At 45.5% G+C, this 272,714-nt stretch overlaps 6 protein-coding genes, 2 non-coding genes, 1 pseudogene and 1 gene segment (V, D, J or C); 5 read left to right on the top strand and 5 right to left on the bottom strand.

Moving 5' to 3' along the window:
- The first annotated feature begins 4,275 nt into the window (after positions 1–4,275).
- Positions 4,276–5,445, top strand: LOC144697790 (interferon-inducible GTPase 5-like). Its single transcript, XM_078569786.1, has one exon. It carries the CDS (start codon positions 4,276–4,278, stop codon positions 5,443–5,445), a length of 1,170 nt encoding a protein of 389 aa, XP_078425912.1.
- A 26,722-nt stretch (positions 5,446–32,167) lies between these two features.
- Positions 32,168–35,669, bottom strand: LOC144698175 (uncharacterized). Its single transcript, XM_078570122.1, has 4 exons — positions 35,450–35,669; positions 35,051–35,198; positions 34,311–34,397; positions 32,168–33,450 (listed from the first exon to the last, which is right to left on the bottom strand). The coding sequence occupies exon 4, from the start codon at positions 33,355–33,357 to the stop codon at positions 32,320–32,322; it is 1,038 nt and encodes a 345-aa protein (XP_078426248.1). The 5' UTR covers positions 33,358–33,450; positions 34,311–34,397; positions 35,051–35,198; positions 35,450–35,669; the 3' UTR covers positions 32,168–32,319.
- Positions 35,670–41,359: 5,690 nt separating this feature from the next.
- LOC144698580 (U1 spliceosomal RNA) lies at positions 41,360–41,524 on the top strand. Its single transcript, XR_013580529.1, has one exon. It is a non-coding gene; the product is annotated as a U1 spliceosomal RNA (small nuclear RNA).
- Positions 41,525–48,938: 7,414 nt separating this feature from the next.
- Positions 48,939–132,296, top strand: LOC144698157 (uncharacterized; annotated as a pseudogene).
- LOC144698161 (uncharacterized) lies at positions 123,203–125,852 on the bottom strand. Its single transcript, XM_078570104.1, has 2 exons — positions 125,828–125,852; positions 123,203–124,816 (listed from the first exon to the last, which is right to left on the bottom strand). The coding sequence occupies exon 2, from the start codon at positions 124,625–124,627 to the stop codon at positions 123,203–123,205; it is 1,425 nt and encodes a 474-aa protein (XP_078426230.1). The 5' UTR covers positions 124,628–124,816; positions 125,828–125,852.
- Positions 132,297–142,247: 9,951 nt separating the features above from the next.
- Positions 142,248–152,107, top strand: LOC144698223 (uncharacterized). Of its 3 annotated transcripts, none has more exons than XM_078570205.1 (3): positions 142,248–142,311; positions 142,845–142,960; positions 151,036–152,107. In XM_078570205.1, exon 3 carries the CDS (start codon positions 151,346–151,348, stop codon positions 151,850–151,852), a length of 507 nt encoding a protein of 168 aa, XP_078426331.1. In that variant the 5' UTR covers positions 142,248–142,311; positions 142,845–142,960; positions 151,036–151,345; the 3' UTR covers positions 151,853–152,107. The 3 variants fall into 3 exon arrangements, with proteins under 3 accessions (XP_078426331.1, XP_078426332.1, XP_078426333.1); XM_078570206.1 differs by having other exon boundaries at positions 150,996–152,107; XM_078570207.1 differs by lacking the exons at positions 142,248–142,311; positions 142,845–142,960 and adding an exon at positions 150,731–150,845.
- Positions 152,108–161,141: 9,034 nt separating this feature from the next.
- Positions 161,142–215,148, bottom strand: LOC144697789 (uncharacterized). The gene is given in 10 exon segments (XM_078569785.1): positions 161,142–161,779; positions 173,184–173,410; positions 173,744–173,831; positions 186,785–187,231; positions 198,466–198,474; positions 200,602–201,479; positions 205,395–205,625; positions 208,242–208,383; positions 208,480–208,655; positions 214,837–215,148. Coding segments are annotated over 10 exon segments (3,132 nt in total). The 3' UTR covers positions 161,142–161,157.
- Positions 194,927–196,607, top strand: LOC144698170 (uncharacterized). Of its 2 annotated transcripts, XM_078570115.1 has the most exons (2): positions 194,927–195,537; positions 195,619–196,607. In XM_078570115.1, exons 1-2 carry the CDS (start codon positions 194,927–194,929, stop codon positions 196,028–196,030), a joined length of 1,023 nt encoding a protein of 340 aa, XP_078426241.1. In that variant the 3' UTR covers positions 196,031–196,607. The 2 variants fall into 2 exon arrangements, with proteins under 2 accessions (XP_078426241.1, XP_078426240.1); XM_078570114.1 differs by having other exon boundaries at positions 194,927–196,607.
- A 7,943-nt stretch (positions 215,149–223,091) lies between the features above and the next one.
- trnan-auu (transfer RNA asparagine (anticodon AUU)) lies at positions 223,092–223,165 on the bottom strand. The gene has a single exon. It is a non-coding gene; the product is annotated as a tRNA-Asn (tRNA).
- A 5,432-nt stretch (positions 223,166–228,597) lies between these two features.
- On the bottom strand, positions 228,598–234,959 carry LOC144696875 (Ig heavy chain C region, membrane-bound form-like). The segment is given in 5 exon segments: positions 228,598–229,078; positions 229,217–229,344; positions 232,668–232,997; positions 233,714–234,024; positions 234,644–234,959. Coding segments are annotated over 3 exon segments (258 nt in total).
- Between the last annotated feature and the right edge of the window lie 37,755 nt (positions 234,960–272,714).

Here is a 272,714-nt window from a genome sequence, read left to right as displayed (position 1 = left end):
ACTGGAATAGTGGAGCAGGCTGAGGACAGAGGTTGGAGTGAGAGTAAGGTAGAGAATTAAAATGGCTGGTAACAGTTTTTGTGAACTATTGAGGAAAAAACCCATTGTTCCCCTCATCTTTGTCATAGCACTACTATCCGTTTTTAGCATGCTTGTTACTTCTGTGGTGAGTGAGGAACCTAAAAGCTCTTGAAGCAACGTTCTCTTTGCGTTTTTGGAAATTTGAATTGCTGAGCAGCTCCTTGTCTGTCCTTCCACTAAACAAAATAGGGTGGCTCTGAATGTTTCCAGTGAGCTCAGAGACTTTTCCAAAACCATTAAAGATTCTTAGTAAATGATTCATGGAATAACATGTCCAAGAGGAAGAAGGCTATTTGTGTTGGTTTATTTGAAAGAGCTACCTTTTTTGTCCTGTAATTGTGACTGGTAGTGCAGAGTCGATCCTCCTTTAATATGACTAATGTTCGTTGGAGCTGTTGGCCTCCAGCCTAAACCAGAAAACTGATTCGAAATTGAGATAGAAATGGTTTGTGGGAGAGGGAAAGTGAATGTTTGGTGTCTGTAATTAATTTCCAGTCCCTTTTTAGCACGATGTAATCTCTCAGTTGAATAATGCTGTCTTGGTGGAGATATATGTTAAATCTAAATGTGCTAAGCACTGCAGTGATAGATTGATCAGGCCACTGAGCAGCTTTGCACAATTAATTTGATTTGAAATGCTATTGATTTTCCTGACAAATAACGATGCTCATTAATTTGAGTTGCTAGTCTAGAGTTCTGACTGAGTTGTAATGTTACATTATTTTACAGTGAAAAATCTGACTTTGTTCTAAATTGGATATTCTGGCTTGTTTTTTTGAGAATCACCCAATCATGTTCCCTAGTACTTAGCTTTTAGATGCTGACTGGGGTCTTTAAACATATGAATGTGATTATAATAGGTTTCCATTTATGGGGGAGACCAGATCTAGGGATCATCAATATAAGATTGTGACTAATAAATCCAGTGGGGAATTCAAGAGGAACTTCTTTACCCAGAGAGTGGAGGAGAATGTGGAACTCGCTTCCACAAGGAGTAGTTGAGGTATTTAGTGTAGATGTATTTATCCATCTTTCCCCTTTAAATACATGAGGGAAATGGGAATAGAGGTATACTGAGTTAAGTGGGAGGAGGCTTCACTGGAGCATTACCACTGGTGTGGGCAGGAGGGGTTGTATTAGGTTTCCCTATGTTCCAAAGAAAATATTGATTGATATATTCTCTAGATTCTCAATGATAACTGGGATAAAGAACTGCAGCTATAAGGATAGGCTGGGACTCTCTTGGAGAAAATAAGGCTGAGAACAGACTAGATAAGAGAGATTCAAGATCCTGAGGGGTATGGACAGGGTAAATAGTGAGAAACTGTTCCCACTCAAGAGAACATCAAGAACTAGAGGGCACAAATTCAAAATAATTGTGGGAAAAGGAGTAAATGTGGTGAGGAAAATGTGTTCACCCAGAGGGTGGTTGGAGTCTGGAACGAACTTCCTGAAAGGGTGGTGGAGGCAGGTTCAACTGAGCTATTCAAAGGGAAATTGGATTGCTCCCTGATAAGCGTGCGAGGTTACAGGGATAAGGCAGAGGAGTGGGACTATGCAGAATGCTCTTTCAGAGAGCCAGTGCAGACACAACGGGCCAAGTGTTGTCCTCTTGCACTGTAAAGATACTTTTGGCATTGTATCATAGTATTTCTTGGATTGATGTGCAAATCAAAAGGTTGAATTTGAGTGGATTGTTTAGTTCTATGCTGTCAGAATTGACTTCCCCTGGTCAGTGACCCTGATAGCTTGCTTGAGATCTTTTGAAGCAATGATTTACCCGCGCACTAACATAGACAACTGGTCATAGAGGGCCCTGTGCCTTGCGGTTGTCCTCTCTACATCCGAGTAGAAATGGGTTTGGTTGACTTCTTGCATATGGGACTTGCCTCCATTAGATGTAATTAATCCTGCATTTATTTACACTGCCGTCCAGCTGAATGCTCGACCATCACCGTTGACCATCTGCAGGCTGAACAGTTTCTGCATTTGTACAGCACGGGGAGGCCGTTCAGCCCACCCTGCATGTACTGACTCTTATCTGATTAGTTCCGCTCTTGTGGTGTCCCCTGTAGCCTTAAAGTTACAGAAATAGGAATATTCGTTTTAGAATCTGTTGCTGCCATCATTTCACAAGCGTTTTTTTAAAAAAAAAGTTTCTCGTGTTGCCACGGTTTTTTCAGCAATCCCCCGTTTAAAATCTAACTCTGCTGCCATTGAACGGTTTGTGATTTTTTTTTTAAGAACTTCAATGTCCTCTTAAGCTTCTCCATTCTCAAGAGAGCAATCCCAGCTTCTCCACGTTGTACCTGTAAGAGGAAAAGCTGATGATACTGATTATACCAAGGACTATGAACACAGATTTTAGTTAAGAGACGGGGTGTGGAGGAAGAGGAAGAGGAAGAGGAAGAGGAAGAGGAAGAGGAAGAGGAAGAGGAAGAGGAAGAGGAAGAGGAAGAGGAAGAGGAAGAGGAAGAGGAAGAGGAAGAGGAAGAGGAAGAGGAAGAGGAAGAGGAAGAGGAAGAGGAAGAGGAAGAGGAAGAGGAAGAGGAAGAGGAAGAGGAAGAGGAAGAGGAAGAGGAAGAGGAAGAGGAAGAGGAAGAGGAAGAGCATTTTTATTTTTTAACACCGCGAGGGGCGGTGGAAGTGGGGGGTATGAATGATTTCAAAAGTGGTGGCATTTTTTTCCCCAAGCCTCCGTTTTGATGTGATCCAATTTTTATTAACCACTCCACAGCAAACTCGAGGGTAGAATCGGAGGAGTTTATTTTACACGTACAAAGCAGGGTTTGCCACACCACACACCCCCACCCACTTTTACATTCATACAAAAGAGGGATAAAGGAAGAAGTACAGGGCAAAGACCACAGAAAATAGGAATTATTTCATTGGAGTCCAGAATCAAAGGTCCAATGATGTATTCCTTTCAGAGTCGGCAGGTTGAAGACTAATCCTGGATAATTCAATTTTCCAGTGCGCAGAACTTCTATGATGAGATTAATTAGCTTTGTAGGCACTGGTGCAGTAATTTCCAGTAGAAACAGTGTAGATGGGGACTAGGGCCATTTAAACTTGGACAGAGTCCTGGCTCTGCTGCCACTTCTTCTATGGAAGATAGCAATCTGCTTCGCAGCTCCACAAGGCAGGGTAACTGGTTCTCCCAGCTAGGGTGGTGGGGGAATCATGTGATATGACTCCCACTTCTCCACTTTGGTTCGGACAAAGGATTTATTTATATTCCTTAGTCTGGATTCTTGATGGTTAATGTTTCAACCATTAATCATTTCCAAGAGGTTTTGGGGTCCTTTGAACCATCAGACTGGTCTTCTCTGTTGGCCAGGCCTTGGCCTTAGAAATGTAATTGGTTTTTGTACAATTCCCTTGGATTTGATCTTTGCAGTCACAACAATCATTGGCATCTCTTCAGAGATAACGAAGTGGCAGCTGTTCTAAGTGCCAGGAAGTTACTTTTTGAGTCGGCCAGCAATAGCTCCAGTCATTTGTAAGCCTTCATCCAGGTTTTTTCAAACATGTAATTTAGCCATTTAAGTTTCTTAAAAATAGTGAGATCTTGGCTACAGGACAGCAGAATATGCAGGACTACAGGGGAATGGCACTAGCTGAATTGCTCAGTTGACAGATCGAATGGCCTCCTTGTGTGACAAATCTTGTCGTTGTATCTAGCAGACTAGCACGCAAGAGATTAAAATCAGGCCTCCATCTATACAAAGTGACCTATCTGTTTCCTCAAGGCCTGAGAAAAAGGTGACTTCCCTCAGTTGGCATTGAGTTAAATTTTCTTATTCATTCATGGGGCGTGGGTGTCATAATTAACCGCATGTAGGCCAGACCAGATAAGGACAGCAGCAGATTTCCTTCCCGAAAGGGCATTAGTGAACCAGATGGGTTCGTGGCCATCACTAAATTTTTAGTACCAGATTTTTATGGCGTTCTAATTCCACCATCTGCCATGACAGGATTTGAACCCGGGCCCATACAGCATTGCCCTGTATCTCTGGATTACTAGTGCCATCCATTATGTGGCACCTCAACTCCCTCTCTCCTCCCACGTGTGTTGTTTGTGGGTCTAAGAAACGGAAGGAGGACTCTTGGAGCTCATCGGTGTGTTCATTATTTGTTCTATGCTGTAGATTAGATTCTAACTCTGGTTTATTTTTCTCTCAGTTTACGAGCATGGATTTGGAAATTGCGGGGATTATAGGAAGATTTTCAGATGCCATGAGCCGTGGCGGGATATCCAAAGTGGCATCTTTGGTGAAAGCTGAGAGGAGCAGATTGGAAAGCGTGACGGTTCATGTGGCGGTCACCGGGACCCCGAGAGTGGGGAAGTCTGCTTTCATTAATTCAGTCATGGGTTTCAAGGATGGCGAAGATGGCGCGGCACCCACCGGCCCCGCCCAACAGGTGACAAAGCCGGCGCCTTACAGCCGGCCGGGGAACCCCAGCTCCGTGTTTTGGGAGCTGCCCAGCGTTCGGGGACCCGGCTTCTCGTCGGGCCACTACCTGAAGACGGTGGAGGTCGACAAGTACGTAGGCTTCTTCATCCTGTCATCGACGTGGTTCACGTGGGAGGTCGCAGCCCTTGCCAGCGAGCTCAGGCGGATTGGCAAGCAGTTCTACTTCATCCGCACCAAGATTGACTTGGGCCCTCCTGGCTACAGGGAGAAGAAGTTCGTTGAGGACGTCCTGAATGTTTTCACCGTCGACTACTTTGCAAACCTGGACATTGAATACGCGATTGCTCACTTCTTCTGTGTCTCCTCCCACCAGGTTGACAGGTTCGACTTTCTGGAGTGCGTCCAGGCTCTGCAGAGAAATTCCTCTCCTCCACTCCAGAAACACGCCCTGCTGCTCTCCCTGCACTACTTGGCCAACAAGATGAAGCTCAAGGACTCCCTGAGGGAGTTCATTCCGGTGTCGGCGATCTACAGCTGCCTCATCAACCCCATCCCGGTCGAGCAGCTGCCTTACCAGGCCAATGTCCACTTTCTGTACAACGAGATCCGGCTTTACCGCGTCCTGTTAGAGCTGGACTACCCAGCCTTGAGCAAAAGGGCCAAGCTGATTCGCCGGCCGACCTTTGTCCTCTCGGATGAGATCCAGACCACGATGGCGAGAATGCTGACGGAAAAGGGCGTCTCGGTGGAGCTGCTGAAGTGGACGAAGATAAACGTGTCAGTCCCGCACAGCTACGTGAAGTGGATTCCCTTCCTCGAGACCCTGCCTGGAGGGAAGCTGTCTGGGGCTTCCACCATCCGCTTGTTGGATACCATGCTGCAGAAGTTTACGGACGATGCCTACCGTGTTCAGAGGAAAATGGAGGATGTACTGAAGGGTGAATAACACTGTTTGAGGCCCAACAATCTAATGGTGTTTGGTACACATGAAGGGAGAGGAAACCTCAACTTCAGTATCAAAGGCCAACGTTGGTATCCTCTGGTGGGTGACGCGGCTTAATTCCCTATTCTTCTCCTCCATAGTCTGCAATGTAACCTTTGTTGCAGAGGCATTCCATGCTCTGCCAGTCCAAGATTGTTAATGCACAATGCCTTCTATTCAGATACAAAACATAGCCGTTTCATCGCAAGACCTTCACCTGTCACAACTAACTAAATGAGATTGGCTTGCAGATGAAATTCTACTTGGCAGTCCACATGGGCATGGGCCAAAATTGAAGGCTAGGCACTACAAGACTCGTATTTCACTGGTAGCTGGTAGCTGCCATGTTAGGTGGGTGTGAGGTTTTGCCTAAGCACATTACTGCAACCCTCCAGCTGTTGTCAATGCAACATATTGACTGACCCTCTTTGTCTGAATGAGCAACATACAAAAGAAAACACATCTGGGTTAAGTTTAAGCTGTATTGTACATCCAAGTGTTGATGCAATATTGGGGATCATTTCTTCTATCCTTCCCATGTTAAAAGTAGCAATAGCTCTTGTAGATGTTGTAATAGTAAACACCATCATTTAACAGCCAATGACCGTCTCTGGAAGCCCTAGTGTAGATTTAATTGCTGACTCTCCACTTTTAAAGATGATGGGCGTGATATTTTTGACTTAAACCTGAGTCCAGTGTGGTTGTCGAGCAACACTTCAATTTTTAAAAAAAATTGAACCTTTGTTTCAAGCACATAAACACTAATTGAGGCCAATATTTTGGCAGAATGGCTGACTATTGACGGCACTGCTTTGTTTTCCTCTCCTCCCAACAGGAGGAGGTAGTAGAAACTTGTCACTGCAGGGGGAGTTGGTGGGTGAAAGGCCAGGATTCAATAAGGAAATGCCAAATGTGTGCAAAAGAAATGAAAGATGTGATTTCTGAGCAATGCAAGTAAACTCACTTTTTTTGCTGAAAATGTAAACAAAGCTGTTTCTTGTACGGATTACAGCTGAGTGAGTCTCATTTTATTTCACGAAAGGAATGCTATTGGGAGTGTCAAAATTCGCACAACTTAACGTTTCAGTCTATTTCCAATTGATAACTGAACTCACTACGGTTATTTGAGGAACTTCAGAATTTAAATAAAATTATTAATGTGTACAGTGACTGGTATCTGACTTTGCAAAGTAGCTTTAGTGAAGGGATTAACTGCAGTTGAATTTTTTAAAAAAAATGAATTTATAAAAAAAAAAGCTTCAACATTTTGTTAACTGCTGCATGAAACCTGTTTGTCATCCACTTTTTCATTTTCCTGTTGAAGAATTTCCTGTAAATACTGATTTCATAAATGCAGGTTTGTATGTGGGTCATCAAAGACTTTTGTGTTAGAGCTGTCTGTCACTCGTGAGGAATTGATTTATTAAAATGAATAACTTATGCAATTTATCCTGGAGTCAGCTACCTTGGAATTTTTTTCTCTATGATAACTGTGTAGTTATGTTTCTGTAAAACTGGATTAGGTATACACACGTTCCCAAACCCTGGATAACTTTAAAAGCAATTTTTGTTTAGATTTGCAGCATAGTGAAGCTATTTGGCCCATGTCTGTGCCAACTGGGATTGGTCCCTAGCCTTGTGGGTTACAGCATGACACGCAGATTTCCAAGTGCACTTTTTGGGGAAGTGGTGGTGTAGTGGTATTGTCACCAGGCTGGTATTCCAGAGACCCAGGGTAATGCTCCGGGACCTAGGTCCAAATCCCAATGGTGAAATTTGAATTCAATTTGCAAAAAAAAAAAGTAGACCCCATGTCTGACCATTTTTCTTGTTGTAAAGTCCCATCTGGTTCACTGACCTTCAGATGTCCTTGTCCTTATCTGGCCTACATGTGACTCCAGATCCACAGCAATGTGGTTGACTCTTAATGTCTGAACAAGGTCAATTAGGGATGGGCAATAAATGCTGACCAAGCCAGCGATGTCCACTTCCAATAAATGTGTATAAAGTTGCTGTCTGTACCCATCACATATGAATTTCTAAAAATTCATTCATGGGATGTGGGCTATGCTGGCTGGGCCAGCATTTATTACCCATCCTTAGTCGCCCTTGAGGGTGGTAGTGAGCTGCCTTGAACAGCTGCAGTACCTGTGGTACAGATACACCCACAGTGCTGTTAGGGAGGGAGTTCCAGGAGTTTGACCAATGACAGTGAAGGAATGGCTGATATATTTCCAACTCGGGATGGTGAGTGACAATGATGGCAACTTCCAGGTGGTGGTGTTCCCATGTGTCTGCTGCCCATGTCCTTCTAGATGGTGGTGGTTGTGGGTTTGGAAGGTGCTTTGAAGGGGATTTGGTGAATTCCTGCAGTGCGTCTTGTAGATAGTAGCAGCAGTGTGTACCATCAGTGGTGGAGGGAGTGAATGTTTGTGGATGGGGTGCCAATCAAGCGGGGCTGCTTTGTCCTGGATGGTGTCGAGCTTCTTGAGTGTTGTGGGAGCTGCACTCATCCAGACAAGTGGAGTATTCCATCACACTCCTGACTTGTGCTTTGCAGATGGTGGACAGGCTTTGGAGTCAGGAGATGAGTTACTTGTCACATGGTTCCTGGCCTCTGACCTCTCGTAGCCACAGTATTTATATGGCTAGTTCAGTATCTATGCCCATCTAATCCTTCTGCCAATGACATTAAATCTGTCTCCTGGTTGTTGAAGGACACCAACGTTCCCCTTGGTGAGGTCAATCTGTGGGCAATGGTGGGCAGGTAGCAAATGATCCATTCAGAGGGGTGTCTTCACTTGGTGTACCTTTCTCTTTGAAGGCCAAGTGACAGGTTCTGTCTCGGGCATTGCACCATGAAGCTGCCAAATGACATTGGGGATTGTTGCCACTGGCCATTTGTGGCATAGCATGCCAACCTAAAAGAATTGACTCCCAGGTGCAATTGTCGATGGTTAGGGCCTTCGTGTCATGGCTACAATTATCCCTGAACCATTGCTTTGGTTGTCCACTAGTAATTTGGGTCCATGTACCTTGCTACACGGAAGGTCCTTGGGAGTGTGGCCATCTTCCATTGTTATAACCACAGCCGGTGTTAATTGCTGAGCAAACCAAATCTCAGGGAAACTTGTCTTATGGACTATACCCTTTGTTTTGTATTCTGAAAACAAAGCGATGTACTGATCTTAGTAAGAAGTCCAGTAATGCTTTTACTTTTATTTCTTAAAATCCCAAAAGTTTTATTAGCAACAATAAAAGGAAACCTAAACACACAAGATTAGTTACACCATTAATGTTAGTTTTTTAAAAAACATTCCCCAAAGAAAGGAAAATTCTACTTGGTCAATCCTACAAGTAAACACCTCCCAGGCAACACCTCCCAGGCAACAGTCCCTTTATAGATGGTTAACTATAAAATCCAGTAATATTACACAAGGTGAAGTGTTGTAGCTTTAATAAAGGCATAGCACATGACCTCTAACCTCTTCCACTCTACGTTGGAATCCACTTCAGAATAAAACTGCTTGTTGCAGCCCAGGACTTTTCTGTTGACTGAATGGTCGGTTCAAATGGCAAACTATCCGGGCCCAGAGCTCCAGCTATCTCTAATCCTAAACTCTTTCCCCTTCCATCCCAGTTCCATTGTTCTCACACCTCTTTGAAACTCAAATCCATCCACATATAAAATATTTTTATGTTTCTGCCTTGTCTTTGCTTTTGGGGTCAATAAAATCTACCTATGGAACTCCCTGCGAAATGTAAAGATGTTTTTTGGCATCTCTGATTCCCCTTTGATATTCAAACAAACTCTCAACTTCTCGAAAAACGCAAATTTTAGATCTAACCTAGTTACTTGTCCCTCAAGCTAAACACCGCTATCCTTTACATCTTTCAAAACCTCAAGACAACCTGACTCCTATTAATCTCCTACATGCACCTGTGCGAGTGTGCACCCACTGACTCTGTTTGAGTACCAACACACTTAGGCAGTCCTCTCAAATACAGAGCTCCTGAGGGAAATGGGTACTTCATATCCACTCTGCATCATGGCCCTCTTCATTACAGATAAAATGCCTAATTTTGTACACTACTTACGTTCTACTCCTTGGTCTCCTCTGTTCCAAAGAAAGCGAAATAGGTAACATTTCCTTTAGTGGAAGGGCCAGATTTAAGGTGAGATCGCAGCCAATAAATTGCGTTCCATTTTAGATAAGAAGCCTGCGAGTTTGAAGTGGGTGTGGAGGATTCTGACGACTAAACCTCAAATATTTGCATATTGGCGAATAAATAATATTATTACCAAGTTGGTGAGTCCCTCTGGGTATCGTCTATGCTAGCAGAATGATTTAATATGCTACACAATCAGCACATTTGGCATCTTGACTTCCCAACGTATGGTGTGGTTGGGGGGGAAAAAATCTTAAAATGAGTCTCAAATATCCAACCATCTCTATGCAGAATCCCTCAAAAGCATAATTATGCGTAATTATTCCTGCAGTTTATTTTTTAAACTAAAAAGGCCATCCAACCCCAGCTTCCTCTTCCCAAGCCAGTATGCCCAGTGGTGAGGCGCAAATCACTCCAAACCCACTCTGTTACGCAGGACAGGTCTTTCATATGCCTGATACCAGACTCCGGAAGCAACTGCTGTACTCAGAACTCAATGGAGGCAGGAGACGCTTCAGTGACACTTATTTCCCCCCCTTTCCCACCCCCCAAGTAACACCGACTCATGGGAGTCCCTGGCTTGTGACCGACCAAAATGGATGGAGGAGGTTCTTTTGTGGAGGTGAAGCCCAGGTGTCCGAGAGAGCGCGCAAACCCGTGCACGAGCCATCCGCCCCACCCTTCAATCTCCAGCTGCCTCTGCATGTGGCACAGTCTGCAGATCGGACGCTGGGCTTCTCAGCCACCATAGAACCCATCGGACTGGAGTGGAAGCAAGTCATCCTCGAACCTGAAGGGCTGCCCAAGTAGGAGATGTTAAATCACTACACAAATAATCACCTCCTTTCAAAATAAAGTTTCCCCCTCTAGCATTTCATTTAAATAGTTTTGAAAAGTAATGCACGCACTGACGAGGGTTGAACCAGAACATTCAGTGACTCGTCTGTCTCAGTGCCATTATATTCCAGCTGCCAAGGAGCCTTTGATATATATTTAGACAGTGAAAATACAGCTGTAAGTAAATGGATATTGAGTCTTAAACCCAAAGTGCTGAAAGAGGTTGAGACCTTTTGAATGGAAACTCCGATGGGGAATTCGGGAGAAACTTCATTTCCCAGCGAGTGGTGAGAATGTGGAAATCGCTACCACCGGGAGGAGTTGAGGTGGACGACATAGATATGTTTAAAGGGAAGTGGAGAGACATTAGAGAGAAAGGAACAGAAGGATGTGGTAAGGGGGTGGGAGGAGGCTCATGTGGAGCAGAAATACTGGCATGCAGCAGATGGGCCGAATGGTCTGTTTCTGTGCTGCTGTCGTGTAGAAAAGTCGGCCCTTTCAAATAAAAACCCTATGGATAAATTTAATCATGTGAAATGCGTAATTTTTTTAAAGCCTCAATTTGTATGCTAGAAGTTTTAATGAGTTGAAAAAGCAAATGGAAATTTGTGTAGAAAGTTTTTGGATATATGTAGGAAAAGAGACTTTAACATTTTGTTCAATAGTAGGGTATAAGGCCACAGATGATAGTCAATGAGCCATTAGCACTTAGAAGGGAGGCCATTTGGCCCATCGAGTCCATGCTGGTCCACTGTAGAGCAATCCAGTCAGTCCCATTCCCTCTACTCTATCCCCGTACCCCTGCAAGTTTCTTTCCATCAGGTTTCCACCCAATTTCCTTCTGAAATCATTCATCGTCTTTGATTCCACCACCCTCGTGGGCAGCGAGTTCATTACCACTCGCTGTGTAAAAAAGTTCTTCCTCACATCTCCCCCACATCCCCTGTGCAAAACCTCAAGTCTATGTCTCCTGTACCTCGCTCATGGGAACAGCTTTACTTTGTCTACTTTATCTAAACCTGCCCTAATCTTATTCACCTCTAACAGTGGAGATGTTAACATTTTTTCCCCATAGGAAATATTGACATGATTGGAACATTAGAACATAACAAATAGGAACAGGAGTAGACCATTCAGCCCCTCGAGCCTGCTCCGCCATTCAATAAGATCATGACTGATCCTCTTGTGTTTCGATTTCCACATCCCCATCTAACCCTGGCAACCTTTGATTCTCTTGCCTCACAATAATCTGTCCACCTCTGCCTTAAAAATATTCAATTACTCCGGCTCCACCATATTCTGAGGCAGAGAATTCGAAAGTCGCACAACCCTCTGAGAGAAAAAAAATTCTCCTCATCTCTGTCCTAAAAGGGCGACCTCTAATTTTAAAACAGTGCCCCCTAGTTCTGGACTCACCCATAAGAGGGAACATCCTTTCGACATCCACCTTGTCAAGGCCGTTCCGGATCTTGTATACACTTCAATCAAATCACCCTGATTTTTGAAAACAAAACCTGACTGTATATCCAGCATGGCTTGTTGGCTAGCAGCCTGGCCGCAGGGTCAGAGGTTGTGGATTCAAGGCCCAGTCCAGTGACTCGAGCCCACAAGCTGGGCTGACACTCCTGATGCAGTGCTGAGAGAATGCTGCACTGCCGTATGAGGCTTTCAACCGAGGGCCCCCCATCTGCCCTCTCGGCTGGATGTAAAGGATTGCAAGGGTACTATTCCGAAGAAGAGCAGAGGAATTATTCCTACTGTGCCATGAGCATTTATCTCTTGGCCAATGACACTGAAAAAAGCAGTAATCACATTGGTAATCCGACAATGCGACAGTGCTTACACTTCAAAAGTACTTCATTGACTTGTAAAGTGCTGTGGGATGCCATGAAAGGTGCTTTATAAAGGCATCATATCTACCAAATTGTTTAGAATAGATAAGAGTTGTGTATTGCTGAGGAGACATGCTGCGAAGATTTTCGTCTTGCACTTAGCAGATTGGTCAAGGTGTTACTTTGGACAATGCACCAAGGGAACTGTTTCCCCCAGGCTTTTGTTTAATTCAAAAAAAGGCGTAATGCCTGGACATGTTCCTTTTGCCTGCAGAGGACAGGTTCCTGTTTCTGAATATATGTCGCTTCTGCTAAATCTTCTTGATTGGAACTCGTGTCCCCTGAGCGTTAGCCTGGACCGCTGGATTACTAGCCCAGTGACAGTACCACTACACCGTCATCTCCCCGAAACTCTTTGGGCTACATTTAAGTTTTTAGTGGGTGGTTGCACCTCAGGAAATTTTAGTGACTCTTGATGGCCTGTGTTGACAACTCTTGTTTGGACATGGAGGCAATTATTTGGCCTTGATCAACCATCCTGGCGTTGACCGTTGATTAACTTGCCTTCGATATTTCCCCCAATTTTTCAGCAATAAGATGAGGTTATGTTCTTTTTTAGCAAGCTTAATGCCTTTTAAGGAAATATGTCCTCTTTTTCAATCCTCTTAATGCTTCTTAGGAAGATATTTTCCTTTTTTCCATATCTTAATGCCTTTTAAAGAAGATATTTTCCTTTGTTCAATTATCTTAATGCCTTTTGAGAAATGCTCTCTTCTTCAGTTATCTTAATGCCTTATAATATGCCGCCTCCATGCATTTGAGGAGATATTTGATCATCTTAATGCCTTTTAAGAAGCTTTTCAAAATTCTCCAGATTTTGGGAAGGTTCCATTAGATAGGCATAGAGCAAATGTGATTCCTTTATTCAAGAAGGGAGGGAGACAGGAAGCAGGAAAGTACAGGCTCGTTAGCTTAACATCTGTCATAGGGAAAATGTTAGAAGCTATTATTAAGGATGTTATAGCAAGGCATTTAGAAAAACTCAAAACAATCAGGCCGAGTCAACATGGTGTTTTGAAAGGGGAATCATGTTTAACCAATTTATTGGCGTTCTTTGAAGGAGCCACATGTGCTATGGATAAAGGGGAACCGGTAGATGTACTGTACTTAGATTTTCAGATGGCATTTGATAAAGTGCCACACAAACGCTATTGTGGAAAATAAAAGCTCGTGGGTGTAGGGATGTATTGACATGGATAGAAGATTGGCTGGCTAACAGGAAACAGAGGGTAGCCATAAATGGATTTTCTCTGGTTGGCAGGATGTGACGAGTGGTGTGCCGCAGGGATCAATGCTGGGACCTCAACTTTTTACAAATTATGTAAATGACTTGGATGAAGGGGCAGATGGTTTGGTGGCTACATTTGCTGCCGACACAAAGATAGGTAGGAAAGTAAGCTGTGAAGAGGACATAAAGAGGGAGACATAGATAGGTTAAGTGAGTGGACAAAGACCAGGCAAATGGAGTACAATGTGGGCAAATGTGAAATTGTCCACTTTGGCAGGAAGAATAAAAAAGAAGCATATTATGTAAATAATGAGAGATTGCAGAGATCTAAGATTCTGGATGATCTGGGTGTCCTAGTGCATGAATCACAAAAGGTTAGTATGCAGATACAACAAGTAATTAGGAAAGCTAATAGAATGTAATAGTTTATGCGAGGTGAATTGAATACAGAAGTAGGGAGGTTATGCTTCAGTTGTACAAGGCACTGGTGAGACCACACCTGGAGAACTGTGTACAGTATTGGTCACCTTATTTAAGGAAAAGTTGTAAGTGCGTTGGAAGCAGTTCAGCGAAGGTTTACGAGACTAATACCAGGAATGGGTGGGTGTCTTATGAGGAAACATTGGACAGGTTAGGTTTGTATCCGCTGGAGTTTAGAAGAGTAAGAGGTGACTTGATCGAAACATTTATGATCCTGAGGCGTCAGTGGATGTGGAGAGGATGTTTTCTCTTGTGGGAGAATCTAGAACTAGGGGTCACTATTTAAACATAAGGGGTCACTCATTTAAGACAGAGATGAGGAGAAATTTTTTCTCTCGGAGGGTGGTGGGTCATGAAACTCTCTTATTTGAAAGGCGGTGGAAGCAAGGTCTTTTAATATTTGTAAGGCAGAGCTACATAGATTCTTGACTGACAAGGGGGGTGACAGGTTATCAGGGGTAGGAGGAAGTTACAATCAGATCAGCCATGATTTTATTGAATGGCGGAGCAGACTTGAAGGGTCTTGTGACCTACTCCTTCTCCTAGTTCATATGTTTGTATATGTCCTCATTTTGGTTATCTTAATGCATTTAAGAAGATATGTTCTTTTTTCAGTCATCTTAATGCCTTCTGGGAAGATATGTTCTGTATCTTAATGCATTTTAGAACATTTGTCCTCCTTTCCAGTCATTTGGGAAGATGTGTTCTATTTATCAATAATCTTAATGCCTTTTGAGAAAATATGTCCTTTTTAGTCATCTCATGGCATTTTAAGAAGATGTGCTCTCCTTTTGCGAATGCCTTTTAAGATGTTCTGTTTTTCAGTCATCTTAATGTCTTCATCTTCATGTATTTTGAGAAGATAGGTCCCCATATCCTTTAGCATGTTAATGCCTTTTTGCAACGCATTTTTGGGGAAAGGGGCTTGTAATGGAGGGAGGGGCCGAATAACCACCCCAACCACGTGGTCCTCATTTTGAATTCCGACCGTTGGCGGGAAAGCTCGAGCCGCCCGCCGCCCGCGCGGGGTCTGGAGGTGGTGGGGAGCTGATTGGACGGCGGGCCGCCGCCGCCGCGCGATGGGCGAAGCAGAAACGCCCGCCGTGATTGGTCGCGGGGGCTTGGCGATGGCTGTCCCCGCCCCCTCCCTGCGGCCGCCCCGGTATTTAAGCAGTTAGATGGCGTGGGAAGCGACGCCTTTTGAGGATGTGAGGTAGAGGGGCTGGTCATGGAATAAAGTAGAAATAAAACATTATAAGAGGGAGCACTGTTTTTGAAATAAGGTCACTCTAATCAGGAGAGGCTCCCCTTTGTTTTAAAAAGTGAAATAAAAGGCAACCCGGACCTCATTGGGATGCCAGTTTAGGCAGGGTCAAAGGTCACCCAAATATTGGCCAACTAATGTGGCTCTGACTGCATGTCAGAACTGTTGGACTTAAATGAAAACTTTCCCTCTTAAGAGGAAAGATAGGCTTTAAGAGTTAGGAGAGGTTGTGACGTAGTAATAGAGCAAGTTAATGAAGCGTAACAGGTTGGAGGTAAGCAAGTGACCAGTGGCAGGCTGAAGAGTTGAAATAAGGCAGTAAAGGGTCTCAGAGCACCAAAGGTCCAGATAAGACGAAATGGCAGGAGTTACGTGCACACACACACACACACCATCATCATCATCACACCATCATCATTGCATGTGGGGCAAAAGGGAGAACGGCGCCAATTTCACTTGGGATTCGCCGAGTGCCCCTCGCTCAAAGGGAGCCAGGGCGACGCCCCGGAGCGAATTGCTTTGGCGTTGCACCCTTCAGCCACCTTGCAGAGCCCTGGCCAACGTTGACCCGTGGGAGGATTTGGGTGCCCCACACCCAAAACGCGGTAAGCTGCCCCGCTGGCGGCAGCAAGCAATAAAGGGCGGCGAATGGCATGTCGGCTCTCTCCTTGCGAGGGAGGTGCTGTTTTAAGAGTAAGGAAGTTTTGCCCCCATTATACAAGGCCTTGGCGAGACCACGCCTGGAGCACACGTGCACAAGTTTCAGTCTCCTTAGCTAAGGAGACTTGCCTTTGGTGGGGATGCAGTGAGGGTTCACGAGACTGATGCCTGGGATGCTGGCATGGGGGTGAAACGTAGAATGGCCTCCTTACTCATTCCGTGAATCCCTATGAGAGAGCCGTCCTACGAGGTGAGATTGAAGTAGGGGAGCCTGTTACCGCTGGAGTTTGGAAGAACGAGAGGTGATCTGATTGAAACTTTGAACATTCTTCGAGGGTTTGACGGGGTCGGTGCTGACAGACTGTTTCCCTCCTGCGGCAGTAAAGTCTATAATGGGGGGCGGCGGGGGCGTCACAGTCTCAGGGTGAGGGGTCGTCGATTTTGGACTGAGATGAGGGGAAATTCCTTCACTCGGAGGGTTGTGAATCTTTGGAATTCTAACCCCCCCCCCCCCCCCCCCCCCCCCGCCCACCATCCCCACCGAGAGCTGTGGATGCTCCGTCGCTAAGTCTATTCAAGTCTGTGACTGATAGGATTTTGGGCGCGAAGGGATAGGGCGGGAAGGTGGAGTCGAGGCAGAAGATCAGCCGCCATCCTATTGAATGGGGGAGGGGGGGCCGGCCCGAGGAGCTGAATGGCCTCTCCCTGTGCTCCTTGAGAAAGTGGTGGCGAGTTGCTGCCTTGAGTATAACTGAGAGGCTTGCTAGGCCATTTCAGAGGGCAGTTCGGAGTCAATCATATTGTTGGGGCCTGGAGTCACACGCGGGCCAGACCAGGTAAGGTTGGCAGATTTCCTTCCCTAAAGGACATTAGTGACCAAGATGGGATGAGTCTGAAGGAGTTCTTCCAAATGACCCTTGTGACACCAGTTGTTGAACATTCAACATTTTGACCGATTTACTGATGACTGAGACAGTAATCTAGAGGTTATTACTTTTGTTTTTGCTTTTTAATTTAGGTCCTAGCTGCTCATGCTCCCTGAGCAGAACCTCTTACACGATAATACCTATGTAGCTGGTACCTACATGAACCACGATAACTGGGCCCTCTCCCTCCCTCTCCACATTACTCTCTAGCCCGAGGAGATGTCCTTAAATCCATTACTGAGCAGGCTGCACAGCATTCGGGACTCACACCCTTGGCTACTGTCCCCGACTGTTCCTACACTCTGTTCTCTCCGCCACCCACCACCCCCAGCTTGAATGGTCCCCTGTAACTCGGTAACATGGTCACTTTGCTCACACATCAAGCTGCTGTCCTCATGGCTCCAAGAACTTTGAATTTACTGGACAAGTGCAAAGTGCTACCTTCTTGATACCCATACCTGTATCACCAGTAGTCACACCCTCCCATCCCTGACCACAGACTAAATCTGATATTATGTAACTTAAGGAGAGTGGCTGCTTGCTGAATCAAATTGTCCAGGCAACTTTCTCCCTATTGTCCAAAGTTCAGGCTCCAGCTCAACAACTCTGAGCTGAAGTTCCTCGAGCTGCACTTACTGCAAATGTTGTTGTTGTGGATCACATTCGTGCCTACCAACGTCCAAATGCTACGGCTGCAACACATCATATCAAGTCAATTCTGATCTGGAAGTTGCTCAATATCAGAGTATTTCCATCATTTTCTATTTTTATTGCATATTTTCAGCATCCACAGTATTTTTGCTTTTCTTTGACCAGGGGAATGTGAGAATATGGAATTCGTTATATTAAGAGTTTGCGAAGCATGTCAGAGCTGGGAACTCATGGGTACAACCACACCACAAATACACCGTCCACCAGCTGTATGTAGACAGGGATTCACTTGGTCATCCCATTTACTGACACAAGAACACAGTCACGTCAGAGGGAGATCATTCAGATACTTTATATGCGCAGAGGGATCTATTCAGTATTTCCACTAGTTAACACTCCAGCTTTAAAAGTTCAAAGCAATTGATATACAATCAATTGGTGATGAGGAGTTGTTTAAATGTTCTGTTTACGAGAAAAGACACACTCGTTCACACCGCCTGCTAAGAATCCAGTGAGTTCACATTTGACATTGAGGGTTTTTTCCTGCTGTTAATCAAGTCCAGGATAGAACTATGGATACTGTGTCAACTGACTTAACCATTTTATATCCAGGGTTCAAATCGTAATCAGACCACAAAAGATGATGTTGTATTCGATGAAACAGGTTGTCAATGGCGGTGGGACTTACCCAGCATTCACCGAGAGGCAGAATGTGCCCTATCTGTACAACAGGCGATTGCTGCGCAGGCGCAGTGTCGCTCTGACTGGAGCATGCGCAATGCAGGTGTTCGGACGGGCCGGTGTCGGAACCGCAGGGAGACAGAAACTGACTGGAGGCGGCGGGTGAGTGAGGCCGAATCGAGCCGGCGGGTCGGGGGAGAGGCTTCAGAAACACCCGGTGTAGGCCGCAATCCCGGATCATAGCCTCCATGTCCCGCGTTTGCAGCTCCGGGGCTTCTTCCCGGTGACAGAGCCGGGTTCGGGGGAAGAGGCTCCGGAGCGGGAGATTCAAAAATTACGGGGAGACCGCGGGCCGCCCGAGGGCTCAGAAACTGGGAGGACGGACACAGGGTCCGGCTAAGACCCACCCGGGAGGGTCCCCCCTCCTGTGTCCCGCCCGGCGGCAGCTGGGTTCCCGCCTGAGACCCTGAATCAGAGACACAGGAGCTGGAGAACTGAACCAAGGCAGAGAAGAGGGAGGGAGAAAACTGGGAGAAACTGTTTTCAGATGCAGGAGTTTGTAACCAGAGGACACAGATTTATGATTTTGACAACAGAACCAGAGGGGGTGATGAGGAGAATATTTTTACGCAGTGATTTGATGTGATCTGGAATGCACACACTGACGGGGTTGGAAGCAGATAAAATAGCAACTTTCAAAGGGAATTGGATCAATAAATGAAGAGGGGAAAATTGGCAGAGTTATGGTGAATGGAACTAATTGGACGGCTCACTGATCTTTGTGACATTCTGAATTTTCCTCTCCTGAGGTTTTAACATTTGATCTTTTCAATCATAATGTGTCTCAAACAGAAGATTTAAAACGTTGGTTTCTACGAGCTGTCAGATCTGTTTCCTGTGTGTCTGTGCAACTTGGGAACTGCAGGCAAGGGTGAGAAGGAACCGATTCTTTTCAGTTCCTCAGATGCACCATTATCACCTCAGATAACAGAAATCTCTGGAGTTCCCCATGTCGTCATTGCCCTCCCCTTGGGTACAACAGCTCTCAGTCAAGTGGAGTCAGTCACACGTGTCTCTGTCATGACATTTCCACTCCTATTTTATCACACACCTCCCTGTGACACTCACCATAACACAGAAACCCAAATATCATTGCTTCCTTACACCTTGTCCTCCTATTACAATCGGATCTTTATTCTGCCTCTTTCCTCACTTAATGTAAGGTTCCCTGCAGTTAAAGTGACCTCTGTTATTAAGAACTGGAGTCGGCCTGTGTGATTATTTTTACACCAGACTCCAGTCAGCCCCACGTGCTGCAGTCGTAACTCCCTTCACAAACCCAAAGAGGAAGAGATTTTTTTTAAGGAGTAGATGGGCACGTCAAACCTGCAATCATGTCCCAGGAATGCTTTGCTGGATGGAGCAACTGCCCAGAATTGTCCCGTCTGTCATTCCCTTCACTCCTTCTGAGTCTAAGAAAATATTCGGCAAAAGAACAGAGACTCCCATTTATAATGACACCAGGAGCATCGGCTCGGATGATGTGGTCGAGTTTCTGGAGGGGGCTTGAACCCACATCCTTCTGACTCGGGGTGAGAGTGCCACCAATTAGTCAATATTGATATCAGTTCCCATTCCACTAGACCATGTCTGTGTTATTACATTAAACCCATCCCATTCCCATTGCAGTGATCCTTGGCTCTGTTATTAGACATTAGGCACACATTGACATCATATTATACTAATAGACCATGACTCACTTACATTGCTAGATGAGACCCAAACTTTGGTTTTGCTGCACTAGATACTGACTGCATTATCATCACATTGGATCCAATGATGTGTTAACTAACACACTGCAGCCTAACTCTTATTATTGGAACAAATACTGTATTTGTTACACTCAAGGTGAGCCAAACCTTTGTTATTCTTCCTTTGGGCCCATCTGCACTCTTACTGTATCAGACCCTGTGTTTGTAATTGTTACACTTATACTATGCCACTGTTATTATTAGAAAATAGCCTGTCTTTTATTCCAGTTCTGGTGTCTGTGTTTATTATTATCACTGGAAACATTTTTCCTGCTAGTTTTCAACTGGAACCTGTTTCTGCTATTTGATTGTCATATTTCCATGTTTTTAACTTTATTATTTAGTCTCTATGTGAATTTCCTGATGTAAGTCACACTGCAATTCAGCCTTTGGTCTGAAAACTTGCTTCTTGAATAAAATACCGTTATTATAGCTCACAGTGTAGGATCATAAGCTCAGAATTACCACTTGGCAGGGTACAGGTGGGTAAACAGTAACTGGGATTGAACCTCACCATCACACAGCACCTTCATGAAAGAAAGGAAGAAAAATCAGTGTTGCATCCCTTTTGATGTTGATGGGCCATATTCTACCACCTGAAGCATTCCGGGTATCATCATCTGCCATTGTCTTCAGATGGTACAGGAGCTAATGGATGGTGTTCAGCTCATCGTGTTTGTACCAGCGCTTTAGTGTAGCTATCGAATTAGTCCCACTCCCCTGCTCTTTACTCCTAGACTTGGATATTTCTTCCTTCAACTATTTATTCAATTCTCCCAAAAATGTTGCTCTTGAATCTGCTTCCAGCACCCTTTCAGGCAGTGATTTCCAGATCACAGCAACACACTGCTTAAAAAAAAGTTCTGAAATCTGTGTCCTCAGATTAGCAATTTTTCTGCTACTGGACACCCTTATTCTTTCAGTTTGTCAAAACTGTTCATGATTTTGAAAACCGCTTTGCATCTTTTTTGAGAAGGTGGTGGTGAGCCATCTTTTTGGCCTGCTGCAGTCCATGGTGTAAGTTCTGGGTATTTTAAGAGTCAACCATATTGCTGTGGGTCTGGAGTCATATGCAGGCCAGACCAGGTGAAGATGGCATATTTCTTTCTCTTAAGGGTATTAGTGAATCAGATGGGTTTTTATGACAAGCAACAATGGCTTCAGGGTCATCATGAGACCTGGTGGGAATCGAAACCCAGCCTCCAGAGCATTAACCCTGGTCTCTGGGTTACTAATCCAGTGACAATACCATCATGCCACCACCACCACCATCCTGCTTAACCCTTTGCTCCAAGGAAAACAATCCCAGTTTCTCCATATAGCTGAAGCCTCTTACCTTTGGTACCATTCTAGCAAATCTCTTCTGCACCCTCTCTAAGGCTTTCACATCCTGTTTAAAGTGTGATGCCCATAACTGAATACAGCACTCCAACTGAGGCATAACCGTTGGTTTATAAAATCAGTATTAACTCATTGAATGTAAGCACACTCAAAATAATTTTTTTTAAATCTGCACTAAGAGATCGCATGGAGGTGTTCACAGGAGGCTTTTAACTGCTGCTACAATTGTATAACTGACATTCAATCCCCAGATAAAGAAGGGTACGATAACATCGTGGTTATCCATCAGTAATCCCTTCTGTCAAGGGTGATTCTTCCTTGTGGATGACTGGGTGCAAGTGATACGTCAGTGTTAGTTGTGTATTCACAGGTGACTAATGTGTCCTATCTTAGCCTTGCAGGCTCTCCTTACAGTGAGGACATGGGGTTTGTTGGCCAGTAGAGTTGGTGATGGATTGTTGACTCGAGCAGCTGCTCTCTCTGTCCCTCTCTCTCAGTGGCTGTTCTTGTTGATTGAAAAGTTCATGGATGATGATTCACCGTTTTGGAGGCAATTGGGAATCTGCTTCCCAAGTGTTTCTGTTAATAGAGCAGAATGTCAGGTAGGCCTTGAGATTGTCTTTGAAAAGTTTCCTTTGGCCCCATGTGAAGAGCCTCCCTGGTGTAGCTCCGAGTACAGCACCTGTTTGTCAATCTGAATTCAGGCATTCTGACAACATGCCCAGGCATAGTGGTTACATTACTGGATTAGCAATCTAGAGGGAATAATAATCTGGAGATGTGAGTTCAAAACTCATCACAACAGTTAGAGATTTTAAATTCAGTTAATTCAATAAATCTGGAATAAAAATCTACTATAAAAGCTGTTATCAGTGATCATGAAATGAATGGATTGTTATAAAAGTCCAACTGGTTCCCTGACATTCTTTAGGATGCCATCCCAACCTCATCTGGTCTACTGGTGACTGCAGACCAACTACAATGTGATGTGTTTGACCCTTTGAAATGGTGCATAAGCCACTTGGTCATATCAAAGCCGCTCGAAGAAAGTAAAATTCAATTGGATTGCAGCGGTTTGGGAAGGCAGGTCACCATCACATTCTCAAAGGCAATTACGGATGGCAATAAATGCCCGCATTGCCAGTGACACCCACATCCTGTGACGAATGAAAAAAAGGAGCTGCAGCCTGTTTCCAGATTACTGTGTTATTGGTATGTGACAGCATAACTAAAAATGCACAACCAGGAATATCCACGAGACAACAATCCTGACAGTTACTCACTGAAAGGATTCACTCAGTCACCCCATCTGCTAAGTTCACATTTGACTGGAGGGATTGGATTCCCCGTCATTGCTGCTGTTCTGGTAAAACTTTGGGGGATTTGCAATTCACCATCAATTCCCTTCTTTTTGGTGGATAATGGAGTTTCTGTGCACTTGGGCTTCTGTATAATTTGGTTCCTAATTTAAAAGCAAAATACTGCGGATACTGGAAATCTGAAACAAAAGCAAAAATTGCTGGAAAAACTCAGCAGGTCTGACAGCATCTGTGGAGAGGAAGACAGAGTTAATGTTACTACGGACTCGAAACATTAACCCTGTCTTCCTCTCCACAGGTGCTGTCAGACCTGCTGAGTTTTTCCAGCAATTTTTGTTTTTGTGTTGGTTCCTAATTTTATTGACTGCCCGACACTCGCCCCAATCCCCACATCTTTGCAAAAAAAACACTCACCACTACCAATTAGGCCATTCTATGGCAAGGAATTTACCCAGCATCCCCCGCGGTGGTGAATGTCCCCTTTCCCCGCCAGAGGAGAGCAATGCGCAGGTGCATTATCGCCCAGTGTTTGGAGCATGCGCCATAATGGCGATGTGGCGTCTTCTGTCTGTCTTATCTTCAAACTGGAAAGGAAATGAAAACACGGAGGAACGATGGAGGCTCCGGGAGGACGGGGAGGGTTTCTAAACACTTTGTAAAGGCTCCAAACCTTGAATAAGACCCTGAGATACCCCTGTTTGCAGCCCGGTTCTTTTTTCCGAAGAAGCGCGTTAACGGCCGCCATTTTGGATCAGCGGGGTGCAGTGCGCATGCGCGGACGTCTTGTTTTTTTTTGGTTAAAAATTTACTTTATTCATAAAATGTCGTCAACCACATTCCAAACCATTTCAAACACACCATTACAAAGGTACAATCAGGTTCAACTTTTACAACATGTATCACCAGGTGCATCAGTACAAACAATATTACAATCATTTGCAGACATTCATTTTGAGCTGGACAGCCCGAGGGGATTTAAGCAGTTCCCAGTCCCTCGGTGCACTGTAGCAGAAAGGTCTTAGACAGCGACCCTTCCCCATTGCGCCTTTGCAGCAGCTGCCCCAAGCTTTAGTGCGTCCCTCAGCACGTAGTCCTGGACTTTGGAATGTGCCAGTCTGCAACACTCGGTCGGGGACAACTCTTTGCGCTGGAAGACCAACAAGTTTCGGGCAGACCAAAGAGCGTCTTTCACCGAGTTGATGATCCTCCAGCTGCAGTTGATGTTTGTCTCGGTGTGTGTCCCTGGGAACAGCCCGTAGAGTACAGAGTCCTGTGTCACAGAACTGCTCGGGATGAACCTCAACAGAAACCACTGCATCTCTCTCCAGACCTTCTTTGCAAAGGCACAATCTACAAGGAGGTGAACAACGGTCTCTTCCCCACCACAGCCACCTCGAGGGCAACGTGCCGAGGAGGTGAGACTCCTGGCGTGTAAGAAGGATCTGACGGGGAGGGCCTTTCTCACCACCAGCCAAGCTACGTCTTGGTGCTTGTTGGAAAGTTCTGGCGATGAGGCATTCTGCCAAATGACTTTGACAGTCTGCTCGGGGTACCATCCCAAAGGATCCACCCTCTCCTTTTCCCTCAGGGCCTCTAAGACGTTACGTGCCGACCACTGCCTGATGGACTTGTGGTCGAAGGTGTTTCACTGCATAAATTTTTCCACGAGGGACAGGTGGTACGGCACGGTCCAACTACTTGGAGCGTTCTGCGGTAGCGTGGCCAGACCCATCCTTCGCAACACCGGGGACAGGTAGAACTTCAGCACATAGTGACACTTGGTATTTGCGTACTGAGGGTCGACGCACCGCTTGATGCAGCCACACACAAAGGTGGCCATCGGTATGAGGGCGATGTTGGGCACGTTTTTTCCAACGTGTTCACATCCTTCCTGTGGTGCCCAGAACTGTACACAGTACTTCAGCTGAGATCTAAATAATGTCATATATAAGCTCAGCATAACCTACTTGCTCATGTAGTCTATGCCCCTATTGATAAAGCCCAGGATACTGTATGCTTTATTAACTGCTCTCTCCACCTGTCCTGCCACCTTTAATGATTTATGCACATATACACCCAAGTCCCTCTGCTCCAGCACCCCCTGAACAATTGTATCTTTATTTCATATTGTCTCTCCATGTTCTTCCTACCAAAATGCCACATCCAGTCGTGAATGATGGTGGACAATTAAACAACTCACTGGAGGAGGAGGTTCCACAAATATCTCCATCCTCAATGATGGAGGAGCCAAGAATATCAGTACAATAAATGCTGAAGCATTTGCTACAATCTTCAGCCAGAAGTGCCGAGTGGATGATCTATCTCGGCTTCCTCCGGAGGTCCCAAGTATTACAAATGCCAGCCTTCAGCCAATTCAATTCATTCCATATGATGTCAAGGCACGAGATACTACAACGGCTATAGGCCCTCTCAACATTCCGGCAATAGTACTGAAGACTTGTGCTCCAGAACTTGCCGCGCCTCTTACCAAGCTGCTCCAGTACAGCTGCTACACTGGCATCTACCCAGCTATGTGGAAAATTGCTCCAGTATGTCCTGTGCACAAAAAGCAGGACAAGTCCAACCTGGACAATTACTGCCCCATCAGCCTACTCTCGATCTTCAGTAAAGTAATGGGGAGGGGTCATCGACATTGCTATCAAGCGGTACTTGCTTGGCAATAGCCTACTCATTGACGTCCAGTTTGGGTTCCACCAGGGTCACTCAGCTCCTGACCTCATTACAGCCTTAGTTCAAACATGGACAAGAGAGCTGAACTCCCATGTGAGGTGAGAGTGATTGCCCTTGACATCAAGGCCGCATTTGACCGAGTGTAGCATCAAGGAGCCCTAGCAAAACTGAAGTCAATGGGAATCATAAGGAAAACTCTCCGCTGGTTGGAGTCATAGCTAGCACAAAGGAAGATGGTTGTGGTTGTTGGAGATCAGTCGTCTCAGCTCCAGGACATCACTGCAGGAGTTCCTTAAGGTAGTGTCCTCAGCCCAACAATCTTCAGCTGCTTCATCAATGGACCTTCCTTCCATCATAAGGTCAGAAGTAGGGATGTTCGCTGATGTTTGCACATTGTTCCGCGATTCTTCGGATACTCAAGCAGTCCATGTCCAAATACAACAAGGCCTGGATAATATCCAGGCTTATGCTGACAAGTGGCAAGTAACATTCACGTCACACAAGTGCCAGGTAGTGACCATCTCCAACAAGAGACAATCCAACCATTTCCCCTTGATGTTCAACGGCATTACCATCATTGCATCCCCCACTATCAACATTCTGTCAGTTACCATTGACCAGAAACTTAACTGGACTAGCCATATAAATGCTGTGGCTATAATAGCAGGACAGAGGCTAGGAATCATGCGAGGAGTAACTCACCTCCTGACTCCCCAAAGCCTGTCCACCATCTAAAAGGTACAAGTCAGGAGTGTGATGGAATACTCCCCACTTGCGTAGATGAGTGCAGCTCCCACAACACTCAAGAAGCTTGACACTGTCCAGGACAAAGCAGCCTGCTTGATTGGCATCACATCCACAAACATTCACTCCCTCCACCACCAACACACAGTTGCAGCAGTGTGTACCATCTACAAGATGCACTGCAGGAATTCACCAAGGGTCCTTCGGCAGCACCTTACAAACCCACGACCACTACCATCTAGAAGGACAAGTGCAGCAGATAGATGGGAACGCCACCAGTTGAAAGTTCCCCTCCAAGTCACTCACCATCCTGACTTGGAAATATATCACCGTTCCTTCACTTTCGCACAGTGGATGTACCTACTTCACATGAAGTGCAGCGGTTCAAGAAGGCAGCTCACTACCACCTTCTGAAGAGCAACTAGGGATGGGCAATAAATGATGGCCCAGCCAGCGAAGCCCACATCCCATGAATGAATAAAAACAAAAATCACCTCACACTTCTCCACAACGAACATCATCTGCCAGATAGATGTGCCTTGACAGATAGTGTCCACTCCACAAACTTGCCTCCGTCCTTTTGAAGTTCAACATTGTGCTTCTCAAAGTTTACAATTCTTCCAAGTTTCCTATCATCCCCCAACTTCGAGATTATCCGAACTCTTTGGCTGCAATTCCAATCGAATGAAAACGATATTTCGAGTCTGCGCGGGTGAAACAAGTACCTAATTTTAATCCCATTTTCCAGCAGGAGGCCCATGGCCTTGTATGCCATGGCATCGCAAGTGCACATCCAAATTAAATGTTATGAGGGTATCTGCCTCTACCACCCTTTCAGGCAGTGAATTCCAGACTCCCACTACCCTTTGGGTGAAAAAATACTTCCTCAAATCCCCTCTAATCCTCCTTCCCCTTACTTTAAATCTATGCCCCCTGGTTATTGATCCCTCCATCAAGGGGAAAAGTCCCTTCCTGTCTACCCTATCTATGCCCCACATAATTTTATACACCTCAATCATATCCCCCCTCAATCTCCTCTGCTCCAGGGAAAATAACCCCAGTCTATCCAATCTCTCCTCATAACTAAAACTCTCCAGCCCAGGCAACATCCTGGTAAATCTCCTCTGCACTCTGTCTAGTGCAATCACATCCTTCCTATAATTCAGATTCCAGAACTAAAGGCAATACTCTAACTGTGGCCTAACCAGCGTTTTATACCGTTCCAACATAACCTCCCTATTCTTATATTCTATGCCTCGGCTAATAAAGGCAAGTATCCCATATGCCTTATCTACCTGTTCAGCTACATTAAGGGACCAGTGGACGTGCACACCAAGGTCCCCCTGATCCTCGGTACTTCCCAGGGTGCTCCCATTCATCGTGTATTCCCGTGCCTTGTTTGTCCTGCCCAAGTGCATCACCTCAAACTTATCTGGATTAATTTCCATTTGCCACTGACCAGCCCGACTATATCCTCCTACAATCTAAGGCTATCCTCCTCACTATTTACCACCCCATCAATTTTCGTGTCATCCATGAACTTACTGATCAATCCTCCTACATTCAAGTCTAAATCGTTTATATATACAGCAAACAGCAAGAGACCCAACACTGATCCCTGTGGAACCCCGCTGGACACAGGCATTCAGTTACAAAAACACCCCTCGACCATCACCGTCTGCTTCCTGCCACTCAACCAATTCTGGATCCAATTTGCCAAATTGCCTTGGATCCCATGGGCTCTTACCTTCATTATCAGTCTCCCATGTGGGACTTTATCAAAAGCCTTGCTGAAGTCCAAATAGACTACGTCAAATGCATTGCCCTCATCTGCACACCTGGCCACCTCTTCAAAAGATTCAATCAAATTGGTCAGACATGACCTCCCCTTAACAAAACCATGCTGACTGTTCTTGTTTAATCCCTGCCTCTCCAAGTGTAGATTAATTCCATCCCCCAGAATTGCTTCCAATAGTTTCCCCACCACTGAGGTTAGACTGACTGGCCTGTAGTTCCCTGGTTTATCCCTTCCTGCATTCTTGAATGACGGGACCACATTGGCTGTCCTCCAGTCCTCTGGCACCTCTCCTGTGGCCAGACTTGCCTCACTGATTGACAGGAATGGATTTTGGAAACTCCTTTTACAGGGGGTTAGAAGGGGAGGATTTACAGAAGGGAAACTAAAATGTTTTCCTGATGGGATCTTCTACAGGAATTGTGTTGGTGAGTGGTCAGAAAAGGGCAAATGAAATTAAATCCAGAAAAGTGCGAGGTAATGCATTTGAGGAAAGCAAACAAAGCAAGGGAATACTCAATAAACGGGAGGATATTGAGAGGGCTGAAGGAAGTGAGAGACCTTGGACTGCATGTCCACTGGTCCCTGAAGGTGGCAGGACAGATTTACAAAAATGTTGCCAGGACCGGATAATTGCAGCTATGAAGAAAGATTGGATCGGCTAGGGTCGTTTTCCTTAGAACAGAGGAGGCTGAGGGGTGACGTAATTGAGGTACACAAAATTATGAGGGGTCCAGATAGCGTAGACAGTAAAGGCTTGTTTTCCCTAGCTGAGAGGTCAATTACCAGGGTCCATAGATTTAACGTGATTTGGTAGGAAGATTAGAGGGGACTTAAGGAAAAATATCTTCACCCAGAGTGTGGTGGGTGTTTGGAATTCACTGCCTGGTTTGGCGGTGGAGGCAGAAACCCTCAACTCAATTAAAAGGTACCTGGGTCTGCGTCCAAAGTGCTGTAACCTGCAAGGCTACGGACCATGTGCAGGAAGGTGGGATTAGAATGGGTGGCTAGTTTTTTATTTTTCGGCCTGCATAGATACGATGGGCTGAATGGCCTCTTTCTGTGCCATAACTTTTCTGTAGTTCAATGAATTGTTTCTGAACTGCCTCACTATCCCATTAATATAAATAGACTGTCGGTTGCTGTGAGTGTCAGACTATATTGTGTCTCCTCATTCTTCCCCCTTCTCCCACTCCGAGTTCCAGGCTGGAGGCTCCTGCGGCTCGATGTGTAGCTTTGGTGGGAATGTGGGACAGTTCTTGGGCCCAGAGATCCTGGAGGGTTGTAGGGCTGGAGGAGATAATAGAGATTGGGAGAGGGGAGGCCATGGAGAGATTTGAAAACAAGGATCAGCATTTTAAAATTCAGGTGCTGCTGAACCGGGAGCCAATGTGGGTCAGCAAGCACGGGATGGTAGGCCAATGGGACTTGGTGTGAGTGAGGACATAGACAGCAGAGTTTTGGATGATCTCACGTTTACTGCAGGTAGAATATGGGAGGCCGGTCACGATTGTGTTAGAATAATCAAGTTTAAAGTTAACAGTTTGATGGATGTAAGTTTCAGAAGCAGATGAGCTGAGGCAGGGGCAAAGTCAGGCAATGTTACTGAGGTGGAAATGGGCAGTCTTAGTGATAGTGCAGATTTGTGGTCAGAAGCTCACCTTCTGGTCAAATATGAAATTGAGGTTGCAAACAACGTGCTTTAACTTCACACAGTTTGTGTACCATCGACAAGGTGCACTGCAGCAACTCACCAAGGCTCCTTCGACAGCACCTTCCAAAGCTGAGACCTCTGCCATCTAGAAGGACAAGGGCTGCAGATAGATAGTAACACCACCACCTGGAAGATCCCCCCCAAGCCACACACCATCCTGACTTGGAAATATATCATCATTCCTTCACTGTCGCTGGGTCAAAATCCTAGAACTCCCTCCCTAACAGCACTGTGTGCGTACCGACACCACATAGACTGCAGCGGTTCAAGAAGGCTAAAAGATTAGTTAAGGAAAAAGTGGGACCTATCAGAGATGAAGATGGAAACTTGTGTGTAAATGCAGAGGCTGTGAGAAGGGTTTTGAATGAATATTTTGTCTCCATGTTTACAAAGGAGAGGATGGAAATATAGTAGTCCAGGAGGAACACTGCAAGATATTGGACTGGATAGTCATAAAGAGAGAGGAAGTACTCGAAGGGTTGAAACCCTTGAAAGTTGATAAGTCACCAGGGCCAGATGGATTGTTTCCAAGGCTGCTGAAGGAAGTCAGGGAGGAGATAGCAGATGCTCTGAGGATGATTTTCCAATCTTCACTAGATACAGGGGAGGTACTGGAGGACTGGAGAAATACAAACGTAGTTCCATTGTTTAAAAAGGGATCAAAGGAAATGCCAATTATAGGCCAGTTAGTCTTACATCGGTGGTGAGCAAATTAGCAGAATCAATCCTGAGAGATTGGATTAACTGTCATGTGGAAAGGCATGGGCTTGTCAGGGATGGTCAGCATGGATTTGTTAAAGAAAGGTCCTGCCTCATAAATTTGATTGAATTCTTTGAGGAAGTGACAAGAAGGGTTGATGAAGGTAGTGCAGTGGATGTTGTGTACATGGATTTTAGCAAGGCGTTTGACAAGGTCCCACATGGCAGATTGGTCAGGAAAGTAAAAGCCCATGGGATTCAGGGTAATGTTGCAAACTGGATAAAAGGTTGGCTTTGTAACAGGAAACAAAGGGTAATGTTCGATGGATGCCCTTGCGAATGGAAAGTTGTCTCATTTGGTGTTCCCCAGGGCTCAGTGTTGGGACCCTTGCTGTTTGTGTTATACATTAACGATTTGGACGTGAACGTGGGGGGGACGATTGGGAAATTTGCAGATGACACAAAGATTGGCAGAGTAGTGGATAGTGTAGAGGATAGCCATAATCTCTAAAACAATATAGATGGGTTGGTGGAGTGGGCGTTAAAGTGGCAGATGGATTTTAACATAGATAAGTGTGAGGTCATACATTTAGGGAGGTCAAACAGTTACAAGGATTACACAATAAATGGGAATATACTGATAGGGGTAGATGAAGTGAGAGATCTTGGCGTACAAGTACACAGGTCCCTGAAGGCAGCAGTTCAAGTAGACAAGGTTGTAAAGAAGGCATATGAATGCTCTCCTTCATTGGCAGAGGTATAGAATATAAAAGTAAGGATATCATGTTGGAATTGTATAAAACACTGGAGAGGCCACAACTGGAGTGTTGTGTGCAGTTCTGGTCACCACATTATGGGAAGGACATAATAGCTCTGGAGAGAGTGCAGAGGAGGTTTACAAGAATGTTGCCAGGGTTAGAAAAGTGTAACTATGAGGAGAGATTGGATAGGTTGGGGTTATTTTCCTTAGAACAAAGAAGGCTGAGAGGTGACTTGATTGAGGTGTACAAAATTATGAGGGGAATAGATAGAGAGGACAGGATAAAATTGTTTTCCTTGGTAGAGAATTCTAGATCCAGGGGACGTAGATTCAAGATAAGTGGCAGAAGGTGTAGGGGGGAACATGAGGAAGAACTTTTTTACGCAGAGGGTAGTGGGTGTCTGGAATTCGCTGCCCAAGTTGGTGGTAGAGGCAGAAACTTTAAACTCCTTTAAAAAGTACCTGGATCTGCACCTAAAGTGCTGTAAGCTGCAGGGCTATGGACCGGGAGCAGGAAGGTGGGATTAGAAAGGGTACCTGGGTGTCCTCGGGCTGGCATGGACAAGATGGGCCAAATGGCCTCCTTCTGTGCTGTAACTTTTCTATAGTTCTATGGGTATAATGATGGCAGATTTGAAGGAAAGATGGACAGTACTTGAGAGAGAAAACTGTTGACATATTCAGTGAAAATGGGGAAGTTGAGTGATCAGTAGTTTAGTGGGTGTAGGGTCAATAGAGCAAGAGATGAATTTCATGGACAAGATGAGCTCTGAGAGGGCATGAGGGGAGATGGAAGGGAAACTACAGAAAGATGTGAGTTCAGGGCTCAGGTATTGGGGAACTTTAGGGAGGGCGAGTGGAAAGGAGGGAAGCAGCAAAGGCAGCTCATCCGATTGTCTCAATCTTGGTGACAAAGAAGCTCCATGAGACCCTCACACCAGTTGTTGGGGGTGAGGATGGAGGGAGAGCATTTCAAAAGGAATGAACTTGTGTTAGAGATATTAAAAAGGTTCAACACATTGTGCCTTTTAACACAAAACTAATTTATTTGATATTTATCCAGAATATTTGCCCCCCCCTAAGTGGTCTGTAGTTTATTAACATCAGCAGAAACAGATCCCAATGAACATGGTTCAGTCCTGGATGTGATTAACAGCAAAATCCCACCACTTTAGTTACTTGTGAACTCGCTGGTGTGTCAGCAGGTTGGATGAGGTAGTGAATCCCTTCCCACAATGGGGGCAGGTGAATGGTCTCTCCCCAGTGTGAATTCGTTGGTGTGTCAGAAGGTGGGATGGATGAATAAATGCCTTCCCACACTGGGGGCAAGTGAACGGCCTCTCCCCAGTGTGAATTCGTTGGTGTGTCAGCAGATTGGATGAGGTAGTGAATCTCTTCCCACACTGAGGGCAGATGAACGGCCTCTCCCCAGTGTGAATTTGCTGGTGTGTCAGCAGATTGGATGAGGTAGTGAATCTCTTCCCACACTGAGGGCAGATGAACGGCCTCTCCCCAGTGTGAATTTGCTGGTGTGCCAGCAGGCTAGATAACTGAGTGAATCCCTTCCCACACTGGGGGCAGGTGAATGGCTTCTCCCCAGTGTGAACTCGCTGGTGTCTCAGCAGGTAGGATGAGGCAGTGAATCCCTTCCCACACTCAGAGCAGATGAAAGGTCTCTCCCCTGTGTGAACTTGCTGGTGTGTCAGCAGGTGGGATGACTGAGTGAATCCCTTCCCACACTGAGGGCAGGTGAATGGTCTCTCCCCAGTGTGAATTCGCTGGTGTACAGTGAGTTGAGATGATCGCCTGAACCCAGTACCGCAGTGAGAGCATTTAAATGGTCTCTCGTCAGTGTGAACACGTTGATGGGACATCAGCTCGCAGGAACTTTTAAAGCACTTCCCACAGTCTGGGCATTTAAAAGGTCTCTCTTCACTGTGAACTCGCTGGTGGCTCAGCAGGTAGCTTGAAAGAGTAAATCCCTTCCCACACGTTGAGCAGGTGAACGGCCTCTCCCCAGTGTGACTGCGCCGATGCTCTTCCAGCTCTGACGGGAATCTGAATCCCTTCCCACAGTCCCCACATTTCCATGGTTTCTCCCCGATGTGGCTGCACTTGTGTCTTGACAGGCCAGATGATCGGTTGAAGCCTCGTCCACACACAGGACACATGTACGATTTCTCTCCACTGTGAACGGTACTTTCTCCTTCCATGTTCAAAATCAAATGATATTCAGGGCGAATGTCAGATTCTGCTGTGATGTTTTGTTTCTGTTTCCCGACTGCAAATCCTCCCCTTCTAATACCCTGTGAAATTGATTTAAAACAGAAAAAAAGGTGTGAGAGAGAATCCACAAAAACACAAATGCAGGTTGTGAAATTGAGCTGCATGAATCTGGTAATTTGTGGGGCCGGCACCAGGGAAAAGTGACCATGAAAACTGCCGGATTGTCATAAAAACCCAACTGGTTCACTAATGTCCTTCAGGGAATGGAACCTGCCACCTGGTCTGGGTCTACACAAGACTCTGGCCTCCATGGGATGAAAGAGAGAGGTGGGAGGTGCAGGGGGTGAAGATGTGTTTAATACATCTTCAGCTCAACCAGAACTTTGGCAGAATATCCCAAACCCTCAACATCCACTACCTAGAAGTATGAAAGTAACACGTGTCAATGAACACCATCACCTCCAACTCACACACTGTCCTAACTTGTCTGACATCCAGTACTGGATGAGCAGAAAGTTCCTCCATTTAAATGTTGGGAAGATGAAAGCCATTGTCTCCACTCCCTAACCACCGACTCCATCCCTCTTGCAGCTCTCTGAGGCTGAACCAACCTATTCACAATCTTGTTGTCAAATTTCAGCCCAAGCTGAGCTACTGACTACAAATCACTAAAACCACCCATTTCCACCTCAGTAACATCGCCCAGCTGTGCCACTGCCTCAGAGCACAGCCCGGTCCCCACAGTGGCGCTCTGGGTTCCTGTTCTCATTGATAGGGGACTTTCTGACCCACAGGGAATTCTGGATAAACCAGCCGCCATCGAGACCAATCAGTGAACAGCCATTTTTTTCCCCCAGTTGGTAAATTGGAAGATCCATGGCAAGGGGAATATTGGACAGGAAGCACAATGAGAGGTTCGGACACTTTATTAAATACTTACAGCAGAAGCACATTAATCTGATCGGAGATCACTTCCTCACGAGCAGCCAGCGGTGTGAAGCCTCCTGAGATTCCGGTCCCTCAGTATCTGTGGATGGAAACCATCCTGGTACCTTGTCTATCTTTCAATACAGACAGCTTATCCAATATCTCATCAATTTTAAACCCTTCAAGGGTCTCAACTATCTCCTTTTTCATCAGGACCTGTGCAATGTATTTTTCTTTGGTAAAGGCAGGTGCAAATTGTTAGTTTAATACCTCAGCTATGCCCCTTGCCTCTATGTGTAAATCCCCTTTGTGGTCCCTAATCAGCCCCACCCATACCTTTATCACCCTTTACCTAGTTGTATGCCTACAGAAGACATTTTAATTTTTAAGTTACCTGCCAATCTCTTTTCATACTCTCTCTTTGCTTCTCTTAATTGCTTTTCCAATTCTGCTTTGAACTTTTTTTATTCAGCTTGGTTCTATTTTACACCTGACATCTGCAAGAAGCACATTTTTTCTTCTTCATCTTAATCTCTGTCGTTTTTGTCATCGTGAGAGCTCTGGACTTCTTGCCCCTATCTTTTGCCTTGTGGGAATAAACCTTGACTGTGTCTAAACTACCTCTTTTTCAAAGGCTGCCAATTTTTCAATTCCAGTTTCACCTGCCAACCTTTGATTCTAACTTAACTGGGTCAGATCCATTCTTACCCCACTGAAATTGGCTTTCCCCCAGTTCATTATTCTCATACTTACCTGAAACCTTTGCCTACAGACAAACTGTTTCACTTCCACATTCAAACTTTGATGATATTCAGGTCCTGATTAATCGAGTGACTCTGTCAGATGTTGATGTGATGTTTGGATTGAGTTTCCCGTCTGTCAATCCTCCACTTCCAGTGCTCTGTAAGTTTACAATAACCGTCACTATAAATCCAGGATAGAAACTGAGAAGGGACAAACATTTCTTTTGATTTGAGTTTGCTGTGTGTAAATCTTCCCCTTCTAATCCCCTGTAAAAGGAGTTTCCAAAATCCGTCCCTGTCAGTCCAGGATAGAAATACACAATATCATCTCCTCCTGCTGACAGGGACAGGGATGATCGCGCATGCGCCCTGCTGCACAAGATGGCGGCCGTTAACCCGGGTCTCTCACCTAGGGACACGGATCGGGGGAACTGCCGCCCACAGATACCAGCGAGGAACCGGTAGCTTGTTATTCTGGCTTCAGAACGGCTCAAGGTGTTTACGAAACCTGCCCGTCCACCGGCCGGCTGCATCTCTCCCTCAATTCAGCCCTTTATCTTACCGGCTGCGCACCTGACAAACAGGCAGCTTTCTTTCGCCCTCACTCACACTGCGCATGCTCCAAACTCGAGGCGGGACTGCACCTGCGCTCTGATGTCCAGCTCCAGCAGCCACACTGCACATGCAAACGTCACAATGTCCAGGTGATTGACGGCAGCTCCGGACCAATGGTGGATGGGGGCGGGACTGCAGGATCAAGGGGGTACGGTTGGCCCTCCAACCAATCGGAGTGAATGAGGGGCGGGGTTGAGCGCGGATCTCCCTCATTGGCTGAAACTCTGCATCATTTTGAAAACAGATTTGTCTCAAACTCCAGGAGAAAGCTGGACTTTTCTGTTTGTGGCTTTAAACAGATGAAACCCTGTGGGTGTGGAGCAAACATTTCAACATTTGTTTCTGAAATTTGGGAACATGGTGAAACGAGGCACAAACTTAAAGGAATAACTGGGCAGACAGGGAATGTCACCACAACAAGGGAGTCCTTGGTTTCAATAAATGAGCAGGCAGGAGGGTTTAGGACACCATGGTCATCGCTTCTCGGCCTTTTGGCTAAGATCAAGTGTAGTGTTGCAGGGGCGACACCATGGTCCTGCCAAGGCAAGGTCGGGATGGAAGGGCGATAACCAATCGCAATCCAAATCCATACCGTGGGTTACCTATCACCGTCCGAGTCACGGTGAACCACAGCGATGAAGGAGGATCACCTATGGATCGGGGCTTCTTCACCAGGAGGATCCTGTTGAAGGCGTGCGGCTTCCAAGCTACGGAGATCTTCACCCTGCACGACTCCCGCAAAGGTGGTTATTTCGACGTGACGTTCAAGCGAGTGGCAGACTGCGTCCGGCTCCTGAGGGTGTTCGAGGAGAAGAGAGACCTGCCGGAGATGAAGATCCTGACGGCGGAGCCGCACTTTTCTCTGCCGTTGCAACGGGAACGTGAGGTGATGGTGCATGTGTACAACCCCTTCGTCCCTGTCGCCGACGTGGTCACCTTCCTCACCAGGTACTTCGATAAGGTGGGGAGCGGCACCGAGATTCGAGACGACTTGGGGATCTGGACAGGCAAACGCCTGTTTAAGGTCACGCTAAAGACCGATGGTAAGGGAGCCATTTTCCACCCTCCCTCCAGTTTCGCTATCGGGGGAAACCGGGGCTACTTGGTCTACGCTGGGCAACCCAAGCATTGTCGCTCATGCGGCAAGGCTGGTCATGTGGCGGCCAACTGCAGCGCCTCCCTCTGCAAGATCTGCAAACAGGAAGGGCACCAGACAAAAGACTGCAAACAGGCCAAGTGCTGCAACCTGTGTGGCGAGGCAAGTCACCTCTACAGGACCTGCCCCAAACGCTGCCGTACTTACGCACAGGCAGCCAAAGCCGACCAGGGGGAAGCAGAAGAAATGTTTCGTGTCACTCCAACCACCAAGGCCCCCAGGGAGCTCAACGGGACAAAGGAGGACACAGAGAGAGACAAGGTGGAGAAAGAGATCGAGGCAACAGAGAGCCAATCAACAGCACTACCCCCTGAACCTCCCAGTCCTCAGGACAGCGAATCAATGGAGGAGGAGGCAGCAGTGGAAAAGCAGCAGGGGGAGTGGCGGACGGTAAAGAACAAGAAAAGTAAGAGGGAGCGAAGAAGAAGCAAAGGCGTTTCCCAGAGAAGCGGCAAGAGGCGTCTCCCATCCGACACGGATGACAAGGGCAGCAGCTCTTCGGATGATGAAGTGCCAGAGCGGCACCGACAGAAGAGGCGGCAAAGCTCCAGGGCGTTGGAGGACGAGACACCCGAGCTCCAGAAAATTGGAGACAACAAGGAGACCAGCGCACCCCAACTTTGCCTGCAACCTGAGGAGGCCAGTGCACCACAGCCCCTGGAATCTGGGAGCAGTGAGGCAATCATCGCACCCCAGCTCCAGGAAGCCGGGAACAGCAACACCCCAGAGGGGGTGAGTTTTGGAGAAGCTTCTCCAGCAAAGGTCATCTCAAAACCCGCTCTCGACGTGAACCTCCAGATGCCACTGGAGCAGAACACGGCCAAGGAGATCTACCTCAGCCCATCCAAAGTGAAGGAATTTGAGCTCACTACGGGTATGAAGGAGCAGACTAAAGGTCTGGGACTCTCAGAGACAGTGGGTTTGGTAGGAGAATAAATGCTTTAAAATGGGTTTAAAGATTGTATCCATAAATGTGCGTAGCATTAAATCTACTACGCGATGTGTTGCGACCTTGGACTACCTAGCCAAGGTCAAAGCTGACCTGTTGTTTCTGCAGGAGTGTGCGATACCGCACCTCAGCTCCTACAGGCAATGGTCACGATGGTGGTCCCACGGGCCATCGATCTGGTCGGGCGGAAACGACTCTCGTTCCTCCGGCCTGGGTATTCTGCTGCGGGGAGGCAACTTCACCGTCTCCGAGGTCAAGGAGGTGGTGGGCGGGCGACTCCTCGTAGCAGACGTAGTGTACAAGAACGCTCCACTCCGGTTAATTAACGTGTATGGCCCGGCACAAGGGGCTGAGCGGCTGGAGGTTTTTCAGCAGCTCCCACTGCTGCTGGCGACCTCCAGGCCGGTCATTCTGGGCGGGGACTTCAACTGCATCATCGATGCGGCTGGACGATCCGGCAGGGCCGGAAGCAGATTGGACGCTACGTCCAGATCCCTGATGGAAACAGTTAAGGATGCCAAGCTGCACGACGTCTTCAGCAACCCTGCAGACGGAGCGCAGCGTAGATACACCTGGTCGCGGCCAGACGGGTCCATTCGTTCCAGGATAGACTTCCTGTTTGTGTCCCGTGCATTCACAGTCAGATCCACCGAGGTCAAGCCGGTGTTCTTCTCTGACCACTGCCTCCTACTGGCGGACTGCCACTTGGAGAAGGACCTGAGGGTGGGCAGGGGGGCATGGAAGCTAAATGTGCAACTGCTGACCCCAGAGAACATTGAGGAGCTCAAGAGGGATTACAAAGGTTGGAGAACCGTGAAACCCCTCTTTGAGTCCCTGACACACTGGTGGGAAGCGATCAAGGGAAGCATCAAGAGGTTTTTCATCCTCAAAGGCACCCAGAAAGCTAGAAAGGAACAGAGGGAAATGTCCCGACTCCAGAAAAAGATGCAGAATCTGCTCCGGCTGCAGTCGATGGGGGTCGATGTCAAGGAGGAGCTCCAAGAGGTGAAGGGCCAGCAAGCCTCGCACTTTGCCTCGGAGGCCTCCAAGATCATTTTCCGTTCCAGGGTCCGCTCCGTGGAGCAGGATGAGACGTGCTCACGTTTCTTCTTCCAAAAGGTACACAGAGAGCGCTCTGTGATCAGCAGCCTGAAGGAAGAAGACGGCTCAGTAAAGTCATCACGGTCCGACATTCTGAGGATCAGCAAATCCTTTTATGCCGGACTGTATGACGTGAAGCCCACGGACAGCACGGCCTCCCAGTCCTTCCTGTCCTCTATCACGGAGGTCTTAGACCACAGTACGCGGGAGAGCCTAGACAAACCGCTAACTCCTGATGAACTGACTAAGGCCCTCGAGTCCTTCGAGAAGAGTAAAACCCCCGGAAGCGACGGCTTGCCGGCGGAGTTGTATTCGGCTCTGTGGGACTTGATCGGCCCAGACCTGCTAGGGGTGTACGAGAGTATGCTCCTGGCCGGTAGTATGTCAGAATCCATGAGGAAAGGCATCATCACCCTCATCTACAAGCACAAGGGGGAAAGGGAGGAAATTAGAAATTGGCGACCCATTTCACTGTTGAATATGGACTATAAGATTCTGTCCAAGGTCATCGCCAATCGGGTCAAATCCGCTCTGGAATTGGTGATTCACCCTGACCAGACCTGCTCTGTGCCAGGCAGGAAGATCTCTGACAGCCTGGCGCTGCTCAGGGATACGATTGCCTATGTACAGGACAGGGGTGTGGATACCTGCCTCATCAGCTTGGATCAGGAGAAGGCCTTTGACAGAATATCGCACACCTACATGGGGGATGTGCTCTCCAAAATGTGGTTTGGGGAGGGAATTCGAAATTGGATCCAACTGCTCTACACTAACATCAGCAGCGCAGTCTCAATCAATGGGTGGGAAACAGATAGCTTTCCGATTAAATCTGGAGTCAGGCAGGGCTGTCCTCTCTCGCCTGTCCTTTTCGTGTGTTGCATAGAACCCTTTGCCGAGTCCATCAGGAAGGATCCGGGCATAAGAGGAGTGACGATCCCAGGCAGTGGAGGCACTCAGGTAAAAGCCTCCCTGTACATGGACGACGTCGCCGTCTTCTGCTCGGACCCGCTGTCGGTGCGCAGACTGATGCACATCTGCGACCAGTTCGAACTGGCCTCGGGAGCCAAGGTAAATCGGGGGAAGAGCGAGGCCATGTTCTTTGGGAACTGGGCTGACCGATCCTTTTTCCCCTTCACTGTCAGGGCTGACGGCCTGAAGGTGCTGGGGATATGGTTCGGAGGGACCGGGGCATGCGTTAGAAACTGGAAGGAGCGAGTGGCTATGGTGAAAAGGAAACTGGGCATGTGGGAGCGACGCTCCCTCTCCATTGCGGGTAAGAACCTGGTCATCAGGTGTGAGGTACTCTCGCTGTTGCTGTACGTGGCGCAGGTCTGGCCCATTCCAGACTCCTGCGCGACGGCGATCACTCGAGCCATCTTCCGCTTTATCTGGAGGTCGAAAATGGATCGTGTCCGCAGGGACGCGATGTACAAGCCTCTAGATAAAGGGGGAAAAAACGTGCCCAACATCGCCCTCATACTGATGGCCACCTTTGTGTGTGGCTGCATCAAGCGGTGCGTAGACCCTCAGTACGCAAAAACCAAATGTCACTACGTGCTGAGGTTCTACCTGTCCCCGGTGTTGCGAAGGATGGGTCTGGCCACGCTGCCGCGGAACGCTCCAAGTAGTTGGACCGTGCCGTACCACCTGTCCCTGGTGGAAAAATTTATGCAGAAAAACACCTTTGACCACAAGTCCATCAGGCAGTGGTCAGCACGTAACGTCCTAGAGGCCCTGAGGGAAAAGGAGAGGGTGGACCCTGTGGGATGGTTCCCCGAGCAGACTGTCAAAGTCATTTGGCAGAACGCCTCATCGCCAGAACTTTCCAACAAGCACCAAGACGTAGCTTGGCTGGTGGTGAGAAAGGCCCTCCCCGTCAGATCCTTCCTACACGCCAGGAGGCTCACCCCCTCTGCACGTTGCCCTCGAGGTGGCTGTGGTGGGGAAGAGACCGTTGTTCACCTCCTTGTGGATTGTGCCTTTGCAAAGAAAGTCTGGAGAGAGATGCAGTGGTTGCTGTCGAGGTTCATCCCGAGCAGCTCTGTGACACAGGACTCTGTGCTCTACGGGCTGTTCCCAGGGACACACACCGAGACAAACATCAACTGCAGCTGGAGGATCATCAACTCGGTGAAAGACGCGCTTTGGTCTGCCCGAAACTTGTTGGTCTTCCAGCACAAAGAGTTGTCCCCGACCGATTGTTGCGGACTGGCACAATCCAAAGTCCAGGACTACGTGCTGAGGGACGCACTAAAGCTTGGGGCAGCTGCCGCAAAGGCGCAATGGGGAAGGGTCGCTGTCTAAGACCTTTCTACCACAGCGCACCGAGAGACTGGGAACTGTTTAGAGCCCCTCGGGCTGTACAGATCAAAATGAAAGGCTGTAAATGATTGTAATATTGTTTGTACTGATGCACCTGGTGATACATTTTGTAAAAGTTTAACCTGGATTGTACCCTTGTAATGTTGTTTTTGAAATGGTTTTGAATGTGATTGAAGATATTTTATGAATAAAGTATATTTTTACAAAAAAAAAGGTTGTTCTCCCAGGACGAGGCTATCCCCTTGCACTTCGGATGTGCTGATGCCTGCGATGTCCCCAAATGCGGGATACTCGACTGCAAAATTTGTGGTAGTGGGGGAATGCGTTCGCGCTCTCCCCTGGTTTACAATTCAAAAAATAGACTTCAACTTGTTTGTTTAATGAGGTTCTTTGTTGTATCTTATCCAATGTAAACAATTTGGGCCACAAAATACTCTTTCGAAATCTAGACTCTTTTGTTTTCCCTCCCGCAACTATCCAACCCCCATTATTTTCCTCCCTGCGAATTTCAACAGGCGATTATTCCATCTCCGCATCATTTTATCGCTGCCATTTCTTTTGCGGCCGCCAAATTCCACGCGCCATTTTTAACCCCGTATTTGCCCACTCCAATATTCTCTCTCAAACCCCCATATAATACCCAACCCACCATCAAAACAGTCCCTGCACTCCTTCCAGCACCACCCTCCACCTCCCAACCCACCCCGTATCTCTCTGGACTTCGTTATAATATCATCATTCATATACATTCACCATTTAAAACATGCAACTGCGAACCCTCACTATTTCAAACATGTGCAAGTACCCTGTCCCCATGTACATTCTAATTACCCCCCTCCGAAATCAACAGCAGCCTCCCACCCCCTCTGTATAATCTCCCACTTCAACAGCTCCCTCTGTGATTTCTACCTTCTCAAACTCCTGCCCCCCTCTCCCCATGTGTAAAGTCTTTCCCTGCCCCTTCTGCAGCTCACTTCCCCTGCTGTGTGTTTATCTCATAAACAGGCTTTCCATTCACTTGCCATTATTTCTTCAAGACTTCAGTAGCGCAAAGCGAAGAAATAAACGGAGAAAGAAAGCTGGAGAGAGACAGAAAGAAATCTAAACCCAAAACCTCCGTAAAATGAATAGAAAATGACCAACAGGAATCCCGTTTCTGGGCGGCTCCTTTGTTGTGAGTCGGACTCGGTGGAAATGGAGAAGAAACTGGGAAGCCGCGGCGAGGATGGGGGAGGCGCTGCAGCATCGCTTTAATGGGCAGCCCCGACCCCCAGCCCGGGGAGATCACCGCACGGCCGCCGGGCCCGGCCGCTCTCATTCGACCTCTGAGAGCCGCACTCGCTGTTCCTGAGGCTGCGCTTGCCCCCCGCTCAGTTTCTCCATTGAATCCTGTTTCTCTCCTTGTTTCTCCCAACTCATATTCACCGCCTCATTTTCTTTTCTTCCTCTGAGCCCCTGAACTCCACCTGACAGGGTCATGTTGGAGACTGGACATTGACTGTCCTGGGAAACAACAGCAAGAGGAGCTCAGAGGCCGGAGGAGCAAAGGAGCAGCGAGTTCAGTCACCAATCGGGGGCATTGAGGACTGGACCCTGAGTCAGTCAGTCAGGGGAGTCAGAGTGAACCCCTGGGGAATCAGTCATCTCTGAAAAATTAAATGAGTATCTCTTTTATCAACAACACAAGTTAACATTTCTCAGTATTTTTTTTATTCTTTGTTATCTCAATCCCAGGACATCTCTGTTGGAGTTCCTCAGGTCAGTGTCCGAGGCCCAACCATCTTCAGCTGCTTTACCAATCACCTTTCATCCATCATAAGTCAGACTTGGGAATGTATCGCTGTTCCTTCACTGTCGCCGAGTTGAAATCATGGGCCTCCCTTCCTAACAGCACCGACACCACATGGACTGCAGCAGTTCAAGGAAGTGGCTCACCACCATCTTCTCAAGGCAATTCCAGCTGGGCATCAAATACTGGTCTTGCCAGTGACACCCACATCTCATGAACAAATTAGAAAAAGGAAAGAAACTGGAATTGTCTGTTCTGAATTTCTATCCTTTACTGACTTTTGTAAACTCCTTTTACAGGATACTTGAACAGGAAGATTTGCTGACAGGAAACTCAAAGAAAACATCACGTCAAAATCTGACAGATTCACTCAATACATCAGGAGCTGGATATCATTGAATCTTTAATATAGAAGGAGAAATGTTTTACCAATTGCACAGCCTGAAAAACCATTGCACCATTCACAGCGAGGACAAATTGTGTGGATGAGGTTTGAACTGACCATCCAACATGGACAGCCACAAGGACACCAGCACCATGGTGAAACCGTGGAAATGTGGGAACTGTGGGAAGGGATTTGGTTCCCCATCAAAGCTGGAAATTCATCAACGCAGCCACACTGGGGAGAGGCCATTCACCTGCTCCGTGTGTGGGAAGGGATTCACTCATTCATCCAGCTTTCTGAGACACTAGCACATTCACACTGAGCAGAGTTCAGTCATCTGCTCCGTGTGTGGGAAGGCAATCGGTCATTCATCAAACTTTCTGAGGCACCAGCAAACTCACAGTTTAGAGAGGCAGTTCACATTCTCTGTGCGCGGGAAGGGATTCACTCAGTCATCCTACCTGCTGACACACCAGCGCATTCACACAAGGGAGAGTCCATTCATCTGTTCCTTGTGTGGAGAGGGATTTAACCGATTATCCAGGCTTCTGACTCACCAGAGCATTCACACTGGGGAAAGTCCATACACCTGCTTTATCTGTGGGAAGGAATTTAATCGGCCATCCAAACTACTGACACACCAACGAATTCACACTGGGGAGAGGCCATTCACCTGCTCCATGTGTGGAAAGGGATACACCAATTCATCTGACCTGTTGACACATCAGCGAGTTCACACTGGCGAGAGGCCATTCACATGTTCCATGTGTGGAAAAGGATTCATTCGGTCATCCCACCTTCTGACACATCAACTTGTTCATACTGATCAGAGACCTTTTAAATGTTCTGACTGTGAGAAGACCTTTAAAAGTGAAAAGGATCTGATTACACACCAGCGAGTTCACGAGTGACTATGGGGATTGAAATCTGGTTACTGTTGCTGTTAATCCTGTTCAGGATTGAATTCTTTCATTCTGACAGCTGGAGTTTGTTTCTGCTGAAATATAATTGTGCAAATATGGGTGGCAGCTCAGAAGACTGGACAGAATTTAAAAAAAGAAAAGAATGACTGAAAGATTAATAAAGAGGGAAAAGGTCGAGAACGAGAGAAAGCTAGTTAGAAATATAAAGACAGATAGTAAGAGTAAATTTCGATATTTTAAAATGAAAAGAGTTAACAAAGTGAGGGTTGCTCCTATAGAAAGTGAGTCTGGGGAGTTAATAATGGCAGATGAATTGAAGAGGGATTTTGCATTGTCTTCACTATAGAGGATACAAGTAATATGCCAAGAATGGCTGTAAATCAGGATTTGGAAAGGGGGAGGAGCTCAAGAAAATTACAATCACCAGGGAAGTGGTACCGAGCAAATTGTTGGAGCTGCGGGCTGACAAGTCCCCCTGTCCTGATGGATTTCATCCTCGGGTCTTAAAAGAAGTGGCTAGTGAGATAGTTGATGCGTTGGTTTTAATTTTCCAAAATTCGCTAGATTCGGGGAAGGTCTCATCAGATAGGAAAATAGAAAAGGGAGGGAGACAGAGAGCAGGAAAGTATAGGCCAGTTAGCTTAATATCTATCATAGGAAAAATGTTACAAGTGTTATAACAGGGCACTTAGATAAATTCAAGGTAATCAGGCAAAGTCAATAAAGTTTTGTGAGAGGGAAATCATGCTTAACCAATTTATTGGGGTTCTTTGAAGAAGTAATAGGTGCTGTGGATAAAGGGGAACTGGTGGATGTACTGTACCTATATTTCCAGAGGGCTTTTGATAAGATGTCACATTAAAGGTTATTGTGGAAAATAAAATCTCATGGTGTAGGGGGTAACATATTGACATGAATGGAAGATTAGCTAGCTAACAGGAAACAGAGAGTGGGCATAAATGGGTATATTTCTGATTAGCAGAATGTGATGGTTAGTGTGCCACAAGGATCAGTGCTGGGACCTCAACTCTTTATAATTTATATAAATGATTTGGATGAAGGAACCAATGGTATGGTTGCTAAATTTGCTTATGACACACAGGTAGGAAAATAAATTATGAAGAGGACATAAGGAGGCTACAAAAGGATACAAATAGGTTAGGTGAGTGGGCAAAGATCTGGCAAGTGGAGTATAATGTGGGAAGATGTGACATTGTCCATGTTGGCAGGACGAATAAAAAATCATATTTAAATGGTGAGAGACTGCAGAGCTCTCAGATTCAGAGGGATCTGGGTGTCCCAGTGCATGAATCGCAAAAGGTTAGTGTGCAGGTACCACAAGAAATTAGCAAAGCTGAAAGAATATTATCGTTCATTGCAAGGGAAATTGAATACAAAAGTAGGGAGGTTATGCTTCAGTTATACAGGGCATTTGGTGAGCCCACATCTGGAGTACTATGTGTAATATTGGTCTCATTATTTAAGGAAAGATGTAAATGCATTGGAAGCAGTTCAGCGAAGGTTTAGTTGATCATTACCAGGAATGGGGGGGTTGTCTTATGAGGAAAGGTTGGACAGACTAGGCTTGTTGGACATAGCATGTCAAACTTTGTTTTTCACACATTGTTGTACAATTTTGTCTTTCGTACCTGAGTGTTTAACATCACCTGGCTGGAGCTCAGGAAGGACAATCTGGGGGAGGATCATACACCAGGAACAGAACTTCAGCCTGGACGCAGTCCTTTAGGGTCACACTGAGAGGGACAAATGGCATTTTGGTCTTTCTCATATTTCTTCACTGACAGCAAAACCCACATGTGGATTAATCCTGAGGTGTGTGAGAAATGTGTCACAGCCACTTCTGTGCAGTATATACAGCCTAAAGATGACCAAGGTCAGGCTGTGGAATCCAAGGCCACATAGAAAAATGGATGGAAAAATACAAACTCCCTGTAAATCTATCCCTCTGATTTCTGTTTGGAATCATTGGGTTTCAAAGTTCCCGAGTAGAAGGCTCCTTTACAACTGTGGTTGTACAACCTGAGTCAGGCAGTCTGGAAATGTGCTGTTAAATCAGAGATTGGTGTAAAAGTGTGCTCTGTTCCTGACTGAAACTGAAATGGCAGGAATAAGTCTCCAGTTTAAAAATGACTGTGGTGATTATTCTGTGAAGTTTTTAAGGTTTATTGGTGACAGTCCTGAGTCTACTACTTTAAGCCAATGTCAGCAACAACTTGTATTGACATAGCACCTTTAACATAGTAAAATGTAGCTAAAAGTAAATAGTGTAAAGTCTGTATTAAAATAACACAAGGAGGAATTCACAGGATCCTTTTAACTCCCGGGATAATTATACAACAGACATTTGATCTCCAGATAAAGAAGGACCTGCACCATGTTTCCAAGAATTCCCTGCTATATTGGTGTGTGTGTGTTAGATTCCAGGATTTTGTTGCAGTCTTCCTCAGTATTAACTGTACTTCCCAATTTGGTAATCAATTAATTCATAAATAAATCAGTTAATCACTTCCTCATGTCATTGTACACTGTGCTACTGAATTAAAGATTTAATGAACTGTACAACAAAGTTTTGTTAACTGGGAATTCTTATCTGTGATTTACTGTAATTCTGCTCCCAAATTTTAAAATTGGTTTTCTGATTTCTGAGTCCAAATCGTTTATATAAATTTGAATAACAGTGGTTCCAGCATTGCTCCCTGTGGAACATCAATTCCCACCTTTTACCAGTCTGAGTTGCTACTCTTAACCTCTTCTCTCTGCTTTCTGTTTTGTAACCCGCTTGTTATCCATAACAGTGTGCACAAGGTGACCAAGATCAGGCTCTGTGGAGTGAAGGGCCAGGCAGCAGATGGATGGAAATGGCTACAAAACCGAAATCAGAGGGTTAGATTTAGAGGGAGTTTGGAGCCATCTTTTCATCCATTCTGCCTTGTGGCCTGACCTTCACCGAGACCATCAATATAAGGGGAATTATCCGGAATACCAATAGGAAAGTAGAGGCTGCAATTATGCAAAGATGTTCTGTATTGTCTAAAATCTCCCACCAGGGCTGATCACCAGAGGAGACATAAACCGCCTAATATCTATTGGTGGCTTAGCTTTTTGTCATTATGTCTGTTCAAGATGTTGTCCATTATAGATTAAGGTTCAGAGAAAGTGCTGGAATTAGATAGTCAAAACTGCTTTGAGTCCCTGGAGGGTGATGTTTACTTGAATTTCTATAACTTTTTGGTCCTTGCAGACACTGATACTTTATCGCCAGTCTTAGTCAGTAACTTAGTTAGTTGGCGGTGTGAGGCAAAACCTGGTCCACCTGATCGATAGGAAGTGAATCCATGTGGGTTTGTGTGTGTGTTGTGTCAAACCAAGTGGAAGGTCCCATGTCCTTTGTAACAACATGAAGAGTCTGTTTTTTTTTCAAGATCCCTTCCTTTCCCCTCACTATTATCCTCAGTTCAGAAAACCCTTGTGTACATCATCCTCCAGCATGCTACTGTCTCCACTAAATACTTCCATCGGTCTTACTAACAGATAGGAATGGGATCACTGATATCACAGGAATAATTTCTGAAATGCTGCCATTCTGATTTTAAAGCTTCCTGGAGTAAGACATTGATCCAGACCTTCTCACCTAACACCAATCCTTATCCGCATCTGAGTTCCAGATTTTAATGTGATTGTCCCATATGTTTAGCATCTGTCCATCTGTGAGAGATGATGGGAATGCAGCCTCAGAACTTTGGTGAGATCAGATGAGACGATCTGCTGCACTTCATCTGATGGCTGAACAAGCCGATTCTGTAAAGGCAAAAGTGCCTCGTATGAAGGTTTTCCTTACTCGTGTTGCGAGATGATTTCTGCTGACACCTTGTTTGTCTGTGTTGAAGTTTCTGAAACGACATGTTGCTGTGGTGGTGAACTCCTGCCCACAGCTGGTGTTTCCAGTTGCATCAATCATCAATTAGCTTCCCACTTGTCATGATTAATGTTGAGGGCTTTCATGTCTCATCTTTGAAGCATTGTGATTGTGCAATATGGAAAACATGTTTAACCTCTTTAAACCTGGTTCAGCACATCCCCTCCACACACATTACAACAAATTGTCTTTGAGATCAGTTTTTCCTTTACATTCTGTATTGTTCTGAATATTAACTTTATCCCTGACCTGTCCTAACCCTCCTGCCGGTTCATTTATTGAAACCAAGGACTCCCCTTGTTCAAATGGTGAATTCCCTGTCTGCCCAGTTATTTCTTTAAGTTTGTGCCTTGTTTCACCATGTTCCCACATTTCAGTAACAAATATTGAAATATTTGTTCCACACCCACAGGGTTTCATCTGTTTAAAGCCACAAGCAAGAAAGGTCCAGTTTTCTCCTGAAGTTTGAGGCAAATCATCTTCCAAAATGATGCAGAGTTTCAGCCAATGAGGGAGATCCTGGTTAGGCCCCGCCCCTCATTCACTCCAATTGGCTGGAGGGCCAGCCGCACCCCTTTGGTCCTGCAACCTCTTGCTATTGGTTCAGAGCTGCCGTCAATCACCCAGGCATTGTGATGGGAGCATGCGCAGTGTGGTTGCTGGACATCAGTGCGCAGGTGCAATCCCGCCTCGAGTTTGGAGCATGGGCAGTGTATGAGGGCGAAGGAAAGCTGCTTGTTTGTCAGGTCCGCAGCCGGTAAGATAAAGGGCGGAATTGCAGGAGAGATGCAGCCGGCGGGTGGACGGGCAGGTTTCGTAAACACTTTGAGCCGTTCTGAAGCCAGAATAACAAGCTACCGGTTCCTCGCTGGTATCTGTGGGCGGCAGTTGCCCCGATCCGCGTTCCTCGGTGAGAGGCCCGGATTAACGACCGCCATCTTGTGCAGCAGGGCGCATGCGCGGTCATCCCTGCCCCTGTCAGCAGGAGGAGAGAATATTGTGCATTTCTATCCTGGACTGACAGGGATGGAGTTTGGAAAATGATTAATTCATTGATTTTATTGTCAGTCTGCAGACAGGAGCCGGAGAACTGAACCCAGGCAGAGGAGAGGGAGGGAGAAAACTGGGAGTGGAGGAAAGAAATGGTGGAGATGGGTTTGGATTTCAGCCCAGGGAGGAGGGAGAGTGTGTGGGACGGGAATTTACAGCTTTGGGGGAACAAGAGAGAAAACAATATTCCATTAAAACTAGAATTGTCTGTTCTGAATTTCCATCCCGGACTGACAGTGATGATTTTTATAAACTCGTTTCCCAGAGTATTAGAAGGGAAGGATTTGCAGATGTGAAACTCAAACCAAACATCTTCTGACAGAGTCACTTGATTCACCAGGACCTGAATATTCTCAGACTTTGAATGTGGAAGGAGAAATGTTTGTCTGTTCTGTCAGTGGGGAAAGATACTGAACTTCAGTGTCACTGGATAAACACCGAGGCACACACACACACACCCAAGTGAGAGTGTTCAGTGAACTGACTGTGGAAAGAGCTTTAACCAGTTAAACAGCCTGAAAAAGCATCACATCGTTCACAGTTTGGAAAACCATACACATGTTCTGTGTCTGGACAAGGTTTCAACTAATCATTCAACCTGGAGAGACACAAGGACACCCACACTATGGAGAACTGTGGAAATGTGAGGACTGTGGGAAAGGATTCAGTTACCCATCCCTGCTGGAAAACCATCGACGCAGTCACACAGGGGAAAGGCCATTCACCTGCTCTGTGTGTGGGGAGGGATTTACTCAGTCATCTGGCCTTTGGTCACACCAGCGAATTCACACTGAGGAGAAGCTATTCAGCTGCACTTCCTGTGGAAAGAGGTTCAGGCACTCTTCAGCACTCACTGTACAACAATGCACCCAAATTGGGGAGAGGCCGTTCACCTGCTCCGAGTGTGGGAAGGGATTCACTCAGTCATTCCATCTTCTGACACACCAGCGAGTTCACACTGGAGAGAGGCTGTTCACTTGCACTTCCTGTGGAAAGAGTTTCAGACAGGCATCCTCCCTCATTTTACACCAGCGAGTTCACACTGCGGAGAGACCGTTCACATGCTCCGTTTGTGGGAAAGGATTCAGTCGGTCATCCAACCTCACTGCACACCAGCGAGTTCACACTAGGGAGAGGCTGTTCACTTGCTCGCTGTGTGGGAAGGGATTTGCAAAGTCTTTCAACCTGCTGACCACCAACGCACTCACATTGAGAAGAGGTTATTCAACTCTCGGTGTGTGGGAAGGGATTCACTCAGTCACGATGCCTCCTGAGACATCAGCAAGTTCATAAGTGACTGCAGGGGTTGGATCCTGCTGTTCTTGCTGCTTGTAAGCTTGTTTAATATTGATAGTCTGGCAATATTTTGTTTCTGCTGATGTTAACAACCCTATAACTGGCCGGAGTCTAATATTCTGAAGGTGTCACTGATTTTCAGGGCTGCAATGTCCCTTTTTAAAAGCACCATCTGTGATCCTTCCCCTTAATTTGAAAAACTTTCAGCAGGACCCCCTTGACAAAATTATGAACTTTTACTACAATCGTAAATTGATATTTGGTGAAAAATCTACAATTCAGTGTCTGAAAGATTCAACTGCAGGGATCTAAATATTTTTTTTCAATGCCAATGGGAAGAGGATAACCAGGGAAAGAGTAGGGCCCATTAGGGACCAATGGGCCTTGACATCTTGACCAACATTCAAGGCTATGGGCCAAGTGCTGGTAAATGGGATTAGGTAGGTAGGTCAGGTGTTTCTCACATGTTGATGCAGAATCGATGGGCCAAAGGGCCTCTTCTGCACTCTGTGATTCTGAGACGATTTCAGGTGTGACGGGAAAAATGCAGAGACACACAAACCCAGGTTAGAGCATTCCTGAAGAACTGTGTTCAGTTCTGGGCAACAAACATCAGGAAAGATAGAATGGCCTAGGAGGGAGTGTAGCACATATTTACCTGAGTGATCTGAGCTCCAAGGGTTAAGTTACAGAATGAGATTACACATAAGAGTCACAGAGTCATTATGGCACAGAGGAGGCCATTAGACTCATTGAGTCCATGCCAGCTATGTAGAGCAATCCAATCAGTCCCGTTCCCCTGCTCTATCCCCGTATCCTTGCAAGTTTATTTCCCTCATGCTTCTGTCCAATTTCCTTTTGAAATCACTACCATGTCCATTTCCACCCCCCTCATAGGCAGTAACCTCCAGGTCATCACCACTCACTGTGTAAAGATATTCTTCCTCACATCTCCCGCAGCTTTTACCCAAAATTTTAAACCTCTGTCCTTGAGTCCTTGTATGATCAGCTGATGGGAATAGCTTTTCTTTGTCCACCATATCTAAACCTGTCATAATCTCGTACACCTCTCCCAATCTCCCCTCAACCTCCTTTGCAGGAACCATTCTGGTAAATCTCCTCTGCACCTTCTCAATGACCTTCACATCCTCCCTAAAGTGAGGTGACCAGAACTGGATGCAATTCTCAAATTGTGGCCTAACCAGAGCTTTATAAAGAATTCAACATAACTTTCCTGTTTTTGTTCTCAATATCACTATTTATGAAGCTCAAGATCTAATCGGCTTTGCTAACCACTCTCGTAATACATTCTGTCACCTTCAGAGATCAAAGCCATGAAGCCCCAGGTCCCTCTGTCCCTGCTCACTCTTTAGAGCTGTGCCATGAATAATATTTTCCCTCTCCCTATTCCTCCTGATAAAATACATCACCTCACTGTGAGGGTTGTAATCCCTGGAATTTATAAGATTAAAAGCTGATTTGATCAAAGTTTTTGGGATATTGGAACTGACAGGATAGATAGAGAGGAACTATTTCCACTGGTTGGGGAATCTAGGACCAGTGGGCAGAGGCTAAACATAGAATCAGGTTCTAGCACCTTTTCAGGGAAAGGGTTCCAGATCAGAACAATTCTCTGTTGGTGCACTTCCCTGTTTTTGTACTCAGTACCTCTATTTATGAAGCCCAAGACCCCCATATGCTTCACTGATACCCCCTCAATCTGTCCTGCCACACGAAATTGGTTCCACAAATGGTTTAATCATCACTCGTACTCACAGAACCTACATAATGATACAAGATTTAAAATAGTTCCTGTAATATGTGCCCTGAACACCACACACCCGTCCCTAAGGTTATGTCATCCCATCTACAAGGACCTTGATGTTCGGATGATAAGGGAATTATCCAGGAATTTCATAAGTCAGAATGCAGGGAGAGAGATGGGTGGACTATGACCACCCAGTAGCCAAGACCCCGGTGTTAAGGCAGTTTTGGGAAAACACCGCGATCGTCCCTGTGATAGTGACACCAGTAAAAAGGGTGGAGGGAAGAGAGGGATCAGTGACTGGGCTGGAATAGGGGCCACGGCTGGCACGGCCGCTGGGAAGCACTTAGACATGGAGAATATTTGGGAACAGGACGAGGCTGTGAGGCAGCAATGGACAGGAATCTTCAGTAAAAGAAATAAAAGGCAGAGAGATGAAATCCTGGAACAACAAGAAGGAGTGAAATCCAGAAAAGAGATGGTGGACGGACGGATCGAGAGAAAAGGAACGGTCAGTGAGATCATTCAGCAGAATAAGATTGAGGTGAAAAGTCAGAACATGTCTAAAGCTGTTCCCTGTGTGATGTAAGGAGGGTTTTTATTGGATCAGATACAACAAGGCCAGGAGGACATTGAAAAGCAATAGAGAGTCCAACAATAGAGAGCCCAAAGGGTCTGGAGGGGGGAGAGTTAATAAACTCAGGGAATCACAGGCTGCACGAACCTCAAGTGTGACCCCAGACCCATTGTAAAGCAGTGAACAAATAAATCCCTGATTTTACTGAGACTCTTTTCCGTGTCGCAGCTCCTGTAAATACTGACGGGAAAGGGACTGGAATCTCAGGAGGCTCCAAACCGCTGACTGCTCGTGTGGAAGTGATCTCCAATCAGATTAACGTGCTTCTGCTGTGAGTATTCAATAAAGTGTCTGAACCTTTCATTGTGCTTCCTGTCCAATATCCCCCTCATCCATGGACTTTCTGTTTTACCAACTGGGGGAAACAAAATGCCCGTTCACTGATTGGTCTCGATGGCGGCTGGTTTATCCAGAATGCCCTGTGGGTCAGAAGGTCCCCTATCAATGAGAACCCAGAGCGCCAGCGTGGGGACCGGGCTGTGCTCTGAGGCAGGGGCACAGCTGGGCGATGTTACTGAGGTGGAAATGGGTGGTTTTAGTGATTTGTAGTCAGAAGCTCAGCTTGGGCTGAAACATGACAACAAGATTGTGAACAGTCTGGTTCAGCCTCAGAGACTGCAAGAGGGATGGAGTCGGTGGTTAGGGAGTGGAGACAATGGCTTTCATCTTCCCAACATTTAAATGGAGGAAATTTCTGCTCATCCAGTACTGGATGTCAGACAAGTTAGGACAGTGTGTGAGTTGGAGGTGATGGTGTTCATTGACACCTGTTACCTTCATACTTCTAGGTAGTGGATGTTGAGGGTTTGGGATATTCTGCCAAAGTTCTGGTTGAGCTGAAGATGTATTAAACACATCTTCACCCCCTGCACCTCTCACCTCTCTCTTTCATCCCATGGAGGCCAGAGTCTTGTGTAGACCCAGACCAGGTGACAGGTTCCATTCCCTGAAGGACATTAGTGAACCAGTTGGGTTTTTATGACAATCCAGCAGTTTTCGTGGTCACTTTTCCCTCGTGCCGGCCCCACAAATTACCAGATTCATTCAGCTCAATTTCACAACCTGCATTTGTGTTTTTGTGGATTCTCTCTCACACCTTTTTTTCTGTTTTAAATCAATTTCACAGGGTATTAGAAGGGGATGATTTGCAGTCGGGAAACAGAAACAAAACATCACAGCAGAATCTGACATTCGCTCGATTTATCATAACCTGAATATCATTTGATTTTGAACATGGAAGGAAAAAGTACCATTCACAGTGGAGAGAAATCGTACATGTGTTCTGTGTGTAGACGAGGCTTCAACCGATCATCTGGCCTGTCAAGACACCAGCGCAGCCACATCGGGGAGAAACCATGGAAATGTGGGGACTGGGGGAAGGGATTCAGATTCCCGTCAGAGCTGGAAGAGCATCGGCGGAGTCACACTGGGGAGAGGCCGTTCACCTGCTCAACGTGTGGGAAGGGGTTTACTCTTTCAAGCTACCTGCTGAGCCACCAGCGAGTTCACAGTGAAGAGAGACCTTTTAAATGCCCAGACTGTGGGAAGTGCTTTAAAAGTTCCTGCGAGCTGATGTCCCATCAACGTGTTCACACTGACGAGAGACCGTTCAGGTGCTCTCAATGCAGGACTGGGTTCTGGCGATCATTTCAACTCACTGTACACCAGCGAATTCACACTGGGGAGAGGCCATTCACCTGCCCTCAGTGTGGGAAGGGATTCACTCAGTCATCCCACCTGCTGACACACCAGCGAGTTCACACTGGGGAGAGGCCATTCACCTGCCCCCAGTGTGAGAAGGGATTCACTCAGTTATCTAGCCTGCTGACACACCAACGATTTCACACTGGGGAGAGGCCATTCACCTGCCGTCAGTGTGGGAAGAGATTCACTACCTCATCCAAGCTGCTGACACACCAGCAAATTCACACTGGGGAGAGGCCATTCATCTGCCCTCAGTGTGGGAAGAGATTCACTACCTCATCCAACCTGCTGGCACACCAACGAATTCACACTGGGGAGAAGCCATTCATCTGCCCTCAGTGTGGGAAGGGATTCACTCAGTTATCTAGCCTGCTGACACACCAACGAATTCACACTGGGGAGAAGCCATTCACCTGCCCTCAGTGTGGGAAGGGGTTCACTCAGTCATCTCACCTGCTGACACACCAGCGAGTTCACACTGGGGAGAGGCCATTCACCTGCCCTCAGTGTGGGAAGGGATTCACTCAGTCATCTCACCTGCTGACACACCAGCGAGTTCACACTGGGGAGAGGCCATTCACCTGCCCTCAGTGTGGGAAGAGATTCACTACCTCATCCAACCTGCTGACACACCAACGAATTCACACTGGGGAGAGGCCATTCACTTGCCTCCAGTGTGGGAAGGCATTTATTAATTCATCCCACCTGCTGACACACCAACGAGTTCACACTGGGGAGAAGCCATTCACCTGCCCCCGTTGTGGGAAGGGATTCACTACCTCATCCAAGCTGCTGACACACCAACGAATTCACACTGGGGAGAGGCCATTCATCTGCCCCCATTGTGGGAAAGGATTCACTACCTCATCCAACCTGCTGACACACCAGCGAGTTCACAAGTAACTAAAGTGGTGGGATTTTGCTGGTAATCACATCCAGGACCGAACCATGTTCATTGGGATCTGTTTCTGCTGATGTTAATAAACTACAGACCACTTAGGGGGGCTAATATTCTGGATAAATATCAAATAAATTAGTTTTGTGTTAAAAGACACAATGTGTTGAACCTTTTTAATATCTCTAACACAAGTTCATTCCTTTTGAAATGCTCTCCCTCCATCCTCACCCCCAACAACTGGTGTGAGGGTCTCATGGAGCTTCTTTGTCACTAAGATTGAGACAATCGGATGAGCTGCCTTTGCTGCTTCCCTCCTTTCCACTCGCCCTCCCTAAAGTTCCCCAATACCTGAGCCCTGAACTCACATCTTTCTGTAGTTTCCCTTCCATCTCCCCTCATGCCCTCTCAGAGCTCATCTTGTCCATGAAATTCATCTCTTGCTCTATTGACCCTACACCCACTAAACTACTGATCACTCAACTTCCCCATTTTCACTGAATATGTCAACAGTTTTCTCTCTCAAGTACTGTCCATCTTTCCTTCAAATCTGCCATCATTATACCCATAGAACTGTAGAAAAGTTACAGCACAGAAGGAGGCCATTTGGCCCATCTTGTCCATGCCAGCCCGAGGACACCCAGGTACCCTTTCTAATCCCACCTTCCTGCTCCCGGCCCATAGCCCTGCAGCTTACAGCACTTTAGGTGCAGATCCAGGTACTTTTTAAAGGAGTTTAAAGTTTCTGCCTCTACCACCAACTTGGGCAGCGAATTCCAGACACCCACTACCCTCTGCGTAAAAAAGTTCTTCCTCATGTTCCCCCCTACACCTTCTGCCACTTATCTTGAATCTACGTCCCCTGGATCTAGAATTCTCTACCAAGGAAAACAATTTTATCCTGTCCTCTCTATCTATTCCCCTCATAATTTTGTACACCTCAATCAAGTCACCTCTCAGCCTTCTTTGTTCTAAGGAAAATAACCCCAACCTATCCAATCTCTCCTCATAGTTACACTTTTCTAACCCTGGCAACATTCTTGTAAACCTCCTCTGCACTCTCTCCAGAGCTATTATGTCCTTCCCATAATGTGGTGACCAGAACTGCACACAACACTCCAGTTGTGGCCTCTCCAGTGTTTTATACAATTCCAACATGATATCCTTACTTTTATATTCTATACCTCTGCCAATGAAGGAGAGCATTCATATGCCTTCTTTACAACCTTGTCTACTTGAATTGCTGCCTTCAGGGACCTGTGTACTTGTACGCCAAGATCTCTCACTTCATCTACCCCTATCAGTATATTCCCATTTATTGTGTAATCCTTGTAACTGTTTGACCTCCCTAAATGTATGACCTCACACTTATCTATGTTAAAATCCATCTGCCACTTTAACGCCCACTCCACCAACCCATCTATATTGTTTTAGAGATTATGGCTATCCTCTACACTATCCACTACTCTGCCAATCTTTGTGTCATCTGCAAATTTCCCAATCGTCCCCCCCACGTTCACGTCCAAATCGTTAATGTATAACACAAACAGCAAGGGTCCCAACACTGAGCCCTGGGGAACACCAAATGAGACAACTTTCCATTCGCAAGGGCATCCATCGAACATTACCCTTTGTTTCCTGTTACAAAGCCAACCTTTTATCCAGTTTGCAACATTACCCTGAATCCCATGGGCTTTTACTTTCCTGACCAATCTGCCATGTGGGACCTTGTCAAACGCCTTGCTAAAATCCATGTACACAACATCCACTGCACTACCTTCATCAACCCTTCTTGTCACTTCCTCAAAGAATTCAATCAAATTTATGAGGCAGGACCTTTCTTTAACAAATCCATGCTGACCATCCCTGACAAGCCCATGCCTTTCCACATGACAGTTAATCCAATCTCTCAGGATTGATTCTGCTAATTTGCTCACCACCGATGTAAGACTAACTGGCCTATAATTGGCATTTCCTTTGATCCCTTTTTAAACAATGGAACTACGTTTGTATTTCTCCAGTCCTCCAGTACCTCCCCTGTATCTAGTGAAGATTGGAAAATCATCCTCAGAGCATCTGCTATCTCCTCCCTGACTTCCTTCAGCAGCCTTGGAAACAATCCATCTGGCCCTGGTGACTTATCAACTTTCAAGGTTTCAACCCTTCGAGTACTTCCTCTCTCTTTATGACTATCCAGTCCAATATCTTGCAGTGTTCCTCCTGGACTACTATATTTCCATCCTCCTTTCCTTTGTAAACATGGAGACAAAATATTCATTCAAAACCCTTCTCACAGCCTCTGCATTTACACACAAGTTTCCATCTTCATCTCTGATAGGTCCCACTTTTTCCTTAACTAATCTTTTAGCCTTCTTGAACCGCTGCAGTCTATGTGGTGTCGGTACGCACACAGTGCTGTTAGGGAGGGAGTTCTAGGATTTTGACCCAGCGACAGTGAAGGAATGATGATATATTTCCAAGTCAGGATGGTGTGTGGCTTGGGGGGGATCTTCCAGGTGGTGGTGTTACTATCTATCTGCAGCCCTTGTCCTTCTAGATGGCAGAGGTCTCAGCTTTGGAAGGTGCTGTCGAAGGAGCCTTGGTGAGTTGCTGCAGTGCACCTTGTCGATGGTACACAAACTGTGTGAAGTTAAAGCACGTTGTTTGCAACCTCAATTTCATATTTGACCAGAAGGTGAGCTTCTGACCACAAATCTGCACTATCACTAAGACTGCCCATTTCCACCTCAGTAACATTGCCTGACTTTGCCCCTGCCTCAGCTCATCTGCTTCTGAAACTTACATCCATCAAACTGTTAACTTTAAACTTGATTATTCTAACACAATCGTGACCGGCCTCCCATATTCTACCTGCAGTAAACGTGAGATCATCCAAAACTCTGCTGTCTATGTCCTCACTCACACCAAGTCCCATTGGCCTACCATCCCGTGCTTGCTGACCCACATTGGCTCCCGGTTCAGCAGCACCTGAATTTTAAAATGCTGATCCTTGTTTTCAAATCTCTCCATGGCCTCCCCTCTCCCAATCTCTATTATCTCCTCCAGCCCTACAACCCTCCAGGATCTCTGGGCCCAAGAACTGTCCCACATTCCCACCAAAGCTACACATCGAGCCGCAGGAGCCTCCAGCCTGGAACTCGGAGTGGGAGAAGGGGGAAGAATGAGGAGACACAATATAGTCTGACACTCACAGCAACCGACAGTCTATTTATATTAATGGGATAGTGAGGCAGTTCAGAAACAATTCATTGAACTACAGAAAAGTTATGGCACAGAAAGAGGCCATTCAGCCCATCGTATCTATGCAGGCCGAAAAATAAAAAACTAGCCACCCATTCTAATCCCACCTTCCTGCACATGGTCCGTAGCCTTGCAGGTTACAGCACTTTGGATGCAGACCCAGGTACCTTTTAAATGAGTTGAGGGTTTCTGCCTCCACCGCCAAACCAGGCAGTGAATTCCAAACACCCACCACACTCTGGGTGAAGAGATTTTTCCTTAAGTCCCCTCTAATCTTCCTACCAAATCACGTTAAATCTATGGACCCTGGTAATTGACCTCTCAGCTAGGGAAAACAAGCCTTTACTGTCTATGCTATCTGGACCCCTCATAATTTTGTGTACCTCAGTTACGTCACCCCTCAGCCTCCTCTGTTCTAAGGAAAACGACCCTAGCCGATCCAATCTTTCTTCATAGCTGCAATTATCCGGTCCTGGCAACATTCTTGTAAATCTGTCCTGCCACCTTCAGGGACCAGTGGACATGCAGTCCAAGGTCTCTCACTTCCTTCAGCCCTCTCAATATCCTCCCGTTTATTGAGTATTTCCTTGCTTTGTTTGCTTTCCTCAAATGCATTACCTCGCACTTTTCTGGATTTAATTTCATTTGCCCTTTTCTGACCACTCACCAACACAATTCCTGTAGAAGATCCCATCAAACATTTTAGTTTCCCTTCTGTAAATCCTCCTTTTCTAACCCCCTGTAAAAGGAGTTTCCAAAATCCATTCCTGTCAGTCAGTGAGGCAAGTCTGGCCACAGGAGAGATGCCAGAGAACTGGAGGACAGCCAATGTGGTCCCGTCATTCAAGAATGCAGGAAGGGATAAACCAGGGAACTACAGGCCAGTCAGTCTAACCTCAGTGGTGGGGAAACTATTGGAAGCAATTCTGGGGGATGGAATTAATCTACACTTGGAGAGGCAGGGATTAAACAAGAACAGTCAGCATGGTTTTGTTAAGGGGAGGTCATGTCTGACCAATTTGATTGAATCTTTTGAAGAGGTGGCCAGGTGTGCAGATGAGGGCAATGCATTTGACGTAGTCTATTTGGACTTCAGCAAGGCTTTTGATAAAGTCCCACATGGGAGACTGATAATGAAGGTAAGAGCCCATGGGACCCAAGGCAATTTGGCAAATTGGATCCAGAATTGGTTGAGTGGCAGGAAGCAGAGGGTGATGGTCGAGGGGTGTTTTTGTGACTGAATGCCTGTGTCCAGCGGGGTTCCACAGGGATCAGTATTAGGTCTCTTGCTCTTTGCTGTATATATAAACGATTTAGACTTGAATGTAGGAGGATTGATCAGTAAGTTCATGGATGACACGAAAATTGATGGGATGGTAAATAGTGAGGAGGATAGCCTTAGATTGTAGGAGGATATAGTCGGGCTGGTCAGTGGCAAATGGAAATTAATCCAGATAAGTTTGAGGTGATGCACTTGGGCAGGACAAACAAGGCACGGGAATACACGTTGAATGGGAGCACCCTGGGAAGTACCAAGGATCAGGGGGACCTTGGTGTACACGTCCACTGGTCCCTTAAGGTAGCTGAACAGGTAGATAAGGCATATGGGATACTTGCCTTTATTAGCCGAGGCATAGAATATAAGAATAGGGAGGTTATGTTGGAACGGTATAAAACGCTGGTTAGGCCACAGTTAGAGTATTGCCTTTAGTTCTGGAATCTGAATTATAGGAGGGATGTGATTGCACTAGACAGAGTGCAGAGGAGATTTACCAGGATGTTGCCTGGGCTGGAGAGTTTTAGTTATGAGGAGAGATTGGATAGACTGGGGTTATTTTCCCTGGAGCAGAGGAGATTGAGGGGGGATATGATTGAGATGTATAAAATTATGTGGGGCATAGATAGGGTAGACAGGAAGGGACTTTTCCTCTTGATGGAGGGATCAATAACCAGGGGGCATAGATTTAAGGTAAGGGGAAGGAGGATGAGAGGGGATTTGAGGAAGGATTTTTTCACCCAGAGGGTCGTGGGAGTCTGGAATTCACTGCCTGAAAGGGTGGTAGAGGCAGATACCCTCATAACATTTAATTTGGATGTGCACTTGCGATGCCATGGCATACAAGGCCATGGGACTCCTACTGGAAAATGGGATTTAAATTAGGTACTTGTTTCACCCGCGCAGACTCAAAATATCGTTTTCATTCCATTGGAATTGCAGCCAAAGAGTTCGGGTAATCTCGAAGTTGGGGGATGATAGGAAACTTGGAAGAATTGTAAACTTTGAGAAGCACAATGTTGAACTTCAAAAGGACAGAGGCAAGTTTGTGGAGTGGACACTATCTGTCAAGGCACATCTATCTGGCAGATGATGTTCGTTGTGGAGAAGTGTGAGGTGATTTTTGTTTTTATTCATTCATGGGATGTGGGCTTCACTGGCTGGGCCATCATTTATTGCCCATCCCTAGTTGCTCTTCAGAAGGTGGTGGTGAGCTGCCTTCTTGAACCGCTGCACTTCATATGAAGTAGGTACACCCACTGTGCTGTTAGGAAAGGAGTTCCAGGATCTTGAACCAGCGAAAGTGAAGGAACGGTGATATATTTCCAAGTCAGGATGGTGAGTGACTTGGAGGGGAACTTTCAACTGGTGGCGTTCCCATCGATCTGCTGCCCTTGTCCTTCTAGATGGTAGTGGTCGTGGGTTTGTAAGGTGCTGCCGAAGGACCTTTGGTGAATTCCTGCAGTGCATCTTGTAGATAGTACACACTGCTGCAACTGTGTGTTGGTGGTGGAGGGAGTGAATGTTTGTGGATGTGATGCCAATCAAGCAGGCTGCTTTGTCCTGGACAGTGTCAAGCTTCTTGAGTGTTGTGGGAGCTGCACTCATCTACGCAAGTGGGGAGTATTCCATCACACTCCTGACTTGTACCTTTTAGATGGTGGACAGGCTTTGGGGAGTTGGGAGGTGAGTTACTCCTCGCATGATTCCTAGCCTCTGTCCTGCTATTGTAGCCACAGCATTTATATGGCTAGTCCAGTTAAGTTTCTGGTCAATGGTAACTCACAGAATGTTGATAGTGGGGGATGCAATGATGGTAATGCCATTGAACATCAAGGGGAAATGGTAGGATTGTCTCTTGTTGGAGATGGTCACTACCTGGCACTTGTGTGACGTGAATGTTACTTGCCACTTGTCAGCCTAAGCCTGAATATTATCCAGGCCTTGTTGCATTTGGACATGGACTGCTTGAGTATCCGAAGAATCGCGGAACAATGTGCAAACATCAGCGAACATCCCTACTTCTGACCTTATGATGGAAGGAAGGTCCATTGATGAAGCAGCTGAAGATTGTTGGGTTGAGGACACTACCTTATGGAACTCCTGCAGTGATGTCCTGGAGCTGAGACGACTGACCTCCAACAACCACAACCATCTTCCTTTGTGCTAGCTATGACTCCAACCAGCGGAGAGTTTTCCTTATGATTCCCATTGACTTCAGTTTTGCTAGGGCTCCTTGATGCTACACTCGGTCAAATGCGGCCTTGATGTCAAGGGCAATCACTCTCACCTCACCACGGGAGTTCAGCTCTCTTGTCCATGTTTGAACTAAGGCTGTAATGAGGTCAGGAGCTGAGTGACCCTGGTGGAACCCAAACTGGACGTCAATGAATAGGTTATTGCCAAGCAAGTACCGCTTGATAGCAATGTCGATGACCCCTCCCCACTACTTTACTGAAGATCGAGAGTAGGCTGATGGGGCAGTAATTGTCCAGGTTGGACTTGTCCTGCTTTTTGTGCACAGGACATACTGGAGCAATTTTCCACATAGCTGGGTAGATGCCAGTGTTGCAGCTGTACTGGAGCAGCTTGGTAAGAAGCGCGGCAAGTTCTGGAGCACAAGTCTTCAGTACTATTGCCGGAATGTTGAGAGGGCCTATAGCCTTTGTAGTATCTCGTGCCTTGACATCATATGGAATGAATTGAATTGGCTGAAGGCTGGCATTTGTAATACTTGGGACCTCCGGAGGAAGCCGAGATAGATCATCCACTCGGCACTTCTGGCTGAAGATTGTAGCAAATGCTTCAGCCTAATCTATTGTACTGATGTTCTTGGCTCCTCCATCATTGAGGATAGAGATATTTGTGGAACCTCCTCCTCCAGTGAGTTGTTTAATTGTCCACCATCATTCACGACTGGATGTGGCATTTTGGCAGGAAGAACATGGAGAGACAATATGAAATAAAGATACAATTGTTCAGGGGGTGCTGGAGCAGAGGGACTTGGGTGTATATGTGCATAAATCATTAAAGGTGGCAGGACAGGTGGAGAGAGCAGTTAATAAAGCATACAGTATCCTGGGCTTTATCAATAGGGGCATAGACTACAAGAGCAAGTAGGTTATGCTGAGCTTATATATGACATTATTTAGATATCAGCTGAAGTACTGTGTACAGTTCTGGGCACCACAGGAAGGATGTGAACGCGTTGGAAAAAACGTGCCCAACATCGCCCTCATACCGATGGCCACCTTTGTATGTGGCTGCATCAAGCGGTGCGTAGACCCTCAGTACGCAAATACCAAGTGTCACTACGTGCTGAGGTTCTACCTGTCCCCGGTGTTGTGAAGGATAGGTCTGGCCACGCTGCCGCAGAACGCTCCAAGTAGTTGGACCATGCCGTACCACCCGTCCCTCGTGGAAAAATTTATGCAGTGAAACACCTTCGACCACAAGTCCATCAGGCAGTGGTCGGCACGTAACGTCTTAGAGGCCCTGAGGGAAAAGGAGAGGGTGGATCCTGTGGGATGGTACCCCGAGCAGACTGTCAAAGTCATTTTGCAGAATGCCTCATCGCCAGAACTTTCCAACAAGCACCAAGACGTAGCTTGGCTGGTGGTGAGAAAGGCCCTCCCCGTCAGATCCTTCCTACACGCCAGGAGTCTCACCCCCTCGGCACGTTGCCCTCGAGGTGGCTGTGGTGGGGAAGAGACCATTGTTCACCTCCTTGTAGATTGTGCCTTTGCAAAGAAGGTCTGGAGAGAGATGCAGTGGTTTCTGTCGAGGTTCATCCCGAGCAGTTCTGTGACACAGGACTCTGTGCTCTATGGGCTGTTCCCAGGGACACATACCGAGACAAACATCAACTGCAGCTGGAGGATCATCAACTCGGTGAAAGATGCTCTTTGGTCTGCCCGAAACTTGTTGGTCTTCCAGCGCAAAGAGTTGTCCCCGACCGAGTGTTGCAGACTGGCACATTCCAAAGTCCAGGACTACGTGCTGAGGGACGCACTAAAGCTTGGGGCAGTCGCCGCAAAGGCGCAATGGGGAAGGGTCGCTGTCTAAGACCTTTCTGCCACAGTGCACCGAGGGACTGGGAACTGCTTAAATCCCCTCGGGCTGTGCAGCTCAAAATGAATGTCTGCAAATGATTGTAATATTGTTTGTACTGATGCACCTGGTGATACATGTTGTAAAAGTTGAACCTGATTGTACCTTTGTAATGGTGTGTTTGAAATGGTTTGGAATGTGGTTGACGATATTTTATGAATAAAGTATATTTTTACAAAAAATAAGACGTCCGCGCATGCGCTCTGCACCCCGCTGAGCCAAAATGGCGGCCGTTAACGCGCTTCTTCGGAAAAAAGAACCGGGCTGCAAACAGGGGTATCTCAGGGTCTTATTCAAGGTTTTGAGCCTTTACAAAGTGTTTAGAAACCCTCCCCGTCCTCCCGGCGCCTCCAACCCTTCCTCCGTGTTTTCATTTCCTTACCAGTTTGAAGATAAGACAGACAGAAGACGCCACATCGCCATTATGGCGCATGCTCCAAACACTGGACGATAATGCACCTGCGCACTGCTCTCCTCTGGCGGGGAAAGGGGACATTCACCACCGCGGGGGATGCTGGGTAAAGTCCTTGCCATAGAATGGCCTAATTGGTAGTGGTGAGTTTTCTTTTGCAAAGATGTGGGGATTGGGCGAGTGTCGGGCAGTCAATAAAATTAGGAACCAACACAAAAACAAAAATTGCTGGAAAAACTCAGCAGGTCTGACAGCACCTGTGGAGAGGAAGACAGAGTTAATGTTTCGAGTCCATAGTAACGTTAACTCTGTCTTCCTCTCCACAAGATGCTATCAGACCTGCTGAGTTTTTCCAGCAATTTTTGCTTTTTCAGATTTCCAGCATCCGCAGTATTTTGCTTTTAAATTAGGAACCAGATTATACAGAAGCCCAAGTGCACAGAACCTCCATTATCCACCAAAAAGAAGGGAATTGATGGTGAATTGCAAATCCCCCAAAGTTTTACCAAAACAGCAGCAATGACGCAGAATCCAATCCCTCCAGTCAAATGTGAACTCAGCAGATGGGGTGACTGAGTGAATCCTTTCAGTGAGTAACTGTCAGGATTGTTGTCTCGTGGATATTCCTGGTTGTGTATTTTTAGTTATGCTGTCACATACCAATAACACAGTAATCTGGAAACAGGCTGCAGCTCCTTTTTTTCATTCATCACAGGATGTGGGTGTCACTGGCAATGCAGACATTTATTGCCATCCGTAATTGCCCTTGAGAATGTGATGGTGACCTGCGTTCCCAAACCGCTGCAATCCACTTGAATTTTACTTTCTTCAAGCGGCTTTGACATGACCAAGTGGCTTATGCACCATTTCAAAGGGTCAAACACATTGCTGTTGGTCTGCAGTCACCAGTGGACCAGATGAGGTTGGGATGGCATCCTAAAGAATGTCAGGGAACCAGTTGAACTTTTATAACAATCCATTCATTTCATGATCACTGATAACAGCTTTTATAGTAGATTTTTATTCCAGATTTATTGAATTGACTGAATTTAAAATCTCTAACTGTTGTGATGAGTTTTGAACTCACATCTCCAGATTATTATTCCCTCTAGATTGCTAATCCAGTAATGTAACCACTATGCCTGGGCATGTCGTCAGAATGCCTGAATTCAGTTTGACAAACAGGTGCTGTAATCGGAGCTACACCAGGGAGGCTCTTCAAATGGGGCCAAAGGAAACTTTTCAAAGACAATCTCAAGGCCTACCTGACATTCTGCTCTATTAACAGAAACACTTGGGAAGCAGATTCCCAATCGCCTCCAAAACGGTGAATCATCATCCATGAACTTTTCAATCAACAAGAGCAGCCAATGAGAGAGAGGAACAGAGAGAGCAGCTGCTCGAGTCAACAATCCATCACCAACTCTACTGGCCAACAAACCCCATGTCCTCACTGTAAGGAGAGCCTGCAAGGCTAAGATAGGACACATTAGTCACCTGTGAATACACAACTAACACTGACGTATCACTTGCACTCAGTCATCCACAAGGGAGAATCACCCTTGACAGAAGGGATTACTGATGGATAACCACGATGTTATCGTACCCTTCTTTATCTGGGGATTGAATGTCAGTTATACAATTGTAGCAGCAGTTAAAAGCCTCCTGTGAACACCTCCATGCGATCTCTTAGTGCAGATTTTAAACAATTTATTTTGAGTGTGCTTACGTTCAATGAGTTAATACTGATTTTGTAAACCAACGGTTATGCCTCAGTTGGAGTGCTGTATTCAGTTATGGGCATCACACTTTAAAAAGGATGTGAAAGCCTTAGAGAGGGTGCAGAAGAGATTTGCTAGAAACATACCAAGGGTAAGAGGCTTCAGCTATATGGAGAAACTGGGATTGTTTTCCTTGGAGCAAAGGGTTAAGCAGGATGGTGGAAGCGGCATGATGGTATTGTCACTGGACTAGTAACCCAGAGACCAGGGTTAATGCTCTGGAGGCTGGGTTTCGATTCCCACCAAGTCTCATGATGACCCTGAAGCCATTGTTGCTTGTCATAAAAACCCATCTGATTCACTAATACCCTTAAGAGAAAGAAATATGCCATCTTCACCTGGTCTGGCCTGCATATGACTCCAGACCCACAGCAATATGGTTGACTCTTAAAATACCCAGAACTTACACCATGGACTGCAGCAGGTCAAGAAGATGGCTCACCACCACCTTCTCAAAAAAGAAGATGCAACAGTGGTTTTCAAAATCATGAATGGTTTTGACAAACTGAAAGAATAAGGGTGTCCAGTAGCAGCAAAATTGCTAATCTGAGGACACAGATTTCAGAACATTTTTTTAAGCAGTGTGTTGCTGTGATCTGGAAATCACTGCCTGAAAGGGTGCTGGAAGCAGATTCAAGAGCAACATTTTTGGGAGAATTGAATAAATAGTTGAAGGAAGAAATATCCAAGTCTAGGAGTAAAGAGCAGGGGAGTGGGACTAATTCGATAGCTACACTAAAGCGCTGGTACAAACACGATGAGCTGAGCATCATCCATTAGCTCCTGTACCATCTGAAGACAATGGCAGATGATGCTACCCAGAATGCTTCAGGTGGTAGAATATGGCCCATCAACATCAACAGGGATGCAACACTGATTTTTCTCCCTTTCTTTCATGAAGGTGCTGTGTGATGGTAAGGTTCAATCCCAGTTACTGTTTACCCACCTGTACCCTGCCAAGTGGTAATTCTGAGCTTATGATCCTACACTGTGAGCTATAATAACGGTATTTTATTCAAGAAGCAAGTTTTCAGACCAAAGGCTGAATTGCAGTGTGACTTACATGAGGAAATTCACATAGAGACTAAATAATAAAGTTAAAAACATGGAAATATGACAATCAAATAGCAGAAACAGGTTCCAGTTGAAAACTAGCAGGAAAAATGTTTCCAGTGATAATAATAAACACAGACACCAGAACTGGAATAAAAGACAGGCTATTTTCTAATAATAACAGTGGCATAGTATAAATGTAACAATTACAAACACAGGGTCTGATACAATAAGAGTGCAGATGGGCCCAAAGGAAGAATAGCAAAGGTTTGGCTCACCTTGAGTGTAACAAATACAGTATTTGTTCCAATAATAAGAGTTAGGCTGCAGTGTGTTAGTTAACACATCATTGGATCCAATGTGATGATAATGCAGTCAGTATCTAGTGCAGCAAAACCAAAGTTTGGGTCTCATCTAGCAATGTAAGTGAGTCATGGTCTATTGGTATAATATGATGTCAATGTGTTGCCTAATGTCTAATAACAGAGCCAAGGATCACTGCAATGGGAATGGGATGGGTTTAATGTAATAACACAGACATGGTCTAGTGGAATGGGAACTGATATCAATATTGACTAATTGGTGGCACTCTCACCCCGAGTCAGAAGGATGTGGGTTCAAGCCCCCTCCAGAAACTCGACCACATCATCTGAGCCGATGCTCCTGGTCTCATTATAAACGGGAGTCTCTGTTCTTTTGCCGAATATTTTCTTAGACTCAGAAGGAGTGAAGGGAATGACAGATGGGACAATTCTGGGCAGTTGCTCCATCCAGCAAAGCATTCCTGGGACATGATTGCAGGTTTGACGTGCCCATCCACTCCTTAAAAAAAATCTCTTCCTCTTTGGGTTTGTGAAGGGAGTTACGACTGCAGCACGTGGGGCTGACTGGGTCTGGTGTAAAAATAATCACACAGGCCGACTCCAGTTCTTAATAACAGAGGTCACTTTAACTGCAGGGAACCTTACATTAAGGGGGGAAAGAGGCAGAATAAAAATCCGATTGTAATAGGAGGACAAGGTGTAAGGAAGCAATGATATTTGGGTTTCTGTGTTATGGTGAGTGTCACAGGGAGGTGTGTGATAAAATAGGAGTGGAAATGTCATGACAGAGACACGTGTGACTGACTCCACTTGACTGAGTGCTGTTGTACCCAAGGGGAGGGCAATGACGACATGGGGAACTCCAGAGATTTCTGTTATCTGAGGTGATAATGGTGCATCTGAGGAACTGAAAAGAATCGGTTCCTTCTCACCCTTGCCTGCAGTTCCCAAGTTGCACAAACACACAGGAAACAGATCTGACAGCTCGTAGAAACCAACGTTTTAAATCTTCTGTTTGAGACACATTATGATTGAAAAGATCAAATGTTAAAACCTCAGGAGAGGAAAATTCAGAATGTCACAAAGATCAGTGAACCGTCCAATTAGTCCCATTCACCATAACTCTGCCAAATTTCCCCTCTTCATTTATTGATCCAATTCCCTTTGAAAGTTGCTATTTTATCTGCTTCCAACCCCGTCAGTGTGTGCATTCCAGATCACATCAAATCACTGCGTAAAAATATTCTCCTCATCACCCCCTCTGGTTCTGTTGTCAAAATCATAAATCTGTGTCCTCTGGTTACAAACTCCTGCATCTGAAAACAGTTTCTCCCAGTTTTCTCCTTCCCTCTTCTCTGCCTTGGTTTAGTTCTCCAGCTCCTGTGTCTCTGATTCGGGGTCTCAGGCGGGAACCCAGCTGCCGCCGGGCGGGACACAGGAGGGGGAACCCTCCCGGGTGGGTCTTACCCGGACCCTGAGTCCGTCCCCCCAGTTTCTGAGCCCCCGGGAGGCCCGCGGTCTCCCCGTAGTTTCTGAATCTCCCGCTTGGGAGCCTCATCCCCTGAACCCGGCTCTGTCACCGGGAAGAAGCCCCAGAGCTGCAAACACGGGACATGGAGTCTGTGATCCGGGATTGCGGCCAATGCCGGGTGTTTCTGAAGTCTCTCCCCCGACCCGCCGGCTCCATTCGGCCTCACTCACTCACCGCCTCCAGTCAGTTTCTGTCTCCCTGCGGCTCCGACACCAGCCCATCCGAACACCTGCACTGCGCATGCTCCAGTCAGAGCGACACTGCGCCTGCGCAACAATCGCCTGTTGTACAGATAGGGCACATTCTGCCTCTCGGTGAATGCTGGGTAAGTCCCACCGCCATTGACAACCTGTTTCATCGAATACAACATCATCTTTTGTGGTCTGATTACGATTTGAACCCTGGATATAAAATGGTTAAGTCAGTTGACACAGTATCCGTAGTTCTATCCTGGACTTGATTAACAGCAGGAAAAAACCCTCAATGTCAAATGTGAACTCACTGGATTCTTAGCAGGCGGCGTGAACGAATGTGTCTTTTCTTGCAAACAGAACATTTAAACAGCTCCTCATCACCAATTGATTGTATATCAATTGCTTTGAACTTTTAAAGCTGAAGTGTTAACTAGTGGAAATACTGATTGGATCCCTCCGCGCATATAAAGTATCTGAATGGTCTCCCTCTGACGTGACTGTGTTCTTGTGTCAGTAAATGGGATGACCAAGTGAATCCCTGTCTACATACAGCTGGTGGACGGTGTATTTGTGGTGTGGTTGTACCCATGAGTTCCCAGCTCTGACATGCTTCGCAAACTCTTAATATAACGATTTCCATATTCTCACATTCCCCTGGTCAAAGAAAAGCAAAAATACTGTGGATGCTGAAAATATGCAATAAAAATGGAAAATGATGGAAATTCTCTGATATTGAGCAACTTCCAGGTCAGAATTGACTTGATATGATGTGTTGCAGCCGTAGCATTTGGAAGTTGATAGGCACGAATGTGATCCACAACAACAACATTTGCAGTAAGTGCAGCTCGAGGAACTTCAGCTCAGAGTTGTTGAGCTGGAGCCTGAACTTTGGACAATAGGGAGAAAGTTGCCTGGACAATTTGATTCAGCAAGCAACCACTCTCCTTAAGTTACATAATATCAGATTTAGTCTGTGGTCAGGGATGGCAGGGTGTGACTACTGGTGATAAAGGTTTGGGTATCAAGAAGGTAGCACTTTGCACTTGTCCAATAAATTCAAAGTTCTTGGAGCCATGAGGACAGCTGCTTGGTGTATGAGCAAAGTGACCATGGTACCGAGTTACAGGGGACCATTCAAGCTGGGGATGGTGGGTGGCGGAGAGAACAGAGTGTAGGAACAGTCGGGGACAGTAGCCAAGGGTGTGAGTCCCGAATGCTGTGCAGCCTGCTCAGTAATGGATTTAAGGACATCTCCTCGGGCTGGAGAGTAATGTGGAGAGGGAGGGAGAGGGCCCAGTTATCGTGGTTCATGTAGGTACCAGCTACACAGGTATTATCGTGTAAGAGGTTCTGCTCAGGGAGCATGAGCAGCTAGGGCCTAAATTAAAAAGCAAAAACAAAAGTAATAACCTCTAGATTACTGTCTCATCCATCAGTAAATCGGTCAAAATGTTGAATGTTCAACAACTGGTGTCACAAGGGTCATTTGGAAGAACTCCTTCAGACTTTTATAAAACGGGATTGCCTGGGTGGTTATGCTATTAGGCTAGCAAGCAATCCAGAGGCCTGGATGTGTGTTTGGATCCTAACATGGCAGGATGGAATTTAAATTCAGTTCATTAAATAAATATGGAATTGAAAGCTAGTCTCAGTGACGGTGACCATGAAACTATCTGATTGTTGTAAAAACCCATCTGGGTCACTAATGTCCTTTAGGGAAGGAAATCTGCCAACCTTACCTGGTCTGGCCCACGTGTGACTCCAGGCCCCAACAATATGGTTGACTCCTAACTGCCCTCTGAAATGGCCTAGCAAGCCTCTCAGTTATACTCAAGGCAGCAACTCGCCACCACTTTCTCAAGGAGCAATTTAGGGGAGGGCATTAAATCCTGACTTTGCCAGCGGTGCCCATGTCCCGTGAATGAGAATAAAAGCTTGGAGGCGATCACTCTCTCATCAGATATTCAACTAGGGAAGACTGCATTATACTACTGAAACTGGGGCAGGTCTTGGGGAATAGCAGAAATATATATATTCTGCTATATCCGGCACTATATCAGTCTCGGGAGTATCGGAATAGTTTCACAATGCATTCTCTAAATTTGCCTCTGACGCCAAATTGGCAGGGGGGTGCTGGGGGAAAGAGTCAGTACTGAGGAGGGCTGCAACAAATTACAGGAGGACAGCAACAAACTTGCAGAATGGGAAAATAATTGGCAAATAAAGTTCAGCACAGGTAAATGTGAGGTAGTTCATTTCGGTAGGAAGAACAGAGAGGTCACGAATTACTTGGAAGATGGCAGTCTAGGTGTAGTAGAGGAACAAAGGGGTCTCGGTTACGAATATGTCAATCATTGAAAACCGTGCCACAGGTTAGCGAGACCATAAAAATAAGCAAACAAACACCAGGCTTTATCTCTAGAGGGCTAGATTTGAAAAGTAGGGAAGTTCTGCTGAACCAGCATCAAAGTGAGATTAGACCAGACTTACGGTACTGTGTGTAGAACTGTTCACCATATTATAAAAAGGATACAGGGGCACTGGAGAGGGCGCAGGGAAGATTTACAAGGATGATTCCAGAAATGCGTGGGTATATATATCAGGCAAGGGTTGGCAGGCTGGGTCTCTTATGGAAAAAATGGAAGGCTGAGGGGTGACCTGGTAGAAGTCTTTAAAATGATGAAAGGTTTCGATAAGAGTGGATACAGAGAGAACGTTTCTGCTTTTGGGGAAGAGCATAATCAGAGGCTGTCAATATAAGACAGTCACCAAGAAATCTAATGGGGAATTCAGGACAATCTCCTTTACCTGGAGAGTGGGAGAGAGTGTGGAACTCGCTCCCACAGGGAATGGTTGAGGTGAATAGTGTAGATGTATTTAAGGAGGAAGCTGGATGAACACATGATGGAGAAACGTATAGAGGGGTTTGGATGAGAAATATAGGAGGAGGTTCGAGTAGAGCATAAACAGCAGCATGGGCTGGTTGGGCTGACTGGTCTGTTTCTGTGCCGTATGATCCTGTGTAGTTTCCTACCAGTGTCTCAGTTCCTTCTGCTAACACATGCCAAAAACCAACACATTTGTAATAGTAGGCAGACCTTTAAACAGTAGTGAATAAAAATGGGGCTCATGAAATAATGCAGGAGCCACCTGCGCGCTTTCCTCATCATCGTCACATACATGGGTGAGCAGTTTAAACCCACAACACTACACCAGCACTCTACTCGCGGTCTCAAATTTCTAGAACACAGTCAGGACAGTTTTTCTAGAACAGGATATTTTCAAACTGGCTCGGGAACAGGCCAGGCGAGATTTAGAGAGGAGGGACAACCGGGGGGATTTGTTAATCATCCAACAGTCAATGACTGCCTTGCAAAGGATGACCACAATACCACTGAATTTGAGCTCCGGTTTGGGAGGGAGTCAGCGGCTGTATTTTGGTTGAGAGAATGATGAAAGTCAATATAAGTTACGATGGTGTGATTTTTAAACGGGGGTTTCCCTTCCTATTTACTTCCTAAATAATGAATTATTTCATGAGCCCCGTTTTTATTCACTATTGTTTAAAGGTCTGCCTGCTATTACAAATCTGTCGGTTTTTCGCATGAGGGGTGTTAGCAGAAGGAACCGGGGCACTTGTCGGAAACCACTCAGGATATAGGGCACAGAAACAGGCCATTCGGCAGCACAGGGAGAGGCCATTCAGCTCCTCGGGCCTGCCCCCCTCCCCCATTCCCCATTCATTAGGATGGCGGCTGATCTTCTGCCTCGACTCCACCTTCCCGCCCTATCCCTTCGCGCCCAAAATCCAATTAGTCTCAGACTTGAATCGACTTAGCGACGGAGCATCCACAGCTCTCGGTGAGGGGGTTAGAATTCCAAAGATTCACAACCCTCCGAGTGAAGGAATTTCCCTCATCTCAGTCCAAAATCGACTACCCCTCACCCTGAGACTGTGACGCCCCCGCCGCCCCCATTCTAAACTTTACAGCCGCAGGAGGGAAACGGTCTGTCGGCACTGACCCTGTCAAACCCTCGAAGAATGTTCAAAGTTTCAATCAGATCACCTCCCGTTCTTCCAAACTCCAGCGGTAACAGGCTCTCCTACTTCAATCTCACCTCGTAGGACGGCCCTCTCGTAGGGATTCACGGAATGAGTAAGGAGGCCATTCTGCGCTTCACCCCCATGCCAGCATCCCAGGGATCAGTCTTGTGAACCCTCACCGCATCCCCACCAAAGGCAAGTCTCCTTAGCTAAGGAGACTGAAACTTGTGCACATGTGCTCCAGGCGTGGTCTCGCCAAGGCCTTCTATAATGGGGGCAAAACCTCCCTACTCTTAAAACAGCACCTCCCTCGCAAGGGGAGAACCGACATGCCATTCGCCGCCCTTTATTGCTTGCTGCCGCCAGCGGGGCAGCTTGCAGCGTTTCGGGTGTGGGGCACCCAAATCTCCCACGCGTCAACGTTGGCCAGGGCTCTGCAAGGTGGCTGAAGGGTGCAACGCCAAAGCAATTCACTCCAGGGCGTCGCCCTGGCTCCCTTTGAGCGAGGGGCACTCGGCGAATCCCAAGTGAAATTGGCGCCGTTCTCCCTTTTGCCCCACATGCAATGATGATGGTGTGGTGATGATGATCCTGCCATTTCGTCTTACCTGGACCTTTGGTGCTCTGAGACCCTTTACTGCCTTATTTCAACTCTTCAGCCTGCCACTGGTCACTTGCCTACCTCCAACCTGATACGCTTCACTGACTTGCTCTATTACTACGTCGCAACCTCTCCTATCTCTTAAAGCCTATCTTTCCTCTTAAGAGGGAAACTTTTCATTTAAGTCCAACAGTTCTGACATGAAGTCAGAGCCACATTAGTTGGCCAATTTTTGGGTGACCTTTGACCCTGCCTAAACTGGCATCCCAATGAGGTCCTGGCTGCCTTTTATTTCACTTTTTAAAACAAAGGGGAGCCTCTCCTGATTAGAGTAACCTTATTTCAAAAACTGTGTTCCCTCTTATAATGTTTTATTTCTACTTTATTCCATGACCAGCCCCTCCACCTCACATCCTCAAATGGCGTCGCTTCCCCCTCCATCTAACGGCTTAAATACTGGGGCGGCCGCAGGGAGGGGGCGGGGACAGCCATCGCCACGCCCCCGCCACCAATCACGGCGGGCGTTTCTGCTTCGCCCATCGCGCGGCGGCGGCCCGCCGTCCAATCAGCTCCCCACGACCTCCAGACCCCGCGGCGGGCGGCTCGAGCTTTCCCGCCAACGGTCGGAATTCAAAATGAGGACCACGTGGTTGGGGTGATTATTCGGCCCCTCCCGCCATTACAAGCCCCTTTCCCCAAAAATGCGTCGCAAAAAGGCATTAACATGTTAAAGGATATGGGGACCTATCTTCTCAAAAGACAAGAAGATGAAGACAGTAAGATGACTGAAAAAGAGAACATCTTAAAAGGCATTCGCAAAAGGAGAGCACATCTTCTTAAAAGGCCATGAGATGACTAAAAAGGACATGTTTTCTCTAAAGGCATTAAGATGATTGATAAATAGAACACATCTTCCCAAATGACTGGAAAAGAGGACAAATGTTCTAAAATGCATTAAGATACAGAACATGTCTTCTCAGAAGGCATTAAGATGACTGAAAAAGAGAACATATCTTCTTAAATGCATTAAGATAACCAAAATGAGGACATATACAAACATATGAACTAGGAGAAGGAGTAGGCCACAAGACCCTTCAAGTCTGCTCCGCCAATCAATAAAATCATGGCTGATCTGATTGTAACCTCCTCCTACCCTTGATAACCTGTCACACCCTTGTCAATCAAGAATCTATGTAGCTCTGCCTTAAAAATATTAAAAGACCTTGCTTCCACTGCCATTCAAATAAGAGAGTTTCATGACCCACCACCCTCCGAGAGAAAAAAATTTCTCCTCATCTCTGTCTTAAATGAGCGACCCCTTATTTTTAAATAGTGACCCCCAGTTCTAGATTCTCCCACAAGAGAAAACATCCTCTCCACATCCACTGACCCCTCAGGATCATAAATGTTTCGATCAAGTCACCTCTTACTCTTCTAAACTCCAGCGGATACAAACCTAACCTGTCCAATGTTTCCTCATAAGACACCCACCCATTCCTGGTATTAGTCTAGTAAACCTTCACTGAACTGCTTCCAACGCACTTACAACCTTCCTTAAATAAGGTGACCAATACTGTACACAGTTCTCCAGGTGTGGTCTCACCAGTGCCCTGTACAACTGAAGCATAACCTCCCTACTTTTGTATTCAATTCACCTCGCATAAACTATTACATTCTATTAGCTTTCCTAATTACTGCATATTAACCTTTTGTGATTCATGCACTAGGACACCCAGATCATCCAGAATCTTAGATCTCTGCAATCTCTCACCATTTAGATAATATGCTTCTTTTTTATTCTTCCTGCCAAAATGGACAATTTCACATTTGCCCACATTGTACTCCATTTGCCTGGTCTTTGTCCACTCACTTAACCTATCTATGTCTACCTCTTTATGTCCTCTTCACAGCTTATTTTCCTACCTATCTTTGTGTCGGCAGCAAATGTAGCCACCAAACCATCTGCCCCTTCATCCAAGTCATTTATATAAATTGTAAAAAGTTGAGGTCCCAGCATTGATCCCTGCGGTACACCACTCGTCACATCCTGCCAACCAGAGAAAGATCTATTTATGGCTACCCTCCGTTTTCTGTTAGCCAGCCAATCTTCTATCCATGCCAATACACCCCTACACCCATGAGCTTTTATTTTCCACAATAGCGTTTGTGTGGAACTTTATCTAATGTCCTATGAAAATCTAAGTACAGCACATCTACCGGTTCCCCTTTATCCATAGCACATGTGGCTCCTTCAAAGAACGCCAATAAATTGGTTAAACATGATTCCCTTTTCAAAACACCATGTTGACTCTGCCTGATTGCTTTCCGTTTTTCTAAATGCCTTGCTGTAACATCTTTAATAATAGCTTCTAACATTTTCCCTATGACAGATGTTAAGCTAACGAACCTGTAGTTTCCTGCTTCCTGTCTCCCTCCCTTCTTGAATAAAGGAATCACATTTGCTGTATGCCTACCTAATGGAACCTTCCCAAAATCTGGAGAATTTTGAAAAGCTTCTTAAAAGGCATTAAGATGATCAAATATCTCCTCAAATGCATGGAGGCGGCATATTATAAGGCATTAAGATGACTGAAAAAGAGAGCATTTCTCAAAAGGCATTAAGATAATTGAACAAAGGAAAATATCTTCTTTAAAAAGCATTAAGATATGGAAAAAGGGAAAATATCTTCTTAAGAAGAATTAAGAGGATTGAAAAAGAGGACATATTTCCTTAAAAAGCATTAAGATGGCTAAAAAAGAACATAACCTCATCTAATTGCTGAAAAATTGGGAGGAAATATCGAAGGCAAGTTAATCAACGGTCAACGCCAGGATGGTTGATCAAGGCCAAATAATTGCCTCCATGTCCAAACAAGAGTTGTTAACACAAGCCATCAAGAGTCACTAAACTTTCTTGAAGTGCAACCACCCACTAAAAACTTAAATGTAGCCCAAAGAGTTTCGGGGGAGATGGCGGTGTAGTGGTACTGTCATTGGGCTAGTAATCCAGTGGTCCAGGCTAACGCTCAGGGGACACGGGTTCCGATCAAGAAGATTTAGCAGAAGCGATATATATTCAGAAAGAGGAACCTGTCCTCTGCAGGCAAAAGGAACATGTCCAGGCATTACGCCTTTTTTTGAATTAAACAAAAGCCTGAGGGGAAACAGTTCCCTTGGTGCATTGTCCAAAGTAACACCTTGACCAATCTGCTAAGTGCAAGACGAAAATCTTTGCAGCATGTCTCCTCAGCAATACACAACTCTTATCTATTCTAAACAATTTGGTAGATATGTTGCCTTTATAAAGCACCTTTCATGACATCCCAAAGCACTTTACAAGTCAATGAAGTACTTTTGAAGTGTAAGCACTGTCGCATTGTCGGATTACCAATGTGATTACTGCTTTTTTCAGTGTCATTGGCCAAGAGATAAATGCTCATGGCACAGTAGGGATAATTCCCCTGCTCTTCTTTGGAATAGTACCCTTGCAATCCTTTACATCCACCCGAGAGGGCAGACGGGGGGTCCTCGGTTAAAAGCCTCATATGGCAGTGCAGCATTCCCTCAGCACTGCATCAGGAGTGTCAGTCCAGCTTGTGGGCTCGAGTCACTGGACTGGGCCTTGAATCTACAGCCTCTGACCCTGCGGCCAGGCTGCTAGCCAACAAGCTATGCTGGGTATACAGTCAGGCTTTGTATTCAAAAATCAGGGTAATTTGATTGAAGTGTATACAAGATCCCGAACGGCCTTGACAAGGTGGATGTCGAAAGGATGTTCCCTCTTATGGGTGAGTCCAGAACTAGGGGGCACTGTTTTAAAATTAGAAGTCGCCCTTTTAGGACAGAGATGAGGAACTTTTTTTTTCTCTCAGAGGGCTGTGCGACTTTCAAATTCTCTGCCTCAGAAGATGGTGGAGCCGGAGTAATGAATATATTTAAGGCGGAGGTGGACAGATTCTTATGAGGCAAGGGAATCAAAGGTTACCGGGGTTAGATGGGAATGTAGAAATCGAAACACAAGAGGATCATTCATGATCTTATCGAATGGCGGAGCAGGCTCGAGGGGCTGAATGGTCCACTCTTGTTCCTATTTCTTATGTTCTAATGTTCCAATCATGTCAATATTTCCTATGGGGAAAAATGTTAACATCTCCACTGTTAGAGGTGAATAAGATTAGGGCAGGTTTAGATAAAGTAGACAAAGTAAACATATTCCCATTAGCGAGGTACAGGAGACACAGATTTGAGGTTTTGCACAGGGGATGCGGGGGTGATGTGAGGAAGAACTTTTTTACACAGCGAGTGGTAATGAACTCGCTGCCCACGAGGGTGGTGAAAGCAGAGACGATGAATGATTTCAAAAGGAAATTGGGTGGAAACCTGATGGAAATAAACTTGCAGGGGTACGGGGATAGAGTGGAGGGAATGGGACTGACTGGATTGCTCTACAGAGGACCAGTATGGACTCGATGGGCCAAATGGCCTCCCTTCTAAGCGGTAATGGCTCATGGACTATCATCTGTGGCCTTATACCCTACTATTGAACAAAATGTTAAAGTCTCTTTTCCTACATATAGCCAAAACCTTTCTACACAAATTTCCATTTGCTTTTTCAGATCATTAAAACTTCTAGCATACAAATTGAGGCTTTAAAAAAATTACACATTTCACATGATTAAATTTATCCATAGGGTTTTTATTTGAAAGGGCCGACTTTTCTACACGACAGCAGCACAGAAACAGACCATTCGGCCCATCTGCTGCATGCCAGTATTTCTGCTCCACATGAGTCTCCTCCCACCCCCTTACCACATCCTTCTGTTCCTTTCTCTCTAATGTCTCTCCAACTTCCCTTTAAACATATCTATGCTATCCACCTCAACCCCTCCCCGTGGTAGCGATTTCCACATTCTCACCACTCGCTGGGAAATGAAGTTTCTCCCGAATTCCCCATCGGAGTTTCCATTCAAAAGGTCTCAACCTCTTCCAGCACTTTGGGTTTAAGACTCAATATCCATTTACTTACAGCTGTATTTTCACTGTCTAAATATATATCAAAGGCGCCTTGGCAGCTGGAATATAATGGCACTGAGACAGACGAGTCACTGAATGTTCTGGTTCAACCCTCATCAGTGCGTGCATTACTTTTCAAAACTATTTAAATGAAATGCTAGAGGGGAAAACTTTAAAATGTTTATTTGGATAAAATTCCTGTTTAATATTTTGAAAGGAGGTGATTATTTGTGTAGTGATTTAACATCTCCTACTTGGGCAGCCCTTCAGGTTCGAGGATGACTTGCTTCCACTCCAGTCCGATGGGTTCTATGGTGGCTGAGAAGCCCAGCGTACGATCTGCAGACTGTGCCACATGCAGCGGCAGCTGGAGATTGAAGGGTGGGGCGGATGGCTCGTCCACGGGTTTGTGCGCTCTCTCGGACACCTGGGCTTCACCTTCACAAAAGAACCTCCTCCATCCATTTTGGTCGGTCACAGGACAGGGACTCCCATGAGTCGGTGTTACTTGGGGGGTGGGAAAGGGGGGGAAATAAGTGTCACTGAAGCGTCTCCTGCCTCCATTGAGTTCTGAGTACAGCAGTTGCTTCCGGAGTCTGGTATCAGGCATATGAAAGACCTGTCCTGCGTAACAGAGTGGGTTTGGAGTGATTTGCGCCTCACCACTGGGCATACTGGCTTGGGAAGAGGAAGCTGGGGTTGGATGGCCTTTTTAGTTTAAAAAATAAACTGCAGGAATAATTACGCATAATTATGCTTTTGAGGGATTCTGCATAGAGATGGTTGGATATTTGAGACTCATTTTAAGATTTTTTCCCCCCCAAACACACCATACGCTGGGAAGTCAAGATGCCAAATGTGCTGATTGTGTAGCATATTAAATCATTCTGCTAGCATAGACGATACCCAGAGGGACTCACCAACTTGGTAATAATATTATTTATTCGCCAATATGCAAATATTTGAGGTTTAGTCGTCAGAATCCTCCACACCCACTTCAAACTCGCAGGCTTCTTATCTAAAATGGAACGCAATTTATTGGCTGCGATCTCACCTTAAATCTGGCCCTTCCACTAAAGGAAATGTTACCTATTTCGCTTTCTTTGGAACAGAGGAGACCAAGGAGTAGAACGTAAGTAGTGTACAAAATTAGGCATTTTATCTGTAATGAAGAGGGCCATGATGCAGAGTGGATATGAAGTACCCATTTCCCTCAGGAGCTCTGTATTTGAGAGGACTGCCTAAGTGTGTTGGTACTCAAACAGTGTCAGTGGGTGCACACTCGCACAGGTGCATGTAGGAGATTAATAGGAGTCAGGTTGTCTTGAGGTTTTGAAAGATGTAAAGGATAGCGGTGTTTAGCTTGAGGGACAAGTAACTAGGTTAGATCTAAAATTTGCGTTTTTCGAGAAGTTGAGAGTTTGTTTGAATATCAAAGGGGAATCAGAGATGCCAAAAAACATCTTTACATTTCGCAGGGAGTTCCATAGGTAGATTTTATTGACCGCAAAAGCAAAGACAAGACAGAAACATAAAAAGATTTTATATGTGGATGGATTTGAGTTTCAAAGAGGTGTGAGAACAATGGAACTGGGATGGAAGGGGAAAGAGTTTAGGATTAGAGATAGCTGGAGCTCTGGGCCCGGAGAGTTTGCCATTTGAACCGGCCATTCAGTCAACAGAAAAGTCCTGGGCTGCAACAAGCAGTTTTATTCTGAAGTGGATTCCAACGTAGAGTGGAAGAGGTTAGAGGTCATGTGCTATGCCTTTATTAAAGCTACAACACTTCACCTTGTGTAATATTACTGGATTTTATAGTTAACCATCTATAAAGGGACTGTTGCCTGGGAGGTGTTGCCTGGGAGGTGTTTACTTGTAGGATTGACCAAGTAGAATTTTCCTTTCTTTGGGGAATGTTTTTTAAAAAACTAACATTAATGGTGTAACTAATCTTGTGTGTTTAGGTTTCCTTTTATTGTTGCTAATAAAACTTTTGGGATTTTAAGAAATAAAAGTAAAAGCATTACTGGACTTCTTACTAAGATCAGTACATCGCTTTGTTTTCAGAATACAAAACAAAGGGTATAGTCCATAAGACAAGTTTCCCTGAGATTTGGTTTGCTCAGCAATCAACACCGGCTGTGGTTATAACAATGGAAGATGGCCACACTCCCAAGGACCTTCCGTGTAGCAAGGTACATGGACCTAAATTACTAGTGGACAACCAAAGCAATGGTTCAGGGATAATTGTAGCCATGACACGAAGGCCCTAACCATCGACAATTGCACCTGGGAGTCAATTCTTTTAGGTTGGCATGCTATGCCACAAATGGCCAGTGGCAACAATCCCCAATGTCATTTGGCAGCTTCATGGTGCAATGCCCGAGACAGAACCTGTCACTTGGCCTTCAAAGAGAAAGGTACACCAAGTGAAGACACCCCTCTGAATGGATCATTTGCTACCTGCCCACCATTGCCCACAGATTGACCTCACCAAGGGGAATGTTGGTGTCCTTCAACAACCAGGAGACAAATTTAATGTCATTGGCAGAAGGATTAGATGGGCATAGATACTGAACTAGCCATATAAATACTGTGGCTACGAGAGGTCAGAGGCCAGGAACCATGTGACAAGTAACTCATCTCCTGACTCCAAAGCCTGTCCACCATCTGCAAAGCACAAGTCAGGAGTGTGATGGAATACTCCACTTGTCTGGATGAGTGCAGCTCCCACAACACTCAAGAAGCTCGACACCATCCAGGACAAAGCAGCCCCGCTTGATTGGCACCCCATCCACAAACATTCACTCCCTCCACCACTGATGGTACACACTGCTGCTACTATCTACAAGACGCACTGCAGGAATTCACCAAATCCCCTTCAAAGCACCTTCCAAACCCACAACCACCACCATCTAGAAGGACATGGGCAGCAGACACATGGGAACACCACCACCTGGAAGTTGCCATCATTGTCACTCACCATCCCGAGTTGGAAATATATCAGCCATTCCTTCACTGTCATTGGGTCAAACTCCTGGAACTCCCTCCCTAACAGCACTGTGGGTGTATCTGTACCACAGGTACTGCAGCTGTTCAAGGCAGCTCACTACCACCCTCAAGGGCGACTAAGGATGGGTAATAAATGCTGGCCCAGCCAGCATAGCCCACATCCCATGAATGAATTTTTAGAAATTCATATGTGATGGGTACAGACAGCAACTTTATACACATTTATTGGAAGTGGACATCGCTGGCTTGGTCAGCATTTATTGCCCATCCCTAATTGACCTTGTTCAGACATTAAGAGTCAACCACATTGCTGTGGATCTGGAGTCACATGTAGGCCAGATAAGGACAAGGACATCTGAAGGTCAGTGAACCAGATGGGACTTTACAACAAGAAAAATGGTCAGACATGGGGTCTACTTTTTTTTTTTGCAAATTGAATTCAAATTTCACCATTGGGATTTGGACCTAGGTCCCGGAGCATTACCCTGGGTCTCTGGAATACCAGCCTGGTGACAATACCACTACACCACCACTTCCCCAAAAAGTGCACTTGGAAATCTGCGTGTCATGCTGTAACCCACAAGGCTAGGGACCAATCCCAGTTGGCACAGACATGGGCCAAATAGCTTCACTATGCTGCAAATCTAAACAAAAATTGCTTTTAAAGTTATCCAGGGTTTGGGAACGTGTGTATACCTAATCCAGTTTTACAGAAACAGAACTACACAGTTAGCATAGAGAAACAAATTCCAAGGTAGCTGACTCCAGGATAAATTGCATAAGTTATTCATTTTAATAAATCAATTCCTCACGAGTGACAGACAGCTCTAACACAAAAGTCTTTGATGACCCACATACAAACCTGCATTTATGAAATCAGTATTTACAGGAAATTCTTCAACAGGAAAATGAAAAAGTGGATGACAAACAGGTTTCATGCAGCAGTTAACAAAATGTTGAAGCTTTTTTTTTATAAATTCATTTTTTTAAAAAAATTCAACTGCAGTTAATCCCTTCACTAAAGCTACTTTGCAAAGTCAGATAACAGTCACTGTACACATTAATAATTTTATTTAAATTCTGAAGTTCCTCAAATAACCGTAGTGGGTTCAGTTATCAACTGGAAATAGACTGAAACGTTAAGTTGTGCGAATTTTGACACTCCCAATAGCATTCCTTTCGTGAAATAAAATGAGACTCACTCAGCTGTAATCCGTACAAGAAACAGCTTTGTTTACATTTTCAGCAAAAAAAGTGAGTTTACTTGCATTGCTCAGAAATCACATCTTTCATTTCTTTTGCACACATTTGGCATTTCCTTATTGAATCCTGGCCTTTCACCCACCAACTCCCCCTGCAGTGACAAGTTTCTACTACCTCCTCCTGTTGGGAGGAGAGGAAAACAAAGCAGTGCCGTCAATAGTCAGCCATTCTGCCAAAATATTGGCCTCAATTAGTGTTTATGTGCTTGAAACAAAGGTTCAATTTTTTTTAAAAATTGAAGTGTTGCTCGACAACCACACTGGACTCAGGTTTAAGTCAAAAATATCACGCCCATCATCTTTAAAAGTGGAGAGTCAGCAATTCAATCTACACTAGGGCTTCCAGAGACGGTCATTGGCTGTTAAATGATGGTGTTTACTATTACAACATCTACAAGAGCTATTGCTACTTTTAACATGGGAAGGATAGAAGAAATGATCCCCAATATTGCATCAACACTTGGATGTACAATACAGCTTAAACTTAACCCAGATGTGTTTTCTTTTGTATGTTGCTCATTCAGACAAAGAGGGTCAGTCAATATGTTGCATTGACAACAGCTGGAGGGTTGCAGTAATGTGCTTAGGCAAAACCTCACACCCACCTAGCATGGCAGCTACCAGCTGCAGTGAAATACGAGTCTTGTAGTGCCTAGCCTTCAATTTTGGCCCATGCCCATGTGGACTGCCAAGTAGAATTTCATCTGCAAGCCAATCTCATTTAGTTAGTTGTGACAGGTGAAGGTCTTGCGATGAAACGGCTATGTTTTGTATCTGAATAGAAGGCATTGTGCATTAACAATCTTTTGGACTGGCAGAGCATGGAATGCCTCTGCAACAAGGTTACATTGCAGACTATGGAGGAGAAGAATAGGGAATTAAGCCGCGTCACCCACCAGAGGATACCAACGTTGGCCTTTGATACTGAAGTTGAGGTTTCCTCTCCCTTCATGTGTACCAAACACCATTAGATTTTTGGGCCTCAAACAATGTTATTCACCCTTCAGTACATCCTCCATTTTCCTCTGAACACGGTAGGCATCGTCCGTAAACTTCTGCAGCATGGTATCCAACAAGCTTCCCTCCAGGCAGGGTCTCGAGGAAGGGAATCCACTTCACGTAGCTGTGCGGGACTGACACGTTTATCTTCGTCCACTTCAGCAGCTCCACCGAGACGCCCTTTTCCGTCAGCATTCTCGCCATCGTGGTCTGGATCTCATCCGAGAGGACAAAGGTCGGCCGGCGAATCAGCTTGGCCCTTTTGCTCAAGGCTGGGTAGTCCAGCTCTAACAGGACGCGGTAAAGCCGGATCTCGTTGTACAGAAAGTGGACATTGGCCTGGTAAGGAAGCTGCTCGACCGGGATGGGGTTGATGAGGCAGCTGTAGATCGCCGACACCGGAATGAACTCCCTCAGGGAGTCCTTCAGCTTCATCTTGTTGGCCAAGTAGTGCAGGGAGAGCAGCAGGGCGTGTTTCTGGAGTGGAGGAGAGGAATTTCTCTGCAGAGCCTGGACGCATTCCAGAAAGTCGAACCTGTCAACCTGGTGGGAGGAGACACAGAAGAAGTGAGCAATCGCGTATTCAATGTCCAGGTTTGCAAAGTAGTCGACGGTGAAAACATTCAGGACGTCCTCAACGAACTTCTTCTCCCTGTAGCCAGGAGGGCCCAAGTCAATCTTGGTGCGGATGAGGTAGAACTGCTTGCCAATCCGCCTGAGCTCGCTGGCAAGGGCTGCGACCTCCCACGTGAACCACGTCGACGACAGGATGAAGAAGCCGACGTACTTGTCGACCTCCACCGTCTTCAGGTAGTGGCCCGACGAGAAGCCGGGTCCCCGAACGCTGGGCAGCTCCCAAAACACGGAGCTGGGGTTCCCCGGCCGGCTGTAAGGCGCCGGCTTTGTCACCTGTTGGGCGGGGCCGGTGGGTGCCGCGCCATCTTCGCCATCCTTGTAACCCATGACTGAATTAATGAAAGCAGACTTCCCCACTCTCGGGGTCCCGGTGACCGCCACATGAACCGTCACACTTTCCAATCTGCTCCTCTCAGCTTTCACCAAAGATGCCACTTTGGATATCCCGCCACGGCTCATGGCATCTGAAAATCTTCCTATAATCCCCGCAATTTCCAAATCCATGCTCGTAAACTGAGAGAAAAATAAACCAGAGTTAGAATCTAATCTACAGCATAGAACAAATAATGAACACACCGATGAGCTCCAAGAGTCCTCCTTCCGTTTCTTAGACCCACAAACAACACACGTGGGAGGAGAGAGGGAGTGGAGGTGCCACGTAATGGATGGCACTAGTAATCCAGAGAGACAGGGCAATGCTGTATGGACCCGGGTTCAAATCCTGTCATGGCAGATGGTGGAATGAGAACGCCATAAAAATCTGGTACTAAAAATTTAGTGATGGCCACGAACCCATCTGGTTCACTAATGCCCTTTCGGGAAGGAAATCTGCTGCTGTCCTTATCTGGTCTGGCCTACATGCGGTTAATTCTGACACCCACGCCCCATGAATGAAACAAAAAATTAACTCAATGCCAACTGAGGAAAGTCACCTTTTTCTCAGGCCTTGAGGAAACAGACAGGTCACTTTGTATAGATGGAGGCCTGATTTTAATCTCTTGCGTGCTAGTCTGCTAGATACAACAACAAGATTTGTCACACAAGGAGGCCATTCGATCTGTCAACTGAGCAATTCAGCTAGTGCCATTCCCCTGTAGTCCTGCAAATTCTGCTGTCCTGTAGCCAAGATCTCACTATTTTTATGAAACTTAAATGGCTAAATTACATGTTTGAAAAAACCTGGATGAAGGCTTACAAATGACTGGAGCTATTGCTGGCCGACTCAAAAAGTAACTTCCTGGCACTCAGAACAGCTGCCACTTCGTTATCTCTGAAGAGATGCCAATGATTGTTGTGACTGCAAAGATCAAATCCAAGGGAATTGTACAAAGACCAATTACATTTCTAAGGCCAAGGCCTGTCCAACAGAGAAGACCAGTCTAATAGTTCAAAGGACCCCAAAACCTCTTGGAAATGATTAATGGTTGAAACATTAACCATCAAGAATCCAGACTAAGGAATATAAATAAATCCTTTGTCCGAACCAAAGTGGAGAAGTGGGAGTCATATCACATGATTCCCCCACCACCCTAGCTGGGAGAACCAGTTACCCTGCCTTGTGGAGCTGCGAAGCAGATTGCTATCTTCCATAGAAGAAGTGGCAGCAGAACCAGGACTCTGTCCAAGTTTAAATGGCCCTAGTCCCCATCTACACTGTTTCTACTGGAACTTACTGCACCAGTGCCTACAAAGCTAATTAATCTCATCATAGAAGTTCTGCGCACTGGAAAATTGAATTATCCAGGATTAGTCTTCAACCTGCCGACTCTGAAAGGAATACATCATTGGACCTTTGATTCTGGACTCCAGTGAAATAATTCCTATTTTCTGTGGTCTTTGCCCTGTACTTCTTCCTTTATCCCTCTTTTGTATGAATGTAAAAGTGGGTGGGGGTGTGTGGTGTGGCAAACCCTGCTTTGTACGTGTAAAATAAACTCCTCCGATTCTACCCTCGAGTTTGCTGTGGAGTGGTTAATAAAAATTGGATCACATCAAAACGGAGGCTTGGGGAAAAAAATGCCACTACTTTTGAAATCATTCATCCACCCACTTCCACCGCCCCTCGCGGTGTTAAAAAATAAAAATCCTCTTCCTCTTCCTCTTCCTCTTCCTCTTCCTCTTCCTCTTCCTCTTCCTCTTCCTCTTCCTCTTCCTCTTCCTCTTCCTCTTCCTCTTCCTCTTCCTCTTCCTCTTCCTCTTCCTCTTCCTACACACCCCGTCTCTTAACTAAAATCTGTGTTCATAGTCCTTGGTATAATCAGTATCAGCTTTTCCTCTTACAGGTACAACGTGGAGAAGCTGGGATTGCTCTCTTGAGAATGGAGAAGCTTAAGAGGACATTGAAGTTCTTAAAAAAAAAACACAAACCGTTCAATGGAAGCAGAGTTAGATTTTAAACGGGGGATTGCTGAAAAAACCGTAGCAACACGAGAAACTTTTTTTTTAAAAAAACGCTTGTGAAATGATGGCAGCAACAGATTCTAAAACGAATATTCCTATTTCTGTAACTTTAAGGCTACAGGGAACACCACAAGAGCGGAACTAATCAGATAAGAGTCAGTACATACAGGGTGGGCTGAACGGCCTCCCCGTGCTGTACAAATGCAGAAACTATTCAGCCTGCAGATGGTCAACGGTGATGGTCGAGCATTCAGCTGGACGGCAGTGTAAATAAATGCAGGATTAATTACATCTAATGGAGGCAAGTCCCATATGCAAGAAGTCAACCAAACCCATTTCTACTCGGATGTAGAGAGGACAACCGCAAGGCACAGGGCCCTCTATGACCAGTTGTCTATGTTAGTGCGCGGGTAAATCATTGCTTCAAAAGATCTCAAGCAAGCTATCAGGGTCACTGACCAGGGGAAGTCAATTCTGACAGCATAGAACTAAACAATCCACTCAAATTCAACCTTTTGATTTGCACATCAATCCAAGAAATACTATGATACAATGCCAAAAGTATCTTTACAGTGCAAGAGGACAACACTTGGCCCGTTGTGTCTGCACTGGCTCTCTGAAAGAGCATTCTGCATCGTCCCACTCCTCTGCCTTATCCCTGTAACCTCGCACGCTTATCAGGGAGCAATCCAATTTCCCTTTGAATAGCTCAGTTGAACCTGCCTCCACCACCCTTTCAGGAAGTTCGTTCCAGACTCCAACCACCCTCTGGGTGAACACATTTTCCTCACCACATTTACTCCTTGTCCCTCAATTATTTTGAATTTGTGCCCTCTAGTTCTTGGTGTTCTCTTGAGTGGGAACAGTTTCTCACTATTTACCCTGTCCATACCCCTCAGGATCTTGAATCTCTCTTATCTAGTCTGTTCTCAGCCTTATTTTCTCCAAGAGAGTCCCAGCCTATCCTTATAGCTACAGTCCTTTATCCCAGTTATCATTGAGAATCTAGAATATATATCATAGAGAATATATCAATCAATATTTTCTTTGGAACATAGGGAAACCTAATACAACCCCTCCTGCCCACACCAGTGGTAATGCTCCAGTGAAGCCTCCTCCCACTTAACTCAGTATACCTCTATTCCCATTTCCCTCATGTATTTAAAGGGGAAAGATGGATAAATACATCTACACTAAATACCTCAACTACTCCTTGTGGAAGCGAGTACCACATTCTCCTCCACTCTCTGGGTAAAGAAGTTCCTCTTGAATTCCCCACTGGATTTATTAGTCACAATATTATATTGATGATCCCTAGATCTGGTCTCCCCCATAAGTGGAAACCTATTATAATCACATTCATATGTTTAAAGACCCCAGTCAGCATCTAAAAGCTAAGTACTAGGGAACATGATTGGGTGATTCTCAAAAAAACAAGCCAGAATATCCAATTTAGAACAAAGTCAGATTTTTCACTGTAAAATAATGTAACATTACAACTCAGTCAGAACTCTAGACTAGCAACTCAAATTAATGAGCATCGTTATTTGTCAGGAAAATCAATAGCATTTCAAATCAAATTAATTGTGCAAAGCTGCTCAATGGCCTGATCAATCTATCACTGCAGTGCTTAGCACATTTAGATTTAACATATATCTCCACCAAGACAGCATTATTCAACTGAGAGATTACATCGTGTTAAAAAGGGACTGGAAATTAATTACAGACACCCAACATCACCTTCCCTCTCCCACAAACTATTTCTAACTCAATTTCAAATCAGTTTTCTGGTTTAGGCTGGAGGCCAACAGCTCCAACGAACATTAGTCATATTAAAGGAGGATCGACTCTGCACTACCAGTCACAATTACAGGACAAAAAGGTAGCTCTTTCAAATAAACCAACACAAATAGCCTTCTTCCTCTTGGACATGTTATTCCATGAATCATTTACGAAGAATCTTTAATGGTTTTGGAAAAGTCTCTGAGCTCACTGGAAACATTCAGAGCCACCCTATTTTGTTTAGTGGAAGGACAGACAAGGAGCTGCTCAGCAATTCAAATTTCCAAAAACGCAAAGGGAACGTTGCTTCAAGAGCTTTTAGGTTCCTCACTCACCACGGAAGTAACAAGCATGCTAAAAACGGATAGTAGTGCTATGACAAAGATGAGGGGAACAATGGGTTTTTTCCTCAATAGTTCACAAAAACTGTTACCAGCCATTTTAATTCTCTACCTTACTCTCACTCCAACCTCTGTCCTCAGCCTGCTCCACTATTCCAGTGAAGCCTAAGGAACAGCACTTCGTCACTCCAACCTCTGTCCTCAGCCTGCTCCACTATTCCAGTGAAGCCCAAGGAACAGTACTTCATCTCTCGAATCAGACACTACCTATAGCCTTCAAAGTTTAACAATTTCAGACTAATCTCTGCCCCCATTTTGTTTCCTTTGCCAGTTTCATTTTTACTTTTTTTTAAGCATTCAGACAACAGCTGCTCTTAAAATTTCTGCCATTCACACCTATAGACACATTTTGCTTCTTTACTTATCCCAAAACTAATTTCCTTAACACCACAAAACCTCCCATCCTTCAATCAATTTCAATCTTGAAAGCAATCATCTCCACTTGCTGAAAATCTATTCCATTTCTATCTTTACTCAGTTCTGATAAGAGGTCCTCAGCCTGAAACATTAACTCTACTTGCTTTTCTCCTTTCTCCCCACAGATAGTGCCCAGCCTGCTGATTGCTCCCAACATTTCCTGTTTGTCTTCAACTGAAGGCCCATCATCCACTTACCTGGCTGAATATCCTCCACTAACCATCCAATCACACAGCTCTGCCAAATGCTCCCACAGCTTTTATATAATGCTAATTGATCTCTTCTGACTATTTAACTGAAGCACCTATGTCAATTTGTAAAACGTGCAGCCCAGTTTCCATTGACTCATTGTCGCCTCTCAGAATATTTATTATGTAACATCTCCACCATCTGATTGAGCCAATTATTGGTTAATGGAAGCAAAGGGGCATCCAAAGTGACTAACTTGACTCAGAAACCAGCTGTGAAATGTTGCATCCACTTAGACATGATAATGGTGAAGTAAAATGGCCACCCCCATGGGACACGACAGTTAAATAGTAGTCAGGGTGCAAGGGGTAGTAATCTCGCCCCCGAATCAAAAGGTTGTAGATTTGTAGTCCCATTCCAAAGACATGAGCACAACATCAAGTCTCACACTCCTCAGTGCCAGTACTGAGAGTGTGCTGCCCTGTCAGAGGGCCAGTACTGAGAGAGTGCTGCTCTGTCAGAGGGTCAGTACTGAGGATGATCTGCACTGTCAGAGAGTCAGCACTGAGGATGATCTGCACTGTCAGAGGGTCAGTACTGAGGAGCGCTGTACTGTCAGAGGGTCAGAATTGAGGATCGCTGCATTGTCGGAGGGTCAGTACTGAGAGAGTGCTGCAGTGTTGGAGCGGGGATCAGTACAGAGGGAGTACTGCCTCTTAGAGGGTTAGCACTGAAGGCAAGATGTACTGACGGTGTGCTGCACTGTTAGGGGTGGGGAGGTTGAGTACTGAGGCAGCGCCGCCCTGTCGGAGGGTCAGTACTGAGGGAGTGCTGCACTGTCAGAGGGTGAGTACTGAAGGAATGCTGCACTGTTGGAGGGTCAGTATTGAGGGAGCGCAGTACTGTCGGAGGGTCAGTACTGAGCGAGTGCAGCACTGTCAGAGGGTAAGTACAGAGGGAGTGCTGCACTGTTGGAGGGTCAGTACTGAGGGAGTGCTGCCCTGTCGGAGGGTCAGTACTGAGTGAGCGATGACTGGTCAAAGGGTCAGTACTGAGGGAGCGCTGCACTGACGGAGGGTCAGTACTGAGGGAGTGCTGCACAGTGAGAGGATGAGTACTGAGGGAATGCTGCACTGTTGGAGGGTCAGTATTGAGCGAGCGCAGTACTGTCGGAGGGTCAGTACTGAGCGAGTGCAGCACTGTCAGAGGGTAAGTACAGAGGGAGTGCTGCACCGTTGGAGGGTCAGTACTGAGGGAGCGCTGCCCTGTCGGAGGGTCAGTACTGAGGGAGTGCTGCCCTGTCGGAGGGTCAGTACTGAGGGAGTGCTGCCCTGTCGGAGGGTCAGTACTGAGGGAGTGCTGCCCTGTCGGAGGGTCAGTACTGAGGGAGCGATGCCCGGTCAGAGGGTCAGTACTGAGGGAGCGCAGCACTGACGGAGGGTCAGTATTGAGGGAGTGCTGCACTGTCAGAGGATGAGTCCTGAGGGAATTCTGCACTGTCGGAGGGATGACATTCGGATGACACATTAAACTGAGGCCCTGTCTTCTCCAGTTGGCATTTAGCAGCTAATTCTCTTCAACTGAATTGCTTGTTACCTTTGATGTGCTCCATGCAACACATCTTCCTGTGGAACTAAGAAATTATTGGGATGATCAATGATTACTGGCCATCTTCTAGTTGTCTCTATCAATGTATGACATTTCATACCCCCATCCTCTAGACATGCTTACACAGGGCTAGGAATTGGTATGGTTAAAATTTAAAACTTTTTTTTAAAACTTAAAGATGGTTTGTCCTGTTGTAAAATTGTTTTTTCATTCTTTCATTTATTGCCCATTCCTAATTGCCCCTTGAGAAGGTGGTGGTGAGCTGCCTTCTTGAACAGCTGCAGTCCCTGTGTTGTAGGTACACCCACAGTGCTGTTAGGGAGGGAGTTCCAGCGATAGTGAAGGAATGGCGATATACTTCCAAGTCAGGATAGTATGTGACGTGGAGGAGAACTTCCAGGTGGTGGTGTTCCCATTTATCTGCTGCCCTTGTCCTTCATGGCGATGCAGGTTGCAGGTTTTGGACGTGCTGTCAAAGGATCCTTGGTGAGTTGCTGCAGTGTATCTTGTAGATGGGGCACACTGCTGCCATTGTGCGTCGGTGGTGGAGGGAGTGAATGTTTGTGGATGTGGTGCCAATTAAGCGGGCTGCTTTGTACTGGATTGTGTCGAGCTTCTTGTGTGTGTGGGAGCTACACTCATATAGGCAAGTGAAGAGTATTCCATCACACTCCTGACTTGTGCCTTGTAGATGGTGGACAGGCTTTGGGAAGTCAGGAGGTGAGTTACTCACCTCAGAATTCCCAGTCTGTAGCTCTTGTAGCGATAGTATTTTATATGGCTCGTCCAGTTCAGTTTCTGGCCAATGGTATCCTCCCAGGGTGTTGACAGTGGGGGTTTCAGTGATGGTAATGTCATTGAACATCAAGGGGAGATGTTTAGATTCTCTCTTGTTGGCAATTGTCATTGCCGGGCACTTAATGATTCACGAATGTTACTTAAGGAAATGGTTCAAATTGTTCATCCCCCAAGATGCTCCTGAGTTTAGTGTGTCACTGTACAATTTAGCTGAGTGCACTGCTAAGGTTATACTGAATGGCGAAGTTTAATCAGTCAGACAATAGATTATTAGGCAAGAAGGGGTCATCATGGAGCAGAAGGGCCTGCTCCGCCATTCAATAAGATCGTAGCTGATCTTCTACCTCACTCCACTTCCTCGCCTGACATATCCCCATATCCCTTAATATCCAAAAACATATCAATCTCAGTCTTGAATATACTCAACATCTGAGCATCCACAATTTTTTAAGGCAGGGAATTCCAAAGGTTCACAATGCTCTGAGCGAAGAAGTTTCTCCTCATCTCAGTCCAAAATTGCCAACCCTTTATCCTGAGGCTGCGCCGGCCCGCCCACCCACCACCCTACCACCCACCACCCCCCCCACCCCCCCTCCCCCCCCCCCCCGCCCCCGCCCCCGTTCTGCCTCTCCAGCCAAGGTGGAAATCCGGACTTGGAAATATATCGCCGTTCCTTCACTGTCGCTGGGTCAAAATCCTGGAACTCCCTCCCTAACAGCACCGTGGGTGTACCTACACCACATGGACTGCAGCGGTTCAAGAAGGCAGCTCAACACCACCTTCTCAAGGGGCGATTAGGGATGGACAATAAATGCTGGCCCAGCCAACGAAGCCCACATCCTGTGAACGGTTTATTTTAAAACAGTGATCGCTTATTGCCTCAAATTCTAACTTGATGGTGGACAGATTGGCATATGGCATTTTTTTCAGGCACCATCTCGTTTCTGGGACAGCTTTGCTGAATCATCTAGCACAGTGTGCCTGACTAGAGATCTATAAAGATTTGAGCTTTCCATCACAATCTGTAAAGTGAGACAAGGACAGAGGTCACATCTCTAACCAAACGGGAATCAGGATAATTGCGTATATTTCTCAGTATATTCACTGCTTCGAGGCATTATGTCTGTCAAAGAGTGGATTAAGGAGAAGAAAAGGCTTGTGTTGCCATTAAATTAGAGCACAGAAGATGGCCATTTGGCCCATTGTGACTGTGCTGGCTCTCTGAAAGAACAGTCATGCAAGTTCTGGTACAATCACATTGCTTTTATATTCTGTGCCTCCATTTCTAAACTCAAGGAACCCATATGCTTTTATTAGCACCTTATCAACTCTGTTGCGTTGAACAGTAGCCTTGTGGTCATGTTACTGGACTAATAATCAGGAGACGTGAGCTCAAATCCCACCGTGGCCGGAAGGAATTTAAATTAGGTTCATTAAATAAATTTGGAATTAAAAGTGAGTAACAGTGATCATGATTCTTGTTGTAAAAACCCATCTGGTTCACTAATGCCCTTTAGGGAAGGAAATCTGCCATCCTTACCCGGTCTGGCCTGCATGTGATTCCAGAACCACAGCAATGTGGTTGACTCCTAGCTGCCCTCGGCAATGGCCCAGCAAGCCACTCAGTGGTATTCAAGAAGGCAAATCTGCATCGTCTTCTCAAGGGGAAATGAGGGAAGGGCAATAAATGCCAGCCATGAATGAACGGAAAATAAGGGACCTGCCACCTTTAGGTTTGGCCTAATGCCTCTCTGCTCATCTCCACATGACCCATACGTTACATTTCGTGATGGCACAATGATCAAGGGTTGCATTAAATTCAGAGGATATTAGCTTGGGTGCCAGGAAGTGGGAACTTCAGTAAGGAACGCAACAACTAAACTCAGAGCAGGTGGCGATGGAAGGTGTTTAGGTGTAGAGAGACTGTATGTAAACTACATAAAATTGTGGTGTGAGCACTCATCCTTTTATTGTCGTGTTCAGAAGGTGCCAATGTGTGGTACACTCATGTTCCTCCATCTTTGGCAGGAAGGGATCATTCTGGCTTCCTGTTATGGTGTGGTGAAGACAGCAGAGACAAGGTGTTTATAGTCTGGGATCCTTAAAAGCCTGTGTCTCTCGTGTGGAGACATCAGTTGCAAGTTTCATGGTCTGGTCCGCTTGGCTCTCAGTTGCCAGCGACTTTGCTTCAGTCCCTGTTCCAGGGTCAGTCCCTGTTCCAGAGTCAGCAATGCAAGGTCTTCATGAAGGCTTTGCGGAACACCATGTTGAAGGTCGTGTAGATGATGGGGTTGATGACGTAACCCAGCCAGGCGCAGGCGCTGTAGAGCGCCGGTGGGATGTAGCACCTCTGGCAGTGGACGTTCAGGATGTGAGTGATGAAAAATAGCAGCCAGAAGATGATGAAGACGCCTGCTAATCCGACAGAGAGCGAGAGAGAGGAAAAGAGTCGTCAATGCATGTGTGGGCCATTTGTCATCGCAACGCAGTGACTCGCGAAAGGGTTCCTACCCCACTCAGCTCCTCAACCATATGGCAACAGGGCTCCATTAATTACTTGCAGTTACTACTTCTTTGATAAAATTCACATTACATTCCTGGCACACATCATCAGTATAGAATACAATCCGAGAACATAACAATTCCATACAACTTAGCCTATTGGTCCGGATCATTGTAACACTATAGGACTCAGACTAATCTACTGGGAGTATGATAACACCATACACAGCCAATTAGTCTAGATAATTACATTTCCGTGCAGCTTGGCCTATTGCTCTAGAACGTTGTGGTCTGGTGGAATGCAGCCTATTGTTCTAGATTACAGCAAAACCAATAGAACTTGGACTGATGATCTAAATCATTGTGCTACAATGCAACTTAACCTATGGTTCTAGATCATTGTGCCACAAGGCAACTTTGCCTATTTTCTAGATCATTTCAAGACTATTGAAGTTAGTCCACAGTTATAGAGCTTGTAATTTAGCCTACAGTCCAAGATCCATGGAATCTATCCTGTTCTTCTAAATCAATGAGACACAATGGAACCTCGTCTATTGTTCTAGATAGTTGTAATTACATAGAAATCGGTCTGTTGTTCTAGATCATTGTAAGAACCGGTAGACGTTTGCCTATTCTCGATCATTGTGGCACAACAGCACCTAACCAATTGTTCTAGACCACTGAGACTGTGGATCTTGGGCTATTGTTCTAGATCATTGTGACTCAGTGAAACATAACCTATTGTTCTAGTTTGTTCTCGACTCACCTCAGACAACCGCCAACATTTGTTGCTTTCTTCTCCTTCTGGTGGGACAGTTTTCTTTCCCTGCTGATTTGGCCACTGGCACCCTCCGCACCTCAAAAGCGGTCTGCTTGAAGAACCTTGCTTGGCCATCGCACTCGGGGTCCGCGGATACCTCGATGGAGGAAGGGGCCTTCCATTTACCAGCCATCAGGCAGGATCCGGAAGTGGCCCCGAGTTGGAAAGCCTGCGGAGTTCCTGTTGGCCTTGACCTCTCGGGAGGCCCCACAAAGCGGGATCCCTCAGATTCTTCAGAGTAAGGGATTGCTTCTCGTACCAGTGTCTAGGATGCCAAAAAGAAGAGAAAATGGGTGTTACCAACAGCCAACAGCACAGACCAGAGCACACTCAAATCACAGGAGAAGACAAGGAAGGGAATGACAAAGGGCCCTTGTCTCCAAGTCACCATTTTGTACATGGGGTGTGGGCAGTTAACTTGTTCACAGATCATACTGCACAGGAGAAGGCCATTAAGCCCATCGAGCCTCTGCTGGCTCTTTGAAAGAGCTTTTTAATTAGTCCCACACTTCTGCCCGCTCTTTGCCCAACAGCCCAGCAAATCTTTCCCCTTCAACTAATTACCCAATTCCCCTTTTGAAAGTTCCTGCTGAATCTGCTTCCACCGCCCTTTCAGGCAGCACCTTCCAGATCACAGCAACTCACTGTGTAAAAAGGAAAAAAAAACTCCTCATCTATCCCCGTCTTTCTTTTACTGATTCTCTTCAATCTGTGTCCCTCTGGTTACTGACCCTCCTGATACAGGAAACAGTTTCTCCTTATTTACTCTATCCGAACCCCTCATGATTTCACCCACCTCGATTAAATCTCTCACTGAACCTTCTCTGCTCTCAGGAGAACAATCCCAATCTCTCCATGGAAGCGAAAGGAATTAGGGTTCTGTGAGATGGGAATGGATTGATCTATTGACATTCTGTGCAATAGGAGTGAAGGAGAAGGGGCTTGTTCCATTGGGATTGTGTACAATGGGAGTGAGTGGGAAGAGGTTTGGGTCCATTGAGATTCTGTGCAATGGCAGCGAATGGGAAGAGAGTTGATCAATGACCTTTGGAATGATTGGTGACCTTAGTGACAAGTGGAAATTTCGGCCACTCAAATTGAACTGGGAATTTGTCGATCAGCTCCGAGGATTCTGATGTCTCCAGATGAGGCCTCACCAATTTCTTTTTACTCACACTGGTGCTCCTGTTTGATTGGACCATTAAAGTGCAAAGTTTGACATCTTCCGGGTGTGTGCACTTATTCTGAAACTAAATAAAACAAAAAATGGAATTATCGACCCTAGCAACAGTGTAGGCACGAACATGGATACAAATACTTCATATTGGCCATAAAGAAAATCCACTGTTTACAATTGGAATTGAGAGATTGTCCATTAAATAGGGCAAAAATCCTTTCAAAATTACTGACTTAAGTATTACATTTTTAAAAAAATTATTCGTTCATGGGATGTGGGCTTCGCCGGCTGGGCCAGCATTTGTTGCCCATCCCTAATTGCCCCTTGAGAAAGTGGGGGTGAGCTGCCTTCTTGAACTATTGCAGTCCACGTGGTGTAGGTACACCCACATTGCTGTTAGGGAGGGAGCTCCAGGATTTTGACCCAGCGACAGTGAAGGAACAGCCAATGTATTTCCAAGTCAGGATAGGAATGACTTGGTGAGGAACTTCCAGGTGGTGGTGTTCCCACCTATCTGCTACCCTTGTCCTTCTAGATGGTCATGGTCATGGGTTTGGGAGGTGCTATCTAAGGAGGCTTGGTGAGTTGCTGCAGTGCGTCTTGTAGATGGTACACTCTGCTGCCACTGTGCATCGGTGGTGGAGGGAGTGAATGTTTCAGGTGGAATATGATTATGTGATACGCACAGTAAGATTGCACAAGGAAATTTAACCCTGAAAAGCATTTTTTTATATAATAAACCAAGATACTGTCCCTTCCAAACACTCCCAGGACAGGTACAGCACGGGGTTAGATACAGAGTAAAGCTCCCTCTACACTGTCCCCACCAAACACTCCCAGGACAGGTACAACATGGGGTTAGATACAGAGTAAAGCTCCCTCTACACTGTCCCCATCAAACACTCCCAGGACAGGTACAGCACGGGGTTAGATGTACATTTCCCTCTATACCAATCTGCCAATCTGCAGCCTCCTACAAATGACCAACATCCTATACTTGTGGTGACACCACTTCCTCAGTCATCCTGTATCCTCCCTTAAATGGCAGGTTGAAAGCAACTCTGCATCATGGCAGCGTGTCTGATACAAAATGGATCGAAGCCACTCTAACCCATGTCGAATTGAACCCGTGCAGCCTCTACACAAAGCGAACTTGGGCAGGATTTAATTGCGGCGTCTAGAGTTTAAAGCTCAGTCATTTACATCACGTTCACTACGCACATCCCTTCATTTTAATATTTGAGCTTGTTATTTACTCTTTCAACCTTTATGGGCAGTTGGGTTTCATGCTCCATGGCAACGCTGATCCTCTTAGCTGCCACGTGCTTCCTTCTCCGTCTCAGCATGGCATATATCTGGACGTAAACTAACAGCGTCACGATGAAGGGAACGTAGAAGGAGACAATAGAAGAATATAAGATGAAAGAAGGGTTCATGATGGCACAGATGGCCTCGTCCCTTTTATCTGGAAGAGGACAGAGCACATTCCTGGTCTCCATAATTGCAAAAACTGTCATTGAGTCACTGGGGAAGATGTAACTAAAGATGGCACTCGAATTACGAGCTTATTACTACCAGTCAAGACTGAACAGGCTGGGGCTCTTTCCTCTAGAAAAGAGAAGGCTGAGGGGTGACCTGATAGAAGCCTTTAAAACTATGAAAGAGTTTTGACAGGATGAACCTAGAGAAGTTGTTTCCACTTTTGGGGTGGGGGAGGGTAAGGCTGATAGGAGACCATAACTAAACGGCCATCAATATAAGATAGTCACTAGTGTTGTATGTGCCTGCATGCCACTGTAATGTAAAGGTGGTTAGCAGAGTAAGGGTTAGAGAGGGACTGGAGAATAGCACCACCCACGGTATGATGTATAAAGTCACATGGTAACAGACTGAGAGAACAGTCCAGAGAGAACACTTTGGAACCAGCCTGCATGGAGGTAGCAGCGCCGTGCATGACAGTAACCTGAGATCTGTAAATAGATAAAGAGTTCATGTTTAAATCTACAAGTCTCAAGGTCACATCGTTGAGACACCACCGCGCACCATAATACAACATGGTTGGCAGTGGTGGGATACCAGCACTATCAGCATAGTGCAACAACTAATAAATCCAATGGGGAATTCAGGAGAAACTTCTTCACCCAGAGAATGGGGAGAATGTGGAACTCACTCCCACAGGAAGTGGTTTAGGTGAATATTATCGATGTATTTAATGGGGAAGCTGGATAAACACATGAGGGAGAAAGGAGTAGAAGGAAATGGTGATGGGGGAGATAAAGAGGGGGTGGGAGTGGGCTCGTGTGGAGTATAAATTCTCCTCCTCCCCACCTCTGGTTCTTTTCCCGATTCTCTTCAATCTGTGGTCCTCTGGTTACCGGCCCTCCTGCCACTGGACACACTTTCTCCTTATTTACTCTGTCAAAACCTCTCATGATTTTGCATGCCTCAATTAAATCTCCCCCTGAACCTTCTCTGCTCTAAGGAGAACAATCCCAGCTGATCCGGTCTCTCCATATTACTGAAGTCCCCAATCCTTGGGATTGCTGTGAGAATTCTCATGCCCCTCCCTTACCATAAAAGGAGACAATAGAGGAATAAAAGATGAAAGAAGGGTTCTTGATGGGCACAGCTTACCAGGGTTTTTTTTAGCCCGAAGAGCAGCGGGCATGAGATGGCGAAGGACAGCATCCAGACCATGGTTATCATCAACGACTCTCTGCTTGGGGTTCCAGCGGGTATTGTATAGCATTGGCATGGCAACCGCTGTGTATCTGCAAGGGGTGGACAAGAAACAGGTTAGAGCTGTTGATGAACTGGACGGTCTTTAAAAAGCTCCAAAATAGGTGGTGAGTGAAGCAGGGAAGTAAGTTCAAAAGGCCAAATGGCCGACTCCTGTAGCCATGGCATCCAAGGGAGGTTGAGGATGAGGATCCATTGATCAAATCGGAAAAAGGTACACAGTATTCCCAAGATCTAGCAAACAACCAGACAAATAGGAGCAGGAGGAGGCCATTCGGCCTCTCGAGCCTGCCCCACCCATTCATTAAGATCATGGCTGATGTTCTACTTCAACTCCACTTTCCCATCCTCAGTGCCCAAAAATCTATCAATCTGAGTCTTTAGCATACCCAATGATGGAACATCCATTGCTCTCTGGGGTAGACAATTCCAAAGATTCACAACCCTCTGAGTGAAGAAATTTCTCCTCATCTCAGTCCAAAATGGCTGATCTCTTATCCTAAAACTGTGACCCCCACCATTGTTCCAGACTCCCCAGCCAGGGGAGGGGGTGGGGTTAACAGCCTCCCAGAATCGACCCTGTTAAACGCCCGAAGAATTTTGTATATTTCAATTAGATCGCCTCTCATTCTTCTAAACTCCAGAGAATATGGGGCCATTCTACTCAATCTCCCCTCATAGGACATCCCTCTCATCCCAGGAATCAGTTTAGTTAGAGTTATGGATGGGATTAGGGAGTTAAGGATAGGGTTATGGAGTTAGGGTTATGAGTAGGGAGTTAAGGATGGGGTTAGGGTTAGGGGTAGTGAGTTAGGGGTGGGGTTTGAGGAGTTAGGGATGAGGTAGGGAGTTGGGGATGGGGTTATGGCTGGAGTTGGGAGTTAGGGATGGGGTTGGAGAGTTAGGGATGGGGTTTGGGAGTTAGGATTAGGGATAGGGAGTTAGGGATGGGGTTATGGAGTTAGGGTTGGGTTTGAGGTTAGGGGTAGGGTTAGGGATCCAGAACTGTGCACAATATTCAGGCGTAGGCACACCAAAGATCTATATAATTATTTTAAGATTTCTTTACTTTTATATGCCAATCCGTTTGCAATAAAAGCGAACATGCCATTTACCTTTCGAGTTCCTTGCTGTACCTACATGCTGACTTTCTGTGATTCGTGTACAAGGACACCCAGGTCCCTCTGCACACCAGTATTTCCCAGTTTTCCACCATTTCCAACCAGGATCACAAGCGGGACAGCTGCTCCCATGGGAGGGTCCCATTCTCTATCGAGCTGCAGGGAGGAGGGGGCGAACCTTGTCAATGCACATCTGGAGAACCTGGAGTTATGAAAGGGCCTCTCGCTGGCCGTTGGGTCTCGCTGGCCCCACTCCTCCCAAAACTAGGGAGCCCAGGGGAAGTAATGGAGGAAGGAGGGAGGGTGGTGGGTAAAGACCTGAGGAGGGAGGTGGGGGCGGGGGGCGGTGAAGAGAGGGAGGAAGAGTCTAACTACCATTGTACAGCCCAGAGGGCACTCCACTGACAATGGCACACGTGTGTCATGTATCCCACTGGAGACCTGATGTGTATGAATTCAGATGGACACATCACAAATTATGAATAAGGAGCACGAGTAGGCCACTCGGCCCCTTGAGCCTGTTCTGCCATTCAATAAGATCTTGGCTGACCTGATTGTAACCTCAACCCCACATTCCTGCCTACCCCCGATAACCTTTCAACCCCTTGTTAACGAAGAACCTATCGAGCTCTGCCTTAGAAATATTCAAAGACTCTGCATCTACCGCCTTTTGAGGAAGAGAGTTCCAAAGACTCGCGACCCTCTGAGAGAAAATAGTTCCCCTCATCTCTGTCTTAAATGAGCGACCCCTTATTTTTAAACAGTGACCCCTCGTTCTAGATTCTCCCACAAAAGGAAACATCCTCTCCACATCCACCCTGTCAAGACCCCTCGGGATCTTAAATGTTTCAATCAAGTCACCTCTTACTCTTCTAAATTCCAGTGGATACGAGCCTAACCTGTCCAACCTTTCCTCATAAGACAATCCACGCATTCTTTGTATTAGCCTGGTAAACATCTTCTGAACTGCTTCTAACGCATTGACACCTTTCCTTAAATAAGGTGACCAATACTGGACACAGTACTCCAGATACGGTCTCACCAGTGCCCCACAGAACTGAAGCATAACCTCCCTACAATCAACCCCCCTTGCAATAAACGATAACATTCTATTAGCCTTCCTAATTACTTGATGTAAAGGCTATTAGCCTTTTGTTATTCATGCACTAGGACACCCAGATCCCTCTGCATCTCAGAGCTCTGCAATCTCTCACCATTTAGATAATATGCCTATTTTTTATTCTTCCTGTCACAGCCCCGCCACCCGGTGCCAAAAGGGCTGGAGAAGCAAGTTGTCCACTACCATTTTAAGTCTGTTGCTGTGCAGTTTCCGCCAGGTGGAGTGAAATTAAACCCCTTTTCCCGATCATCTCAGGACTTCACAGCACTGAAGAAGGCTATTCTTCATCTATTCTGCATTTCCTACCCTGCCAAAATCCGCGGGGTTATAACTCTCGGGAAAGACTGAACAGGCTGGGGCTCTTTTCTCTTGAAATGAGAAAGCTGAGGGGTGACCTGATTATGATGATGAAAGGGGTTTTTCGATAGAGTAGAGAAAGTCTTTCTATCTGTGTGGGGTGAGACCGGAACTAAGGGCTATCAATATTTGATTGTCACTAAAAGGTGAGATGGTGGCATAGCATTAATGTTTGGACTACTAAGCCAGAGGCCTAGGCTAATGCTCTGGGAGACATGGGTTCAATTCCCACCACAGTGGAAGGTGGAATTTAAATTCAATTAATAAATCTGGAATTGAAAGCTAGTCTCAGTAATGGTGACCATCAATTGTCATAAATACCCTGTTTGTTTCACTGATGTACTTTCGGGAAGGAAAGTGTGATAGAGTTGATTTTCTAGGCAGCTTTGCTTGGTGGAAACGTTGAACTTTATTTACAAGACGGCAGCAGCAGTTACATGTGTGCATCTAACTCTATAACTAAAGAAGAATTCTCTCCTCGTGAGTCCCCGTGCTGCTAACTCATTGGTCCATACAGATCATGTGATCTTACAACACAGGAGTATTCTTAAAGCTACAGTCCTACATTTATCAGAACTATAATTACTGCAGCCACCCCCCCCCCACCCCCGCCCCCAACCTTAAACTTTTCTCTACCTTTTGTATTTATCTCATGCCATCACAATATTTACACAGGTCATGAAATTACAAATTCAGTCTTTAAGATGGTTTCCTGATCTGTGTGGAATGTCGAAGCTCCACGACTTCCGATTCTTTTGCAGGAACCATATTCTCTGGGACCGCATTAACATCAGGTACCTCATTAGGCACAGGCAGTTCAGTGTCTTCCACTCCGACAGAGACATCGGAGACATGTCTGTCCTTGGTTGAGCAACTTTAACAGGAACCATAGCTGCACACATCCAGACAAGCGGGGATTATTCCATCACACTCCTGACTTGTGCCTTGTAGATGGTGGACATGCTTTGGGGAGCCAGGAGGTGAGTTACTCGTCGCAGGATTCCTGGCCTTTGACCTGCTCTTGTAGCCACAGTATTTAAATGGCTCCTCCGGGTGTTGGTAAGGAGGACTTAGGGTCGACGGGGCTGAGATTGCTGTTGTCGTTTCCGGTGCCTATGTCAATGCCATATGGCCCATCCTGTTTCGTTCCTTTTTCGAGACTTTGTAGCGGTTTTGATACAACTGAGTGCCAGCTTGGCCATTTCAGAGGGCATTTAGGAGTCAACCACATTGCTGTGGGTCTGGGGTCACATGTAGGCCAGACCAGGTAAGGATGACCTCCTTAAAGGGGCATTAGTGAACCAGATGGGTTTTCACAACAATCAACAATGGTTTCTTGGTTATCGTAAGACTTTTAATTCCAGATTTTTACTGAATTCAAATTCCACCATCTGAACCCACCACCATTCGAACCCAGGCCCCCAGAGCATTACCCTGGGTCTCTGGACTACTAGTCCAGCGACAATACCACTATGCCATCGCGTCCCCTAACTGGGAAGTGGGAGAGCGGAAGAGAAGGAGAGAGAGACTGGAGAGTACGGGAGAGCAGGAGAGAAGGAGAGAGAGAGACCGGGGAGAATGGGAGAGTGGGAGAGAAGGAGAGAGAAACTGGAGAGAATGGCAGAGCAGGAGAGAAGGAGAGAGAGACCTGGGAGAATGGAAGGGTGGGAGAGAGACTGGGGGGAGTGGGAGAGCGGGAGAGAAGGAGAGAGAGACCCGAGAGAATGGGAGAGTGGTAGAGAGAGACCGGAGAGAACGGGAGAGCAGGAGAGAGAGACTGGAGAGAATGGGAGAGCGGGAGAGGAGAGAGAGACCATGGGGAGTGGGAGAGTGGGATAGAAGGAGAGACCGGGGTGTGGGAGAGTGGGAGGGAAGGAGAGACTGGGGAGAACGGGAGAGCGGGAGAGAGAGACCAGGGAAAATGGGAGAGCGGGAGAGAAGGAGAGGGAGACTGGTGGAGTGGGACAGTAGGAGGGAAGGAGAGGGAGACTAGGAGGGAAGGAGACAGAGACTGGGAGGAGCGGGAGAGCAGGCGAGGAGAGGAAGACCAGGGGGAGTGGGAGAGCAGGAAAGAAAGGGAGGGAGACCAGGGGGAGTGGGAGAGCAGGAAGGAAAGGGAGGGAGACCAGGGAGTGGGAGAGTGGGAGAGAAAGAGAGAGAGAGAGACTGGGGAGTGGGAGAGCGGGAGAGAAGGAGAGAAAGAGAGACCGGTGAGAATGGGAGAGCGGGTGGGAAGGAGAGGGAGACCAGGAGGAGTGGGAGAGAAGGAGAGGAAGACCAAGGGAAGTGGGAGAGCGGGAGAGAACGAGAGGGAGAGTGGGGAGAATAGGAGAGTCGGAGGGAAGGAGAGAGAGACCGGGGAGAGTGGGAGAGCGGGAGTAGAAGGAGAGGGAAAACGGAAGAGGGAGAGGAAGGTGGACATGACAGAAAACCAGAATAAAACAGTGACAAAAACAAGCAAACATGCGAGTTAGTGACTGTGGAGGGTGCACAATCCAGTGTGTGGGCAGAAAGAAATGAATCATAAAATCTTACAACACAGGAAGAGGCCATTCAGCCCATTGTGCCTGTGCTGGCTCTCTGAAAGATCTATCCAATTAGTCCCACTTCCCCCACGTCGCTCTTTCCCCCATAGCCCTGAAAACATTTCCCCCTCAAGTATTTGTTCAATTCCCCTTTTAAAATTTCCTGTTGAATCTACTTCCACCACCCTTTCAGGCAGCACCTCCCAGATCACAACAACTCACTGTGTAAAAAAAAATCCCCCTCATCTCCCCCTCTGGTTCTTTTCCCGATTCTCTTCAATCTGTGTCCCTCTGTTCACCGACCCTCCTGCCACTGGAAACAGTTTCTCCTTGTTTACTCCAGCGAAAACCCTGATGGTCGTAGCGAAGGTGTCACGATATCAATGCCCAATCATTTACAGCTCAAATAGCTGACTGTGAAGGTGCCAGGCTTTACCAGGTGTGGCAGGAGGGCACCAGCTGCCTTTTCCTGGCTCCGTACTGATTTCCCCGGAGCTGTGCCGAACCCATAAGACCATAAAACCATAAAACATAGGAGCAGAAATTAGACCATTCGGTCCATCGAGTCTGTTCTGCCATTCAATCATAGCTGATAAGTTTCTCAACCCCAATCTCCCGCCTTCGCCCCGTAACCTTTGATCCCCTTACCAATCAAGAACCTATCTATCTCGGTCTTAAATACACTCAATGACCTGGCCTCCACAGCCTTCTGTGGCAATGAATTCCATAGATTCACCACTCTCTGGCTAAAGAAGTTTCTCCTCATCTCTGTTCTAAAAGGTCTTCCCTTTACTCTGAGGCTGTGCCCTCGGGTCCTAGTCTCTCTTACTAATGGAAACATCTTCCCCACGTCCACTCTATCCAGGCCTTTCAGTATTCTGTAAGTTTCAATTAAATCCCCCCTCATCCTTCTAATCTCCATCGAGTATAGACCCAGAGTCCTCAAAGGTTCCACATATGTTAAGCCTTTCATTCCTTGGATCGTTCTCGTGAACCTCCTCTGGACCCTCTTCAGGGCCAGAACATCCTTCCTGAGTTACGGGGCCCGAAATTGCTCACAATATTCTAAATGTGGTCTGACCAGAGCCTTATAAAGCCTCAGCAGCACATCCCTGCTTTTATATTCTAGTCCTCTCGAAATAAATGCCAACATTGCATTTGCCTTCCTAACTACCGATTCAACCTGCAAGTTAACCTTAAGAGAATCCTGGACAAGGACTCCCAAGTCCCTTTGCACTCCAGGTTTCTGAATTCTCTCCCCATTTAGAAAATAGCCTATGCCTCTATTCTTCCTACCAAAGTGCATGACCTCACATTTCCCCACGTTGTATTCCATCTGCCACTTATTTGCCCATTCTCCTAACCTGTCCAAAACCTTCTGCAGCCTCCCCGCCTCCTCAATACTACTTGTCCCTCCACCTATCTTTGTATCATCTGCAAACTTAGCCAGAATGCCCTCAGTTCCTTCATCTCGATCATTAGTGTATAAAGTGAAAAGTTGTGGTCCTAATACTGACCCCTTCAGAACTCCACTAATCACCGGCAGCCATTCTGAGAAGGACCCCCTTATCCCCACTCTCTGCCTCCTGCCAGACAGCCAATCTTCTATCCATGCTAATATCTTGCCTCTAATACCATGGGCTCTTATCTTACTGAGCAGCCTCCTGTGCGGCACCTTGTCAAAGGCCTTCTGGAAGTCCAAGTAGATAACATCAATTGGCTCTCCTTTGTCTAACCTACTCGTTACCTCCTTAAAGAATTCTAACAGATTTGTCAGGCATGACCTCCCCTTGATGGAACCATGCTGACTTTGCCCTATTTTACCATGCACTTCCAAGTATTCTGAAATCTCATCCTTAATAATGGACTCTAAAATCTTACCAACGACCGAGGCTGTTGAAGCCACTGCCTGAGAAACAAACTTCCGGTGCTCTGGAGCTGTCCCCCATTCCCCGCGAGGGAGGCAGTGTGGCACCTTCGAGAGGGAGTGGGTTACCACAGGGCGGTACAAATATGTGTTGACAGGACAGAACCCAACCAGTTTGGATATAGAAAGAAAACTTGGCAGAAATTTTGCTCCCATTCACCAAATCTGTGCAGCACTGAAGGAGACCATTGAGCCCACTGAGTCCGTGCCAGCACTTCTGACGAGCGATCGGGTTAGTCTCACTACCACCACCCCCACCCTAACTCTTTCCCTTAAATGCTATTCACCTCGACCACTCCCTATGGGAGCGAGTTCCACATTCTCCACACTCTCTGGGTAAATTCTCCTGAATTCCCCATTGGATTTATTAATGACTATCTGATATTGATAACCACTAACCACCCCTACCCCCACCTCCCAGTTCTGGTCTCCTCCACATCTTCTCTACGTCTACCCGCTCGAAACCCTTTCATCATTTTAAGGACCTCGATCAGGTCACCCCCTCAGCCTTCTCTTTTCTGGAGAAAAGAGCCCCAGCCTGTTCAGTCTTTCCTGATGGTTATAACCTCTCAGATCTGGAATCGCCCTTGTAAATCTTTTTTTGTTTTGCATCTTCTCCGGTGCCTCTATATCCTTTTTTATAATACGGAGGCCAGAACCGTGCACAGTGCTCCCATCGCTCGATATAGGGTAGAACAAAACTTCTGTTTTTCAACGCTCACCCTCTAGAAATGAAACCAATTGCTTATTGTTCTTTTAAATGTCTCTATCAACCTGCATCACCAACTTTTCGCCATTGGCGTTTCATTCCTGTTTGCTCCCCTTGATAATTTGGTGTTGAACATTTGGTAGCACACTCACTTCTGCTCCGTCCCGAGACTCCTTGCGAGTCTCCTTCCGCTCTTCCTTCCCTGCAGCATCCACATAGCGGAGAGTCTCACTCCGGCAGAGAGAGATGTTCTCGATCATTCAGGGCTGCACTGGTGCTGCCTGTACCGAACTCTCGGCACAGCCTGTCTCTCCCTTACATACACATACACACACACAAACGCACCATCAGAAACCTGCTCTCCTCAACATCATCCCTCCCCCTGACAGCTTGATGTTATCTCACAGTAAGCCAGACACCCAATCGGATTACAACTCAACATGCCAGAAATTAATTCCCCCAACTATGTTCATTCTGACAGTTGGAGTTTGTTTCTGCTGATGTTAATAATTGAACTGAAGTTTAGTATTCTGGTTATATAGCAAATAAATCAGCTTTGTTTTAAACATATTGCTGTAGATTTTTGTCTTTCCCACCTGAGTGTTTAACATCACCTGGCTGGAGCTCAGAAAGGACAATCTGGGGGAGGATCATACGGCAGGAACAGAACTTCAGCCTGGACACAGTCCAGGAGCATGATGACCATCCACATCTTGTCCCTGTTGGATAAAATCAAACACAGCGTTTATTCTCAATCTGGTTATCTGACATTTTCATTATATACAGTTCACACTGATCTTCATGATAACACAAATATTGCATTTCCATCCTTCATTTCCATTTCGCTAATATAAGATTTGTTTCCCACATGTCTATCTAGAACATCATATGGACCTTCCCAATTAGCATCCCGACCCGACCCCTTTTCACAAGGTTTTTAACATGACTTCATCTCCCACTGAACAGTTAATGTAACGGGTAGGGTTGTTCTCCCTGGAGGTGTTGAGATGGGCAGCACCATCTTCTCCACTGCCTCTAGTCCCACTGAGGGAGGATGCTGAGGTTCGTTGGAGGTTCTGGAGAAACAGGTCCTGAGTCTGTCGAGTAGCAATGGGGAGTGGGATCCCAGGGCAATGCACAATCTGCATTTTCTGCCCTGTCATGAGCTGAAATGGGCTGCAATTGGAGGAGTGAACAGGAGGGGAGTGAATGGTCATTAACATACTAGGCAAGGCAGTTGACCTTGACCAGATCATCAGCTCCCTTTATGAGAGCTTTTCTCAGTGCTGTTTTTATAGAAAAGTAAAGCCCTCGACTATCCCGCTAATTGCTCGGTGGTAGGTGATGTGGAAATGTTGTTCCACACCCACAAGATGACGGAACTGCTGCATTAATTCAGCTGTGAAATGAGAACCAATATCACTCTCTATCCTTTTCAGAAAGTCCCATCTGGTAAAGATCTGTTCCCACAAGATTTTAGATGTAGTGACTGCATCATTTTTTACAGGCAGGGAAAGATTCAATCCACCAGGTAAGCATAACTATAACTACCAGGATATACCGGTCCCTCCCTGTTACTATGGGTAGTGGGCCTGTATAATCAATCTGCAATGTTTCCCACGGAACGTCATTCAGATGTGACATGTCCATTCACAAGTCCGGGTTAATTTGGTCACAGGTTCAGGTAGTGATGGACATCCTGGTGCATCCTATGTTCTCAATAGTAATTATGCAACATATCGAGGACTGGAAAAAGAGGAACATGTCCCAAATTTGATCCATGAACAAAAATAATTCTTTTCTGAAGCATCAAAGTGTGACCCAAGTCAAATTAGAGCCACCCTTGTTGGATGAGTGAGTCCTTGCTGAAAAAGGATGAGGGAAAGTCTTTGCTATGTTGTACGGCCTCTTTGACCACAGTCACATCAGGGTCATGGTCCTGACAAGTTTTTAAATCACGTTTAACTGGAGTCTGTCGTACGAGTACCAGTGTTCTGGGTGGATCCCATGGAATTCCCTCTGGAGTAACTTTCCTGGTGAGTCAGTCTACCTGGTTATTACCATCACCCTCTTCACTAACTCTTGCTGCTGATGTAAATTCACATTACAAATAGCAAATTGTTCCCGTCACTTACCAGCAATATACCAAATCATTCGGCATTTGGAGTGGTGGGTGAATGGTTTCCTTTCTGTTGTGGAGAAGTTGTGTTTTCTTTTGCCAGAGATGTAGGTTTTCCCTGAGGGAGTTACAACCAATGGATAGTTTCTGAATAGTTGGAGTTTCCATCAGTGACAATTTGAAGGGCTGTGTTCACAATAAGCTCAGATTTCTGGGTTAAATATTATGTTGAGTATTTAATAAGGATATTACAGCTGTCATGAGGGACATAAGATGCAGCACCAGTCTGATACAGTCCTTGTTCATAAAGTTGAGATCCATCCACATGAACACCAGTAAAATTGGACAGTGGTGTGGCCCTAATATGTCCAATGGACACGGCCTCTTTCACTGGACAAGTATGTGGGGTTCTTTCAAACTGCAACATCCCAGCTAATTGGCATTTGTGAGGTTACAGCATATTAATATCCTTGATTCGTAACTCCATAATTCATCTACTCTATCACATCAGGGATGTTCCCTTCACTTGGCCCTTTATTAATAATGTCACTGTGGTATGTGGGGTGTGCAGAATTATCGAATTAAACTCGACCAAGTACTCCGTACTTAACTAACCAGTGAACCCTTAAATAAAAGCAATATACTGAGGATGCTGGAGATCTGAAATAAAAATCGGAAGGTGTTGGAAAAATTCAGCAGGTCTAACAGCATCTGTGGAGAGAGAAGCAGATTTAATGTTTCGACTGCAATGTGACTCTTCTTCAGAACTGAAGAGATGGAGAAATAGCATGGGTTTTCTGGCATTGAAAAGTGGGGAGGGTCAGGTACAACAAAAGAGAAGGTCAGGAGGACGGGAGAGATTAAACAAAGATGTGATTGAACAAAAGACAAAGGGAATGGTCATGTTTGTAGTATAAAAAAAAAGCACGGTAAGTTTTAATGTCAGAATACAGGAAAAATGGCTGTCCATTTCAGTTTCGAAGAAGGGGAGTAGACGGCAGAGTGGTATTGTTGCTAAACTAGTAATCCAGAGACCCAGGGCAATGCGCTGGATAATCCCACCATGGTGCGAATAAAAATCTGGAATTAAAAGTCGAATGATGACTACCCATCTGGTTCACAAATGTCCTTTAGTGAAATGGTAACTACATGTGACAGCAATGTGGTTAACTCTAAATGCCCTCTGAGCTAGGGCAACTAGGGATCGGACACCTAAATCCCATGATTGAATAAAATAAAGAATCATATTTGATTCAAAACACTAACACTGTTCCTCTCTCCAGAGGAGTTGCCAGACCTGCTGAGTTTTTGTGGTACTTGCTGTTTTATTTCAGCTCATAACACTGGTCAATCAATCTTCCCAAAGTCTGGGAGATCCTTTCCCATTCACCTCCTGCATTACTACAGCAGATATGCATCGTTTTGACAGTACCAGCCGGGCTGTACAATTACTTGGATAGATCGTCCAAAAAGTCAGCACAGGGATGATGGGCTGAATAGTTTCCATCTGTGCTGTAACATTATATCAAAGGGTGAATATTCAGTAACATAAGATAGAGAGAGAAAGAGAGGAACCAGTGACTGCGGGATTGAACCCAGCCAGGGTCAGAACCTACATGGGAGGAGAACCATTGGAAAAAGCTTTAAAAACTCAGTGTATTCCGAATGGAGCAGAGATTTAAATCACGTTAGCAGCACACAAATTCACAAACATTTACGTGTCTTTTTTTAATTAATTTATCCCAATTGGTTAACAGAACGATTTTCTATTTTGTATTTCGAGTGTCAATGGCGCTGCTGTTACCCAACATTCCGTGCGGATGTGAATGTGCTCTAATCACTGTACAGGAGCCCAGTGCGCAGGCGCCGTGCTGAACCGTTGGGAGCATGTGCAGTGTCACTTGGATCGGAGCCCTGTGAGAGCGGGAGAGGCTTTTGGAAATGGGTGAGAGCGGGCGGGGCGGAGGGAGGAATGGAGCCAGGAGGGGAGGGAAAGGAGGCTTCATAAACACCGGATGTAGGCCGCAAGCCCAGAATCAGGCTGTGCAGGAATGGGAATGGCGTTTGCAGCTCCGGGGAACAGACCCTGGTTAAAAACAAAAAAACTGCGGATGCTGGAAATGCAAAACCGAAACAGAAACAGAAACACCTGCAAAAACTCAGCAGGTCCGGCAGCATCGGCGGAGAAGAGTAGGTTCTGTTGAAGGGTCATGAGGACTCGAAACGTCAACTTTGTTCTTCTCCGCTGATGCTGCCAGACCTGCTGAGTTTTTCCAGCTATTTCTGTCCTGTTTTTGTGAACAGACCGTGGTCAACGGCCGCCATCTTCCGAGGGGCAATTTGCTGCAGGGCGCGTGCGCGGCCTTCCCAAGCACCAGAATAAGAACATCAGGAGACCATTCAGCCCATCGAGCCTGTTCTGCCATTCAATAAGGTCATAGCTGGTCTGCTTGTGGCCTTAACTCTACTCTCCTGTCTGCGCCCCCTCCCTCCCACCCCGCCCCCCCCGCCCCCACCACCCCCACCCCTACCGTAACACTTGTGTCCCTTGTAGATCAAAAATCTGCTTAACTCAACCTTGAATATATTCAATGACCCAGACTCCACTGCTCTCTGGAGACATGAATTCCACAGACTCATGACCCTCTGAGATAAGAAATTTTCCCTCCTCTGTGTAAAATGAGAGACCCCCTTATTTGTAAACTGTGCCCCCCCCCCCCACCTTGTTCTAGATTCCCCCATGAGAGGAAACACCCTCTCAGCATCTGTCAAGAGCCCTCAGAATCTAACATGTTTCAATAAGATCACATCTCATTCTTATAAATTCCAATGAGTATAGTCCCAACCTGCTCAACCTTTCCTCATAAGACAACCCCCCTCATTCCAGGAATTGGCCTAGTGAACCTTCTCTGACCTGCTTCCAATGGAAGTTGTCACTGCTTAAGTAATCCTAGGCCAGGAGGAGGGAATGTTGTGAATTTCTATCCTGGACAAACAGTGATGAATTTTGGAAACTCCTTTTACAGAGGGTTAGAAGGGGAGGATCAACACACAGGAAACTCAAACCAAGATAAATGTTTGTCTCTTCTGAATTTCAAACCTGGACTGACACATATGACTTTTGTAATATCCTTTTACAGGTGCTTTCACTGCTTGTAATATCTTTCCAGCTGCAGGCTCTAGCAGGAGATTTTAAATTTGAAAACAGTGAAATTGTTTCAGAGGTGAGTATTATTGAACATTCATCTACAATTTAGAGCTTTTAGTGCTGTGCTCTGGTTTCCATAGCTTTGGGGCTGGTATGGCTTCTTTACTGTGGATCTGAATCTATGTCCATCCATTGCTCTGTTTCACCTCTGCCTCCCTGATCACCTCTCTTCCATTGTCTAACTTCCACTCCCTCAAACAATGGGTGTATTTTAGCCATGTTTGGTATTTCCCTGTTATTTACGCCAGCTGTGTCTAAATGAGGTGTCCCCTGCTGCCCGTCTCCCGTCTATACACTGCTGATTTACCAGCTTTATCTTCCCGTGGTCAGGAATTGTTTTTCCTGCACTAGAGATCATTCTCTTCTGCTTCTGAGCTTATATTGACCATAAAATTCTGCTGAATTTTTATTCCCTGGAACTGATTCTGCACATCCTGAAATGTTAACTCTCTTTCTTTTTCTACAGTTACTGACCTGGAGCATTTCCAGGATTTGCTCTTTTTCTTTCAGATTTACAGCAAACGCAGTATTTTGCATTTGTTTTATTGCAGCTGTTGCTCACAGAACTGAGTCTAGAAACAGAGATGGACCATTTAACAACTGATTTGTAATGGGCTGCGTGTTGGTTGCAGAAGTTGGTATCTTGGGGAGAAAAGTGAGGTAGAGAGGCAGAGAGCGTCAGGGATGAAATTCCACAGTTTATGGCCTTGGGCAACTGAAGGTGCAGCCAATTAATAGTGGAACAGTTAAAATCAGGAATGCTGAGGAATTAGATGAGCACAAAGATCTCAGAGGGTTATGAGGCTGGAGGAGATTACAGAGGTAGGGAGGGGCCATGGATATAATTGAAAATAAGGATGGGAAGTTTAAAATTTAGATGCTTCTTGAACAGAAACCTTTGTATGTCAGTGAGCACAGGGGTGATGGGTGAACAAGACTTGGTGTGAGTAAGCACACGGGCAGCAGAGTTTTGGATGACCTCCGGATGGAGGGAGGTGGTTTAATATGGGAGGCCGGCTGGGAGTGTGTTAGGATTGTTAAGTCTAGAGGTAACAAAGGAATGATGAGGTTTTCAGCAGCAGATGAGCAGAGTCAAGTGACGTTACTGAGGTGGAAATAGGCGATCTTGGTGATGATGGGGATATCTGGTCATAAGCTCTTCTTGGGGTCAAATATTATTCTGACATTGTGAAGAGTCTGCTCCAACCTCACCCAGTTGCCAGGGAGAGGGATGGAGTCGGTGGCCAGGGAGTGGAGTTTGTTGTGGGACTGAAGACAATGGCTTCAGTCTTCTCAATATTTAAATGAAGGAAATTTGTGCTCATCCAGTTCTGGATGTCAGACAAGTCAGGACAGTGTGTGACTTGGAGGTGATACTGTTCCCATAGACCTGCTATCCTGATCCTTCTCGGTGGTAGAGTGTCAGGATTTGGGAGAATATGTCAAAGTTCTGGTTGAGTTGAAAATATATAAAATCCCTCTTCCTTGCCTCATCCCCCCACTTCTCCCACATCCCCACCTCTCTCTGTCCCCTCCCATAGAGAACAGATTGTTGTGTAGGCCCAGAAAGGTTCCCTTCCCTGAAGGACATGAGTGAACCAGTTGGGTTTTTATGACAGTCCAGCAGCTTTCACATTCACTTTTTCCTAGTCCTGGCCTCACAAATTAACAGATTCATTCAGCTCAATTTCACAACTTGCCTTTGTGTTTTTGTGGGTTCTCTCTCACTCCCTTTTTTCTGTTTTAAATCAATTTCACAGGGTATTAGAAGGGGAGGATTCACTGTCGGGAAACTCAATCATCACATCAGGATCTGATGAAGTTGCCTAATTTATTCATAACCTGAATACCATCGGATTTTGATCATGGAAGGAAAAAGCACCGTTCACAGTGGAGAGAAACCACACACGTGTTCTGCCTGTGGACGAGGCTTCAGTCGATCATTTGACCTGTTGAAACACAAGTGCAGCCACACTGGGGAGAAACCGTGCAAACGTGGGGAGTGTGAGGAGGAATTCAGATTCCCATCTGAGCTGGAAACTCATCAACACAGTCACACTGGGAAGAGGCCGTTCACCTGCTCCGTGTGTGCCAAAGGATTCCGTTGGTCATCCCACCTCCTGAGACACCAGCGAGTTCACACTGGGGAGAAACCTTTTAATTGTCCAGAGTGTGGGAAGTGCTTTAAAAGTTCCAGTGAACTGATGCTCCATCAACGTGTTCACACTGACGAGAGACCGTTCAGGTGCTCTCATTGCGAGACGGGGTTCAGACAATCATCTCAGCTCACTGTACACCAGCGGATTCACACTGGGGAGAGGCCATTTACTTGCACTGAATTTTGGAAGGTATTCACTCGGTTAACCAACCTCCTGATACACGAGCGAGTTCACACTGGAGAGAGACCATTCACCTGCCCCGAGTGTGGGAAGGGTTTCACTACCTCATCCAACCTGCTGATACATCAGCGCATTCACACTGGAGAGAGGCCATTCACCTGCACCAAGTGTGGGAAAGGATTCATTCAGTCATCCAAACTGCTGATACATCAGCGCACTCACACTGGGGAGAGGCCGTTCACCTGTTCTGTGTGTAGGAAGGGATTCACTACCTTAACCAACCTGCTGACACACCAGTGAGTTCACACTGGAGCGAGGCCATTCACCTGCTCTGAGTGTGGGAAGGGATTCACTCAGTCATCCAACCTGCGGATACATCAACGAGTTCACACTGGGTAGAGGCCATTCACCTGAGTGCGGGCAGGGATTCACTATCTCATCCCACCTGCTGATACACCAGAGAGTTCACACTGAGAAGAAGCCATTTCACCTGCTTTGTGTGTAATAAGAGATTTGCTCGCTCATCTCACCTGGTGAGACACAAGCGAGTTCATGAATAACTACAGTGATGGATTTTGCTGTTAATCACATCCAGGACTGAACCATGTTCAATGGGGTCTTTTTCTGCTGATGTTAATAAACTCCAGTCCAGTTATCGTGGTTAATATTGTGGATAAAAGTCAAATAAATCAGCTTTGTGTTAAACCTACAGTATGTTAAGCCTTTTTAATATCTCTAACACAAGTTAGTTCCTTTTGAAGTGCTCTCCCTCTCCCCTGTCTCCTCCATCCTCACCCCCAACAACAAGTGTGAGGATCTCATGGAGCTTCTTTGTCACTAAGATTGAGACAATCCGATAAGCTGCCTCTGCTGCTTCCCTCCCTTCCACTACCGCACTGGGATTTCCTCCTTGTCCGCCTCTTTCTCCATCCAGCCTCCGTACACACCAGCAAGTTCATACACCAGAGAGAGGCTTTAAATGCTTCGACCAAGGTTTAAAAACCTACATTCACTGATGATGCTCCAGAGCATTCACTCTGGTTGCACTCCATTCATCTGCTCTCACTGTGGGAAGAGGTTCAGGCGATTGTCCATCCTGCAGCAACACCAGCGAGTTCACACCAGGAAGAGGTCATTCACCTGCTCCATGTGGGGAAAGATTCCCTCATTCATTCAACCTGTTGACAAACCAGTGAGTTCACAGTGGGACGATCTTTTCAATCTCTGGATTGTAGGAAGTGCTATGAAAATCCTGTGGAGCTCACGTACCAACAACGTGTTCACACTGACAAGACTATTCAGGTGCTCTCACTAGGACTGGGTACTGTTGATCATGTGAACTCAAGTGTCCAGCAGCGCACTCGCACTGGGGCGACACCGTTCCCCTATTCCATGTGTGGGAAGAGATTCACTCAGTCATCCCACCTTAAAACACATAAACTTGTTCACACTGATAAGAAACCTTTTCTAAGTTGTGTGAACAGAGATTTAAAAGCAAAGTGGACCTGCTGTCACACAAACACATTCACACTGGTGACAGGCGGTTCACCTGCTCCATGCGTGGGAAGAGATTCACTCAGTCATCTCACCTACTGACACCAGTGAGTTTACAAGTGACTGCAGGGGTTGGATTCTGCTGTTCTTGCAGCTGTTAATCACATCCAGGACTAGACCATGTTCATTCTGAGAGCAGGAGTTTGCTTCTGATGATGTTCATTATCCCTCTAACTGGGCTGGAGTTTAACATTTGGATAAATGTCAAATAAATCAGCTTTGTTTTGAACATATTGTTGTAGATTTTTGTCTTTCCCACCTGAGTGTTTAACATCACCTGGCTGGAGCTCAGAAAGGACAATCTGGGGGAGGATCATACGGCAGGAACAGAACTTCAGCCTGGACACAGTCCTTCAGGGTCACACTGAGGGACAAATGGCACTTTTGTCTTTTTCATCCCTTCACACACTGAAGAGATTTTGTGTGGGTTAATCCTGAAGTGTGGAAGAAATGTGTGTCAGCTGCTTTTTTCCATGGTTCAGATGGGACAAAAGGCTCCTTTACAATTGTGTTTAGAATCAGGAAGAACAACAGTGAAATAAAACAAAATAATGTGGGTGTCTAAACTAAAAACAGAAAATGTTGGAAAATCTCAGCAGGTCTGGCAGCATCTGTGGAGACAGAAACAGAGTTAATGTTTTGGAACCGAAGAAGAGCCATATTAGGCTTAAAATGTTAACTCTGTTTTTCTCTCTGCAGATGCTGCCAGACCTGCTGAGATTTTGCAGCAATTTCTGTTTTTCAACGGTGAATGCTGGAAACGTGCTGTCAAATCAGAGATTGGTGTAAAACTGTGATGTGTTCTTGTCTTGAAAGTGAAATAGCAGGTTTAAGTTTCCAGCCTGAAAATGACTGTGGTAATTATACGACAGCTACCATTTCAGGACAATGTTAACTTATTTGAAAGACATTTGTTAAAATCTGCATTGAAAGAGCAGATAGTGGAGTTCACAGGAGCCTGTTAACTGCTGGGACAATTATACCACAGACATTTGATCTCCAGATAAAGAAGGATCTGCACGGTGTTTCCAGGAATTCCCTGTTTTAATGATGTGCGTGTGTTAGACACCAGGATAACTATAAATAGACAACTCAGGATATCCATGGTGGTGCAATCCCAACAGTTACCCTGAGATCACTCCCGCTGTGGAACTCCACCACTGACCCTGCTGAAGGTTGTAGGCTCAAGGAGTGGGGCCTCCAGGAGTGGACTGTCAGAAAGGTGGGTTTCAGTATCCTGACTCATACATGGTGAAAAACCAAGGGATCCTTACTGAGGGAGCTGTCTGGGGTTTTACCTGTCAGTGTAGGTCTAGGGGTGAATGATTTCCGACTCCCTGAACTGTCTGACATTGAACCCAGTTTAGAACAAGATGGATTCAGTGTCCAGGAGAATAGGGACAAATATCACCCACAATTGAGGGAGACAAAAGCAGCCGTTAGAGAAGTGAAGCAATCTTTGGAAAAGAAGGTGGTGAACAATTATAGGAATAATAGTGACAACTTTTCCAACTCCATCAGGAGTGAGAAGATGGTTAAAAATGGTTTTGAGTCACTGACTGTCAGTTCAGGACAGATTGAAACAGATTGCCAGGATATAACATAACTGTTAAATGACTATTTCACATCAGTCTGCACTCCTGTGGATGATGTTCAGATTCCAGCTGTGGGATGTGGTGTTGACAGTAACATCATCACTATTAAAGTAGAAAGTGATTGTCATCCTGGATAAAATAGGAAATCTCAAACTAGATGGTGCTCCAGGTCCAGATGATACCCACCCAAGGCAGCTTAAAGAGATGGGATGGCTGGTCTTTGAGCCCCTTGTCCGAATCTTCAACAGCTCAAGAGAGTCGGGGATTGTTCCCTGAGATTGGAAGGCAGCTCACTTCGTTCCCACTTTCCGAATTGGAGACAAATCAGAGCCAGGGAACGACAGGCCCATCAGTGTGATGTCGATCACAGGGAAGATGCTTGAAGGGATCCTAAGAGATGCTGTTTCTGATCACTGGGGAAGAAAAGGAGCCATTAGAGATCCTCAACATGGCTTCTGGAAAATGAGGTCACAATTTACAAACCTGTTTGTGTTTTGTGGAGAAGTTGTTGTGTTTGTGGATGAGGGGAATCAGATTGACATTGTCTATCTCAGGGTGAATCCAACAACAACACCTTGTATTTACACAGAGGGTTGTGGAGCTGGAGGAAGTTACAGGGACTCAGGAGTGTCAAACTCATTTTCCATGGTGGCTCTGATCTGATATCCTGGCACTGGGTGAGGGTCACATTCAGCAGAAGTTATTAAAATGGAACTAGATACAGATAAACTATATCAGTATTTACTAACATTTCCATTTATTTACTGCTCCCGACACCTGACACCTCTTAGCTTCAACCATCACATCAACATTTGGAGCAAATGACTGGGCTGAGGCCTGTCTTGGATATAAACACGAGGACCACTTGTCATCACAGAAATTTACAGCACAGAGGAGGCCATTGAGCCCATCATGCGTGTGCTGGCCGAAAATTAGTTATCCAGTCTAATCCCACTTTCCAGCTCTAGGTCTGTAGCCCTGGAGGTTACAGCACCTCCAGTTGTATATTGGGGTGTTTCTTAAATGTGATGAGAGTTTCTGCCTCTACCACCCTTTCAGGCAGTGAGTTCCAGATCCCCAACCACCCTCTGGGTGAAAACATTACTCAACTCCCCTCTAATCCTCCATCAATTAGTTTAAATCTTTGCCCCCTGGTTACTGATCTCTCTGTTAATGAAATAGGTGCTGTCTGCTCCATCTGGGCCCCTCATAATTTTATATATCTCAATTAAATCTCCCCTCAGCCTCCTCTGTTCCACAGAAAACAATCCCAGTCTATCCGATCTTTCCTCACAGTTAAAATTCCCCAACCTGGGCAACATCCAGATAAATCTCTTCTCTACCCTCTCCAGTACAATCACATCCTTCCTGTAATGTGGTGACCTGAACTGTACTCACTATTCTAGCTGTGGTCTAACTCGTGTTCTTTATAATTCTAGAATAACCGCTCTCTCACCTCCCATTGACTTCAATATAATGGAAACTGACAGTTGGAACCTGTCAACATTTGAAAGATATTTACAAATGATTCGAGGGTTTCTTACAGTTGGGATCTTTCTCTGTTCTGTCCACTCGAGGTGTTAGATAACAGACATTCTCCTGGGAATATCAAGCTGGAATATTGGGCCATGACGTGTTTCCTTGTTCATCTTGTTGACTCTAAGTACTGAATCTTGTGATTTCAGACACCAGATAATCAAACTCACAACAATAGATTGTCTTTTCCTGACTTTATTAACAGCACTGCAATCATACAGACAGAGTATAGTTCCCTGATCCGGGGAACACGGGTAATGTTGGGGTAGACTCCTTGTTGTTCGAGTATGTCCAAGCTGTTAATGATTGCATCGTTTTCTGTGGCTCCTCTCATGACTGAAGAGACCGATGTGGGATCGACATGGACGCCCACAGAACTGGCAGTTCATGTTGTCGTTGTTGGTACCGGGGGAACATCTGCAGCTGCTCCACCACTGGTCTTCCTCTGGGCACATCGGATGTTGCGAGTCTGGAGTAGATGGTCCTTGAAACAAGCTGAACCAAATTTCAGTATTTGCCTCCACGTGGGCCGGTCGGCTGCAGTGTTTTCCCCAGAGAGGTGGTCTGCAATGCACAAGTTTGTAAGGCTCTTTTTTAAGGGTGTCCTTGTACTCTTTGTACTGACCACCTTGATGTTGTTTACCCTGAGACAGTTCCCCATTGACGATCTGCTTGGGGATTCTGTCATCATCCATGTGGGGGTCATGGCCTGGCCATCCAAGTGGAATTTTCTGGAGGGTGGTCTCTGTGCTGTTGAGCCCAGCACGATGGAGACCTCGTTGTTTTGTGATTTTGTCCTGCCATCGAATCCTCGTGATGGACCTCAGGTGTCTTTGGTGGAAGCGTTCCAGAGCTTTGACGTGGCTCCGATAGCAGACCCAGGATGCTGCTCCATACAGCAGGGTGGTAAGGACAATGGCCTGGGAGAGTCTGAGTTTAGTCTTCAGGTTAATGCCATGCTGCTTCCAGACACAAACAGAAATAATACAGTGGATTCAGAGCTCGATTACATAGGATTACAGAGGATATAAGGCACAGAAACAGGCCATTCAGCCTAACCAGTCCATGCTGGTGTTTATGATCCACTCGAGCCTCCTCCCATCTTTCCTCATCTAAATCTATCACTGTAACCCTCTACTCCCTTCTCCCTCTTGTGCTTATCTCGTTTCCCCTTAAATACATCCATACTATACACTTCACCCACTCCCTGTGGAAGCGAGTTCCACATTCTCACCACTCTCTGGGTGAAGAAGTTTCTTCTGAATTCCCTATTGGATTCTTGGTGACTATCTTATATTGATGGTCTCTATTCCCCACAAGAGGAAGCATTCTCTCTGTATCCTCTCTATCAAAACCTTTCATCATTTTAAAGGCCTCAATTAGGACACCTCTCAGTCTCCTTTATCCAAGAGAGAAGAGAGCCAGCCTGTCAATCCTTTCCTCATATGTAAACACACACATTTCTGGTATCATTCTTGTCAAACAGCGCGTCCCTTTGGCTGTTCACAACAGGCAAAGTGCTGACCATAATAAACCGGCCCAGGCTTGCAAATCTCAGAACAAAGTGTCCAACATGATAAGTGACTCTGCAATTGGACAGCACTTGCTAAACAAATCTGATTGTGCTAAGAATGACACTGACAAACAATTTAAAATTATCAGTCATGCTCACGGTATAGCTCACTTACACATGCTAGAACCTCATGTATTCACACACAGGGTCCTGTCCTTTGCAAACAGAAAGAGCATGTCCACACACTGCACTTTCTCAACAAAACAAAAGCTTAGGGACATTCATTCCCTGGTTCATTCCCATGACCAATCAGAGTCAACCTGCCTGGTTTGAATTTAAACAAAAGCTTGGCAGTTAACTACTGCCTGGTGCATTTTCCACGGTAACACCTCTCCCAATCAGAGTCCTCTTGCCAACCAATCAGACCCTCTTCTCATGTGGTATAAATCATTGTTCCATTTACAATTGGTATTCTTACAAATCTGTCCTGATGAGTGCAGGATGAAAAACTTCAACAGGATGTCTCTTTTTTCACAAATGTTCAGCAAAATTTCACCAATAATGATCCTGGGTGTGTTATCCTTCCCTGGATGCTAAGGCTAGGAGAGACATAATAACATAACAAATAGGAACAGGAGTAGACCATTCGGCCCCTTGAGCCTGCTCCACCATTCAATAAGATCATGGCTGATCTTCTTGTGTTTCAATCCTGATAACCTTTGATTCCCTTACCTAACAAGAATCTATCTACCTCTGCTTTAAAAATATTCAGTGACCCCGCCTCCACCACCTTCTGAGGCAGAGTTCCAAAGTTGCACAACGCTCTGAGAGAGAAAAAGTTCTCATTTCTGTCCTAAAAGGGTGACCCTGATTTTAAAACAGTGCCCCTTGGTTCTGGACTCACCCACAAGAGGAAACACCCTTTCGACGTCCACCTTGTCAAGGCCGTTCAGGATCTTGTTTACTTCAATCAAATCACCCCTCACTCTTCTAAACTCCAGTGGAAACAAGCCCAGTCTGTCCAACCTTTCCTCATAAGACAACCCACTCATTCCAGGTATCAATCTAGTAAACCTCCTTTGAACCGTCTCCAATGTATTTCTATCCTTCCTTAAATAAGGAGACTAAAACTGTATACAGTATTCGAGGTGCAATCTCACCAATGTCCTGTATAACTGAAGCATGAAGCCCTTACATTTAGGTTCAATCCCTCTCGTAATAAAGGATCGCATTCCATTAACCTTCTTAATTACTTGCTGTACCTGCATACTAACTTTGTGTGACTCATGTACTAGAATACTTAGTATACTCTGCACCTCAGAATTATGCAGCCGTTCTCTATTTAAGTAATACTCTGCTTTTTCGTTCTCCCTGCCAAAGTGAACTTCACATTTTCCCACATTAAACTCCATTTGCCAGATCTTTGTCCACTCACTCAACCTACCTATATCCATCTGCAACCTGCTCATGTCCTCTTCACAACATACTTTCCTAACTATGTTTGTGTCCTCTGCAAATTTAGCTACCATGTCTTCACTCCCCTCATCTAAGTCATTGATGTAAATCGTAAAAAGTTGAGACACTCTGGGAGGTACGGAGAGCTGGGACTTGTCCATGAGAGTAACTGCAAGTATGAAAACTGAAATAATCTAGAGTTAGAAAGGAGAAAAGGTTCAGTTCTGGATGTGATTCTCAGCATCAACAGCTGAATCCAAGTTTTCTGGTAACATGTGAACTCGCTTATGTCTCAGCAGGTCGGATGACCGAGTAAATCTCTTCTCACACGCGGAGCAGGTGAACGGCCTCTCCCCAGTGTGAATTCGTTGGTGTCTCAGCAGGTTGGATGAATTAGTGAATCCCTTCTCACACACAGAACAGGTGAACGGCCTCAACCCCATATGAATGCGGTGGTGTCTCAGCAGGTGGATTGAATCAGTAAATCCCTTCCCACACAAGGAGCAGGTGAACAGCTTCTCCCTAGTGTGAATGCGCTGGTGTCTCACCAGATAAGATGAACAAGTGAATCCCTTCCCACACACAGAGCAGGTGAATGGCCTCTCTCCAGTGTGACTGCGCTGGTGTCTCACCAGATGGGACGAATGAGCGAATCTCTTCCCACACGTGGAGCAGGTGAATGGCCTCACACCGGTGTGAACTTGCTCATGTACCTCAAGGTAGGACAAATGAGAGAAACTCTTGCCACACACGGAGCAGATGAACGGCCTCTCCCCAGTGTGAACCCACTGATGTGTCCGCAGGTTAGCTGACTGAGAGAATCTCTTCCCACACACGGAGCAGGTGAACGGTCTCTCTCCAGTATGAACTCGCTTGTGTATCAGAAGTTGGTTTGAACGAGTGAATCCCTTGCCACATATGGAGCAGGTGAATGGTCTCTCCCCGGTGTGAACCCGTTGGTGCATCAGAAGGCTGGATGACCGAATGAAACCCTTCCCACACACGGAGCAGATGAATGGTCTCTCCCCAGTGTGACCACGCTTATGTGTCAGAAGGTGGAAAGAATGAATGAATCTCTTTCCACACACAGAGCAGGGGAACGGCCTCTCCCCAGTGTGAATGCACTGGTGCCTCAGCAGATCAATGCTTCTCTTAAAAGTTTTCTCACATTCGGAGCATTTAAAAGGTCTCTCATCTGTGTGCACCAGTTGGTGCTTAGTGTAGCTTGAAAACTGAGTGAATGCCTTCCCACACTGGGAGCAGCTGAATGGCCTGTCCTTGGTGTGAACTCGCTGGTGCTCAGTGAGACGCCCTGACTCGCTGAACGACTCCCCACAGTGAGAGCAGCTGAACGGCTTCTCGTGAGTGTGAAGGAGCTGGTGCTCCGTGAGGCAGGAGGACAGCCTGAACTTCTTCCCACAGTGGGAGCAGCTGAACGGTCTCTCATCAGTGTGAACTCGCTGCTGTTGGACCAGTTCCTCAGAGATTTTAATGCTTTTCCTAGAGTCAGAGCATTGAAGAGGCTTCTCATCAAAGTGATCGAGCTGATGTGCCAGCAGGTTAGATGAACACATGAATTTCTTCCCACACGCAGAGCAAGTGAACAGCCTCTCACTGTTGTGAGTTCGCTGTCGTGTCAGCATGTTTACCAGCTGTATTAATCCCTTCACACTGGAGGAGCAGGTGAACAGCCTCTCACCGGTTTCCAGCTGAGATGGTCGATTAAATCCCTTCAGATGCACAAATCTTCAGGTCCCAATGAACCAGTTGACTCTGTCAGACGTGAGGTTTGGTTTGATATTCCTGTCTGCAAATCCTCCTCTTCTATTACCCTGTAAAATAAGTTTACAAAGAATTACACAGAGTATACATTACACACAGGCCATTCGGTTTATCTAGTCTGTACTGGAGTTTCTACTCCACATGAATTTCCTTCCATTCTGCCAACCTAATCTCAGCCGTTCAGTTGATCTTTCTAATCCCTTTTCTCTCATGTTCTCATTCAGTTTCTTTTTGAAAGAGTCTCAGGTATTTTTCTCAGCCACTTACTGTAGTAGTGAGTTCCACATTTTAATTACTGCCTCAGGAAATAAGCATCTCCAGTTTTCCTGTTGGATTTATTTGTAACTATTGTGTACAGAAGACCTCCAGCATTGGACAGACCAACAAGTGGAAACATTCTGTCCGCATCGACCTGCCCATCCTAATGAGGATTTTAAAGACCTAGATAAAAGCAAAATGCTGCGGATGCTGGAAATCTGAAACAAAAACAAAAATTGCAGGAAAAACTCAGCAGGTCTGACAAAAACTTTGGAGAGAAAGACAGAGTTAACGTTTCGAGTCCGTATGACTCGAGTTCTGAAGAAGTCATATGGACTCGAAACATTAACTCTGTCTTTCTGTCCGTTGATGCTGTCAGACCTGCTGAGTTTTTCCAGCAATTTTTGTTTTTATTTAGAAGACCTATGTCAGACGAGACAAATATTTCTCTTGGTTTGAGTTTGCTGTGTGTAAATCCTCCCCTTCTAACCCCCTGTAAAAGGAGTTTCCAAAATCCATTCCTGTCAGTCCAGGAAATTCACAATATTCTTTCCTCCTGCTGACAGGGACAGGGATGACCGCGCATGCGCCCCGCTGCACATTGATTCCCAGTAAAGATGGCGGCCGTTAACTCCGCCATTTCACTGAGAACCGCGGCCCGCAGCTGCCCCCACGACCGTTCGCTGCGACCGCGGGACCACTGCAATTTATTCGGGTGTCGAACTGCCAGTGGATCTGTATAAAATCTCACTGCCCACTCCACCGCCTCCAATTCTTCCCACCTACCGGCTTCAGTTACTCGCCTACACTCGGAAATTGTCATCTCCTTCGACCAGCTCTTGCTGCAGAAAGCAATTGCGCATGCTTCCCTAAAAGCACCCACAATGCTCGACTCACACCCAGTATTGCGCCTGCAGCGAGGATAGGGTACATTCTGCACCGCCGCGAATGCTGGGTAAAGCCCCGGCCATTGAGCAGCGATATTGTTGAATAGAAAATCGTGTTTTGTGATCGATTGGAGTCATAGGGTCAAGATATGACATTATCACATCAATTGAAACAGCAGCCAAAGTGCACGGGTCCTCCACCATAGTTCTGTCCTGGGTGTAATTAATAGAAATTAACACTTCAACAATTAAATTCAAACTCACTGAAGTCTCAGAACGTGGGGGAAAGAAATTGTTTTTTCCCCAAGGCTCAGAACGCTTAAGATGTCTCTTTCTAGAAAGAAAGCGCTGATTTATGAATCAAATCCTTTGAACTTTCTAAATTGGTAAGAAAACTAAGCAAATCCTTTCTCACTCGTGAAATATCTGAAAGGTCTCTCTGCAGTCTGACTGCTATTGTGTCAGTAAATGGGATGACCAACTGAATCCCCTTCCGCTTCCAGATGGTGATGATCTTTTCATGCTGTGATTTTACTCATAATTTCCAGCTCAGTCGGGGATCTCAAACCCTTCTTGCAATGAGCTCCACCTTCTCAGCACTCTCCAGTTCAGGAATAGAAAAATACTGTGGATGCTGGAAATCTGAATGAAAAACAGAAAGTGCTGGAATTTTTAGCAGATCTGATTGCGTCTGTGGAGAAAGAAACATAATTTACATGTATTTTAGTCTGTGACCTTTCATCAGAACCACATTGTTTCTGTGCATCACTCTGATTTTCAGTCCACTGAAGCAGCCACTGAAAACTGCCCTCGACTTCACTGGAAGTACAAGGGACAAGTTTGTAGGTGTGGTCTAATGTACAATGCATGATGGTATTTCAAAAGAGAGCCTATGTACCAATAGATATTTACATTAATTAACCAAACTTCTTAACCTTGAAGTCTGCTTTAAAAATTTACCTTTTTAACAAAGTCAGGACAATACAGCTCATACACACTCTGTCTCCAGATTTCTAGCCAAATGAGTGCACCTGACATTTTATAGCTTTCTCTCTCTCTCCCTCTTCTGCAGACCATGTTAAACAAACATGTGTTACTCTTTGAACTACCATTTCTTGAGGTGTTGTGGCAATTTCAAAAGCCTAGAATGTTAATAACCTCATCCTCACAACCTTAATCTTCCCCAAACTAAAGATTATCTGTAAAATATTAAGATGAACCATGAACAAAATGGTTATGAAAATATGTGTTTCATTGTTTCAACACTTCAAAATTATGATTGTTTTCCTATGTAACTGCCTATGTTTGTTCAATGAAATGTTTGTAAAAGATAATGGTGGAGAAAGAATGAGAGTTTTTAGTGACGTGAAATGGGTCAACAGAGAAGCAACACATTTCCAATCAGAGCAGAAATAGATGACAGATACATAACGTTCTTCCACCTGTAGTTTCATCGCGAGTTTCATTACCATCGCTTTTGCCATGCATCCTCATCCCCTTTGTAATTTAATCTATCCCAATCACAAACTTCCCTTTTATTATTTCCCCATCCCCCACTTTCCGTGTCTGTGAACTTGTCCTGCTGGAAGTTCAATGTCTTGGACCATTAACTGTTTCTCTCTCCACAGACTCGATCTGACCTGCTCAGTATTCCCAGCATTTCCTTTTTGTGAATTAGACTGAGAGATGTATGGACAGTTCCCCTCGGTCAGGGATGTTTGACACTGATTTCCATAGTGCAGTGATCATAATATTTGATTTACAAGTGAAATTCCTGGTTTCATCCGACGTGGAAATGTTGTGTTTCAATTGCAAAGGGCAGGTGATCAGGCCACTGGACTAATAACCCAGACGCGCGGGCACAGGTTAAATCCCATTATGGCAGTGGGAGAAATTTAATCAATAAGTCTGAATTTCAAAACTAGCCTCTGTAATGGTGACCATGAAACTATCATCGATTGTCATGAAAACCCACCTGGTTCTCTAAGTTCCTACAGGGGATGAAATCTCCTGTCCATACCTGGTCTGACCTACATGTGACTCCCGGCCCATGGTGATGTGGTTGACTTTTTACTACTTTTTAAAATGGCCGATCAAGCCATAAAGTTCAATGGAATTTAGGTTTTGGTCATAAATGCTGGTCTTGACAGCGACCCTACATCCCATGAAACAATAGTTTAAAAAGTGCATTTTGTTCCATTTGTTTTGGAACAGGGTGACAGTAACTGTTGCCTCATTCCTTAATAGCTCCTTCTTTAACTTCTTTAAACAGGTCACATTAAGCGAGAGAAAACTGTTCCACAGTGACCCAAAAACAAAACACTGCGATGCTGCAAATCTGAATTTCAAAGAGATATAGTTGGAAACACTCAGCAGGCCAAATAGCCTCCATGGAGAGGGCAGCAGAATTAATGTTTAAGGTGAGTGAACCTTTATCGAACTTGAAGAATTTAGAGATGTAATTGTTCACAAACAAGTACAGAGTCAGGAAAAAGAGAGGGGAAGAGAAGGAAAAAGCATTGTTAATGGACGGCAGGAGTGATTAAATGACAAAGGGGAGGATAATATCAGACACAATTGTGTGATAATGAGACAATACACTAATATGACGAACAAATAAAATTCAGATCCAGAGGGTGTATGAATAGCATCAGCAGAATCATTACTGGCACCTGCAGTCTGAAATAATGGGAGTGGTGATTATGACCAGTGCAGGAGGCTGAGGACAGAGAGGTCAGACCAGGAATGGGGTGGAGAATTAAAATAGCAAATGACTGGATGCTCAGGAATACATTTGAAGATTGAATGGTGATATTCCACAAAGCAGTTACCCAATCTTGATTTAGTCACCTCAGTATGGAGGGGATCACATCATGAGCAGTGAATACGTGATCCTAAATTGGAAGAAGTACAAGTAAATTGCTGTATCACTCAGAAAGTGTATTTGTGGCCCTGAAACGCGGGAACAGAGGTGAAAAGCTGGTTGTTATATCTGCTGTGCTTGTATCAAATGTACTGGAATAATGCCAGAACTGGCAGGTTATACCTATCAAGAAAGATTGAACAAGCTGGAGATGTTTTCTCTGGGAAAGAGAGTGACAGATGACCTGATCGAGTTTTTAAGATTATAAATGGGTTGACAGGGTAGGCAAGTTGAAAATGGTTCCAGTTTGAGATGGATGAAAATAAATATAAGTTTATTACCAACAAATCTAATGTGCAATTCGGGAGAAACTCCTTTAACAGGAGATACAATCAGAAAATGCTTCAAATCCTCACCTAAAGTACTGTAAGCTGCAGGGCTATGGGCCGGGTGCAGGAAGGTGGGATTAGGCACCTGGGTGTCCTCGGGCTGGCATGGACAAGATGGGCCAAATGGCCTCCTTCTGTGCTATAACTTTTCTATGGTTCTATGTCTGGCAACGTCTGTGGATTCGGAAACATAGTTAACATTTCAGCTTTGTGCACTGACACAGTACATTTCTGATGAAAGGTTGCAGATCTGAAACGTAAATTATATTTCCTCTCTGTGGATGCTCCCAGTTCTGCAGAAAATTGCAGAATTTTCTGTTTTATTTCAGATTTACAGCACTTGAAGTTTTTTTTTACCAGGAGAATGTTGAGAATCTGGAATTCAACACCGGAAAGGTTTGAGATCCCCGTCTGATCTGGAGACTCACAGGTAAATTCACATGAATAGATCGTTCACCAGCTGAATGTGGAAATGGATTCACTCAGTTATCCCATTTTCTGACACAGCAGGACAGTCACACCAGAGAGTGACCATGCAGATACTACGCACGTGTTTCTTTTTATTCGTTTGTGGGATGTGGGTGTCGCTGGCTAGGCCAGCATTTATTGCCCATCCCTAATTGCCGTTGTTCAGAGGGCATTTTTAAAGAGTCAACCACATTGCTGTGGGTCTGGAATCACATGTAGGTCAGACCAGGTGAGACAGTAGATTTCCTTCCCTAAACGACATTCGTGAACCAGATGGGTTTTTACAAAAATTAACAATGGTTTCATGGTCATCATTCGAGTTTTAATTCCAGGGACTTATTCAGTTTGCTCACCTATTCACACCTCAGCTTCATAAATTCAAACGATTTTATCCACAATAGGTATACTCTTATAGGGAAGGCATGGTTTAAATGTTCCGTGTATGGGGAAAAAAATCACTTGTTCACCCCAGCTGCTGAGACTCCAGTGAGTTCACACTTAACTGTAGTGGTTTGTTATGCTGTGAATTACACCCAGACAGAATTATGGTGGAGGGACACTTTGTTTGCTGTGTCAATTAATTTAATAATTTTATATATTGGCCCTATGGCTGCATCGTCATCAGATCACAAATCATAATGTTCTATTGAACAATGTCATCGTTCAATGGCGTGGCTGTTACCCAGCATCCTCGACGATACAGAATGTGCCGTATACTCACTACAGGAAACCCTTGCGCAGACGTAGTGGTGGACTGTGAATGGAGCATGCGCACTGCGGGTTGGAGCTGGCGCATGTGCAGTTTGGAGGTTGGAACTGCAATGAGGTGGTCATCTGGACTCCGAAATCAGTGAATTACGGCTGATTATACGGGCGTAACGGAGGCGGCGGAATGGGCGCAGAGGCTTCATAAACATCCAGTGGAGGCCTCGGACCAAGATTAAAAATCTACCAATCCTGCATTGAGTCCAGGTAGGGCAACAGCCGCGGAACTGAACCTGACAGGCCCGAGTTAACAGCCGCCATCTTTATAGGGGGCAATGTTCACCAGGGCGCATGCGCGGTCATCCTCGTCCCTGTCAGGAGGAGGAGAGAATATTGTGCATTTCTATCCTGGACTGACAGGGTTGGATTTTGGAAACTCCTTTTACAGGGGGTTAGAAGGGGAGGATTTACATTTAGGTGGTGGAGGTTGAGGATTTCGGAGGTTTTGTCAAAGTTCTGGTCGGGTTTAAGGCACATAAAATCTCCCTCCTTCTCGCCCTGTTTCCCTCACCCTCCTCCCACAGAGGTCAGAGTCTTCAGTAAGTCCAGACTGTCTGGCAGGTTCCCTTCCCTGAAGGACATTAGTGAAACAGATGCGTTTTTACAAGAATCAAACAGTTTTTCCCTCATGCTGTCCCCACAAATTACCAGATACATTCAGCTCAATTTCACAACCTGCCTTTTGTTTTTGTGAGCAGCCTCTCACTCCCTTTTTTCTGTTTTAAATCAATTTCACAGGGTATTAGAAGGTGAGGATTTGCATCCGGAAAACCCCAACCAAATATCACATCAGGATCTGATGGAGTCGCCCAATTTATCATAACCTTAATATCATCGGATTTTGAACATGGAAGGAGAAAGCACCGTCCACAGTGAAGAGAAACCGTACACGTGTTCTGTGTGTGGATAAGGCTTCAACCAATCATCTGACCTGTCAGAACATAAATGCAGTCACAATGGGGAGAAACGATGGAAATGTGGGGACTGTGGGAAGGGATTCAATTATCCAATTGAGCTGGAAACTCATCGTTGCAGTCACACTGGGGAGAGACCATATACCTGCTCTGAATGTGGGAAGGGATCACTCTGTCATGCAACCTGTTGGCTCACCAGCGAGTTCACACTGACGAGAGACCTTTTAGGTGTCCAGACTGCGGGATGTGCTCTAAAAGTTCTGGGGAACTGATGCGCCATCAACGTGTTCATACTGATGAGAGTTCAGGTGCTCTCACTGTGGGACTGGGTTCAGGCAATTATCTGACCTCACTGTGCACGAACGAGTTCACACTGGAGAGAGTCCATTCACCTGTCCCGAATGTGGGAAGGGATTCACTCGGTCATCACGCCTGCTGACGCACCAGCGAGTTCACACTGGGGAGAGACCATTCACCTGCCCTGAATGTGGGAAGGGATTCACTAATTCATCCACCCTGTTGAAAAACCAGCGAGTTCACACTGGGGAGAGGCCATTCACCTGCTCCGAGTGTGGGAAGGGATTCACTCGGTCAACTGACTTGCTGGAACACCAGCGAGTTCACTGGGGAGAGACCATTCAGCAGCTCCAAATGTGGGAAGAGATTCACTCAGTCGTCAACCTTGCTGACACACCAGCGAGTTCACACGGGGGAGAAGCCATTCACCTGCTCCGTGTGTAAGAAGGGATTTTCTCACTCATCCACCCTGCTGAGACACCAGCGAGTTCACAAGTAACTACTCTGACTGGATTTTGCTGTTAATCCATTTGTTCATTGGAGTCTGTTTCTGATGTTAAAGAAGTCATGCTCAGTTACAGTGATTAATATTCTGGACAAAAGTCAAATCAGCCTTGTGTTAAACACACAGTGTGTTGGATCTCTTTAATATCTCTAATTCATGTTAGTTTCTTTTGAAGGGCTCTGCCTCTCCCATCGTCACCTCCAAAATGATGGAGGAGCCTTGAATTCTTTGAGGATGTAATAAGCGGTGTTGATAAAGGGGAACCAGGAGATGTACTGTGTTTGAATTTACAAAAGGCCTTCAATGAACTGTCACATTAAAGGTTACTGCACAAGATAAGAGCCCATGGTGTTGGGGGTGATATATTAGCATGGATAGAGGATAAGCTAGCTAACAGGAAAGAGTGAGTTGGGATAATTGGGTAATTTTCTGGTTGGCAAACTGTAACTAGTGGAGTGCCAGAGGGATCAGTATTGGGGCCTCAAATATTTACGATCTATACAAATGACTTTATTGAAGGGACCAATTGTATTGTAGCTATATTTGCTAATGATAGAAAGATAGGTATGAAAGCAAGTTGTGAGGAGGATACAAAGAGTGAAAACAGATATAGATAGGTTAAGTGAGTGGCAAGAAATTGGCAGATAGAGTATAATGTGATAAAATGTGAGGATGTCCAGTTTGGCAGGAAGAATGAAAAAACAGAATATTATTGAAATAGAGAGAGACTGCAGAATGCTGCAGCACAGAGGGATCTGGGTGTCCTTGGACATGAATTACAAAAAGTCAGCATTCAGGTACTGCAAGTGATTAGGAAGGCAAAGAGGATGGAGTATAAAGGTAGGGATGTCTTGCTACAACTGTACAGGAAATTGGTGAGACCACACGTGGAATACTGTGTACAGTTTTGGTCTCCTTACTTAAGGAGGGATATGCTTGCACTGGAAGCAGTTCAGAGAAGGTTCACTATGCTGATTCCTGGGATGAAGGTGTTGTCTTATGATGAAAGGCTGGGCCTGTATCCATTGGAGTTTAGAAGAATTAGAAGCCAAAATTAGAAGAGAGAGTAACTGAGTCTAGAAGGCATATAAGTTATAGGCCAGTTAAGGCACAAGGGAGTTTGGTACGGTTGGATGGTATTTATTTTAATGCAAGGAGTCTGACAAATAAGACAGATGACTTGACGGCACAAATTAACACAAGGAAGTATGATGTAACTGCTGTTACAGAGGTATGGTTGAGAGAGGGGCAGGATTAGCAGCTCAATATTCCAGGATATAGGGTCTTCAGGCGAGACAGGGAAGGAGGTAAAAGAGGAGGGGGTATCGCAATATTGATCAAGGAATCAATTACAGCAGTAAGGAGGGATGACATCTTAGAAGGCTCCTCAAATAAAGCCATATGGGTAGAACTGAAAAACAAAAAAGGAGCAATCATATTGCTGGAAGTGTACTATGGGCCCCCAAACAGTCAGAGAGAAATAGAAGAGCAGATATGTAGGCAAATTTCAGAGAAGTGTAAAAATAATAGGGTAGTAATAGTGGGGGTTTCAACCTCCCCAACATTAACTGGGTTAGTCATAGTGTGATAGGTTTAGAGGGAACAGAATTCTTAAAATGCATCCAGGAGAGTTTTTTAAGCCAGTACGTAGAAGGTCCTACAAGAGAGGGGGCAGTCCTGGACTTAATTTTAGGAAATGAAGCTGGGCAAGTGGTAGAGGTATCATGGGGGAGCATTTTGCAGACAGTGATCATAACTCCATTAGATTCAAGGTTGTTATGGAAAAGGACAAGGATGGGCCAGAAATCAGAGTTCTAAATTGGGGGAAGGCCGATTTTAATAAGATCAGATATGATTTGGCCAGAGTGGACTGGGAACAGCTACTTTTGGGTAAATCTGTGCCAAAGCAGTGGGACTCATTCAAGAAGGAAATAGGGAGAGTACAGGGCCAACTCATTCAAGTAATGACAAAGGGTGGGACCAACAAATCCAGGGAACCCTGGATGTTGAGGGATATACAGGATTAGATAAAGAGAAAAAGGGAGGCTTATGGCAGATACTGAGGGCTTAAAACAGCGGAAGCCCTAGAGGAGTATAGAAAGTGCAGGGGGGAACTTAAAAAGGAAATTAGGAGAGCAAAAAGGAGGCATGAAGAAACATTGGCAGGTAAAATAAAGGAAAATTCAAAGTTATTTTACAAAGTACATCAAGAGTGAAAGGATAACTAGGGAAAGAGTAGGGCCCATTAAGGACTATGGTGGTAATTTGTGTGTGGAGCTGGAAGACATAGGTAGGTTTTCTAAATGAATACTTTGTGTCAGTGTTCACAAGTGAGAGGGACGACGTGGGTATGGAAATCAGGCAGAAGGACTGTGATATAATTAAAGAAATTAGCATAGAAAGTAGTCTGCAGGCTTAAAAGTAGATACATCTCCAGGCCGGGATGAAATGTATCCCAGGCAACAGAGTGGGGCAAGGGAAGAGATAGCAGGAGTGCTGGCAATAACTTTTCAATACCTCTCTGGCCACAGGAAGAGATGCCAGAGGTCTGGAGGACAGCCAATCTGGTACCGTTACTCAAGAAGAGAGGAAGTGATAAACCAGGGAACTACAGGCCAGTCAGTCTAACCTCAGTGGTGGGGAAAATATTGAAAGTAATTCTGAGGGATAGAATTAATCTACACTTGGAGAGGCAGGAATTAATCAAGGACAGTCAGCATGGTTTTGTTAAGGGGAGGTCATGTCTGACCAATTTGATTGAATTTTTCGAAGAGGTGACCAGGTGTGTAGATGAGGGCAATGCATTTGACATAGTCTACTTGATCTTCAGCAAGGCTTTTGATAAGGCCCCGCATGGGAGATTGTTAATGAAGGTAAGAGTCCATGGGATCCAAGGCAATTTGGCAAATTGGATCCAGAATTGGCTGAGTGGTAGGAAGCAGAGGTTGATGGTCGAGGGGGTTTTTATGACTGGACGCCTGTTTCCAGTGGGTTCTACAGGTATCGGTGTTGGGTCCCTTGCTGTTTCAGTAATAAATAAACTATTTAGACTTGAATGTAGGAGGGTTAATCAGTAAGTTTGTGGATGACATGAAAATTGGTGGTGTGACATAAAGTGTGGAGGATAGTCTTAGATTACAAGAGGATATAGATGGGCTGGTCAGATGGGCTGATCAGAAACAAAAATGGAATTTAATCCGGCTAAGTGTGAGGTGATGCACTTAGGCACAGGAATACACGATGAATGGTAGGATCCTGGAAAGTACTGATGATCAGAGGGACCTTGTGGTACATGTCCACCGGTCCCTTAAGGTAGCATGGCAGGTAGATAAGGTAGTTAAGAAGGCATATGGGATATTGCCTTCATTAGCCGAGGCATAGAATATAAAAGCAGGGACATTATGCTGCAACTGTATAAAATGGTGGTTAGGCCACAGCGAGAGTATTGCATGCAGTTCTGGAATCCGCATTATAGGAAGGATGTGATTGCACCAGAGGTGCAGAGGAGATTTAGCAGGATGTTGCCTGGGCTGGAGAGTTTTAGTTATGAGGAGAGATTGGATAGACTGAAGTTATTTTCCCTGGAGCAGAGGAGATTGAGGGGGGACATGATTGAGGAGTATAAAATTATGAGGGGCATAGACAGGGCTGACAGGTGGGAACTTTTCCCCTTGGTGGAGGGATCAATAACCAGGGGGCATAGATTTAAGGTAAGGGGCAGGAGGTTTAGAGTAGATGTGAGGAAGAATTTTTTCACCCAGAGGGTGGTGGGAATCTGGAACTCACTGCCTGAAAGAGTGGTAGAGGCAGATACCCTCATAACATTTAAAAAGTATCTGGATGTGCACTTGCGATGCCATGGCATACAAGGCTATGGACCCAGTGCTGGAAAATGGGATTAGAATTAGGTACTTGTTTGACCGGCGCAGACTCGATGGGCCGAATGGCCTTTTTCTGTTCTGTAGACCTCTCTGACTCTATGAGAATGAGAGGTAATCTTTTTGAAACATACAAGATTCTGAAGGGTCCTGACAGGGTAGGTGCTGAGAAGGGGAGGCAATGGCGTAGTGGTATTGTCTCTGGACCAGTAATCCCGATACCCAGGGTATTGCTCAGGAGACCCAGGTTCGAATTCCGCCACAGTGGAATTTAAATTCAATAAAAATTGGAATTAAAAGTATAATGATCATCATGAAACCTTTGTTGATTGTTGTAAAAGCCCATCTGGTTCACTAATGTCCTTTAGGGAAGGAAATCTGCTGTGATCCAGACCCACAGCAATGTGGGTGACTTTGAAATGCCCTCTGAACCAATTAATGCTGGCCTAGCCAGCGGCGCCCACATCCCATGAATGAATAAACAATATATATACCTTTCCTCCTGTGGAGGAATTGAGAATTAAGTGACACTGTTCAAAAGTAAGGAGGCTCCCAATTAAGATGAAGAGGAGGAGGAATATTTTTCGCAGAGAGTGTGGAGGCTGAGTCATTGAATATTTCAGGGCTGAGTTTGACAGATTTTTGAGCTTCAAGGGAATCAAAGGTTAATGGGATTGGGGACAGACGGGAAAGTGGAGTAGAAACCACAATCAAATCAGCCATGGTCTTATTAACTGGTGGTGCAGCCTCAAAGGGCTGAATGGGCTACTCCTTCTCCTATTTCCTCTGACCTTGCCTACCTGAACAGTACATTGTTATCTTCCTGCAGTCTCCAGCTTTCTATTTCACTACCAAGCACACAGCCATTTTTTGTATCATCTGCAAACTTGTTATTCACATCCCTATATGTAAGTTTGAACGAATGAAATAAACCAGGAATGAAGGACCCAGTACTGAGCTCTGTGAAACCCCATTGAAAACAGCCTTCCAATCACAATAAAACACCTATCAATCATCATTCATCACTTCCAGCCATTGAGCCTAATTTGGATCTAACTTGTATCTTGCTCTGGGGTCCTATGAGTTTTTTATTTTTCTGCCATGTGAGACCTTGTAGATGTGGAGAGAATGTTTCCATTTGTGGGTGAATCCAAAACCAGGGGACAGAAATACAAGATAGTTACTGATAAATCCAATAGGGAAATAAGGAGAAATGTGTTTACTCAGAGCGGTTAGAAAGTGAACTCACTACCACAGGACGTGGTTGTGGCAAAAAGCTGAGATAATTTCAAAAGGAAACTAGATGAGAGAAAAAGGAATAGAAAAATAAAGTGAAAGACTGAGCTGAGGTGGATGGAATGGAATGAGAAGCATGTGGAGTATAAAGACCAGCAAAGACTAGTTGGGCCAAATGGCCTATATCTATCCTGTAGATTCTGTGTAATTCTCTGTAAACTTTTTTTCCAGGGTATTAAGAGAGGAAGATCTACAGATGGGAAACTAAAACCAATTATCAAGATCTGACAGAGTCACTCGATTCATCAGCGCCTGAATATCATTGGTCTCTGAACGTGGAAGGAGATATGTTTGTCCATGACAAAAGATTTCAAACATCAGTGTGACCGGAAAAGCACCAAGACACACACACCTGAGTGTGAGTGTTCCAGTGTTCCGGTACACAGCCTGAAAAGAATCACACCACTCACAGCGAGGAGAAAATGTACATGTGTTCTGTGTGTGGACGAAGCTTCAACTGATCTGCCAAGTTGGAGAGACAGAAGGGCACCAGCACCATGGAGATACCATGGAAATGTGGGGACTGTCGGAAGGGATTCAAATGCCAGCGGCTGGAAACTCATCGACACATTCACACTGGGGAGAGACCATTCCCCTGATCCTTGTGTGGGAAGGGATTCACTCAATCATCCGACCTTTTGAGACACCAACTCACTCACGCTGAGGAGTGGCTGTTCACCTGCTCCATGTGTGGGAAGAGATTCATTAATTCATCAGGCCTTCGGACACACCAGAGAGTTCACACTGGAGAGAGGCCATTCACCTGCTCCGCCTGTGGGAAGGGATTCACTCAGCCCACCAGAGAGTTCACACTGGGGAGAGGCCGTTCACCAGCTCCGCCTGTGGGAAGGGATTCACTCAGTCAGCCCACCTGCTGGCCCACCAGAGAGTTCACACTGGGGAGAGGCCATTCACTTTCTCTGAGTGTGGGAACGGATTCTCTTGGTCATCCAACCTCACTGCACACCAATTGGTTCACACGGATAAGAAACCTTTCAAATGTTCTGACTGTGAAAAAGACTTTAAACGCAGGTACCTGTTACTGACACACCAACACATTCAAACTGGGGCGAGGCTGTTCACCTGCTCCGAGTGCGAGAATAAATTCTCCCGATTATCCCGCCTCACTGCACACCAACTTGTTCACACTGATCAGAGACCTTTTAAATGTTCTAACTGTGAGAATAGCTTTAAAAGCAGGCGTGAAGTGCTGGCAGACCAACGTACATACACTGGGAAGAGGCCATTCACCTGCTCTGAGTGTGGGAAGGGATTCGTCCATTCCTTCAACCTGCTGAGACACTAGCGAGTTCACACTGGAGAGGGGTTGTTTACCTGCTCCGAGTGTGGGAAAGGATTCACTCAGTCATCTCATCTGGTGAGGCACCAGCGAGTTCACTAGTGACTGCAGGGGTTGGATTCTACTGTTATTGCTGCTGTTAATCACATCCAGGACTGGACCATGTTCATTCTGACAGTTGGAGTTTGTTTCTGCTGATGTTAATAATTGAACTGAAGTTTAGTATTCTGGTTATATATCAAATAAATCAGCTTTGTTTTAAACATATTGTTGTAGATTTTTGTCTTTCCCACCTGAGTGTTTAACATCACCTGGCTGGAGCTCAGAAAGGACAACCTGGGGGAGGATCATACGGCAGGAACAGAACTTCAGCCTGGACACAGTCCAGGAGCACGATGGCCACCACATCTTGTCCCTGTTGGATAAAATCAGCATTTATTCCCCATGTAGTTATCTGACCTTTACATTTTGTACAGTTTACACTGATCTCCATGGTAACACAGATATTGTGTTTTCTTCTCTCATTTCTGAATAGTCAATATAAGATTTGTTTCTCCTGATCTATCTAGAAGATCATATGGACTTTTCCAATTGGTCTCCTCAGACCCACCCTGTTTAAAAATGTTTTTAACGTGACTTCATCTCCCATTGAACAGTTAATGTAATGGGTGGGGTGGTTCTCCCTGGAGGTATTGAGATGGGCAGCACCATCTTCTCCACCGCCTGTAGCAGGAAGGATGCTGAGGTTTATTGGAGCTTCTGGAGAAACTGGTCATGAGTTTATTGAGTAGCATTGGGGAGTGGGACAACGGGGGATTCACAAGTGGACAGGAGTGGAGTGAATGGTCAGTCAGATACCAGGCAAGACAGTGATCCAGTCATTTGCCTTAACCAGATTATTATGCCCCTCCATTACAGCTTTTTTCAGTGTTGTTTCTCCAGAGTAATGATCTCGAGCATCCGACTAGATTCTGGATGGTTGTGAACGTGGAAATATTGTTCCACACCCACAAGATGACAGAGCTGCTGCATTACTTCAGCTGTGAAATGAGAACCATTATCACTCTCTATCCTTTTCAGAAAGCCCCATCTGGTAAATATCTGTTCCCACAAGATTTTAGCTGTCGTGACTGCATCATTTTTACAGACAGGGAAACCTTCAATCCACCAGGTGAACATCTCAATGGTTACCAGGATATACCAGCTTTGGGTAGTGGGCCTGTATAATCAATCTGCAATGTTTCCCAGGGAACATCATTCAGATGGGATGTGTCCATTGGGACCTTTCATTTCACAGGGCTGGATTAATTTGGACACAGATGAGACACAAGTTCAGGAGTTGATGGACATCTTGGTGCATCATTGGATGCCAATAATAATTGTGTAACATATCACGGACTTGAAAAAGAGAAACGTCTCAAATTTCATGCATGAACAAAATTGATTCTTTCCTAAGGCATCGAGGTGTGATCTAATTCAAATCAGAGGCATCCTTGTGATAGAAATCCTCATCATGTAGGATGAGTGAGTCCTTACTGGCTGCGATGGATGAGGGAAAGTCTTTCCGATGGTGTATGGCCTCTTTGAACACAGTCACATCAGGGTCAGGGTCCTGACACGTTTTTAAATCAGTTAACTGGAGTCTGTTGTATCGGTGCCAATGATTGTGTTTTTGGGTGAATCCCATGGAATCCCCTCTGGAGCAGCTTTCCTGGTGAGTCAGTCTGCCTGGTTATTACCATCACCTTCATCACTAACTCCTGCTGCTGATGTACCTTCACCTTACAAATAACAATTTGTCCTGCACACTTGCCAGCAATATCCCAAATCGTTTGGAATGGTGGGTGAGTGGTTTCCTTTCTGCTGTGGAGAAGCTGTGTTTTTTTTTTGCCAGGTTTTCCGTGAGGGAATTACAACCAAAGGAGCTTTGAGAATAAATGGTGATTCTCAGTAACAGTTTGAAGGGCTGTGATGAAGCTGCCCTCAGCTTTCTGGGCTAAATATTGTGGTGGGTATTTAAAAAGGATGTCACAGGGAAGAAAAGGCACAGCACACAGTCTGATATGGACCTTGTTCAGAAAACTGAGACCCATCCACATAAGCCCCAGTTGAGACTGCCAGTGGTCTGATTTTAACAGATCCTTTGGACACGGCCTCTTTCACCTGACAAGTAAGTGAGCTTCTTTCACACTGCAACATCCCAGCCAATTGGCGATTGTGAAATGCAGGATATTAATACCCTTGCTTTGTAACTTCATAATTCATGTACTCTACCACACCAGCGATACTCCCTTAACTTGGCCTTTTTATTAATAATGCCACTGTGGTATGTGGGATGTGTAGAATTTTTGAATAAACTCTGCCAGTTACTCTGTGTGCTTAATTAACCAATGAACCCTTGATAGAAGCAAAATATTGAGGATGATTCAAATCTGAAAGAAAATCAGAAAATGCTGGAGAACCTCAGCAGGTCTGGCAGCAGTTGTGGAGAGAGAAACAGAGTTAACATTTCAAATCCATATGACTCTTCTTCAGAGCTGAATGAACACATGATATCTGCTTAATATACTCAGAAATCAATATTTTCACATGGACGAATGTGTCTGAGAAGTATCCAACTGGAAAGCCTTTTCCATTCATCTCATGGGTTACCACAGCTGATATGCATTATCCTGACTCTGCCAGCAGGGCCGTGGAATTAACTGAATAGATATTCCAAAGAGGCAGCACAGGCATAATGGGCCGAATGACTTCTATCTGTGCTGTATCATTCCATGGAACTGTAAATATTTAGTATCAGGGAATGGAGAGAGAGAGAGAGAGAGGAACCAGTGGCTGTGGGGTTGAACCCAGTCAGTCTCAACATCTTCAGGGGAGGAGGGGAGGAGGGGAGGAGGGAGGGGGGAGGAGGGGAGGAGGGAGGGGGAGGAGGGGAGGAGGGGGAGGAGGGGGGAGGAGGGGGAGGAGGGGGGAGGAAGGGGAGGAGGGGGGAGGGGGGAGGAGGGGGAGGAGGGGGGAGGAGGGGGAGGAGGGGGGAGGGGGGAGGAGGAGAGGGGGAGGGGGAGGAGGGAGGAGGAGGGGGAGGAGGAGGGGAGGGGGAGGAGAGGAGGAGGGGAGGGGGAGGGTGGAGGAGGTGGGGAGGGGGAGGGGAAGGTGTAGGGGGGAGGAGGGGGAGGAGGGGGGAGGGAGAGGGGGCAGAGGGGGAGGAGGGGGGAGGGAGAGGGGGAGGAGGGGGAGGAGGAGGAGGGGAGGAGGGGGAGGAGGAGGGGAGGGGACAATGGGGAGGCGGAGGGACGGGGAGGGGAGGAGGAGGGGGAGGGGACGGGGAGGGGGAGGCGGAGGGACGGGGAGGGGGAGGAGGAGGGGGAGGGGGAGGGGAGGGGAGGCGGAGGGGGAGGAGGGACAGCGAGAAAAACTTTAAAAGTTCAGTGTTTTCCCAGAGGAGAGCAGTGATTTAAATCAATTCGAGAAGCGGAGCATGGCTGAGCAACCATCCAGTAGGATTTATCAGTGATTTTTAAAATTAACTTATCTTAATTGGGAAACAATTATTTTCGATTCCCTGTTTGGTGTTTCAATGGCGCTGCGTTTACCCAACATTCCCTGCGGGTGTGAATGTGCCCTATGTGCTCTACAGGAACCCATTGCGCAGGCGCAGTACTGGAGCGTGCGCAGTGTCACTTCGATCAGAGCAGAACGAGTTTTGGTGACGCATCTTTCAGCGGGTGAGAGTCGCGGGGCGGAGGGAGGAATGGAGCCGGGAGTCGGGGTCAGGGAGCTTCATAAACACCTGGTGTAGGCCGCAAGACCGGAATAAAATCCTGCAGGACCCGCGTTTGCATCTCCGGGGATTTTTCCCGGGAAACAGGCCCAGGTTAACGGTTCAGCCGGGAGTCGAGCAAAGAGAGTGGGCGGGGCTTCAGGGTTCCGGTGACCAGGAGAGAAAATAATTGACTCATTGATTTAATTTTCGCTCTGCACAGAGGAGCTGGCCTGGCCTCATGGTCACCATCTTTACAGGGGCAATGTGCTGCGGGTGCACGCGTGGCCATCCTGGGTCAGGATACAGAGATTTTAGTGCTATGCTGTGGTTCTTTACTGTGGATCTGAATCCATGTCTATGTTGTGAATTTCTATCCTGGCCTGATCGGGATGGATTTTGGAAACTCCTTTTACAGTGGTTTGGAGGAGGGTTTGAAGACAGAAAACTCAAATCAAGAGAAATATTTGTCTCTTCTGAACTTCTAATCTTTTACAGAGGGTTAGAAGATATGAAGATTGCCAGATTTTTCTCTGACTCCAATGCTCCCAATATCGTTCCAGCTGCAGGCTCCAGCAGATTTTAAATGTCAAAACAGTGAAATTGTTTCAGAGGTGAGTATTTTTGAACATTGATTTACAATACAGAAATTTTAATGCTGTGCTGTGGTTCCATGGCTCCGGGGCTGGTGTGATTCTTTACTGTGGATCTGAATCCATGTCTGTCCATTGCTCTATTTGAGTACTGCCCTCCCTAATCATCTCTGTATCATTGTCAAACTTCCTCCGCCTCTAATAATGGGTGTATTTGAACCATATTTGGTATTTAACGTGATTTCCACCAACTGTTTCTAAATGAGGTTTCCGCTGCTGCCCATCCCCCGGCCATTCACTCCTGATTTACCAGCTTTATCTTTCTATGGTCAGGAATTGTTTTTCTTTCATTCGAGATAATTTCCCTTCCACTTCTGCCTTTATATTGACCATCAAATTCTGTCCCGTTTTCATCCTGGGAGTTGCGGAGCTTGAAGTCTGGACAACTGAAAGAGCAGCCATCAATGGCAGAATGATTAAAATTGAGAATCCTTTTAAATTCCCTCTGAATGATGGCAGTTAGGGGTGGGCAATAAATGCTGGCCTAGCCAATGACACCCACATCCCATGAACAAAAAGAACACTGGAATTGGATGAGTGCAGAGCTCTCAGAGGGTTGTGTCGCTGGAGGAGATTACAGAGATCGGGATGATCCCAGCCATGGAAGGATTTTAAATCAAGGATGACAGCTTTCAAATTTTTGTGCTTCTTGAACAGGAGCCTTTGTAGGTCAGTGAGCACAGGGGTGATGGGTGAACATGATTTGGTGTGAATGAGGACATGGGCAGCAGAGTGTTGATGACCTCAAAATTACAGGGAGGTTGAATGTGGGAAGTTGCCCGGGCGTGTGTTAGGGTAGTTAAGTCAAGAGGGAACAAAGGAATGGTTGAGAGTTTCAGCAGCAGAGGAGCTGAGACTGGGGTGGAGTTGGGCAATGTTACTGAGATAGAAATAGGCAGCTTTGGTGATGATGCAGATATGTGGTTAGAAGCACATCTCAGGGTCAAATATTAGACCAAAGCTGTAAAAAGTCTGGTTCAACTCCAATTGTTAAGGAGAGGGATGGACTGGGTTGTTAGGGAGTGGAGGTTGTGTGGGGACTGAAGAATATGGCCTCCCTCTTCCCAATATTTAGTTAGAAGAAATTTCCATTCATCCAGTACTGGATGTCAGCCAAGTCAGAGTGATGTGTGACTTAGAGGTGATGGTGTACACCTGCTACTCTGGTCCTTCTAGCTAGAGGAGTTTGGTGGTTTGGGATGTTCTGTCAAAGTTCTGGTTAAGTTGTAGGTAAATATAACCCCTCAACTTCATCTCCTGCCTCTCCCATCTCTATCTCTCTCTCTCTCCTTCCAAAGGGTCTTGTGTAGAGCCAGTCTGGGTGGCAGATCCCCTTCACTGAAGGATATTTGTGAACCAGTTGGGATTTTATGGCAGCCCACCAGTTTTCATGGTCACTTTCTCCTGGTGCTGGCACTGCAAATTACCAGATTCATTCAGCTGCATTTCACAACCTGCTTTTGTACTTTTTCTGATTCTCTCTCACTCCTTTTTTTCTGTTTTTAATCAATTTCACAAGGTATTGGAAGGGGAGGCTTTGCATTCATAAACTCACACCCAACATCATATCAGGACCTGATGAAGTCACCTAATTTATTCTAACCTGCGCATAATTGGAGTTTGAACATGGCAGGAAATAGCACCATTCATAGTGGGGAGAAACCGTACACGGGTTCTGTGTGTGGACAAGGCTTCAGCCAATCACCTGGGCTGTCAAAACAAAAACACTGCCACACCGGGGAGAAACTGTGGAAATGCGGGGACTGTGGGAAGGGATTCAGTTACCCATCCAGGCTGGAAACTCATCAGTGCAGTCACACCAGGGAGAGGCTGTTCTCCTGCTCCATGTGTGAGAAGGGATTCACTAAGTCTTCACACCTGTCGACTCACAAGCGAGTTCACACTGGGGAGAGGCTGTTCCCCTGCTCTGACTGTGGGAAGGAATTCACTCAGTTATCCACTTTGCTGACACATCAGCGAGTTCACACTGGAGAGAGGCCGTTCACCTGCTCCAACTGTGGGAAGAGATTCACTCAGTCATCAAATTTGTTGAAACACCAGCGAGTCCACACTGACACGAGACCTTTTCAATGCCCAGAGTGTGGGAAGTGTTATAAAAATTCCAGTGGACTGTTGTACCATCAACGTGTTCACAATGACGAGAGACCATTCAGGTGCTCTCACTGTGGGACTGGGTTCAGACGATCATCTATCCTCACTGTACACCAGCGAATTCACACTGGGGAGAAACCGTTCACCTGCTCAGAGTGTGAGAAGGGAATTCACTCAGTCATCCCACTTGCTGAAGCACCAGCAGGTTCACAAGTAACTACAGTGATTGGATTTTGCTGCTAATTACATCCAGGACTGAACCCTGTTTATTGGGGTCTGTTTCTGCGGATGTTAATAAACTCCAGACCAGTTATAGGTGGTGATATTCTGGATAAAGTCAAATAAATCAGCCTTCTGTTAAACACAGTGCATCGGGTCATTTTAATATCTCTGACACAAGTTAGTTCCTTTTGAAGTGCTCTCCCTTTTCCTCTCCATCCTCATCTCATGGAGCTTCTTTGTCACTAAGATTGAGACAATCCGATCAGCTGCCTCTGCTGCTTCCATCTCTTCCATTAGTCCACTGGCACAAATGGTAACTAGAGTTTCCCCCTTGTCTGAGCCTTGAACCTGCTTCATGGATCCAATGACATGATGGATCCAGTGGCCTCATTCTGGAACATAAATATTTCTTATTGCTTCATTGTTGCAATGTTTAAAAACAAAACTTCCTTTGTTGATCTGTGGATTTGTTCAATGAGATGTTTGTGAAAGGTAATAGTGGAGAAATATTGAGAGTTTTCAGTGTGGGACAGAAGTGAAATGGATCAACGGAGAAGCAACACATTTCCAATCAGAGTAGAAATAGATGACAGATACAGAATGGCTCTTCCACCTTGTGTTTCTTCACTATCTCCATTACTATCACTTTTTACCTTGCATCACCATCCTTTTGTTATTTAATCTCTCCTGCCTTCCACGAAATCATAAACCTTCTCTTCAGTTCTTTCCCCTCCCCCTTTCCCTGTCCGTGAACTTTCTCAAAATCAGTAACACCTCTAACTTTTTTCCGGTTCTATGAAAGTTCAGCGACCTGAACCGTTAAATGTTTCACTGTCCACAGACTCGGTTTGACCACAGAGTATGCCCAGCATTTCCTGTTTGTGAAATAGAACGAGAGATTTATGGCCTCTGTCTGAACTTTATGACACTGATATCTGTAGTGTCGTGGTTATCACATTATCTTTCCACACAAAAGCCGCTGATAACCTTTTATCCAAACCAGAAGAATTTAGAGATTTAATAGTTTACAAGGCAAGTACAGAGTCAGGAAAAATAGAGGTGGAGAGGAGAAAGGAACAAACAGAACAAAAACAGAATTACCTGGAAAAACTCAGCAGGTCTGGCAGCATCGGCGGAGAAGAAATCAGTTAATGTTTCGAGCCTTCATGGCCCTTCGGCAGAACTGAAGCATAGTTAGGAGAAGGGAGAAATATAAACTGGTTTAAGGTGGGGGGGGCGGGGGGGGGGTGGGGGAAGAGGGAATTTGAGGGTGTGGTGATTGTGGAGATAAGCAGTGATAGGAGCAGATAATCAAAAGATGTCACTGCTTATCTCCACAATCACCACACCCTCAACTTCCCTCTTCCACCCCCCCCCCCCCCCCCCGCCCCCCCACCCCCCGCCACCTTAAACCAGTTTATATTTCTCCCTTCTCCTAACTATGCTTCAGTTCTGCCGAAGGGCCATGAAGGCTCGAAACGTTAACTGATTTCTTCTCCGCCGATGCTGCCAGACCTGCTGAGTTTTTCCAGGTAATTCTGTTTTTGTTTTGGATTTCCAGCATCTGCAGTAGCTTTTAGCTTTTTGTTTTTATAAAGGAACAAACAGTCTCATGATAGCATTGAAGGATGGAGTGATTAAATGACAAAGGGAATGATGATTCAAAGCAAAATTGGGTGATAAGGAGACAAGTAAATAAACTAATGGGACAAGTGAAGAAACAATAGACTGGTCCAGAGGAGGTATAAATGGAAACAGCAGAACCAATACCAGCACCTACTCTCGGAAAAGATAGGAGTGGTGGTGATGATCTGAAATTGGTGAAATGAATGTGGAGTCGGGAAGGTTGTAAAGTGCCTGATCAAAGATGAGCCGCTGTTCCTTGAGTTTCCATTGAGCTTCATTGGAACAGCACAAGAAGCTGAGGAGAGAGAGGTCAGAGTGAGGTGGAGAATTAAAAGGGTAAAAGACCAAAAGCTCAGGATCACACTTGCAGATGGAATGATGATGTTTTGCAAGGCAGTCGCCCAATCTGGATTTAGTCTCTTCAATTTAGAGAAGACCAAATTGTGAGGGGTGAATACAAAACAGCGAATTGCAAGGAGTACAAGTAAATCACTGAGTCACTTGGAAAGTGTGTTTGTGGCCCAGGAACACGGGAAGGGAGGAGGTGAAAGGGCAGGTGCTGCATCTGCGGTGCTCACATGGAAATGATTCACAGTGATGTTCATAAGAACACAAGAAATAGGAGCAGGGATATACTATCCGGCTTTTGAGCCTGCTCCATCATTAAATGATCTTACACCTCAACTCTAGTTTCCTGCCCTATTCCCAAATCCATTGATTCCCCCAGTATCCAAATATTCTTGGATTTCCATCTTGGAATATATTCAAGACAAAAAGTAATCGATTCAAGTCAAATTTTAATCTAGAAAATGCAGAGAGGAGGCAGACACAGTTTGAAATTCTGTCCTCTTGCTCTTGTCAATCTTATGAATGGAACTGTATCCTGGCCTGGTGTCACTGCACTGAAATCCAGTCATTCTCCAACATGTTATGTTTAATGTCGCATTGATGGATTAAGAGTGAAAATTGCCCGGCCTTCACCGTAAGGGCAAGAGACAACTTTGCAGATGCTCCATAGTGTTACAGACCAGCTGCTTGGAGGCGATGGCATAGTGGTATTGTAACTGGACTAGAAATCTGGAGACCCGGGGTAAGGCTCTGGGGACCCAGGTCTGAACCCCACCATGGCAGATGGTGGAATTTGAATTCAATTGGAATTGGAATTAAAAGCCTAATGATAACCATGAAACCCTTCTTGATTGTTGTAAAAACCCATCTGGTTTACTCATGCCCTTTAAGAAGGTAATCTGCTGCCCTGACCTGGTGTGGCCTACATGTGACTCCAGACCCACAGCAATGTGGTTTACTCTTAAATGCTCTCTTAACAAGGGCAATTAAGTATGGTTAATAAATGCTGGCCCACATCCTATTAACGAATAAAAAAAATTCAGCTAATGGGATAATGTCTGAAATGGAGGATGGTGAATAATAGCTGGAAACACAGACCTCCCTCCCACTGCAGTACTGCTCCTTCCAATATGAAAGCATTTGGTTGGCAAAAGATTGTTTGCCAGCTGAATGTGGAAATAACACAGCAGCACAGTCACACTGGAGATTTACTGAAGGGATTTACTCGGTTTCCCCACGTGCCAATATTCCAGCTTTAAAGGTTCAAAGGATTTGATCCACCATCAGTGCATTCTTAATGCGGTTTAAGTGTTCCATGGATGGGAAAAAAATCACTTCTTCATCCCATCTGCTGAGGCTCCTAACTGTAGGGAGTTAAGTTCGCACCTAACTGTAGAGGTTTGCTCAGTTGTTTAATACAGCCAGGACTGAACTCTTGCTGGAGGGCAGTGCACGTTGGTTGTTGTAGCAATGGATTTTATAGCTTGGTCGTTTGGCTCCAATTGTAATCGGGTCACAAAATAAAATTTTCGACTCAACAAAATCACCCTGCAATATGGCAGGGACCTTACCCAGAATTCGCAGCGGATCAGAATGTGCCCTATTTTCACTACAGGAACTCCCCACGCAGGCGCAGTGCCGGGCAGTGAGTGGAGCACGGGCAGTGAGTGGAGCCGGCGCAGTGCCGGGCATTGAGTGGAGCAGGCGCAGTGAGTGGAGCACGGGCAGTGCTGGGCAGTGAGCGGAGCAGACGCAGTGAGCGAAGCAGGCGCAGTGAGCGAAGCAGGCGCAGTGCCGGGCAGTGAGTGGAGCACGGGCAGTGAGTGGAGCCGGCGCAGTGCCGGGCATTGAGTGGAGCAGGCGCAGTGAGTGGAGCACGGGCAGTGCTGGGCAGTGAGTGGAGCAGACGCAGTGAGCGAAGCAGGCGCAGTGAGCGAAGCAGGCGCAGTGCCGGGCAGTGAGTGGAGCACGGGCAGTGAGTGGAGCCGGCGCAGTGCTGGGCAGTGAGTGGAGCACGGGCAGTGAGCGAAGCAGGCGCAGTGCCGGGCAGTGAGTGGAGCACGGGCAGTGAGTGGAGCAGGCGCAGTGCTGGGCAGTGAGTGGAGCACGGGCAGTGAGTGGAGCAGGCGCAGTGCCGGGCAGTGAGTGGAGCACGGGCAGTGAGTGGAGCACCGGCAGTGAGTGGAGCAGGCGCAGTGAGTGGAGCCGGCGCAGTGCTGGGCAGTGAGTGGAGCACGGGCAGTGAGCGAAGCAGGCGCAGTGCCGGGCAGTGAGTGGAGCACGGGCAGTGAGTGGAGCAGGCGCAGTGCCGGGCAGTGAGCGAAGCAGGCGCAGTGCCGGGCAGTGAGTGGAGCACGGGCAGTGAGTGGAGCAGGCGCAGTGCCGGGCAGTGAGCGAAGCAGGCGCAGTGCCGGGCAGTGAGTGGAGCAGGCGCAGTGCCGGGCAGTGAGTGGAGCACGGGCAGTGAGTGGAGCAGGCGCAGTGCCGGGCAGTGAGCGAAGCAGGCGCAGTGCCGGGCAGTGAGTGGAGCACGGGCAGTGAGTGGAGCACCGGCAGTGAGTGGAGCAGGCGCAGTGAGTGGAGCCGGCGCAGTGCCGGGCAGTGAGTGGAGCGCGGGCAGTGAGTGGAGCCGGCGCAGTGCCGGGCAGTGAGTGGAGCAGGCGCAATGAGTGGAGCCGGCGCAGTGCTGGGCAGTGAGTGGAGCAGGCGCAGTGAGTGGAGCAGGCGCAGTGAGTGGAGCCGGCGCAGTGCCGAGCAGTGAGTGGAGCAGGCGCAGTGCCGGGCAGTGAGTGGAGCAGGCGCAGTGAGCGGAGCACGGGCAGTGAGTGGAGCAGGCGCAGTGAGTGGAGCACGGGCAGTGAGTGGAGCACGGGCAGTGCGTGGAGCAGGCGCAGTGAGTGGAGCACGGGCAATGAGTGGAGCAGGCGCAGTGCCGGGCAGTGAGTGGAGCACGGGCAGAGTGGAGCCGGCGCAGTGCTGGGCAGTGACTGGCGCATGCGCAGTTGGGGCTGTTCCCGGGGACAGACGGAAGGGCTGGAGGCGGCGCGTGCTGCAGAGTAATAGAGCCGCTGGCTGTGGGAGGAATAGAGCCAGCGGACTGGGCAGGGAGCTTCCAGAAACACCCGCTGGAGCCCTGCAGCCCCGAATAAGGAGCTCCCGGTCCGAGCTGCGGGACATCCGCACGATGACAGAAGCATTAAATTTGTCCCCACATTCAATGCAGGATTGAAGTGAACCCAGGCAGAGGAGAGGGAGGGAGAAAACTGGGAGTGGAGGAAAGAAATGGTGGAGATGGTGAAATGGGTTTGGATTTCAGCCCAGGGAGGAGGGAGAGTGTGTGGGACGGGGATTTACAGCTTTGGGGCAACAAGAGAGGAAGAAATGTTGCATAGAAACGAGAATTGTCTGTTCTGAATTTCTGTCCTGTATTTACAGTGATGACCCAAGTGTTAAATTACAAGGTGAGATGACATAAAACAGCCACAGAATCATAATGGCACAGAGGAGGCTATTCGGCCCATTGTGTCCATACATTGAGGTGGGAGAGTGTGCGGGAAAGGGATTTGCATCTTTGAGGGATCAAGAAAAAATATTCCATAGATATTAGTTTATTTGATAAATTTATATCCTGACTGACATAACTTTTGTAATCTCTTTTTACATGCTTTTTGAAGGGGACAATTTACAGACACGAAACTCAAAACAAACATGACGTCACAATCTGACAGAGTCACTCGATTCATCAGGACCTGAATATCATCAGCCTTTGAATGTGGAAGGAGTGATGTTTGTCTGTTCTGTCTAAGGGAAAATATTTCAAACATCAGCGTGACTGGAAGAACACCGAGACACATACACTCCCGAGTGAGCCTGTCCCAGTGCACTGACTGTGGAAAGAGCTTTCACCAGTTACACAGCCTGAAAAAGCATCTCAGTATTCACAGTGGGGAGAAATTTTACATGTGTTGTGCGTGTGGATGAGTGTCCAGTGTGTTCAGCTGATCATCCAACCTGGAGAATCACAAGGACGTCCACAGCATGGAGAAACCATGCAAATGCGGGCAATGTGGGAAGGGATTCACTTGTCCAACTAAGCTGAAAAGTCATCAACGCACTCACACTGAGGAGAGGCCGTTCACCTGCTCCAAGTGTGGGAAGGGATTCACTCAGTTCTCTGCCCTCCAGTCACACCAGCAAGCTCACACAGACGAGAGACCATTCAGCTGCACTGACTGTGGAAAGAGGTTCAGGTGTTCATCTAACCTTACTGTACACCAGAGAATTCATACTGGGGAGCGGCCATTCACCTGCTCCAAGTGTGGAAAGGGATTCATTAATTCATCCCACCTACTGACACACCAGCGAGTTCACACTGGGGAGAGGCCATTCACCTGCTTCGAGTGTGGGAAAGGATTCGCTCAGTCAAACAACCTGCTGTCACACCAGCGCGTTCACACTGGGGAGAGGCCATTCTCCTGCTCCGTGTGTGGGAAGGGATTCACCCAGTCATCTAACCTGATGAAACACCAGCGCGTCCATAAGTGATTACAAGGGTTGGATTCTGCTGTTATTGCTGCTGTTAATCACGTCCAGGACTGATTGTCTGACAATATTAAGTTTTTTTCTGCTGATGTTAATATTCCCTCTCACTAACTGGCTGGAGTTTAATATCCTGGAGATGCCACTGATTTTCGCGGCTGCAGTGTCTCTTTTCAAAAGCACCATCTGTGACCTTTCACCTTAATTCATTGTCTTTCACCAGGAACTCATTTAAAATAAAATTATGAACTTTTACTTCAATCCTAAATTGATCTTTGATGGAAAATCTACAATTCAGTGTCTGAAAGGTTCCACTGATGAACATCCCCAATTAGAAAGTGCTGATTAACCCTTGATGACAATTCTTACTGACTTACACATTCTTCACAGTGACACCTCCATTATGAAATTAAATTATCAAGGACCATGAAATAAAACAGTAAAATATTTTTCAGGCACATCAATAAAAGAGGAAGCCAATGACGTGAATTGGACCATTAAGGGACAGACAGGATAATACCACTGGTGATGATAGAGAGATGGCAGAAATATTCAATAATTGTTTTGCCTTGTTTCCCAGGAAGAGAGAACAAAGAAACATAATTTTAATGATGAGATGAGTAATGAGATAAGTTCATTTAAAGCCAAGAAAGGATGTGTTTATTAAACTAATAAAATGCAAAGGAGATACAGTGGTCCAGATGGATTGACTTCAGAAACTTTAAAAGAATCTAGGGAAGAGATAGTTCAGGCAGTACTGCTCATAATTCATTCACAAAGGTGTAGCACCAGAGGAACATATGAACATACATCCAGAGGACTGGTGGATAGCTAATGTTATTCCTGTATTTAAGACGGGGGACAGAACATGCCCATGGAATGTCAGGTCAATCAGCTTAACACAGGAAAGATAATGTAAACCTTATGAAAGGAAGGAATCGAAGAACATCTAGAAATGAGAATGAATATTCAGAATGGATTTCAAAAGGGAAAGTCTTGTCCAACCAACCCTATTGAATGTTTTGAGGAGGTAATGAAGAGAATAGACAATGACAGTGCTGTCAATGTAATTCATCTGGATTTCGATAAGATGCCCCATATTAGACTAATGAATAGGGTCAGAGAATGTGGAATCAGGGGACAAGGGACAGAATGGATTGCCAGCAGGCTTCAAGACAGAAAGCAGAGAGTGAGAGTAAAGGGGAGTTATTCTGAGTGACAGAAGGTGGGAAGTGATGTTCCACAAGGATCAGTGCTGGGACCACGGCTGTTCACAATTTACATTAACTATTTGGACTTGGGAATCAATTACACAATCTCAAAATCTGCAGATGGCACCAAATGGGAGTGGTGGGGGGTGGGGTGGGTGGTCAGTATTGAGGAGGACTGCAATAAATTACAGGGTATTTAGGAAATGCATAATGGGCAAATAATTGGCAAATTACGTTCAACTCAGAGAACTGTGAGGCAGTACATTTTTGGAGGAAGAATAGGGAGGACACATCACTTGAAAGTTGCAATTATAGATGGGGGGAGAAACAGAAAAATCTCAGAGCCATAAATAAAATAAACCAAGAACTCGGCTTTATTTCTCGAGGGACAGAATTGAAACACAGGGAAGTTATGCATTTTTTATTGGACCTTGGTTAGACCACACTGCATGCAATTCTGTTCAGCTTACCTCTGTCATCCTCATCCTTCTGTCTTGTGTAACGATGGTTTGCATCTTAAGCATCCAACACTATGTTAAACAGTGCTGGGACCACGGCTGTACACAATTTACATTAACCATTTGGACTTTGGAATCTAATACACAATCTCTAAATTTGTGGATTGCACCAAATTGGGGGGGGGTTAGTCAGTACTGAGGAGCACTGCAATAAATTATAGGAGGATAGTAATAAACTTACAGAATGGACACATAATTGACAAATGAAATTCAACACAGTGAAATGCGAGGTAGTACGTTTGGTAGGAAGAGTAAGAGTCAGTTATTCGGAAGGTGTGATCCTGGGTGGGGTAGAGAAACAAATGGAACTCGAAGTACAAAATACATTAATCACTAAAAGTTATCCCCCAGGTTAGCAAGGCTGTAAAAAAAAGAAATCAAGGAATAGGCTTTAAAGTAGATTGTGCTAAATCTTTATCGGACCGTGGTTAGACCACACTACTGTGTGCAGTTCCGTTTGGCATAGGATCCCTCAGTCTCATTTGGTTTGAATCCCAAGTGTTCAATTCTGTTTTAAACATCACCTGGTGTAGTTCAGGAGCCTCACTCTACAAGGACAGTATCTGCTGTAATTGCTGAGAAGGTGCAGGATTCACTGGTCTCTGTTTTCTCTGAACCCTCTTCTCAGCAAACTGAGCTTTCCATTTCTCTGGTTCTCATATTATAAAAAGGATTTAGAGACACTGGAGAGGGAGAGGAGAAGATTTGCAAAGATGATACCAGAAATGTGTAGGTTTACATATCAAGAAAGGATTGACAGGCTGAGTCTCATCTCTCTTGGGAAATGAAGGCTCAGGGGTGACCTAATTGAGGTCTTTAAAATGATGAAAGGTTTTGATAGAGAGGATGTTTCCTCTTGTGGGGAAGAACATAACTAGAGACCATCAATATAAGATAGTCACCAAGAAATCCAACAGGGAATTCAGAAGAAACTTCATCCAGAGAGTGGTGAGAATGTGTATTTCACTACCACCGGGAGTGGGTGAAGTGAATAGCTTGGATGTATTTAAGGGGAAGCTGGACAAGCATTTAACAGAGAAGAGAATACCGGGTTACAACGGTAGGTTTAGATCTACAAATATGGGAGGAGGCTCGAGTGGAACATAAACACCAATATGGACTGGTTGGGCCAAATGGCCTATTTCTATGCTGCATATCCTGTTAATCCTATGTAAGGCTTCAACTGATTGTCCAACCTGTAGAGACACAAGGACACCCGCTGTATGGAGAAACCTTGGAAATGTGGGGACTTTGGGAAAAGATTCAGTTGTCTGTTCCTGCTAGAGCCACATCGATACTGCCACACGGGGGAGAGGCCATTTATCAGCTCCATGTGTGGCAAATGATTCATCAAATCATCCAGACTCCAGCGAGTTGACATTGGGGTGAAGCAGTAAAACGTGCTGTGCATGTGGGAAGACATTCACTCAGTTATCCAGTCTCTGGATACACAGCGAGTTTACACCTCAGACTTGCTGTTCATCTGCATCACTTGTGTATCCAGCTTCATCTACAGAAAGTGCAGGAAAAACTCAGCAGGTCTGGGAGTATCAGTGGAGAGAGAAACAGAGTTAATGTTTCGAGTCCAATATGACTTTTCTTCCTCAGCTCTGAAGGACTATATCTGGATAATAAAGCTAGTCTCAGTAATGGTGACCATGACAACTATCAAAAATTGTTCTAAAAACCCCCTCTGGTTCACTAATGTCCTTCAGGGAAGGAAATCTGCCATCCTTATCTGGTCTGGCCTACATGTGACTCCAGACCCACTGCAATGTGGTTGACTCTTAACTGCCTTCTGAGTTGTCTGAACAAGCCACTCAGTTGCATTCAAGAAAGTGGTTCACCAGTCCCTTCTTAAGAACAATTAGGGATGGGCAACAAATGCTGACCTCGTCAGCAACGCCCACATATTGAATTCAAATTTCACCAGCTACCGTGGCAGGATTCAATCCCAGGCCCCGAGAACCTTACCCTGGGTCTCTGAAATACTAGTCAAGTGACAATACCACTACGCCACTGCCTCCCCTAGCTGGAGGATCAGGGGCTGCTACTCAGTCCTTCTGTCCCGCACCCTCTTCCTCTTGGTCCAGAGCTGCAGTCAATTCCCTGTGTATTGTGAGCTGTCAGGTGAGAGGTCATTGGATGGAGCCTCCTTCTCTGCTGTTGTATTAGGAGATTCAATGATCTTTAACAATATGATTCATAGTAAACATCATATGATGGAATCATAGATCACGGATGGTGACCATTCAGCCCATTGTGCCTGCATTGTCTCTGAAAATGTGATCAATCCGCCCCACTCTCATGTTTTTTCCCGAGAGCCCTCCAAATCTTTCCTTATTAAATCAAGGTCCAAATCAGTTTTGAAAGTTACAACAGAAACTGCTTCCACCAGTCATTCAGACAATGGGTTCCAGAACATCGTAACCCACCGAGTAAAATAATCTCTACTCATCTTCACCCTGGATTTTTGCCAATTGTTTTAAATCTGTATCCTGCGGTTACCAACCATCCTGCCAATGAAAACAATTTATCCCCATGTAGATGAAAAGTCTTCAAAAATGTCCACACCTCTATTCAATCGTTCCTTAACCTTCTCTACTCCAAAGAGAACAATCCCAGCTTCTCCAGCCCCTCCACATAGCTGAAACCTCTCATCCTGATACTATTCTGGTAAATTTTCCCTGCACCCTCTCCAAAGCCTTGACATCTTTCCTAAAGTGTGGTACACAGAATTGAACAAAATATTTCAGTTTAGAATTAGCCACAGATCTATAAAGTTTGAGGATAACTGACTTGCTTTTGTACTCCATACCTCTATTGATAAATCCAAGGTCCCCATTAGCTTTTTTCAAACAGTTTGATCAACTTGTCCTGTCGTATTCTAGGATTTGTTCACTTACACGCCTAGGTCACTCTGTTCCTGCGCTCTGTTTAAAATGGTACCATTTAGTTTATGCTGCCTCTTCTCATTCTTCCTTCCAAAATGCATCATTGACTGTGAATCGCTTTGGGATGTTTTGAGGGCATGATAGGTGCTATATGAACTCTAAACCTTTCTCTTTTACAGCTAATTTAAAGCTGTAGATTTTGCTCCAAAGATGAAATGGGGATGGATATTCAAACTTAACTAGTTTACTGCATAAAGAACTTCAGTTGGGAGTCAGTGAATTAAGCGGAAAGATCCCAGACAGTGGCTCTTCAAGGTACACTGCAGGCCTGACAGCTCAATCAGCTCCATTCTCAGCTCAGGAGACCTCCACATACTGTCCGCAGGGGAGTTCTCCTGGTGCAGTGGGACCAACATTCGTGTTTTAACTGACACCACCAAAAAAAACTGGACTTATTGGTTATTCATCTAATTGCTTTTTTCAGAATCTTACTTTGTGCAAACTGATTGTCATGAAAGAGTAAAAACTTGTATTTATCGAACACGTTTATTGCAATGAAACTTCACAAGGTGCTTCAGAGGAGTTTCAGAAAGCAAAATTAGAGACTGAGTCACTAAGGGCGATATTAAGGTAAGATGGCCAAAAGCTGGATACGAGAGGCAGATTGTAGCAAGCACCTTTAATTAGGAGAGTGGCCGAGAGGTTTAGGGAAGGTATTTCAGAGCTTCATGCTGTACGTGGCGCAGGTCTGGCCCATTCCACACTCCTGCACGATGGCGATCACCCGAGCCATCTTTCGCTTTATCTGGAGGTCGAAAGTGGATTATGTCCACAGGGACACGATGTACAAGCTTCTAGATAAGGGGGGGAAAAACATGCCCAACATCGCCCTCATCCTGATGGGCCACCTTTGTGTGCGGCTGCATCAAGCTGTGCGTAGACCCTCGGTGCGCAAACACCAAGTGTCTCTACGTGCTGAGGTTCTACCTGTCCCCAGTGTTGTGAAGGATTGGTCTGGCCACGCTGCTGCAGAACGCTCCAAGCAGTTAGACCGTGCCATACCACCTGTCCCTCGTGGAAAAATTTATGAAGACAAACACCTTTGACCACAAGTCCATCAGGCAGTGGTTGGCACGTAATGTCTTAGAGGCCCTTTGGGAAAAGGAGATGGTGGAACCTTGTCGGATGGTTCCCTGAGCAGATTGTCAAAGTCACTTGGGAGAATGCCTCATCGCCAGAACTTTCCAACAAGCACCAAGATGTAGCTTGGCTGGTGGTGAGAAAGGCCCTCCCCATCAGATCCTTCCAACACGGCAGGAGTCTCACTCTCTCTGCACGTTGCCCTCGAGGTGGCTTAGTGTGGACGAGACCGTTGTTCACCTCCTTGTAGATTGTGCCTTTGCAAAGAAGGTCTAGAGAGAGATGCAGTGGTTTCTTTCAAGGTTCATCCCGAGCTGTGACACAGGACTCTGTGCTCTATGGGCTTTTCTTAGGGACACACACCGAGACAAACATCAACTGCAGCTGGAGGATCAGCAACTCGGTGAAAGACACTCTTGGGTCTGCCCGAAATTTGTTGGTCTTCCAATACAAAGAGTTGTCCCCGACCGAGTGTTGCAGACTGGCACATTCCAAGGTCCAGGACTATGTGCTGAGGGATGCACTAAAGCTTGGGGCAGCTGCCGCAAAGGCACAATAGGGAAAGGTTGCTGTCTAAGACCTTTCTGCCATAGTACACCGAGGAGCTGAGAATTTTTTAGAGCCCCTCGGGCTTTACAGCTCACAATGAATGTATACATTGAATACTAATTGTATTATAATTGTATTGAAGCACCTCAGAGTGAAACATGATTTATGTTGATAACTCCAAAACCATTGTCTGATTGTCTGAAATGACCATGTTGAAATGATTGTAATATTCATTGACTGTATTGATGCACCTCGTGATCCATGTGTAAAAGTTGAATCTGATTGTACTTTTTGTGATCGCGATTTTCAAATGTTTTGGAATGTTCTTCCAGATATTTTATGAAGAAAGTATATTTTCCACAAAAGAAATTACCCTGCAGAAACTGCGAGCAGTTTTGACCATCCAATTCCACCCTTTCTCTGACCTTTAAGCCGACATTGAACAACATCTGAGACAGAGACAACAGCAAACCTTGAAAAATGAGCTGTCCATTGCCACCTTGGGTGATCAGCCCTGGTGGGAGATATACAATTCAGCCACGCCCCTCGTTCACTCTGATTGGTCAGAGGGCCAGCCGCTTCCACTCGGTCCTCCAGCCCCACCCCTTTGCCCTATTGGTCCAGAGGTACCCGGGGATTCGGAGTGCTTATGAATGAAGGTGAAATAAATCAGTATCTTTGGGAGGTAGGTTTGTGTGAACAAATGTCTCCCTGATTTTACCGAGACTCTTTTCTGTGTCCCAGCTCCTTTGGATACTGACTGGAAAGGGGCTGGACTCTCAGGAGGCTCCACACCACTGATTACTCGGGTGTTAGTGATCTCCTATCAGATTAAACTCTTTCGAGTTATTAACAGTCACAGATTGCAACTCTTTCGAGTACAATCACAGTTCTTGGTTTCCGGGAGTGGGACATGAACCCACAACCCTCTGATTCAAAGGCGAGGGTGCTATGAACTGAGCCACAGCTGACACCTCTCCTATCAGATTAATGTGCCAGCAGGAGCCAGCTCCATAAATGAAATGGAGAGAAACACAAGAGTCCGCGGCCCAACACCGCATAGAGCGGGTCCACATACCCAGGCTCACTGGGTCATGGCAACACACAACTAATGATCAAAATAAGAAGAGCGCCCAGAAAACTATTAACAGAGACATCACTCATTCTTAAAGGGACAGTACAGAGGATCTGACACTAGTTATTTTTCAGTTAGAGTAGCAGACACAGCTTCACCTTTCCCTACATTATATTTTTGGCAGTTAAAGGCTTATAAAAGTGAGGTGGATATTTGAACACATCAGTTAATTAGGGGATTCTTAGAAACACGCTGCAGGTCCTTAATCTGGCGGTCTAAATGTTGTGTAACTGTAACAGCAATGGACAGGTTCCTGTAATTTCCTCCAACTGATATTTTATTACAAACTTTAACCAATTTATTTGAAGTGGGTTTCTATTAAGTGAATTTACATCTGTCTAAAAATGTTAGTCTCTGGACTGTCATACAAACATGTTAAATCTTTACAGAATTAAGAGCCATTTTTTAGACTGGGAACTTAAAGCTGCCGTTTCACTTTCAGTGAGGAACAGATCACAATTTTACACTGAAAGGGTTAAACGGTTTTATAAGTGTCTTTTAGTAAAAATAAAATATAATCAGAAAAGCAGAGCGGGAGAGTAGCAGGTTTTGGCAGGTTAAGAAAGAGATAAACAAGCTAGTAGAACAAAGGACAAGGCCAGGAAGTGGGTATTGAAATCAAGGAGGCCCAGACTCCAACACAATCAGCAAGATATGGTGGTCTTGCATGGATTAGAACAATGTTTAATGTATGTACACACCAGAAACATGTAACTGAGACCGGAGAAGCGTGTGATTGTAAATTGACAAGATTAGAACATGTGTACATGACTCAAGGTGTAAATAAGGAGAGAACACTGGTAACTTTTTAGAGTATGGTCTTGGACTGCTTAAGGATGTCTCTCCCTGTGTACACTTGAATAATAAATGATCAAAACATGTATGTGAGTCTCCTGGTTTGTCGAAGCAAACCACAACAATACCAATCTATGATTTGACAGCACGTTTCCAGCACTGTTTTTCTTCCTGACTCTAAACCCAGTTGTAAAGGAGCCTTCTGTTCCGTGTCTAGGAGCTCTGAACCATAGAAGAGAGAGGCTGGGACACATTTTTTACACACCTCAGGATTCACTCACCTGGGGAGGTTATTGTCAGTGAAGAGAGATGAAAAAGACAAAAATGCCGTTTGTCCCTCTCAGTGTGACCCTGAGGGACTGTGTCCAGGCTGAAGTTCTGTTTCTGCCATATGATCCTCCCCCAGATTGTCCTTTCTGAGCTCCAGCCAGGTGATGTTAAACACTCAGGTGGGAAAGACAAAAATCAACAACAATGTGTTTTAAACAAAGCTGATTTATTTGACATGTATCCAGAAAATTAATAACATTACAACGGGGCTGGAGTATGACATCAACAGAAACAAACCACAACTGCCAGAGTGAACATGGTTCATCCCTGGATGGGATTAACACCATCAATAACAGCAGAATGCAATTCCTGCAGTCTCTTGTGACCTCGCTGGTGTGTCAGCAGGTCGGATGACTGAGTGAATCCCTTCCCACACTCAGAGCAGATGAATGGCCTCTCCCCAGTGTAAGTGGCTTTGTGCCTCAGCAGATCCGTTTTGCTTTTAAAGCTCTTCTCACAGCCAGAACATTGAAAAGGTCTCTGATCAGTGTGAATAAGCTGATGTTTACTGAGCTGTGATGACTGAGTGAATCCCTTCCCACACATGGAGCAGGTGCATGGCCTCTCCCCAGTGTGAACTCGCTGATGTACAGAGAGATCAGATGATCGTCTGAACCCACTCCCAAAGTGAGAACATCTGAAAGGTCTCTCATCAGTGTGGACACGTTGATGAGACATCAGTTCCCCAGAATTTTTATAGCACTTCTCGCAGTCTGGGAATTTAAAAGGTGTGAATTCGCTAGTGTTTCTGCAGGTTGGCTGAATCAGTGAATCCCTTCCCACTCTTGGGGCAGGTGAACGGCCTCTCACCAGTGTGAACTTGTTGGTGTTTCAGCAGGGCAGATAAATTAATGAATCCCTTCCCACACTCAGAGCAAGTGAATGGCCTCTCCCCGGTGTGAACTCGCTGGTGTTTCAGCAGGTTGGAAGGTCCCCAGAACCTCGTCTCACAGTGAGAGCAGCTGAACGGTGTGGAACCAATGTGAATGTGCTGGTGCTCCCTCAGTGTCGAAGGGTGTTTGAAGCTTTTTTCACAGTCATAACATTTAAACTTTCTCTCATCGGTATGAACCAGCTGGTGTCTCAGCACGAAAGAGAAATCAGTTAATCCCTTCCCACACACCGAGCAGGTGAACGGCCTCTCCACAGTGTGAATTCTCTGGTGTTCCAGTAGGGTGGATGACCGAGTGAATCCTTTCCCACACATGGAGCAAGTGAATGGTCTCTCCCCAGTGTGGCTGCGTTGATGAATCTCCAGCTCATACGGGTAATTGAAGCTCTTTCTACAGTCTGTACATTGACATGGTTTCTCATCAGTGTGACTCCGCTTGTGTCTCGACAGACTGGATGATCCACTGAAGCTTCATCCACACACAGAGCATGTGTACGGTTTCTCTCCACTGTGAACGGTGCTTTTTGCTTCCATATCCAAAATCCGACTCAGGTGCCAATGAATCAAGTAATTCTGTGGTGATTGTGATGTGGTGTATGATTTGATCTTCCTGTTTGTAAATCCTCCCCTTGTAATAACCTGCAAAATGAATTTAAAACAGGAAATAGAGAGTGTGAGAGAACCCACAAAAACACAAAGGCAGGTTGTGAAATTGAGCTGAATGAACCTGGGACTTTGTGAGGTCAGCACCAGGAAAAAGTGACCATGAAAGCTGCCGGATTGTCATAGAAACCTGACTGGTTCACTAATGTCCTTCAGGAAAGGGAACCCACCACCCAGTCTGAACCTACACGAGTCTTTGGCCTGTATAACAGGAGAGACAGAGGCGGAAAGGGGAAGCAGGAGATTCGGAGGGATTTTATATACCTACATCTCAACCAGAACTTTGACAGAATCTCCCAATCCACAACTTCCAGCACCTAGAAAGACAAGTGAAGCACGTACCTGGGAAACCATTGCCTCCAGTTGCCCTCCCAGTCACACACTATCCTGACTTGGGTATATATCACTGTTCCTTCCTGATGCTGGATGAATATCCTGTAACTCATTGCCTAACACCATTGTAGGAGCACCATCATTACACAGGCTGCAGCAGTTCAAGAAGCTGTCCAAACCATAATGTTGGGGACTAACAATCAATGTTAGCCTTGTTAACGATGCTCACATCCCCAGAATGAATTTAAGACTCTATAATTGTCAAGCGGATTAAAAATCTTCACTAAAATCCTTGTTCCGAAAACAATACTCTTTGACACTGTCCGGACAATGTCTGTTGGACAACCAAACCTCCCCTAGTCTCTCCCTCCCTGACAGTCTCACACCAGAAATTGTTGTGCTGAGGGAGATTCATATTGGACTCGAATCGTTAACTCTGTTTCTCTTTCCACAGATGCTGCCAGACTTGCTGAGCTTTTCCAGCACTTTCTGTTTTCATTTCCAATCTCCAGGAGTATTCTGTTTTTATTTGAGATTCCCCTCCATCTCCAGTTCAAACTGATGCAACAAAAAGGCCTGGACAGGAGACCAGGGACTGAATTCCTCATCAACACCCGCCCTGAAATAAACCGGCTCTTTCACTGCTCCGAATGTGTTTCCAGACTCGGTTCTACGAGCAACGCCTGCAATAAAACAAATTAAAATGCTGCGGATGGGGGAGACGCTGCACCATCGCTTTAATGGTCCCTCCCGTTCACCCAGCTCCCGGCCGCTCTCATTCAGCCTCTGAGAGCTGGGGCCTCAGCTATTCACAATATACATCAATGATTTGGATGAGGGAACCAAATGTAATATTTCCAAGTTTTCTGATGATGCAGAATTTGGTGGGAATGAGAGCAATGAGGAGGATGTTAAGAGGTTTTAAGGCGATTTCGACAAGTTGAGCGAGTGGACAAATGCGTGGCAGATGCAGTATAATGTAGATAAGTGTGAAGTTATCCACTTCAGTAGGAAAAACAAAATGGCAGAGTATTATTTACATGGTGATAGATTGGGAAATGTTGATGTACAAAGGGACCTGGGTGTCCTTGTACACCAGTGACTGAAAGCAAGCATGCAGTGGAGCAAGCAGTTAGGAAGGCAGATGGTATGTTCATTGCGAGAGGACTTGAGTACAGGATCAAGGATGTCTTACTGCAGCTGTACAGGGCCTTGGTGAGATCACACCTGGTATATTATGTGCAGTTTTGGTCTCCTTACCTACGAAAGGATATACTTGCCATAGAGGGAGTGCAGCAAAGTTTGACCAGACTAATTCCTGGGATGGTACGATTGTCGTATGAGGATAGATTGGGCCGACTAGGCCTGTATTCACTGGAGTTTAGAGCAGTGAGGGGGAATCTCACTGAAATGTATAAAATTCTGACAGGGATGGACAGTCTGGATGCAGGGATGATGTTTCCGCTGGCTGGGTGTCTAGAACAAGGAGTCACAATCTCAGGATACGGGGTAGGCCATTTAGGACTGAGATGAAGAGAAACTTCTTCACCCAGAGGGTGGTGAACCTGTGGAATTCTCGACCACAGAGGGCTGTGGATGCCAAGTCACTTAATATATTTAAGAAGGAAATAGATAGTTTTCTGGACTCTAAAGGCATCAAGGGGTATGGGGAGAGTGGGTGTATGTCATTGAGATAGAGGATCATCCATGATCATATTGAATGGTGGAGCCTGTCGAAGGGCTGAATGACCTACTCCTGCTATTTTCTATGGTCCAACAGCAGTGTCCACTCCCAGGCCAACCTGACCAGCATCGAGGCATGAATCACTCAAAACAAGCTCCATTGGGTGGGTCATGTTTCTATTACTGACATCAGACTCCCGAAGCAACTGTTCTGCTTGGAACTCAGTCACAGCAGGAGATGATCAGGAGGACGGCAGACACTTTAATGATCTCCTCAATGCACACCCTGAAGAGATCAGATATCCCCACCCATTCATGGGAGACCCTGGTTTGTGAAACGTCAAAATGGAGAAGGTTCATTCGGGAAGGCACCAAATACATCGAGAGACTTGGTTGGGAACATGCAGAGGGGAACACACAGGCATTTGAGAGAGCACATAAACCTCCAAACAACCCACCTACCCAACCTTTCAGGCACAATCTGCCCCGCATGTGGCACAGTCGGCAGATCAGGCATTGAACTTATCAGCCATCCCAGAACCCCTCAAACCAGAGTGGAAACAAGTCATCCTCGATCCCGAGGGATTGCCTAATATATAGGCAGTTTGGTCAGATCAGGGAGGTGGGGAACCCTTCCCAGTGACAGGCCCAGGTTATCCAGGCTACCGGTGGAGGGCAGGGCTTGTCCAGCCAGCAGGGCGCATGCCTGGCCATCTTGGCGAGGGGCCATCGGGTAATTAAGGCTTCAGGATCCCAGTGACCAGGAGAGAAAATGATTGACGTATCAATTTTATTCTCAGTCTGCACACAGGAGCTGGAGAACTGGGAATTGAGGACAGAAACGTAATTGGAATCTGCACAGGGAAGAGGGGGAGTGTGTGGGATTGGGACTTACAGCTTTGAGGGAAAACATGTTCCACAGAAACTCAAGTCATCTGTTCTGAATTTCTATCCTGGACTGACATGATGACTTTTGTGAACCTTTTTTATAGGGCATTGGTAGGTGAGGATTGGCAGACAGGAAACTCAAACTAAACATCATGTCAAGATCTAACAGTCATTCGATTCATCAGCACCCGGATATCATCGGCCTTTAACGTGAAAAGTGAAATGTTTGTCTGTTCTGTTTGTGGGAAAAGATCTCAAGCATCAGTGTGACTGGAAAATCACAGAGACACACACACCAGAGTGAGTGTTCCAGCGCACTGACTGTGGAAAAAGCTTTAACCAGTTACACAGCCTGATAAAAACATCACACTATTCGCAGTGAGGAGAAACCGTACACGTGTTCTGTTTGAACGAGGCTTCAACCAATCACCAACCTGGACAGACACAAGGACACCGACACCATGGAGAAACCCTGTAAATGTCAGGACTGTGGGAATAGATTCAATTACCCGTCTGGCCTGGAAATCCATTGACGCATTCACACTGGGGAAAACCATTCATGTGTTCAGAGTGTTGAAAGGGATTCACTCAGTTATCCAGCTTACATACCCACCAGGGAAATCACACTGCGGAGAGACCGTTCACTTGCTCTGAATGTGGGAATTCAGTCATCACAACCGCTCTCATATCAGCTGATTCACACTGGGGAGAGGCTGTTCACCTGCCACAAATGTGGGAAGGGATTTGCGGATTCATCCACCCCACTGCTGACACCAGCGAGTTCACACTGGGGAGAGACCTTTTAAATGTCCAGATTGCGGGAAGTGCTATAAAAGTTCCAGGGAACGGATGTCCAATCAATGTGTTCACACTGGGGAGAGACCGTTCATCTGCACAGTGTGCGGGAAGGAGTTCACTCATTCATCCTGAGACACCAGCGAGTTCACTCTGATACGAGAACTTTTAAATGTTCTGACTGTGAGGAGGGCTTTAAAAGCAGCAGTGATCTGCTGAGACACCAGTGCGTTTACCAGCTCCGTGTGTGGGAATGATTATCTTGGGCATTCACTCTGCTGTAACACCAGCGAGTTCACACAGGGAAGAGACCGTTCACCTGCTCCACGTGTGGGGAAGGATTCACTCATTTAACCCATCTGCTGAGACACCAACAAGTTCACGAGTGACTGTGGGGGTTGGATTCTGCTGTTATTGCTGCTATTAATCACATCCAGGACTGAACGAGTGGGTTAACCCTGAGGTGTGTAAGAAACGTGGCTGAGTCTCGCTCTTCCATGGTTCAGAGCTCCTAGACATGGAACAGGAGGCTCCTTTACAACTGTGTTTAGAGTCAGGAAGAACATCGGTGAATGCTGGAAACGTGCTGTCAGATCAGAGATTGGTGTAAAACTGTGATCTGTTCCTGAGTGAAAGTGAAATGGCAGGTTTAAGTTTCCAGTCTGCAAATGACTGTGGTAATTATGGTAGGAGGATTTAAAATGTTTGTGTGACAATCCTGAGTTTACAATTGTAAGGCAATAGCAACAATAAGTTGTATTTCAATATGGAAATTTTAACCTCTCTCACCTTCCATTGACTTCAATGTAATGGAAACTGACAGTTGGAACCTGTCGACATTTGAAAGATATTTACAAACGATTCGAGGGTTTCTTCCAAGTTGGGATCTTCCTCTGTTCTGTCCACTCGAGGTGTTAGATAACAGACTTTCTCCTGTGAATATCGAGCTGAAGTATTGGGCTGTGCCGTATTTCCTTGTTCATCTTGTTGACTTTAAATATTGAATCTTGTGGTTTCAGACACAAGATAATCAAGCTCACAACAGCAGATTGTCTTTTCCTGACTTTATTAACAGCACTGCAATCATACAGACAGAGTAATTCCTTACATGGTTCCGGTCCTCAATGAAGTAATTATAAATGTCATCATTTATATACTTCAGAGCCTGTAATATAGGAATGGTCGATTGGTCTGTAATTTTAATATAATTTTAATTCAATATTCCTTCCTCTTATATCTCATCCATCGCTTCCCTGTTACCTGCTGAATTTGTTTGCCGATTTTTGTTATTACAGATTGTCGCATACTCCCATACTTTTAAGTAGATTATATAGTCTCTGCATTAAATTTTATGAATGTTCTTGTTGTAAGTTACAATTCAGTCTTTGAACTGTGAATGTGATCCTTGAATAAAACACCATTATATTGAAAAAATGTAGTTATCCGATCCAGAGAACTGAGGTAATATAGTGGATTCAGAGCTCCCTTCTCCCCAGCTCTGATCTAAACAGCTGCAGCTACACTGGGGATATTTACATTGAATTTGTTCACTACATTCGTGATCTGACCCTGTTCAAACCATAACCGCAAGGATATCTGTGCATTACTCTGAGTGTGAGCACAAGGCTATGTCACTATCACACACAGATACTGTTTCCTTGGTTCACATCTCCATCCAAATACCAGCTCTTTACACATCCCCTTTCTACACAATTGCAGTAGGATGTGAGGCTCATTAATATTCACCCACATTTCATAACAGCAAAGGTTCTACTGGGTCACAGGTTCAGTCATTTTCCATCACAGGCAAAATACAGAGCAGTACAGGAGCACAGTGACAGTTTAACAGAGTCTCATAAGCCTGCCGGCTCCTGTTAAACACAGGGCAGGACAGGAGCACAGTGACAGTTTAACAGAGTCTCATCAGCCTGCAGGCTCCTGTTAAATACAGAGCAGGACAGGAGCACAGTGACAGTTTAACACAGTCTCATCAGCCTGCAGGCTCCTGTTAAATACAGAACAGTACAGGAGCACAGTGACAGTTTAACACAGTCTCATCAGCCTGCAGGCTCCTGCTAAATACAGAGTAATACAGGCGCACAGTGGCAGTTTAACAGAGGCTTCTCAGCCTACAGGCTCCTGTTAAGTACAGAGCAGCACCGGAGCACAGTGACGGTTTAACATAGTCTCATCAGCCTGCAGGCTCCTGCTAAATACATAGACAAGGGAATGGTGGTAGAGTGTTAATTCTACTGGACTAGTAATCCAGAGACCTGGATGATTGCCTGGAGACATGAGTTTGAATCCCATCGAGGGTATCTGGGGAAATTTAAATTTAATTAATTCATAAACCTGGAATAAATCTAAAAAGGCTGGTCATGATGATCATAAAACCATCAGTTTTTATAAACATAGAAACTAGGAGCAGGAGTAGGCCATTCGGCCCTTCGAGCCTGCTCCGCCATTCATTATGATCATGGCTGATCATCCAACTCAATAGCCTGCTCCCGCTTTCTCCCCATAACCTTTGATCCCTTTCGCCCCAAGAGCTATATCTAACTCCTTTTCGAAAACATACAATATTTTGGTCTCATCTACTTTCTGTGGTAACGAATTCCACAGGCTCACCACTCTCTGGGTGAAGAAATTTCTCCTCATCTCAGTCCTAAATGGTCTACCCCATATCCTCAGACTGTGACCCCTGGTTCCGGACTCCCCCACCATCGGGAACATCCTTCCTGTATCTACTCTGTCTAGTCCTGTTAGAATTTTATAGGTTTCTATGAGATCCCCCCTCATTCTTCTGAACTCCAGCGAATATAATCCTAATCGACTCAATCTCTCCTCATATGTCAGTCCCGCCATCCCAGGAAATCAGTCGAGTAAACCTTCACTGCACTCTCTCTAGAGCAAGTACATCCTTCCTCAGATAAGGAGACCAAAACTGCACACAATATTCCAGGTGTGGTCTCACCAAGGCCCTGTACAATTGCAGCAAGACATCCCTGTTCCTGTACTCAAATCCTCTGGCTATGAAGGCCAACATACCATTTGACTTCTTTACCGCCTGCTGCACCTGCATGCTTACCTTCATGTGGTTCCCTAATGCCCTTTAGGGAAGGAAATTGGCCATCCTTACCTGGCCTGGCCGACATGTGACTCCAGAACCACAGCAATGAAGCGGACTCTCAAATGGCCGAGCATGCCATTCAGTTGTGTCAAAGTTCTACAGAAATTAAGAATAAAACCGGACAAACCACCCTGCATTGACCCAGGTCTTAGAAACAACAACAGCGCACCATGCCCCGTTGACCCTGCAAAGTCCTCCCTATAACAGCTGGACTTTGTGTCAATGTTGGCAGAGCTTTTCTGTCAGATATAGAGTTTGCTTTAACTTAATTGTAAAACTTCAGTCAATTACAATTATGAGACTTGAGTTGGGGGAGCTGATATAAAAGGGACTTTCAGTTCCGACTCGCTACAGGATCATGCTGCTCACAAGGACCTTCACAGAATTTACTAAGTTAATCACAATAAGTACAAAATGCTAAACTTACCAAAGGCGGTGGAAACAGTCAGTTCACTTTGGAACACTTGCTCACGACTTCTGGCCAACTGCGGTGCTGTCTCTTGTTCTGTTGACTGTAATCTATCTTCTTCCTGCTCATCTTCCTGGAGCTGCCGCTATGCTGCTGAAAGCTGGTGCTTATTAAACTTTTTCTAGACACAGCCCCTGTGCACGATCAATAGTGTTCCTGAACTCTGGTTCAGACGATGCATGACCAGTCCGATTGGTTTCGTTGGTACGTGATCAGTTTTTGATTGGTCATCTACTGATGCCATTTCCTTTAATCTCCTGAGTCTCCACACTCTAATGTGTCAGTTAATTGTGGGACTGTGCCCCTCATTATAGATTTTCCTGTCATTTCATTAAATTTTATGGCATTCTACTGAGATAATTGGGCGACTTAAGATGTTTTCTTTGTCTGCTTATTTGAGATAAGAAAGCACGTGGAGTCAAGCCCTAACGGTTAACACATAGAGGGAGGTGGTGGCAAAGCGGTATTGTCACTGGACTTAAATTCCAGTGACCCAGGGTAATGTTCTGGGAACCTGGATTCGAATCTCACCACGGCAGATGGTGAAAGTCTGATGATGACTTCCTTTAGGGAAGGAAATCTACCGTCCTTACCTGGTCTGGCCTACATGTGACTCCAGACCCACAGCAATGTGGTTGGCTCTGAACAAGGGCAATTAGGGATGGGTAATAAATGCTGGCCTAGCCAGTGACGTCCACATCCCATGAACGAATAAAAAAAAACTTGGGCTCATTGTCCCAAATGCCTAATTGATGTATAGAAATCCTGTAGAGTTCTCATTAGGGCAGACGCCTATCAATATGTTTAAGGAAACTGCTGCTGGTATATGTTTTCGTAGTAGCTGCCAGAGATTGGAACAGTTAATAAAAAGGGTACAAAGCGGCACTTAGCCTGAAACTAATACAGAAATTACAAAGTTACTTCAGACCTAAAATCAATAGATGGTGTGTTTAAAATCAGTGCATAAAGGTGATCAGTGTGTCAAAGCTGAGATAGCAAGATACACGTAAAAATACATTCAATTAATACATTTAATTGATGCATGTTCATAACTAATATGAGTCGAAAAAACTACAAAAACTGATTGGAGAACTTAATTTTAAGCTTAAAGAACCAAAGATGGTTCTGTATTGTTCAGGAAAGTGACTGTTTCTTTGAAGACACTACAAGTTAAAAGGCTAAACTGATTTAAGACATAAAGCTGAAGATTTAAAACCCCTCAGCTGTTTTCTTCACACAATAGGGCCTTCTAACTCAAGAATAACTGAGTGTCAATGGCTGGGGAGTTAACAGTTCCAGACCTAAGCTCATCCAACCAGGATGGGGTTTGCAGCACTTACTCTGCAATTAAACCATAAAAGTGTAGCTTTGCACCAGCCTAGGGCCATGTGCTGTATTTCACTTGTCAAGTAAGGATGCAGCTACAGACAAAGAGCCAGTCACGTGGTACTGGTGTCCTACATTGATTACAATTAAGCAGAACAGCATATTAGGTTATTTGATTAATACACTTCAATTACTTGGTCATTACACATAACTAAACTAGAAACTAATTATTAAACATGACCCTTGTTACAGTCTCACAGACTAGTCAAGCAACAGCCTGACACAATCATACTCAGGAACAGACCCTAGCGGAGATGGCAGCACAGAGGTATACAGGGTGAGAGAGTAGCCCTGAGAGTCCTCCACATTGTCTCCAGTCCCCATGAAGTCTCACGGCATCAGGTCAAACATGGACATGGAAATCTCATGCTGATTACTGCCTTCCCTCAGCTGATGAATCAGTGCTCCTCCATGTTGAACACCACTTGGAAGAAGCACCGAGGGTGGCAAGGGCATTGAATGTACAGTGGGTGGGGGAATGTCCATCACCAAGACTGGTTCAGTACCACCAATATTGGATGAGCTGGCTGAATCCTGATGGACATAGCTGCTAGACTGGGTCTGCGGTAGGTGGTGAGGGAACCAAGAGGGAAAAACCTACTTGACCTCGTCCTCACCAATCTACCTGTTGCAGATCCATCTGTCCATGACAGTATTGGGAGGAGTGACCAACGCATAGTACTTATCCATTTTCAGGCTGACAAACTGTAACTAGTGGAGTGTCACAGGGATCAGTGCTGGGGCCTCAACTATTTACCATCTGACTAGGATGAAAGAACCAACTGTGTTATATCCAAATTTGCTGATGATACAAAGAGGTAGGAAAGCAAGTTGTGAGGAGGATAAAAAGATATAGATAGGTTAATTGAGTGTGCAAAAATTGTGGCAGATACAATGTGGAAAAATGTGAGGTTGTCTACTTTGGCAGGAACAGTACAAAAACCATAAGATTTACATGAGGAGAGACTGCAAAAAGCTGCAGTACAGAGGGATCTGGGTGTCCTGGTACATGAATGTCAGAAAGGTAGCAATTAGAAACAGCAAGTAATTACAAAGGCATTTTTGAAAGGAGGCTGAAGTATAAAAGTAAGGAAGTCTTGCAATAACTGTACAGAGCATTGGTGAGAGCACAGCGTGAGAACTGGGCACAGGTTTGGGCCCCTTACTGAATGAAGGATACACTTGCATTGGAAACAGTTCAGAGAAGATTTACTATACTGATTCCTGGAATGAAGGGATTGTCCTGAGGAAAGGTTGAGCAGGTTGGGCCTAAACTCATTGGAGTTTAGAAAAATTAGAGGTGATCTTATTGAAACATATAAGATCCTGAGGGGGCTTGACAGGGAAAATATTGGGAGGATGTTTCCTTTCGTGGGTGAATCTAGAGCTAGGAGACGGCACAGTTTAAAGATAAGGGGTCTCCCATTTAGGATGGACACGAGAAGGAATTTCTTCTCTGAGGGTCAATAGTCTTTCGAATTCTCTTCCGCTGAGAGCCATGAAGGCTAGATCACTGAATATATTCAAGGCTGAGTTGGACATGTTTTTGATTGACAAGAGAGTCAAGAGTTATGGGGGCAGACAGGAAAGTGGGAGTTAAGGTCACAATCGGATCAGCCATGATTTTATTGAATGGTGGAGCAGGCTCAAGGGGCCAAATGGCCTGTTCCTGCTCCTAATTCTTGTGATCTTACACTGAGGATACCCTCCATCATGTTGTGAGGCACTATCACCATGCTAAATGGGTTAGATTCAGAATAGGTTGAGATATAAACTGGGCATCTATGAGGTGCTGTGGATCATCAGCAGCAGCAGAATTGTATTCAGCCGCAATCTGTAACCACATGGCTCACGTATCCCTCACTCTACCATTACCATCAAGCCAAGGGACCAACCCTGGTTCAACTCGAAGTGTAGGAGAACATGTCAGGAGCAACACCAGGCAATCCTAAAACTGAGATTCTGGGAAAATATGCATTCTAATCAGTGGAAGCAGCATGCTCAAGGTAGGGTTAAGCGATCCCACAAACAATGGATCAGATCAAAGCTCTGCAGTCCTGCCACATCCAGTCAAGAAAGGTGCTGGACAAGTAAACAACTAACAGGAAAAGTAGGCCCCACAATCATCACCATCCTCAATGATGGCGGAGCCCAGCACATCAGTATAAAAGACTGGGTTTTGTGTTTAGTGATCCTGGGAGTGTTATCAATACCTTCCCTGGGCACCAAGGCTAGGAGGGACACTCTCGAAGGTATGGGGAGCTGGAACTTGTCCATGAGTGTACCTGGAGGTTTGAGAACTGGAATAATCTAGAGTTAGAAAGGAGAAATGGCTCCAAAAATGGAGCAGTCAGCAACAGGATATCAATTAATCTCCTCTTATGTTGGAGAAATGTAGGTCTCAAAAGTGTGCCTGAAACAATATTAGTTCATTTGACATTTATCCAGAATATTAAGTTCCAGCTCAGTTTTCGGGATTACTTACATCAGCAGAAACAAAACCCAACTATCAGAATGAACACGGTTCATTCCTGGATGTGATTAATAGCAGCAATAACAGCAGAATCCAGCCCCTGCAGACTATTGTGAACTCGCTGGTGTCTCAGCAGATGGGCTGACCGAGTGAATCCCTTCCCACACTCAGAGCAGATGAATGGCCTCTCCCCAGTGTGAGTGCGCTGGTGTGTCAGCAGGTGGGATGAGCGAGTGAATCTCTTCCCACACTCAGAGCAGATGAATGGTCTCTCCCCAGTGTGAATTTGCTGGTGTCTCAGCAGAACACTTGTGGTTTTAAAGCTCTTCTCACATTCAGAACATTTGAAAGTTTTCTTATCGGAGTGAACAAGTTGGTGTGATCTGAGACTGGTTAAATAAATGAATCCCTTCCCACACATGGAGCAAGTAAATGGCCTCTCCCCAGTGTGAGTGCGTTCGTGTTCAATGAGATTTGGTGATCGTTTAAACACCTTCCCGCAGTGAGAGCAACTGAACTGTTTCTTGGTGTGAACAACCTGATGCCTGACCGAGTCCTTGGAGCTTTGAAAGCTGCTCTCAGTGTCTGAGGGGTTACACAGCCTCTCATCAATGTGAACTTGCTGGTGGGTCAGCAGGTGGGATGACTGAGTGAATCCCTTCCCACACACGGAGCAGGTGAATGGCCTCTCCCCAGTGTGACTGCGTCGATGCATTTCCAGCAGGGATGGATAATTGAATCCCTTCCCACAGTCCCCACATTTCCATGGTTTCTCCATGATGTGGGTGTCCTTGTGTCTCTCTAGGTTGGTCGATCAGTTGAAGCCTCATCCACACACAGAGCATGTGGACAGATCTCTCCACTGTGAACAATGTAATGTTTTTTCAGGCTGTGTAACTGGATAAAGCTCTTTCCCACAGTCAGTTCACTGGAACACTCTCACTCGGACGTGTGTGTGTCTTGGTGCTTTTCCAGTCACACCGATGGTTGAATTCTTCTCCCACAGACACCTCCCACCTTCCACCTTTCAAATGTTCAAAGGCTGATGATATTCAGGTCCTGATGACTCGAGTGGCTCTGTCAGATCTTGATCTGATGTTTGATTTGAGTTTCCCATCACCAAGTCCTCTCCTTCTAATCCCCTGTAAATGAAGTTGACAGAGTCAGTATCACTATCAGTGTAGGATAGAAATTGAGAACGGACTATTCTTGTTTCTATGGAACATTCTTTTCCACTTGTTTCCTCAAACACGTGATCCAATCAAAGTAAAAGAAACTAAAAGTAGCAACAAAGTTCCATTAAAAGCTAAGGGAACCTTCCCAACTAAACCAGAATATCGTTTCCAATATCTACAAGACATTCTGTAACCTGAGGTGCCCATCGGTTGTGGAAGGTATCGAGTGGATCGGTGGACACCGCATGTTCCCTCTCCAAGGCTAGGGCATAGACAAAATCACAGAAGAGAGGCCAGCAGCCAGTAGAGCCACCCATCCTCTCCACAGATGCTGTCAGACCTGCTGAGTTTTTCCAGCAATTTTTCTTTTTGGTTCTCTATCTACAAAATGCTGTCTTAACCAAGAGCAGCTCCAGGGGAAAATCCTCCGACTTATCCGCCTCTCCCTGGGTAGCAAGATTAGGTGCTGACGTATAAACAAACATGGAGGAGAAGCCCCTTCAGGTACAGGGGCTGCAACCTCTCCCACTGAAAAAATACATGGTCCATGGACTCCTCTAGGCTGCAATCATCACCTCCAGCCCGGGAGTGGGTGAAGATGTTAGAGATCCTCTTGACCCTAAAATAACATCTCGGGCACTAGGACCCAGTGGGGAACAGAAATTCTGAAGCCCCGCCCACTCTGCAAACCCCTCCCCCGACCCCAAAAGACCAAAATGCCAGCGCATGCGCTCCGCTCCTCGCTGAGCCAAGATGGCGGCTGTGAAACTGGGCCAATTCACGAGAAAAAGACCTGAAGCTGCAAACCCGAGACCTGCAGGGTCTAATTCAAGGTTTGAGGCCTTCACCAGGTATTTAGAAACCCTCCCTGTCCACCCACTGGCTCCATCGCTCCCTCCGTGTTTCCATTTCCTTACTGGCTGCAGACGAGACAAACGAACTTCTGTCCCGATCGCCATCACTCTCACTGCGCATGCTCCAAACATCGATCGGCATTGCGCCTGCGCACTAATCTCCTGTGGTTTGGATAGGGGACATTCACCACCGCGGGGAATGCTGGGTACAGACCCCGCCATTGCATGTACTAATTAGTGTTTCTTTTAATATGATGTACAGATTCAGGCAGGAGACAAGCAATTTAGAAACAAAATAATACGTGAGCTCAAGTGCACTCTATTATCCACTAGAAAGAAAGGTAGTGGGAATTGGTGAGGCATTGTCCATCTAAACATTGGAAATTGAAACATAATGAGGGGCAAATTAATTTCTGTTCTTTTAACAAACTTCGGCATGCAAAGAGAGAGATACATGACCTTTAACACCTCATCCACTTGGCACAGAAAGTGTCTGAAACTCATAATAGGAGCTTCAGGGACTCAAAATAACGACAAAAGTTAAACTACTCTGTTGGTAAAAGATTTTTTTCAGATAACTTGCTTACCAGGGGTTCATACTGACTCAGTTGACTGGCCAATTCAGGCTCCAGGCTTTAATCCCTCCGATTGGTGACTGAACTCGCTGCTCCCTTGCTCTTCCGGCCTCTGAGCTGCTCTTGCTGTTGTTTCCTAGGACAGTCAAAATGCCCACTCTCCAACATGACCCTGTCAGATGGAGTTCAGGTGCTCAGAGGAAGAAAAGAAAATGAGGCGGTGAATTTGAGTTGGGAAAAGCAAAGAGAAACAGGTTTCAATGGAGAAACTGAGCTGGGGGCGAGTGCGGCTCCCAGAGGGCCAATGAGAGCGGCCGGCCCCGGCGGCCGTGCGGTGATCTCCCCGGGCTGGGGGGGCTGGGGGTCGGGGCTGCGCATTAAAGCGATGCTGTAGCGCCTCCCCGATCCTCGCCGCCGTTTCCCAATTTCTTCTCCCGTTTCCACTGAGTCCGACTCACAACAAAGGAGCCGCCCAGAATGCCCAGCGGCTGGCCCTGGGGAGCATGCGCACTCTCAGCGCCTGGTGAAAGGGGCGAGTTGGATAGAGCGGTTTCTGGGGCGCGAGGGGTTGTGGGAACTGCAGCCGCCATTGGTCAGCGACTGATTTATTCGCGGATGAGTAAAGGTCGACGAGCTGAAGCATTAACTCTGTTTCTCTCTTTCCACAGATACTGCTTGGCCCGTTGGGTATTTCCAGCATGTTCCCTTTTTGCATTTCAGATTTCTAGAATCTGCTGTATTTTGCTTTTTTATTGCAGGCTGAATGCAGAAACACAGACAGACCAGATTTGAATTAGGATGGGTGTTGGATGCAGAAGCACATTGAGCTGGAGTGGAGATGGAGGAGAAGCTGCTGGGTTTAACCCATAGGACTAGGACTTAGGAGTAGGACATTCAGCCCTTCAGGCCCGCCCCACCATTCAATAAGATCACGGCTGATCTGGTTGTGGTCTCAACTTCAATTTCCTGTCTGTCCCCGCCCCCGTAACACTTGGCTCCCTTGCCCATCAAAAATCTGTCAAACTCTGCCTTGAATAAATTCAATGACCCAGCCTCCACTACGCTCTCAGAAAGTAAATTATACAGGTTAATGAACCTCTCCTCACCTCAGTCTTAAATTTCTGCTCATCTCTTATTCTTAAACTATCTCCAGGTTCTAGTCTCCTCCACTGGGCCAAAACCCAGAGGACTTGTTCAGCCCAGCAATTTCCAGTGTGGAAAGCTAAAGGGAGGTAGATTCTAGGAGAAATTAGTTTGTTAAATGGACCCTGTTCCTACGTTGCAACAGAAAACAGTATTGTTTTATTAAGAAGTATGTCTGCAGACGCTTTTAATCCATTTTGCAAGTACAGAATTTTTTTACTTCATTTATGGGATTTGGGCATCACCAGCAAGACCAGCACATGTTGTCAATTCCCAGTTTCCCATTGAGAAGGTGACGGTGGGCCTTCTTGTTAAACGACTGTAGTCCATATGGTGAAAGTGCTGCCACAATTCTCCCTAGTAAGGAATTACAGGATTTTCACCCAGTGACAATGAGGGAACAGGGCTACATGTCCGACTAGAATGGTGTGTGACTTGAAGAGGATTTGGAGGTGATGGTATCTGCATGCACCTGCTGCCCTTGTCTTTGTAGATGGTGGAGGTGACAGGTTCTATTAAACTTCTGGTAGAGGTGCAGATGTATAAAATCTTCACTGCATCCACCTCCCAACTCTCTCTCTCTTGTGCAGGTCCAAACCTGATGGCAGGTTCCCTTCCCTGAAGGACAACAGTATACAGTTGAGTCTTTACAATAATCCGGCCACTTTCATGGTCTCTTTTCTAATGCTGGCCCCATGAATTCTGCTCAATTTCACAACGTATCTTTTTGTTTTTGTGGGTTCTCTCTCACGCTCCCTTTTCTCTTTTTTCAATTTGATTTACCAGATATTAAAAGGAGAGGGTGTACAGGTGGGAAATCCAAACCAAACATCACATCCAGGATCTGACAGAGCTACTCAATTCCTCTGGATATGAATATCATCGGCCTTTGAACATGGAAGGAAAAAGCACCCTTCACGGTGGTGATAAACTGCATACATGTTCTGTGTGTGGACGGGCTTTCAGATGATCATGCGGCCTGTCAAAACACAGTCTGGATCACACTGGGGAGAAACTGTGAAAATGTGGGGACTGTGGGAAAGGAGTCAATTATCCCTCTGAGCTGAAAGGTCACCGAAGCAGTCATACTGGAGAGAGGCCGTTCATCTGTACTGAGTGTGGGAAGGAATTTGTTCATTCATCCACCCTGGTGACACACCAGCGAGTTCATACTGGGGAAAGGCCATTCACCTGTTCTGTGTGGGAAGACATGTATGTTTCTTTCTACGCTGCTGAGACACCAGCAAGTTCACAATGACAAGAGACAGTTTCATTGTTCTGACTGTGATAGGAGCTTTAAATGTCCGTATGGACTGAGGGAGCACCAGCGAATTCACACTGGCTACTCACCATTCAGCTGCTCTCACTGCGGGAAGAGCTTCAGGCAATCGTCCAGCCTGCTGATACATCAGTGAGTTCACACCGGGGAGAGGCCATTCACTTGCTCTGTGTGTGGGAAGGGATTCATTAATTCATCCAATCTGCTGATACACCGGCGAGTTCACACTGGGGAGAGACCATTTAAATGCTCAGACTGCGGTAAATGCTATAAAAGTTCTGGAGACCTGGCGCACTATCAACCAGTTCATACTGATGAGAAACAGTTCAGGTGCTCTGACTGTGGGACTGGGTTCAGGCGATCATCTGACCTTACTGTACATCTGCGAGTTCACACTAGGGAGAGACCGTGTACCTGCTCAAAATGTGGGAAGAGCTTTGCTCATTCATGCAACCTGTGGAGGCACCAGCAAGTTCACACCAGGGAGGAGCCTTTCACCTGCTCTGTGTGTGTGAAGGGATTCACTCGTTCATTCACTCTGCTTATGCACCAGCGAGTACACAAGTGACTGCAGGGGTTGGACTCTGCTGTTATTGTTGCTGTTAACCACATCCAGGACAGAACCAGGTTCATTCTGAGAGTTGGGATCTGTTTCTGATGATTTTGATAAACTCTTGTCCAGTTACAATTGTTCAAATTCTGGATAAGTGTCAAATCAGCTTTGTATTAAACACAGTGTGCCATGTCTTTTTAAAATCATGAAGACAAGTTAGTTCCTTTTGAAATGCTCTCTTTCTTCTTTCACAACAGCCAGTCTGTGCACAGCAAGATCCCACAGACAGTAATGAGACAAATGACCAATTAATCCAGATTTCTTTTTGTTGATGTTAATTAAAACATGAATTTTGGTCCCACTGCACCAGGAGAACTTCCCTGTGGACAGTATGTGGAGCTCTTGAAATCTTCTGAGCTGAGCTTGGAGCTGATTGAGCTGCCGGGCCTGCAGTGTACCTTGAAAACCACTGTCTATGATCTTTCCTCTCAATTCACTGACTGCCAGCTGAAGTTGTTTCTGCAGCAAAATAGGTAACTTTGAACATCAATCTCAATTTAATCTTTGGAGTAAAATCTACAACTTTTAATCAGCTGTAAAACAGAAAGAAAGTTCTTGTGTTCATTTAGCACTTTTCATATCCTCAGAACATCCCAAAGTGATTCACAGTCAATGATACATTTTGGAAGGAAGAATGAGGAGAGGCAGTATAAACTAAATGGTACAATTTTAAACAGAGTGCAGGATCAAGAACACCTTCTATGCAGAGAAATCTTTGGAGACAACAGGACTATTTGATCAGGCTTTAATAAAGCACAAAGGGTCCTGTCTTCATTGAAATAGGCTCAGAGTACAAAAGCAAGTAAGTTATAGTAAACTTTTATTAAACCACTGGTGAGACCTCAAGTGGATATCATGTCCAATTCTGGACACCTCAATTTAGAAAGGACGTCACTATCTCAGAGAGGGTGCAGGAGAGATTCAACAGGATTATACCAAGCATGAGTGATTTCAGTTCTGTGGAGGGACTGGAGAAGTTGCGATTTCTCTCCTTCGAGCAAGGAGGTTGGGGGGAAATTTAATGGTGGTGTTCAAAATGCTTTGAGGTTTTGACAGGTAGATAGGAAGAAAATGTTTCCACTGTAGGAGAGTCAGTTAGCTCTGGAATTTCTTCCCTAAACATCTCCACCTCACTTTCCTCCTTTAAGATACTCCTTAAATCCTACCTCTTTGACGAAGTTTTTGGTCTCATCTGCCCTGTTAATCCTTACATGGCTCATTGTCAAATGGTGATTGATAACTCTCCTGTGAAATGCTTTGGGATGTTTCACAATGTTAAAGGTGCTACATAAATACAAGCTGTGGATGTGAGAATCATACTGGATTATGGATTATAAATTGTACAAACATTAAAAAAGGAAAAGAGGATTTAAATATGTCTGGTCTTTGATTATCTCTCCTCCAGATCCAAACAAATGTATTAAACAACAATACTGAAGCAGTCACTGTTCAAATGCAGCAAGACCTGGGCAATATCCAGGCTTTGGCTGACAAGTGGCCAGTAACATTCGTGCCTCACAAGTGCGGGACAATGACCATCTCCAACAAGAGAGAATCTAACCATTGCCCCTTGACATACAATGGTATTACCATCACTGAATCCCCCACTGTCAACATCCTGGAGGCTACCATTGACCAGAAACTGAACTGGACGAGGCATATAACTACTGTGGCTACAAGAGCAGTCAGAGGTTAAAGATCCTGGGGCGATTAGCTCACCTCCTGACTCCCCAAAGTTGTCCATCTGCAGGCACAAGTCAGGAGTGTGATGGAATGCTCTCTACTTGTCTGTGAGTGCAGCTCCAACAACACTCAAGGAGCTTGACACCATCCAGATCAAAGCAGCTTGCTTGATTAGCACCCCATCCACAAACATTCACTCCCTCCACCATGACAAACAGTGGCAGCAGTGTGTACCATCTCCAAGATGCACTGCAGAAACTTGCCAAGGCTTCTTAGACAGCACCTTCCAAACCCACAACTGCTACTATTTAGAAGGACAAGGGCAGCAGATACATGGGAACACCACCAACTGGAAATTCTCCTCCAAGCCAATCACCATCCTGATTTGGAAATATATCACCGTTCCTTCGCTGTCACTGGGTCAAAATCCTGGATCAAAATCCTGGATCTCCCTCCCTAACAGCACTGGGTGTACCGACACCACAAGGACTGCAGTGGTTCAGGAAGGTAGCTCACCACCACCAACTCAAGGGCAATGAGGGTTGGGCAATAAATGGTGGTCTAGCCAGTGATGCCCACATCCCATAAATGAATAAAAAATAGGGTATGGTGGCACAAAAATAAAATATTTCAGATGCTGAAAATCTGAATTCAAAAGCAAATAGAAAATGCTGACATCCAGTGGTATCTGCTTTTATTTCATGGAATAGTGGGACTTGGTGCCTGTAGGACTAGACCTCGTTCTCCACGGGACTGAACCCCTGGCACCAGTGGGACTAGCCCCCTGGTCCCAGTGAGACTAGACCCTGGTTTCCATGGGACTGAAACCTCAGTCACCAGCTCTTCTGAGCCTAAAATCCCTACCCCTGCGTTGTGATTGTTTTTGACCGAGTCGGCCCCGGACTCTCGTGCTTCAGTTTTTTGTTACCCTCCCTGTTCTGAAAGGGCTTTTGCCCCTCAAATCTCCATGCTGCCAGAGAAAACCAATGTTTGAATAGGAGATTCGCTGCTTCGATGGTGTGTGTCTGTACCCAGAATGCACAGCAGGACAGAATGCCTGCCACTCAGTCTGTCGGGGGAACTCTCCTCGGTTACGTGCAACATTGTTTGTATTTTTCCACAAGTGGATAAGGGGTTTGTACTGAGGTCCCAGTGGTGTAGTTTGGCTGCACAGGGGCCTTCCATGTCCTGAACCTGTTCAGCAAGGACCACTCTCATCGTGGCAGTTCAAAGCCATTCAGCAGATGAGGTTTGTCACGAGGAACTTGTCAGTGACTCTCTGTGGTTCCTTTGCTTGATCCAAAGGAGTCTGCTGGTAGATCTTGCTCAGGAAGGGTGCTCCACATGGGGTGGCAAGATGGATGGCAGGCAGTAGATAGGTTGAATCGGTCATCATGGAGTGGTTAGTGAGGAGCAGCACGGATGGTTTCAACCAGCTTGTGGGTTTTAGTCAGTTGGCGGATATGTGGCGGAGTGATGTTTGCGAGGACAGGAAGCCAGGGGAAGGGTGTTGAGTGGAGAGTTCCAGTTATGATGTGCATTGACAGTGAGATAACAGCAAACAACAATATAAACCTCCAATAACAGCCTCCACCGCTTCCCTCTGAGCCGAATCACAACAAAAACCTGAGAGCAGAGACAGTCCCAAAATCCAGGAGAGGCAGAGAGTGTCTGTAAATGGAGGAGACACATCAGGGAGAGTCTGTAAATGGGGAAGAAATGGAGACTGGCCAGGGAGTGTCTGTAAATGGAGGAGGAATGGAGACTGCCCAGGGAGTGTCTGTAAATGGAGGAGGAATGGAGACTGGCCAGGGAGTGTCTGTAAATGGAGGAGAGTGGTCAGGGAGAGTCTGTAAATGGAGAGGAAATGGAGATTGGTCAGGGAGCATCTGTAAATGGATGAGAAATGGGGACTGGTCAGAGACCGTCTGTGATTGGTGAGGACAGTTCTCTTATCTCAACTTTCAAATGCCTGACATTCTAGGGGAGTACAAAGAAAATGTTTCAAAGACACTCTGAATGTCTCCTTGAAGCACAGTGACTTTGACCTTCCTGACTGGGAGGAGCTTGTTACCAATTGTTCAGAATGGCAACAACTTGTCAATCAAGCTGCCTCAAGCTCTGAGTCCCAACAGCTTAATGAAGAGGCAGAACAGTGGCAGAAATGGAGAAAAAAGGAAGCAATCCTGCACTCTGGATCCCACTACCTCATGTGCCCAACAATCTGTGGGTTAAGAATCGGCCTGTTCAGTCACATGAAGACCCGTGGCAGAAACTCGTGACCCTGAGTAGGCATTATCCTCAAAATGAGGGAATGCTGATGACCTTCCAGAGGAGGAGGTCATGAAGGTGTGACAGGAGATGGGAATTCCTGTGCTTCAACAGTTCACCTGGAATTCCATCTTTGCCGGGAGCCTTTCTGCTTGCTACGCAATCAATGGACTTTTCCAGCTCAAATGAAGATTTCTGGTCCAACTCAATCATGACAGGAAGCTGTATGAGAGTCAAACAGAGACTGGGAGATGTCCGTTTCACGGGAGTACAGCTCACAGTAATGTTCAATCCAACCCAGCAGGACATCTGTTTACTTCTGTCAGTGAGTAATTCATCTGCCAATTTCAAAGGGGCAACTTTGGTGATGGTTGGACCAAGCGCCCTCTTGATCCCATCATACATAGCACGTAGATTTCCTTTGTCACAGGCAGTTTGGATTTCTTGATGTAGGCTGTTCCAGTGTTTATTTGCACAGTATCTCCCTGTCTTTTGCACAACTATCTTGGATAATTTCAAGTTACGCAGCATTCTAGCTGTTGGGTTTATGTTGTGTATCAGGTAGACTTTGCTTTTTGCTTCAATGATAGATGTCATTGTGGATTGTGGCTGCTCACTTAACTATTTTTGGGAAATCTATGTTGGTAGCTCTATGTCACAAACACCAAAGGTGGTGCTTGGTAGATCAGTCTATTTTGTTTAAAGTTAAGGACTTTAGGCAAGATTGTTCCAAATAATTGAGGGTTCTAGATCATCTTAATCAGATTCATCTTCAATTCATGGTGAGTATGGAGACATAACTAGTCTGAAGGAGTAAGGTAGTTTATGCAAGAATAATAGTTGTTCTCCAAAAAGATGCTAGTATTTTGTCAGGGGGCATATCTGAAAACAGGTGATCAATCGAAGTAAAAGGTAAAATGCAGACACTTGTTTCGCATTTGGAGAAGTTAAAACAATTGAAAATTTGATCTAGTTTTAATTTTAAATCTGCTTTGTGGTGAATTTGATGTTTAGTGGTTTTAAGACTTGATTAAATGTTTTTGTATCAAATATGACACTGACATAACGTGATTATTTTAGCCTGCCGTATTTACAATAGGTTAAGCTTCCTGCTAATGCACTCAGAAAACATGCTGGAAGGCCATATCATGAAATAGTGCACACTAACCTAAGATTTTCCATCTATTGAAATTATAAACATAAAAGATCACAATTTATGCTACGAGCAATTCAGCAGAAATTTACACCTAACAGTATTTGAAGACAGCTTTTTAAAGTTTTCTCAGGTGACAGTGGTATCTTCCTCCAATGTATCAATTTAGGTGTACCCCGTTGGCTGTTGCTGCCTTTACATGTCCCAACCTAGTGTTTACAGAATGAGATACTCTTCAATTTTACCTTCTTTGTATATATACACACATATATTTTATATATTATTTTATATTTGTTCCAAAAAGGTAAACTTTGCATCAAAAGTCCCTATTTGGGAAGGCAAGGGTTTATATCAGCAACAATATTTGGGTATATTAGCCTAATTATGGGTTATGTAATGAAATGTGTAGGTTTACATTTGCCTGTCACTTGTTTTTATATATTAGCAATTCTAATTCCCAATTGCCTATCTCACACATTTCATTGTCCCTATTGTTGTCTTCCTACCACATTTTCTAGAGTGCTCTGCTGCTGAAAATAATGGAGGGATGATATTGGCTTAGTTGTAGGAGACAGAGGGTGATGACAGAAGGCTGCTTTAGTGACTGGAAGCCAGTGTCCAGTGGCGTACCACAGGGATCTGTGCTGGGTCCCCTATTATTCGTCATTTATATAAATGACATAGATGACTATGTGAAGGGTAGGATTAGTAAGTTTACGGATGACACAAAGATTGGCTGGGTGGTTAACAGTGAGGTTGAGTGTCTTGGGCTACAGGAAGATATAGACGGATGGTCAAATGGGCAGATAAGTGGCAGATGGAATTTAACCCTGAAAAGTGTGAGGTGATACACTTTGGAAGGAGTAATTTGACAAGGAAATATTCAATGAACGACATGACACTAGGAAGTTCTGAGGAACAAAGGGACCTTGGCGTGTGTGTCCATAGATCTCTGAAGGTGGAGGGGCATGTTAGTGGGGTGGTGAAAAAGGCATACGGGACACTTGCCTTTATCAATCAAGGCATAGATTACAAAAGTAGGGAGGTCATGTTGGAGTTGTATGGAGTGGCCTTGGTGAGGCCACAGCTGGAGTACTGTGTGCAGTTCTAGTTGCCACATTATAGGAAGGATGTGATTTCACTGGAGGGGGTTCAGAGGAGATTCACCAGGATGTTGCCTGGGATGAAACATTTAAGTTATGAAGAGAGGTTGGATAGACTTGGGTTGTTTTTGTTGGAGCAGAGAAGACTGAGGGGAGACCTGATCGAGGTGTACAAGATTGTGAGGGGCATGGACAGGGTGGATAGGGAGCAGCTGTTCCGCTTCATTGAAGGGTCAGTCACGAGGGGACATAAGTTCAAGGTGAGGGGCAGGAGGTTTGGGGGGATGTGAGGAAAAACCTTTTTTACCCAGATGGTGGTGACGGTCTGGAATGAGCTGCCTGGGAGGGTGGTGGAGGCGGGTTGCCTCACATCCTTTAAAAAGTACCTGGATGAGCACTTGGCACATCGTAACATTCAAAGCTATGGGCCAAGTGCTGGTAAATGGGATTAGGTAGGTTGGTCAGGTGTTGGTGCAGACTCGATGGGCCTCTTCTGTACTGTGAGATTCTGTGATCTCTGCTGAGTAGGTCTCAAACCAGCCTTTGTTGTGGGTTCCACCTTTATCAAATGTTGCTGCTGCTGCATCAGAAATAGAAACATAGCAAATAGGAGTAGGTCATTCGGCCCTGGAAACCTGCTCTGCCATTCAATATGATCATGGCTGATCCTCTATCTCAACACCATAAACCCACTCTCTCCCCACACCCCTTGATGCCTTTAGAATCTAGAAATCTATCTATTTTCTTCTTAACTATATTCAATGACTTGACCTCCACAAGCTTCTGTGGTAGAGAATTCCACCGTGTGTGTGAAGTTTCTCCTCATTTCAGTGCTAAATAACCTACCCCGTAGCCTGAGATTGTGACCCCTTGTTCTAGACTTCCCAGCCAGAGGAAACATTACCCCTGCATCCAGTCTGTCCAGCCCTGTCAGAATTTTATATGTTTCAATGAGATCCCCTCTCATTCTTCCAAACTCCAGTGAATACAGGCCTAGATGACCCAATCTCTCCTCATACCACAATCCTGCCATCCCAGGAATCAATCTGGTAAATGATTGAAATCAGCAACTTCAAAGCTTCACCAATATCAATGCTGATTAATGAAACTTTTATTGACGTTCCTGTAAAATGTTTCACTATTTTGTTTCATGATGAAACTATTTTGTTTCATTTGATTTCATAATGAAGCTGCCTCTATGAAAAATGTGCAAGTTAGTAAGGCTTAATTAGCCTTTTCTAATTGAAGATGTTAATTGGAGATAGAACCTAACAGGGGAGTTGAGGAAAATTTTTTTCACCCAGATGGTGGCGGGAGTCTGGAACTCACTGCCTAAAAGGATGGTTGAGTCAGAAACTCTCGTAACATTAAAGAAGTATTTAGATATTCACTTGTGTTGCCATAGCCTCCAGGGCTATGGGCCAAGTGCTGGAAAAAAGGGACTGGTGCAGTCAGACACGATGGACCAAATGGCTTCCTTCTGTGCTGTAGACGTCTATGAGTCTATCACCTTACATACACCAAATGTAGATTTGCAAAGATCAATTTAGGATGAAGTAAAGTTCATTTTATATTTTATAAAAAGGTTCCTGTAGAGAGCTCTTGTATTAAGGGGAGAGATCGCAGATGGTGCTTTTAAAAAGTGACACTGCAGCCCCAAAAATCAGTGGCAAATCCAGTATGTTAAACTCCATCCAGTTATAGGGATTGTTAACATCAGCAGAAACAAACATAATATTGTCAGACTATCAATCCTTGACGTGATTAACAGCAACATAACAACAGAATCCAAACCCTGCATTCACTTGTGAACTTGCTGATGTCTCAGCAGGTCTTGTGACTGAGCAAATCCTTTTCCACACAGGGAGCAAGTGAAAGGCTTCTCTCCAGTGTGAGTGTGTTGGTGTATCAGCAGGTTGGAGGATGTGGTAAATCCCTTCCCACACACTAAACAGGTAAACGGTTTCTCCCCAGTGTGAACTCGCTGGTGTGAAATGAGATCGTTCGACTGTCTAAAATGCTTTCCACAGTCAGTGCAGCTGAATGGCTTTTCCCCTGTGTGAACTCGCTGATGTACAATGAGATGGCCTGACTGCCTGAAACTCTTCCCACAGGAAGTGCAGCTGAATGGCTTCTCCTCAGAGTGAATTCGCTGGTGAGTCACCAGGTTGGATGACTTTGTGAATCCCTTCCCACACGTGGAGCAGGTGAACGGCCACTCCCCAGTGTGAACTTGCTGGTGTGCAATCAGGCTGGATGAAGACCTGAACCTCTTTCCAGGGGAAGTGCAGCTGACCGGCCTCTCCTTAGTGTGAGCTCGCTGGTGTGACATGAGATTGGTTGTCTGAGTAAATCCCTTCCCACACACGGAACAGATGAATGGCTTCTCCCCAGTGTGACCACATCAATGGTTTTCCAGCAGGGATGGATAATTGAATCCCTTCCCACAGTCCTCACATTTCCATGCTTTCTCCATTGTGCCAGTGTCCTTGTGTCTGTCCAAGTTGGATGATCAGTTGAAGCCTGATCCACACACAAAACATGTATACAGTTTATTCCTGCTGTGAAAGGTGTGATGTTTTTCTAAGACTGTGTAACTGGTTAAAGGTCAGTCAGTTCACTGGAACATAATCTCTCGGTCTGTGTCTCTTGGTGATTTTCCAGTCACACTGCAGTTTGAAATCAATTCTCTCAGACAGAACAGAGAATCATTTCTCCTTCTGCATTCAAAGGCTAATGATATTCAGGCCTTGATGAATCAAATGACTCAATCAGATCTTGACGCAAAGTTTCGTTTGAGCTTCTGCAGATCCTCCTTAATATCTGTAAAAAGAGATCACAAGTGCTATCACTGTCAGTACAGAGGAGACATTGGGAACAGACATTTCTCGTTTCTAAAAAATACATTTTTAAATCTCTTGTTCCACCAAAACTGTAAATCCCCGTCTCACACACACTCCCTCTCCCCTGCCTGGGTTCAGTTCTCCAGCTCCTGTCTGCAGACTGACAATAAAATCAATGAGTCTTATTGGTTTGGGGCCTCCAGCGGGTGTTTCTGAATCCTCCCCGCCCACCTCCCAGGGTTTCCTTCCTTCCCACAGATCAGATCCTCATTGATTTGAGCCCAAAGTGTAACCTCTTATTTATTGTCCCCCCTCCCCCATCCTCTGATGTGAACCATCCTCCACTCGCTGACCCAGGATGGCGGCCGTTAACCTGGGCCTGTTCCCGGGAGGGAGAAGCCCCGCAGCTGCAAACCAGGAGCTGACAATTATTCCTCAGGGTTTGCGGATCCACAAAGTGTTTCCAAATCCTCCCCGTCCAGCCGCCGGCTCCATCGCTCCCTCCCCCGGGCCTGTCACCGCGGGGTAAACACGGGGCCTGGGGCCTACCCCAGAAGTTGATCCAGTTCCCAGCCCAGCCGCGGTTTCCATTCCTACCCCGTGCTCACAATCTCCTCCCGCCTCCCGAACCGTCCGCTCCTCCTCACTCTGTCACCATGACTGACACTGAGCATGCTCAGAGCGCACACCCACACTGCACCTGCGCACTGGGGACAGGTTCACCGGCCGCCGCCATCTTGGGAGAGGAAAGCGGGTCTTGTTCAGGGAGCATGGGCGGCCACCTTGGTGAGGGAATAGTGTAGTGAGGATGGGTCTTCGTCCACGGTAACAGGCCCGGGTTACCCGAGCAACCGGCCGCCGCCATCTTGTGCTGAGTGTTTTCCATCCGGGTCTTTAGTGAAGGAATGGACAATAAGCTGGAGTCAGTTTGAAAACTGTTCAGAGGAAGGTCTGAAATCAGATTTACATCCAGATACCTGTAAGGACAATAAAGTTTACATCAATTATGTGTTTAAAATGAAATCAGAATGCTGGAAATACTCAGTTCTGAAGAAGAATCATATTGGATTGGAAATGTTAAATCTGTTTCTCTCTCTTCACAGAAGCTGCCAAACCTGCTGAGGATTTCCAGAACTTTCTGTTTTAATTTCAGATTTCCAGCATTCACCGTATTTTACTAAAATTATTATGTTTCTTTGCAATTTTGTTGCATAAAGAGTAAAATAATTGTGACCATTTAAATGTACAAATCAGTGATATTTATTTGTGTAACTGAGACTCGACTGTTCAGGAACAATGTCAGAAATCACTTCACAGAAAATATAGTGGAATCTGGAATTCTGCTGAGATTTGGTCAATTGAAATTTAAAAACTGAGATTTCTAGATGTTTGTGAGGCAAGAGTATTAAGGGTTATGGAATCAAGGCAAATGGATAGTTTTAACATGGAAATCAGGCTTCTGCATATTGGAACACAATGTCTGAAACTGGACTGATTCTGGTACTGTTTTAAAGTTGGCGAAGGTTCCCTGTCTGTGCCGTAGATTATCTCCACACCCATGGGTCATTTGCTTGAGGTGAGATGCAGAGAGGAGATTGGAGAAGAGGGTTGGTGCAATGACACAGCCTTGGCTGATCCCAGTTTCCACTGAGATCGGGCCTGTGGTGATTTTGTTGATGAGGTTCACGGCTTTCATGTCATCGTGGGGTAGGCGGAGGATGGTGGCAAATTTTTGAGGATAGCCAAATTTGGGGAGGATACAGGATATAACGTCACGTTTGATTGTGTGAAAGGCTTTTGTGAGATCAGAAAAGGCCAAGTACAGCGGTTGGTGCTGTTCCTTCGATTTTTCTTGGGTTTGCCACACAGCGAAGATCATGTTTGTGGTGCCTTTTGATGGGGGAACACCGCACTGTGAATCTGGAAGGATCTCTTTGGCCACTAAGAGAAGGTAATTGAGGAGGACCCTTGCAATGATCTTCCCTGTGGCAGGCAGCAGAGAGACTGCTCTCTAAGTACTGCATTTGGACTTGTCTCCCTTGTTGAATACAGTCACAATCAGAGTGTCCCAGAGATCCCTCTTCCCAATGAGGAACATGAGGTTGTGCAGTCGGGCCAGGAGTGTAACTCCACCATGTTTCAGAACTTCAACAGGGATTCCATCTGTTCCAGACGTCTTGTTGTTTTTCAGCTGTCAAATGGCTTTTTCATTTTCACTCTGGACTGTGGTAGCACTGAGACTGAGCCAGATGGGGTATTGAGCAATGGAGTTCAGGACATTGAAGTCAAAGACCGAGTCTCAGTTGAAGAGTTCTCTCCAGTGAGCACTGACTGCCTCCCTGACCTTGATGAGCTCCCTCTATGCTTGGCGTGCAGTGGGGTGGGCCCTTCAGTGTTTGGGTCACAGATTGTCTTGACAGCGCTGAGGAAACCACACATGTTGTTGGTGTCCACGAGTTGTTGGATCTCGTATGCACTTTCTCCCTACCATTTGCTATTTATCTTTTTACCACCCACCAGTGCCCCCCCCCCCCCCCCCCCGCCCCATTGATTAAGAATAATGCTAATATCCTCGAAATGTGGACCATTTTCTGTATCTTGGGAGCCTCCTCTCGATGAAGGCAGACATAGATGACAACATTCCTCATCGCCTCTAATGTTCCAGCTCAGCCTTCAGCTGAACGATGAACAGAGTATTTGACAACCAGGATGTCAAACCCGAGACTCAGGTCACGGTTCACTGGGCAGCAGTGATCCCCCTGCTCCTAAAGGCTTCTGATACTTGGACAATCTACAGCAGGCACCTCAAGCTACTGGAGAGCTACCAACAGCAGTGCCTTCACAAGATTCTCCAAATCGCTCGCAAACTGTTTTACGGCCTTGGAAAATGGTGAGAGTGACAGTTCCTCTGTGGAGGCCAACTAGAGGCAAGGCTATGGCATTGTGGTTGGTCCAGCTGCTTGGTGAGGGGAGGAAGAAGTGTAGAAGGGCAATAGTGGTAGGGGATTCTGCAATGAGAGGAGTAAACAGGCGCCTCTGCGGCTGAATACGTGACTCCAGGATGGTATGATGCCTCCCCGATGCCAGGATCAAGGATGTCATGGAACAGCTGCAGGATCCTGAAGGGAGAGGGTGAACAGCCAGAGGTCGTGGTCCACGTTGGGACCAATGACGTAGGAAGAAAGAGAAATGAGGTCCTTTAAGCAGACTTTAGGGAGTTAGGTCGGAAATTGAAATGCAGGACTTCAAAGGCAGTAACCTCCAGATCACTCCAGGTGCCATGCAATAGTTAGTATAGGAACAGAAGGATAGAGCAGATGACTGCGTGGCTGGAGAGATGATGCAGGAGGGAGGGCTTTAGACTCCTGGGGCATTAGGACCGTTTCTGGGGGAAATGGGACCTATACAAGTTGGATGGGTTACATCTGAACAGGAATGGGACCAACATCCTCACTGGGAGGTTTGCTAATGCTGTTGGGGCAGATTTAAATGAAATTGGCAGGGGAATGGGATCCTGTAAAGTAGTTCAGAGGGAGAGAAGCTGAGGTGGAATTAGAACTTAAAATGCTAGTAAGCGAGTCTGGAAGGCAGAGGAAACAAAGGCTAGATAAGAAAGAAATGAGTTTAGCGAGGCTAAATGGAATATATTTTAATGCAAGGAGCCTGAGGAATAAGACAGGCGCGTTGAGGACACAGTTAGGCACATGGGAGTACGATATCATAGCTATGACCGAGACTTGGCTAAAAGAAGGGCAGGATTAGCAGCTCAACATTCCTGGTTATAGGGTATTCAGACGAGTTAGAGAGGGGTATAGAAGAGGAGGGTGGGTCGCAATATTGATCAAGAAATCAATTATAGCAGTGAGGAGGGATGATATCTTGGAAGGATCATCAAATGAGTCCATATGGGTATAAGTAAAAAACACAAAAGGGGCAAACACGCTACTGGGTGTGTACTATAGGCCCCCAAACAGTCAGGGAGAGATCGAGGATCAAATATGTAATCAAATTTCAGAGCAGTGTAAGAATAATAAGGCAGTAATAGTAGGAGATTTTAACTCCCCAAATATTAACTGGGATAGTTTTAGTGTGCAAGGTAGGGAGGGAGCAAAATTCTTAGTTGCACCCAGGAGAACTTTTTTAGCCAGTACATAGAAAGCCGAACAAGAGAGGGGGCAGTTCTGGACCTAGTGTTTGGAAATGAGCCGGGGCAGGTGGAAGGCATATCAGTAGGGGAGCATCTTGTGATCATAACTCAGTTAGATTTAGGACAGTTCACAGAATCACACAGTGCAGAAGAGGCCCTTTGGCCCATCGAGTCTGCACCGACATGTGAGAAACACCTGACCTTCCTACCTAATCCCATTTACAGTTATGGAAAAGGATAAGGTTGCACCAGGAATCTAAATTCTAAACTGGGGAAAGACTAATTTTACTAAGCTGCGATATGATTTGGCCCAAGTGGACTGGGAGCAGCTACTTGCAGATAAAACTATCTCAGAGCAGTGGGAGGCATCAAAGGAGGAAGTAGCGAGCGTACAGGGCAAATATGTTCCTGTAAAGACAAAGTCTGGAGAACCCTGGATGTCAAGAAACATAAAAGTTAGGATTAAGAAAAAAAGAGAAGCTTATGGAAGATACCGAGGGCTCAGTAAGGCAGAGTTTCTCGAGGAGTATCAAAAGTGCAGGGGGGAACTTAAAAAGGAAATTAGGAAAGCATGAGAAAGCATTGGTGGGTAGAATAAAGGAAAATCCAAAGCTGTTTTTAAAACATATAAAGAGCAAGAGAATAACTCGGGAAAGAGTGGGGCCAATTAGGGATCATAGAGGTAATCTTAATGTGGACCCGGAAGATGTGGGTACCGTCCTCAATGAATACTTTGCGTCGCTCTTCACAATGGAAAAGGATGATGCAGGTATAGACATCAGGGTGGAGGACTGTGAAATATTAGAGGAAATTAACAGAGAGAGAGAGGAGGTACAAGCGGGATTAGTGGCCTTAAAAGTGGATAAATCCACAGGCTCGGATGAGATTTATCCCAGGCTGTTGAGGGAGGCAAGGGAAGAGATATCAGGGGCCTTGGCAGTAATTTCCAAATCCTCTATGGCCACAGATGAGGTGCTGGAGAACTGTTAAAGTTGTCCCATTATTAAAAAAGGGGGGGAAGGGGTAGACCAGGAAATTACAGGCCTGTCAGTCAAACCTCGGTGGTGGGAAAGTTCCTAGAAAGAATTCTGAGGGACAGAATATATCTACACTTGGAGAGACACGCATTAATCAGGGATAGTCAGCATAGATTTGTTAAGGGAAGGTCGTGTTTGACAAATTTGATCAAATTTTTTGAGGAGGTAACCAGCAGTGTTGATGAGGGTAATGCATTTGATGTGGTCTACATGGACTTTAGCAAGGCTTTTGATAAGGTCGCTCATGGCAGACTGATCAAGAAAGTAAGAGCCCATGGGATCCAAGGCAAAGTGGCACGTTGGATCCAAAATTGGCTGAGAGTCAGGAAGCAGAGGGTGATGGTAGAGGCAGGAGATAGAAGGATAAGGGGAAGTTGAGGAAAAATCTTTTCACCCAGAGGGTAGTGGGAATCTGGAACTCACTGCCTGAAAGGGTGGTTGAGTCAGATCTCTCGTAACATTTAACACCTTTTTAGAAATTCACTTGCATTGCCATAGCCTCCAGGGCTATGGGCCAAGAGCTGGAAAAACGGATTAGTGTAGTCAGATCTTTGTTGACCGGCGTGGACACAATGGGCCGAATGGCCTCCTTCTGTGCTGTAAATGTCTATAAGTCTATAATCCAGTGGCAAGAAAGGAAGTCCCATAGCTGCATCTTCTCCCAAGCCAACTTGCCCAGCATCAAGGGACCAATCACTCTAAACCAGCTCCGCTGGGCGGGACATGTTGTTCTTATTCCTGATGTCAGACACCCGAAGTAACTGTTCTACTCGGAACTTGGTCATAGCAGGTGACCCCCAGGAGGACAGTGGAAACAGTGATCTCCTCAACATGCCCCTGAAGAGATCAAATATCCCCACCAACTCATGGGAGACTCTGGTTTGTGACTGCTCAAATGGAGAAAGCTCATTTGGTAAGGTACCTAACACATTGAGAGACTTGGTTGGGAATACACAGAGGTAAAGCTGAGGTGTGTGAGAGAACGCACAAACCTCCAAACAACCCACCTACGCAATCTTTCAGGCATCACCTGCCCCGCATGTGGCAGAGTCTGCAGATCAGGCATTGAACTTACCAATCATCTCAGAACCCATCAAATCAGAGTGGAAGCAAATCATCCTTGATCCCAAGGGACTACCTAAGATATAGGCAGTTTGAGCAGATCAGGGAGGTGGGTCTCCCTTCCTGGTTACCCAGGCCACCTGTTCCCATCTGAGTATGGAAGGCGGGCCTTGTTCAGACAGCAGGGCACATGTGCGGCCATCTTGGTGAGGTGACATTGGGTAGGCAGGGCTTCAGGGTCCCAGTGACCAGGAGAGAAAATGATTGACTCATTGATTTTATTCTCAGTCTGCAGACAGGGAGTGGTGAACTGAACCCAGACAGAGTGGAGAGGGGAAGAAAACTGGGAATGGAGGAAAGAAACTTAACTGGATTCTGTGCAGGCCAGACAGTTTGTGTGGGGTGGGGAGCAAAAATGAAAAATGTTCCACAGAAACTAGAATTGTCTGTTCTGGATTTCTATCCTGAACTCACAGGGATGGCATTTGTAAACTTATTTTTACAGGACATTAGAAGGGGAGGATTTACAGTCAGGAAACTCAAACCAAACATCGCGTCAAGATCCGACAGAGCCACTTGATGTATCTGGACCTGAATATCATTGGCCTCTGAATGCGGAAGGAGAAATGTTTGTCTGTGGGAAAAGGTTTCAAATATCAGTGTGACTGGAAAGCACCAAGACACACACGTCCGAGTGAGAGTGTTTCAATGAACTGACCATGGAGAAATCTTTAACCAGTTACAGAGCCTGAAAAAGCACCACACCTTTGAGATTGGGAGAAACTGTACACATGTTCTGTGTCTGGACAAGGCTTCAACTCATCATCCAACCCGGAGAGACATGAGGACACAGGCACCATGGAGAAACTGTGGAAATGTGAGGACTGTGGTAAAGGATTCAATTATCCATCCCTTCTGGAAATCCATCGACGCAGCCACATTGGATCGGGTCCCATGGAGAAACTGTGGAAATGTGAGGACTGTGGTAAAGGATTCTATTATCCATCCCTGCTGGAAAACCATCGGCGCAGTCACACTGGAGAGAAGCCGTTCACCTGTTCTGTGTGTGGGAAGGGATTTATGAAGTCATCCTGCCTCATGTTACACCAGCGAATACATACTGAGGAGAGGCCTTTCAGCTGCACATACTGTGGAAAGAGGTTTAGGCAGTCATCCAGCCTCTCTGCACACCAGCGACTTCACACTGGGGAGAGGCCATTCACCTGCCCTGTGTGTGGGAAGGGATTCACTCATTCATCCGGTCTTTGGTCACACCAGCGAATTCACACTGAGGAGAAACCATTCAGCTGCACTTCCTGTAGAAAGAGGTTCAGGCAGTCATCTGACCTCAAGACACACGAGCGAATTCATACTGGGGAGAGGCCATTCACCTGCTCCCAGTGTGGGAAGGGATTCACTCAGTCATCCACCCTGCTGACACACCAGCGAATTCACACTGGGGAGAGGCCGTTCAGCTGCACTTGCTGTGGAAAGACATTGAGGTGTTCTGCCGACCTTAATTCACACAAGCGAGTTCACACTGGGGAGAGGCCGTTCACTTGTGTGTGTGGGAAGGAATTCTCTCATTCATCCAGCCTTCTAAAACACCATCGAATTCATACTGAGGAGAAGCCATTCAGCTGCACTTCATGTGGGAAGAGTTTCAGGCAGTCATCGGCCCTCACTGCTCACCAACGCACGCACACTGGGGAGAGACCGTTCATCTGCTCCGTGCTTGGGAAGACATTCACTCAGTCCAGCAGCCTTCTGTTACATGAGCGCACTCACACCGGGGAGAAGCCATTTACCTGCTCCGTGTGTGGGAAGGGATTCACTCAGTCTGGCAGCCTGCATATACACGAACGCACTCACACTGGTGAGAAGCCATTCACCTGCTCTGTATGTGGGAAGGGATTCATTCAGTCACGGTACCTGCTGACACATCAGAGAGTTCATGAGTAATTCTTGGGGTTGGATTCTGCTATTTGTTCTGCTGTTAATCACATCCAGGACTGATAGTCTGACAATGTTAGGTTTGTTTCTGCTGATGTTACCAGCCCTATAACTGGCTGGAGTTTAATATTCTGGAGATGTCACTGATTTTTGGGGCTACAATGTCCCTATTTAAAACCGCCATCTGTGACATTGCCCCTTAATTCAAGAATTCTCAACAGGAACTCATTTACAGTAAAATTATGAACTTTTACTTCATTCTAAATTGATCTTTGATGTAAAATCTACAATTCAGTGTCTGAAAGGTTCCATTGATTAACATCCCCAATTAGAAAATGCTGATTAATCCTTGCTGACAATCAGGATCAGTTCCACAGGACATGTGTGACACAAACATTACAGAAAAACAAAGGTGACAGAGGAGATTGTAACAAACTACAGGGACATCTCACTCCTTCGCGTCACTGGGAAGGCCTTCACTGGGGCCATGCTTAAAGATTTCATCTGCTTGCAGACTGAGTGTATCCAGAAGTACAGTGCAGTTTCTGTGCTGCCAGATCTACAGTGAACATGATCTTCTCCATACGCCAGCTACAAGAGAAGTGTATTTAATGTAATTAATCCTGATTATTAATGTAATAGGACAATGATTATTTATACAATAAGATCCTGATTGTTGATGGAATAGGCACCAGAGTATTAATGTAATAACATCCTGATTATTAATGTGTTGAGATCCTGAATCTTAATGTATTTGAACTCTGATCATTAATGTAATAGGATTCTGTCATTAATGTAACAGTATCCTGATTATTAAATACATTATGATCCTGTTTATTAATATGTTATGATCCTGATTATTAACACATTATCACTTTGATTATTAATACATTATAGTCCTGATTAATAATATATTATCCTGATTATTAATACATTATGATCCTGATTATTGAAGAAATCGGCTTTCCAGAAAAAAATGAACACCAACTTTTTCACAAGCGTTTTTTGCAGCAACAATTGCGCCTCAGAGAGTCGTCCATTAGGCCACATCCACTAACAAAACAAAAACCGTGAGGATTTAAAGGGGCCTCGCAGCTGTCAGGAAACAGTTGGAGCCCCACGGCAGCCATTGCTGCCTCGGAGCTCACAAGCCCAAAATCTAGTATCACACTCCACTTGGGTCATGACCTTCAGTTTGGGAAGCCCTAACTTACACTGAGACTATAAAATGGGAACAGGCTTTTAAAGCTTTTGTCACAGTCTAAGCATTTAAACCCACGCTCTCTCCAGTTTGAACTCATTGGTGTGTTTGGAGGCTGGATGACTGAGTGAATCCCTTCCCACACATGGAGCAGGTCAACGTCCTCTCCCCAGTGTATATGTGCTGATGACTTTCCAACTCAAATGAGTAATTGAATCCCATCCCACTGTCCCCACATTAACACGGTTTCTCCCAATGTGACTGTGCCTGTTTCTTGACAGGCCAGATGATCGGCTGAAACCTCCTCCAGGGATATGGGGAAAGAGTGGGAGAAATGGGATTAACTGGATTGTTCTTTGATAGAGCCAGTGCAGATTCGATGAACCGAGTGGCCTCTTTCTGTGCTGTACTATGATGAGATGCCATGATTCTAGAACAGGATAATGATTCATAATAAACACCATACGATCGAATCATAGAGCTCAGGTGGCCATTCAGCCCCTCATGTCTGTCCTGTCTCTGAAAATGTTACCATTCTGTCCCACTCCCCTGACCCTTCTCTCAAGCCCTGAAGATCTTTCCTTATTAAGTAAAAGTCCAAATCACTTTTGAAAGTTACTATTGGATCTGTTTCCACCAGCCATTCAGACAATGTGTTCCAGATCATCAGAATTTACTGAGTAAAATAATCTCTCCTCATTTTCACCCTGAATTTTCTGCCAACTTCTTAAAATCTGTGTTCTGCAGTTACCAACCATCCTGTCAATTGAAACAATTTCTTCCTATTTGTTGAAATTCTTTAAAAATGTCCACACCTCTGTGAAATCACTCTTTAACCTTCTCTGCTCTAAAGGGAACAATCTCAGCTTCGCCAGTCTCTCCACATAATGGAAACCCCTCATCCCTGATACTATTCTGGTCAATTTTCCATGTACTCTCTCCAAGGCCTTGACATCTTTCCTGAAGTGTGGTGCTCAGAACTGAACACAGTGTTGAGCTGAGGATTAAAAAGTGATTTATAAAGATTCAGTGTGACTTCCTTGCTTTTGTACTTCATGTCTCCATTAATAAATGGGGGACCCCATTAGATTTTTTTAAAACAGTTTGATCAACTTTTCCTGCTACCTTCAAAGATTTGTGCCCATACACTCCCAGGTCACTCTGTTCCTGCACTCTATTTAAAATTGTACCATTTAGTTTATCTCGCCTCTCCTCATTCTTCCTTCCAAAATGCATCACTGACTGTGAATCACTTTGGGATGTTCTGAGGGTGTGAAAGTATCTAAATGAACACAAGAACTTTCAGCTCCACATACTGTCCACAGGAGAGTTCTCCTGGTGCAGTGGGACCAACATTCGTGTTTTAACTAACACCACCAAAAAAACTGGATTAATTGGTCACTCGTCTGATTGCTCTTTGTGGAATCTTACTTTGTGCAAACTGGCTGTCGTGAAACAATAACAACTTGTACTTGTATAACATGATTAATTAAATAAATCGTCCCAAGGTGCTTTGGAGGAGTTTTAATTAGAAAAATTGATACCGGGTCACATTGGGCAATATTAGCGTAGATGGCCAAAAGCTTGATTGGAGAGGCAGATTTTAACAAACATCTTTGATCAGGAGAGATGTGGAGAGGTTTAGGGAGGGAATTTCAGAGTTTCATGCCTAGGCCCTGCCGCCGTTGGAGGAGTAATTAAAATCTGGGATGCTAAAGAGGCCAAAATGAGCAGAGCGCAGACATCTCACAGAGTGCGCGACTGGAGATTACAGAGATAGGAATGAGACCATGGAGGGACTTGAAAACAAAAATGTGAATTTTAAAATTGAAGCATTGTTTGACCAGGAGCCGACATAGGTCAGCGAGCACAGGGTTGATGGGTGAACAGGTTTTGGTGTGAGAAAGCACATGGGCAGCAGAGTTTTGGACACTCTCACGTTTCCGTGTTGGGGCGGGGTGAATGTGAGAGGTGTATTGGAATTGTCAAGTCTAAGGGTAACTCGGGCATGGATGAGGGTATCAGCAGCAGATGAGCTGGGGTGGGGTGGAGACAGGTGACGTTATGCAGATTGAAATATCTGGTATTAGTGATGGTGTGGATATGTGGTCAGAAACTCATCTGGAGGTCAAATATGACACCAAGATTCAAGAGTGTGGTTCAGCCTCAGACAGTTCCCAGGGAGAGGGATGGACTCGGTAGTTAGAGAACGGAATTTGTAGTGGTGACCGAAGACAATGGCTTTGGTCTTCCAAATTTTTAATTGGAGGAAATTTCTGCTCATCCAGTACTGGATGTCGGATAAGCAGTTTGATAATTTAGTTATAGTGGAGGAATGGAGAGGGATGGTGGTGAGGTAGAGCTGGGCATTGTCAGTGTACATGTGAAAACTAACATGGTGCTTTTGGATGATGTCAACTAGTGACAGCCTGTAGATGAGAAATAGGAGGGGCCAAGGATAGACAAGGGAGACACCGATTACAAGGACTTTGGAGAGGAAAGGGAGGTTGGAGATAGGGTGGTCGTTTGCAAAGACAGTTGGGAGGTTTCTTTTTAGGATGGGTAATGACAGTGAATTTAAGAGAAAGAGGATATCTGCTAACACGGGGAAGATGGATGGTCAGCAATTGAGTGAGAATAGGGAGAAGGTGGGTCCCATGGACAAGGTGAGCTCTGACAGGGCATGTTGAGAGACAGGAGAGGAATTGGAGAAAGGTCAGAGTTCAAGGCTTAGACAAGGAGGTAATTTTGGAGGCAGTTTTGTCCAGTGAGTTAGTGGAAGGGAGGGAAGCAGCTGATCAGATTGTCTGAATCTTAGTGACAAAGAAGCTCCATAAGCTCCTCACACTTGTTGGAGGTGAGGATGGAGGAGACAGGGGAGAGGGAGAGCCCTTCAAAAGGAATTAACTTGTGTTAGAGATATTAAAAAGATTCAACACACTATGTTTAAAACAAAGCTAATTGATTTGATTATCATCCACAATATTAATCAGAAAAACAGGTTTGGAGTTTATTAACAGCAGCAGAACAGATCCCAATGAACATGGTTCAGTCCTGGATGTGATTAACAGGAAAATCCAATCACTGTACTTGTTCATGAACTCGATGGTGTCTCAGCAGGGTGGGTAACCGAGTAAATTTCTTCCCATACTCAGTGCGGTTGAGTGCCCTCTCCTCCATTTGAATTTGTTGGTGACAATGAGTTGAGATGATCGCCTGAACCCAGCCCGGCAGTGACAGTACCTAATGGTTTCTCGTCAGTGTGAACTTGGCGGTGTCTCAGCAAGTGGGATAAATGAGCAAATTCCTTCCCACACTTGGAGAAAGTGAATGGCCTCTCCACCTGTGAATCCGCTGGTGTGTCAGCCGATGAGCTGACTGAGTGAATCCCTTCCCACACACACAGCAGGTGAATGGCCTCTCTCCAGTGTGAATTCGTTGGTGTGCAGTGAGTTCAGATGATCATTTGAACCCAGTCCCGCAGTGAGAGCACCTGAATGGTTTCTCATCAGTGTGAACACGTTGATGGGACATCAGTTCCCCGGAGCTTTTAAAACACTTCTCACAGTCCGTGCATTTAAAAGGTCTCACATCAGTGTGAACTCGCTTGTGTGTCAGAAGGTGGGATGCATGAGCAAATCTCTTCCCACACTCGGAGCAGGTGAATGGCCTCTCCCCAGTGTGAATTCGCTGGTGTACAGTGAGTTCAGATGATCGTTTGAACCCAGTCCTGCAGTGAGAGCACTTGAACGGTCTCTCGTCAGTGTGAACACGTTGATGGGACATCAGTTCCCCGAAACTTTTATAGCACTTCCCGCAGTCTGGGCATTTAAAAGGTCTTTCATCAGTGTGAACTCGCTGGTGTCTCATCAGGTTGAATGAGTTAGTGAATCCCTTCCCACACACAGAGCAGATGAATGGTCTCTCCCCAGTGTGAACACGCTGGTGTGTCAGCAGGGTGGATGACCGAGCGAATCCGTCCCCACACTCAGAGCAGGTGAACGGTCTCTCCCCGGTGTGAACTCGCTGGTGTGTCAGCAGATGGGATGGCCGAACAAATCCCTTGCTACACTCGGAGCAAGTGAACGGCCTCTCCCCAGTGTGAACTCGCTGGTGTGTCAGCAGATGGGATGACCGAGTGAATCCCTTCCCACACACAGAGCAGGTGAATGGTCTCTCCCCAGTGTGAATGCGCCGATGAGTTTCCAGCTCGGATGGGTAATTGAATCCCTTCCCACAGTCCACGCATTTCCACGGTTTCTCCCCAGAGTGAACGGTGCTTTTTCCTTCCATGTTCAAAGGCTGATCATTATCAGGTCTTGATGAGTTGAGAGCCTCTGTCATATTTTGATGTGATATTTGGTTTCAGGTCCCCGACTGCAAATCCTCCCCTTCTAATACCCTGTGAAATTGATTTAAAACAGAAAAAAGGAAGTGAGAGAAAACCCATAAAAACAAAGTGAAATTGAGCTGAATGAAACTGGTAATTTGTGGGCTGGCACTAGGGAAAAGTGACCATGAAAACTGCTGGATTGTCTTAAAAACCCAACTGGTACTCTAATGTCCTTCAGGGAAGGGAACCTGCCACTCAGTCTGGTCCAACACAAGACTCTGGCCTCCATGGGTGGAATGAGAGAGATAGAGAGATAGAAAGAGATAGAGAGAGAGAATTAGAGAAGTGGGAGAGGCAGGCAGTAAACGAGAGATTTTATATGTCTACAACTCAACCTTAACTTTGACAGAAACTCCCAAATCCTCAACCTCCACCACCTGGAAGGACCAGGGTAGCAATGTATGTGAACACTAACATCTCCAAGTTTCCCCTCCAAGTCACACACTATCCTGACTTGTCTCATATCCAGTTTGGATGGACAGAAATTTCCTTTATTTAAATATTCAGAGACTGAAGCCACTGTCTTCAGTCCCTGCTACAAACTCTACTCCTTTACCACCGACTCCATCCCTCTCCTTGGAAACTGTCTGAGGATGAACCAGACTGTTCATAACTTTGATGTAATATCCGACCCCGAGATGAACTTACAACCACAAATCTATGTGACCACCAAGACAACCTATTTCACCTCAGTACCGTCGCCTGACTCCAATCTAGTCTCAGCTCATCCGCTGCTGAAACCGTCATCCATTCCTTTGTCTTCTTATGGTGTCCACGGACAGTCTATACATGGCCCAGCCAGAACTGGACACATTTTTGCGCCTTGTTGTTGAATTCGGCAAGATCTGCAACAGTACAGGGTTTCTCTAGCAATAGGCATTGCAGGAGATGTTGCAAGGTCCGTGGCTCAGTTCCACATTCACAAGTTGTCGGGCTGGTTGTATATCCCCATTTGCTTAGTGGCATCTTTGAACGACCTACACCAGTCCTAAGTCTGTTAAGGCACTTCCAGGTTGCCCAGTTGCAATTACCTCCTGGGGGAAGGCTTTTATCTGGTAGAATTTCCATCACTGGGGGTTGTTCGAGATTGGCGAGCTGGTCTTTCCACAAGGCGATGCGGGCTTCAGATGGGGTTGATTGTAATGGAACAACACTGTTCATGAAGCTCTTCCTTGACTTTAGGTGGCTCTTCCTTTGTTACCTCAAGACTTAATCATCCTAACACAATCCGGTCTGGCCTCCCACATTCAACCTCCCTGTAATCTTGAGGTCATTCAAATCTCCTTCTGCCTCACAACCCTCTGAACTATCTGCACTCATCTAATTCTGACCTCCTGAGCATTCCTGATTTTAACTGTTCCCACACCTTCAGCTTCCAAGGCCATAAGCTGTGGAATTTCCTCTATACCTCTCTGCCTCTCGATCTTGCTTTCCTCCTTTAAGATCCTTCTACCTATTTAGCCAAACTTTTGGTCACCTTCCCCAATATTTCCCAATACGTCTCGGTGTCAAATCTTGCTTTGAAACGTTTCTGTGAAATGCCTTGGAACATTCTATTACATGAAATGCACTCTATAAATACACATGGTTGTTGTTGATTTGGACATATATCGCTGTTCCTTCATCATTGCTGGGTGGAAATCCTGTAACTCCTTAGCTAACAGCATTGTGGGAGCACTGTCACCACCCAGACTGCAGCAGTTCCAGAAGGTCAAACATCATCTTCCCCACAGGTAACTGGTGATTGGTAAAATCTGCTGCTGTCTTGTTATTGATGCCCAAATGCCAAGCATATGTAAAGTAGATTGAAAGCATTTCTAGAAATACTTGTTCCTAAAACAATATCCTGTTATGTTGCACAGTGTCCGCTTGACAACCTGATCTCTCCTAGAATCTATCTCCTTTTGACAATTTCACATTGGAAATTGCTGGGTCTGACTGGGTTCCAAAGTCCTCCAGGATAAACTCAGCAGCTTCTCCTTCATCTCCACTCCAGCTCAAACTGATGCAGCAAAGGCTTTCAAAAGGAAATTGGATAAATCACCTGAAGAGAAAATTACAATTGCTGGACTACGAGGAAAGGGCAGGGGAGTGAGACTAACTGATTTGCTCTTGCAGAGAGCAAGTGTGGACACGACGGGCTAAAAGGCCTCCTGTTTTATTGTTATCACACCGATATTCTATTAAAAAGACCTGTAGTGAAGGAAGGGAACAAGTTCTGCCATGGCCACACTTCTACAAACCGGATCTTAATCGGTCCGTCTGCGTATCTAGACTTGGTTCTTTGAGTGACGCTTGAAATAAAATAATAGCAAAATATTGCAGCTGCTGGAAATCTGAAATAAAATAAGAAAATGCTGGAAATACTGAGCAGGTCAGGCAGTATCTGTCGGGAGAGAAACAGAGTGAACATTTCAGGATGTACAGAATGAATTATGGGGAATAAAAATGGTACAAAGTTTGATGGTCAGTATAGGCTCAGAAGCAGAAGAGAAATGGATTACAGCACAGGAAAAGCAATTCCCGACTATGAAAGAAACTGTGGGAAGATAAAGCTGGAAAGCCAGCAGCATAATGGTCAGGGGACGGGCAGCGGTCTGCATTTAAACCTCATTTAAACACAGTGGGCAGAAGTAACAGTAAAATACTAACCAGAGTTAAAACACACCCATTATTAGAGACAGAGGAAGTCAGACAATGGCAGAGGTGATCAGGGAGGGCAGAGGTGAAACAGAGCAATCGAGGGACATAGATTCAGATCCACAGTAAAGGAGCCACACCAGCACCAGAGCCATGGAACCTCTCACAGGTAACACAGCATAGTACTGAAAGATCTAAATTGTAGATGAATGCTCAAAAATACTCACATCTGAAACAATTTCAGTTTTCACTTTTAAAATCTCCTGCTGGAGCCTGCAGATGGAAAGATATCAGAAGCACTGGAGTCAGAGAAAAATCTCCCAGTTGAGGAAATACCCGGGGAGCGGGGTGATGTCACCGCACAATTGTCGATGTGTGATGACATCACAGACACGAACACAGAACATCTGGGTCTGTGCAAACCAGTGGTGGTCACACATTATGAAGGATGTGAGGGTCCTTGAGAGGGTGCAGGGGAGATTTCATCTTTGGCAATCTCTCCTTTGCCTCCATCTATCGCTGGCCTTCTATCCAGCTTCACCTGATCCGCCCCCTTAAACAGTATAAATTTAACCACATTTTTACTTTTCTTTAGCTCTGAACAAGTCATATGGACCCGAAACGTTAACTCTGTCTTCCTCTCCACAGATGCTGTCAACTCTGTCTTTCTCTCCACAGATGTTGTCAGACTTGCTGCGTTTTCCAGCATTTTTTGTTTTTGTTTCAGATTTCCAGAATCTGCAGTATTTTGCCTTTATCTGGTTGTGTAGATGTCAGGTTTTACACTGCACTCACAAACAGACACACAAATACACACACACATATACATACCCACAGACATAAATGGGGACATCTCCTGTTCGATCAGGTGGACAACATTTTGCCTCACTCCAATCAACCCAACTAATACTGGGGTTAAGGGCCACAATGGTCCAGAAATTCAAATAAATATTACGCTGAAAGGACTGACCATCCAATTCCACCCCTTTCTCTGAACCTTAAATCCATTTTTAACATCATCTGAGACAGAAGCAATAACAAAACAATAACAGTGAGAGGTCTATTGCCATCCTGGGTAATCAGTTCCACAGGGAGATAGTACACAATACACAAGACCGTTGGGTAATTACAGCCTCTACCTTCCTCTTGGCATTACAGATGATGGTAATTCCCCTTATGTTTATGGTCTGGTTGAAGGTCAGGCCACATAACAGAATGGATGCAAAGACGGCTATAAACTCCCTATAAGTCTGATCCTCTGATTTCTGTTTTGTAACCATCTTTCCATCCATTCTGCTGCCTGGTCCTTCACTCCACACAGGCTGATCTTGGTCACCTGGTAGATTGTACAAACTGTTATGGATAACAAGCTGGTTATAAAACAGAAAACAGAGAGAAGAGGATAAGAGTAGCTACTCAGACTGGTAAAAGGTGGGAAATGTTGTACCACAGGGATGAATGCTGGGGCCACTGTTATTCACAATTTACATAAATGACTTGGACTCAGAAATCAGAACTCCAATTTTAAGACTTGGGAGCAGAATTACAGTAAATCACAGATAAGAATTCCCAAATTAACAAAACTTTGTTGCACAGTTCATTAAATCTTTAATTCAGTGGCAGACTGAACAATAACATGAGGAAATAATGAACTGATTTATTTATAAATTAATTGATTACCAAATTGGGAGGTACAATTAATACTGAGGAAGACCACAACAAATTCCTGGTGTCTAACACACACACACATCAATAAAACAGGGAATTCTTGCAAACACACTGCAGGTCCTCTTTTATCCCAAGAACAAATGTCTGTTGTATAATTGTCCCAGCAGTTAAAAGGATCTTGTGAACTCCCCAGTGTATTATTTTAATACAGATTCTAAACTATTTATTTTTAACTGCATTTTTAACTCCGGAGTTCCCCAGCATCACAGATGCCAGTCTTCAGCCAATTCGATTCACTCCAAGTGATATCAAAAAATGGCTGAAGGCGCACTGGATGCTACAAAGACTATGGGCCCTGACAATATTCCGGCAATAATACTGAAGACATGCTCCAGAACTTGCCGTACCCCTAGCCAACATATTCCAGTACGGCTACAACACTGGCATCCTGGATATGTGGAAAATTGCCTAGGTATGTCCTGTACACGAAAAGCAGGACAAACCAAAACTGGCCAATTACCACCCCATCAGTCTACTCTCCATCATCAGTAAAATAGTGGAAGGGATCATCAACAGTGCTATCAAGTGGCATTTGCTTAGCAATAATCTGCTCACTGATGCCCAGTTTGGGTTCTGCCAGGGCCACTCAACTCCTGAACACATTACAGCCTTGGTTCAAACATGGACAAAAGAGCTGAACTCCCGAGGTGCGGTGAGAGTGACTGCCCTTGACATCAAGGCAGCATTTGACAAGAGTGTGGCATCAAGGAGCCCTAGCAAAACTGGAGTCAATGGGAATCAGGGAGAAAACCCTCTGCTGGTTGGAGTCATACCTAGCACAAAGGAAGATAGTTGTGGTTGTTGCTGGTCAAGTCATCTCAACTCCATGACATCACTGCAGGAGTTCCTCAGGGTAGTGTCCTAGGCCCAACCATCTTCAGCTGCTTCATCAATGACCATTTTTCCATCATAAGGTCAGAAGTGGGGGTGTTCACTGATGATTCCACAGTGTTCAGAACCATTTGTGACTCCTCAGATACTGAAGCAGTCTATGTCCAAATGCAGCAAGACCTAGGCAATATCTGGGCTTGGGCTGACAAGTGGCAAGTACATTCACGCCACACAAGTGTCAGGCAATGACCATCTCCAACAAGAGAGATTCTAATCATCGCCCCTTGATGTTCAAAGGCATTACCATCACTGAATCCCCGATGATCAACATCCTGGGGGTTACCATTGACCAGAAACTGAACTGGACCAGCCATATAAACACTGTGGCTACAAGAGCAGGTCGGAGGCTAGGAATTGTGTGACAAGTAACTCACCTCCTGACTCCCCAAAGCCTGTCCACTATCCAGGACCAGTAAACCATTCTGAGGAGATTCCACCTCCAGCCAGGGAGCTCAGTTTCCTCCTGATCTGGGACCAGTAAACCATTCCGAGGAGACTGTCACCTCCAGCCATAGAGATCAGGATCCCCCTGATCCAGGACCAGTAAACCATTCTGAGGAGACTGTCACCTCCAGCCAGGGAGATCAGCATCCCCCTGATCCAGGGCCAGTAAACCATTCCAAGGAGACTGTCACATCCAGGCACGGAGATCAGGATCAGTAAACCATTTTCAGCTGTGATGGGTTGTGTGTCTTTCCTATGATCTATCATATCTAAACTGTTGCCTCTTAATAAAATGCTGAAAAATCACTTATGACTTCAACTCCCTTTTTGGGTAATCTCTGATTCCCGGACTAAAATCTTACAGTTTCCAGCATTCACTGTTGTTCTTCTTGACCCTAAACGCAGTTGTAAAGGAGCCTTCTGTTCCATGTCCAGGAGCTCTGAGCTATGGAAGAGAGCAGCTGGGACACATTTCTTACACACCTCAGGATTAACATATACGTTCAGTCCTGGATGTGATTAACAGCAGCGAAAACAGCAGAATCCAACTCCTGCAGACATTCGTGAACTCGCTGGTGTCTCAGCAGACGTTGTAGATCCGTGAATCCCTTCCCAAACTTGGAGCAGGTGAACGGTCTCTGCCCAATGTGAATTTGCTGGTGTCTCAGCAGATCATTGCTACTTTTAAAGCTTTCCTCACAGTCAGAACATTTAAAAGGTTTCAGAGCAGAGTGAATACGCTGGTGTTTCAGCAGGTTGTAAGACTGGGTGAATCCCTTCCCACACACGGAGCAGGTGAATGGTCTCTCCCCAGTGTGAATTCGCTGGTATACAGTAAGTTCAGATGATCGCCTGAACCCACTCCCACAGTGAGAGCACCTGAACGGTCTCTAGTCAGTGTGAACACATTGATGGCATGTCACTTCCCCTGAACTTTTAAAGCACTTTCCACAGTCTGGGCATTTAAAGGGTCTTTCATTAGTGTGAATTCGCTGGTGTTTCTGCAGGTTAGATGTAGCAGTGAATTCCTTCCCACACACGAAACAGGTGAATAACTTCTCCTCACTGTGAATGTGTTGGTGTCTCAGCAGATACTTTTTGCTTTTAAATTTCTTCTCACAGTCAGAACATTCAAAAGGTCTCTGATCAGTGAGAACATACTGATGTGTCAGCAGGCTGGACGACTGAGTGAATCCTTTCCCACAAGTTGAGCAGGTAAGTGGTCTCTCCCCAGTGTGAGTGCGTCGATGAATTTCCAGCTCAGAAGGGTAACTGAAACCCTTCCCACAGTCCCCACATTTCCACGGTTTCTCCATAGTGCAGGTGTCTTTTTGTCTCTCCAGATTGGATGATCAGTTGAAGCCTCATCCACATCCAGAATATGTGTGTGGTTTCTCTCCACTGTGAATGGGCTAATGTTTTAGAGGTTGTTTAACTTGTTAAGACTCTTTCCACAGTCAGTTCACTGGAACACTCTCACTCAGGGGTTTGTGTCTCAGTGCTTTTCCAGTAACCCTGATGCTTGAAATGTTTTCCCACAAACAGAACAGACAAACATTTCTCCTTCTACATTCAAAGGCGGGTAATATTCAGGTCCTGATGAAACAAGTGACTGTCAGATCTTGATACGATGTTTGGTTTGAGCTTTTCATTTGCAAATCCTCCTTTTCTGATACCTTGTAAAAGGAGTTTACAAAAGTTACCACTGTCACTAAAGAATAGTAATTCAGAGCAGACAATTATAGTTTCTATGCAGCCTTTTTTCCTCTCTTGTTTCCCCGAAGGTTTAACTCCCTGTCCCACATACTGGCCCTCCTTAATCATCTCCTCTCCTGGTCATTGGGATGCTAAAGTTTCACCCATCCTCTGTTCCCCAACAAAATGACCATACATGCACTCAGCTCGCTGAAGCAGCCCCGCCTTCATAAGATCGTAATAAATAAGAGCGGCAGGGGCCATTCAGCCCATCGAGCCTGCTCAATAAGACCATGGCTGATCTAATTCTGGTCTTCACTCCACTTTTCTCCTCGCACCCATAACCCATGACTGCCTTGTGATCAAAAATCAGCGCAACGAACTCAGCCTTGAAAATGTGCAATGACCCAGCCTTCACTGCTCTCTGGGGGAGTGAATTCCATCTTACAATGCTGCACAGACCAGTGGGTCTCCAAAACCCTGCCCACTCCCATTTCCCTCACCAAGATGACTGCCCATGAGCCGCGCTCTCTGAGGAAACCCGCCTTCCTCTTCCAAGATGGCGGCGACCCCTTGCCTGGGTGATCTGGGTCTATCACCAGGGAGGAAGCCCCGCCTCCCTGATCCACCCTGACTGCTACTCGCAGGACTTGGGAACATTGAAAATATTTGTAGCTGATACCAACAGCATTTCTTAGATTGAGGAAGAATGCAACATAATACAAGAAGACATTAGAACACCTGCAGACTGGCAGTTAAGAGGCAAATGAACTTTAACAACGAGGGGCTGAATGGCCGACTCCTGCTCCTTGTCCATATGTTGGTATAATATGCAATGATATACTTTGGGAGCAAAATACAATCATTACCTAGACCTTAGAGAAGAAGAAAATGAATGGAGGAGAAGAGAAATGCAATCTCTGGAAACAGATGAATAATGAAAAACATAACTGCAAGTCAGCAAATCAATTAAAAATGCTCACAAAAGACTCAGATTGACTTCTAGGGTACAGAATTCAGAAATAATGTTCAATTTGTTTTGGATCCTGTAGACAGTTCTGATCTCTATACAACAAAAAAAGTCAAAGAAGCATTGGAACTTGTGCAAAAAGCATTTTCAAAGATAATATCATAACCAAGCAATTACAGTTATTTGGAAAAAAATTAACAGGACAGGGCTCTGTTCTTGAGAAAAGCGAAGACTTAGAGATGACCTGCCAGAGGTTTCTTTAAACTATGAATGGGTGTACGGTGTAGAAGTGGAGCCAATGTTTCCACGTAGGGGAGAATCAAAAACCAGGACCATATGTACAAGATAGTTCCTCATAAGTCCAACAGGAAAATAAGGAGAAATGGCTTTACTCAGAGAGTGGTTAGAATGTGAAATTGACTACCACAAGGAGTGGTTGAGTGAAATAACTTAGATGCTTTCAAAAGAAAACTAGATGAGTACACGAGAGAAAGGAGGTGAGAAAGAAAAGCTGAAAGGCTGAGGAGAGGGAGGTGGAATGGAAGGAGATTCATTGAAGATCACCATGAAAATAAATGAGTTAAATCAAATGGTCTGTTCCTAGTTCGATATTCTCTGTAATTCAATGTCATCTCCTACCAGCTCCTGATCAGCATGTTCCACATCTATCACTTGTACTGCACACGCTCAGAGTACAACCTGGTGCTGAGTAATCACACTGGGATCCTGTCGTCATTGACGTGGCACATGGAAAATTATGGATTGTAACAGTGTTTTTGAAAGACCAATTGGTGAACAGAAATTTTTATCAACAGACCGAGGTTGGACTTAATAGCCTATTTCTGTAACATAATCCCACGTGGCAGAGGTTGATTAATGCACAGGTCTGTAGAGCTGCAGCCCAGGAGGTGCATTAATAATCAGGCCCATAAAAACCCACCATCATAAACTCAGTTACCCTCATCACCAACTCCATCCTCCTCCCTGCCACAGTCTGAGACTGAACTAGAACCATTGCAACCTTAGTTTCCAAACTGACCCTGAGCTGAGGGCTGAGCTCCCGATGACATATCCTCTCCATCATGAACAAGATGAGCTTATGAGACGATAAGAGGAGATAGGAAAGAAGCTAAAGAAAGATGTGAGTTCAGGGCTCGGGCTGGTCAGGTCTTTACAGGAAGTTTAGCCCGGTGGATTAATGGAATGGAGGGAAGCAGCAGAGACCGCTGATCAGATTGTCTTAATCTTAGAGACAAAGAAGTCAATAAGCTCCTCTGTTGTTGGAGGAGACGGGGGAGAGGGAGAGCACTTCAAAAGGAACAAACTTGTGTTCGGGATATTAAAATGACTCGTCACAACATCTGTTCAATACAAAGCTGATTTATTTGACTTTTGTCCAGAATATTAAGAGGTATAACTGGGCTAGAGTTAGTTAACATCAGTAGAACAGATCCCAATGCTATTTTTGTTTTGAGACAAGTAATGGAGAAATATTGGGGAGGTCAATGCAACATGAAGATTGATTTCACTGATCTAGAGAAGGCTTATGACAGGGTGCCCTGTGAGGAAGTCTGGAGATGTGTTAGAATTCTTGGAGCCCCTGAGAAGTATGCACGACTTTCACAGGACATGTCCAAGGAGTGCAAGGCGAGAGTCAGAAGCAGTGTGGGGCAGAGAGAGAGTTTAAAAGTCAAAGTTGAATTGCATCAAGGATCGACACTGAACCCCTTCCTCTGCCTGCTGGTCACGGATGTTCTAACTGAGCAAGTTGTTCAGGAAATGCCATGGTCAATGATATTCACAGATGACATTGAACAATGTGGTGGGTCTGATGAGAATATGACTGAGTATATAGGAAAGTAAGCTGTGAAGAGGACATCAGGAGGCTACGAAGAGATATAGACAGGTTAAGTTAGTGGGCAACAATCTGGCAAATGGAGTATAATGTGGGAAAATATGAAATTGTCCCTTTTGGCAGGAAGAGTAAAAAAACAGCATGTTATCTAAATGGTGAGAGATTGCACAGATGCGAGGAATCTGGGCATCCTTGTGCATGAATCACATAAGGTCAATAAGCAGGAACAGCCAGCAATTAGGGAAGCGAATAGAATGTTATTGTTTATTGCCTGGGGAATTACATACAAAAGTAGGGACGTTATGGTCCAGTTATACAGGGCACTGGTGATACCACATCTGGAGTACTATGTATAGGACTGGTCTCCTTTTTTAGGAAAGGATGTAAATGCATTAGAAGCAGTTCATAAAAAGTTTACTGGACTAATACCTGGAATGAGCAGGTTGTCTTGTAAGGAAAGATTGGGCAGACTAGGCTTGTATCCACTAGAGTTTAGAAGAGTAAGAGGCGACTTTATTGAAACATACAGGTTCCCGAGGGGTCTTGACAGGGTGGATGTGGAGGGGATGTTTCCTCTTGTGGGAGAATCTAGAACTAGGGGGTCACAGTTTAAAAATAAGGGGTCGCTCATTTAAGACAGAGATGAGGAGAAATTTTTTCTCTCAGAAGGGAGTGAGTCTTTGGAAGTCTCTTCCTCAAATGGCAGTGGAAGAAACGGAGTCTTTGAATATTGAATTTTTAAGACGGAGCTAGATAGATTCTTGGTAAGCAAGGGAGTTAAAAGTTAACAGGGTAGGCAGGTGGTTGGGTTGTGGTTACAATCAGATCAGCCATGATCTTATTGAATGGCGGAGCAGGCTGGAGGGGCCGAGTGGCCTACTCCTGTTCCTAATCCGTAGGTTCATATCAGTATCTGCAGCACTGGACAAAAGCACTGGAAGACACGGGTATGAAGATTATTTAGTTTTTATTCTTTCATGGGATGTGGGAGCCACTGGCAAGGCCATTATGTTGCCCATCCCTAATTGCATTTGAACTGACTGACTTGCTAGGCCACTGCAAAGGGCTGTTAAAAGTCAACCACATTGCTGTGGGGCTGGAGTCACATGTAGGCCAGGCTGGGTAAGGATGGAGATTTCCTTCCCTAAAGGACATTAGTGAACCAAAGATCCAATCCATGGGCTGTCAGTTTGAGCCTTGGGAAGAGAATCAGAGTGAAGGTGTAAAGATTATGGCCGAAGACATGCAGAATGTGAGTAGCTTCAAGTACCTGGGGTCAGAGGTGGCAGAAGATGGAAGTATGGAAATTAAGAAGCGGATTAGCTCTGGTTGGAGTAATTGGAAGAAGTGCGGTGCAGTGTGATGTGATAGAAAAGTGTCACTGAAATTGAAAAGGAAGAATCTACAGGACAGCTGTGAGACTGCCCTTGTTATATAGAGCAGAAACTTGGACAACATCAAGAAGAGAGGAACAATGACTGGATACAATGAGACACAGAGGCTGAGATGGACGTGTGGAGTGACAAGAAAGGGCAAGATCAGAAACCAGTACATCAGGGGGTCAGTAAAGATTGTGGAAACATCAAATAAAGTAGCTGAGAAGAGATTGAAATGGTCTGGTCATCCATTATGGAGAGAGAGAGGAAATGTGGTGAGGTGAATGATAGGCATGGGACTATCAGGAAGAAGGAGAAGAGGAAGATCTAAGACAAGATGGAAAGATGTGGTGGCCAGAGAGGGAAATGCAGTGAGGTTGGAAAAGGAATGCGTGAGTGACAGGAGGAGATGGGGAAGGTGATCAAGCAGCATTCTAGTGACCACAAGTAAAATGGGAAGAACAAGAACGAGTTTTTCTTCTTTCATGGAACGTGGGTGTCGCTGACTGGGCCAGCATTTATTGCCCATTCTTAGTTGCCCTTGAGAAGGTGGCGGTGAGCTGCCTTCTTGAACTGCTGCAGTCCATGTGGCATAGGTACACCCACAGTGCTGTGAGGGAGAGAGTTCCAGGATTTTGACCCAGTGACAGCGACGGAACAGCGATATATTTCCAAGTCAGGATGGTGAGTGACTTGAAGGGGAACTTCCAGGCGGTCATGTTCCCATGTGTCTGCTGCCCTTGTCCTTCTAGGTGGTAGAGGCCGTGGGCTTGGAAGGTGCTGTTGAAGGAGCCTTTGTGAGTGTCTGCAGTGCATCTTGTAGATGATGCCACTGTGAGTTGGTTGAGGAGGGAGTGAGTGTTCAAGATGGTGGATGGGGCAACAATCAAGCGAGCTGCTCTGTGCTGGATCTTGTGGAGCTTCTTGAGTGTTGTTGGAGCTGCACCCATCCAGAGAAGTGGAGAATATTCCGTCACACTCCTGACTTGTGCCTTGTAGATGGTGGAGAGGCTTTGGGGAGTTGGGAAGTGAGAAAAGCGCCGCAGAATTCCCAGTCTTGACCTGCCCTTCTCATCATGCTATATATGTGGCTGGTCCAGCCCAGTTTCTGGTCACTGATAATCCCCAGCATGTTGAAAGTGGGGGATTCAGCGATGGCAATGCTATTGAATGTCATGGGTCGATGGTTAGATTCTCCCTTGTTGGAGATGGACATTGCCTGGCACTTGTGTGGTGCAAAAGTAACCTCTTACTTATCAGCCCAAGCCTGAATGTTGCTGCATTTGGACATGGACCGCTTCAGTATCTGGGAAGTCGCAAATGATGCTGAACATTGTGCAATCATCAGCGAACATTCTCACTTCCGCCCTTACGATGGAGGGAAGGTCATTGCTGAAGCGGCTGAAGATGGTTTGGCATTGGACACTCCGCTGAGGAAATCCTGCAGCTATGTCCTGGGATTGAGATGATTGATCTCCAACAATCACAACCATCTTCCTTTGAAGAATATAAAAGCTCCCAAAAAACATGGTTCAGTCCTGGAGGTTAACAGCAAAACAAAATCACAGCAGCTACTCGTGAACTCGCTGGTGTATCAGCAGGTGGGATGATTGAGTGAATCCCTTCCCACACTCAGAGCAGGTGAATGGTCTCTCCCCAGTGTGAACTCGCTGGTATCTCAGCAGGTTGGCTAACTCAGCAAATCCCTTTCCACACTCGGAGCAGGTGAATGGTCTCTCCCCAGTGTGAACTCGCAGGTGTGTCAGTAGGTGGGATGACCGAGTGAATCCCTTCCCACATATAGAGCAGGTGAATGGCCTTTCCCCGGCGTGAATTAGCTGGTGTACAGTGAGGTTAGATGATGTTTTGAACCCCCTCCCACAGTCAGGGCACCTGAACGGTCTCTCGTCGGTGTGGTCACGTTGATGGGACATCAGTTCTCTGGAGCTTTTATAGCACTTGTCGCAATCTGGGCATTTAAAAGGTCTCTCCCCAGTGTGCACTCGCTGGTGTATCAGCAGATGGGATGACCGGGTGAATCCCTTTCCACAATTGGAACAGGTGAACGGTCTCTCCCCAGTGTGAATTCGCTGATGCCCAGTGAGTTCAGATGATCACCTGAACCCACTCCCACAGTGAGAGCATCTGAATGGTCTCTCATCATTGTGAACACATTGATAAAAACAAAAAGCTAAAAGCTACTGCGGATGCTGGAAATCCAAAACAAAATAAAAACAGAATTACCTGGAAAAACTCAGCAAGTCTGGCAGCATCGGCGGAGAAGAAATCAGTCAACGTTTCGAGCCCTCATGGCCCTTCAGCAGAACTGAAGCATAGTTTCAACAAGGGAGAAATATAAATTGGTTTAAGGTGGGTGGGGGGGAAGAGACACATTGAGGGTGTGGTGTGAGCAGATAATCAAAAGATGTCAGAGACAAAAGGGTCAAAGAGGTGTTGAAGGTGGTGGTCTTTGTCTGAGAAAAGTGCTAATTAAGAATGCAAGACAGGATATTCAAAGTACAGCTCTAGTGGGGGTGGGGTGGAAAGACTAAAGGTTTTAGTTTTAGATTTAAAAATAATGGAAATAGGTGGGGAAAGAAGAATCTATATAAATTATTGAAAAAAAAAGGCGGGTGGGGGGGGAAAGAAACGGGGTGGGGATGGGGGGAGGGGGAGTTTAAGATCTAAAGTTGTTGAATTCAATATTCAGCCCAGAAGGCTGTAAAGTGCCTAGTCGGAAGATGAGGTGCTGTTCCTCCAGTTTGGGACAACCAAAGTGAAGCCCAACGCAAACTGGAGGAACAGCACCTCATCTTCCGACTAGGCACTTTACAGCCTTCTGGGCTGAATATTGAATTCAACAACTTTAGATCTTAAACTCCCCCTCCCCCCATCCCCACCCCGTTTCTTTCCCCCCCCACCCGCCTTTTTTTTCAATAATTTATATAGATTCTTCTTTCCCCACCTATTTCCATTATTTTTAAATCTAAAACTAAAACCTTTAGTCTTTCCACCCCACCCCCACTAGAGCTGTACTTTGAATATCCTGTCTTGCATTCTTAATTAGCACTTTTCTCAGACAAAGACCACCACCTTCAACACCTCTTTGACCCTTTTGTCTGTGACATCTTTTGATTATCTGCTCACACCACACCCTCAATGTGTCTCTTCCCCCCCACCCACCTTAAACCAATTTATATTTCTCCCTTGTTGAAACTATGCTTCAGTTCTGCTGAAGGGCCATGAGGGCTCGAAACGTTGACTGATTTCTTCTCCGCCGATGCTGCCAGACTTGCTGAGTTTTTCCAGGTAATTCTGTTTTTATTTTATTGTGAACACATTGATGGGACATCAGTTCCGCGGAACTTTTGTAGCACTTCCTGCAGTCTGGGCATCTAAAAGGTTTCTCATCAATGTGAGCCCGCTGGTGCGTAAATAGGTGGGATGACTGAGTGAATCCCTTCCCACACTCAGAGCAGGTGAATGGTCTCTCTCCAGTGTGAACTCGCTGGTGTATCAGCAGGGCGGATGACTGAGTAAATCCCTTCCCACACTTGGAGCAGGTGAACGGTCTCTCCGTAGTGTGAACTCGCTGGTGTATCAGCAGGGTGGATGACTGAGTAAATCCCTTCCCACACTCGGAGCTGGTGAATGGTCTCGGAGCTGGTGAATGGTCTCTCCCCAGTGTGAACTCACTGGTGTATCAGCAGGGTGGATGAATGAGCGAATACCTTCCCACAATCCCTACATTTCCACAGCTTTTTCCTGTTGTCACTGCTTTTATGTTTCAACAGGCCAGATGATCAGCTGAAGCCTTGTCCACACACAGAACATGTGTACGGTTCCTCTCCACTGTGAACGGTGCTTTCACCTTTCATGCTTAAAATCTGATGAGGGTCAGATTACAGTAAATTGAGCGACTCCATCAAATATTGACGCGGTGTTGGGTTTGTGTTTCCTGACTGTAAATGAAAGAGAACCGAAAGAAATCATAAAGGCAAGTTGTGAAATTGAACTGAAGCTGCCAGGTTGTTGTAAAAACCCAACTGGTTCACTAATGTCCTTTAGGGAAGGGAACCGGATACCCAGTCTGGGTCTAACAAGATACTAGACATGATGTGCGGAGGGACACAGAAAGAAAGAGAGAGAGAGAGGCAGACCTATAGAGACAGAGCGAGAGAGGCACAGAGAGCGAGAGAGACACAGAGACAGAGACATGGTAGAGGCAGGGGGTCATGATGTGAAGGAGAGACATTTTATATGTTTACAGATTGACCAGAACTTTGGCAGAATTTCCCAAACCCTCAATCTCCATCACTTAGCAGGACCAAGATAGCAGGTGTAAGTGCACAACATCACCTCCAAGTTCCTCTCCAACTCAAACACCATCCTGACTTGTCTGACATCCTGTACCGGATGACTAGAAATACATTTCATATAAATACTGGGAAGATTGAAACCGTTGCCTTCAGTCCCTGCTCCACTCCGTAGCCACTGACTCATCCCTCTCCTGAGCAACTGTCTGAGGCTGACTGTTCACAACATCGATGTTATTTTTCACCCCAAACTGAGCCTCCAATCACATCATCACCAAGACTGCCTATTTCCAATAAGTAACATCACCCGATTCCAACCTAGTCTCAGCTCATCTGCTGCTGAAACCATCATCCATTCCTTCGTTGCCTCTAGACTTAACTATCCTAACACTCTCTCGGCCAACCTCCCACATTCAACCTCCTGTAATCTTAAGGTCATCCAAAACTCTGCTGCCCGTGTGCTTACTCCATCAAGTCTTGTTCGCCCATCACCCCTGTGGTTGCTGATCTACAGAGGCTCCGGGTTAAAAAGCACCTAAATTTTAAAATTCTCATTCTTGTTTGCAAGTCCCTCCATGATCTTACCCCTCCCTATCTTTGTAACCTCCTCCAGCCTCAAACCCGCCAAGATAATTTTTAAAATTTACCTTTCTGACCAAACTTTTGGTCATCTGCCCTAACATCTCTGTATGTGGGCTCAGTGTCAAATGTTGCTTTATAAGACTCCTGTGAAACATGGAAGGCACTATATAAACACACATTGTTGTTGATTTGGACATATGTCACCATTCCTTTATCATGACTGAGTGAAAATCCTGTAACTCCTTATCTCACAGCATTGTGGGAGCACCTTCGCCACATGGACTGCAATGGTTCAAGGTCAAATATCATCTTCTCCACAGGTAACAGTGCTGTGCAATTCTATGACTCAACGATTTTTCTTTTCCCACCTATTTCCATTATTTTTAAATGTATTTCCATCCATTGTTTTATCTCTACCTTTTAGCCTTTTTCGATTCCTTCACCCCACCCCACCCCCACGAGGACTATCTGTACCTTGCTCGTACTGCTTTCTACCCTTAATTAGCACATTCCTTAGGTAATATCACCACCTTCAACACCTCTTTGTCATTTTGTCTATGACATCTTTTGGCTATCTCCACCTATCACTGGCCCTCTATCCAGCTCTATTTGTCCCACCCCCCTGAAACCAGCTTATATTTCACCTCTCTTCTATTTTTACTTAGTTCCATTGAAAAGTCACACGGACTCGAACCGTTAACTGCGTTCCTCTCCGCAGATGCTGCCAGACCTGCTGAGTTTTTCCAGGTATTTTTATTTTTGTTCTATGACTCAACGATTCTTTACAGACATTCCCTGTTCATCAGCATGTTCCTTTACTTTTTAAGCACTCCATGCTCAGTCATAATTTTTCCTTCATATGCAGACATTTCCTGACAATTATTATTTTTAGAGACGCTCCCTAACCTTGATCATTTACCCTCCATTTACAGACGCTTTCTGAACGGGCTGACACTGCGCGTGCGCTAGGGCCTCGCCGGCCTTTTCCCCAGAGTCAGACCCGGGAGAAACCGGAGAGTCGGGCATAATGTTCACGGTTTCTAGTCGCGTCTTAGGTGGAAAATGTTGCCGGTTTTATTTTGGTCTCTGTATCCGCACTCGGTCTTTGTAAAAACCTCCCTTTTAAACCCGCTCGCTCGAGCTCTCTTACCGTCTGTCGCCAGGGCCTGCGTCTGCTCAGATTACAATGTATGATTGACGGCGGTTCCAGGCCAATAGGAAAAGGGGGCGGGACTGGAGGACCGCGCGGTAGCGTGTGGTCCGCCAACCAATCAGATTGAACGAGGGGCGGGGCTGAGCCCGGATCTCCCTCATTGGCTGAAACTCGGCATCATTTTGAAAGCTGATTTGTCAAACTCCAGGAGAAAACTGGACCTTTCTGTTTGTGTCTTTAAACAGATGAAATCCTGTGAGCGAGGAGCAAACATTTCTTCATAGTCAATGGGACTAGCGGAATAATATTTCGGCACAGACTAGAAGGGCCGAATGGCCTGTTTTCTGTGCTGTAGTGTTCTATGGTTCTATGGTTCTACATTTGATCGTGAAATGGATTCATTCAGGACAGACAGCAGGGATTATTTCAGGAAATGACAGAGTGTAGTGATTGTTTCTCTTTGAACTCATCCCTTGGAGAACAGTGTGATTCATGGAAGAATTCACAGGCTGTTCAAAGCTCCTTTCTTATCTGGAATCATTCAATTCCAGCCGATTTGCTGGTCCGGCTTCAACCGGAAGAGTTTGTTGAGCTCTCACAACTCAACCAATGGGAGTGGACAGCCAGACCCGCCGGTCGAACCTATCCTGCCTGATATCAACCCAGAATGAGCTCGAGAGCCGTCTTCAATCACCAGGACTGCCTGCAGAGGGGTTTCTGACTCAGAGGCGGCAATGTTCTTTTTTTATTAATAACCCTAAATCCCTCAAGCTCCATTGAACTGACAGGGTCTCTTTTCTAAATCCACTTAATTGTTTAAATGACGTATTGATTTTACTTTGCAGCTTAATGGTGGCACTTACATCATCTAACCACCTCCTTCATGTGAGAGTGCAGAACTACAGTAGCTGCAGAAATCACACCTTTATCCTCTATCAAGCCTTCCTCATCCCCTCAGAATCAAGCTATTCCTATCTTTGCCCAGTATTTTCATTATCCTGCACTGAAAGGTCTCTGCTTATTATTGCTTATTTATTGTGAATCTGATCAAGCTGCTCTAATGTTCCTTTTAATTCAGTTTGCATTATGTTTACTCTTGGTCTATCATATTTGCTTCTGTTTCTGCCTTATCTTCATGTTCAGCCTGCTTTCACTGGAGTGAGCTTTCTGTGGTCAGAATTCAGTTAAACGACCTGTTCAACTGCATGTATTCTCTCAGTGCCCTGGTACCTGTGTTATTTATTTGGTCATTGTTTAATACTTCGTCAGCAGTCTCCCGATTCAAGGATGGCATCTACTTCAGGTGGTGAGTTTCTGTTGTGGGTCTTCTTGTGACTGAACAGACTGATTCTTGACCTGCAGATCTTTGGACTCATGGGGCAGGACATCCATGAAGTATTGGGAACTGGAGCGCAGCATTTGCTTCCATTTCTTTCCTTCTCTACTGCTGCTCTGCCTCATCATTAACATGTTGTGACTCAAAGTGTGATGCAGCTTGATGGAAAAGTTGTTGCCATTCTGAACAATTGGGAGAAAGCTCCTCCAGGTCATTAAGGTCAATGCTGCTGCACTACAAGGTGAGCAGGCTGCAGAAAATTGGTCTGTATTTCATTGAATATTGAAGTTTCAATGGTGATATGATGCTGGTTTTTAAAATGATCACTGTGCTTGTGAGAGTAGATACAGGGAAAATATTTGCTCTGCTGGGGAATCCAGAACAAGGAGGCAGAATCAAGCCAATAGAATCTGGAGTGAAATCAGGAACAGCGTGTTCAGACAAACGTGGTGGAAATCAGGACCAATGTCCCCAAAAGGCTATGGATGCTGGGTCTCGCTCACTCTCTCTGCATTTCACCATCTCATCTCTCTCTCCCTCTCTCTCTGCATTTCACCATCTCATTCTCTCTCTCTCTGTCTCTCTCTCTCACATTATCTTTATCTCTCTCACTATCTCTATCTTTATCTCTCCCTCTCTCCTACCAGAGAGGCCAGAGTCTTGTGTAGGCCCAGACTGGGTGGCAGGTTCCCTTCCCTGATGAACATTAGTGAACCAATTGATCTGTTAGGGCAATCCAGCAACTTTCAATGTCATTTTTCCCCAGTGTTGCTCCTACAAATTCACAAATTTTCAGTTCAATTTCACAACCTGCCCTTGTGTTTTTGTGGGCTCTCTATCACTTCATCTTTTCTGTTTTAAATCAGTTTCATAGCGTATTAGAAGGGGAGGATTTACAATCAGGAAACTGAAATGAACGTCATACCAGGGGATCTGATGGAGTTGCCCAATTTATCATCGGACTTTGAACATGGAAGGAAAAGGCACCGTTCACAGTGGAGAGAAACTGTACACGTGTTCTGTGTGTGGATGAGGATTGAGGGGATCATCTGGCCTGTTGAAATACAAGTGCGGTTACACTGGGTAGAATGTGTGGAAATGTAGGGAATGTGAGGAAGGATTGAGCTACCCATCTGAGCTGGAAATTCACCAATTCAGTCAGACTGGGGAGGGGCCATTCATCTGCTCAATGTGTGGGAAGGGATTCACTCATACATCTACCCTGCTGAAACACCAGCAAGTTCACACTGGGGAGAGGCCATTCACCTGCTAACTGTGTGGGAAGGGATTCACTCGTACATCTACCCTGCTGAAAACACCAGAAAGTTCACACTGGGGAGAGGCCATTCACCTGCTAAATGTGTGGGAAGGGATTCACTCGTACATCTACCCTGCTGAAAACACCAGCAAGTTCACACCAGGGAGAGGCCATTCACCTGCTCCGAGTGTGGGAAGGGAAAACATCACAGCGAGATAACTGTCTGAATGCAATGGTAGAGAAAGGAATTGACAACCAGAAGCCAAAGGGTCCAATGCTTTCCCATCAATCATCAATAACATCATTCACAGCTTCCATTTCTTGGCTGCACCTCCTTCCAAACATTGTGATCTATTTTCCTCAGGCTGTGTTCCTGGATTTAATATTTACCTGCTTTGTGACCTCATTCTGAAACCAGATTCGCTCCAATCTCCAACACAAATTGAGTTGCAAACCTGTCGGACAAACAATGGAAAACAAGTCAGTCAGTGACACAAATCCCATGCTGCTCATTTTCAGATTCACAACAGCCAGTTTCTAAATAAAAAGACGGAATTTCACAGTGAAAGGATTTAGAAACTTGATTTTTTTTAGAAAGTTCTGATGAAGAGTCATTCGGACTGTGTTCCTCTCCGCAGATGTGGTCAGACCTGCTGAGTTTTTCCAGCTATTTTTGTTTTTGTTTTAGAAAGTTGTTGTTTTTATTTGTGACTCCCTCACTCGGGTATTCTGTGAACACCGCTCGGAGGTTTAGTGACCGGGATATAATCTACCTGTGTTTTCCTGAGCCTGTGCTCGGTGTATAGGGAGGTTTAGCCCGTGTTGGAGTTTCTTGCATCCCAGGGATGGACAGTAACCCGCTGATTGAAGCTGCTGTCGCTGCTTTCTGCTGGCAGCGGGTGATTGGAGAGTGTGGGGCCGGAATATTGCTGCTTCTCCGCTTTTCCCTGTCCCACTCACTGTGGAGCCGAGGAAGAGAGAATCACTGATGGGTTTGTTTGAATCTCATAACTTCATATCTTTCCAATGGGTTAGATATTGGTACATAGCAGGTCAGATCATTTTCTCTTAACGTTTGAAATATTCATAAGAAAGCAACTGTTCGTGTGGGATCACTGAATAACAGAAACGTGAGCCACGATTGTGGATTATTTTCTTGACGCCAATATGCACCTTGACAACCTAGAGCTGTGGGGAGATGAATGTGATTTGCTGACAAACAGTGAAAGCTTCGTCCCCGGGTGGTCTCGAACCACCAACCTTCCGGTTAATAGCCGAACACGCTGACCAATTGCGCCACAGAAAAAGTCGCAAGATATGTACTTAAAGCATCGGATGCTGCTATCAGAATGATCATTGTTCTCTACGAGTTTTACTTTTCCAAAATAAAGGGTGAGACATTGATTTGGATACTGGAAACAGTCTGATCCCACCCACTGCAGACACATCCATGTCACCCGGAACCAGCTCTCCTACAGCCGGTGCCGTCTCCCTTCGAGCCTTTTGGTGCCTTGTCTGTCACCAAGTGTTCTGATTGTCCCGAAACCAATATTCGGTTTAAATTGCTGATGTGTAGTGAGGAGAATCCTTTCAATGTCTCAGATCAGTTAATTTCAATGATAACATCAGAGTCAATGTTCCAGTGTCTTAAAGAAGGGAGCGGTACCTTGAACGGTCAGTCGGACAGTTCACACTTCATTCTCCTCTGATCTCGGTTCCCAAAGAGTTTCGAACGATTCGCAAAGCTGGAGACTGGGTTTTCTGCTTTGGTTCCTTTTCCATCTTCCCAAATGCCAGCTGGCAATATTTTCTAAAATCTCATTGCAATTTTCCACCTTACATCAAGTCCATAGATGAGGAAATTCAGTTTTGTGGAGAGATTATAGAGACCGCGATTGTTCCCTTTCGAGCAAAGGAAGTTAAACAGAGATTTCATGGAGCTTTTGAAAGATATGGAACAATATTGAAAGAGGTGCAGGAGTTTCTGCAGTGCCCATGCGCACTGTGTGATCATTAGCAAAGTTTCCCTGACCCAATGACATCCAAGAGTTGGACTTTAGATTCCGATATAGTTTTTGAACCATAAATGTATTTATGCAGCTGATTTCATACCGAACTTTCCAAAGAGATTGATTCAGATCAAGCATGTCCTCGTTTTTCTCAGTCGCTCTATACAATCTAATTCCCATTGCTGTACAACCTGTTACAGGGACTGTTATAGAAAAGACGGAAAGGTTTGCTGCAGCGATACAAAGCCCTGGTTAGATCACACCTGGAGGACTGTGGATCGTTCTGGGAACGGCACCTTATAAAGGATCAGTATTTGCCTTGAAAGTTTCAGAGGAGCCGCATTGATTGTGTTGGTGGGTTTGGAAATTGAAAGTTGTCCATCCGCAGCTTGTGGCACAATTTCCCCTCACTGTTCACGTCATGTTCATGTCGAACACACTCGACGCTGTTATTGGCTGAACAAGTCTTCTGTGTGAGAACTAAACGCTGTTATTCGGCGCTCCCGCTCCTGCCGCCCGGGGTTGGCCCTCATCAGGGAATGTTGTTTTCCTGTTGCTGTGTGAACTGTCACAATGAACTGATCCCGGAGTCTCTTTCCCCCGGGATCGACAAAACCCGTCACTTCTCTTCCTTCATTCTCACTCTTTCATTCCCAGTTTGAGTCGTTTCTCCTTTCGGGTTCTTCAACAAATCCATTTGGACGGACAAGTGGCAGCTGAAATTTAATGTCCGGAAATGTGAAGTGATTCATTTTGGTCGGAGAGGAGAGGAAACAGAAAATTAAGGTTACAATTTTAAAGGGGCTTCTCTGTTGCACAGCGAGTGGTTCGGATCTGGAATATATCAATTCGGTTCAGTTCCACGAGGGGGTGGACGCATTTTACCATCGCAAACTTCATTCACATTAGTTGTGTAGCTTCATATTAAAAAGGTTCAGGGAGAAAAAGCAGGTTGGGAAGATGCAAGAGGAGATTGTTTCCTTCTGTATGTTTTTACATTGGATACCGTTCAGTTACTGAGCGTTACAAAGTGGACGGCGATTGAAATTTCCAGTCAAGACAATGACAATTTTAGACGTCGCAGTGGCCGAGCGGTCTAAGGCGCTGGATTTAAGTTTCAGTCTGTGTGGAGGCGTGGCTTGAAATCCTATGGCTGCCAGAGTTTCAGACTGTCCGCATTTTCAATCAATTTTGCCATCCCCTTCAGTCATTGAGTTGGAGAGGGCTGCAGCGCAGAAAAAGGCCCTTCGGCCCATCGAGGCTGCGCCGGTCAAACAAATACCTAACTATTTCAATCCAAATACTTCTTAAATGTTATGAGGGTTTCTGCCTCTACCACCCTTTCAGACAGTGAGTTCCAGATTCCCACCACCCTCTGGGTGAGAAAATTCTTCCTCACATCCCCTCTAAACTTCCTACCCTTTACCTTAAAATCCGTCCACCAAGGGGAAAAGTTCGTTCCTGTGTGCCCTATTATGCCCCTCATAATTTTATGCACCTCAATCATGTCCCCCCTGTGTGCGCTCGGTGTGCAGTGCTCCATTCTGGCGGAAAGATCGAGGAGAGGCAGCAGAAATTGCAGGACAGCCAGGAATAGATGAGGCTGCATTTCTTCATTCCCTTCTGTAACCACTCTGTCGTTTTATGTACAGAACATTAAAAGGTGCATTGCGACGATGTACGGAACTGACTTGCTTATGTAATGGGTTTGAAACCCTTTAGAGTTTCCTGATACAGGTGAAAATCCGACATTTTGAACCTGCAATCTACATTTAGTAGTTTATATTTCTCACTGTTCCTGTTTTAAGAATGAGTTACAGAATTGCTTATCTATTAAATGGACTAAAAAACCTTTCAAACGCTTCCCTGTATTTTTCATTTTCGTTCATCTGTCGGCATTCATCAAATTTGCAGTTGGAAATGGAACAAAAACGGAGCCAATTTGGTGACATCCTTGATTTCTGGATGTTTGTCTCTCCTTAGGCCGCTGTCACTATCGGTGTCTATGTCTGTGTGTGTTCCTCTGCGTGTGTCAATGTGATTCAGTTCCCTGAGAGGGATGAATGCATTTTTACCATCATAAACTTCACTCACTTTCGTTATGCATCGTCATGGTAAATGACACAGAGAATTACAGTGGGTTTAAAAGTTGGAAGAGGACCTTAGCCTTTCTGGCGCTGTTGGCGTAACCCGTGGTTAAAATAGTGGACTTATCAAACCAGATGCTGTGAGTTCGATCCCTGCTGGTGCCTGTGGATAAAGTTTAGCTGATGGAAGCGGTGGAAATGTAAACTGTGGGGAGGAGTATCTCGGTTGTGAAGAGATTTAGACACGTCAGGAGAACAAGGAGAGAACATGGGAGAATACTTTCCAGATGTGCAAAGCTATTAAGAAGGTCTGACAGAAATTGAATAATTGCTGAACTATTTAGGCACAACAAGTAATTAAGAAAGCTAATAGAACGTTATCATTTGCTGTGAGGGGAATTGAAGTAAGAAGGTTATACTTCAGTTGTACAGGACAGTGATATCAGGAGTACTGTGTGGAGTATTGGCCTCCTTATTTAAGGAAAATGTAAATGCGTTAGAAGCAGTTCAGAGAAGGCTTATTGAACTACTACCAAGAATGGGCGGCTTGTCTTATGAGGAAAGGTGGCAGGCTAGGCCTGCATCCGCTGGAGTTTAGAAGGTTAAGAGGCGAATTGATTGAAATCTTTCAGATCCTGAGGGGTCTTGACAGGGTGGATGTGGAGAGGATCTTTCGTCTTGTGGGAGAATTTAGAACTAGGGGTCACTTTAAAAATAAGGGGTCGCTCATTTAAGACAGAGATGAGAGAAGCTTTTTTCTCAGAGGGTCGTGAGTACTTGTAACTCTCTCCTTCAAAAGGCAGTGGAAGCAGAGTCTTTGAATATTTTTAAGGCAGAGCTAGATTGATTCTTGATCAACAAGGGGGGGAAAGGTGATTGGGGTAAGCAGCAGGTTTCAATCAGATCAGCTGTGAACTTATTGAATGGCGGAGAAGGCTTGAAGGGCCGAGTGTCCTACTCCTGCTCCGAGTTCATATGTTCACATGTTCTTTGAGTCCAGACTGCTTCCCGGCTCAGTGCGCAAATGCCAAAAAGTCAAGGATGATTGAAATTTTCACTGAGCAACATGTAAACTGACAGTGGATTCACTCGGTGCGATGGTGTGTTCCAGTTCTATATGTGCAATCATAGAAACACTTTATATTTGTTGTTTTGAACCCAATATTTCTAATGGGCTGGATGTTATGCACATGTTTGATATAATTTATCCCATTTACAAAAATAAATATTGGAAAACTATTTGTGTGGGAGGTTACTGGATAAAAGCAGGCCTGGAAATGGAGCAGAGAAAGAGGATCCCTGGAGTGATGTTCAGTCAGTTCAGGAGGATGGTATCAGAGGGAATGGAGTAGGGAGAGAGTATCCCTAGGGTGATGTTCAGTGAGTTCAGAAGAAAGGTATGAGAGGAAATGGAGCAGGGAGAGAGGATCCCTGGGGTGATGTTCCGTGAATTCAGTTGTTTGTTGCGCCTGGCAGGCCGCAGGGCCTGGGAATTTCCACGATTTGTGCTCCCTGGTGTTCCTAATAAGCCCCAAACTGTGGTAATTATTTGCAGGATTACTGCTTGATAAAGTGTCTGTGTCAGATCGGCCCTAGTCGCTAGGAATCTTCCCATGGTTTGTGTTAACGGTTCAGTCTGCGGTATTTATGTATTTTTTGTTATTCATTCATGCGATGTGGGCGTGGCTGTCTGGGCCAGCATTTATTGCCCATCCCTAATTGCATTGAGAAGGTGGATTGTGACGTCTCTGCCTTGTGAATGTTTAATTGGACAAGGTGGAGAGAGTCCAGGCAAATGCTCTGGGCGCATGGGTTCAAATCCCAACATGGCAGCTGCTGGAATGTGAATTCAATTATTAAAACCTGGGATTGAAAACTAGCCTCAGTAATGGTGACCATGACAACTATCACCGATTGTCGTAAAAACCCATCTGCTGCACTAATGTCCTTTAGTGAAGGAAATCTGCCATCCTTTCCCAGCCTGGTCGACATGTGATTCCAGGTCGACAGCAACCTGACTGACACTTAACTGCCCTCTGAAATGGCCTTGGAAGCCGGGCTGTTCTGGGCGGCCTTGCCAGCGACACCCACACCTCATGAAAGGGTAAAGAGATAAAAAAAAACTTTTATTCCCTATCTAACCCCTGCTGCACCGACCCTGGGAGTGTTAGATGGGACAGTGTAAAGGAAACTTTCGTCCTCCATATACTGTCCTGTATGGGCCTCTGATGAAGCAGATCCCTGCTGTTTACAATTACCTGACATGTGACTGTGACAGGCCTGAGTATGAGTGAAATCACCGAGGTTCCCCTCGCTGTGTCATCATCCTGGCTCTGAAGTTTGCCATAAAAAGGTAGAGGTAAGGGTGTATTAACACCGATGGGTCGCTGGGTGGCGCAGTGACTCTTTCACTGAAGGACCTTGGGCTCTGAAGAAGAGTCATGAGGACTCGAAACGTTAACTCTTTTTTTTCTCCACAGATGCTGTTGGGCCTGCTGAGTTTTTCCAGCATTTTCTGTTTTTGATTCACATCCCAAACAGGAATGGTTAAAAAAAATCTGGGAAAGGGGAGGAAACAGTGTAATAGGGGAAATGGAGCGGTGTCGATGGGCCTGGGGGAAAGGAGTTCAGCAAAGTCAGTTCGTTTCACATTCATGATTTATTAACAATTTCGGAGAACATTTTACAGAAAAGTTTATTTTAAAGTCAACTGGACTGAACATGATGACTGAGTCACACTGAGAACAGAACACATTCGCTCTGAGCTGCCAACTGTATGTACAGCTGTGACAGAGACCAGAAAGAGAAAACAGGAGCTCAACATAAAGGGAAGGGAATAATTGTGAATGAGGAATGAGAAAAGCTACTTATTTACACATGGAATTTAAACTACTGGGGAATTATAAGCTACAATTACAACACAACCATAATTATCTCGCACATTTCAAACAGAGAAGCGGAAATACCGTCCATGACTGTCTTCGTTACAAATTCGGAAACATGAACTGAAGGTATTTAATTTTTAGATTCACCGAGAGGACATATTTTAAATTCGTAATACAGAGATCTCAATAAACGGCTGAGGAAAATCTACGGTGTCCAAAATTCAACTGGTCACTTGATCTGCAAAAGAGGATAAAATAATGAAGCAGATGTTTAGAATGTGGGACATTTATGTTAGTGTTTTAATCAATGAAACATTGAGAGATTTTTCAAACCGCTTCTGTCAGTTTGAAGTGTGAGTGGATTGAATCTTCTGACCTTCACCAGAGTGACGGCAGTGCTGTAGAAAATGCTCAGGAAGAACAGGATGATGAATGTGGAAGCGGTTGTCCAGATGTTGCCGTTATCATCCTCAGAGTCTTCAATCCAGGTGTGATCTGTGGAATCTGCGAGGATATAACCGAGGAAATATAATTAGGTTACTTATTAATCTAGGATATCTTTTAAAAATATACTCTTTACTCTTTCCTAAGTTATTAATGTATTCTCTAATTTAATGTTCAATATATATCTACTGTTAAGCTCGTGAATTTCAGCAACCTATCTCTGTAACTATCTCTACAGCTGTTCTTGCTTTACAATCCTCGTATAGTCCTAGTCGGAAAATATAGAAAATTATCTCCAATATCATTTTATTTTCGAACAATTTCGTACGATCTATTATTGGAGAATATTATGATGGATATCAAGAGAGATTCACTGAGCAACTTATTTGGAAACTGTGAACGTTGCTTTTTAAAATCTCGGATGTGAGTTCCCATCTTGTTTGTCTATTTGTGATGGGAATGTTTGGTGCGTCATTAACTTAAATCAGATTCTCAGTAAGAACATTGTTTCAGTGTGCTTTTCGGATCATTATGTAATAGGGACAATTGCCGGAGGATACGTCGGTTAAAAAAGTGCATTTGAATTAAACCTTCTTCAATAGCCTGGCGTTTGTGTCATGCTTTAGCTTTTATGTATGTGTGCACGAGTATATCGTGCCTTGCATCACTCTTTGTTTCTGTGTCCATATGTGTGTATGAGTATTGAGGTGTGTTCATTTGCCAATGAGTGCTGACTTGTGCATTTTTGTGTCTGCGTCTGCATGTATATTTTGTTTTTTTTGCCAATGTGTATGTATGAGTGTGTTATTGTGTGTGTTTATGTATTGATATCTATGTTTATTTATTACTATCTGTGTTAATGTGTGTTTATGCGTTCTTGTCTGCTAATATGTGTTAATGTTTCTTTTTGTGTTCCACGTATGTGTCAGCATATTAATGTCTGTGTCACAGCGTGTGTGTGAGAGAGAGAGAGAGAGTTTTTAATGTGTGCATTTGTGTGTTGATGGATATTTAAAACTATGTATCAATGTGTGTTTATGTTTTCAAACGTACTAACGTGTGTTTTTTGTGTTCTCGTGTGTATAAGCGTGTTTCATGTTTGTGTCTACATGTGTGCCTGTGAATGTGTTAGTCTGTTCCTCTATGTTTTTGTCTGTCTGGGTGTCATCTGCTCATGTGTGTGCACGTGTTCATGTGTATCCATGTACTTGTTTTAATGTGTATGATAGTGTGTGTCTTTTTGTCTGTATTTCTGTCATTGTGAATGTGTGATAATGCATATTTGTGTCCTTGTATGAGTCTGCTTGTCTGGTTTTATCTGTTTGTGTGTGTGATATTGTGTATATGTGTGTGAGTGTGTGTGTATGTGTGTGTGCACGTGTGTATTTGTGTGTGTGTGTGTGATTGTGTATATGTGTGTTCCTGTGCCTGCATTTGTGTGTGTATTTGTGTTTATGTGTGATTGTGTGTGCGTGTGTGTCTGTCTGTGCCTGTGTTTGTGTGTGTGCAAATGTGTATTTGTCTATGTGTGTGTGTTTGTGTGTCTGCCCGTGTTTGTGTGTGTGTCTGTGCCTGTGTGTGTGTGCCTATGTATGTATGTGTGTGTGTCTGCCTGTACTGTGTGTGTTTGTGTCTGCGTGTCTGTGCCTATGTGTGTATGTATGTATGTTTGTGTGCGTCCATTTGTGTCCCTTGTGTGCATTTTTACTATTTTTCGGTGTTTCACCAGGTCCCAACGATCGAGTCTGACCCTGATAGTGAAAATTTTGGTGAATATTTTCAATGTTCTGTATAAACGTGTTTTCTGTGAGGTGCAAGGTGATATCAGGTGAACGAATGCAAACAATCATCCATCTGCCTCATAAAATTCAGGGGTAGAACCGTGAACAACCCAGGGAGGATTTAATAACCAGTTTAGATTCAGATGATGGGAAATCAATCTTAGCGTAAGATTAACTGGAACAAGAGTGTGAAAACTTCTTAAAATTATGTTGCATAAATATATATTTTACAACATTTTAAGCATGATGGGACTTTAAAACCTGTGGCCAGTAAGCTAGAAGCCGACATCTGCTGTTGGTAACTGGGTCCTTACAGCAAAGGCCCGTTCCTTTCCAGATTCTCTGCTCGGGGACTGAGAGTCCATTGAGTTAATAGTTTTGCTCTGTCTGGTTGAGTAAGCAATTTCTCTTTTGGTTCTCTCTGCTGAGAAGGTGGAGACACACTGGGTTAACCAATGACCTTCCTCGTCTTTCTGTTTAGGAAGTGGAGGTAAAATTGGCTAAAAATTTTCCTTTCAGTTTTCTCTGTTGGGGAAGTGGAGGTATAGTGGGTTAACAATTTTCCTTCCGCCTCTCTCTGTTGGGGAAGTGGGGGTACAGTGGGTTAACAATTTCCCTTCCCCCTCTCTTTGTTGGGGAAGTGGAGGTACAGTGGGTTAACAATTTCCCTTCCCCCTCGCTCTGTTGGTGAAGTGGGGGTACAGTGGGTTAACAATTTTCCTTCCCCCTCTCTCTGTTGGGGAAGTGGGGGTACAGTGGGTTAACAATTTCCCTTCCCCCTCTCTCTGTTGGGGAAGTGGGGCTACAGTGGGTTAACAATTCCCCCCTCTCTCTGTTGGGGAAGTGGGGGTACAGTGGGTTAACAATTCCCCCCCTCTCCCTGTTGGCGAAGTGGGGGTACAGTGGGTTAACAATTTCCCTTCCCCCTCTCTCTGTCGGGGAAATGGGGGTACAGTGGGTTAACAATTTCCCTTCCCCCTCTCTCTGTTGGGGAAGTGGAGGTACAGTGGGTTAACAATTTCCCTTCCTCCTCTCTCTGTTGGGGAAGTGGGGGTACAGTCGGTTAACAATTTTCCTTTCCCCTCTCTCTCATGAGGAATTGTTGAGACATGTTTCTGTGTGACCCTCACTTCAATTCCCAGTGGGTGCGATGCAGCAACTTAAAGCTGGCATCCATTTTAAAGGAATGGACAATAAGAGAAGCAGCAACACCGAGATCTAAATGTGCTGAGTTTGTTTGCCGGAAATAGGAAATTGTTAGATTTCCCCTCAGTGGGAGGAGAGTTGGTGATGTTATTTTGCAGAATCCCGTGATGAATGAGCTTTACTCTGTCTCTAACCCAGGGTGTATCTGTGCTGGGAGCACTGGGTGTACAAGACTTGGTTCTGAGCCCTGGAAATATCCGATTTTAACTAAACAGCTCTAACATTAGCAAAAGTGGAAAACAACATTAATTAAGCGATTGTGCATTTAAATCACAATTGGAGAAAAGGACTTTATTATTTTTTTATTGAAGTTTGAAACGTAACCGAGAGATTCTCATTGACATGAATTAACGGTGTCCATCAGTGCAAGGGAAATATTCACAAAACTCGGTTTACCGCTGGATTTATCAACCGTTCTGTTGATGATCTTCAAGGGGATCGCTTCATGTCCCACCACACAGGAGTAAGAAGCGCCGCTGGCCCACTCCTCCGCTGCAATGGATAACAGGCTGTACATGAAGAAGGAGCTATTGCCGTTCTCCGCCACCACCCCGGTGTTCTTGTAGTTCCCGGGATTCACCGGCTTGTCATTGACGGTCCACTTGACGAAGATCTCTCGGGGGGAGAAACCTCTCACCAAGCAGCTGAGGGAGACGAATCTCTGAGCGGAGACATCTTCTGCCGAGGGCAGGAGGACAGACACGGACGGTTCCTGCAGATTTTTACCTGCAGAAAATGTACAATAAATGTCAATAAACTGGATAATTTCGTAGACAATGAAACCGCTGGTTAGATGTGAGGGAAACGTGTTTTGTGATGAATATTAAGGGGTTTCATTATCCACTTCTTGGAAATATATCACCGATCCTTCACTATAGCTGAATCAAAATCCTGGAACTCCCTCCCTAACAGCACTGTGGGTGTATCTACATCACATGGACTGCAGCGGTTCAAGAAGGCAGCTCAACACCACCTTGTCAAGGGCAATTAGGGGTGGGCAATAAACGCTGGCCCAGCCAGCGACGCCCACATGCCATGAATTAATAAATAAAAATCTTTGGGATCTGTCCGGTTTTCCAGCTCGGGGCAGAGATGGATACAATCCTTTTCCCTGAGAACTTATGGGGTTGGACGAGAAAGTTTCTCAAAGTTTACAGCACAGAAACAGGTCATTCGGCCCAACTGGTCTGTGTTGGTGTTTCAGCTTCGCACCAGGCTCCTCCCATCTTGCTTCATCTAAACCCAATGGCACAGCCTTCAGTTCATTGTTCATTCATCTACTTATCAATTTCCCCCTGAAAGTCCACAGGCCCAGGGCGTTTAGTTGGTGAAATTGCTAATCAGAGTAGACCATAAATACACTGAATAGTAAATATTGATTCTTACACTTACACTGGAAATAGACACATTGAACTACTTATTGCTTCAATCTCACCGCTCACCTGGTTCCTTGTGGATGGAACTTCTTAAAGGAGTCGGCAGATCCTGATTGCTCACCACGCAATAAAACTCAGCCCCACTCAACCAGGCTTGTGTCGAGATGTTTACGTTGCTGACCACGCTGTCGGGATCCTCTCCCGGTTGGACGGCGATCTCTGATTTCAAAGGCTTCTTCTCTTGTGTCCAGGACACGAGGACTCCATAAGGAGCATTAGAAACGATGCAGGTTAAGGTCACGGTCGCCTCCAGTAAGACCTGTTCTATTGGCGGTGGCAGTAGAGTAATTGTGGGATCGTTGGGGCATGGTCTGGGCCTGTGAGAAAGAAATGAAGATCAACCAAAGTTTCACCTTCAGGAGCAGGACAGCAGTATTCAGCCTTCACTCCCTGAAGGAGAATAAATCACCTTGGACATATCAACCTCTAACTATCGTCTTTAATCTTCTTTACACAATGGAAAACCAGCTTCGTCTATGTAAATCGTTCTCATAATTTAAGTCGTTCAGCCCCGGTAACATTCTCATGAATCTATGTTGCCCCAGTCCCATTACAAATGTACCATTCCTGGGCCCTGGAATGCAGTACTGAAAGCCGTTTTATAAATAGGGTGGATGCACTTTCCAACACCCTATCCCGAAGCTGTTACCAGTGAAGGGTTCCAGACACCTTCTGCCTCTCCAAATATGATCAGCTGACTCAGGGTAAAGCTAATGTCAAGTCCACCTCACTCACTCTGTGACGTCAATGCAGAGACGTGACGTGATAAAATCCTGAATGGTGAACAATCCGAATGCAGCCCTTACATCGGAATTAAACAATAACTACATGATAGTAAATTAGAAGTTGTTTCGTCTACTAACTCCAATAAATTCCTGATTTGATTAACATCGGAGAGCAGAATGATCTATTGCTTCCTCGGTTTGTATTTCTTACCCTCACACTTGGTGGCGTTTCGACTTTGGGTGACCCCTTGGTGAGTGACCTGACAGGTATAGACCGCGTCGCTGAACCATTCCCCAGCGGAGACTTTCAGCCGACTGGTCACCGAGAAGCTCCCGTTCACTTCAAAGGCGGGAGAGGTGACAATTCCTGAATCCATGGGTTGTCCATTCTTCAGCCACTTCACGGTCATTGACTTTGAACGGAGATCGATGATTGAACAGACGGCAGTTGCAAATTTGTTGGTTGTGATTTCTTCCCGGGAACTCACGGTGAGGAGAATAGTTGGAGGTAAGTCACGAGGACCTTCAAGAAACACAGGTTAGTCATTTCTTGCGGAAGAAATTGATAACAGATACAATGAGTTCTTATATTTTAACCATGGGCACTAACCTGGAATTTCCAGGGATCAGAACTATGCAGAGTACTATAAATGCCTACTAACCAAGGCCCTATACAGGTCAATCACAGCCTTTCTGTTTCTAACAGGTTCCCCAACACTTACATTCCCATTCAATGCTCTTGTCTGAGCCGCTGTATCGAACCTCACAGTTGATATTGCTGCATTTCCCCTCTGACTCGGTGATGGTTAACTGGCTGGTCAGGGTGAAGGTTCCCTTCTGGTTTCTCACTGACGGGTATGTCTTAAATCCAGATCTGAGAGGCTGCCCATCTTTCTTCCAGGTCAGGCTGGTGATTTCTGGGGAGTAGTCCATCGCCAAACAGCCGTAGGTGACGGAGCCGTCGGTGTTGCGTTGCTGACAGGAGGAGACCAGTTTGTAGAGAGTGGGCGAAGACGGTGTCACTGGGAAAGAATGGCCGATTGAACAAGTTAGACTCTGTGATTTGAGATCATTAAGTAACCAAACAACTCAAAATTTGACTATAACTATAAACATATCCAAATATATTCCAACTAAAACCTACATCCACATTTGATCATTTATTATTTCCATCATTTGGTGATCCTCATCTGTCGGTTCCCTCTTTAGAAACCCACACCTCTTTTTCTGCCTCTATCCCATTACTAAAAGAGAACATTTTGATGTCATCTGAATGACGTACGTTTCATTGGATTAAAGTGGAAGAGCAGAGGATTTTCCCATTATTTCGGCCACCATTTATTTCTCAATCAACAGCACTTGGTGATAGAGAAATTGTCTCGTCACTTATATCATTGCAGTTTGGAAATTGGCTTTGTTCAAATTGACTGATGCCCCCTCCCCTCTCCACGTCCCGCCAAAACAAAGAATTGCAAAAACCCTTCGAAAGTACCTTTGTGATGCTAACTGTATAATGACCATAGAACGCTAAATTGAATACCAGTGACAGTAAGCACGACATTTCCATTCGTATGTACATGTGAACATGCGGATCAGTAGCAGGAGTCGGCCATTCGGCCTCTCGAGCCTCCTCCACCATTCAATACGAACATAGCTGACCTGATTGTGGCGTTAACTCCACATTCCCGCCTACTCTCCGATAACCTTTGACTCCCTTGTCAATGAAAAATCTCTACCTCTGCCTTGAAATATTAATGACTCCTCATCCATCGCTCTCTGGGGAAGAGAGTTCCAAAGTTTCACGACCCTTTGAGAGAAAAATAAAATCCCCTCATTTCCGTCTGAAATGGGAGACCTCTTTTTTTTAAACTGTGTTCCCTATCGTTAGTCTCTCTCACAAGGGGAAACATCCTTTCAGCATCCACCCTGTCAATCTTATATGTTTCAATAAAATCTGCTCTCATTCTTCTAAACTCCAATGGATACAGGCCCAGCCTATCCGGACTTTCCTCATAAGATAACCGACAACACCTCCCAGTATCATTTGAATGAACATTCTCTGAACAGCTTCTAATGCTTTTATATCCTTTCTTAAATGAGACCAAATCTGTACACAGCAATTCAGATGAGGCCTCATCGACGCCCTGTTAAACTGTAGCAAAATATCCTTCCATTTATATTCTATTCCCTTTGTAATAAATGACAAGATTCCCTTTGCCTTCCTCATCACTTGCTGTTCCTGTATTGTAACTTTTTGTGATTCATGCACCAAGGGATCCACATTCCTCTGCACCTCAGGATTTTTTTTTTTTTTTTTGTAAAAATATACTTTATTCATAAAAAATCTTCAATCACATTCAAAACCATTTCAAAAACAACATTACAAGGGTACAATCCAGGTTAAACTTTTACAAAATGTATCACCAGGTGCATCAGTACAAACAATATTACAATCATTTACAGCCTTTCATTTTGATCTGTACAGCCCGAGGGGCTCTAAACAGTTCCCAGTCTCTCGGTGCGCTGTGGTAGAAAGGTCTTAGACAGCGACCCTTCCCCATTGCGCCTTTGCGGCAGCTGCCCCAAGCTTTAGTGCGTCCCTCAGCACGTAGTCCTGGACTTTGGATTGTGCCAGTCCGCAACAATCGGTCGGGGACAACTCTTTGTGCTGGAAGACCAACAAGTTCCGGGCAGACCAAAGCGCGTCTTTCACCGAGTTGATGATCCTCCAGCTGCAGTCGATGTTTGTCTCGGTGTGTGTCCCTGGGAACAGCCCGTAGAGCACAGAGTCCTGTGTCACAGAACTGCTCGGGATGAACCTCGACAGCAACCACTGCATCTCTCTCCAGACTTTCTTTGCAAAGGCACAATCCACAAGGAGGTGAACAACGGTCTCTTCCCCACCACAGCCACCTCGAGGGCAACGTGCAGAGGGGGTGAGACTCCTGGCGTGTAGGAAGGATCTGACGGGGAGGGCCTTTCTCACCACCAGCCAAGCTACGTCTTGGTGCTTGTTGGAAAGTTCTGGCGATGAGGCATTCTGCCAAATGACTTTGACAGTCTGCTCGGGGAACCATCCCACAGGGTCCACCCTCTCCTTTTCCCTCAGGGCCTCTAGGACGTTACGTGCTGACCACTGCCTGATGGACTTGTGGTCAAAGGTGTTTTTCTGCATAAATTTTTCCACCAGGGACAGGTGGTACGGCACGGTCCAACTACTTGGAGCGTTCCGCGGCAGCGTGGCCAGACCCATCCTTCGCAACACCGGGGACAGGTAGAACCTCAGCACGTAGTGACACTTGGTGTTTGCGTACTGAGGGTCTACGCACCGCTTGATGCAGCCGCACACAAAGGTGGCCATCAGTATGAGGGCGATGTTGGGCACGTTTTTTCCCCCTTTATCTAGAGGCTTGTACATCGCGTCCCTGCAGACACAATCCATTTTCGACCTCCAGATAAAGCGGAAGATGGCTCGAGTGATCGCCATCGCGCAGGAGTGTGGAATGGGCCAGACCTGCGCCACGTACAGCAACAGCGAGAGTACCTCACACCTGATGACCAGGTTCTTACCCGCAATGGAGAGGGAGCGTCGCTCCCACATGCCCAGTTTCCTTTTCACCATAGCCACTCGCTCCTTCCAGTTTCTAACGCATGCCCCGGTCCCTCCGAACCATATCCCCAGCACCTTCAGGCCGTCAGCCCTGACAGTGAAGGGGACAAAGGATCGGTCAGCCCAGTTCCCAAAGAACATGGCCTCGCTCTTCCCACGATTTACCTTGGCTCCCGAGGCCAGTTCGAAATGGTCGCAGATGTGCATCAGTCTGCGCACCGACAGCGGATCCGAGCAGAAGACGGCGACGTCGTCCATGTACAGGGAGGCTTTTACCTGAGTGCCTCCACTGCCTGGGATCGTCACTCCTCTTATGCCCGGATCCTTCCTGATGGACTCTGCAAAGGGTTCTATGCAACACATGAAAAGGACAGGCGAGAGAGGACAGCCCTGCCTGACTCCAGATTTAATCGGAAAGCTATCTGTTTCCCACCCGTTGATTGAGACTGCGCTACTGATGTTAGTGTAGAGCAGTTGGATCCAATTTCGAATTCCCTCCCCAAAGCCCATTTTGGAGAGCACATCCCCCATGTAGGTGTGCGATATTCTGTCAAAGGCCTTCTCCTGATCCAAGCTGATGAGGCAGGTATCCACACCCCTGTCCTGTACATAGGCAATCGTATCCCTGAGCAGCGCCAGGCTGTCAGAGATCTTCCTGCCTGGCACAGAGCAGGTCTGGTCAGGGTGAATCACCAATTCCAGAGCGGATTTGACCCGATTGGCGATGACCTTGGACAGAATCTTATAGTCCATATTCAACAGTGAAATGGGTCGCCAATTTCTAATTTCCTCCCTTTCCCCCTTGTGCTTATAGATGAGGGTGATGATGCCTTTCCTCATGGATTCTGACATACTACCGGCCAGGAGCATACTCTCGTACACCCCTAGCAGGTCTGGGCCGATCAAGTCCCACAGAGCCGAATACAACTCCGCCGGCAAGCCGTCGCTTCCGGGAGTCTTACTCTTCTCGAAGGACTCGAGGGCCTTAGTCAGTTCGTCAGGAGTTAGCGGTTTGTCTAGGCTCTCACGCGTACTGTGGTCTAAGACCTCCGTGATAGAGGACAGGAAGGACTGGGAGGCCGTGCTGTCCGTGGGCTTCACGTCATACAGTCCGGCATAAAAGGATTTGCTGATCCTCAGAATGTCGGACCGTGATGACTTTACTGAGCCGTCTTCTTCCTTCAGGCTGCTGATCACAGAGCGCTCTCTGTGTACCTTTTGGAAGAAGAAACGTGAGCACGTCTCATCCTGCTCCACGGAGCGGACTCTGGAACGGAAGATGATCTTGGAGGCCTCCGAGGCAAAGTGCGAGGCTTGCTGGCCCTTCACCTCTTGGAGCTCCTCCTTGACATCGACCCCCATCGACTGCAGCCGGAGCAGATTCTGCATCTTTTCCTGGAGTCGGGACATTTCCCTCTGTTCCTTTCTAGCTTTCTGGGTGCCTTTGCGGATGAAAAACCTCTTGATGCTTCCCTTGATCACTTCCCACCAGTGTGTCAGGGACTCAAAGAGGGGTTTCACGGTTCTCCAACCTTTGTAATCCCTCTTGAGCTCCTCAATGTTCTCTGGGGTCAGCAGTTGCACATTTAGCTTCCATGCCCCCCTGCCCACCCTCAGGTCTTCCTCCAAGTGGCAGTCCGCCAGTAGGAGGCAGTGGTCAGAGAAGAACACCGGCTTGACGTCGGTGGATCTGACTGTGAATGCACGGGACACAAACAGGAAGTCTATCCTGGAACGAATGGACCCGTCTGGCCGCGACCAGGTGTATCTACGCTGCGCTCCGTCTGCAGGGTTGCTGAAGACGTCGTGCAGCTTGGCATCCTTAACTGTTTCCATCAGGGATCTGGACGTAGCGTCCAATCTGCTTCCGGCCCTGCCGGATCGTCCAGCCGCATCGATGATGCAGTTGAAGTCCCCGCCCAGAATGACCGGCCTGGAGGTCGCCAGCAGCAGTGGGAGCTGCTGAAAAACCTCCAGCCGCTCAGCCCCTTGTGCCGGGCCATACACGTTAATTAACCGGAGTGGAGCGTTCTTGTACATTACGTCTGCTACCAGGAGTCGCCCGCCCACCACCTCCTTGACCTCGGAGACGGTGAAGTTGCCTCCCCGCAGCAGAATACCCAGGCCGGAGGAACGAGAGTCGTTTCCGCCCGACCAGATCGATGGCCCGTGGGACCACCATCGTGACCATTGCCTGTAGGAGCTGAGGTGCGGTATCGCACACTCCTGCAGAAACAACAGGTCAGCTTTGACCTTGGCTAGGTAGTCCAAGGTCGCAACACATCGCGTAGTAGATTTAATGCTACGCACATTTATGGATACAATCTTTAAACCCATTTTAAAGCATTTATTCTCCTACCAAACCCACTGTCTCTGAGAGTCCCAGACCTTTAGTCTGCTCCTTCATACCCGTAGTGAGCTCAAATTCCTTCACTTTGGATGGGCTGAGGTAGATCTCCTTGGCCGTGTTCTGCTCCAGTGGCATCTGGAGGTTCACGTAGCGAGCGGGTTTTGAGATGACCTTTGCTGGAGAAGCTTCTCCAAAACTCACCCCCTCTGGGGGGTTGCTGTTCCCGGCTTCCTGGAGCTGGGGTGCGATGATTGCCTCACTGCTCCCAGATTCCAGGGGCTGTGGTGCACTGGCCTCCTCAGGTTGCAGGCAAAGTTGGGGTGTGCTGGGCTCCTTGTTGTCTCCAATTTTCTGGAGCTCGGGTGTCTCGTCCTCCAACGCCCTGGAGCCTTGCCGCCTCTTCTGTCAGGATTCTGCAATCTCTCTCCCTTTCAATAATATGCTGCTATTGTATCCTTCCTGCCAAAGTGGACAAGTTTATATTTTCCCACATTATACTCCATCTGTCAATTTTTTGCCCACTTACTTAATCTATCTATATCTCTTTGCTGACCTTTATCCCCTCTTCACCACTTAATTTCCTATCTATCTTTGTGTCATCAGCAAAGTTAGCAAATTCATTCAGTCCTTTCATTCAAGTCATTGATATAAATTGTAAATAGTTGAGGCTGCAGCATTGATCCCTGTGGCACTCCACTTGTCACATCTTGCCAACCTAAAATAACCAATTTATCCCTACTTTATGTTTCCTGTTAGCTAACCAAACTTCTACCCATGCTGAAATGTTACAGCCGACACCATTATTTTGTGCAGTAACATTTGATGTGCCACTTTGTCAAGTGCCTTCTGGAAGCCCAAGTACAGCACACCCACAGGTTCTCCTTTATTCATGTTCCTTGTTACTTCCTCGAAAGGCCTCAAATAAGTCAGCCAAACATGATTTCCCTTTCACAAAACCATGATGAGTAGGCATAATTGCATTTGAATTTTCTAAGTGACCCATGATAGACTTCTTTATAATAGATTCCTGCATTTTCGCTCGGACAGATGTTAAGCTCACTGGCCGGTAGATTCTTGCTTTCCCTTTCCCTCCTTTACTTAATATAAAAGTCTTATTCTCTATTTTCAAATCCGAAGAGACCTTTCCAGAATTAGGGAAGTTTGGAAAATTAAAACCAATGCCTCTGCTGTTTTAGTAAACACCTCGTTAAGGCCAAAATATTTGTCTAACTTCTCTGCCCATTTCCTTATTTTCCTTTATTACAGGCTTGTGCGATCCGGGTCCCGTGGCTGGATTGTGGCTCCCGAAGCCTCTCTATCTGCCCCCCGGAGCTGTTGTTCAAAATGCAGGTAAGGTGGGTAAGTGGTGTTGAAGATTTCTGTAAGGAGCTGCTCCTCCAATCACAGGCCAGTCTTCTACCCCGTTAGCGGCTGATAGGCTGGCCAGTTGGCCTATCAGCAGTAAAAGTGGGAGACAAACAGGTTGTGATTGGAGGGGCAGCGAACACCAGCTGGAGAAAGGCGCAGGGAGCCGGGTGGAAGTGCACAGAGACATTGTCTCCCTTCTATCCCAGATTCTTAGCGCCTTTCTCCTGGAATGGAAAGGATTTCAGGAGGAGGAGAGACAATGAGGGAGAGAGAGAGAGAGTTAGAGAGAGTGGGGCCTAGGGCGCATGGGGCTTCGGCTCGTAACTGCTTTCGGCCGGCTCTCCCCGCTGTAGCCCGGCTCTTTGCCCTTCCCCCACCGGCTGCCTCTCTGCCCCATCCCACCCCCCGCCTCTCTGCCCTTTGCCCCTCCCTCCTCTCTGCCCTTTACCCCTCCCGCCTCTCTGCCCTTTCCCCCTCCCGCCTCTCTGCCCTTCCCCCCGCCTCTCTGCCCTTTCCCCCTCCCGCCTCTCTGCCCTTTCCCCCTCCTCCCTCTCTGCCCTTTCCCCCTCCCGCCTCTCTGCCCTTTCCCCCTCCCACCTCTCTGCCCTTTCCCCCTCCCGCCTCTCTGCCCTTTCCCCCTCCCGCCTCTCTGCCCTTTCCCCCTCCCGCCTCTCTGCCCTTTCCCCCTCCCGCCTCTCTGCCCTTTCCCCCTCCCGCCTCTCTGCCCTTTCCCCCTCCCGCCTCTCTGCCCTTTCCCCCTCCCGCCTCTCTGCCCTTTCCCCCTCCCGCCTCTCTGCCCTTTCCCCCACCCGCCTCTCTGCCCTTTCCCCCTCCAGCCTCTCTGTCCTTTCCCCCTCCGCCTCTCTGCCATTTACCACGCCCCTCCTCTCTGCCTTTAGCACCCCCGCCTCTCTGCCCATTCCCCATCGCCTCTCTGTTCTTTCACCCCTGCCTCTCTGCACTTACACCACTGCTCTCTGTGTTTTTGCCCGGCTCTCTGACCTTTTTCACTGGCTTTGCCCATTCCCCGGCTCACTGCCATTTTCGTCGACTCTCTGCCCTTTCCATCGCCTCTCTGCCCTCCCACCTCTCTGCCCTTTCCCCTCCTGCCTCTCTGCCCTTTCCCCCTCCCGCCTCTCTGCCCTTTCCCCCTCCCGCCACTCTGCCCTTTTCCCCCTCCCGCCTCTCTGCCATTCCCCCGTCCCGCCTCTCTGCCCTTTCCCCCTCCCCCCTCTCTGCCCTTTCCCCCTCCCCCTTCTCTGCCCTGTCCCCCTCCGGCCTCTCTGCCCTTTCCCCCTCCCGCCTCTCTGCCCTTTCCCCCACCCGCCACTCTGCCCTTTCCCCCTCCAGCCTCTCTGCCCTTTCCCCCTCCGCCTCTCTGCCATTTACCACGCCCCGCCTCTCTGCCTTTAGCACCCCCGCCTCTCTGCCCATTCCCCATTGCCTCTTTGTTCTTTCACCCTTGCCTCTCTACACTTACACCACTGCTCTCTGTGTTTTTGCCCGGCTCTCTGACCTTTTTCACTGGCTTTGCCCATTCCCCGGCTCGCAGCCATTTTCGTCGACTCTCTGCCCTTTCCATCGCCTCTCTGCCCTCCCACCTCTCTGCCCTTTCCCCTCCTGCCTCACTGCCCTTGCCCCCCCCTCTGCATCTCTGTCCTCCCCCCTCTCTGCCCTTTCCCCCTCCCGCCTCTCTGCCCTTTCCCCCTCCCGCCACTCTGCCCTTTTCCCCCTCCCGCCTCTCTGCCCTTTCCCCCTCCCCCCTCTCTGCCCTGTCCCCCTCCCGCCTCACTGCCCTTGCCCCCCCCTCTGCATCTCTGTCCTCCCCCCTCTCTGCCCTTTCCCCTTCCCGCCTCTCTGCCCTTTCCCCCTCCCGCCACTCTGCCCTTTTCCCCCTCCCGCCTCTCTGCCCTTTCCCCCGTCCCGCCTCTCTGCCCTTTCGCCCTCCCCCCTCTCTGCCCTTTCGCCCTCCCCCCTCTCTGCCCTGTCCCCCTCCCGCCTCTCTGCCTTTTCCCCCTCCCGCCTCTCTGCCCTTCCCCCTCCCACCTCTCTGCCCTTTCCCCCTCCCGCCTCTCTGCCCTTTCCCCCTCCCGCCTCTCTGCCCTTTCCCCCTCCCGCCTCTCTGCCCTTTCCCCCTCCCGCCTCTCTGCCATTTCCCCCTCCCGCCTCTCTGCCCTTTCCCCCTCCCGCCTCTCTGCCCTTTCCCCCTCCCGCCTCTCTGCCCTTTCCCCCTCCCGCCTCTCTGCCCTTTCCCCCTCCCACCTCTCTGCCCTTTCCCCCCTCCCGCCTCTCTGCCCTTTCCCCCTCCCGCCTCTCTGCCCTTTCCCCCTCCCGCCTCTCTGCCCTTTCCCCCTCCCACCTCTCTGCCCTTTCCCCCCTCCCGCCTCTCTGCCCTTTCCCCCTCCCACCTCTCTGCCCTTTCCCCCTGCCACCTCTCTGATCTCCCCCCCTCTCCTCTCTGCCGTTTTCCCTCGCCTCTTTGCCCTTTCCCCCTCACCTCTCTCCCCTATCCCCCCCGTCTCTTTGCCCTTTCTCCTCCAGCTCTCTTCACTTTCGCCCGGCTCTCTGACCTTTTCCACTGGCTCTCTGCCCTTTCCCCCTCCCTCCTCTCTGTACTTCCCCCCCAACGCCTCTCTGCGCTTGCCCCCCACCTCTCTGCCCTTTCCCGCTCGCCTTCCTGCCCTTTCTTCTCCAGCTCTCTGCACTTACTCCACGGATCTCTGCATGTTCGCCCGGCTCTCGGACCTTTCCCGCTGGCTCTATGCCCGTTCCCCGGCTCGCTATCCTTTCCATCGCCTCTCTGCCCGTACCACCCCCAGCTTCTTGTACGTCCTACCCTCCACCTCTCTGCCCTGTCCCCGCCCCCGTCTCTCTGCCCTCTCGCCTCCCTATCCTTTCCCTCTCCAGTCTCTCTGCCCTTTCCCCCTCCTGCCTCTTTGTCCTTTGGTGGGTATGTGAGGGTTGGTATGTGAGTGAGGGTGAGTGGGTGTGTGAGGGTGGGTATGTGAGTGAGGGTGAGTGGGTGTGTGAGGGTGGGTAGATGAGTTATTGAGTGTCAGTGAAGGTAGGTGAGTGAGGATGGGATGGTGAGTGATGGTGAGTGAGTGAGGGTGAGTGAGTGAAGGTTAGAGTAATTGAAGTTAAGTGAATGAGGGTGAGTGAAGGTGGCTGAGTTAGTGAGGCTGAGGATGAGTGAGGGTGGGTGAGGGGGTGAGGGCGAGTGAGTGAGGGTGAGTGAGTGAACGAGCGTTGGTGAGAGTGGGTGAGGGAGTGAGGACGGGTGGGTGAGGGCGATTGAGTGAGGGCGATTGAGTGAGGGTGATTGAGTGAGGGTGATTGAGTGAGCGTGGGTGAGTGAGTGAGGGCGGGTGAGTGAGTGAGGATGAGTGAGTGAGTGGTGGTGAGTGAGGGTGAGTGATTGTGGGTAGTGAGTGTGCCCAGGTGCTGCAGGCTCATCAAGGCGATGTTTCTCCGGATGATTTTCCGCTCCGGCTCAGCTTCCCATTGCCTGTTGTCCACAGCCGAGCTGGGGGCTCCTCCATTCGGCTCCACCACCTCCACCTCCTCCTCTTTCTCTCCATCGATCTTGTCCTAATTCTCCATATTGAACAGCTTTCAGTAACACCGGCTGTGTAAAGTCAGGCAGCAGTGTAGATCACTGGCCAGCTGCTTTAATGCTGATGCCTTTCTTTGAGAAACCCGTGTCAGTGCGAGAATAGGCAGACTGAAGGGGCTGGAGGGTCAGGGTACAGCAAAACCAGGATGGGCCGTGCAGGCACCTTGCACTAAGTGTGCACCGGTGTTGTGGATCCAGGCGGCCGTGGTCTCCGTCACATCCCTCCCTTTGTCTTGTTTCTTTGTGTTTGGTTCAAAACTTGGAAATTCTCCACATATATAGTGATGTCACCTGTGTAATTTCATCTCACACAAAAATACATCAGAAATGGAACAAGGAACATGCCCGCAGCTTAACGGATTTTCATTCTGCAATTAGCATTTTCAGTCCATTTCTGTGTGTGAGAATGTGTGTGTGTGTGTGTGAATGAGAGAGAGTGCGCATGCAAGTCTATGTGTGTTTTTGAGAGAGAGAGAGAAAGTGCGTGTGTGAGAGAGAGAATGTGTGTGTGTGTGTGTGAGTGTGGGAGGGAGAGGGTGTTTTTACGTGCATGTCATAGGGAGTATAAGTGTGAGAGTGTCTGAGATAGAAAAATGTGTGTGTGAGAGAGAGTGTATGTTTGTGAGAGAGAGAAAGTGACTGTGTGTGTATGAGAGAGAGAGGGTGTGTGTAGGGATGTGAGTGATAGGTCGTATAAGTATGTGAGATAGAGTGTGTGAGAGAGAGAACGTGTGTGTGTGGGAGAGAAAGAGTGTGTGAAAGAGAGAGCCAGTGTGTGTCAGGGAGAGAGAGAATGAGAGAGAGTGCATATGTGAGAGGAACAGTGGGTGTGTGTGTGAGAGGGAATGTGTTTGTGTTTCTGTGTGCATGAGAGAGAGAATAAGGATGTGTGTGTGAGAGCGAGTGTTATGTGTCTGTGTGTGAGAAAGAGGGAGAATTGAGAGTGTGTATGTGTGTGGGAGAGAGGGCGCATGTATATGAGAGAGAGAGAGAGTGGGTGTGCGTAAAAGAGAGGGAGTGTGCATGTGTGCGTGTGTGTGTGTGTGAGAGAGAGAATGCATGTGTGAGAAAGAAAGAGTGCATGTATGTGTGAGAGAGATAGTGTGCACTTTTCTGTGCAGTTGAGAGAGTATATGTATGAGAGAATGTGAGTGTCTGTGTGAGAGTGAGTGTGAAAGAGAGGCAATCTGTGAGAGACAGAGTGTGTGCGTGTTAAAGGGAATTTGTGTGTGTGAGAGAGAATGTGAGTGTGTGTGTGTGAGACAGAGAGAGAAAGAGAGAGTGTGTGTCTGTCAGACAGAGTGCTTGAGAGAGTGTGTGTGCATGTGTGTGAGAGAGAGCGTGTGTGACAGACAGAGTGAGCGAGTGAGGGTGTGTGGTAAAGAGACTGAGTGTCGAGGTAGATCAGCCATGATCTTACTGAATGGAGGGCAGGATTGAAGGGCCGAATGTCCTCCTCATGCTCTCATTTCTGTAATTCATTCCTCGCCCTGCAGACGGCAATCCAATGACTCCGTTTTTGATGGTGGCTCCTTTTCCCCAAATCCCCCGTGGCCGGTTATTTGGAGTGAGAGTCTGGTCATTGTCCATTTCAATCATTTAAATAACTCGCAGCCTCTGATCAGATCAGAACAGGCGCCGCTCTCTGGAGCCTCACTGTCACTCTCTGATTCTGTTTGTTCTGAAATTGTGCTCAAGTTCAGGTCACTCACATTCAATGATTTTCTGATACTCAAAATGTAAAACATAATTAATTCATTAAAATTTATACATGTTCTCTCCAGAAATATTATTAAAAACAATTAACGTGTATCATTTCAACCGAGCCTTGGAGCAACTTATTTTCACAGATCTGGTCTAGGACTCACAGCCAGTTAGTTCGATGCTGATTCAGTTTGTTTGACCTCTGCGGGAGAAGGATCTCAGGTCAGTAACAGGACAAGTTAAGATATGGATTAAAGCCCCCATTCCTCCTCCAGTACACTCCTGTCATCAGCTGCAAGGGTGGGGGTCAACTCTCCACTGAACGGTCAAACACTCCGGGTCAGCTACAGCACTGGTTTGATGTAAAATAAAACTCCCCCTACATTGTCCCATCAAATATGCCCAGGAGAGGGTTCAATCTGGTTTTGATATAAATTCTGTGCTGCAAGAGCCGGTCAGAGGCTGGGAATTCTGTGGCGAGTAATTCAACTTCTATCGCCCAAAGACAACTCACTATCTACAAGGCACAAGTCAGGACTGGAATTGAATAGTTTCCACTTGCCTCAATGAGTGAAACTTCAAAAAACCCCAAGAAACTCAATACTATCCAGGGCAAAGCAGCCCACAGAATTGGTACCCCATCTACTGTCTTAAACATTCTCTCCCTCCTGCACCGACGCACAGTGACAGCAGTGTACACCATACTCAAGATGAACTGCAGCAATTCGCCAAGGCTCCTTCAAAACCATCAACCTCTCCTAACTAGAAGCACAAGGGCAGCAGGTGCTTGGAAACACCGCCACCTGTACGTTCCCCTCCAAGACACCGAACATCCTGACTTGGAACTATATCGCCGTTCCTTCACTGTCAATGGGTCAAAATCCTGGAACTCCCGACCTAACAGCACTGTGAGTGAACCTGCAGCTATTCAAGGAGGCGGCATTTCAACACTTCCTCAAAGGGTAATTAGGGATGGGCAACAAATGCTGGCCTTGCCAGCGACCCCAACATCCTATGATAGGACTAAAAATAAGACACAGGTTAATTTCTTCCTCCGCATTTTCCAACCAAATAGGTCAAGGACTGCTACAGCACGGATTAAAATAGAATAAAGCTCTCTCTCCATTGCCTGAACGAACACTCCCAAGACACATACATCACTGGTTGAAAATCGACCAAATCTCCTTCAACAGCCTGTCTGCCGTTTCTGAATTGTCCTTTCTGACTGTCACAATGGGTTGGGTATCTAATTTCTGAGGCACCTGGTCAGAAAGTCAAACTTTCACATTTCTCACAGATACAAGTTTTCTTTAAAGAAATAGATCAAATTGCTCTTCCTGAAATACAGGAGAGCGAACCAGAAGGTTAACAACCAGCCAGGAAGATCCCTGGTCCCAGCACAGTGAGCACGCGCACAGAAACAGAACAGACACAAATGGTGCAACAATCGAGTTCCCAGCAGATAGATCAGTTCAATCTGTCCATTTCATTCAAGCTGTTTGATTCTAATTGATCAATGGTCAATTTACTACAATTATTCTATAACTTCTTTGAAATTAATCTGATTTTCATCACAAAACTCCCTTTGAAGTCCATCTAATTCTCCCTGTCTGTCTCAAATCTCCAAACAATGCAAGATTCAAGTTACCCTGAAATGAGCACATCAAATATTACAGATTCAGGATAATTTGATGTCCGTAACAGAAACTCAATGACAGGGTAAGAATTAAACAAATCAGGAAATATTCACATTGAAAACCGATTACCCACTGATTTGATTCGATTTTAGACGTAAATATAACCAATAAAATCACCGAGGCGAAACACCTTATCGAGCTGAGCACAGCTGAGTAAGAAAAGTATTCTTTTCTCAATTCATTTTGGATACAATTAAAAACTCTCTCCACCCTTTGACATTTTTCATTCACTATAATCACCACTATACTACTTAATTGTTGGAGTTCATTTATGTTGAATTAATTATCCCTAATATTATATTGTAAGTTAATTATCTTGATATTGTCAATTTATTTTCTTGTTAGCTGATTTCTACTCTAAAATATGAAAAATATGGTTTTCAAAAATTGAAAACTTGTTTCTCCCAGGTACTTTGTGAAATAATTGTTTTTTTAAAATCAACCTGACACTGAAACAATGTTAAACAATAAACTTCAAATTACTCGATGGAAACATTCAGGCAAGTATATCAATGTTAGTTAATTCTAATCACTATTTACTATTTACCTTTTACTCCTACTGTTCTGTTTAACCAACAAATTTGTGAACTATGCGTGTTTCTGAACGCATTGAGAAATCATAAATTCCATCTACTCTCATCGAGTAATTCATAGGACGAATTTATGAGTGGAATACTTTAAATACTTTCAAATCTGGCCGGGGTCACATCACATTCGCTGTCGATGCACTGTAACATCATCTGTTTGCTAAAGCAAACTTGTCTTAACTCAAAACTACATGTGAAAAAAATGTTCCTCGCAGTTACTTATTATCAATCAAAGTGCTTCCTAGATAACAATCCCTATAATTTAATTGTTAAATATATTGCTGATTGAAAGAAGATCCAAATTGATCAGTATACAATTTGATGAGAAAAAATCATTCAGATCATCTGCGCCACTGAAATATAACCAGCAAATTGATTAGAGATTTTGCTCTTCAATTTAATATTTAATAAGAATTAAGCATGAATCTCAGATATAATCTGTTCTTCTCCTATGATTCTATCCTGTGTACAGCACAGCTATGGAAGACAGGATGTTGTTTTTAAGTTCAAAACTTATATTAATGTTTGCAATTAAATTAATCTGTTCGAATTTCAAGCGTTTACTTGTCAATCTCTATCCATACGCAGTCTGCACCTTCCTACAGTTCAAAAAAAATAAGAACAATTCCTTGACTGCCAGCGAATTCCAGCCCCCAGAAAGCTGTTTAAAATTAGATTAGTGACAATTATCTCGCTATCCAAATTCCAATGACATTGAAGGAATAATATGGATACGGCTGCACAGAAAGAATGTAATAACCGGATAGACATATTGCCAAACTGCAATGTCAAACTCCTCTTTAAGTCAATGCAAACGTTATCAGGGATTTAAAAAAATTCGAAATCTCTTGTGGAAATGAACAATCCTGTAGAATCAGTATATTCTTATTGAAATTTTTTCATACATAATCACAAAATGATTCCACCCTAAAAATTTTCCCGATCAAGCTAATTGTGCGCAGTGCACAGCAGAATTGTGAAAGGTGATTAATGATCAATTAGGTTAACATGAAAGCTGTTCAGTCAATATAGAGAAATATTACCGCATTATAATTGCTTGAATTATATTAATTTTACACTACAATTTGAAAACTTGTTAATTATATAGTTTCTGATTGCAGTAACGAATTATATTCTGATTGAGTGTCATAATCCATGGTTTAGTTTAATCTGCAGTTATGACTTAAAATAAAAACAAAATGCTCTAACTCATCTTTAAACGTTTTTCCCCCATTTCTGAAGTCTGCCCGTTTTCTGCCGACAATCGCGCGCGCTTCAAACAGATACAAACGCGTAAATTGTTTCCATTCAATCACAAAACGTGTAACCGCTCAATATCACCGAGTTTAAATAAAGCAGAAACAATGCAGAACCGCCAAACTCTTTCACAAATTCTACTAATTCAAAGTCATCCAGACACACAATCTCCTCAGGAGAAAAACACTGAATCACATCACTGAGGGGCTGAAACCCGTTTCATGGGGAAGGACCTCAATTCTACAAACACTTCCAACAGAATCCAATGTAACATTGCAAGAAAATCTCAATATCGAAACCAGACAACCCGCTCGTCACCAAATTAATGAATAATTAAGCTAAACAGAAATATGGAATAATGTCAACAGCATTGTGAGTAGACGGAACATGTTCAATAAATTAACATTGAAACCTAAGCATAGTTTGTTGATATTGGGTTTGATTTCAAACATATTTAAACCCTTGTGCAACAGATGGTAAAACCCGCAGCCATTAGATGTCACCGAGATTAAACATTGCAGAAACGTCAAACTGTTTTTACAAATGTTAGATATTTCACGTAGCCCGGCCACACAATATCCTCAGCAGATAAATACCAAATCACAACAACCAGGGACTGAATCCCTCAGCAGCACATTTTTGTTGAGACACAGCGGAATTATATAACTCAATTTCAGCAGAATCACATGAAACATTGTAAAATATCTCCATATAGAATCCACCAAACCCAAGTTTCAGTGAACGAATCAGTTATTAAAATAGACAAAAATATAAAGCAAAGACTCAAATAAAGCAGTTACTAAATAAATGAATGGTTCTTACCTGCAGTCACCGTCACCATGGTCCCTTGTCCCCAGTAGCCCATACCGTCACAGTGTTACATTCCCTGGGCTGTGCCATACAATAACTGTCCCTGCAAGAAAAAGACAGAAATCCACCATTATTTTAAATATTCATAAGTCAGGGGCAAAGTAAGGTCACGATAAATCTTCACGAAATTATATTTGCGTTGTAGATATCTTTAGGTATTCATCAATGATCCTCATGTTTTACATTTCACAGAGTAACACATGAACATGTTCTTCTAATCAGCAACCGATGAATGTATAATTATCACAGCTTTTCCATCTTAAACCATGTTTTTTGGGCAGTGCTGGACATAAATAATGCTTCATTGTAAATATAGCAGGATTGTAAAAGCGAGCATTGACCCACGCAGACTCAATTAATGCTGAGGGGTTTTTGTATTGACAGCAACTGCTGTGCCATTCCAGTTATCACAGTGAGACACACCATGTCAAATACTGCGGCACACTGTTCACTGTAAAGACAAAGATTTAATCTCACTGCGCTTCCCAAAAACCTGATTCCGACTCACTTAAGAGTGAATCAGTGAGGTATTTCAGCCTGTGCTGGTCATTATATTTATAACTGTGATTGGAATTCTTTTAAAGCCACTGTGCAGATTTAGCGTGCCGGTCAACACTAACAAAGCGGAAGACTTTTATACCTTTTTGCAAACCTCTACCCATTATTTTGTTTAACTCTCATTTTCTTTGACGGTCCTGCTGTGATAGTGATCACCAATTTAAACAATCTCCTTCTCTGAGGTTTTTGTATGAGGATGTCGCTGTGCACAGCACTGTGACCCACTGCTGTAGTATCACAGTGAAATACACCCGCACAAAAACTGCACCCACTCTCTGTTCAGTGCTGTCTCTCAATATTCACTTCAAATTGACGTTTCCATCTGATCTAATTTAGAATTCATGCAGCAAATTACAAAACTCAATGAACAGAGACCTTCCTCCAAGTATCAGACATACTAAAATGAACATTATATCCAGGTCTGTAATTGCGGAAACTGTTAACAGTAAATATAAACACAGCCAAAAGCTCAGCCCATTATATCTGTTGGTTTGTTAGGTTTTACTGTTAAATTTCTCTGTGTTAGTTTTGTCAGAAGCGGCTTGTTGTCTGGTTCTGATCATTACAGTTAATATTACATTTAAAACAAGTACTGACCGTCAGGTTATGATGGAAGCTGTTGAGTCCCTCTCGATCTGTTCTTGTTCGGGCCCAGCCCTGGTTCCTCTCGCTGTGGTCTCTTGCGCAGTAATAGATGGCGGTGTCTTCAGTCTTCAGGCTCGTCATGTCCAAGGAGAAGATGTTCCTTGAAGTGTCTTTGGACGCAGTAAATCGATTCTTAATTGCTGGGGCATAGCTGTTGTACGATGAACTATAGTAGTAAACCAGCCACTCCAGCCCCTGTCCGGGAACCTGTCGGACCCAGTTCATGCCGTTGCTGCCAAGATCGAAGCCGCTGGTTTTACAGGTCAGTCTCAGGGAACCTCCGGGACGCCCGGTCTCTGCCTCTGGCTGAGTCAACACAACCTCCGACTGGACACCTGTAAAAATATATCAAAAACCCCGAGGGTTAATCCTAGTGAAATGATTCCAGACTCTGTAACATTCCAGAGAGAGACTAACACTGAGACAGTAACAGTGAGAGACTTGGACAATAAAAACTACTCACGGGATAAGAAAGTCAGCAACAAACTGAGAGAAATCGCCGACCTCATCCTTCTGGTCATTTGAGGAAAACTGTTCTGTCCAGAACTCAGTGAACAAACCAGCTCCCGGACTGTTGGATTCCGGCCCCAGTGAGCGGCATTTAAATACCCGGCAGAAGGGGGCGGGTTTCCAGGCGCCGCCTGTTGATTCCCTGGTGGAGGCGGCGACTGGATCCACGCCCCACCTTCCACATCCCCAACAGAATGGACTCAGATATTTACAATAGGTTATTGTTAAAAGTGGACATTTTATCTGTATCGGGATATTTGGCTGAATGGATTCATTGTAATGTCTCCATTGGTTCTAATGGTGAATTTGCAGTTGAGCATCTATTAATAAAAACTTAATTCCATTGTAAATTAAATCCATTTATTTCTACATTACTTTCCAAGGGGTTGAACCAAAAAAAATAAATTACATTATCAGGGAATAAAGGTCAGTCTGTTTTGCAGCATCCCCGGGTCTATATCTCATTACAATAATTAAGCATCATCAGTTATAGGAATTATTATTGATTTATGTAACTAAATGCAGGGGATGAACAAAGTGATTCTATTTACAGCCAGGGTGGCTATCGCTGTACAATTTGGGTCCGAAGATAAGAACAATCTCCTCACATTATACAATGCCTCTCATTGCATTTCTCGATCTGCCCCTGACCCGAAGGCAGCCCTGTGAAAATTAGCGATAAAAGAAGCCCGCCTGCCTGATAATTCAACAGTAAGTTTACAGAGAAACGTAAAATTTACATCAACTTCTGACAAAGAAGTTAATGAATCAGAACAGACACGGAGATCAGAAAAGTTATCCTTCAGCATCCAAATCATTGCAGCTAATTTTATTGGCCTCCCGCTATCTACCATTCACTGGTATTGGGAACACAGGATATCAGAGTTTTGCGGCATATTACACAATATCACAAAAATAAATGTTTTATCTTCCACTGAAGCGGGTCATGAACTGGTCATTTCTCCACTCATTGGCAGCTATGAGAGGGACTGTTAAATAATCGAAATCAGCACAAATTAAACTGTACAGTACCCGGTGCTAATGAGGCATAAGAGACCCTTCAGGCTAAATGAGGTGCACAACTGGGAGAATATTCAAGGAATTCCTGCAGGTTCAAGACAATTCTATGATTTTCTTTTAATTTAATTTCTTTTAATTTTTTGCCATTCTATTCAGCTCATTAGACTGGGGGATTGGGATCATCAACATCGCTCTCTCGCACTTCATGAAGTTCTTAACAAATCGGCTTTAATAACTGGAATGCCCTTTACTTAGAAATAATATAAATTAAGTAACATGTGGTGAATTTTATATTTTCTGATCGAGTTTAATCTCACAGTGAACACGGCATTAATTCAAATATTTCCTTCGATGAAGTACCATTTGAAAATGTGTCTTTCGTGTGCGACAGAAACATTTATTGTTTGAATGGCTAAAACCATTTTGTTCATTCATATCCAGGCTATCATGCCCCACGCAGTATTTGGCAGCAAGCCAGCCGGCTGCAGTCAGGGAGGCTCGAATGTCCGACGTTGTTTACAGGAAGCATCAGGGAGTTTGTGCAGTTAATCAAAGATCTGTTTCCTCAGTACTGGCCGCTTGGCTGCAAGCCAACTTCAAACCCTTAACATTGTCAACAAGGCCTATTTATAACAAATCTGCCCAGCAACAACACTTGAGTCAGTTTTATTTTTTAAGTTGTGAACCTATGTGAACTGTTCCCATCTCTCAGGGAAGAAAAGTTATCCAGCTTCTCTGACACCCTGTTAGCAACAATAGCTCATTGGAGGATCTCTCCAACAATTCATAAAATTCTGATGGATGGATGGAAAGAATTACAGACAGACTATTAGAGAGGACTCAGAGAGAGGATACATTTTATAACAGTCAAACATATACATTTGTGTGATTTTTTTTGCCCCTTTACTCTTTCACGGGATGTGGGAGTCATTGGCAAGGCCATCATTTTTTGCCTGTCCCTAATTGCCTATGAACTGAGTGCCTTGCTAGGCCATTTCAGAGGGCAGTTAGAGTCCATCATGTTGCTGCGGATCTGGAGTCACATGTCGGCCAGACTAGGTACAGTGGCAGATTTCCTTTCCTGAAGGTCATTAGTGAATCAGATGAGTTATTTTCCACAATCGATGGTGGTTTCACGGTTTTCTTCACTGGACCAACTTTCAATCCGATTTATTATTGAATTTAAATTCCACTAGCTGCCATGGTGGGATTTGAATTCGTGTCTTTGTTACTTATCCAGTGACATTAATACAACACAACCGCCTGCCAAAGAATGGAGGGATGACTGCAGTGATGCAGGAATGAATGGTAATTGGATGCCTGAATATTTTGATTAAGGAATCAATGAATGGGTTGACCGATATATCGATCGGCGCGCCTGAAAAACGCTGTTCTACCTTCCCATCTTGGTGCATGACTATTTTATATCTTGAAGCAGGTTCAGTATTTCATTTGTGTCAGTCCAATACCTTCAGTCCCTCCAGATTTTCTGGATGTATTCCATCCCCAGGCTAACGAGCTGAACGTCACAAGAGAAGGCTGGAGATGTCCCTGCGCTACTGATGATTCTTCCCTGCTGATGGTGAATCATCATCTTTCAGACAGAAAGCGGGTACATAATTCGGTTTCGGATGGAGGATTGTAATATTTGAAATATGTGGTCCTTGCATGTACAACAAAACATTCAACATATCCTCACCCAAATTAGTGAAAGTAACAGACATCACTCACTGGAGAGCCGCATTAACTTACAGTCAGATCCAGGTAGTTTTATTTATACCATCACTTTACAAACGCTCACACACTCCAGTTATATATCAGGAGTTTCTGTGTGATGATGGGGTGATTACTTGTCAATAAAGTGCAGAGGCTGCTGGGTAGCTGCTCATTACCGTCGATCTGATTTAATTCCATTTCCCACTGAATTCTGGGACAGATGTGATTCCTTGCTGACAGAATGGTCAATGTGATCTCAATCAATGTAAATGAAATGAAATGAATCGCAATTACATTTTGTATGAAATAAAATGCTGAAAATGATTGGTTGATGCAATTATTAATCTTTGTGAATGGATGATAATTTCTGAATATAATTATTTGCTTTGTGAATTGATGGTAATTGGTGAATATAATTATTTGTCTTTGTGGGTTGATGATAATTGGTGAATATAATTATTTATCTTTGTGAATTGATGATAGTTGGTGAATATCATTATTTATCTCTGTGAATTGATGCCAATTGGTGAATATACTTATTTATCTTTGTGAATTGATGATAATTCTTGAATATAATTATTTACCTTCGTGAATTGATAATGGTTGGTGTTAATAATTATTTATCTTTCTCCGCCTTTACGACCTTCTTCTTCTCTGCTGAAAGATAAGATCCGTTCCACAGGAGGTGAATGCTGCAAAAATCACCACACTATCTGAAAACAAAGTCGACAGGTGAGACTGCAACAACTACAGGGACATCTCACTCATAGAGTCACGGAGAAGGCCATTCCTTGGGTCATGCTTTAAAGACTTCATCTGGTTGCAGGTTGAAAGCACAATGTGATGTTTGTGTCAGAAGATATACTCTGGACATGATTTGCTCCATACGCTCGGTACCGTCAGCAGAGCACGACTCTAGAAGATTTTTGGGAAAATTGGCTGTTCACCAAAGCTCCCCAGTCACATCCACTCCTTCCATGACAGCATGCCCTGCACTGTACAGATTGATGATTCCACGTCCGGCAGATTCGGAGTGAAGAATGGAGTGAAACAGGCCTGTGTCCAATCCCCACTCTGTTGGGCACCTTCTCCATGCAGCTGATCTTTGTCTTCCCTGTCGATATGGAAGGAGTCGACTTACACACTCGATCAGCCCGCAAGCTCCACAATCTATAAGACAGAACGCAAAGACATAAACACATTGAATCCTGATCAGAGAATTCCTCCACGCTGATAACTCTGTCATCAAAACGGAAATTCATCCACAAAGACTGATGGACTGTCTCTCCAATGCCCGTAACTTGTTCTCCCTGACTATAAGCATGGAGAAAACCGTGGTCATGGGATAAGGTGTTGCATTTCCGTCATTGATCACACTAAATAACAAACCGATGGAAGTAAATCCCGCTCCCTGGGTTCCAAGGTGACAGGCAGCCTGTTCCTTGCTGCAGAACTTGATACCCGTATGGGGAAAGCAGCTGCCACCTTTGGCTGACTCATGAAACGCCCCTGGAATAACATCAAACTGGCCCTTAGGACCAAGCTGATGGTTTATAAGGCCTGCGTTCTCAGCACCTTTATCTATGGCTGTGAAACATGGACGAATTACAGTTATCAAGAAAAGAAGCTCCACAATTTCCATCTTCACTGCCAGCTGCACATTTTGGGTATGTACTGGCAGGATAAAGTCACGAATACAGTGGTACTGTCAAAGGCAGAGCTCCCAAAACTGCAGAAGTCATCAAACAGAAGCGGTTTTTGTGACTTGGGAACGTTCGCAGGATGGAAGATGGTCACATACACAAGGACTTTCTTTATGGTGAGGGAGCTGGAGGCAGACAACCAGTGGGACGCCCAAAGCTCGGCTTCAAGGAAGCTTGAATTGAAGGCCCTAAATACCGATTATCACAACTGAGTGTGACTAACTGACGACTGAGGAAAATGGTGACACCTCCTGTGGTTTGGCGTGAACCACCACGTTGACCATTGGCTACAGTGGCTTGGTAATCCAGGCTAACACCGGGAAAAAAAAGAAGCCACAACGACATTTTCTAGCTTCATGTGCAGCACTTGTGGCAGAACCTGCCTCACAATAATTGGCCTCCTTAGCAATCAGCACATCGGAAATGGGTTTGTTTCCATTGTGTGTCTGTGACCTTTCATAGATGGAAGGTTGTCCAGGATCTTCATGAAATTCAGTTGCAAACAATGTGATTTACTTCTCCCTCTCTTCCTCTCCCTCCCAATCTCCTTCACACACACACACACACACAGACCAAGATGGCATCTTGTGCTTCAACTTAAGATCGCACCTTGGCTTCCTGGGAGGCTCCATAGCCCTTAACTATTGAATTAAATGACCCTAACTGTCTTTCAGGTGGTATCATGAACCAATAAACTCTTCCCAACACTATGTTTGTTGAGGTGGGTATTAATGCTCCCATGGTCTCTGTACAGTGCCCTGGTCAACATCCCTCCCTTTGATCAAGATGAACAAAGTTACATCACCAGGAATTGGGCCGCTTTACTCTGGTGCTGACTTTAACGTGCACTAATCGGCCACGTCCACCTGCAATTAGTTGAATTTTGTTAAATTTTGACACCACCTCCCACAGAAGGCGATGTGGTGTGACACCTGGGGAAGTGGATTCTTGATACAATAATGAAAAAGACCTAACCTGACAGCGACATTTTCACAGTAGCTGCAATTGCAAAGTTTGGCCAGCAGATGGATGTGAAATCTTGATGGACTCATTCTATGAAGCAGGCATTCTCTCAATTAATACTGCACTGGACCCTGTCTCTGTCTTTTTAAACTGGACTCCATCTATTTTTGTGTTAGACCAAACACTGTCTCTCTTTATGTTTCAAAGTACCCTGTTTCAATGAATACTGCACCAGTCAACACCAATATTTATATTACAAAGTCTGGAAGTTCCCAATTCAAACCGGATCGAATTTGCCTCTGCAGTCCTGTCACATCCAGTCGCAAATGGTGGTGGACAAGTAAACAAATAACTGGAGAATGGGGCTCCACAAAGCTGTGGGTCTGGAGTTATATGTATGGGAGGTGGTGATGTGCTGGTGTTCTCACTGGGCTAGTAAATCGCTGGGAGTCTGTGTTTGAATCCCACCACGGCAGATGGTGAAATTTGAATCGAAAAATTTAATGATGACCATGAAACCACTGTCGTAAAAACCCAGCCTAATAAGCTGTACTGTTCTCAAGGGGGCAATTAGGGATGGGCAATAATTGCTGGCGTAGCCAGCGCCGCCCCCATTCTCATGAAGGAACAAAAAAAAATGTAGGCCAGACTGGGTAAGGACGGCAGGTTTCCTTCCCTAATGGACACCGGTGAACCAGGTGGATGTTTAATATAATCAAATATAGTTTCATGGTCACCATTATTGAGATGAGCTTTCAATTCCAGATTTATTAATTGAATTTGGATTCCACATGCTGCCATAACGGGATTCAAACCCCTATCCCCAGGGAAAAGGCCTGGATCTCTGGGTTACTGATCCAGTGAAGTTCCCACTGCACGATCGTCCCTCCCATGTTATACAGGATCCTGGTTCGATTATTAATTCCCTGAGAACTACTTTATTTCTATTGTGCTGGATCAGGCCTCTGTTTGTATTAAAATAGACCCTATCTCATTAATGTTCCACTGGAAGCCATCTCAGTTTCTATTGCACTGGATTCTTTCTCTGTTTATATTACACTAGGCCCTGTCTCTGTTTATGTTATATTAAATCTTGACTATGTCTACATTACAGTGGTCATTGTAACTACAACACTAGGCTATGTTTCTGAAGAAGAGTCATACGGACTCGAAACATTTAACTCTGTTTCTCTCTCCACAGATGCTGTCCAACCTGCTGAGTTTGTCCAGCATTTTCTCTCTTTATTTCAGATTTCCAGCATTTGCAGCAGTTTGCTTTTATCTATACCTCTGTTTAAATTAGAGCTGCATTACTCCGTGTTTCTGTGAGACGGAGAGACAATATTATAAATAAAGACGTTAGGCTAGAAATGGGTATCTGAAAGGATGGTTTCGGATCGGCCGTATATGCTACGTAGCACTTGATATTCATTTTCAGTGCAGTCAGCAGAATTAGATTTCAGATATCCCTTCTTTCCCGGCGCCAAGGACCAATTTCCCACCTATTGAGTGGTATGTGTAGGAGGATGCAGGGCATTGTGTTCCCATGTGCATGTTGCCCTTGTTATTCTGGAAGGTGGAGGTCACGGGTATGGAAGGTGCTGTTGAAGAGGCCTTGGCGAGTTGCTGCAGTGCATCTTGTGGATGACACACACTGCAGCCACTGTGTGTCGGTGGCGAAGGGAGTGAATGTTTAACTCCTGGATGAGGAGCCTATCAAGGGGTTGATTTCCCCTGGTTGGTGTGGAGGTTCTTGAGTGTTACTGCAGTTACATTCATCAAGGAAAGTAAATAATTTCCAACAGACATCTGACTTGCAGATTTGCAGATGGTGGAAAGGCTTGGGGGAATCCGGAGCTGAGTTCTTCACCACAGGATTCCCAGCCTCTGACCTACTCTTGTAGCCACAGTATTTATATGGCTGGTCCAGTTCAGTTTCTGTTCAACGACACCTGCACAACGTTGATGGTGGGTTTCAACGACGGTAATACCTTTTGAACCTCATGTGGAGATGTTTGGTTTCTTTATTGTTGGAGTTGGTCATTACCTGGCACTTGTGTGCCGCTTATATCACTTGCAACTTATCAGTGCAAACTTGTCCAGTTCGAGATGCAATAAGTAAGGACGGTTTCATTATCTGAGAGGTCATAAATGGAACTGAACACTATGTAAATATGAGCGAACATCCCCACTTCTGACCCAGTGATGAAGGGAAGGTCACTGATGAAGCAGCTGAAGATGGTTGGACCAAGGACACTTCTCTGAGAGACTCCTGGAACGATGTCCTGGTGCTGAGATGATTGGCCTCCAACAACACAACATCTTCAGATGCACTAGGTGTGACTCCAGCCAGTGGAGAGACTTGCCCTTGATTCCCGTTGACCTGACACTTTCCAAGGCTTCCTGATGCCACACTCAGTTAATAGCTACTTTGACATCAAGTACTGAAGCACTCATACATCATGTCTGGAAGTTCGCTCTCTTGTCCATGTTCAGACCAAGCTTAGAATGAGCTTTGATGCTGGCTGATCCTGGTGGATCCAGTCTGAGCTTTGGTGAGCAGGTCGGCGACACCTTCAGTCACTTTACTGATGATTGAGAGTAGACTGATTGAGCTGCAAAGGGACGGACCTGATCTGTTGTCCATTACGTACAGTGTTCTAGCTTCACGCTATGGTTCATCATTTTCAGGTATGCCTGGCTTTGCTTCTGACCTGCTGGCCTACATTCCTCATTGTTCCCAGGCTGGATGTTAGACTCATAGACTCAGGGACGTTTACAGCACAGGTAGAGGCCATTCGGCCCATCGTCTCCGCCCTGGTAAACAAAGATCTGACTACACTAATCCCATTTTCCCGCGCTTGACCCATAGCCCTGGAGGCTATGGCAGCTGAAGTGAACATTTAAATCCTTCTTAAATGTTACTAGAGTTTCTGACTCAACCACCCTTTCAGGCAGTGAGTTCTAAATTCCTACCACCCTCTGGGTGAAAAAGATTCTCCTCAACTTCCCTCTTAGCCTTCTACCTCTTATCTAAAATCTCTGCTGTCTGGTTTTTGACCCCTCTGCTAATGGAAAAGGTGCCTTCCTATCCACCCTACCTATGCCCCTCAGCACCCCCTCAACCATCGTTGCTCCAAGGAAAACAGCCCCAGCCTATCCAATCTTTCCTCATAGCTCAAACCCTCCAGCCCAGACAGCATCCTGGTAGATATCCTCTGCACTCTCTCCAGTGCAGTCACATACTTCCTAGAAATGTGGTGACCAGAACTGCATGCAGTGCTCCAGTTGTGGCCTAACCAACGTTTTATACAGTTCCAGCATAACCTCCCTGCTCTTGCGTTTTATGCCTCAGCTAATAAAGGCAAGTAACCCATATGCCTTCTTAACCACCTCATCTACCTGCTCTACTACCTTCAAGAATCTGTGGATAGGCACACTAAGGTTTAAGTGAGAGATATTCTGCTCCATGAGATTACAGGGTGTGATTGAATGCAACTATCCTGCTGTTAATGACCAACAGTATCTCGTTGATGCTAAATTTTGAGCTGCTAGACCTGTTCTGAATGTATCCCGTTTAGTACAGCGGCAGTGCCGCACAACACAACGGAGAATGTGCTCAGTGTGAATACCGGCCTTGGTTTCCACAAGGTCAGTGCTGGGGTCAATCTCACCTATATCGATAGTGTGGTGGGCCGGAGATCAGGTAAGGTTTTCCGTCGTGTTGGCTCTCTAACCATCTGTGGCAGGTCCATTCTTGCAGATACGTCATTCAGGACTCATCCAGCTCCAGCATTCATGGTCTTGTCAAATGGTAATTGATTTTGAAAGTTCACAGCACATCCATTGCCCCTGCTACCCTCAGTGTTTCTTCCACGCAGTGCTAAAGATGAAGGAGTACAGATTCATCAGCTGAGGGAGGGCAATAGGTGGTAATCACCAGGAGGTGTCTCCACCCATATCTTATCTGGTTCTGTGGGACTTCAGGGCATCTGGTGTCAATATTGCTGCTCTCCACCATGCCTCTGTTCATACTACACTGGGCCTGTCTCATTGTTACTGCTCTAGTCCATGTTTCTGTAATACTAGACCCTGTCTCAGTATTGCTGCTCTCCACCATGGCTCTGTTCATACTACACTGGGCCTGTCTCATTGTTACTGCTCTAGTCCATGTTTCCGTAATACTAGACCCTGTCTCAGTTATTGCTGCTCTCCACCAGGTCTCTGTTCATATTACACTGGGCCTGTCTCATTGCTACTGTTCTAGTCCATGTTTCTGTTTCTGTAACATTAGGTCCTGTCTCAGTTATTTATGTAATTGTCCTCTGTTTATATTACATTAGTATATTCCCTTACTTCATTGCACTAGACCCTGGAAATAGGAGTTAAATGGTTTAATTTAAACAGCCGCAAGATAAGAGAGGTCTGCAGATCATGAACACAAATCTGGGATGCAGGGAGGACAAGTCATAACTTCTAACTAGGCACCCATGATAATTGTTCCCATCATCTTGCTGCCTTATCTTCACTATTTCCACCCCAGCCAATTTCCACATTATTGCACTTGTGCAGTGCAGTAATAACTGAGGCAGGGTCTAATGTAATTTAAATACAGATATGATCTAGCACAGAACTGAGACAGCGTCTACTGAAATACAGAAACAGATTAATATATACAGAGAGAGGTCAATTATAATATAAACAGAAACAGGGCCTTGTTTAATAGAAGCAAAGACAGGGTCTAGAGTAATATAAACAGAAACAGGGTCCAGTGTAATATAAATAGAGACAGGGTCTAGTGTATTATAAACATACAAGGCCCAGTTTAATATAAACAGGGGCACGGCCTAGTGCAATATAAACAGAGACCAGATCGAATGTAATATAAACAGAGGCAGCGTCTAGTGCAAAATAAACAGAGACATATCGAGTATAATATTAACAGAGACATGCCGAGTGTAATATAAACAGTGACATATCAAGTGTAATACAAACAGGGGCAGAGCCTAGTATAATATAAACAGAGACGGGGTCTAATGTAATGTAAACTGAGACAGGGATCAGTGTAACATAAACAGAAACAGGGTCTAGTGTAATATAAACCAGGGAAGGGCCTAGTGCAATATAAACAGAGACAGTGTCTCATGCAATATAAACAGAGACATGTCGAATATAAAAAAGAGACATGTTGAGTGTCATGTAAACAGGGAGAAGGCCTAGTGCAATATAAACAGAGATACCGTCTAGTGAAATATAAACAGAGACACCGTCTAGTGCAATATAAACAGAGACATGTGGAGTGTAATATAAACAGGGACAGGGCCTAGTGTAATATAAACAGAGACAGGGTCTGGTCTGTGTAATATAAGCAGGGACAGGGTCACATTCGAATGCAATATCGAGACAGGGTCTACTGTCCCATCAAACACTCCCAGGACAGGTGCAGCATGGGGCTAGGCACAGAATTTAAAGCTACCTCTACATTGTCACAGTGAACACTCCTAGGGAAGATGCAGCACAGGTTAGAGAGAGGGAAACTCCCTCGACACTGTCACCATGAAACACTCCCAGGGCAGATACAGCACGGGTTAGATATGGTTAGACACAGTCTAGTGTAATGCAGAGACAAGGCCCACAGCTCCATCAAACAGCCCCAGGACAAGTGTAGCATGGGGCTACATTAATAATGTAAAGTTCCCTCTACATTGCCACATGAAAATCTCCCAAGGCAGGCAAAGCACGGGTTAGATTCAGGGTGAATCTCCCTCTACACTATCGCCATCAAACATTCCCAGGGCAGGTACAATACCGCTCTGATACAGGGTAAAACTTCTTCTACATTGTCCGCTCAAACACAGTTAAGGCATGTAGGGTAAGGGTTCTATGCAGTGTAAAGTTTCCTCTGCACTCTTCATCAGACATTTCCCAGGAAGCTCGACACTGGGGACAGGTTAAGAGGAAAGCTGCCTCTGCACCGTCACATCAGGCATTCCCAGGGCTTAGATACGGGGCAAATCTCCCTTTACACTGTCTCATCAAACACAGCCAGGTCAAATACAGCATGGTTTAGATGCGGAGTAAAGCTCCCTCTAAACTGCCCTGTTAATTACTCCCAGGCCAGGTATACCACAGTTTAGATACAGAGTAAATCTCCCTCTACACAGTCGTATCAAACACTCCCAGGGCAGTCACAGTGCAGGTTAGGTGCAAAGTAAAGCTCCCTCTACACTGTCCCATCAGACACTCCAAAGGCAGGAACAGCACGGGTTAGATACAGGGAAAGATCCTTCGGCACGGCCACATCAAATCTGCGCGACTGGCTGCAACACAGGTTAGATACAGAGTAAACTTTCATCTGCAGTTTCCCATCAAGCACTCCCAGGTCAGTGAATGCTCAGAACAGATTTAGAGTAAAGTTCCCTCTACGGATTCCAATCCATTTCATTAGATCCATTTAGATTGAAGTGCATGAATCGGGCTGAGAGAATACATTGGCTAGGCATTCACTTCATGTTGTGGAGTAAAGACAGTGACCCATGGTGGAGAGACAAGACACAGAACCAGAGAGGAGAAAGAGACAGAGAGAGAGAGAGGGTACAGGAAATCTTTACAAACACATTTGCCGTGTCATTATATTTCATGATAAGTGGGAATCTTTCTTAATTCTGAACATAGATATCATCCTGACATAATTCTCATATAACTGATTTCAAAAATGCCCAAAAAACAATTGCTACTGAAATCGGTTGATGTATTTGCATGTTTGACTCTATTTCTGTGCTGTGTTGATGGGGAAATATTTGTTGTGTTTTTGTGTCTCCAGAATCTAATCTGGGACTTCTATTTCTGTGTTTATTTACATAAACACCTCACTGATTTCAATGAAGTGTTCATGGCAGCAAAGCCAGATAAACACAGACACTTATTGATTGGTTTCAACTCAAAACAAGGGTTTATTTTAAGAATATTGACAGTTGGTACAAAACTAATAGAAACTTTTTCAACGTCCATTAGAACAGATGTTATTTATTTCAAATAATTAAAAATACATTTAAATTAATAATTCAATTCTGAAAGTTCTACTGTCACAATCAATGATGAATATTTGAACAGGCTGGGATTACACTGAATGTCAATTTGTTGGAAGATTTAACCGATTAAAAATGGACAATTTAAAACAGCAGCCAGAGGAGCGACCTATAATCATATTAATCTCGGAGTTTTCAACATATCACAACTAGCATTTTAAAATGTTAACATTTAGGAAGAATTTGCATTTATAGAACGCTGCTTATGACCCCAGGACGTCCTAAAACCCTTGAAATTCATTGATGTACATTTGTTGAAGTTTAGTTACTGCTGAAATGTTGGAACTCCATCCGGTGATTTGTGCACAGCAAGCTCCCATGAATAGAGCTGCGAAAAATGACGAGATAAGGTGTGATTTTAGTTGAAGAATGAATACAGGTCTAGGATAGTGGGGAGAACAGCCCTGCTCTATAGATTGGTACCAAGGGAGATTTTGCACTTGTCATCGGCCTGAACGTTTGACCTGTTTCTCTCTCTATTGATGCCCACTGACCTGCTGAGTGGTTATTTTTTGCCCTGCTTTAGATTTCCCGAATCCGCAGTATTTTGCAGTGTTTTAATTTGTTCTTGGGATATGGGCGTCAATGATGAAGTAATTCTTGTACTTGGCTCTGTCTCAGTTTATTCTAGTCCAGACCATATATCAGGAATCACTGCACTACACACTGTGTCAGTTTATATTAATTTAGACCCTGTATCATTAATCACTGCAGTAGACCCTGTCTCAGTTTACATTAATCTAGACCCTGTGTCAGTCATCTCTGCACTAGGCCTGTCTCAGTTTTTATTAATCCTGACCCTGTATCAGTAATCACTGCACTAGGCCCTGTCTCAGTTTCTATTAATCTAGACCCTGTATTAGTAAAGACTGCATTGGACATTGTCTGAGCTTATATTGATCAGGACCATGTATCAGTAAACACTGCACTGGACCCTGTCTCAGTTTCTATTAATCTTGACCCTGTATTAGTAATGACTGCTCTAGGCCCTGATTCAGTTTATATTAGTCCAGACCCTCTATCAGTAATCATTGGAAAGGACGCTGTCTCCGTTTATGTTGATCCTGATCCTGTACCATTAATTACTGCATTAGCCCCTGTCTTAGTTTATAATAATCTCGTCCCTGTGTCAGTAATCACTGCACTAGGCCCTGTCACAGTTTATATTAATCTAAATTCTGTGCCAGTAATCACTGCACTAGACGCTGTCTCACTTGACATTGATCTAGACCTGTATCAGTAATCAGTTTATATTATCACAGAATCACACAGTGCAGAAGAGGCGCTTCGGCCCATCGAGCCTGCACCGACACGTGAGAATCACCTGACCTACCTACCTAATCCCATTTACCAGCACTTGGCCCATAGCCTTGAATGTTATGACGTGCCAAGTGCTCATCCAGGTACTTTTTAAAAGATGTAAGGCAACCCACCTCCACCACCCTCCCAGGCAGCGCATTCCAGACCGTCACCACCCTCTGGGTAAAAAAGTATTTCCTCAAAAGCCCCCTAAACCTCCTGCCCCTCACCTTGAACTTATGTCCCTTCGTGACTGACCCTTCAACTAAGGGGAACAGCTGCTCCCTATCCACCCTGTCCACGCCCCTCATAATCTTGTACACCTCGATCAGGTCTCCCCTCAGTCTTCTCTGCTCCAATGAAAACAACCCAAGTCTATCCAACCTCTCTTCATAACTTAAATGTTTCATACCAGACAACATCCCGGTGAATCTCCTCTGCACCCTCTCCAGTGCATCACATCCTTCCTATAATGTGTTGACCAAAACTGCATACAGTACTCCAGCTGTGACCTCACCAAGGTTCTATACAACTCCAACATGTCCTCCCTACTTTTGTAACCTATGCCTCGATTGATAAAGGCAAGTGTCCCATATGCCTTTTTCACCACCCCACTATCATGCCCCTCCACCTTCAGAGATCAATGGACACACACGCCAAGGTCCCTTTGTTCCTCAGAACTTCCTAGTGTCATCCCATTCATTGAATACTTCCTAGTCAAATTACTCCTTCCAAAGTGTATCACCTCACACTTTTCAGGGTTAAATTCCATCTGCCACTTATCTGCCCATCTGACCATTCCATTCATATCTTCCTGTAGCCCAAAACACTCAACATCACTGTTAACCAACCGGCCAATCTTTGTGTCATCCGCAAACTTACTAATCCTGCCCCACATGTAGTCATCTATATCGTTTATATAAATAACAAATAATGGGGGACGCAGCACAGATCCCTTTGGTATGCCACTGGACACTGGCTTCCAGTAACTAAAGCGTCCTTCTGTCATCACCCTCTGTCTCCTACAACTAAGCCAATTTTAGAGTTATATTCTGCCCTGTCTCAGTTTTTATCAGTCTAGACCCTGTATAAGTAATCACCGTACTAGACCTTGTCTTGCTTACATTACTTTAGAGCCTGCATCAGTGATCACTGCACTGTGCCCTGCCACAGTTTATATTGAGCTAGACCATGTATCAGTAGTCTCCGCACTACATCTGTCTCAGAATATAATAATCTAGACCCTGTATCTGTAACCCCTGCACTTGAGGCTCTCTCAGTTTATAATAATCTAGACCCTGTAACATTAATTACTGTACTAGGCCCTGTCTCAGTTTTTATCAATCAAGACCCTGGATCAGTAATCACTGCAATGGACATTGTCTCAGTTGACTTTGATCTAGACCCTGTATCAGTAACCATTGAAACAGACCCTTTCAGTTTATATTGATCTTGACCCCACATCAGTTATCTCTGCACTAAACTCTGTCTCACTTTATATTAGCCTAGTCCCTTTATCAGTAATCACTGCACTAGATCTAGTCTCAGTTTATATTAATTTAGTCCCTGCAGCAGTCATCACTGCAAGAGCTCCTGTCCCAGTTGTATTTATCTAGGCCCTGTATCAGTGAACATTTCACCAGGCCCTGTCTCAGTTTATGTTGGTTCAGACCCTGTATCAGTAATTACTGCACAAGAGCCTGTCTCAGTTTATATTAATCAAGACCTCATTTCAGTAATCACTCCACTCGACCCTGTTCTGGTAATAATAATTTGCACCCTGAACCTAAAAGCACTGCACTGGACTGTTTCTCAGTTTATATTAATCTAAAGCCTGTACCTGTAATCACTGCACTAGACCCTGTCTCATTTTATATGCATCCAACCTTGCAACACAAATCACGGCACCAGGTCTTGTCTCAGTTTATATCAATCTAGACCCTGTATCAGTAATCACTGCACTAGACCCTATGTCATTTTATATCAATTTGGACCCTATATCAGTGATCACTGCACTTGAACCTCTCTCCGTTTATATTAATCTCGACCCGGTATCAGTAATCCCTGCACTATGTCCTGCCACAGGTTTTTTTTTGTCAATCTAGACCCTATAGTAGTAATCACTGCCCGAGCCTCGTCCCAGTTATATTTATCTAGGCCCTATATCAATGAACACTTCACCAGGCCATGTCTCAGTTTATGTTAGTTCAGACCGTGTGTCAGTAATTACTGTACAAGAGCCTGTCTCAGTTTATATTAATCAAGCCCCTTTTTCAGTAATCACCGCACTCGTCCCTGTTCTGGTTATAATAATCTGCACCCTGAATCTATAATCACTGCACTTGGCCCTCTCTCAGTTTCTATTAACCTAGACCCTGTATCAGTAATCACTGCAGTAGGCCCTGCCTCAGTTCATATTTATCTCGGCCCTGTATCAGTAATCACTGCATTGGACATTGTATGAGTTTATATTGATTGAGACCCTGTATCAGTAATTACTGCACATGAACCTGTCTCAGTTTATATTAAGCTAGATCCTGTGCCTGGAATCACTGCACTAGAGCATACCTCAGTTTACATTAATCTAGATCCTGTATCAGTAATCACTGCACTCAACATTGTCTGAGTTTATGTTGATTGAGACACTGTATTAATAAACACTGTGCTAGACCCTGTCTCAGTTTATATTAATCTAGATCCTGTATCAGTCATCACTGCACTATGGCCTGCCTCAGTTTATATTAGTCCAGACCATCTATCAGTAATAATTGCATTAAGCCCCGTCTCAGGTTATATTAAGCTAGATCCTGTACCAGTAATGACTGCACGAGGCCCTGTCTCACTTTATATTAATCCAGACCCTGTATCAGTAAATGCTGCACTTGAACCTATCTCAGTTTATATTGATTGGGACACTGCATCAGTAATTACTGCAATATGTCCTGCCTCAGTTTATATCAATTTAGACCCTCTATCAGTAATCACTGGACTTGGCCCTCTCTCAGTTTCTATTAATCTAGACCCTGTATCAATTATCACTGCATGAGGCCCTGCCTCAGTTTATATTAATCTAGGCTCTGCATCAGTAATCGCTGCACTGGACATTGTCTAAGTTCATATTGATTGAGACCATGTGTCAGTAATCACTGCACTCGGCCCTGCCACAGTTTATATTAAGCTAGATTCTGTGCAATATGCCAGGCATCATTTTGTTTATCAATCTAGGCCCTGTATCAGTAATCACTGCACTAGGCCCTATCTCAGTTTACATTAATTTAGTCCCAGCAGCAGTAATCACTGCCCGAGTCCCTGTCCCAGTTATATTTATCTGGGCCCTGTGTCATTGAACAGTGCACCAGGCCCTGTCTCAGGTTATGTTAGTTTAGACCGTGTATCAGTAATTACTGTACAAGATTCTGTCTCAGTTTCTATTAATGAAGGCCCTGTTTCAGTAATCACTGCATCCGTCCCTGTTCTGGTTATAATAATCTGCACCCTGAATCTATAATCACTGTACTTGGCCCTCTCTCAGTTCTATTAACCTAGACCCTGTATCAGTAATCACTGCACTTGGCCCTCTCTCAGTTTCTATTAATCTAGACCCTGTATCAGTAATCACTGCAATATGTACTACCTCAGGTTATTTCAATCTAGACCCTGCTTCAGCAATTACTGCAATTTTCCCTACTTTAGTTTGTATCAATCTAGACCCTAAATCAGTAATCGCTGCACTAGGCCCTGCCTCAATTTATATTTATCTCGGCCCTGTATCAGTAATCACTGCATTGGACATTGTCTGAGTTTATATTGTTTGAGACCCTGTATCAGTAATTACTGCACAAGAACCTGCCTCAGTTTATATTAAGTTAGATCCTGTGCCTGTAATCACTGCACTAGAGCATACCTCAGTTTTTATAAATCTAGATCCTGTATCAGTAATCAGTGCACATGGCATTGTCTGAGTTTATATTGATTGAGACCCTGTATCAGTAAACACTGGACTAGACCCTGTCTCAGTTTATATTAATTTAAATCCTGTATCAGTAATGACTGCACTGGACCCTGTCTCAGTTTATATTAATCCAGGCCCTGTATCAGTAATCGCTGCACTTGGACCTATCTCAGTTTATATTGATCTGGACACTGTATCAGTTATCACTGCACTAGACCCTGCCTCAGTTTATATTAACCTAGGCTCTGTGTCAGTAATCACTGCACTGGACATGGTCTGAGTTAATATTGATTGAGACCATGTGTCAGTAATCACTGCACTCGGCCCTGTCTCAGTTTATATTGATCCTGATTCTGTATCAGTAAGCACTGCACCAGACCACGTCTCAATTTAGATTAATCTCAACCCTATATCAGTAATCCCTGCACTATGCCCTGCCTCAGTTTTTATCAATCTCGACCCTGTATCTGTAATCACTGCAATAGGCCCTGTCTCAGTTTATATTAGTCCAGAGCCTCTATCAGTAATCTACACCCTGTATCAATCATCACTGCATTAAACCCTGCATCAGTTTCTATTGATCTAGACTTTGCATCAGTTCTTTCTGCACTAGAGTCTGTCTCAGTTTATATTTATCTGGACCCAGTATCAGTAATCACTGATTATGGTCTGCCTCAGTTTATATCAACCTAGACCCTGTATCTGTAATCACTGCACTTGGCAGTGACTCCGCTTTTATTAATCAAGACCCTGCATCAGTAATCACTGCAATGAACACTGTCTCCATATATATTGATCTAGGCTCTGTATCACTGCAATATGCCTTCCCTCAGTTTATATCAAATAGACCCTGTATCAGTAATCACTGAACGAGAACCTGTTACAGTTTATATTAACATAGAGCCTGCATTTGTCATCACTGCACAATGCCCTGCCTCAGTATATATCAATCAAGACCCTGTATCAGTAATCTCTGCACTAGGCCCTGTCTCAGTTTATATTAGTCCAGAGCCTCTATCAGTAATGACTGCACTAGGCCCTATCTCCATTGATATTGATCTAGATCTTGTATCAGTAATCACTGCAAAGGACACTGTCTCAGTTTATATTGATCATGATCCTGTATCATTAATCACTGCACTAGCCCTTGTCCTGGTTTATATTTATCTAGGCCCTGTCTCAGTTTATATTAATCTGGACCCTGTATCAGCGATCACTGCACTATGCCCTGTCTCAGTTTTTTTTAAATCAGTCTAGACCCTGTATCAGTAATCACTGCACTAGGCCCTATCAAAGTTTATATTAATTTAGCCCCTGCAGCAGTAATCACTGCCCAAGCCCCTGTCCCAGTTATATTTGTCTGGGCCCTGTGTCAGTGAATAGTGCACCAGGCCCTGTCTTAGGTTATGTTAGTTCTGTCCGTGTGTCGGTGATTACTCTACAAGAGTCTGTCTCAGTTTATATTAATCAAGGCCCTGTTTCAGTAATCACTGCACTTGTCCCTGTTCTGGTTATAATAATCTGCACCCTGAATCTATAATCACTGCACTTTGCCCTCTCTCAGTTTCTATTAACCTAGACCCTGTATCAGTAATCACTGCAATATGCCCTGCCCCAGCCTATATTAATCTAGACCCTGTATCAGTAATCACTGCAATATGCCCTGCCTCAGTTTATTTCAATCTAGACCCTGTATCAGCAATTACTGCAATTTTCCCTACTTTAGTTTATATCAATCTAGACCCTAAATCAGTAATCGCTGCACTAGG

This window comes from Cetorhinus maximus, chromosome 23 (assembly GCF_964194155.1).
Source record: "Cetorhinus maximus chromosome 23, sCetMax3.hap1.1, whole genome shotgun sequence".
Lineage (NCBI taxonomy): Eukaryota > Metazoa > Chordata > Chondrichthyes > Lamniformes > Cetorhinidae > Cetorhinus > Cetorhinus maximus.
The sequence above is the reverse complement of the archived record's forward strand: the minus strand, read 5'-3'. Positions and strand labels throughout refer to the sequence as shown.

What these genes read in the sequence shown, in the direction of transcription:
- LOC144698175 (XM_078570122.1), bottom strand. Translation starts at nt 33,357, where the DNA reads ATGGAAGGAGAAAGTACCGTTCACAGTGGAGAGAAATCGTACATGTGT.
- LOC144698161 (XM_078570104.1), bottom strand. Translation starts at nt 124,627, where the DNA reads ATGCTGACACGACAGCGAACTCACAACAGTGAGAGGCTGTTCACTTGC.
- LOC144697790 (XM_078569786.1), top strand. Translation starts at nt 4,276, where the DNA reads ATGGATTTGGAAATTGCGGGGATTATAGGAAGATTTTCAGATGCCATG.
- LOC144698223 (XM_078570205.1), top strand. Translation starts at nt 151,346, where the DNA reads ATGGAGAAACCATGCAAATGCGGGCAATGTGGGAAGGGATTCACTTGT.
- LOC144698170 (XM_078570114.1), top strand. Translation starts at nt 194,927, where the DNA reads ATGGAGAAACTGTGGAAATGTGAGGACTGTGGTAAAGGATTCAATTAT.